Here is a 258,367-nt window from a genome sequence, read left to right on the forward strand (position 1 = left end):
GGGGTTCCCACAAACACTGCCACTTATTATTAAACAACACGAAAGGCTTCTCGGCACTCGAAAACAATATCATATATTTCAATACATCCTATAAAATACGTTAGTTTGGTTAACTAACTGAGTGGCTTTAAATAAAAAAATAAATGTTCTATAATTGTTATACTCCAGCCCCCCCCCCTCCGCACGTGTTGGTACAGGCGTGCGAAAGTTTGAAAGCGCAAGTTAAAAAAAAATCTCACCGAGTCTTTTGTTACCCCCCATCCCCAAAGCGAAAGAGCTCTCCTCGCTCGCTCACTACGGAATTACCCTGCCGTGTGAAGAGACGCCTTTGTAACATTAATCTTGTACAACACGGCACCATGCCCTCCTGGCCCTGACGGCAGCGACAGAGTTCCACGCGTTGTTGATGTTGTCTTCGATCAGCTGCTCGGCGTTGTGATTTTAAACGATGCCAAGGTGGAAGAGGAATATCCGCTCGTGCTTGCAGTCGGACGGAGACGGTGAGTTTCTGCGTAACAATTAAAATGCTTAACCCCCCCCCCCCCTACATGTTGTTGTTATTGTTCGCGTATCTTGTTGGAGCGTTTGCTGTTTCGTGTCGGTCAACACGTGCTGATTCCGGTTCATTATTAAAGGGTCGTTTTGACCAAAAGCACGCCGGGCGCTGTTGTACACGGCTGTCGTGGTGACATTGCAACCTTGTGTAGTCGCGACACGAGACTGGGTGTGTGTATTGATGAATGAGTATTGATGGATAATCTTATTCTCCTCTTTGTAACCTATTTTTTTTAATACTCCAGTGCTGTGTAATCGTTACCCACGTGGGGAGCGGTGGCGCAGTGGTTAGCGCGCTGCGGCGGTACCAAATCGGGCCAAACCTGAAGTTCGATTCCCCGGTCACTCACGGCGAACGTCCGTGGCAAGTGATACCCGAACCGGACCTGGGCTCCCCCATTGACAAAGACAAAGATCCCCCGTATAGCCTTAACATACTGTTGGGGGCAAGTGCTGTTAGTGAGCGGGTGGGTGGTCGGCACCACGCCCGGCCGCCTTTGTCTCCCCTAGTGGTGGTTTACTACACACTGCGCCAGATACTCATTTGAGGCCGAGTTGACCTAGGTGGTGCCCAGGATCCGTGGGCTCCCCCACAACTTCACCAACCCGCACGAACCAGCGTGGTGAAGTTACGACACAACCAGCAGTTATAACGATTTTGTTAATGCTGCCACATTTAAGTGGAAAGGCCGTAGCCATGGAGTCAACATTGGGGGGGGACCAAATCTTCCAAGGTGTCTGGGGGTCCCAACCCAGAAAAATATCTAAATTTGAAAACTAATTTCCTGGCTAAAATATTTTAAAAAATACTAACACATGGGATGGACTTTTAATTTATTTTTTACAATGTCTGATAGTGTATTGTATTACATTCCTCGGTTTTTACTTTTTTTTACCATTTCTTGTTTCATTGTATGTACTGTAATGGCAGAGATTAGGGATTAATAAAGTACACCCATAACCACAATCATATAAACAGAAATCTATGCTTTGATTTATGTGAAGACAAGTCCAGATATTGTGGCAAGGTTTAGCAAATAGTTGCTTTAATTTACATAGCATAGGAATTTTTTTATAGCAATATATTGGGGGGGACATTTTGAGCATATTTGAATATTGGGGGGGGGGATGTGTCCCCCGTAATATATATTATAATTACGGCCTTGGTAAGTGGTGTGCTCTTTTAAAGGCATTGCTACGTATTTACCGCATGTGTATCTTAGTACTCCAAATGACCATTTCAACAGAGTCTATAATTGTGTTATGGTCATTGTTACTGTGTGCACTGCGGTTTAAAAGTTTGGCATGGGACTGTGTTTGCACGCTGCGTCTAATAGGTGAAAATAGTGCAAAACCTACACATGTTCATGGCCCCTTTGTAAATCCATCGCTGGATGAGGGCCTCCAGGACACGCTTTCCCAGTTAAACGTGGAACGTTGGACCACAACGTTGCGTGAACGTTGGTGCGACGTTGAGAAGGTTTACCGGGGGGGGGGGGGGGGGGTTCTCGGTCATGAATGTTGTTTGACCCTACTGAAACCACACGCTTTGTCATCGTACGTTGGTGAAGGCCGGTCGCATAGATGCGGTAGATATAGTACATTACAACAATGAAATACACCTCGTCATACAGTGCAGTGTGTGCAATGCCTGCGATGTATGGTAGTTGTGTGTGCTGTGTAAACTGCCCGCTTAATATTAGCTGTGTGCATATAAAGAACTGTCCTGTGTTTAACTTTAAACGCGTGGGCTGTTTATAGTGGCATGTCCAACCACGGCGATTGTGTGTATACAATGCCCCATGATTGATGCACGGTGCACACGTGGTGCCTTATGTGGGCATCTGTGTGTTAAAAGAGCTTCATAGCTCATCGGATTTCTCCAAGATAATGATTTTGATTTTGATTGTGTGTGTGTTTGTGAAGTCATCATCTGGGATGGGGGAAAAGCACGTGTCTGATACACGCGTGGCTTCCCTGTGTGGATGTGTGCGTTCTCAGTGATTTGTGCACTCTACTGCCACTTGTACATGTAGAGTACGAATCGTATTTTTGCCGCACCAGTATTCGCTTTCGTAGAGAGGGGACGACTCAATGGGGACGCAAGGAACCACAGACAAAGCCAGAAGGCTGCAGCAGTCACGGAGTGAGCTGTCTTCAACCATTTCCACACCTATGTGGTCCTCTATATATAAATGCAGTTCAATTCAGTTATTACGTATAGCCCTGTGAGCCATTCGGCTCTTGAATCGGGTGCAACCGCAGCAAACAAAAACATGAACAAGAAACATCTTAAAGTGACTACACGCAACAGAAAAATCCAGGAACAAACAGCAAAATCTTCCAGAAAAAGCACCGTGTATCAATGCTGTGTGCAAAAATCCCAGTGGGATGCAAGTCAAACAATAACAACCATAAGACAATTTAGATTCAAGTTATCAGTCTAACTTTGTACAACAGCAAACAAATATTGCTAATCCAAAAGTTTTTTAAATCACCAAAATAAAGCTATAAAAACAACGTAACAGTGAAATTTTGATTTGAAGCTTTCGTGACTACAGGGATTAATATTCTTGGTTCTTTCGGTAAAGTCTTTACCGAAAGAACCAAGAAAACGTAACAGTGATCATAGGCGTTATTAGCCTATTATCAAATGAAGGCATTATTAGCCTATTAACGAGTGTATACATGTGGGAGGAAACTGGAACACCCTGTGAAAACACACGTGCGAGGGAGAAATACTCTATCCCATACAGGCGGTACAGGTGCTGAACACACCTTTTTTTGCTGTACCACCTGGCGAGCCAGGGCATGACACCTCCTCAACGCGTACAGGGAAAGGAGTTGTCCGTACAACAACTCCACACTGCTGGATTACAGATGTGCATAGCAACCACGTCAGCTTTGAAATGTTGCTATTCCTTGCATTTCCACCCAATAGGACCACTGACTTTATTTCCCACGTGGAAATCCTGTTGAGATTGTAAGACTTCAAAGGGGACCTGATACATGATGTCGTTTCATTTGCGAACTGACAGTTTCTGAGAATGAGAATTGGGCTTTGGTGCTGGACAGCGTTCCACCTTTGGAATATAGTTTTACGGCAAGAATGTAAATAAATATACAGTACTGTCCATAGGTTATCCGAGCAATCAGTGTCTCAGAACTGTCATTTATTATTTGGGAAATATGGCCACTTGGGAACACAGTTTAAATGAAGGGGTGAAGATTTGCATATATATTGCACTTAATTGCCTTGGAAACTTACATTTCATCTCCATTATTCCAATGCTCAAGTGTATAATATATTTATTTAAAGCTTTCGTGACTGCAGGGATTCATATTCTATATATTGTCTAAGCCGAGCGTATGTCCATGTATTTTTAAATGCAGCACGTACTGTGTAAGATATACACTTATGACAACTATGGTTAAATATAGAATAATTTACAACCCTTTGTCAATCCACAGTTGAATTACTGCTTCCCTACACCTTGATGACTGTGGGGGTTGTTTGACCATACTTCGCCACGATGGTCAGTACGGATTTGTGAAGGTGGAGAGCATAGATTGGGTTTTGGAGCATTGTCTTTATTGCCCACAACATAGGCCAGCCTACAACATCAACATTTTTTTTGTCATGCTTTGTTGGCTGCCCAGCCAAGCATTATCCGGGCTTAAAACTGCTTTGCTAAGTTTCGGAGGCCCGACAAGATCTGGCACATTCCAGGTGAAGGAGAGCGGACCTCAGGAGCTATCATTTGTGGCCAGGTCGCTTATGAAAAATAACTCTATAGCGTGCGTAATGGTGCCTTGCCTGTTAAAATAAAAAGTTTATATATTTTTTAGTTTTAATTCCGATGTAACTCAACACTGATATTAGCCACGGTTGGGATTCAAAATCAAGAGTACCGTCCTGCAGTTTAATATGTGCGGTGTGTACATGTCGCCACAAGGGAAACAAAGGCGGTCGGGCGTCGTGCTGGCCACCCCCACTCGTGTGTCATGCCGGCCTTCATCGGTGCTCGCTTAACAACACTTGCCCCATCGGTCTGTTCGGCTGTATGAATGATTGCTTTTGTTGTAAAAAAGTAGGCATGCATCTTTGAGCATCTTTGGAGCAAATGGGAACTGACTGTTTACTGCCAACTGGATACTTTCAACCTCTTAGGAAACCTTTTACCAGCTGGGAAAATTTGTATTTTATTGCCTGGCAGCAAGAACAGATTGCTGGTGATCGAGGCACCTGGTCTGTTTGGGTGGAGTTTCTGCCCAAGCTGCCCCTCGTGCACACACCCACTGAAGACAGTAACACGTGGAATGTCTGCCACTCCCTCGCGTCAAGCTAATTGCACCTTCGCCCAGCGGTTCTGAATTCGTGAGCCACAAAATGCCTCACCAACACCGTGTTGTCACCACAATGCATGGTGAACATGCGGATCACTCTGTGTATGGTGCCATTAGTAAGCTTGTTTCTAGCTTATTGAGGCTGGGGGAAGGAGGGAGGTGGGGGGGTGTTGCGTGGTAAGGATTGGAGGGCCACCACCATAGCAGAGAGGTTCAGAACCACTGCTTTAGCCCCCAAGCATTTTTGTGGTTTTCTCCGCGTGGATGGTGGTTGAAGTGAATTCCGCTTTATCTCTGCCGGAACCCAATTGGTTGGGTAGTGTGTACACCTTTCCACCAGCAACGCTGCAGCGTATGATAACACTATGTAACACAATTTTTTGTTCCTGGGTAGTAAGTGTTATTTCGTAATTGCTTATTCCTAAAAAGTTTAGAAACGGCCCCTGTATTTATACTACTATTTATATTACTGGAAAGTTCTAGAATGTTCTAGAAGTTACTCCAAGTTTACTCAGCACTGAATCTATCTGTAATGTTTTGAAAATAGGTAAATTTCAAAATATCACTGTCCTGGTCACAAAAGCAAAGTTTGTGGGGAATAATAGGCATTTTATGTACTTTTGAGGCATAAGCAATTAGGAAATAACACTTACTACCCAGGAACAAAAACAAAATTGTTACACAGTCTTATTCATGAGAGTTGGCGGCTGCTTGGGGAAGCATTCATCCATAAGTGGATTGATCATGGGGCTGTTAAAGATGTTTCTGATATAATTGTTACAGCACAGCACTCTTAACATACGGTAGGTGGGTAATGCCGTGGCACATTGCACTATGAAGTCAACGACCAGAGTTTAATTCATGGCTACATGTGAAAACATGTTGAAAATTGTCAAATGGAATACTTAATAAACATCTTCTTTGACTTAAGTTATATCCGGGTTATTATTTAGAACGATGTTTAACTGGGGTCAGATGCAAATCTCAATGGGTTCCCATCAGTTTTTAGGAACATTATTGGCAATCTATTAAGTTCCACTTCGAATACGACTGAGATACCATACACAGTTAACCATATGCCGATGACTTCGTCTTTATGTAAGAGTTTTGGCAAAAATAAATACATTTTCCTATTTATTTTATTTATCATGGATATAGAAAAAATAATACCAGCATGAGAGATAAGATTCCATAGAAGACCACTATGAACACCACCCGCAACTTTCCGCAGAAATGCATCCGTTCCAGATAAAAATTTCAGAAAATATGAGAAAAATCTTTGACCCGCTACGGATGATAGCGAAGGAATGGAAACAGCAATGGTCTAGGACACGTGACACCAAAGAGAGACTGGCCAGGATCATAATCTTGCAATGCACTGCAGTGGGAAAAATTAACCCGTAAAAACAAAGTTTTTCACTATAAATCCTTTATATGCGTGGCGGCTAGAGTCCTCTCGTCCTCTGGCTTGAGATGGCTGCCACCTATGGGTCAGATGATTGCCTGCCACCATTAAGCAATTGGTAATTAAATATAAAAAAAAAAATCCTAAAAGTGTAAAGTTATGGAAAAAAATGTTCACGAAAATAAATTGTCACGCACAACGAGTCTGTGTGCAAAATGTCAGCTCGATTGGATCACGGGAAGTGGGTTAAAAAACGACCGAAAGATTTGCACGGTCGTAAGCGCGCAAGCAAGCAAGCAAGTGAACTTAATATAAAGGATTTAAAAATAAGGGGAGGATGACCTAAGATAATTAAATGACAAATGTGATAACGCGGCCTGATACGCCGGCACAACAGGGAAGTTGATAGGCCGAAGACACTAGCACCACTCCCACGACCATTGCAGTTCAGCGATAGGTGACGACGGCGGTTCATGCAAACCTACGATGATGCGTATTTTGTGCGAGTGTCGAGTTTTACGTCGGATTTGTTTTTTTTTTAAACGTTCAACGGGACCGGTTGCTAAACAGATCTTTGCATTGTGGTGGCTATTTGGGGAGGCGTTCGGAATGCTCCCGTCTGTCAGTCTGTCGGTTGCTAAAAATACTCGGCAAGAATGCGCTAATAGGAATCTTGGACTCATCTGGGGAGATGTGCACTGCTGCTAAAGTGCTGCTCGTATGATTGCCTCATAATGCTTTCGCTTCTGGGCGCTGCAGTGATATTATTTTGCCGTGCTTCATTAATCAATGAAATCCAGGTAAGGGGTCTGTATAATTCTCTGTTATGCAAGACGAACCCAGGGGAGGGATATTATTACCCTACAGTATTTCGAATGCGAATATAAAAGCACATTGAAACGGTTAAACATTTTGGGTTCGGCCTTGACCCACAGTCGCTTAAGAATAGATAGAACACCTATTTACAATACAAAAGTGTGACGTATAACCTTTGACCAAATCGAACCAGGCTGCGGCTCTCAGATCCCCGCATTGTGCTTGGATGGGTGACCAACGTCCGCGTATACAGGAGCCGTTGTAGGCTGCTGCAGGGACTACGTTGTCAACGGAGGGCAATATCCTTTTGTTGTTTCGATATCCATGATAAATAAAATAAATTGGAAAATGTATTTATTTTTGCCAAAATTCTTACATTAAGACCAAGTCATCAGCATATGGTGAACTGTGTATGGTATCTCAGTCGTCTTCGAAGTGAAACTTAATAGATTGCCAATAATGTTCCTAAAAACTGCATCTGACCCCAGTTAGACATCGTTTTAAATGATAACCCTGATATAACTTAAGTCAAAGAAGATGTTTATTAAGTATTCCATTTTATAATTTTCAGCATGTTTGCACACGTGCCACTACTGTGCTCCAATGTGTATGCTCCCCACTGCCATTACCAACCTGCACTGACCAGCGTGAACGAGTAAGGGCCCTTCCACAGGATGAAAAGGCCCTCACTCAGCAGTGGATTGACAAAAAATGGCTCTACATGTACCGCATAGAATATTTCAGCTGGCTGTGTCTCCATGCTCAGTCCAGCCATTAATCGGAGATGGTCAGGTGGCTCAGAGGCCCGAGTACTGAGCCTGGCACAGCCATCTTCCTGGGTTCCAGATGAAACGCCTCTTTTCCACTGTTCAAATGAATCAACAAATCTTTATTTTACGTATTCTTAGGCTTTTTCGGTAAAGTCACGTTGGTAAAAAATTAAAATTAATAAAAGTAAATAAAAATATTTTTATTTAATTTTACTTTTATAAATTTTTATTTTTTTACCAAAGTAACTTTACCGAAAAAACCTAAGAATATGAATCCTTGCAGTGACGAAAGCTTCAAATCTAGACTTTATTTTGCGTGCCAATATCACCCTCAATAAAATAGACATCCTCTTTGGTTTAATATAATATTTTCTACCTACGTGACTTTACCGAAATAACCAAAGAGTGTGGATTCCCGCAGTCACGAAAGCTTCATATCAAGATTAAAATAGACATCATAGTGCACATGACAACGGAACGAGAACGATAGAGGGGTACAAATGAACTGTGCCTGAGCCATACCGAGCCAGCCTGTTGCTTCTCTGGTGGTTTTATTCATTGCGGAAGCTGAGTAGTGCCGCTTTCATCACGCGTACGTAGGTGACACGATAACGCAGCGTATTGGCTGATGTCACACAAAATGAGCGTGTTGCTGGTCCTGCTTGGCCCTGAACCAGATTCCTAGAGTTTTGTGAGGCCAGCGAATCGCGGTTTGGTCAGGCTCGGCGCAGCATATTGGAAAACCACAGCGAAGACTACGCCCCCTACACACACTGTCTCGGCTTGGATATTCCAGCGGAATAGGGGAGTAGGCAAGCCACCTGCGATTAAACTTTGTTTTTCAAGCGTAGCGAGTTGATCGTATCAGCCTGGTCACCAGTCTTCTTCTCCTTCTTTCGTACGGCTGATGTAGGTGCAGAACAACAACTACAACTTCACATTCAGGTGGTCAAGCAAGACAACCTCGTCTGGATTAGCGGTTATCCAGTGATTGCGTACGATCAAACGCATCACGTAAAATTTGCATTTACACTTCATTGGGCTCGGTCCAGTTCTGAGAATGCAGCGTTTTGGTTGACGAGACTTGCGTTGAGTTATTTTGTTGTTGTTGTTGTTGCTGCTGCGTGCCATTGCAGTAAAAGCTGGATTCCCTGTGTGAATGAAGATGTTCATTGACGTGACCTCCGGGGTAGTTCTATGACATCATCGTATGCGGCCATTCTCTGAAACAGGGTTGTTCTGTGCAGTTGGTAACGAAAGTGGTGGTCGTAGCAGGGAATGAATGCGCCTCGGAAAAGGAGCGGTGAAATCGGATCGTGTACAGGTGCTAGCTAGACGGATTGTTGTATCGCAAGACCGTGAGAGATGGAGATGGATTGGGGAGGCCTTCATCCAGCAGTGGATTGATTATGGCTGAAGTTGATTGTCTTGAGTTAACTTCTCTGGCCATCGAGCCAGTTTTTGTTTTAACTGGAACTGTGTTGCCATCTACTGCCAAAGAATTTGTTCTACAGGCATTGCTCCAGTACCCATTTTGCAATTCCAATTAATTCTCTTATATTTGATTCTCTTCTATTACATTTTCTCATGTTTCATTCTCTTGTACGGAGATTGTGCCGTGGTGTAACGCTTCGCACGACTGGACTTGCAGTCCAGAGGTCGCCGATTCGATTCCATCTTTCCGGCGTGGCGTTTGTTCCAATTTGGGATTTTTTGATGTTGCTGCTGTTATCGAATCCATGACCAACTGCCACATCTGTGCACTCGGCAGTGTAAATTGGTCCACCACATTTGGTAGATCGGGAGAGGTCGTGTGTGGTGGGGTGAAGTGTGAGTACTCCCCTACCTATTCTAATACGTCTGGTCAAAGTGGATAAGTAGACCAAATAACCTTAAGAATTGGCGGTTTGTGGGGTTGCACCATTCATATACAGAGACGATCATCATTATCATCATCATCATGTACAGACCATTTTCTATCCACTGCTGGATGAGGGCCACCCCACACTCTGTGACAGTGGTTGTTGTACAAAAGTTCACCACGCTGGTCAGTGCGGGTTGGTTGAAGTTGGGGAGCATCGACGGGGCTAAGGCGTTTGCCGCAGTAACCCTCCCTTACCCCACAACACAGCCGCATAGCAGCCGATGGCACCTGTTTTTATCCATACTGATTGCCCATCCAACCTTTACCCCAGCTCACCTTTGCTTCATGTCTGGGTTCTGGTAATATTGGGAGCATTCCAGGTGACTTGGTAATGAGTTGATGCGAGGTCTGCTGGTGAACATGGCTTTGCCAATGATTCTCTTAATCTTGAGTCTTCTTTCCCACCTGCCCTCGGTTTATTACCTTCCTCTTCCGTCCCCTATATATATAAGTATATAAATAAACACAAATCTCACTCTTCCAATTCCCCTTATCAGAACTTTACACCTCCAAAACCTCACGAAATTCTGAGATCTGAGGAGATCAGGTGGCACATTCTCTGCAATTTGGTGATGGGTCAAACCAGATTTAAATAGAAGGAAAACCATCCGAATTACAGAGATGTATATATTTTTTAAAAAACATCCTTTCTTTTCTATCTTGTAGAGACACACATGTTACCGACATTCTCCACAATGGCACTTGATTATTGCCGCTGACTTTCAGAGCATCCGAAACCCATACGGGATCGTAGGGCCCGGGTAAAAGTGGCTACCTATCCGCTCACCTCACCTGCCTTTGTTTGCCAGCCCACACGCATGTTTTGACTACCGATTCCACGGGCAGGATTGCTTCGCCGCGAGATCCCAATCTCGTGGATTCCACTCATTCCTCTGCTGCCTTCCAGCAACGGAGGTACTGCCTACGCGCCCCCCGCCCATTTTTCTCGGACATTTATCGCGTTGCCGTGCGCTCGCCCGGACCACACAAGCGCTCGCGTGAGAAGGGATCCGTCCCAACGACGCGGGCGCGCTGCCAGCTGTAAAAACTGCGTTCTCTCAATGCCGTGTGTGTTTTTTTTTCCTTTCCCGTCGACGGGAACGAGCGCGGTTGCAAAGTGAAACGCGTTTCTGAAGCCGCTGCGAGTGTTTTCACCAGCGAGGGTTTTGGCGGCGGCCACGGGTGCTTCTGTGCGCCAAAGCGAGTCGCTCGGGACTTCACCTGCAAGCCGAGTGAACGCGAGACGTGGCCCGCCTGCCCAGCGTCGAAAGTTAAAACACTCCCAGCGTTGATCTGCCTGCGGTAAGACGGGAGTAACGTTTGATCAGCAGTCGTTCTTACGGACGTGTAATTTTCCACATCTGTAAACCGAAGTAGCTTTGTTTCCGCGGATAATGTAATTCATTAATTCTCCTGCGCAGAAGAATTGTAAAAAAAAAAACACATTTTTTTAGATGAGCCATTTTTCAGTTTGGGTACATTCTCTGTGGAAGCGGGCCAGCGCGTCACGCTCGCAGAATGCACGGCGACCGCTGGGGCACGCGCAAGCCGCCCGTCACGCGGACAAGCGCCGCGATGAGGAAAGTGCAGACCCTTCTCGGGTGGCTCCGCAAAAACCACTCGACGAAAAGCAAAAAATGCGCCGCGGACGGCGCCTCCGACGAGGCTTACTCTCTGAAACGCCTCTCCGAAGAGTGTCCAGGTGAGTGCCCTGTGCCTTCTTCCCCGTTGCATACCTCAGCAATTGTTAAATTTAGATTTCAAGTCTTCTTGGTTCTTTCGGTAAAGTCACGTAGAATGGAAGTAATAAAATAATAAAAATAAAACATAATAAAATAATTCTCACGACGTTTCGGCCACAACGCAAGCAGCCGTCCTCAGGTGGAGAGCAGGTCTGTCGAGTAGACAGTCTGTTTTATTTTTATTATTTTATTATTTCCATTCTACGTGACTTTACAGAAAGAACCAAGAAGATCAGCAATTGTTCTTCGCTGTGGTTGTCCCCCACCTGATGACGGACGCTTGTGTTGCGCCCGAAACGTCGTGATTTAATTTAGTTGTTTTTATTTTATTTTCTACCTACGTGGCTTTATCGAAAGAACCAAAGAGTATATGGATCCTTGCAGTCGCAAAAACTTCAAATCTAGAATTCTTCCCCGTTGTTTGCCCCGCTGTGTTTAGGACCGCTCGATGTGTGGGCGCGCTGCCTTTTTGCGGGCCTGTGCTGTTGAAGTCTGCTTGTCTCTGCGGGGGAAGGAACCGAACGAAGGGAAAAACATTTTTCGTGACGAGGCGAGAGAGCCCATTTGGGACGATCCGTGTGGATTTCGCCTGTCGACAAATGTTCCTTTTCGTCCGATTTTTTTTAATTGGGACAAACGTGTGTCGATAAGTTAAGTCCAAAGTTGATTTTGGGTCTCTGTGTGTCTATGTTGTGTCTCTCTCTCTCTGTGTGTCTCTGTGTTGTCTCTCTCTGCTTGTGTGTCTGTCTGTGTGTCTGTGTTGTGTGTCTCTCTCTGTGTGTCACTCACTGTGTGTCTCTGTGTGTGTCTCTCTCTGCTTGTGTCTGTCTGTGTGTCTATGGTGTGTGTCTCTCTCTGTGTCTGTGTTGTGTGTCTCTCTCTGTGTGTCTTTCTCCGTGTGTCTGTCTCTGTGTGACTCTCTGTGTGCCTCTGCGTTGTCTCTCTCTGTGTTGTGTGTCTGTGTTGTGTTTATGTTGTGTCTCTCAGTGTGTCTCTCTGTGTGTCTCTGTGTGTCTCTCTCTGCTTGTGTGTTTGTCTGTGTGTCTCAGTGTCTGTGTTTTGTCTCTCTCTCAAATTGATTTCTACCTGATGACGGTTGCTTGTGTTGCAACCGAAACGTCGTACTCTATTATTTAATTTATTTTCTTTCTACGTGACTTTACCGAAAGAACCAAAGAGGATAAGTTAAGTTTTAAGTTAATTTTGTATGACCAGGTGAGACGTGAAGAGACCAGAATAGTCTCAATAAAGCAATAAAATATAATTTATTACAGCAATGCAGTAAATAGATAGCTCCATTACCAAACAAATAAATGAAGGCAACGTACTTTATCTGTTTTGTCGGCAGTATTTGCAGCAGTTTAAATGCGTAATATCGGAACAGTGTGTGTGTTTGAACTACAAACGTAACGAATGGCTTTCTGGGAAAAGTGCATTGTGACTCTCGCATTCTCAGAGAAGTCTTTCAAGGCGATGTTTGGTCAATTCCTTTTTGAAAGGAGTGTTGTTTGAAGGCAATGTGCAAAAAAAATAAATGTAATCAGTCGCACAGGCAGGCTGTCATGTGACCTTTCTCCCGTGACTTTTCTTTCACAAATAATTCGTTTGTCTTGAGCTTGGCTTTACGTGGATAATTCACTGAGTGGTTACTACGCTTCCAATTAACTTCCTTATTTGAAGAAGATACGTTCATTTGATTTTTAAAACACGCCTTGGAAAAGTGATGGGATGAATGAAAATCAATCTTGATTTGAAGCTATCGTGACTGCGGGAATCCCATAATCTTTGGTTCTTTCGGTAAAGTCACGTAGGTAGAAAATAAAATGAATCGCGACGTTTCGGGCGCAACACCAGCATCCGTCATCAGGTGACGCTTGTGTTGTGCCCGAAACGTCGTGATTTATTTTATTTTATACCCACGTGACTTTACCGAAAGAAACAAAGAGTAAGGATGCGTGAAAGTTTATAAGTTTCCCAACTCATGAAGAGAATAAATAAATACTTGCACCCTTTTCTATTCTGTGGAATAAATAAATGCATTTAAGACGCTACAAATTAGTTTTGCATTCTAATATGACACTGCGCATGATAGACTCCATGCAATCATGGACTGTTGAAAACTGGCGCTGCTCTGAAATCGGCGCCAAAAGCGCAGGACACGACGCTGACGGTCGCCATTGAATCTATTTTGTCAAAAGAGCAAGTTGCTCAACTCATTGGCATGATATTCTTAGTTTTTTTTCGGCAAAGTCACGTAGGTAAAAACATTTAAATTAATAAAAGTAAAATAAAAATCACGACGTTTGGCATGAGCCAATACACATCGTCAGCGAATGTTCGACTTCGTCTTACGTCTTTTGATTTAAAAAATCTGCGCCGATGTCTCCTCCATCAAACGACAATGGGGAGAAATCGCCAACGCGCCACTGTTCTGCCCGTTACATCAATGATGGGAATCGGGCCGTTTAGGATAAAAAAAAATACTTCACAGCACTTGGCTTTCAGAGCAGATTGTTTTTTCTTTCTCCCCCCCCCCCCGCCGCCTCTCATCTGGCTTTCGAACTCCCCACACAATGGTCTACTCATGTCAGCGATTTAGTACGAGCACAAAATGCCTTTTTGTGGCAGTCATATTGCAGGAATGTCCCGCGTGAAAATGGATCTTTGCGTAAAACAAAAAAACTGTGCGTTTGATCTTATCACACTTTGTTTTTGCGGTCGTGCCTTGTCGCGAGGGCTTTTTTTTTTCCGTGAGAGACATTGCTAATAAAGACATCCTTGCATGCTTCAAATGAAACGTAAAGGGCTGCCTGGATTGGCCCTGGTTTTTGCAGCACAGGCAAAGAGGAGGATCGTCACTGCCATTGCCACCAACACTGCGTGAACAAATCAAGCTGTGGTGTCCACGGATTCGCTCACCCAGTTGGGAAGTGAAACGTGGTCTTTAAGATACTTGCTTGCTCTGAAACTGTGTCACCATCATTGACATTAAATTGAAAGACAGAAAGAGGAAACACGCAGATTAATAAATTAACAAAAGTAATATTTAAAAATATTATTTTTTAAATACGTTTTTATAAAATGTGCTAGTAATGGCAGAACTCCACGACTCCAGGAAGTGGCCCCGAAGCTTGCCATAACGTCAGTTGACCGTGGACAATTAGACCCAAGCCGAAACATAACATATAAAAAATAATGTTTAAAATATTTTTTTTATTTTTTTATAATAGAATATGGCAGAGGTGTGGACTCGAGTCATGTGACTTGGACTCGAGTCAGACTCGAGTCATGAATTTGATGACTTGCGACTCGACTTGGACTTGCATAACAATGACTTTGTCCCACCTATGAGATGTGGACTCGAGTCATGTGACTTGGACTCGAGTCAGACTCGAGTCATGAATTTGATGACTTGCGACTCGACTTGGACTTGCATAACAATGACTTTGTCCCACCTCTGGAATATGGTATTGTCATCAGTATGACATAAGTATACCAAGTTTGCAGTCGAAATCACATTGGGAAGTGGGTTAAAATTGAGCTACAAGATTTGAGGATACAACAACGACAATGACAACAGACAGAGTGAGTTAAATGAAAGTGTGTAAAAAGGTAAAACTTTGCATTGACTGTTGAATAGAAGTACGTGGGCTTGGGCAGGGCACACGACGCTGGAAGAGGGGGTGGCAGGCCGGTGTTTGAGACAAACGACAGAGTGGCAGCGATAGGAGGGAACGCGCCCGGTCGGACATCCACCGTGGATATGGAGCGACGAAATATGCTCGTACGTAGGAGTGGCGCTTGATGAATTGTTGCATAGCAGGACCGTGTAACATGGTGACGGCTTGGTGATGATCTTGTATTATGGGTGTGATGTCACCGTGATGTCATGTGACATCATATAACCTCCTGTAAACGTAATACTACGATGTTTAGACATCACGTAACACTTACCTCACTCTACTTTGGGAGAATCAAGCAGTCAGGGCGATTGATGATCCAGAAATTTCTGATTCATTCTAGCCTCTTGATTGCCCATCGTCGGTTTTCTCCTGATGACTCTTCTGTTGCTACTACCTTGCCCTTACTGTTCCTGTGAAGTTCACTCGCTGATTCCTCGACCCGTGTTGAGGACTCGGTCTACCATACTGACTTCTTTTTCTCATCCACACTGTTCAGCCATCACACTGCAGGTCACAACACTTCTCCATCTGCTTCTCCCCTTGCACTGCTTGACTTTGGAATGCCCTCCCATCGTCTATTTTCCCAAGATTCTATGCCGCGTCTCAAATAAAGAAACATCTCTTATCTATTACAACTTGAACCGTGTTGTTTATTGCTGGGTTGCCTGGCATTTTGGGCCTGGACATCTGTGAAAAAGAACTTTATAGCTCATCGGATTCCTCCAGTATAAATACATATTCTTGATTCTGAAATAAATATTTTGAAATAAATATTCTGAACTGCGATATTTTATTTAAAGGTGACGTCACATTGGCTCACCATCACACGCGAGATTTATTATGTCGCCCATCGAGGAAGATACAGTTGACGATACCCTCGGCTTAGAACCTCGAGATAAATAAAACGCTTTAATAGACACACACAGACTGGCAGAGGTCGCAAACGGGTTTTGATTCCTTACCCATACCCGTACCCGGCCGCACCAGGGTCGCAAATGGGTACCCGTACCCGGCCGGGTACGAGTACCCGTTCCTTACCCGTACCCGTACCCTACCCGAAATGAGTGACAAACGGTTACTCACCAGTGACTCACGGCCTACCCGTACCCGTACCCGGCCGCACCAGGGTCGCAAACGGCTACCCGTACCCGTACCCGGTCGGGTATCGGGTAGGGTACGGGTATCGGGTACCCGGTTGCGACCTCTGCAGACTGGTAAGTGGCTCTGGGTGTTTTGGCACGCTGCTGTAGCCCACCCCTACTGCACGTGACTGGGGAGCCACCCGACCAACAGACGTTCCCTCCACGTTGTTTGCCGACTGGCGTTTACGACGGCCGGAAGGTGGAGCGAGAAGGTCGACTGAATTGTATGGAAGTGGCCACGAAAAACAGACCCTTGATAGTGAACGCAAGTGGAAGAATCATTCTTCTGGGTCGCTCCCCTGTCACGTACTTGCTGCTGATGGTGATGCTCCTGCTGCTGCTCCTGCGGCGACGACTGCACGTTGAAATTTGCCGGTACCGCTTTCTCCCCGTGTCGCAGATGACGCCGTGCTCGAGGAAGTTGGGGGTCGGGTAGCGGGCTCGTCGGCCCTCGCCAGGGATGGCCCAGCGGCCCCACAGAGGCACGGCATCTCCGGTACGTTAGCGCGACGACGCGCGCCGTGCATCCTCCGCAGAACCCCCGCACCGTCTACGTAGTGCTGCTCTGGAGCATTGCGGACAAGGCTATCGCGAGAGCGGGTGCTTTGTTTGCACAGACGGGAGATGGTCTGGAGTTGTTTCAAGTTCAAGTTCATTTATTAGGTATAGCCCCGTGAGCCATTCGGCTCTTGAACACAGCCGTGACCCAAGTTGCTTTGTGGTCTTACCCAGTTAGGTTGTTTGCGACTAATTTCTGAAATTTGGATCGTGACGCCAGGCACACGTGGCCCCCACCATGTTACGAATTATGTCACGGGGTGTTTTTTTTACGTCCGTTGTGACCGGCGCAAATTGATTCGTTATTACACTTGTGGGGTATTGACAGAGGCAGCTGCTGGAGGCTGAACTGCGAGCCTCTGCAACAAGCAGCACACGCTGCTGCTGCTCGGCTTTGTCAACGCCTAACAAGGCGATCATCATCTGACTTGTGCCCCTGTCTCAGACGAACATCTGGGTTCCACCCTGGTGGAGCTCATCAAGAAGGAAGGCTCCACCCTGGGCATCACGGTGTCCGGAGGGGTTGACAAAGAAGGGCGGCCTCGGATCTCCAGCCTGCGACCTGGAGGAATTGCCATCCGGTGAGTGCTCCATGTACGTCATCTATCGCCGCCATCATCATCATCACCAGTCTTGATGAATCCACTGCTGGATGATGGCCTCCCCAAGCCGTTGCCATCTCTCACGATCCTGCGACGTAACAATCCACCTAGCACCTGCACACAAGCCGATTAAATCGCTTCATCTCCTCGGTTGATTTGTTGTCGTTTAGAGTATTTGGCTGCTATAAATGTCCACATGATAAGCCACTTCGTTGAGCTATCATTTGCGGCCAGGTCAAAGGGGGCAAGGCCAGGTCGCTTCTGAATATTGGCTACACAGCTCAGTGGGCGTTACCTGGTAAAATAAACATAGTTTTAGTTTAGTTTGGGATGTACTCTCAAGGGAGGCCTTCATCCAGCAGTGGATTGATCATTCCTGGCGATGATGATGATGTTGACAGAGTAGACGGCGAAGCTGTGGCTCCAAGGCTTTGTCGAGGGGCGGTGGGGGTGCCAGCAGTTTCACGAACTTCTGCAGAGAAACGCTCGCAGCGGATTAACGACATCGTAAATATCGGACATGTAATAAAGGGTGGAGGCCCGGTGAGACACACTCCCTTCAGCTCCTGAAGATGCCCCCACCACCCCCGCAGTAGTGAGTGGTGGCTAAAGCTTGAGAGAGGAGATCGTCAACGTGTGGCCTGGCCCAACGCTGGACGACCACACTTGTGTCTGTAAGTGGTATGCGAGTGCGCGCTATTGAGAAATGCTTGCGACGGTTGGATCTGCACCGCTGCATGGGCGTATACACGTGCGAGTGCATGCCTGTGTGCGCGTGCGGGGCGCGTGGAATGTAATGAATCTGTGGAGGAGGCCCGTGAAGGACACTACTGGGCAGTTGGAGGCAGTCCAGCAATAAACGGAGGCTGGTGGAGCAACGCTAACTTCAACAAAGCAGGGCGCCGGGTGGCTTAAACACAACAACAAGTCGGCATGTTGGGGAGCGCAGTTGATCTCAGTCGGTCAACCCGTAGAACCTGAGTCTGTCCCGTGACCCTCCTGAGCAGCGAGACTCCTGACACTTCAGGTGATGGCTTCGAAGTGCAACCTAGCCTGGCACGAGCAGCGCTGCGTCACTGTCGAACCGTTGACGGCGAACGCCGTCGCCCCGCGCGGGTTTTCGTTTGCGCGTAGGAGCGACCAGCTGAACGTGGGGGATTACATCCGCTCCGTGAACGGCATCAACCTGCAGCGGCTGCGGCACGAGGAGATCGTGAGCCTCCTGAAGAACGTGGGCGACCGCGTCGCGCTTGACGTCGAGTACGAGCTGCCGCCAGTCGGTGAGTGGCGTCGCCGCGCACTCGGAGCAACCGCAAGATTCGGGCCGCAGCGGCCTGTGGCGATATGGTAACTTTCCAGATTTGAAGCTTTCGTGACTGCAAGGATTCGTGCTCTTAGGTTCATTCGGTAAAGTCGCGTAGGTAAAAAAAAATTATAATAATAAAATAATAACAAGCCTCCGTCATCAGGTGTAACTGCTCCAGTAAAATTGCGGTAGTAATTTTAGTAATTTTAATTTTACTGGAGCATCTACATCGGCCGTACGAAAGACGAAAAAGTTGTGGATCTGGTGGGGGGAGGGTGGTGAGTGGGATGGGGAGGGGGCAGTTGGGGAGGGTGATGATCAACCCTCCCCACTCTTGAGACCCTGAAATTGGAATTGTATTGATATTAATCATAGAAAATGCATTGAATGTTTAATTTTCAATGTAGGTTACTTTTTATAAAATTATAAATTTCAGGACGACTGCCCCCCCCCCCGCCCCCCCCTTCCCTGTGGAAAGCTTCCAGACCTGCCGCTGAGTAAATTCGGGGTGAAGGCTTAGAAAACGCCTAGTCTGCTTTTATCGTTTCTTAAAGCAATCGGTTTTACTTGCCCAGATTCCTTTGCGGTCACGTCCCCACTGCATCGCTGACTCTCACCCATTGGGGAGCGACTAAATAATAGAACGAGTGCTCACTCGTGTAAAAAAAAATGTAGGTGTTGTTGCACAAGCACGGTTAATCTGTCAACAGGGAATGAAGCACCATTGGAACCTCCTTTGCCAGTAGCAAAATATGATAATTGGTTTTTTACCCTTTTATCTGGCAACAAAACTGACACCTTTTAAAAAAAAACAATTATCAGGGAATGAAGCGTTAACTGTGTCCTGCACTGGTCAAGGAGTGATGTTCGATTGATTGGACTGTAATTTTTGTTGTTGTCTCCGTGTTTATCGCGTGCGTGCTATTTGATGTGCAGCTGTGGACAGCACTGCAGTGATCCCCAAGCTGATCGAAATAACCTTGAACAAAGAGGGGAACAGCTTCGGCTTCGTTTGCAGAGGTGAGAAATAAAACACAAGGGTAAAGGTGCAGCCCTGCAATTTCTTTGTTGATGCCACTGCTGGTGGAAGGCCCCCCTCTATAGCGGAGCTTTAGAAAGCCCCCCCCTCTCGAGGGTGTTTGGTCTTTTCTGCCGCGTTGACCAATCGTATCGGAGGAGGTCGGCATACCCACACTTTAGCCCACCACACGGGAACTGACGTTCGACTCGTTGTAGTGTACCCACACGTGCTGCATTTAACCAAAGAAAGCCTCGTTGGGCTACAAGGATATCTTTCGTGAGTGTTGGATTTGGGATGTTTGGCCAATTCCCTTTGAATAAATGTTTGCCTTCATGTCGGAGGAAACTGGAGCACTCGGATAAGAACCCAGACGTCTGAGGGTATTACCCTTAAATTCCACACAGATGGCTTCACACATCTGCTTGCTGGACTGCCATTTGCTGCCCACCTCATAAACGTGGCATGTTTGGGAGTTTTTCACAATTCTACGTGGCACAGCGCTTAGCATCGCATTGCACTACGAACTTGTCAACTTGAGTTAGCGGGTGATATCTGAACCGGTCTTGCACCCCCTTCTCCCCCTTCTACCAACCCACACGGTTGTGACAGATAGTCAAACAACCATCATAGCCGACAGACCACGCGGGGAGGCCTTCATCCACCAGTATTCGCACTTTTATTTTGCAATTGTTGCTGTCGCTTGGTTATGTGTCTTAAGAATATAAAAAAATTCTCAAATATATGCATGTTAAATTTTGCATGGATGTATGTTGAACTTCTTTCGCACCATACGTAGCCAACCGTGGTAATAGGAGGTGCGGGCGAAGGACAACAAAGCACAGCAAGGCTACAGAAACACGCAGTGCTTTTTAACAGTAATGATTAGAATCATGAAACCGTTTTTACCTGCGAAAGCTTCACTGAGTCTTAGGACTTTGTTTGGCAGGATCCTGATTTGGGATGTTTGGAAATTGTATTATTGAGTGTTTCAAAATAGAGCATTCCACAGCTATAGTCGTCTGCTTCATTACTTGGTGGAAACCACTCTTTTTTTTAACCCCAGTGGTCACTGGGAAAAATTTAATTTGACTTGGAACAAAAAAATACGTGGGCGCAAAATGTCTCATTCACACCATTGCTCGAGCTAGGTGCCGGGTGTCTGTTGGTGCTAATCTTGGTGATTTTGTTTTTCCTGGTGAGGGGGCGCACATGCTGACAGAAGCAAGTCCAGGCCTGTAGTGGTGACGCACGTACGACCCGGAGGGCCCGCTGACAGGTACGTGAAGGTCACGACCCTGAAGTTCATGGCAGATGGAAAACACATTTCTTCTCCATCATTAGACCTCCTTTGCCAGTACCAAAATATAATAATAGGGTTTTTTTTCTCGTTTCAAAACTAATTTCTTTAGCATGTCTTTTCGTGTTTAGTTTGTCGTCTTTCTCCCAGCACCTCCGATTGGGACAGTTTGCTGCCCTGCGGTGCGAAAGAAGTTCAACATACATACAATAGGCAACTGTTAAATTGTTGGCCGGCCTAGGGACACATGGGTGCGACAAATCCGCCGAGTCACCGGGGCTGGGAACTTAACACGACCTACATCGCCACCAGCGCCAGAGGGCATGCGTCGACTCTGCGGTTCTGATGATGATGATTAGCATTACATTTCACAGTGATAATAGTCTTATCTCACCAATGGAAAGTGTTTGATGAACGATGATTGGTCTACAGAGCGCACAACCTGGGGTAATCATGTGACCTCTGTCTGAGGTCGGAGTGGAAGTTACTCTCCCAGATGCCCACTATGGAGAGCAGTGATCAGATTTGTCCAGATTTCGGCGACTAAATTTTAAACAACTTCCGACTAAGGTTGAAAACGCTTATGGCGTCACTTTGCACTTTAACTCTGCTAAATATGATTCAATAACAACAACACTTTAGTATGTTGCTAGGAGGTAAATTGGCCTTTTGTAAAACTAGCCAAATTGATAGAAGTATTGTCTAAAAATTGGAGACGTAAAATAGACAAAAACAGGATTACATACTTGCAAGATATGCCAACCTCTTTGCCCCTGACACATTTCCACGGTGCTAATTAATTACTTGGGAAGACCGGGGGGCGCACGAATTAATGACTTTTCCTCCCTTGTTTAGAGTAGAAAACAGAGCGGCAGTTTGCCGTTGTTGGCGGTGATAATTGCCGGCGTCGATCGCGTTTCCGTTTGCACGATGTGTGTTCTTGCGGAAAAAAAAACTCCGGTTAACGGTCAAGAACGTTGACAACCATGGATTTTGGTAGAGTAGCAGGAGGAAGAATACCTGACCACTCTTTCTCTCTATCGATCTCGTAGGCTCCGAAGGTTGCGACAGGAGAGAGCTGTAAAATGTGCCGTTCTTTTTGCATGCAAATCAAAATCAGAATCTTTATTTATACTCGAAGCCGATGAGCCTACAAAGCTCTTATTTACAGATGTCCAGTAGGGGGCGGGTCAGAACGTTACAACAGCAAAGAATACAAAAACATGATAGGAGTGCAGAGTAGAGGAACTGAATATGAGAGGAGATGGTTCGCCTTGGGGGGGTGGGGAGGTTTTAAAGAACGGGTTTCAAATACCACAGCACGCCCGTTGCCTGTAGTCACATTCTATTCGGCTCTGGCAGGCAAAGGGTTTATTCACTACGGACCACGTGTGTCAGTGCTGTAGCAGAGAGTATACTGTTTGCAGTAACATTCTGCATGTTTCGTATATGTATATTAAAAAAATGGTACTTGTTAGTTGGCATATTCCCTCCCGGCAATGTGTGCTGTAACTTACGCTACTGCCGACAGTCTTGGGCTGATATTCTTGGTTCTTTCGGTAAAGTCACGTAGAAGGGAAATAATGAAATAATAAAAATAAAACATTATTAAATAATTCTCACGACGTTTCGGCCACAACGCAAGCAGCCATCCTCAGGTGAAGAACAGGTCTGTCGGAAAGACAGCGTCTGTCTATTTTTATTATTTATTTATTTTTTATTTCCCTTCTACGTGACTTTACCGAAAGAACCAAGAAGATGAATCCCTGCAGTCACGAAAGCTTTAAATCGAAAGTCTCGGGCTGGTCATTCTTGTCAAAGAGCTGCATATAAAAATGATCCTCACCAGCCGAATTAACAAAGTGCGAGTCTCAGCGTTGGATGTCTGCCGTGTTTGGGTTCGTGTCCAGGGAGGGCACTCTGAAGGCCGGAGACCGCCTGCTCACTGTGGACGGAATCCGGCTGCACGGGCTCACTCACGCCGAGGCCACGGCTGTGTTGAAGCAAAGCGGACAGGAGGCCCTCGTGCAGATAGAGTATGACGTCTCCATCATGGGTGAGTGTGGGCGCCACGGTGGCGAGATGTTAACTACCTCGCCTGGTATACAGGAGATCGTGGGTTCGACCCTGACCCTGTGACGGCTGTATGTTCGGAGTTTTCATGTTCTCCCTGTGGTTGCGTGGTTTTTTTTCTTCGGGTCCTCCAGTTTTTCCCTTCCATATTTAGAATCGATGTGCGTTTAGAGTATTTAGCTGCTATACATGTCCACATGATAAGCCACTGGCCATGTCGCTTCTGCAAAAGAGCTATATAACTCAATGGGCCTTACCTGGTAAAATAAACATTGTTTATCGTTTGTTCGTTTGTAGTTTATCGTGACCACAGCGACTGTCAATTTCATTGCCGCCACAGAATAATTGCCACTACAGCTATCGCCACCACTGCCACCACCACCACCACCACCACCGTAATTGTCCTCTACGACGCCACCACCCACCACCACCCACCCACACCTCCTATTAGCACGGTTGGCTACGTACAGTGCAAAAGAGGTTCAACATACATACCTACACCATCATCATCATCAACATCTCCCATGACAACCGGCACGACTGTCACCTTCTTCACCACAACAAACATGGCTAACACATTGAATGAGACCACTGCCACCAACGCCATCAACTACTTTGATACCACTGCTCATAGCAGCCCCTCTCATGCTAGTTCCTCCACCATGCTAGTTCCCCATGCCGATGCCCCGCGCTGATTGCGTGTGCTTCTCGCGCGTGCTATGACGTGCGCTGGGAAGAATCTGTGATGAACGCGTCGGGGCCTCTGCTGGTGGAGGTGGCCAAGATGCCGGGTGCCAGCCTGGGCCTGATGCTCACCTCGACCCTGAGCCACGGCAAGCAATCCATCGTCATCGATCGCATCCGTGCAGCCAGCATCGCGGAGAGGTGAGTGGCGCACAGCCAGCATTGTGGTTAGGTGAGTGACACACAGAATCTGAGGAAGGTGAGTGAAACAGAACCTCAGGTAGGTGAGTTACACAGAGTCTCAGGTAGGTGAGTGACAGAGGATCTCAGGTAGGTGAGTGACGCAGAGTCTCAGGTAGGTGAGTGACACACAGTCTCAGGTAGGTGAGTGACACAGAGTCTCAGGTAGGTGAGTGACACACAGAGTCTCAGGTAGCTGAGTGACACAGAGTCTGAGGTAGGTGAGCAACAGAGTCGGAGGTAGGTGAGTGACAGAGTCTGAGGTAGGTGAGTGACACAGAGTTTCAGGTAGCTGAGTTACACAGAATCTCAGGTAGGTGAGTGACACAGTCTCAGGTAGGTGAGTGACAGAGGATCTCAGGTAGGTGAGTGACGCAGAGTTTCAGGTAGGTGAGTGACAGAATCTCAGGTAGGTGAGTGACACACAGTCTCAGGTAGCCGAGTGACACAGAATATCAGGTAGGTGAGTGACACAGAATCTCAGGTAGGTGAGTGACAGAGTCTCAGGTAGGTGAGTGACACAGAGTCTCAGGTAGGTGAGTGACACAGAATATCAGGTAGGTGAATGACACAGAATCTCAGGTAGGTGAATGACACAGAATATCAGGTAGGTGAGTGACACAGAGTCTCAGGTAGGTGAGTGACACAGAATATCAGGTAGGTGAGTGACACAGAATCTCAGGTAGGTGAGTAACACACAGCCTGTCAAAAAGCCAGTACCAGTTATTCAGATGTAGGGTTATCGCGAAGCTTGCGGTATAATATTGACTGATACGATATAAAATGTAACATTATGACGATTATTGGGATATCTCTTTAACTTGTCTCTTGTGCTGCCATCTCCTGCGTACCGCTTCTAAAGGACTTCGATTGTGCGAGTGTAAAAAGGTGAAGACACTTTGACTCGCGTTTAATGAACTATTTTACTTTTCTTAACTACTGCCTTAGTTCAGCGTGAGTTTTTCAGTGCCTAGAGAATGCGTCTTGTGCTTTTCGCACTTGCGAAAAAAAAATTATATTATCAGACACCCACTTGGGTAGCTTTTCATGTTTGCGCCGCGTAGCTCTCCCCCGACGTCTTATCGAGATTGGACGGTGCGTTGTTCAGCAATTAGATTTATCTCCACGTGCTACATAACGTCAGACGGAGCCCATAGCCAGACAATTTGATGGGTCCCCGCGTTGCAGGTGCGGAGCGCTGCATGTGGGCGACCAGCTGCTGTCCATCGACGGCACGGGCATGGAGCACTGCACATTCCAGGTGAGAGCAACACGCGATGGCTTCCTCCCGGCGGCCGCGCCGATCCCCTGTCGGGTGGCGTCGTGGACGAGGGGCAGCGACGCCTGACGCTTTGTTGCGGAATTTCACGGTTCGAGCCTCCAGGCCTCCCTGGTGTAATGCTGCGCGTGTATTAAATGTACAAAAATGTGAACGTAAAAATACGCACCGTATGTCTGCTTCACGGTGGTTCTTAAAGATGAAAGTAGGTCGTGTGTGTGCTGGCGTCGTGGTCCAGAAATAGGCCATAATTGAAATTGACTTGCAATTTAAGATGTTTTCTTGTTCATGTTTTTGTTTTTTTGTTTGTTGCGGTTGCACCCGATTTAAGAGCCGAATGGCTCACAGGGCTATACCTAATACATGAAATGAAATGAAAATTACCAAATTGGATGAAGCCACATAACAACATCGTCCCCCGTCACCCCCCGCCCCCCAAATGTAAAACTACCGCAGACCGTACTCCACTGTGAAACACAGCGCCTTCATTGTAGCCATGTGCTATACTGAATGGCACAAATAACCAAATGTACAATTGATTTGATCTGGTAACGCCAGGTCTCTTTGTACCCAGAGCTCAATTCTGTACCAGCGCGATGGGCACGCGTACGTTGAAACGCAGACACCTGGGTGTTGGCTCACATGTGCCTTTTTGTGTTTCAGTGGCACATATCTCTTTTGCTGCGTGTTTAATCATTCAAAAAAGTGAAGGCTCTCCTGATGGACTCGTGTGCCGGCTTGCTTTGTCATTTTGCGTGGTTACAGGAGGCCCACCAGCTTCTGGCAAACACCTCGGAGAGCGTTAAGTTGGAAATTCTGCCGGTCCACCAGACTCGCGTTTCCATCAGGGGCTCTGATCACGGTACGGAGCAGAAGCCCAACAGGTGGCCGTGTCAGTAGAGGCATGTCGATGCCTCTAGTCGATGTGGTATTTAGTAAGGCATTTGTCCGTGTGTTTTAGTGCGCTGTGTCGCCGCAGTGAGGCGTTGACATTTCCCTACGCGCATTCAAAATTTTTCCTGCACGGTATCCACGTCACAGCCTGCGCTATTGCTGAAAGCCACCCACCCCTCCTCCCCTCCCCCCTTTAGAGGGGGGTACGACCCACGGGTTTAAATCCACTGTCATGACCATTACACAGCTCAACAGTGAGTCTTTAACATGAACATGCAATATGTGATTGCTTAAAAAGTACATTGAGGCCAGGTGTTGTAAGGATATTTTTTTCCGTCATTCTTTCGCCTGTTGCTGTCTCCTGTCTCTGGCAGTGGCCACGGTGAGTAGGGGTAAGACCCTGGCTTTGTGTGAAGCTCCTGTGGGCTCTTTCTCTCCTCCCTGGCCTGCGGTTCTCCATTCTTCCGCAAGACGCCCGCCGATTCCTCCCCGTCAGGACCACCGTAAAATTGCCCGCACTTTATTTGACTTGGTGTTGTCTGGCTTTTGTCACTTCGCTGATCCAGGTCAATCGTGCAAATGAGATCATCGCAGCTCTCTTGAGTTCTCACCTGGTTCGGCAAATAAACCTCACTTGACTAATAGTCCATGGACCAGAGCAAACTTCGGTGGCATTAGAGGTGTAAAATATTTAATGAAAACAAGTCTGTATTTGGCTACTGAACGTTTGTGATGACACGCTTATTAAATAAGGTCGTTTCATAATTCACTATTTTTGGCGATTTAAAGATGTTGGCGCAACGCGAGTTGGTCATGTCAGGTGATCCCAGCAAGGATAATATTTGATCTGGGCCCATGGGCTATTTGCTTAACGTGTGTGCGAGCATCCAGTGGCATAGTTGTTGGGTGTGCGCAGGCTGTGCAACTGCACCGTGCACCAGGGACGGTGCCAACCACGCTCTACGCCACTGGTGCCACGCCCCGCGGCTTGTTTGTGCACAGAGATCGACTGGTTGTCTTTACCTGTATTGAACCGTTGATTGCCATCAATAGTTCATTCCAGTTTCATTCAGTAATTTTTTTATGTATAATCGTCCCTTCTGCTAAAACGGATTCAATGAGTCCACGTTGTTCAATCTTTGCCTGTTGTGGTGTGTGCATGATCACAGCCGCTCGCTGTCCATTCTGAATATCCTGTGCACACTGGCTCAGTGATGAGCACGTTGCCTGCTTAGGCTGCTCTGTGTGGCGCCATTTAACTCTTGTCATGGAACAACAACCTCAGGCTCTTATGCTGCTATTGCTACCGTGTATTGTTTACATCTGCATGCATTCCCATTCCATTGTTGTTATTCTTGACCATCATCCCTTCACCACCATCCCTTCTCGTGGTGTGTTCTGTGCAAGCCAAATTAGGTTCTTTCGGTAAAGCCACGTAGGTATGTTATTGTGAATTTACCAAAGGAACCAAAGAGTATGGATTCCTGCAGTCACGAAAGCTTCAAATCGAGATTTTAAAATTCCGTGAAAATTTTGTTTCATAATAACAATACGTCACCACGACAGGTAGCAGCTCCCTGATTCAACATAGATTGGGTGGCAGGGTGGCGCTGTGGTAACACTTGTGCCTCGCAGCAGCTTTTCCAGTTTCCTCTCTTGGCTAAACCCTCCCCCCCACCACTTAGCTTTGTAACTTGCAAAAAAAAATCTGCAAATTTCTTAATTTGAATTACACGCAGCAACATCGCCCCCTGCTGCGCAAACTTGCCAGGATCCTCCTGCAAACGTCTTGAGACTCAGTGAGGCTTTTCTGGGTAAATACGCTGAATAATAATTAACTTATCATACCAACCAAGGGCCTATAGATGGGGTGATATTGAATAGTCCAGGAGATTTGTGCTTTTAGTTTTCTTCCAAGAGTTTTTTTCTGATCGTTGTTGACCTTAATTATTTTTCGATACCGAGTTAGCACTGGTGCACAACCACAGATAGCAAAAACTCAACACATGAATGTACAAAACCGCCCTAAAATGAATATATATATGTACAATTGGCAATGGGCACCTCCTTAATAGCAGGAGGGTAGAGAAGCCACAGAGATTGAGAGAATAATAGTCGGGAGACTGCTAGATCCGATAACTTCCCCCCCCGTAATTTATTTTGGAGGAGTTTGCTTGGAAAAAAAACGCAACCGACAAAAACCCCCGTTGTCCAGAAAGTTATAGTTTTGTTGAAAGCGGGCAAAATAAGTATACGAAGCGAGCGACTTATTCACCCCGTGGGGGGGACCCTGATAGAAATGCAACGTTACGAATGAGCGCAGACGTTTTTTTCCGTCCCGTGTCCGCTGCACAGCTGCGCTGGTGTCCGCCTCGTTCTCCCCGACCTCACTGCGCGCCCACACTTGCAGCCTGAGCTCGCTGCACGTCGCCACGCTCCCCCGGGGGGGGCTCTACCCGCCGCCCATGAGCCCCCGGGGAACCCTCGCTCGCAGTCGGATGAAGAAGAAAGACTTCAAGAGCTCCCGTGAGTGGCTCCTCGCGTCGGCGAACCTGCGTCGTGCACGCATCGCTCGGCCGGCGATAGAGCGAGCGGCTCGGTGTAGACTGTGGCCATCATCGCTTTGGGGTCGATAAAATAAGTATCACCCTTTGGGGAAGGCAACGTTTGTTGTCCTTCCCCTGCACCTCCAAATTGCATGGTTGGCTACGTACGGCGCGAGAGAGGCATACATCAATTGGACCTTTTTTATCTCATTGGAAACCCTTCACCGCTTGGCAGAATTTTTTTCTGCCAGCAACAACAAATTTATGGTGATCGAAACACCTGGACTGTTTGGGTGGAACTTCTGCTCAAACTGCCCCTGTGAACAGTTCCTGAAGAAGCTCCCCAGCGCATTGATGGGAACGTCGCACATCGTACCGAACGGCAACCCGGCACTGCCTGAAAACACCTGGGAGAATTTAACCCGTCGCTCACCCCTTGGCTGTTGCTCCCGTCGTCCGTCGAAGCCGCTGACTTTTCGCTCGCCCACCTCGGCACGCTCTCCCCACTGTCCCGCGCCGCAGTCTCCATCGCATCGAGCACGCTGGGTCTCAACGGGCAGGTGGTCCACACGGACACGACGGAGGTGGTTCTACTCGGTGACCCCATGTCGGGCTTTGGCCTGCAACTCCAGGGAGGTGTCTTCTCCACGGAACTGCTCTGCTCCCCACCCCTGGTCGGCTTCATCGAGCTCGACAGCCCGGCCGAGAGGTACAGTCGAGCAAATAAAACAGCCAAAGGTTCCCCTACGTAGCCTAAACGGACTGTTGGGGCTTGTGTTGTCAACGAGCACACTTTAAGGCTGACTCGGCACACAAGAGCATTGGGTGGCCAGCACCATGCATGCCCAGTGGTGAGGTTCACACACCGCACCGTGGCACTTAGAACCGGTTCAAATATTCGTCCCCTGTTATTGGTCATGAGCGGGAATCGAACTCGGGCCGCCGGGTTCATAGTGCAGTGTGCGAACCACTGCGCTACCGGTTGAGCACATGCACACACACACTTCGCTGTACAATGGGCATGGTGGGATTTTGTTTATACATTCAAACCAATCCAAGCCGGACTTGACTAAGCCAGAATTCAGAGTAAGCCGAAAAAGCTACCGAAATAAGTTGATAAGATATGTAAATATTGACTTAAAGCTTTCGTGACTGCAGGAGTTCATATTCTTTGGGTCTTTCGGTAAAGTCATGTACATTTTTTTTGTTCTACGTGACTTTACCGAAAGACCAAAAGAATAAGATATGTAAATGTCCTGCTTAATACAAGTTAACCTTGTGCCTTCAGTTGTGCCTTCCACTGTAACAACAATTGTAACATTTCCCCCCACTTTCAATTCACTATCCACGACTAATTTACTACGCTCTGTAATGCACCGTTGAAAGTGGACCGTTACATCGTAGGACCGTGAGAAATGACCATGGCATGTGTGGATTTTCGTCAGCATGTCTGTGTGTATGTATGTCTGTATGTTTAACTTCTTTCCCACATAGCCAACCGTGCTAATCGCAGGTGCGGGGGAAAGACAACGAACTTAACTTAAAAAGCAGTTCTAAAGAAATTTGATTTAGAAGTGCATAGCTTGCTCATATCGGAAGGAAGAACATTCCAGACGGCCGCAGAAGCGCAGCAGAAAGCGCGCGACGCGGCGACCGTCTTCATTCGACGGCCAGCGTGGACGACGTGCAGCAGCAGGATCCGACCATGCCTCACGATGACGGCTTTTTAGCGGCGAGCTTGGCCGCGCGACGTCACGTGTGCGTTTTGTGTGTGCGCGTGCGCGCATCGCGAACCGCGGCCTGCAGATGCGGCCTCCTCCAGGTGGGCGATCGCGTCCTGTCCATCAACGGCATCTCCACGGAGGACGGCTCGCTGGAGGAGGCGTCGCAACTTCTCCGAGACTCGGCCTTCGCCGGCAGAGTCACCGTCGAGATAGAGTTCGACGTCGCAGGTAGCTGGCCCGCCGCCGCCAACTCTCCCCCCCCCCCACCCCCCCGACGTGATCGAATTGTCTGCGCGCGTGGCACTAAGCGCCGCCGTTCTTTCTTTTAGCACGAGGCCATCGCGAAGGTTGGTGCTGTGTTTCGTGGGACGTGGTCTGCGATAGTTTCACGATAGAGGGCCATGTTGCAATGCGTCTTCCCCAGTCGACTAACTTGTGGGTAAATATATTTGTTAAATGGAAAGGTTTGGACCGTGACGCCCGCACATGGTCGCCTTACTCTGTTGAGTAATGTCGTGGGTTCTTTCTTGTCCGCTGTTGATAAACGCCGTGTTCTAAATGCACAAATTGCCCTTAATCTGAATGTATACTTCATTCTTTATTACGTGTAATGTGATTAATAATTGGTTTATTTTAGGTTACGTGTAGATATAATATCAGGTATTAAACTATAATCCTCTTCCATCAGACAGTCGGTTAAATCAAGTTGTCACGTGGGCAAATATACCAATTGATTCGTTTTTTCAGCAAACTATATTGTTGAAAAGCAAGGAAAATTTTCGAATTTTTTAACATTTGTTTCGCTGAAGATTACATCCGGCGTGATCAGGTGTTTACAAAATCCCAGCCTCCAATATGAATATGTGCAATGTTTTCTCTGATTTAACTTTAACAATTTTTTTGTTATATATATTTTTTTCATGAGATTTTTTTGCTGTATACAAGAACAAAGGCCCGTAGCAGAACGTTGGGTGACAAAAAAACAACCGTACGAGAATATCCCCCAGGCCTATGTTCCCCGACGCGTTCTGATTGATAGGGGGGGAACATGAACCAACCTTGATGTATACTTAGAAGCGTCTGTTTTTCCAGCCAAATGCAAGAGATGGTGCTTGTCTCGATTCACTGTTGAACTCCGAATGTGTTTTCCTTTGTTTGTTTATCTTTGTGTTTACAGAATCCGTGGTCCCCAGTAGCGGCATCTTCCACGTGAAGCTCCCGAAGAAGAGGGGTGTGGAGCTTGGAATAACGATCAGCTGTGAGTGGGTTTTGCTATCGGCATTTCTCTCCTGTTAATATCGAGTCCTGTGTCTCTGATTCTATGTCCCTAGCCTGTTTACCTTCCTTCCATGTAATGTTTTATCCAGCTGGATTGTAATGCCAATATTTTCAAAGTAATTTGACCGAGCCAGCTTATGTTACACGAAATTTGATTTTATTTAATATCGATGTATGTGTTAGCACGCTGCGCTACGAAACCGGCGGCCAGAGTTCGATTCCCGCTCACGGCCAACACCGGTGACGATTTCTGAACCAGTCCTGGGCCTCTCCCTAGGTCGACTCAGCCTCAAATCAGTACCTGGTGCGGTGTGTAAACATCGCCACCGGGGAGATAAAGGCAGCCGGGCATGATGCTGGCCACCCACCCCCTCGTGTGCCGTGCCGGCCTTCAAAGGTGCTCGCTAACAGCACTTGCCCCAACAGTCTGTTTAGGCTATGCGGGGATCTTTGTCTTTTATCTTTATAGATATATATATATATATAGCAGGCTTGGCAGCTCAGCGGTAAAGTGAGCGGCTAGCAATCAGAAGGTTGCGATTTCAAATCTTCGATGTGCGATGACTCGGCACCATCATCCCTCTGGGGTCGGTACAAATGACTACCAATTGGTGGCAACCTGTGAACAGCGGTTGTCCTACGGATAGACTCGCTCGTGCCATAGTAATGAGCGATTTCCACCACTGGCACAAGGTTGGGAACAGGAGCTGAGCACGGCCCTGTGCTCGTTTATGCGACGAAGTCAACCCGACGAGAAACCAACGTCGTGTTTCCGTCGTGGGAGGCAATCTTGAGCGCCGGATGGCTGCGCAGCTGTCGCATGTAAACCGACGACCTCGTCATTCCAGCTACGTCACGACGCAGTTTCGGGGAGCCGCTGGTCATCACGGACATCAGGAAGGGCAGCGTGGCGCACAGGTGAGTGCAGACTCCCACAGCGACGGGATAACGCCACGCCCACGGTGACGATGTTACCTCCCTCGTCTGGTATGCAGGAGGTCGTCGGGGGTTCTATTCCGTGCCCTGACGCCTGTATATTTGGAGTTTGTGTGTTCTCTCCCCGTGGTGGCGTGGATTTTTTTCTCTGTGTTCTCCGGCCTTTCCCTACATTTTTAAATGTGCTAACATTATTTAGATGACACTGGTCAACACACATTTTGTGGCATAAGGTATTCCAACGGTTGTAAGGTAATTTTGGGGCGCTGATTCCAAATCTGGCATCAGTTTTTGTCTATCACATCAGGTTTTTGAGATATCAAATATTGCATTTTCAATAAAAACTGCAGAAGAAAAATATTAAATAAATGTGGATATCTACATAAAATGATATTATAAACACACGATCCTAAAAATACAGCACCATATTTTAACACTAAAGCAGTCACTGACTCGCAACAACTTGCAATCATAAGTGACAGAGTTAATTTCGGGTAAAATCAATGAAAATGGGGTATGCCGATAGCATAAAAATTAGATGTGATAGAGCAAATCTGAGATCAGATTTGGAATCAGCACCCTGAAATTAGTCTAAAACAGCTGCAAAAGTCCAGGCCAGAATTTTTCTTATTGTTGACCAGTATTATTTGGCTGCTTGAAATTTCCACGTGATAAGCCACTTCCTTGAGCTATCATTTGTGGCAAGGTCGCTTCTGAGAAATAAGCTAACAGCTCCGTGGGCTTTACCCTGCACTCCGATTGTGTTGGTATATTTTTGTTGTAACTTTCTAACCCGCTCCTACTGCACATCTGTGAACAAGAGCTTTATGGCTCATCGGATTCCTCCAGTATAAATAAAGATTGTGCTCTCCGTAACTTAGCGTTCGTTATCATCGCTAAACACTTCTGAGGACAAACGCACCTTGGAATGCATTCAAGGGCCCATGCACACACACGTGACATTTAGTCTTCCTTGTTTATGCGGCGTATTACTTGATCAGGCCACCGAAAATAACGCAGAGCAGGGCGACGGGTTTCTCCAGCTGCAGGTATTTGAGTAACGCGACAGCCCTTTTCATTGTAAACCGCTGTGCGCGTGTGCTGCGGGTCCGCGTCGGGGAAAATAAGGATCGGAACGCTGGAACCCGGGGACCGACTGCTCGCCATCGACCAGGTCCACTTGGAGAACGCGTCGATGGCAGACGCGGCGCAGGTGCTGAGGCAGAGCGAGGACCTGGTGAAGCTGAAGATCCGCAAGGATGACGACGGAGCCAGTACGTTTGTTGTACGCGTGTTTGTTGTACGCATGTTTGTTGTACGCGTGTATGTTGAACTTCTGTCACACCGTACGTAGCCAACCGTGCCAGCCGGAGGTGTGCGGGAAGGACCTCAAACTAAACACATAAAGCAGTAAAATGAAAAAAGTGCGTTTCTCCAGTGGCTTCCTAATGTCGGAAGGAAGAGTGTTCTAGACGCTCGCACGAGCACATCTGAGAGCGCTTTTATTATGAATCTGAGAGTGCGCGATGCGGTGACAACAACGGATTTAGCCGCTTTGCCCTCTGCGGACCCCACCACGTAGTGCATCTCCGCAGCCGCCCTATAACAACCTGGCGTGCACAGCGACCTCCCATTCAAGCGCCTCTCGGGCTCAGCCCCTGCCATAGCTCCAGAGATGTGACGAGATCCGCTGTAATTCCGGGTGATTTGACCAGGGGCATCCCTTACACGGCGTCATATTACTTGCGAAACATTTTACCCATGGGAGTCGGAGCTGGGAGGGTGGGGGCATTCGCAGCTATTGAGTTGTGTGTGCTATTGCGAAAGTATTCCTTCGTGACACGCGTGAGTGTGCATTGCGCAGACGATGAGGGAGGAGCGATCAGCTACACCGTGGAGCTGAAGCGCTACGGGGGTCCCCTGGGCATCACCATCTCCGGCACCGAGGAACCGCTCGACCCTATCACCATATCTGGCCTCACCCCCAGTGGGCTTGCAGAAAGGCAAGTTCCCGTCCCCCAATGCATGTACGGTACACGCACGGCACCGAGTTTAATCTGTAATCGTGTCCCAGTGCTGAGAGTTGATTGATAACGTCAACCCACGTTATAGCTCTCTTAAATGGAACGTGTGAAAGCCGTTCACGTCATTGGTGGTGCGTGGCAGCTGGCCTAGACCCGACGTCCCGTCGCCCGGGCCGGGGAAGTTGTGACTCCCGGCGCTTGTGCCAAATTGCACAGCGGTGGCGTAACTTTCACACGTGCACGCACGGCCTCTTTGTGTCAATCCACTGCTGGATGAGGGCCTCCCCACGCTGTGCAGGCCGTGGTAGTGGGGGGTTACTTGAATGTACTTCTTCACACTGGCAGGTTGGTGAAGACAGAGAGCGGTGGGGGGCATAGCAGTTCGGTACAACAACGGATTTGGCTGCACTGGCCTTTGCTGACCCCCACCATGTAGTGCAGCCCCCGCAGCGACCATTATTATCCAGTAATGGTAAATGTTGTAGGTTTACTCTCCAACACACCAGTGTGCTGAACTCGTAAAAAATTGGTATGTTTTATTTACGAGACAAACCTTCATAATTGACTGCGTCGGGTGGTGGCAAGTTTAACGACACATTTATATATGTGTACGCGATCTAAGCCATAAACCTCTTACGGATATAACAACCTGGCATTGCACAGTGATCTCCCAGCCAAGCGCGCTTCTAAGGCTCAGACCTGCTTAGTTTCAGAGATCTGATGAGACCAGCCACCATTATGTGTGATTTGACCAGAGACATCGATAATTATACGGCGTTATATTACTTGTGAAACCATTCACCCATGGGAGTCGGATTCATTCGCAGCTGGTAAGTTGTGGCGAGATGTTAACTTCCTTGCCTGGTATACAGGAGGTCGTGGGTTCGATCCCAACTCTGACACCTGCTGTATATTTGGAGTTTGCGTGTCTCTCTCTCCCCGTGGTCGTGTGGATTTTTTTCCGGGTCCTCCGGTTTTTTCCTCCACATTTAGAAACAATGCGCTTAGAGTATTTGGCTCAATTTCAACATGACAAGCCACTTTGTTGGGTTACCATTTGTGGCCAGGTCCTTTCTGAAAAAGAGCTGTATAGCTCAGTGGGTCTTACCTGGTAAAATAAAAAATAGTTTCATTCAAAGAGTCCATGTGTGACACGGGACTTGACAAACGGCCTCGTCAAATCACAGAAGCTAGGCTGGTTTAAGCCTGGACTGTGCTTGCAACAGATCTGGTAGGCTGCTGCAGGGTTAGGTTTGTGGGTAGCAAGAGGCAATTGTGTAAATTTTTATTTTTGTGCGGTACTATGCTCCCACATCTATACCCCTCGCCTTCACCAACCTGCATTATCCAGCATGGTGAAGTATGGCGAAATAACCCCAACGACCGCCACGGCATGGGGAGCCCTTCATCCAGCAGTGGACTGTTAAAAGGGCTGTATACGATGCTACATATATGTAAATATATTCCATAACAGAAGTCCTCGTATTCGCAGCGTAATCGCTTGCTCTTTCCGATCGGCGTTTTGCAGGACTGGCGCCATCCACGTGGGAGACCAGATCCTGGCCATAAACAACGTGAGCCTCAAAGCGAAGGGGCTGGCTGAAGCCATCCAGCTGCTGCAACGGTCCAGCGAAACGGTCGCGCTAAAGATAAAAAAACCCACCCAACAACGTAAGTGGCAGACACGGTGGTTTCCTCTCGCTGAATATTATCGCATTTCCTAACGCTGTCCGACCTTGGGTTGAAAGTTTACACAACAAAGGCTTATGCCTAGCAGCGTGCTTCAGCCGCACCGAACCTCACAAAAATAATATTCAGGGCCTACCTTGGCTCCTCCCACCCTCAACCAGTATATATACAAGGACTGTTTTCTTGGAATTTCTCTCACTTGATACAGCTGTCGTGCTGTGACGGTTCCACCTGAAGACGGAAGCTTGTGTTGCCTCCGAAACGTCGTGATTTTTATTTTATTTTTATTTTACTTTTATTAATTTGAATTTTTTACTTACGTGACTTTACCAAAAAAACCTAAGAATATGAATCCTTGCAGTCACGAAAGCTTCAAATCTAGAATTGAAAGCATCTGTCTGAACGTCAGCTCTGTCCGTTGTAGTTTTGCTCTGCATCTACATCAGCCGTACGAAAGAAGAAGACCATGCCCTACCGCAGGCATCTCGAGGAGTTTTGTAGAAAGCTCGAGGCCAAGAAATGCTCAACACACAGCCCAAATCCCTCACAAAAAAAACACTCGGTTTAAAAGTAGCTGTGAAAACTTCCGTGTTTAACATTTGTCGTTTATCCATCGACCCGACCATCCAATCGCTTCGGCACGCCACTCCTCTCGACGTGTCCCGCAGGGACGCGCGACGCTCCGAAGCTTGCCGTCAAGTTGAGCGAGCCGGTGGACGAGCTGGCCGACATGAGGACACTGGGCAAGCTGTCCGACGCGTTCTCCGCCGCGGCCGTGCCCAGCGTGGACGGCACCGCTGACTCGTGGGACAGCTCGGGCGTGGAGACGGCCTACAGCAGCCACGGTGATTCATTCATCATTCATGCCCCCCCCTCCGCCTGCCACTGCACGCTTTCTGCCGGTTCACACGGTCGACGCTCTCGATCGTGCGCATTTAATTGGCGCCGCAGGGGTTGGCGCGCAGTGGTGTAACCACTCGTGCCTCACGGCAAGATGGGCCTGATGTTCAATTCCCGACTCGGGTGCCTTTGTGCGTGGAGTTTATATGTTATCTACCCTTCTTCTGCGTGGGTTACCTCCTGGGGTTCCCTGGGTTTCCTCCAGTAGCTAAACAAAATGTGCAACGTGACTGGTATTGGCCAGACATCGCAATAACAAAAATGTACTTCCAAATTACGCAATTTGGACAACTTTAAACTAAACTTGTTTTTTAATTTTACCAGGTAAGGCCCACTAAGCTATGTAGCCCTTTTTTAGAAGCGACCTGGCCACAAACGATTGCTCAACGAAGTGACTTATCACGTGTATATTTATAACAGCGAAATACTCTTAAACGCATGTTTCTAAATGTGGAGGAAAAAACCAGAGGACCCGGAGAAAAAATCCACGCAACCACAGGGAGAAAACACGCAAATTCCAAATATACAGAGGGCAGGGTCGAGATCGAACCCACGACCTCCTGCATACCAGGCGAGGTAGTTAACATCTCACCACCATGGTGCCCACTACACATAGGAATATCGGCCCCCATCTGTAAAACCTTGCTATGACCCTCCTGAAAAAATAATCTTAAGACTGAGGTTTTCGTGTGTAAACCAGCATATCAAAGGAACGATCAAAAGTGGCTGGTTTGCTGTGAACGTAAACATTTTAGCGTGATATGAAAAAACTACCCCTGTCAAAGCAATGCGTATATCAACCGTACGGCACCTTCCAGCCAGCCACGTTTCAAATTAGATTTAATAAAATTGGTAAGTTTGATTTTTATTTAAAAAATTACTTCAGAATGAATGGGACTTATGCAGTATATCTCTTTTCCAGATGTTACCACGAGATGGCAGTAGCAGCAGACAAAAAGTGTGTGTGGCATGCAAACAAATCCTGCAAACTCGAAGTGTTGGGACAGGAGAGGGCATTGCCAGGTCCCGAGAATGGATGGGCACCAGATGTGAAAGTCTTAATATTGATTGAGTGTGGGCCATAATTTTATTCACAGATGAAAAAACATGCTATTGTGATGCATGTAGCATCCATTAATAGGGTATATTAGTGTGATGACGGTGAACTCTCGATTATCCGTGGGTGGATTTTCTGGGTTGCGGATTAACTGTGCTTTCTTAAAACAAATTCTGTACTTTACCGATTCTATCGAGAGCCACTTTGCACTCGGCCACTGGGCTCGGAGCGCGCGAACCTTTGCAACGGGCGGAAAACTCCCTCCCTCCCGCTCGACCGTGTCGCCGCGTTGGAGCTGCCGTCCCCTTGCTGTGTTCGCCGTGTGCCGTGTGCGTGGCAGGCCCGCCGCAGTACCAAGTACAAGGGGGGCTGTCTCTTCTGCCGTGCGTGTGGCGTGCGCGGCAAGCAGGTACCGCGTACACGGGAGACCACGCCTACCCCCCCAGCGACATTGGCGCCGGCGACGATGACTGGGACAAGCCCTCGGCCACGTGAGTCGAAATACATTTTTTTTCCCATCTACGTGACTTTACCAATCCTTGCAGTCACGAAAACTTCAGATCTAGAACTCTCCCGCGTCGTCGTCATTATCCCTCTCGAGCCTACGCAGGCCGCTGAGTGCGTGGCCTGGTGGCAATGCCTCCCCAATGCTCTCTGTCACGAATGGTGGTGCTGGCTTTCTGCTTATGATGTTTCGCTTCACTTCTATGCAATGCCTCAGTCACTCGCACCCCTTGATCGGTCTTTTGCTAGGCTTTGCCCATCTTCCATATCCCACTATCAGTGGCCACATCGCCTATCTTGTGTGTTCTAGGCTGTCCAATATCTAGGCCAGTGTCGGCCTATGCACGAATTATAGGAACATTAATTTTCTCCGAGCATGCTGCTACACATGCTGCAGGACTGACATGCATTACAGTTGTCTGAAAAGCACCGCATTTTGTCATTCAGCTGCATAAGTTGCACTTATGCATACGACCAAACCATCCGGAATGAGCCTGATATCATCAGACCTTGGAAGCTAAGCAGGCTTGAGCTTGGATAGTGCTCGAATGCATGACGAACCGTGCATACAACGTGTTGCAGGCTGGTTTGTGGGGGCTACTAATTGTTGTGCTTTACTTCTATGCTCGCGCGTCTCTGCTCTTTGCCTTCATCAACTCGCACAGGCCAGCGTGGTGAAGTGCAGTCAAATAAACCCCGTGGCGTACACGACGTGGAGAGGCCCTCATCCAGCGGTGGATTGACACACAAGCGGCCGTGTGTGCACGTGCGAGTTACAAGCGCCGCTGTGCAATTCCACAGAAACGCTGGGAGTCAGAACTTCCTCAGCCTGGACGACGGCTGCTACTGGAGAAAGCCTCTGCGGGACATGGGATCTCGCCATCTGCCCCGAGCAATGAATGACCTGGAGGTAAGGTTTTCACATGTTCCTTTTAAAAGAGCTGCAATGCGGGTTAACGTGCTCTTGTCATCTCTGAGCATTGGGATACCTGAGCTATGGAATTAGGAACACGATTACAGGTTACTGGGAACTACGGTCCCCTTTTTTATATATATAAATATAATAATTATTTTACTTAACAAGAGCTCGGTACAAAGCATGAGCGATGGGGAGAGGGCGTACAGATATTCTGTGGACGACAAGCCCAAGGCCAAATGCCCACGGGGCAAGGGAAAGGGAGACCATGGTCGCTCTTTAAACTCTCCACGCGTCCGCCAACCCACCCACCACCCGACCTGAAATTTCACACGAATCCCCGTTTTTTGCAACGGGTGTGGACTTTTTCTGTACATTCTCAGACCACGAATGGCTGTCCTCTCTCCCCTCCGTCCCACATCTTCTCCCCACAAAACCAGCAAAGATCAAAGCATGAACACGTCAGTGATATTAGAGGAGATGTGAGTCTTGTGAATAATTTGAGATGCACGCACGAAGTTTGTACGGATTGTGTGATGAAGAAATAAATATGGTACGAAAGATATTGAAAGATAACCAGCCAGTCAGAGGGCATGAGCTCAAAGCCCCATCAGGAGGTTGACTCAACCCATCATCCCTCTAGGGTAGATAAAATTTGTACCATGTCCTATGGAGTAGCTGTCCCCCAGCATGGGATAGTGGAATTCCTACCACTGGTTCAGGCAGGCCAACCAAGTGAGTGCCTCCCAATGCTACCAGTTAATTTTAACTTAATTATACCCTTTGTGAACAAAACCTTTTTGACTGTAAACTTTCATGACTGCAGGAATTCATATTCTTTAGGTCTTTCGGTAAAGTCACGTAGATAGGTTCAAAGAAAACAACAAACTACGTAGTTTTTTTATATTTTTGGCTCTTTCGGTAAAGTCACATAGAAGGGAAACAATAAAATTATAAAACAATTAAATTCTCACGACGTATCAGCTGCAACACAAGCAATCATCATCAGGTGTGAAATCCACAGAACTAAAATTTTCTTGAAAATCTTGTGGATTTCACACCTGATGATGATTGCTTGTGTTGCAGTCGAATCGTCGTGAGAAATGTATTGTTTTATAATTTTATTATTTAATTGTTTCCCTTCTACGTACCGAAAGAACCAAGAATATGAATCTCTGCAGTCACAAAAGCTTTAAATCAAAATTTTACGTAGTTTTTGTTATTTTCTTTGAACCTATCTACATGACTCCGTAGTTTTTGTTATTTTTTTTGTTATTTTGTTATTTTCTTTGAACCTATCTACGCGACTTTACCGAAAGACCCAAAGAATATGAAGACCTTTTTCATGAGTTGGTCTAAAAAGGGTTGTTTCACTTCGTCCGGTGACCTATTTAGCCTCGCGACCCCCCCTGATCGATGGCAGCTGTGTCCCCCCGTTGTTTCAGACGAACCTGCTGCACTCCAACAGCACCTCGAGCCTTCACAGCAGCACGTTGCTGGAAGCGTCCATGCAGAGGCATGGCCACACCTGTCGGAGGAGCAGCAAGCCCCCAATTGGAACAGTTCCCAAGCGCAGCTACAGCCTGCCACGCAACACCCAGGACAGGCAGCCAACAAGAGAGAAGACGGATGACATGTCCTCCGCTTCGATGCAACTCCACAAGGTGCGATGCCCGTGCGCGAGACGGGTCGTGTTTGTTCACTGCCGTGAACTCGCGATTGGAGATCCCATGAGCTTTTGAAACTCTTTTGCACAAATGTTCAGCAGGGGTGGGTCAGAAAGTTACAACAGCAAACAATAAAAAAAATGATAGGAGTGAAAAGTATAGGAAAGGTAAAACGATCACCTAAAACATCTACAAAATAAAAATATACTCAAACTCAGTAGCCACCTGGCCACAAATGATAGGTCAACGAAGTGGCTTATCACGTGAACATTTATGACAGCCAAATAGTCTAAATGCATGTTTCTAAATGTGGAGGGAAAAACCGGAGGACCCGGAGAAAAGAGCCACACAGCAAAGGGGAGAACATGAATACAGAATTTTCCAAACATCATTCCAATGCCGAACGATTACCTGCAAATGAGTCGATTTGGATCACACGTAGCAACATCGCCCCCTGTTAGGACGACTTGGCGGGAAATCTCCTGAATAAGAGTCTTGAGACTCGGCGAGGCCCTCCTGGGTGACCAAGCGTGATGTTAACCGCGGTTCCTGTTTTATTGCAGTTGATGCTCTACAAGGACAGAGACGGTGAAGACTTTGGCTTCAGCCTCTCAGATGGGCTGCTGGAGAAGGGCGTCTTTGTCAGCGCGGTGAGGCAAGGGGGCCCAGCCTCCATCGGAGGGCTCCAGCAGTACGACCGAATCCTTCAGGTCTGTGGCCCGGTGTTTTGCCATTCCCACTCGCGGACAAAGTCGTAAACTATTAAACTAGAATATTTGTATTTTTTAGCAGGTAAGGCTCACTGAGCTAAATAGCTCTTTTTCAGAAGCAACCTGGCCACATATTATAGCTCAACAAAGTAGTTCATCACGTGGGAATTTTAAGCAGCCAAATACTCTAAGCGCACGTGGATTCTAAATGTGGAGGGAAAAAATCCGAGGATCGGGAGAAAAATCCACGCGACCGTGACAAAGGAGTTAACATCTCGCCACCGCAGCGCTCATTCCGTAGGACTGGCTTGGCTTAGTTGATTTTGTTTAAAACGGTGACAACCCAAGATACCAGGATGGTGTCTTCATTCGCAAGAGTGACCTGGGTCACAAATCTGATTTTACATAAGTAATTGGTCACTCTTCCAATTATTGATTCGATTACTCTCAACAATCAAATAACACATGTTGGAGAGAAAAAATTCTCACCCTCCACTCCCACGTGAGCCGCTGGACGGGAGGTGACCGGTGGGGGCATCATAAGCCAAGTCATGCTGGGCGTGGCTTATAGGGGGTTTCCAGCATTCGGGAGACAGAATGTCGGAGCGATCACAGAAAAAAAGTACTCCATTTAAATGTTTATTCGTTGGACCTACGTACTCGACTAATCGTCCCAGCTCTTTAATAATTATCAAAGCGCATGCAGGTGGTGGCTGCTACTGGACTACAGGCAGTGGCTTCATCACACACAGTCAGTCCTACAATCAGCAATAGGGGCTGCACACCGCTGATGCCGTACAGCACAATGTGGACGTACAGAGCATCGAATTGCGACTCCATCTCACAACGCTGCACGGAAACCATTGCCTTCCCTGCTCATTTATTTATTTTTGCTTCAGGTGAACCAGATGCACACACGCAACGCCGACTGCTGCCTGGTGGTTCCTCTTGTAGCTGCGTCGGACGATTGCCTGCAGCTCTTGGTTGGACGTACATTTTCAAACCCCGAAGAGGTGCGTTTGTGTCGTGGTCTTCTTACAAAGATAAAGATCTCCCCCGCCCCTCCGTATCGCCTACATAGGCTGCTGCAGCAAGTGCTGTTCGCGAGCATCTATGAACGCCTGCACGGCGCACAGAGGCGGTGTGGCCAGTGCTGTTGTATACACACCACGCCATGTACTCGTTATGGCTGAGACAACCCTGTAGAGACCCAGGATCGGTGCAGATATTTGTCACCGATGTGTGCAATGGGGTTTTTAGCTTAACGTGGCACTTTTCAGGAGCGTGTCTACCGCGTTAAATGAGGGATTACTGAAATGAACTAGGATAATGATTGCACACCCATGTGTAGATGTAAAATTGAAAGAAGAAAAACCCATCTAATATGATAACATAAAGTTTCACGTTTCCTTCTGTTTTTCTTTGAAGCACTGCGACATGAACCCTACTCGCCCTGATCCTGTCCATCAGAGTCCGTGGATGGGTAGGACTTCGAGAGATGGCGAGCGTCGAACATTGCAAGAAAGCAACGTGAAGACACTGTGACGTTCGTCACGACATCGGAGGTCCCGGAAGGACCGACTCCCGTCAAGTTTGTCAAAAACCGAGCTGTGAAGTTGTTGGTTTCGTGTATAATTTCAAAGTGTATTTATATAAATATCAACACTGAAGTTAAGTGGTGCTTAATGGCAGCATAACGTTTTACATATATTTAGATTTTTTTTCTCCCAACCGTGTTTCTCTTTGTTCTTGCGGCGTTTTCCCATGAGAAGACTCACATTTCATTTGGCTAAGTGATAGCTATCAAAGATTGTACGTGGTTCGGTTTTTTTATTCTTTCTCAGCATTCATCATATTCCTTTATCCGCAGCGGAATGGAGCGGAATGAGGACCGCTACAAAAAAGGGGTTCAGAACTTGATTTTTTGCTATTCTCATTGAAGAAGGTTTTCACGTTAGATAGGCTCTACGTTTCACACATTTGTGTAGTCTGCAGAAGCTTTAAAGGAGCGGGCGATGTGTAAGTTTTCGACTTTAGAAAATGTGAACCATTACGACGGCACACGATGGCCTATTTTTGGAATCATGTAACGGGATATTTTAACGTCCACTGTGAGGCGGACCCTGCCTGTCCCGTAATGGTTAATGCGCTCGCGGGATTATTAACCAGGGTGTCCGCCAGGTTCGAACCACAATTGGCCTGCAGTGAAAACCCTCTCCAAAACCTCTCGTATACGGTGCCTTCGTAATTTCGTCCCACGCCTTTACACGTCTTGAAAGTGGTCCAAAAGTGTTTGTTGATGTGTGTAGATGCTAGGATAATGCATTTCTCAAATCAAAAGCAAGCATACATTTTCTTCAAATCAATTCCAAGTTCATTTATTTCCCGCGTTTGTGATGTGGAAAAGTTCCTGTTTGAAGATGTCAGAATAGACATTGAAAAGTCCCTGGTCTGATAAACCTCCAATGAGCACATAACATACATACATAAATAAAAAGTAAGCATACATTTTCCTTTAAGCAGAAGATTAACTAAAGGCCCGATTTAGCCATTTGAAACATTGCCTCGTTTTCAAGAGCTACCTGGGTGCTACTACAGAGTAAATTTTACGTCGGGTCACAGACTCTGCAGAATATATAACGCCGATTTATTATGACCTGGAAACACATTTTATAGCACAATTATGAGAGAAAAAGCATGTCGATGATTGGATCTGGCAGGTGTTGCGGCATGCGGAGTGGTAAAACACGTGCAGAGTGGGATAATACGATTTCACTTGATGACTGTTTTCTCTGGATAATTATAAGGCGCTCGAGGAAAGTAAGTCACACTCCAAACTTGTGCCCGATGTCAATGAACTGAAGCAAATGTGGTTGCGTGCACATACACCTGCTGAATCATAAGAACCACCCTCAAACTGTAATATAAATTGGGGGAAAGAAGTGTCTTATAATCTGGAGGATATGGTAATATATGGCGAGGACAAGAAGTTTGTAGATCTATTTGAGCAGGAGTGACAGCGATTGTCATTGTTAATAATATTCCTGCTGCATTGCTTAAATTTTAATAGTTTTGGCGAACGCACTTTGGTATTGCAGTTTTGTACTCTTACCTGATTTTGACACTTTTTTTGAAGATCCCTCACTCTTTTTATATCTCACGGACACGCGGCAAAATATATTTTTCCTGACGGATTGCGCTTGTGCCAAAGCATCGTGTACAGCCAGCGCAACAGCGACTAAGCAGGACTCGTGGTGATCTGGTTAAGCTCCCTTCGATTGGAGGTCGTGTCACCAGCAGTTGTTTGAGCAAGACATTGGAAGGCTTGTACCTCTTACCTTTAATGAAAACAAAACAACTTTTCGCAATGCATAGTAATAATTGACAACGTGGTAGATTTTTATCGCTGTTGATAAGTTTTGAAATTCAGTTTTTTATTTTTGTCCGAAGTACTGTAATGCACTTATTGGTGTGTTGTTGGTGATCTCATGAAAGCTCTTTGATATCTTGATGAAAATGTATCGGCACTACAGTGGCCGCGCACGTCAATTTGTATAAAGTCTCACACTGATGGCTGTCTCCATCTTACGCTTTGCGGTTGCTTTTATATTTTTGTTGTTTGTCTCTTGAATTTGCGTAAAATGTTCGGTGATTTTCTTCGTTGTCCTTAAAATTGTTTTGAGTATAAAAGGGTCAGGTGTCATCGTATTCTCCGGCTAGTAAGATGCTCCAGAAAGTAAGACGCACCTACAAAGTTGTGCAACCCCGTATCCGTAACGTTAGACAGATCTAGTAACACAAACACCTGCTGCAGTTACTTTTTGCTTTAAAATACAAGGAAGGATGGAGGGGGTGGGGAGAGCGTGTCTTATATGCTGGAGAAATACAACACACGTGCAAATTCACTGAGTTCATCGGTGTTGTCGAGTGGCCACGCTATCCCTTTGTGCACTTGTGTGGGGAGCAGGCAATGTTTTGAGGAGTCACTGAACAACACAAAAAACCACCAACGTGAGAGGTATCATTCACCATCAGTGTTGCTTACACAAGCGTGTGAACGATATGATTATGCCATCGTAGGATGGTGAGCGGTGGTGAAAAACTTAATCCTGTCGTGAATTAACCATGGCTGACGATTCCTTTATAGTCCGGCCGTTTGAATGTCCTCGTATGTTACTGTAATGTCTTGCATATTCCTCCTTTGAGTAATGTACAAACATTGATGATATGGGGTTATATACTGCGTTACAAAGTCCGTGCGAGGCGTGTGAATCTCATTGCTTTGTGCGGTGATCTGAGTTAAAATTCCTGGCCAGTGGCGAGTGATATCCGAGTTTGGCCTTGGGCCCCTTTCGCACCAACCACCACTGATCAGTGATGGGTGAAGTTTCGATCAAACGACCCTCAGGACCGACATTGGAGTGGCCGAGACCTTCATTTGGATATAGCTGCCGAGTGTACAATGTCCACAGTGTGCAGTGCATACATGTTTATACATGCACGGAGAGAGTGTTTATAGTACACGTAGCATAGTTTATTCGTGAATGTAGTCATATAAATAAGTAGTCATATATGTCACACTTGGCAACGCAGTACTTATAATGTCACACTGAACACGAAATTCTGTTTCCAGACCATATTTGTATACTATGTTTCTCAGATTCTATTGCTGTATAACATGTGTGTACTTTTGTAAAGCTTTGGAATATGCCATTTGAATGTATGTTCTGTACAAAACATCACGAGTAGTAAAGTGTTGAAGTCTTCCAATTTCTGTACTATGATGCCATAACAATTCAGATGTTATTTGGCTTGTGCCTTATTCTCTGGCCAATGAGATGCACTTTTTTCCTCTGGTATTTTAAACAAAATCTTGGGATAGGGTGTCTTATAATCCAATAGGTATATATATGTGTGTGATACCATATTTGTATAATTATATTGATACTGAACACTTGTTTGGGGTACGTTTTAACTTTCGAGAGGGTCTTATAATGCGGAGAATATGGTACCATGCCGTTTTTGAAGTTAACTTTTGCATTGTGCCGGTCTATTTTGTAAAGGGGTATAGTTGGAAGTTGTGTAGAGTCGGCACACCTACTGTACTTGTAAATGCCTCCCTCGAGATATAAATAAAGCATATATTTCAATGAAAATCAAAAAAATGTTTTGATGGACTGCATCCCCGGAAGAACATAACTCTGTGTAAAATTATACGATTGATCGTGTTAACATTCTTACCATACCTGCAGTGTGCACAAAACTACTACAGCTCTTACCGTCTCAAGTGAATACGTCAATGTACGCGGCAATTAACTGAAAATCGGCTATTTTTACTCCGCCATTCGGCTTGATTCATAGCTGTCTTTACATTTTAATGTAAAACAATAAAAATGTACATGTTTATGGTATTAGCTGTGTTTTTCGTGTGGGGTGTATTAGCTCGTCACCATATTTACTCCCATAAAGACCCGATTGGCATGCCGCTACAAGTATTTGCCAGTCACCCTCACTGGTGCATCACAATACAGACCATACAAGATGATAAACTAAACTTTTTATTTTATTTCACCAGGTAAGGCCCACTGAGCGATATAGCTATTTTTCAGAAGCGACCTGCCCACAGGTGATAGTCCAACGAAGTGGCTTATCAAGTTGAAATTTATCGCAGCCAAGTACTGAAAACGCATGTTTCTACATGTGGAGAGAAAAACCGGAGGACCCGGAGAAAAATCCACCAAAGAGTATGGATCCCTGCAGTCACGAAAGCTTCAAATCAAGAGTGAAAAGAATGTTTTTTTTTTGCATGTATCGCCACAAGTAGGTGTGGCTAATGCAGACATGATTCCTTGCAACCGTCTTAAGACCTCCTATTGTATCGCCAGAAAGGGTACAAACCTGTCCTTATTTAAATTTTTGGAGCTTTCGTGACTGCAGGAATTATTCTTTGGTTCTTTCGGTTAAGTCACGTCTAAAGATAAAATAATGAATTAAAATAATAGCGACGTTTCGATTGCAACACAAGCAATCATCATCAGGCATAAGAGAAATAGCAACAAAAATCTAACTAGAAAACTATAGACAGACATACAAGCAGACAGACATCACAAGGACACACAGAGAGAGAACACATATCGGCACAGAGAGAGGGGTCGTTTCTGTGACGGTCCCTTAAATATAGGGAGGGGGGGCGGGGACTGAGAGAGGGAGGGGGCAGAGAAAATTAGCATATCAATGAGTGGACGGCAACGTGTTGCTGCTGCGCAAGTAAGATGACGACGTGGCACGGCACGCAAGCTTGAAAATTAGGAGAAAGACACACTAAAATTAAATAACCTCGCAAAATATCGAAATGTGATGTAATGCAACACAGAGAGTCGGTCAACACACAATTAACGCATAGCCTGGTTGATTACGTATTTCAAAGATTGCTAAGTTAGAATTTAAGTGTGAAAATTCCAAAGAGAGGACACAGGCAGAGAGAACAAATAGCCAGAGAAAATGAGATGTTATAGAGCAAATCTGAGATCAGATTTGGAATCGGCACCCTGAAATTAGTCTAAAACAGCTGCAAAAGTCCAGGCCAGAAAAAAATGCTTTTTAAAATCCTTTATATTAAGTTTGCTTGCTTGCTTAGGACCGTGCAAATCTTTCGGTCGTTTTTAACCCACTTCCCGTGATCCAATCGAGCTGACATTTTGCACACAGACTCGTTGTGCGTGACAATGCATTTTCGTGAAAAAAATGTTCCAATATTTTACACTATTTAGGGATTTTTTTTAAAAATATTTAATTACCAATTGTTTAATGCTGCTAGACAATCATCTGACCCATAGGTGGCAGCCATCTCAAGCCAGAGGACGAGAGGACTCGAGCCGCCCCGATGCCACGCATATAAAGGATTTATAGTGAAAAACTTTGTTTTTACGGGTTAATTTTTTTACCAGTGTTATTTATATCATGGGACCTCCTTTGCCAGTACCAAAATATACTAATAGGGGTTTTCCCCTTTCTTTGGCAATAAAACTTATACCTTTTGCAAGGAATCATGCTTACATTAACCACAATACTGTCAAATACAAACAAAAAACAATGCTCTGATAATGTATGCATTGTCTTTGAAACTGATTGGTCCACACCAGAGACAGCTTTCTTTGCGCCTTTTGGCGTCATCTGGTCGAACACCATATGAGACGAGGCTCCAAAGAAAGCTCTCTGGTGTGGACCAATCAGTTTCAAAGACAATGCATAAATTATCAGAGTATTGTTTTTTGTTTGCATTTGACTGCAAGTATTGTGGTTAATGTAAGCATGATTCCTTGCAAAAGGTATCAGTTTTGTTGCCAGAAAAAAGGGGAAAACCCCTATTAGTGTTATTTATTTTTTACCATCATTCTAACTCCATTTGCTCTGCTGCCCCCTGCTGCCTTGTGATGGGGTTGGATGCGTGTGGCTGGCTTGGTGGGTTGGCCCCAAAGCCCCCAATGCTTGGTGGGGGACGTGGACGAGGTGGCGTTGACACCAGGAAATCGTCGCTACTGCTTGGTTCGGACTGGTGTCTCAGCTCGCACGGTGAGTTTGCTGCTGGCTCTACAGCTTCCTTGCAGTGCCACAAACACAAAGACTCCCCCATTGGAGCCTCAACAGACTCAGTAGCACATGCGAAGGCTTGGAGACGGCACACGAAGGGGGGTAAGGGGGTGGGTCCGCAACCACGCCCGGCCGCCTTTGTCACCCCAGTGGCGATGTTTTAGGCACCGCACTTTGAGGCCGAGTCGACCTAGGGGAGGCCCGGTTCAAGATAATCGTCGCTGGTTGGCAGGGTTCTCGTAGCGTGCGGGGCCCGAACCTCGACTACACCACCGCAACCCCCGATTCGTTTGTGGTAGCAACACGGCACACAACACACTGCACACAACACACACACAAGATACACACAACACACCACACACACAACACACTGCACACAACACACACCACATATATAACACATACAACACACACACAACACACACTGCACACAACACACACACAAGATGCACACACCACACATACAACACACCACACACATACAACATGTACACAACACACACCACACACAACACACTGCACACAACACACACAGACAAGATGCACACAACACACCACACACACAACACACTGCACACAACACACACCACATATATAATACATACAACACACACACACAAGATGCACACAACACCACACACTGCACACACACAACACACATAACACACTGCACACAACACACACACACAACACACACACACAAGATGCACACAACACACCACACACACAACACACTGCACACACACAACACACACACCACACACTGCACACACACTAAACACCAGAGGTGGGACAAAGTCATTGTTATGCAAGTCCAAGTCGAGTCGCAAGTCATCAAATTCATGACTCGAGTCTGACTCGAGTCCAAGTCACATGACTCGAGTCCACACCTCTGCTAAACACACAGCACTGCACACACACCACACACACAAAACAAACACAACATGCACAACACTGCACACACCACACATACAACACACACACGCAACACACACAACACACACAAAACACACAACACACACAACATATACAACACACACGCACAACACACACCACACACAAAACACACGCAACACACAACACCTCACAACACATACACACAACACACACTGCACACACAACACACACACAAAACAAACACAACATGCACAACACTGCACACACAACACACACACTGCCGGATTATCCTCGTAGTACAAGTAGCTACTACACGTGTAGTAACACGTGTAGTAGCTACAGGCCCCGCACTTTCAAGGGCCCCACGCTAAATGCTTTCAAGCTATCAACTCCGGTTCAGTGATTCTGCACTTGCTCTATGACTATAGTACTATACCGCCTTCAACTTTTACGAACGACCGGTGTTTAAGGTTAGAGATTTGTCGTATTATCTGTCTGTGTAGCAAATTAAAAAATATAAAATTTTCAATGCAAGTAAAAAATTATGCGTTTTAATATTTACGTGTTTTTATTTTATTTAGGTCCGCTTCATAACGTATGCTGCAGGCACCGCGCTGGATTAATCCGGCACTGCACATACGTGTGCGAATCCTGTTTCGCAGTAAACACGTGTACAGTGCACACGTGTACACAGAGACAGAGTAAGAGCCGTGCCTCCAGGCGGTGCTGTTGTTACCGTGCCCTACTGCCGATTGGCGTGTGCGTTGTTGGTAAACACCGGCGCCTGTTTCAGTTTTCACTTTCATTTATTAGGTACTAGCTGCTTTACTACCCGGCTTCGCCCGGGACTTGGAATCACCACGCCCGGCCGCCTTTGTCTCCCCAGTGGCGATGTTCACACACCACAGCAGTTACTCGTTTGAGGCTGAGTCGACCTAGGGGAGGCCCAGGAGCGGTTGTGGTGGCCGTGAGTGGGAATTGAACTCGGGTGGCCGGGTTCGTAGCGCGGCGCGCTAAACACTACACTACAATGCGTTACGCTTCCACGTGCGCGGATCACGTGACAGATATGACGTCACATCACTTGCCGTGCAAAAAATATCAGCATTATTGAGCAGCCCCCCCCCCCAAAAAAAAATGCTAAAGTGTATTTTTATAATGTTTGCATGGTGTACAGTCTGGAAAGTACACACATGGCAAATTTTAAGTTTGTTGCATGTCGGGAAGTACGCTAAACATTTTGAACAGACATACATAATCACAACTTTGCATTTTATATATATGGAGATAACCCTGTGAGCCATGCGGCTTTTGAATTGGGTGCAACCGCAACAAACAAAAACATGAACAAGGAACATCTTAAAGTGACTACAGAAAAATTCAGGAAAAAACCAGCAAAGTCTTCTAGAACGTGGCCAACGAAAGTTGTGGTCCCCCCCCATAACCAACGTCGTTTTCACGTTTGCCGAACCATTGCCCGAACGTGCCACATGGGATGGTGTTTTGAAGCCGTGATCCAGAGTTCTAGACCGTCACTGATCAAGACTTGTGGATGTTCTCTAGACTGTGCCAGTGATGTGATCATTAGCAGAGGCAGGCTTCGCGTGATCCAACGCTAGAAAACTGACATGTTTCGAGTCAAGCGCTGGTTTTGACATTCAGTGCCTCATCAGCAGAGGCAGACTTCGCGTGATACAATGCTGGTGAACTGCCAAATGTTTAGAAGCAAGGACCTTTTTCTGTTAGATTTGGGTCAGAATGCAGTTCTACGCTAAACCTTATAATGCACAATCCCAAAACATTCACGTAGTTGTTGGAGAAGGCTGTGTGGCTGATGGAATGTGTGAAACAAAACATTGCTTACGCGTAGAGAGAGAGATACGTGGAGGAGGCCTATTGCCTCCTTATCCTTTGTAGTTACATTCCCCGCAACAAAGCTCGCGGCTCTTTTCCGTTGTGTAGTTTTTACATCTCGAGAGCTGTAATGTGGCCAAATGAAATTGAGGACCAAATGTATTGTGGGCGTTTTGTGAACGCCCTGAGACCCTCACTCTGCACTCGAGGGCCCCGTGACTGAAACCTGGATTAGAACCCAGTTTTTTTGTATTCAGTGCCATTTTCGTAATTTAAATCGATGTGATTTGGAGGCGAAAGTGCAATCGCAATTTAGTGTTCAAGAGCAAGTAACTTCATGCCCAGTGCCGAGCTTGTCCTGTATGTAATATTGTTCTGTAGTTACTCATTAATGCCAGAAGGGTTGAGTTGCGGTATGTTGCCATAAAGCAGAGTCGCTGAACTCTGCAACATCGCAGATAAGATGCGTTCCACTTATCCATTAACTCGCGAATACTGGCTCAACCAGCGGCTTACAATCCAGAGTTAAATTCCTGCTTGGGGGTTCACTCAGCCCATCAACCGTTTGTGGATGTTATCAGTGGTTGTCCTATGGAAGGACTCTCCCCTGCCATAAGAATGAGGAATTTCCACAACTGGCTTAGCACTGTAAACAGAAGCTGACAACTGCCCCAATGTTCATTTAAGCAGGAAATCGCTTTGACGAATGAATAATGAGACATCAGTGGAGTATTGTAATCGGCATTTCTCTGCATGTCATAAAAGTGTAAATATGTTGGTACAGTACTGCATAGCTTTTTCAGGCATTATCGCCGAAAACTTTTTAGTTTTCGGCGATGTCGTTGACCATCGAGTGTTCTCTAATCCAAGTTTTCCTCTTTCACTGTTTAAATACATGTGTAGTGACAGGGTGCCATCTGTTGACCATGAAGGGTAACTACGGGCATGGGTGCACTATATAACAGCCAACCATAAGGGGGGTGTAACTGGGCCAAGGGTCAGTAACCGGAGGTTCGGAGCTGTCGTGGGGGTTCTGGTCCTGGCTGCCGTCGCTGTCTTCGCCGTCATCTCTTCATCATCGTCTGGCCGTATGGCCGATCCCCATCGTCGTCGTCGCTGTATGAGCCAGCCAGCTATATAGTTAGACGCCGGTGACGTGGCTGTATGAGTGGGTGAGCTCTACGTAGCCCAGTGTATATGTCGCTCAGTGACTCTGCCTGTAAAGTGTGAGAAACAAACCAGGAGCCCTCTACAAGTCGTGTATCGGAAGTCGCTCACTACACATGCATGCATCTCTCCACGGTGGCGAGATGTTCATTACCTCACCCGGAATACAGAAGATCGTGGTTTTGATCCCAACCCTGATGCCTGTATATTTGGGGTCTGCATGTCTCTCTCCCCGTAGTTGTGTACATTTTTCTCCAGGTCCTTTGGTCTTGCCCTCCACATTTAGAATCAACATGTGTTTAGGGTATTTGGCTGCTATAATTTTCCACATGATAAGCCACTTTGTTGAGCCATCATTTGTGGCCAGGTCGCTTCTAAACAAGAGCTATATGGCTCACTGGGCCTCACAGCCACTTTTGAAATTGACACATCAAAAAATATTACACGTTTACGCTGAATGATGGGCTTATTTTGTCTGGTTTCTTAGTTTCCAAGTGGAGATGGCCGCGGTGAACATAACCGAGGGCCATGCAGACGTTGACGGACAACGGCTTTTCTATCGCGAAGCGGTGGCGCCTTCCGCGCCTCGGCGCTTCTCGGTTTTACTCTTGCACGGCATGAAGTTCTCCTCCGAGACCTGGCTCACACTCGGCACCCTCAAGGAACTGGCCGAGGCCGGATATCGGGTGGTAGCGCTCGATCTTCCAGGTAAAAGAGAATCGGAAACTTTCAAGCCATGAACACCGAGGTTAACCTCATGACACTGCAGTGAAAAAAAACGTGCAATACCTTGTAGCATTTGAGGTTCGAGCCCTGCGGCTGCCCTGGTTAATACTACTGTGGTGCCGCGGTAGCGAGATGTTAACTTCCTCGCCTGGTATACAGGAGGTCATGGGTTCGATCCCAACCCTGATGCCTGTTTGTATGTTCTCGTGGTCGCGTGAATTTTCTCTAGTTTTTCCCTCCACGTTTATAAACATATGTTTAGAGTATTTTGCAGCTATACATTACCACGTGATAAGTCACTTCGTTGTGCTATCATTCATGGCCATGTGACTTCTGAAAAAGAGCTATATAGCTTAGAGGGCCTTACCTGGTAAAATAAAACATTTTTAGTTTTAAATACTTTTCATTTACTGAAGCACCCAGATCACTCAACACCTGGTGACGCTGGCTGTAATCTCCAGCGTACAGAATAGCCAAATGTTGCGAGCCTTTCAACGTAACGGGTTTTGCCGTGAAATTAAGTAATTCGGCGCATTTGGCCACCATGTGACAACTCGATTGGTGTGGCTGTGTTGGGTGGTGGAGGGTGCACAACTCCAATTGGCCCAAGAGATAACCAGTTACGAATCGTACTGTGGGTTTGTTGACCGTAAAAAGTAAGCGCTGTCTGCTTCGCAGTGGACGTTTAAGCTCCCGTGACGTTAAACCGAAAAGATTAGGCCACGTCTAAAATTTTCAACAATTACCAGAAATGTATCGATTGTAAAAAAACATTGCAACATCGGCCCCATACTACGAAACATCGTAGAACTCCGCTGTAAAAGTCTTGAGACTCGGTGAGGATTTCCTGGGTAAATAATTGCAATAAATACATAGATAAAAATGAATAATGACTGACACTCCACATTCACCTGTATTTATGAAATACGGTCCCGTGTTGATTACGACCCATTGAATTACGACATGAAGTGCTCGTCATTATCCATTATAAACAAGGTCACAATGCACAGACGCAAAACAATTCATAATTAGTGTTTAGAGGTCGTTAGTCGCCAGTTACCAAACTGAATTACCTAACGCACTTTGGGTTTGCAACTGCAGCGTCATTCATGTAAATCCTAGTGTCCTGTTTAACTGCCTCACGCCGCCGTTTCAGACGTAACAATTCTACGAGGCCCCGTTCCCATGAATCCACGTCTGACGATGGCTATTCCCGATCTCAACTTTGTAGGCTACGGACGGTCTGCTTCCTATCAGCTGGCAGGCCTGCGCCTGGGAGAAATTGCGCAGGGCACGTTCCTGAAGCTCGTGTCAGAGAGCCTGCAACTGGGTCCCTGCGCACTCGTGTCTCCGTCCATGAGCGGCATGTTCTCTCTGCCGTTCCTGCTGGAGCACGAGGCTCTTGTCCGTGGCTTTGTTCCCGTGGCTCCCATCTGCACGGACAAATTCACGGCGGAGCAGTACAAGAAGGTGCAGGTAAATGTGACGCAGGTGACGATCAACAACGTAGGCTCGGCTTAAACCTGTGCGAGAGGAGTCAAATTCGTTGTGTGGCTTTGGGAAGCGAGTCGGCGTTGAGCCAGGATTGTGCTTGACGGGGCTACTGCAGTGCATTAAACGTGTTGTGATAGGTGCCTGCGAAGCTACGTTAGTGGGCAGCAGAGGGCAGTGCAGCAAGATGATTTGTCCTGTTGCGTTATGGTCCCCACGTTTATGCCACCCGCTCTTGCTGATTCGCACTGACTGACCAGCGTGGTGAAGTATGGCGAATTCATTCTGTGGGTGCTACCGATCATCCAGCAGTGCATTGACAAAAGTGTACACATTGCTACGCAAGGATGGCCTGTCATTCTGTGACCATGACATATGTGGAGTTCCCTTACAGCAAGGGGGAATGTTCGAGATATTTTACAGAAGTGACCTGGCCACAAATGATAGCTCAACGAAGTGACTTGTCACGTGGAAATTTATAGCAGCCAAATACTCTTAAACGCATGTTGAGTCTAAATGTGGAGGGAAAAAACCGGAGGACCCGGAGAAAACTCCACACAACCACGGGGAGAACATGAAAATTCCAAACGTGCAGGCGTCAGGGTTGGGATCGAACCCAAAAGCTCCTGTATATCAGGCGAGGTAGTTAACATCTCCCCGCCACAGTGCCCAGATAAAACAATGGTGCAGGTTTCTTAAATTCCCCCACCTCCACCTCTGTCCAACCAGCAGCATAAGCGGGAGTAGCCACAGTTGATCGGCAGATGTCTAGGCCAGCCTGGAAGAGGAGACCGAAATACCCTCTCGGGCGGCATAAGCGAGGCATTGCAGGGCTGCACCTTTACCTCACATCAGTTGACGGTCGTACGGTGGCGGTTGTTGATATGCTAGACGCGTGACGGGCGGTGGTTTTCCCTCACGTCCTTATCTCGATTTGCAGGTGCCTAGCTTGATTACCTATGGCTCCCGGGATTCCCAGCTCGGGGAATCGTCCCTGTCGAACCTCCGAAACCTCCCCAACTCGACCGTCCTGAAGATGGAGGGCGCGGGTCACGCCTGCTACCTGGATAGCCCAGCCGAGTGGCACTCGGCACTGCTTGCTTTCTTCGGCAGCCTCAAGTAATCCCTCGGCAGGGTGGTTCTGGCGCGTGGCGCTGCACGAGTCAAAATAATTGTTGCCATAAAACAGTAGCACAGTAAGAGTAGTAGTGATGATTGTGATGACGATAATGACGACGGTGGTTGCTGGAGTTCCCCTGCTTCAATTTTAGGCTTGCCATGTGGCGTATTTCTACGTACGAGGAGCAGAGGTCGCAATCGGGTACCCAATACCCGTACCCTACTCGATACCCGGCTACCCGTACCCAGCTGGGTACGGGTACCCGTTTGCGACCCTGGTGCGGCCGAGTACGGATACGGGTAGGCCGTGAGTCACTGGTGAGTCACTGTTTGTCACTCATTTCCCAACGTCTTGTCTCTTCTCACAATTCAAGTTCCTAGAATCAACCCACCCGCGCCTGCAACATGGCTTCATCCCAGAGGTCGCAATCACGTACCTGATACCCGTACCGTACCCGGCCGGGTACGGGTAGGGTACGGGTACGGCCGGGTACGGGTACCCGTTTGCGACCCTGGTGCGGCCGGGTACGGGTAAGGAATCAAAACCCGTTTGCGACCTCTGACGAGGAGTAGTTACAAAAAAATAATTGACCGATAATTGCAAAAGAAATGAAAGTGTATAAGTGTGCCTTGATGTTTATTGACGCTATACGTTGGCGACTGTCTTTCACTGTCGGGGCCAGGGTTAAATAGAATAGAATAATAGAGGAACTCTGCATGAGTGGAATTGAACTCGTCAACGTGGTGAGTGAATCTGTCATCAAACTGAAACTAGATCTGAAATAACAGCAAACGAGACATATATAATTACACTGCCTATCGTTCTCTATTCTGTAAGTAATTCGTATTTGTTGGGACCAGCAGATGTCTCAATCTCCCTGTCAACCGCAGACCCCTGGGCATTCACAGACACGACACAGACGGAGCACATACACACAACGCAATTAGAGGGTTTGTCACTTGTGCTATGGGTGTACTGGAGTTGGTATCTCATCGTTTGACATAACCATGCTGGTATAATGTGCATCTCTCATCCGTGTGTGTGTCATTTTGATATGGCGAGCAGTAGTGCAGTGGTTCGTTCACTGCACTACAAAACCTGGTGAGTGAATCTGTCATCAAATTGAAACTATATCTCAATTGATAAACGTGTATAGGTGTGCCCTGATGTTTATTGGCGCGATACGTTGCAACAACATAAGTGTGGGGCGGTGACGTGACTGAGATTCGTGGTTCGAACCCCAGTGGCCACCCTGGTTAATACTGCGGGTGTATTCAACCTTAACATACTCGCCATCCGCTTCACAGTGGATGCTAAAATCCCATGACATAATACGAAAAAGAGTAGGCCCATTTTGTACCGGCATCGTATTTACTAAATTTGTAGATTTACTTTGGTTAGTACCATCCCCACTTACTATGAAAAACTACTGCAGACTGTAATTATCTGTGAAACATAGCACCTTTGTGATGGCCTTGGGTGGTAATAATGGTGGCAGCGATTTGATGTGATCATTATTTCAATTTTCAATTCACTTAGGACCTGATTATAGTTTTTAGGGTTAAGGACTGTACCCAAAATTCTGTGCTGCAGGAAATTGTTGGAATTGAGGTGGATTTAATACCTAATATTCTTATGCATATATAATTCATATTTTCCTTTTGCTAGTGAGATATATATTTATGTATTCCCACAAATAGTTAATGATCTCAGACCAGATATTTTGCTTTTTACGTTTCAATAAAAATGTGTTATGTGATGGCCTTCATGAAATGATCAGATGATCAAATTGTTTCCTTTCATTGGCCGATTGCTGGCCCAAGTGGTACCAATATCTCCTCTGGACCATGGACGAATATACGCAGTAAAATTACCATGTATTACCATGTATTATTTACAATACCATATGCTAATTACAATACATTATGCTAATTAGCATGCATTATGCAAATGTGCGTGCGGTATGCCGAGATGAGTTCACACTTACTCGGTCGTCAGCACTTGTTCTTAAATGGCTGTCTACTATTCAGGCTTTTTGGAAAATAAAATCTGCTATGAATAAAATGACATTTGTGTTGAGGTGACTCTTTTCTCCTCATTTACAGCTGTTTGTCAATCCACTGCTGGATGAGCCCAAGATTGGTTCAGGTTTTCGCAGCTGAGCCGTGCGGCTCTCCGATGCGTTTGTGGGTGGTAGCGCGTGCTGTTCGGTTCGATGTCCGACGTTTTGCTGCGCGCGCTGGGAGCTTCTTAAGGACAAGCTCCCAGCACTTTGAGCGAAACATCGGACGTTGTGCCGAACAATACGCGGGACAACCAGAAAATGCATCGATCGGATGTCTTCAAATTAAGCCGCCTTTCGAATCGTTTTTAGCGTATAAGCACGTTGTTAGGCCATCAAAGACGGTCACTGCATCGCGCGCTTTCAGATGCGCGTCTGCGGACGTCTGGAACGCTCATCCTTCCGATATTTTGCACTCCTATAATTAGTTGAATTGTTTTCTGTTGTAACTTGCTGACCCGCCCTTACTGCACATCTGTGAAAAAGTGCTTCTTAGCTCATCGGATTCCCCCAGTCTAAATAATGATTCTGATCTGATTAGGAAGCCACTGGAGATATGCACTTATACATCTAGATTGAAAACTCATTTATTTTTTAAACTGCCTTTTATGTTTAGGTTGTTGTCCTTCCCCCGCACGTACGATTAGCACGGTTGGCTACGTACGGTCACGAAAGGAGTTCGACACGCATACATTCGTACGTTTGGTATGAAGATTTTTCACTGTTTCATCTGCGTTTGAACAGGTCTGAGCGATGATGCGGCAACCGCTGATGAATGGAAGACTCTATTGCCTCGCCGTCTTCCTCTCGCTCTCTCTTCTGGCCTACATACTGCTGCCTGGCCTCAGGAGGCGGTTAGGCCATCAGGGCATTGGATCAACGAAGCCAGTGACAAACAGCACACTTCTCACTCTGGATCTGGGACCAGGAACAGGCCGAGTGACCCTCTTCATTCGAGAAGCAGCTCCGAGGTACGATGTCCCGGCGTTTTCACACCGACCACACGTTTACATCGTCGTCATCATCGTGATCCACGGGCAGATTGCCCGTAGGTGCCCACTGCACGTTTCGTCATTCGTTTCCACATTCCTCTCTCTTATATGCTCAACTAGTGCACATCTTTCTGGCACAAGCCATTCTCTCTTGCATCATTAGGGATTGTATATTGTTGAGAAATCTGGTATTTTTACTGCGCACTTTGGAAATGTTTTGGAAGTGGGCGTTAATGATGTTCACATCCACGTATGCACGTCTTAAGCCGAGTACGGGTGGTGAAGACGTTTTGCTCCGAGATTGCACAAAATGTGTAATCTGGATTTCTGCTTTTATTTTTATTTGTAATTTATTTTTACATTTTTATTTCATTGTATTTTTATTTTCTTTCTACGTGACTTTACCGAAACAACCAAGAATATGAATTCCTGCAACCACGCAATATATTATAAAAAGGTAAAGGTGCAGTCCTGCAATTACATGCCGATACCACTGTTGGTGGGTGGGCCTCCAGTAGAGGGAGCTCTAGAGCGCCTTTCCAGAGGGTATTTGGCCTACTCTTCAACATTGGATAGGGGGTGTTCATCATTTGGGATGTTAAATGTTAGCAAAATGTAAAACTTTTTATGTTTGCTCAACGTTGAATGTGCAGCCTTCCGCGCCACCGAGGGCATGTGTCTTGCAGTGCACATACACACAGGTGCACAGTAGGTGGCCATGCATTTCCTAGATGCCTGGAGCTGCATGTAGCTCTGGCTCTCCATGACTCTGTCTTTCCATGACCCTGTCTCTCCATGACCCTGTCTCTCCATGGCCCTGTCTCTCTCGCATTATTTATGTTTTTGTGTTCATTGACTTTGTAATTCTCGGAGATTATCAACACAGCTCCATGGCGACTACAATGCAGCACACCGCTACACAAATACTGAGTCTTGACTTAATAACGTTGAGACTGGTTTTCTTTCATGTAAACAATAGATGAATTAAATGGAATCTAGTACACTTTACGATCAATAAAAAGTATTGCTTTTTTATATATAGTTAGTAGTTTTACATAGCAGAACTATGAAAGGTGGCGGCGGTGGCAGTGGCTCAGAGAGACGTTCATCCAGCAGTGGATTGACCATGGCTGATGATGACGACGACAATTAATCAACGACTCCGTGTCTATATTTGTTTCCAGCAATGTGAAAGGTGAAGTGCTGCTGTTGCATGGGGCAGCTTTCACCTCCCAAACGTGGCAAGAGCTCGGAACGATGAACGTTCTGGCCAACAACAGCTTCCGTGCCGTGGCGCTGGATCTGCCGGGTGAGCAGGGCGGCAGGGCGGCCTGGAATGTGAATGTGGCGGTGACATGGCTGAGCGTTCGCAAGTTTGCCGTTCGTATGTGTCGAGGAGTAGAATGGGGACGTGACGTCACCGGCGGCTCGATGACGTCATGTCTCGTGGAGTACTTAAGGGAGATTCTAGATTTGAGGCTTTCGTGACTGCAAGGATTCATACTCTTAGGTTTTTCGGCAAAGTCACATAGGTAAAAAATAAAATTAAAAGTGAATAAAAGTAATAATGGAAATAAAATAGAATAATAAATCACGACGTTTCGGAGGCAACACAAGTCTCCGTCATTTCCATTATTAGTTTTATTTTTTACCTACGTGACTTTACCGAAAAAACCTAAGAGTACTTAAGGGAGACCCCGTGACGAAAGCGGGATCACTGTGGGAACGAGTAGAGTGAGAAGGGTGAAGAGGGAACCAGGGGTAGAGAGGGATCGAGTAGTGAGTCTGGAAGGAAGCCGGTGGTAGCCGTAGAGGTGCATCTCTCTCTCCGGTCGGTGGAGTTGGCAGAGTCCCCGATCCGACACGAGAGAGAGAGACCGGAGCTAGCCGGGTAGGGACCAGGACTCAAGTGTAGGACCAGGACTCAAGTGTAGGACCCCTTACCCCTAGGAGTTGTGTACCCTTGTGTTAGATTGTAACAGCCCTTAATAAACCTTTGGCGAAAGCCTCCGTCTCCGAGTGCGTCCTGGGAACTCCTCAACATATGTATGCATTGTTGAACATCTCTCGCACCGTACGTAGCCAACCGTGCTAATTGGAGGTGCCGTTTGTTGTAAACGCACTACCGCTCGGCCACATCTCCCTTTGCCAACATTTGTCGTTTATGGCCGTAAGCCAGTGGTGGAAATACGTCGTTCCTATGGTGGGGGAGATTGTATTAAAACACAACCACTATTAGAGTATTTGGATTTATTATAGCTGATGATGACTAACTTTTTGAAATGCATATATAGGATGATTGCAGAAACGGGGTATTTTTTTTTTCTCTTTTATATCAGCGGAGTAACTTTTTACCTGCTTTTGATGGAAACGCCTGTGCATACTATACAATCGTCAGCCTTGCCCTGAAATCATTTGTGTGAGAAACGTTTTTGCAGGCTATGGGAATTCCCCGACGATGCCCGCAGTGAACACCGATGAACTGAAGGCCTCTCTTCTGCTGGAAGTCTTCAAAGCCCTGCACATGGAGCGTCCGATTCTCATATCGCCATCCATGAGTGGCAAATTCTCCCTGCCCTACCTGATGTCACGTGGCCAGCGGTTACGAGCATTCATCCCAATTGCTCCAAGTCACACCACAAAGTACAAAAGCAATGAATATGAGAAAATACAGGTAAGCCTTACAAACGTCGGCAGGTCACGGTGTGGTGGGTTTAAAGCGCGGGTACTTGCACCTCTGCAAAGACGTCTGGCCAGCGTGAAAGGGGCGGCCAAAATCATCTCGAGATAGGCTGTCTTGAACTTCCGATAGTGGAGGCCCTCCCAGCGGCAGTGGCATTGATCAATCAATTGCAGGGCTGCACCTTTACCTTTTGTTAGAAGCACTATGCAGGCATCAATTGATGTCCCTCGTGAATCGACGACATTTTCATGATTCTGGGTGACTCGTGATTCATAATAGCTCTCTTATCTCCTTTTATTTTCTCGCGTCAAACGAATAGATGTTTTTTTTCTTTTCTTTCTTCACGAGCGTCGCTGGGCTAATGGCATAACTACAAATTAGTTGAGGGTTTTTATTTAATTTTATTGAGACGTGTCTTGTGAATTGCACAATACAGTGAAACATTGGATTGCGAGCATAATTCGTTCCGGAAACATGCTCGTAATCCAAAGCACTCGTATATCAAAGCGAATTTCCCCATAAGAAATAATGGAAACTCAGATGATGCGTTCCACAACCCAAAAATATTCAAATAAAAATGATTAATACAAAATACTGTACCTCTTTATATTTTTATTTAAATTTAATATAAAGTAATCAAATGGATTAATTAAATGTAATCGTGGCTGGTGTGACGGAGACGAGAGAGAGTAGGAGGAGGGTTATTGTGTAGGACGACTTTCATTTGCAGTACAGCTACTAGAGAACAGTCACTACACTTGGACACAAAATAAAAAAATGCTTTACGCACACACACGTGGTCACAACACTATACTGTAGTAAACAGTGTATGCTCGCACGGATCTTGACTATACGAGTGAGGCACACCGACTGAGACCGAGCATGGGAGATGATTACCCACAATCCCGCAGCGAGAGAGAGAGAGAAGAACCATTGGCTCAGTTGTGATCACGTGGCACTCGGCAGACAAAGCGTATATTGTACGTACTGCTCGTATTGCAAGACCTCGCTCGTTTATCAAATGAATATTTCTATTAAAAAATTGCTCGTCTTGCAAAACACTCGCAGACCAAGTTACTAGCAATCCAAGGTTTCACTGTAATAATAAAAAAACATCATGATGACGGCAATGACGTTGATCATTTTATCTGTTACGTGTTTTACAGACGCCTACGTTAATCGTTTACGGAGGGCTGGATAAAAATCTCGGTGTTCAGTCTCTTCAGCGTCTTATTCTTCTTCCAAACCATCGTGTGCTGGAACTGCCTCAAGCAGGGCACCCTGCCTACAAGGACCAGCCTCATCTCTTCCACCAAGGGCTGCTGGACTTTTTACTTTCCCTGCCCAAATAAATGTCTCGCGTCGCTGGGGATACGGCGGCGCGCTTTGCCATTCTGTGAAACACGGACGCGGTGATTTGCGTTCCTGCACACATTTTGCCGGATCCGCAGCCCAACGACCAGTTTCGTGGACCACGTCGCACCGGATGTCTCGCAAACTCAAGCCATCGCCTGCAACCGCTTTGTCCACGTCTGAGTTGAGTAGTTGCGCAGCAAGGAAGTGTCTGGGCTTGGTTCAGGTGTCTGGCCACACTCCTGCAGCCTGGCCCTGCCCCATGTTTTGGTTAACTCCACCCCCAAAGACAAAGATGCCCCATATAGCCTTGACAGACATTTGGGGCAAGTGCTCTTAGCTCCCCACCCCTTCATTCCACCCACAGGGTTGAAACGGCCAATCATAGTTCACAAACGTGTCACGTGATGATGAAATACGTTGCTACAATCGCCGCCGAGCAGACCGACGCTTGAAAGTTGAGTCTCTCCTTGATTGTAAAGCAACCAGTTGCACAGCTGCTCACAATCGAGTTGCAGAGACGTTCGCGTGTCAGCGACTCGGTTGCATGCAACCGATCGCTCGAGTGTGGACTCGGCTTAAGGGTGGATCCCTCCTGTAAATCGGTTGAATGAGTGTCATTTCATAAGATAGATGAGAGAGACGTGTAACATCCTAACCTGCCATGTGATGCAATAAAATGTCACGATCCAGGCATACGATGTGATACAAAAAAATATTGTAAAGTCGTTTTGTGAAATGTCCTGTCACGCTTGTTCAACACCTCGTAAAAACGTAGAATTTGTTAAAAAACCCAAAAATGTGCATTAATGACAAACAAGGTTTAGCGCTTGTATCCAGAGTATAACCAAAAATGTTAATAAATACGTGGACTTTGATTACCGCCTTTGCAAGAGGCATCTCGATGTGGAGTTGTCATTGGGTTGGCGAGATGGGGGTGGGTGGGGGGGAGGTGTGGGCTGGTATGACCGCCCGACAACACATTCCTGCGGAGGGAACTGCTAGGAACGTTGGGTTGCTCGGTCAATGGCCAGGGTCAACGGCGGCGTGGTGTATTCCGCAAATAAGCCGGCGTGAGTAGGTTAAACGTTGAGTTTTATAAGGGCACCACGGGGTGACAAGCCCCTCCCCACCCAGCCCCACCCCTCCCCCCCACCCAGCCCCACCCTCCCCACCCAGCCCCTCCCCACTCTCCCCTCTCCACCCAGCCCCACCCCTCCCATTTTTTGATGCACGACGGACGGACACAATAATCCCCTGCGGGGCTGGTGTAACCAGGAGGTTCCTACCAGTAAAATCCCGGATCGTGGCTTCGTTCATTTCCCCTGGCATGGGCATCAACCACCTGAGCCCCCACCTGGCGTCCTTCTCGCGGTCTGCACTGACAGAGATGCAGAATTGCCGTGAGGCGGATTAAGCTAGTGCGGGTCCTGTAGCAGACGCTATAAAGGGGCCCTAAAATTTTTTTACAAATATTAGAACACAAATGTTTTGCTTGCATAGTAAAGTAATTGTATTTTTTCATTTGCTATACAGGCAGATAATACGACAAATTGCTAACCTTAAACACCCGGTCGTTCGTAAAAATTGAAGGCGGTATAGTACTATAGTAATAGAGCAAGTGCAGAATCACTGAACCGGAGTTGATAGCTTGAAAGCATTTAGCGCGGGGCCCTTGAAAGTGCGGAGCCCGTAGCTGCTACATGTGTAGTAGCTGTTACATGTGTAGTAGCTGCTACATGTGTAGTAGCTGCTACATGTGTAGTAGCTGCTACATGTGTAGGAGCTGCTACATGTGCTACTAGGATAATCCCACACTGGAACACTGGACAACCGGCCATGCGAATAAATCACTCCCAGCGAGGCCATTCCAGAATTTATCGCAAAGCAAACGTCAGCGTTTTTGTTTTGGTTCACCCTGTCAATCAACGTCGACAGAATTGCACTTCGATTGTCGCCAGATCTCGGAGGCTGCGGCGGGGTCAGAGGTCGCAAACGGGTTTTGATTCCTTACCCGTACCCGGCCGCACCAGGGTCGCAAATGGGTACGGGTACCCGTTCCCTACCCGTACCCTACCCGAAATGAGTGACAAACGGTTACTCACCAGTGACTCACGGCCTACCCGTACCCGGCCGCACCAGGGTCGCAAACGGGTACCCGTACCCCGCCGGGTACGGGTAGCAGGGTATCGGGTAGGGTACGGGTATCGGGTACCCGGTTGCGACCTCTGGGCGGGGTTGAGCCCTGATTGGGTCAGTTGCCCGTGGGCTTCGTTGTGGCCAGCAGATGGCATTGCAGGGCACAAACAAAAGCCGTGGTCGTACCTGTGGCCGTCTTCACCAACCCCACCGAGCAGCGTGATGATGTATGGTCAAAACACGTTCCTTCGGAGTGGGCAGGTAGGAACTTGGTTGGACAGCGCATTCGTGCACGACAGCCAGACAACTCATACCTGGTGGGCAGTGTGGAACATTGTTCCTACCTGTATAAATTCCAACGTCCTCACCCAGCACTGGACTGGCAAAAGGGACATTGATTCGATGCATAAATGATGTTTTGCCTGGTTTGTAATGCCAGTCTCATATGCTGTCTTGTTCGTTTATGTTTGCACAAAGATGCGCATGTTTGTATGTTGAACTTCTTTCGCACTGTACGTAGCCAACCGCGATAATCTGAGATTATGCATAATTAGTCAAAACATGTAGTCTTAAGACGTTATGCAATCAGGGCTTAATTTCTAACTGGATTTTCTCTCGAACGCTGATAGGCCAGCTTAGAGTAAAGATAATCGGCGTAGGGCACTACTGAGAGAGTGGAAGGCACACTGTTTATGATAATAACCAGATATTTTTACGCACTACATTTTTTGTAACTTATATGAATAGATTTAGGCAAAAGTAATTCGAGATGAACGTGGCTTTCAATGTCGTCTGCCGGACGAATTGCCCTTGAACAAGAACTTAGTCCAATGGGCTCTACTCGGTGAGGAATAAACTTCTGACTCTGAACATCTCTCTCTGTCTTAGGTCGGCAAAATTGCCGCTTACACAAAAAAAGTCACAAATCTGTCCTCCGCTAATTTTACGCAGCTTGTGTAATGAAAGCAGTATTATGTTCCTTGCACATTACATAATGCTCATTATCGGATCATGTTATGTTTTATTTAACATTTTCTTAAAGTGGAAAGTCTCAGCTTCAAACACGAATGTGACCTTCACGTGGCAAGCATTTGCTCCAATTTTTTGCAATTTAGCGTTTAGCTTTTCTTGTGTGTGTGTACCAGGCTTTAGGTGCAGCATTACAAAGCGACAGCATAACCCAGGCGAGACCTCTCGGCGATTGGGAGCACATTGCGGGGATTTAAATTCCAATGCGCCGGTCCGCCGTTGATAAAACGAAGTCGTAGAGTCTCGCGGGTAAGTGACTAAGGGGCCGTCCATAAATGACGTCACGCACCTAGGGGGGGGGTCAGACATTTGTGACGAGTGGGAATTGAGAAATGTGATGTCACATCAACATGCGTACGCACATTATACGTGACGTGAAAGATTACTTGAATGGCCGAATGTGATGCGGTTTTGGGTAAACCTGCAGTTTGAAAAACCAGGCCACAGTCTACATTATAGACTGCCAGTACGCTCACTCAGTTTAATAACCATTGCTAGTCTACATTATAGACTGCCAGTACAATCCGATTAAGAACCAGGCTAGTCTACATTTGTTTTTTTAAATAATTTTTATTCACTTTTTAAAATTATTTTTCTATCTACGTGACTTTACCGAAAGAACCAAATAATTTGAAAAACCAATGCAGTAAATTTTTCTTTAGAGCCAAAGGTTCTTATAAAATACATTCTAGCCACAACGTAAGTGCACAGCCGTCAAGGTTTTTAATTATTATTAAACTAGCGGTAAGTACCCTGCGTTGCTCGGGCGAAAAAGGCAGACACACACATGGACTTACACACAGACATTGACCCACACACATAGAAATACATCGACTTAGACGCGCACACACACACATATATGGTTAAACCCAGGATGGATTGTTAGCAGGCCAGCCTAAATGTTTCTAACCGGCGAAGATGTTCCATTAGGGGGGTGCACGTTTCACAAGCGTAGAGGAGGGAATTACCGTGGCCGAGAAGACCTGGAGCTTCATGCGGAGCGAGAGACCAGGTAGCTTCCACACAGCGTAACGCATGCTATGAAAAGATAATGGCGCTCGACTGATTTGGAGTGAGACCTTTGCTGTTAAACAGGAGCCGGTCATGAGCACACTGGTTAGGTATGGGAAACTCTCCACAACTGCTGCATCACCAATTGAGTTGTGGGGGTGGATTGTTCGATGGTATAAAATACCTGAAATTCTCGGAATATTAAATATTAACTTTCGAAACCACTCGTGTGGATCTGTATCACCGTCTGTTTCGTAAATGTGAATTCTAAAACATTTCCGGCACAGTAGTCAACCTCAGCATAATACTCCTCTGGAAAAAAAATGTAGATCCATTAGCTCCAACCCTAAAACAGGACCCGAAACATTCACAGGCTGTTCTAGACAATCAACCGATGCCTGACGCTAATGACGCCGGTTAGCAACAAAAAAAATGCACAAGTGGCACTGCAGCATGATTAAAAGCAAAACCAAACATTTGCTTGAATTGTTTAATGTGAACTTAGTCAAAGAACACCCGCCCCCCCCTTCCTAAAAGATGCACAACTTTCATATAATAATTTATTTACAAAAATCCCATTCATGTCAATCAGTGGACACCAAACTTCCACCAGAAGCCTCCAACTGTAAATGCCAACGCGCTGCTTTAGCCAACGATGTGTGCTGCCGTTGTAATTTTCTAACCACTCTGTTGCCACACTGAATACACGATGTCCCATGGAGAAGGCTGTATGCACCAAAACAAATTCCAGAAGTCAACCCGCGGGGCGACATTACGGCGAGACTTTCAGGCTAACAATGTGTTTGTTTAACACGTAGGCTTTCGCGACCAAATATCATCCATAATAGTATTATGGGAAACAAGGTTTGCTGCACCCTATACACAAGCATAGCCAGCACTCCTACAAGGTGTCAAATGCGATGAGCACAGAGAGCAAACGAAGAATTCGATGTTATTTACAACGGAAACATCTAGCGGCTTTAATTAACAAAAACATTTCTCTGAAAAGGTAAACTGTATAAAGTATACTTTAAATAAAGTTTACACGATTGGAATTACCGGTAAATATATCAAATACTAAATATAAAACGACTTTGAGGTGTATTAAATAATATCAATGAAAACCCCGAATTAAAAGGAGTTAAATAAAACTGCATGATGCTGCAATGTTAAAATACAATGTTTGTATGTAATAACGCTAACATTTGATATTTAATCTTAAATTTAAGAGCACGTGGCAAGGGATAATAACAGGTCATTGCTGGCCAACTACACACAACTGATCTGTACACTTATCTTATCAAAGCTACGCAATTACATAAAAAAAATACATTACTTTGCTGCATTTTTCACAATTATTTACCCAACTTTTTTTTTCTATCCACGTCATGCCATGACAGAAGATTTTTCTGTTCGAAGTCCTCGCAGAATCCAATGGCATGAGCCTCATGGTGAGAGGACTGCCCTCCGGAAGGGTGGCAGCACAGAGCCGAGGTCCTTTATTCTGCCAATTAGGTGGTGGCACCTTCCAAACACCTCTTGAGGGACGTGATAAAACATTTTCGAGTATCCCGAGACGCAATAGACTAGAAGTTCTCATAAATAAGCAACACATGCTTATATTACAGTGGTGGGAGATAAAGGTGGACAACTTCTGATATAACCACACTATGAATATAAGCGCGGCTTACTTCTACTGCACTACAAATTAACTGAACTCATTTTAATACCAGATGCGCGAGGAACTACAGAAAAGCGAGAGGGAAGATACGTTTGGAGAGCCGGCACCAACTATTGCCCAACCTCTGTGGTTCTCTATATATTAAGGTGTTTTCTTGAGAACAAGTGTTTATACGTGTGGGAGGAAACCGGAGCTACCGGAGAATACCCATACGTGCGAGGGGGGGGGGGGTAGCAACACTATCCCGTGTAGATGGTAACAGATGGACATTAATCCACTTGCTGCTCCTGGCAGGCCTAGGTGTTGTAGCCTCGACGCCCAGGGAGTCTCATATTTGTGCGATCCAAAATCGCCTCCACAGTGCTGGATTGGAGATGTACAACGACCATCAACTTATCACACTTTAGTACTCGGCTGAGTAGGTGGATAAAACTTGTGTCAAGTCCAGAATGTCACAAGTGCTGGCTCGGTGCAGACTTGACTTTAGCCTCCTGAACCATCTAGCGACTTGCGCAAGGAGCAACGTTGAGATTCCAAACAGATAAAATTAAACTGAATGTGTAGTAAATCTAATTATAACACCCATCATATTAATGTAGCTTTGCATTAACTACTTTTGCTTAATCCTGGGCAGATTTACTACATAAATGTTAAATATTCCTAAATCTACACTTCACATCAACGTGCAATTTAGATGAACGCTGTCGTTTCTACGTTTTGGTAATCATATTTAGTTAGCACCACAAGCCTAGTAATGCAGCTCAATGAAATGTGGTCGCTTAAAAAAATGACCATTGCAGGAACGTTCAAACTGCTTTGGCTAAGCCAACAAGTCACTCCGCAACGTCACAACTAGCTGTGGAAACATTTTAGTTAAGCGAAGGCTAAAGAAAACTCAGAATTTTTTTTAGCCTGTAGGGTTGAGAAGTTTAAAACAGATGAAAACAAGTGACGGGTAGCACACATTTGCTATATGCCATTGATCCACCCACACTGTATATCTGTGAAAAAAAGCTTCATAGCTCATCGAATTCCCCCAGTCAAAATAACGCTTCTGATTGAATGTTCTTGTCATTATAGTGCTTAAATGACTCGGTAAGTCAAAGCAACTTACATCTCTTCTCAACTCAACCATTCCATTATAGCAGTCAAGCCTAGGGGACAGCTAGTGGCCATTGTCGCTACATAGAACAAGCCATAAATCAGCGCCAGCCTGCAAATTGGTATCGTCTGCCAACAGGAAGTATATGTCAATGTGATTTTTCCCGAAGTTATTTGCAGGTATTTTCTCCTTTAAAATTTTGACAGTGATTGCAGCACGCATGGCTTAACTCTATTTTGAATAAGATCACGTGATTTTTAACGCCCACTGTGAAGCAGACAGCACACGCATCTTTGGTGAATACATCCAAGCGCTCAACCAATTGCCAACCGGGGCTTAAACAACCTCTGCAAGTTGCAGCAAAATGTGAAATTAAAATTAACTGTACATTCCTGTCTACAGCTTTTAAACAAAGTTAAATTACGATTCGCGGCATCTGTAGCAAAGCTGAGTCAGCCACTGGAATCAACGTTTAGCTCCTGCACTTGGTCGACAACATGTACTGCTTTTTGTTACCAACTTTAGCCTGAATTGGTAGCAGGGGACAAAGAATGTTTTACGGGGGTGATAAAAAAAGTCCACTATGTGACAGAGATTGCTGCTTCAACAAAGGACGAATATTCCGTTAGAAGTACGCGACTTATAAATGGTTAACAAATGTTAAACTGATGTATTAACTATTATAGATACATTTTTTATTCTAAACTGAAAAATGTAGCATAAAAAAACCCAAGAGAAATCTAGATAAAATACTAAAACTTTCAAATGGATTCCCACAATTGCCTCCAGGCTACCAGCACATGCTTCGACGGTTAAATAACCACTTGTGAAGCTGCGTTGCAAACAAGTAGGAACACGACGGTTCATTTGGGTGGGAATTAAAATCGTGCATTACAGATGACCGATGTCCAATGCAATTCAAGGGGGCTATTCACGTCACTACTAAAGCCATGGGAATTGTCTGTGACCCCACGTAATTCAATGACTGTTGCAAAAGTCCAGTAAGCATCCATTTACTAAAAATGTTTAACAAATATTCGTGTAATTGCTTGAATGGAAACGTTCGGTTCAAATACAATATGAAATGAACATATAAATTGTAAAATTTAAAGTCCAAAAATATTTTACAAAGAATACAATTATCCCCTCTAAAGATACCTTTTATTGGACTAATTATTCAATTGTGTACCCTAGGATGAATCATTTTTGATAGCATATTTATGTTTCAAATAATGATATGCTTAAAGGAGCACGAAAACCATGTAGTTTAGCACAACTAACAAATCTGCCTTGAATGCCTTTGCTGTGATTGCAAACAATGCACAATGAAGAAAAGCAGAGGGGAAAAGCATCTAATACAAATTACTATTTTATAACACTCATAATTTATACCACTGGCATTATGAACAAGAGGGGAAAAATATATGCTTGCTTATTTTCAATTATTTAATTCAACTACACCAACAATTTCTGAGTCTCTTTAAACGTTGTTGAGATAGCGATTTTCCACTATAGTTCTGTGCACAATAAGCCAAAGGACACACACCACTTGAGTAGGCATAACGTGCCAGTATCATAATTTGTCAATCCCCCCTCCCGCACCTCTGATTAGCACGGTTTACTACATGCGGTGCGAAAGACATTAAACATACATACATTTTGCTAACATTTTCAAACAGTGGTCTAAATAACAGTTGACCCATTATCTGTGATGTGTTGCACCAAACTACACATTGTTTCCGTGTCGGCTGGTGGTCAGTAAATCAATCAATTTCTAATTACACCACAAGGCAGAGGGCCCACTGCTGATGTAGACACTTGCACGTTCGCTTGACTTCTGGACTACAGCAGGAGCAAATGCTTCACGCTACTGTGGCACAGTATGGTGCAAAACAATACTATGCATACTCTTTGGTTCTTTCGGTAAAGTTACGTAGGTAAAACATTAAATTAATCACGTTTCGATCGCAAAACAAGAAGTCGTCCTCAGGCGGAAAAAATATAATCCAGTAGTTGGCTGCTTGTGTTGCGATCGAAACGTCGTGATTTACTTTATTTTATACCTACGTGACTTTACCGAAAGAACCAAAGAGTATGGATTCCTGTAGTCACGAAAGCTTCAAATCAATACTATGCATGGTACATTTACATTTCATAAAAATTACTTTGGAAGAATATTTGGTAAAATAAAAGTTGCAAATGGAGACAGATGGCAGACCTTGAGATAATTAACTAAATTACATCTCAACCAATTGGGTTTTAAGTGTCATTCCACTTAATTAAAATTTTATAGTTTTGAGATCTCTACATACCAATAAGCTGCCAAACTAGGCAAAAATCTGCCTAACTCAGATGCTAACCACCATATTCTCCATGATAAAATTCTACTTTTGATGGTGGAACACAATTCTAAACTTTCAAAATTTTTATAAAAAGACTGGCATCTGTAATGATACACAAACGTAAACATCAAGAGCTAATACAACAAAATACAAAGGTGATCCTTGCTTAAAAAGGGCCACACATTGGAAAGCTACTTTTATCGAAATACTCTTTATATACACACACACACTAGCTTGGCTATCACAAACCCTAGTGATAAAACGGTAAAAAAATGAAAAGAGCTTTTTCACTTTTATACGATTTTACAAAAATAAACTTTGAATGGTATTACTTGGAAAGTGATGTATAACAGCAAAATATGCATTTTAATCTACAATTTACTTTTTTACATTAACATTTTTTTGCGTCTGATGGTTTGACGTCAACCTTGATTTCACGTCAACAAAGAAGGTCGCCATATCACGCTGGTTCATAGGTAGAAGTGCAGTGGAGGAAACGAGTGAAGGATTCCATTGCTGAAAACACTTTAATTTTCGCACCGATGAAGACAGCTGTTGGGGTAAAAGGAGACAAAGTGTATGTCAGTGTTATGCAAGGTAAAGAGATATGCAACCCAAACAACATATCTGTTTCGATTTAAAGCTTTCGTGACGGTAAAGACAGACCTGTTCTTCACCTGAGGACGGCTGCTTGCATTGTGGCCGAAACGTCGTGAGAATTATTTTATTATGTTTTATTTTTATTATTTCCCTTCTACGTGACTTCACCGAAAGAACCAAGAAGATGTTAAAACATTTTTTTAAGCACCCTTTATTGTGACCACCCAGGTTTAACCTACAACCAGATGTGATGAGACTGGGTGCATTCTGGATAATTTGCAATGCAAATGGTAGCTTTCTGAAATGTTTTGGGAAAGGAAACATAGGTATATGAAAGCACAAGAAGAACCCCTAGGCTAAAATACCAACAAGCAGCTCTTGAGCAAAAGCCTTCAACTCAACTAATCACGACTGTGAACAAGTCTAATGCACGGTTAATAAAGTTATAGCTCTCTGCGTGATACGTACATGGGTGTGTCCAGCCGACGTCTATCCGTCCTCTTCCTCCTCCTCCTCTTCCCCTGGATTATCATTGTCTGCCGCGCCATCATCTTCATCAAAGTCATCGTCGTCGTCTTCGTCGTCATCATCGTCGTCATCGTCTCCCTCCAGCACTTCCACATGACCCTCGTCTCCTTTGTCATCATCGTCTAAAGAGACACAAGTGATCATTTTTAGAGGAGCACAATTATTGCGCTGCTTTTCAGGGTTGTGCTGTGCAGCTCTCCTGATGTTTTTGATCGTTCCGCATGATGTTATATGCCATCATAATCAACATGATAATTTACATACCATTATTGAATTTCTGGTGGAATAACGTTCTGGTTACTTCTTGTTCAACAGAATGTGTCCAGGCACAAGGCAAATAGTGAAAGACATAACATTCAGTGTAATTGTTTTGCTCATGATTATGCTTGTTTTACCCAGAAAAAAGCCTCACTGGGTTTCACACCTTTTTCAGGAGGGTCTTGCCAAGTTTTTGGAGTTGCCAGCAAAGTTGCTACGTGTAATTACAATTGAGTAATTTGCAGGTAATATTTTACTTGGGTGTTTGGCCAAAACCAGTTACAGTGCATGAATTGTTTTGCTATGGGAAGAAAATAAAACACCAAGAGGAAATCCATGCATAACACAGGGGGAGAATATACAAATTCCACACAAATGCACCCAAGCAAAGAATCGAACCCAAGACCTTCTTGTCAAAGCACAAGTGTTCCAACTCTGCCACCCTGCTGCCCTCTTCACACATATATGTAAATGCTGCAGATAAAAACATACTTTGAGAATATGACTCTCACCTTCAATGAGCACTTCCCCATCATCTTCAACATCTTCAAACTCCAGGGCATCATCTGCTCACACAAGACACAGAAGACCAGCTTCTATATTAAACTTCCTGAGTATAAGGCTACATTTATGACACATTTGATCAGGATAACTATTCAGCCCATCACCCCCCTGCGGTTCGTTAAAGGAGTACTACTTTACAGTCAACAGTGGTTGTGTACCTGTGGAGACAGAACTGGCCCTTATCATTGGAATGTGGAATTTCCACCAACGGCTCAGAGCTAGTAAAGGAGATGAGCACTACTCTTTGGTTCTTTCGGTAAAGTCACGTAGGTATAAAATAAAATACATTAAATCACGACGTTTCGGGCGCAACACAAGCGTCCGTCATCAGGTGGGACAACCACAGCAATTGTTGCCGTGATTTAATTTATTTTCTACCTACGTGACTTTACCGAAAGAACCAAAGAGTATGGATCCCTACAGTCACGAAAACTTCAAATCTTGATTGAGATGAGCACTGCCCAATGCTCACTTGGGAGGCAGGCACTTTTGTCTTTGATTTTTCATTTTAAAGATATCAGAAGCAGATGCATAAAACTCGCTGCTCAAGCGCTTACATAAAAAAATATGAATGTCCAATGTAAAATAACACACCCATCACTGTCTGGTACATTGATTTAATCTGTGAAGTTGCCTGTGCATGTCACTGCTTAGTTTAGTTGGTTCAACAAGAGCATTGCCTTGCCGATTGTACCTACAGGCACAAGAGAGTGACTTTTCGGGCTTCGGCTTACCGTCATCATCATCAATCTCCTGCACGTCACCATCGCTGTCATCATCGTCGTCGTCGTCATCCTCATCGTCAATTATCACCACCGAGTCATCCACCGTCCCCTCTTCACTGAAAGGGAAAATATTTGCACCATCGTGACCATGTGGAAGCGAGTGTAGTGGTGAATGTTGCTTTTTTGTCAAGTTCACGGAACAGTTTCCGACAAACATTAACTTGTATGCATGCACGGAGTGATGATAATGAGTTACTTATCCAAGGAAGCCCTGCCGACACTCAAGAACCCTCTATAAGAGTCATGCATTGGGGTAGTTAATAAATTTATTTTTTGTATTTTTTCCCAATTATATTTTAACTGTGCTCATTAGCATTGTGTTATGTTTCATTGTCTTATTGTTGTGGTCTAATGATTAGCCAAAATGTATGACTTTTGTGGCCATAGTCATTGAATGGGCACCTGCAGATGACATGCTTTACAACGTAATTCGCTATGTATTGAACAGTGCTCACCTTTCGCTGTCAAGGCCATTCTCTCCATCATTGTCGGGCAAAAGGTAATATTGAAGGGGATTGGGCCACATGTCGTCCTTAAGAACCTGCCAGCAGAACACACACCGCCAAGGCCTCAATGCACACTTTAAAATTAAATCTTACTCAGCTTACCAGGTGACAACCTGGGTATTGCTGCATTGTGATCAGGTGCACAAATAACATTGGATGAGATGGACATTGATAAATAAAACATGATTCACTATGCTATTATTGTTTTTTTAATGGAGGATTGGACACACACACAAACACAAGTACTGCAAAAAACTGCAATGGCAGACAAAGCACTCTATTAAATGGCAAATGTTTATAGAAATTCACAACAATTATTTTTCAAGTTTCTCCAAAATTGAAGGTGTCACTGTTAATGGTGCTTTAAGACAATCTACCTGCAATCTATCTCCAGAAGAAGCACCATTGCCCAAAATATAACAATATTGTAAAATGTTTATGACACATAGCAGTTCTAATGATATGTAATCTGGTCTCTTTAATTTGTACTTCACAAAGATGGATGTACAGGAAAACCTTGGATTGCAAGCATAATTCGTTCGGGAAACGTGTTTGTAATCCAAAGCACTCGTATATCAGTTGTAACGCTCGGCAGACAAAGCGTATACGTACTACTCGTATTGCAAGACTTCACTCGTTTATCAAATTAATATTTATTTAAAATATTTTCTCATCTTGCAAAACACTCGCAGACCAAGTTACTCGCAATCCAAGGTTTTACTGTCATTTCTGAATGTGACTGGGTCCACATAGTGACAAAGCTCTCTTGTTTTTGGGACAAACGGCACTTCATTATGGTCAAGGAGTTTCACTGGAAACGATTTGATCAGATCTACAGATATGCTGTCAAGAAACAGCATATCTCATATTTGTTTAAATAAACTATATTTACAAATGTAAATCATCATGTTTTACTCTAACATAAATATTAATTGTGTACAAGTATAAAAACATGAAACATAAACATTTTATCTATAAGCTGTACCCGTAAAAAAATATTACGCGTCGTTTTAAAACAATATTAAACACATGTTGATAGCGTTTTGTTATAGCTTTAATAAATAAATATTTACACGTGTGCCTACATGCAAATGTGTTTTTTTTTATAAACGCAAAACTATTCACAGGTTGTGGTTATCTTCCTGGTAAAGAAGACCCACCACTGTAAATGGAAAGCGGTTTTCCTGCAGTTTCGCAATTAGACTGCCCTCTATGGACGCTACATAGTATTGAGAATTACACACTACTACTAGATCTGGCGGACTTTTTCAGGAGTGTTTTCCATATGCGAGGAAGTCACAGGGGAAAACACCCCCACACATACCATACAAAGAGACGAGACTCATTATACTGCATAGATGGCTTCACGAACCCACTTGCTGTGCTGCCACATATTGGCCACCTCATACCGCCCGCGGAACTTAAGCGTTTCGCAGAACGTTCTGTCCACTCTTGCCTCTGAAGCGCTGCAACTGCACACACGTTCCAAGACGCACGTCACCCACGGTGTCCATAGGCCACAATTCCTACCTCTGCGACCTCGTCCGAGGTCGGGTCATTGTGGTCACCGAACCACATGAAGAAGCTGCTGTGTCCGCGCTTACGGCCCTTGGTGTCGGCCGGAGGGTGCTGGCGTGTCAGTTCCATGCCCGCCTTCCACCGGATCGGCGTGCTCTGTGACACCGGCTTGCCTGTAGTGCCACGCGACATTCACGGTGAGCCAAGGTAGGGATCGTGTCGCCCTCCACTAACTTCACGGTTACTCAATGTAATTTGGAAAATGAATGATGCGTTCATTCAGATCGATTTTTACACTCGCCGACACACGTAAATGTATACATGTCACTGCAAGCTCTTGGTCGACAGCTAAGGACACCAGTTTCGGTGCATCTACAAGAGCTGCATCTTTTCTGGATGGTGTATTATTTAAAAAATTTATCTTTTAAGCTTCAAATTCATGTCAAACAGCCGTTGATATAAAGCATCGTTATTTCTAAAATAGAAATTACTTATTTGAGGGTTACCCCTTTATCAAATATATTTAACTCACCTGCTCTTTGGTTCTTTCGGTAAAGTCATGTAGTTAGATTATAAAATAAAACAAATCACGACGTTTCGATCGCAACACAAGCGGTCGTCATCGTGATTTGTTTAATTTTATTTTATTTCTAACTACGTGACTTTACCGAAAGAACCAAAGAGTATGTATTCCTGCAGTCACGAAAGCTTCAAATCAAGATTGAACTCACCTGCTCGCAAATGTACTCTGCATCCTTATGCTGACTGACATATTGCCTAGAATGGTCTATGACTTAGCAAGGAACTTTCTTGAAGAAACTTTAAAATAGCACCATCTTGTTAATGACGAAAAAGTACATTGAAAAAACATGCTTATTTCAATTGTTGTGTTACAACTAGCTTAAAGGTACAGGCAGGAGTGTGTCGTGCTGATTGTGCACATTTTTAATTACTTTACACAGCCTTTGATTCATGTCCACAGCATATTGAATCAAGGTGACCAACCGCACCGCCAGATATTGGTGTGGTGAATGGGGTGGAGTGGTGGCGTAGTGGTTAACGCACTGCGCCATGAAACTGGCGAGGGATACGTGAATCAGTCCTTGGCCCTCCCATTCACCAACCCTGCACTGACCAATGTGGTGAAGTATGGTCAAACCAACCTCTGTTCGAGCTCTCATAGATATGCCTTATAGTCAGCAGTGACTTGACAAAGGGTTGTAAAATACATCAAATAATTTTGCCAGCTGCCTAACAGTAATACTTGGTAAATACATCTGATTTAATAAAAAATATATTTTAATGAAAATGTAGCTAAATATGGCAGTTAAATGAGGAAACTGTCAAAAAATTTGGTGTAAGTAAACCTGAACTTGCCTGCTGATCCAAGGTGGAACTCTTTTGTGACGATGTCATTTTCAAAGTAAGGGTTTTCAGCAAAGTGTAATTTTATTCTGTATCCAGACTTGATATCCTCAAACTCCTCCACCTGAAAAAGGTTGAGAACTGCATTACCCTCACCTTCTCAAAACAGCATTAAGACAAGGGTCTGTATAATCTCCAGAAATCACTTAACATTAAAGCTCATTAGCCAACAGCCATTCTAGACCATGTTTTTCCAACAGCATTTGGCCAGATAAGCAACATTTGCTGAGTTACCAAGGCGTTATAGGGACGCAATCATGTTGCTTTTAGTATTTGTGTATCAGGCCATACCCTGGGACTTTTTTGCCAGGATCAAAGTACAGTATAAAAAAATGATAAATTTAACCATTGTCTGGCAATAAAACAAGTTTTAAGATGTTCAAACACTAAATAGAAACCTTTTGCAAGGAATCATGTCTGCATTAACCACACGTACTTGTGGTGAACATGCCAACAAACAAACATGCTCTGATAATATGTGCATTGTCCTTAAAGGCCCTAAAGAAGAGACAGCCTTATTTAGGGCCTCGTCTCATCAGTGTCTGTATCCAGACTTGATATGTCTGGTGAAACTAGGACTTAAAGAAGGCTGTCTCTGGTGTACGCCAATCAGTTTCAAGGACAATGCACATATTATCGGAGCATGATTGTTTGCAAGTTTACCTTAAGTACGTGTTGTTAATGCAGACATGATTCCTTGCAAAAGGTTTCTGTTTGGTGTTTGAACATCTTAACACCTGTTTTATTGCCAGAAAGGATAAAACCTATTGTTATTTTTTCATAGGCCATACCCTGCTAATATGACACGAAGTAAAAACCGGGCCAATTGGTTGGGAAGGCCTAATGGTTGATGTCATTTAATGTAATTTTAATTAAGTGACTAAACGTTGGCACCCCGTGATGTATTATCTCATTACCCACAATACACCAAGATAGCTCATGAGGATTTAAAAATACAATCATCTTAATAAAAGTCACGTGCTTAAAATGGTGAAAACTTGGCAATTAGTGTTGCTAATTTTCATAATCTATAATATATTTTTCAGGGCTGCTAATCCATCCTTCTTAGCCCACACATGCACTGAACATTGACGTTGAAAGCAATACCCATCAGACAGGAAAAAGTACCTCAAGCTTCGTCATGTGATGGAAAGCCTCTTCATCAGTCTCATCGATCAATGGGGAGATCTGCGGGTGATTTAGAAACTTGGAAGAGTTAAGGAAGCTAAAAAGCAATGGAAATCCATGTTGAATTTAGTGCAACGTGTGATTACGACACCTATGGCATACATGCACAGCACTTATGTCAATCTGCTTCTCGCCGAGGGTCCCATCATTGTTGGGGTTGTGGGGGGTTATTTGGCCACACTTCACCCTGGTGGTCAGTGTGGGTTGAAGGTAGGAAGCACACACATATTGAAACAAAACATTTTGCTGCATTACCCTCTTGCTTCTTACAACATATCCTTTTGTCTTAGCTATGTTCAATATATGCATCCATACAAAAGAAGCAGTGCTTTTGTCTCAGAAAATTGACCAAACAAGTGTATTGATCTAAGCAGTCAATGATTGAGCTTAATTAGTGTTAGCATCTTTGCCAAATTTGTCTGCTGTTATCAAGTTTCAGTTTTATTAGTAAACTTTAAGGATAGCCAGTATAATATATAACTTCAGAATGAATCTCTAATATATTATAGCACAAATCCAGATTTACATTCAGCTCTACATGCAATGAAATAAACAAATACAATGTTTGTGAGCCATTCTTGATTTGAAGCAGGAAGACTACTGTCATAGGAGACTGCTGTCCTCCTACGACAGCAGTCCACCTGCTGTTTGTTTCACACCTGATGACGGTTGCTTGTGTTGCGATCGAAACATCGTGATCTATTATTTTTTCTACCTACGTGACTTTACCGAAAGAACCAAAGAGTTTGTGAGCCATGTTCTAGAATGTTACAAACTCATCAGTCTGGATCACTTCCCGAGCCTCCAAAGCCAACACTCTTCACAATTTCATGGGATGTTTCTCCTAAAAATATGACTGCCAGGTTTAAATAACTTGTGGCCTAATGTCCGATGCTAAGGCAATTTAACTTGACAAGTGTGGCACTGAAAAGCAGACCTGAGTTTAATTGCAACTGAAGAGTCGGCTTAACACATCACCAATCCAGGGCTGATAAATTCCTTCTTTGAGGAAACCCACCTAGAGTTGGTCTGTGAAATGACTTCGATAACCTCCCCCTCCACCAAGAATGGCAAATTTCCAACACTGGCTCAGGATTGTAAATGGAGATTTGTGCCACCCCTCACTCATTTGATTTGAGTGAGGGATACTTTGCAATGCTTGGCTGGCATGTATAAGCATACTTACAATACGCTTCCCCTGCAAACAAAACGAACGTTAAAGGTCACTGAAGGATACGGCAGTGAGCCAGAAGTTGGGGATCTTGCGAATGAGCTCGCTCCGCTGCTCCAGGTGTGGCTTACGCAGGCGATTGTACTTCTGCTCCACGCGCAGGATCTCCTCGCTCGCCTGCTCGTTGAGAGCATCGATTTCATTCTGGCAGGCGTCGATCTCCTCCAGAGCCTTTTGCGTTTGACCCTACCGGATGGGGCACAAGGGGCGACCACAGTGGTGAGCGTGGTAGTGCGGTGCTCTTCACATACAGCCTTAAATTGTGGCGAGTCTGTAATTTATCGTTTTACCGTCTAATGCTGTATTTTGTCTCATCTGTACGGTTTATTTTAGAACCGTCTTATTGAACTGTTTTGTCTATTGTGTCTTTTGAGCGTCCACGTTGTACATATTGTCCCATTTTATCCGTCTCTTTCTCTCTCCAAAACATTTCTCGTTTCACTGTGTCACATCAGTCCAAGCTTTAACACAACATTTGCGTATCAATAATAATGTATTATTCTTGGGAATGTAAATCCATGCATGGGTTAAGAATACATTTTCATCATTGTATTAATGCATTGTTTTGACCCTAACAAAATGGGGATAAGCACCGCCCCAGGAACCTAGTTTAAATTGACATTTTGAGAGGGGCAAATGCTTTGCCAAGTGACACTTCACCTTACCTGTGTGCTGGAAGACATAATGGGTTCTTGAACAGCAGGGACAGGAGCCTGGGTGCTAGGGAGTGTGGTTGGGATGCTGGGTGCAGTACTCTTGGCATCTGCGACTTCACCCTCATTGCTGGTGGCAGAGGTCAGGACCTTATCGGTTGGTCCCTGGAACAGTTAGGAATTGCAATCAGTTCATCAGTCAACAGGTGTTATCAATGTGTATAGCATTTCATCAGATTACATTAACAGCCTCAGCTATTGTTTGAAAATAAAAAAACAAAACTGCTTGACATGCATATCTTTCAAAGATGTTAATCTAAAGGAGAGACTTGTACTTTTGGGTTCTTTTCTCAAAACTCAGCAATGAAAAAAATTGTAATCAGAGTACACAATAAAAAAAGTGTTTTAACAAAGACATGCAAGTATTGCCCGTTTAAATAGAGGATATATTTTGGCAAGTGATTTAAGTGCACACAAAGTGAAAAAAATATCTCAAACATACTAGGCACATTTAAGTACTTTGTAGTGCACTAAACGTTCTGAAGAAATTATTTTTTTTGGAAATACGTACATTTAAAGCATGTTTAAGAATGCTATTTGTGCATTCATAGTCGGAGAGAATAGCATTTTGTTTAGCCTTAAAACAAAAATTTCACATGTTTCTTAATTTAATGTGCATATATGAAACAGCAATTTCAGATTTGATAATAAAATACAAGATGATTAATAATTGGGGTTATCAGTGACCCCACACATCACGCGGTAAGACCATTTACTCTGCGTTATCGTCACTTGTAGCACACCACAACATTTACAGTTTTCCTGGAAAATATGTCACGGCTAATCATCTTCTAAGGCAAATAACTTTAAAAATATAACCGTACAATTTAACGTACATTTTGTGAAAAAGTAAAATACATATCCTCCACGCTCACCGCTACCCACCTCACCCCGTCTCATGCCACTCTAATCCCCTCTACACATCCTCTTCTCCGGCTACCACGGCTTTCAGTCAGACACCTCAGCCAACTTTCATTTAGTGGGAGATAGCTCAATTCTCCTGTTGCTCCCATGGTCTGGGACTGTATTCCCACACGTGTCCATGCTTTGCCACCTTCTGTTCATGCCTCGGCTTAAGACCTTCCTTTTTACCTCTGTCCATGACTGACTGCCTCTATAAAATATATCATTGTTTTGTATAGTGTTGTGAGGTGTGTACACATTTTGAGGCTATATACATCCAAAGTGAAATTATTTGATTAGGAAAAACATAACTAGATTGTCTGCCAACAAATCTAGAATAGAATCCACAACATTTATATTCCTCCACATTAATGACTGAACGCCATTAACAGATGCGTCGATTACATTGGGTTTTTACTTTTTGACAGTTACAATCACTTTGAGTAAATAATGCAGGCTTCCCTAAAATAACTGCAAGACAAAGATAAAAGAACCTCTATTGTTTACACTGGACATACAGACATAATTTCAATAACATCCGATGCTGTGTGTGATTGACGAATATTTAATTATTCATTTAAGTCAAGATAGGTTACTGATTGAGCCCAGGAGATAACGTTCGGAAAGTAAACTTTGTTGTAATTTGCGACTAATAAATTGCAGATTTTAATCTAAAATGAACAGTAAAAAGGAAGGATATAGCCATTACAAAGGTGTACATATTTGCACAAAGCAAGTTCATATGACAATCATTACAAAGGTATTAAAATGTGCATCTCTAATTTTTTTGTATCATGTCATTGAAGATATTGTGCATTATTATGGTGATAAAGTGTATATCAATAACCCACACTACACAAATACAGTTAGTGCAGATATCAAATTTTCACTGACATTTATATACTGTACTCTATATCTGTGGGTACTAACACAGATACATAATACAAGGATATTACAAAGAAATGCATCTGCAATTTAAGTTCCATTAGTAATAAAATGTATTCCAAGTGGCACTGCAACACCATCACATACAATACACCTCCGATTAGCACGGTTGGCTATGTACGCATGTGAAAGAGGTTCAACATACATACAGACAACATACTCTTATATCGCAATAAATAAATCATTGGTGATGAAGGCTTGCCCATGCTGTATGGGGTTGTGGAGGTTACTTGATCATACTACACCACCATGGTCAGTACAGGTTGGTGAAAGTGGGGAGCATATATGCACAGTAATACAATGCCCTCTTTGGCCCACCACTGAGCCACATACATTTTACTATTTACGATTTGTATAAGCAGCGGGGGGGGGGATCTAGTAAAACTCGAGATTGATGTTAGCCGTGACTATAAATACTAGCTTAAGTTAATATTATGGCACACAAACCACAGTGCTACCGTTCCACCACATATTACAATATAATTCTTATCACCTTTGTGTGCTGCATACACCATGTTCATTTTGCAAAGATTTGGATAAATATTGAAACCGTCTTTTAATAACACACAAACCAGTTCAGATGAAATCACAACTATATTCAACAGCAAGCCCAAACCAAATTACAGTGATGAGGCATTTGTATCTGAGAGAAGATTATGAGGGCAACCAATGCACATTGCAGCTCACAACCAGTCTTGGCAAACAATGCCAAAAGATGCAGAATTGATTCGCGTGCCAAGTCATCAGTGTCTCGAGTTGACCAGGTGACGTAGAGGTCAGAGCGCTGTGCTGACATCACTGAGATCTTGGATTTGAATGTTGATAGCTGCCTGTAATTAAAATGGGTGTTCAATTGTGCAGGGTATGGTGAGGCCAGTTATCAATAAATGAACAAAAGAACCCATTACATTAAATAAAAATGTGTTCATGAAAAATGATCGGCCAAACCGTCATGTGACAAACATTACTCTCTGAAGCAGAGCAGGTGGCAAATTGCTGCACATTGATGGATCAGAAGTCACTTGAGATCTCCATGGCAGTCTTGTGATATCTCCTTCAAAGGGGTTAGATTACTTCGTGACATATCCGAAGAAAAACATGCCTGGAAAATCTGATTTTTAAAGCGTAATGGAGCCTAACCGATTCATTGAATAGGTGGTCACGTAGTTGTATAAATAACAAAGTAGAAAAAAGTCCAAATCTATAATTGCTCAAAAAAGTAATGTGGCATAGCAACCATACCCCAAAGCCAGTGGTGGACAATCGACATTCCCATAGCAGGGGCCAAAAACAATACACTACTTGGTTAAAATTAAGTTCATTGGTCGACGCCGGGGTCTGTAGGGTTGATATACCACTTCGTGGGAAGGCTGAAGCTGTCATGAGATAGCGGTTATGACTTTCAAATAACTTTAGTGGGTCAAACATGAACACACCTGAGCATTTTCCAAAAATAACCAGAAAAATACCAAAGGATTGCATCTACTGGGAATAAAAAAGGACCATATTTACTGCACGTGCTACGATTAGAAAAAAAACTGTCCTGTCACATCGAAAATATTCCTCTATAGGAGCCGATTAGTGCCGCTAAGAAACTTGCAGTTCTGGATAAATATCATTTGCTGGGAGTTTTAAAAGTGGTAGGCCTGGGGTATGGACGCGGATTGTATGAAATTATGTGGGGGCCTTAGGTCCATACCACTATCAACATATTACGTCCGGCTATAGGAATATGGAATTTCCGACCGCCATAGTAATGTGGAATTTCCAAATTAGCTCTGGGACGCTGACAGGAATGAGAGCAGTCCCGCTGCTTTTTTTTTTCTCCAATCGTAGATACGATTTTTATTTTACCAGGTAAGGCCCACTGAGCTATACAGCTATTTATCAGAAACGACCTGGCTATCACAAATGATAAGCTCACAAAGTAGCTTATGTGTGGAAATTTAAAGCAGCCAAATACTCTAAACGCATGTTTCTAAATGCGCAACCAGGCGGAGAACATGAAATTTGCAAATATACAGGCGTCATGGGGTCGAACCCATGCCCTTCTGTACACCAAGCGAGGTCATTAACATCTCGCCACTCGAATGTTGACAATTAAAACTTCTAGAAATGGAGATAAAATATCAACACAAGTTAACAAGGAAACATCTTACTAAAATGTGCGCTAAGGAAGCGCGGACAAATGCATGCTCAGAATGACATCCAAAGACATGAATTGGGGCCACGTGGATTAGAGAACACGCACGTGTTGATGACATCCTTCAAACTAATAAGAAACGAGAGTGTGGGCTTAGGCAACACGGCATGTGGCACGACACTAGACGGGGATTGCAAGCTCGTGGATCCGACGGTAAAAAAAAAAATTAGAACATCAACCGCGGGAGATGGAGCGATTAAGTAATCTCGCGTGCAGGTACTTGAGGGGGATTGTCAGTCAACATCGCAGAACTTGCAACGCTTAGCGACGGCTTTTGGGATGACGGGGGGGGGGGGGGGTGGATGGAGGCCCTCATCCAGCAGTGGAATGATCGTGTCTGATGCTGCTGACGATGAGCGAACAAGGCAAACCAACACGTGGGGGGGGGGGGGTAACCCACCGTACTTTTTTTTACTTCCCCCTACCCCAACGCAACACACACAGACGCACGGTTTGTAACCAACAAAGGAGGCGATCGTGGGCCTACACGTGAGTGGCGATCCGATGTGGCACGCCCGCCCGCCCGCCTCTACGTCCACTCGTGGTGGTGGTGGTAATTATCATTCATAGATTTGAAGATAACGGGGCAGAGAGAAATAAACTCATCCACTCACGTTGTCTCCCTCGCCGCCTTCTGTTCCCGCCTCCGTCCTGCGCACCTTGGCAGGCGGGCCCTGTTGCATCGCCGCCTCGCTCATCCTCCTCCTCAAGCCTCCTCTTATAACGATCACTTTTACTTGTTTTTTGTAATTTTTATTTTAAAAACCTCCTCCTTCCCACACAAACACACCGCGCCCACGCACCCAATGTTTTTTCTCTCACTTATTTATATATATGGGGGTAGGGGAATTGTCACGAACGGCTTTAATAATAATTAAAACGATGTTTAAACGAGCTCCAGTCGAGTTGCGACAGCGAGGCCTCGCAACCGAGGGCGGCCAAACTTTCTTCCTGCTGGCGCGCGCGCGCGCCTCCCGTTTCGTAACGCCGCTTCCGATTGGTCGAGGCGACGCCGAACCATTGACTCCTCCCCCACCCGCCCGACGGACCAATGGGAAGCACGCGCGCGCTCTCTCTCTCCATCTCATGCCTTGGCGCGCTTTTGGTTATTGTTGTTGTACACATAATTGTTCTATTTTAGCCCCGCCCATCCCCCAATACGTTCCATTCATTGGCTACCACATTCAGATAAGTCCCTCCCCTCCCTTAACTTGTATTTAAGAGCTTGTCTCTTGGAATTTTGCCTCACTTGATAGAATACGAATTTTAGCTGTGACAGTCCCACCTGATGACGGAGACTTGTGTTGCCTCCGAAACGTCGATATTTATTATTTTCTATTAGTATTTCTATTATTTTATTATTTATTTTTACCTACGTGGCTTTACCGAAAAAACTTAAGAGTATGAATTCTTGCAATCACGAAAGCTTCAAATCTATAATTAAATTGTTGTTGTCGCTTCAAATAACGCGGGAAAAATGAGGATAATTACACATGTTCTTGCTTCGCGTTTGTGTGGAACGTTTCGTATGAGTATTGCAACGAGATACGCGAGATCGTATAGGGAAGGCAGCGTTGCCTGTTCATTTTGACTTGCATCCCACTGGGATTTTTGTACACAGCGTTGGTGTACGGTGCTTTTTCTGCAATATTTTGCTGTCTTTTCTTGATTTTCTGTTTGCACAGTCACTTTAAGATGTTTTCTTGTTCATGTTTTTTGTTTGTTGCGGTTGCACCCGATTCAAGAGCCGAATTGCTCACAGGGCTATACCTAATAAATGAACTTGAACTTCGTTTTTTTATTCAACCGTATGCTTTTGCATCGAGGTCCCTTTGGTTCCCACAGTAACAAATGGCCAATATTTATTTGAATTTTAAAAAAAAATTTTTATTTAATTGAACATTATTGAAGGTATATTTGTTATTAAGTCATCCATTCAATGTAATGGTGTCGCTTAATGTTTATTGTGTAAATAATATTTGAATGTTTTACGTATTCTTGGTTCTTTTCGTAAAGTCACGTAGATATAAAATAAAAATAATAAAATGAAAAATAATAAATGGATAATAAAGCCAAAAACACAATAAAAATGTAACTAGTCAAATAAAATAAAAAAATTCATTGAAAATAAAAGCAAAAGTTACCTAACAAGTGGAATATTTTAAAGTGCACAAAATGTCCTTTACTTGTTACAATAAAGGACATGTAATACTAATTTGAAATCATATTACTGTATATTCCCTCAAATAAACACCCCAAACTGCTGTGGCATCATCCCGGCATCGGTTTTCTTGAAGTGTCGCAACGTCTCATTGCAAAACGCACTCCAGCAATGTGTGAGATTCGTGGCGTTGCCACTACTTGTTGACAATGTTAAAATCAGCCTCACTAGACTCAACACTTAACTATATTTCCAGAGTGAGATGAACTCCTGGTGGGGGTGGGTGTCAGCATTTTCAAAGTTCAAAACCATTGTTGGCTTACCCACAAAGTAGTACTTATTTTATCCACCACCTTGCAGTGCTCTCTTCACTTGTCTTCACTGGAAGCTACCCAAAGATAGCTTCCATTCCGTCCCAAGTTCGATTCTTGACGGTCTTCCTCCTAGCACCTTTAAGTGTTCTCTCCATCATCACCATTTGCGCCTCCGATAAGCACAGTTTTTTTACATCGGGTGCGAAGGCTGGTCACACGTCCAAAATATTGCGATTTTATCCACTTCACCTGACTTTGTAGCCACGAGTCTTGGTCCATGTTTATTCTGCTTTCTTGCATGATCTTTATAACATTTATCTCCAATTTATATTAATCTATGCCCGTCTTATTATGTAGAAATCAGCAAAGTATATATCTGTGGATAGATCATGTGCAACGGCCAAACCCGTGGTGGGATGGGACCATTTTAAGGCAAAATATATTTGAGCAAATCAATATTTACTTGCAACCATTCCGAACACATTTTAACAAAAAAATTGAAATTCACTGGTTTTCCAATTCACAACATCACCACTCACGCTTCTTGTAACAAAAAAAAGTTTTCCATTTTCATTTACTGCACCCTATGCATTTACAAGGTTCCACGTGCAATTTGGGAATGTTGGTAGTGATGGAGTGGGATACGTAGGTACAACTTTTTTCGCACCGTACGTATCCAACCATGCTAATTGAAGGTGCGGGGGAAAGACAGCAAACTTAACACAATTTAAGCATTTTTAAACATTACTTTTCCAAGCAGGATTAAGTCTGGGTAGTCTTTGGATTGGTAATCACCATGCCCAATAGGTTCTCATGGAGCTGTGGGGTTACATGGACAGTTAAAACTCACACTGACCAGCGTGGTGAAGTATGTCCAAATAACCCCAATGATCCGCACAGCACGAGGAGGCTGTCATCCAGCAGAGGGTTGACAAAATGGATTTGCATTAATTTTCCAAGCCACATCTGTATAAAAGATGACGCCAAACGAATATTCGGTGTTTCTTGTCATCCTATGGTCTTAAATAGTTATTGCTCTTTTAAATGTGAAAGTATTTTCCCCCTTCCTACTCTGTAGGTTTTTGCGCCTGTGCTGTGTCACTGTCCGAAGCGTTTTCGGGGTTGTGCCACTGCACGTTGGTCGGTGCGATGTCCGACGTTTCGCCCCATGTGCTTGGGAGCTTCTTCTGGAACTTGTTTCATTTCAGGAGCGGTCTTCAGTTCCTAAAGAAGATGTAAACATGTCGAGCGAAACGTCGGACATGCCGAAACACGAAATATAAATCCGAAAATACAGCCAATTTCTTCTCTGTAGGTAATGTACATAGCGCATACACCTGCAAACATTCTGTACTACGTGTACATTGATCCCTTGTGAATTGTGCATTGTAATGTTGTACCAATAAACCGTAGGTCCCCATTCGATCTTGCAACAGCAAATTACACGCAAACACTGGGACGATTTGACATTTTGTACAATTCATTTTTGGTGTACACAGAAAGATATACACATACACTTTTAAATCGCCACATTTAACGTACACATGCAAAGCTTGACTACAATACAGTATATTATTGTCATGTATGTACACTATATTCATAAGCATTTGTCCAGGACACTGGTTAAAATACACTTTAAAAACGGAAACAATCTGTCTTATTTAAAAGTGTGCTGGGCAAGATTCAAACGTCAGCTTATTACAGCATATAAAACACTTACCAGTGCTACGTTTGTAACAGTACCCTTTGCTTACCAGCAGCAGAAATATAATACTCGGCATTGGTAGGAGACAGTCACCTCTGCTGTCCACCATCTTCAGGAAGATGGTCAGTTAGGGGGTTTGTCACATTAAGTCTCTTCCACGATTTAAAATTGGGAAATATCTTGCCGTTCTTTACAGTACAGTGTGCACGCTTCTCAATGGACGAATTATTTCAGTTGTCACTGGTGAGTCCACTGATAACATTGGTTTCATGAGACTCGGCCATGAGGGTTTCTCAGAATTAAAATCCTTAGAGTGGCCTGCATTGGTTGACTCCAAAATTGTGCAAAAAAAACCCCCAGTAAGTATTGCCAGTTGTAAACCTACAGCAGGAGCAATGCCCTGTCCCTCTGGCATAATTCAGTGTCTGGTTATCCAAATCTATCCCACGAGGGCCCTCTTCCAAGGTCAACTCAACCATGAATTATTTACCCAGAGATTAACCTCCTCATTGACCAATCCTGAAAGTGGGGCCTGATCAAGGTCTAACAAAGCACAATCAACCCTTAAAGGAACACCTGACCAGAGAAACATGACAAGGTGTTCAATTATTCAACCGACGAGGCAACGACCACACAGTCCGCTTCATTGACCGCACCAAGGAGTAGGTGTTGTAAAGACAAAACGTGAAAGGTGAACAGAGGGACAAGCCACGTGTAGGGTTAGGTTTGGGATCACAGTCAGGGGTAGAGGCTAGTGCTAAGAGCTGGTTGGCTAGTGGCCAGTCTGCTCTGCCCCACCAAATGTGGCCTTTTCACTTTTCACCGTGTTTGTTTTCGAGGTTGAGCCGTATTTTCTCCTGTGATGTGTTTGCGGGCTCGAAGCTTCTTCAGGAATCCGAGGAAGCTGCCGGTACGTGGAGCATAACATCAGGCCTCGTGCCAAAACAACACGCGGCACAAGTTTAAAACAGATCGGACAGAAACCCCAACTTTTTTGTCCCTTTTCATTTTTAATGTTTGCAGCGCCCCTAGTGGTCCTTCTCCATAACCATATCCACCGAAAGGCCATCACAGTGACACTGCCATCATAGCAGACGACAGACTGTTGAAATTATGCGCAGATGAATTATTCATGGGACACTTGCAACCTGCACTGGCCCACATTTATAGTGCGCACAACACGAGGATCATGAAATAAAACCCATGTAAATGGAACAGGGTAGCTTCTGATGCTCAATATTGAGTACATTCTCCAGACAATACAAACCGCACAGAGGCTTTCACCGTTGGACGTTTCACAGGACCCACTTAGAAAACTCAAGCGGAGCCTTTTAGAAGGTTAGGGGACAATGGCACTTTGCGTGCGGGCGTTAAAACACAGCGAGCACATATTCCAACTGCGGCCTTGGGTAAAAAGCGTGGCTACTCACACCTCTTCCAAGAACACGGGCCAGTGTGTAAGAGTAGGTCAAAGTTCCCGCTAGATGGGCTCTCTAGAGCTCCTTCTACTGGAGGCCATTGTGCCAACAGTGACGTGAACAAGACATTTTAACCTTCTTGGTTCTTTCGGTAAAGTCACGTGACTTTACCGAAAGAACCAAGAAGATGAATCCCTGCAGTCACGAAAGCTTTAAATCGAAAGACATTTTAAGGCTGCGCTTTTACTTTGAGCTCGTGTGCACGTGCACACTTTTGCTCAACGTCATGCGCGCGCGTGTAAAGCGCTAACAAATTTGGCGACATCCCTGACAATTTGTTTAAATGTTGAATGTGGTCATTTTCCTTGGCAGGTTCAAATAGAGGGTTGTTAAATACACGTCATGTAATTGTAATTGGTTATACTATAAGCCAAATCTGTAAATGACAAAAAAAAAACATCACAAAAGAAAAATCAATGCAGGCTAGAAGCTAGCATATTTAACAACATACAAAGTTGTGCAGCATTGCATGACCAAAACGCTCTCACAGGCTTATCCAGACCAGCAGCTCAACTGTTTTAGTTATTTTGAGGCGGTGGTCTGTGCAAAGTGTTGGAAAATGAAACCTAAAAACCTCAGGTATTGACATGCAGGGCCACCTAGGGGAGGAGAATGGGCACTTTGCCCTGGGGTACCACAGTGGCAAGATGTTAACTCCCTCGCCTGGTAAGCAGGAGGTTGTAGATTCGATTTTTCTCCGGGTCCTCCGGTTTATTTTATTCCTCCATATTTAGAAACATGCGGTTTTGAGCAGTTGGCTGCTATAAATTCGCACATAAGCCACTTCGTTAAGCTATCATTTGTGGCCAGGTCGCTTCTTAAAAAGAGCTATGGGCTTAGTGGGCCTTACCTTGTAAAATATATATATATATTTTTTGTTTATTCACAAGAGGCCTCTTTCTTTGTCACTAATGAATAGGAGCGTCATTCCCCTGGCCTCCAATCCTGGTACCCAGAAAGCTCTGGGCAGCATCGTTTGCATTCACACTTTTTTTTTTTTAACAAGACAGTCCCATCTGAAGTGTGCTTACCACCGTCATTATTTAGACCTAAAAAATGTATTGATTAATTATAGGTCCAACATCCCAGCTTCTTCCATAGATTAATGAGTAGCAGTTCTTGATTGCCCCGGTATTACAAGTCGGCACATGACGTCTATTCATGTAAACTTTGGCATGAGATTGTATGTATATCATGAACAGGTACAGCTTAATAGGCTGACATCCGTGTACAAGACTACATGCTAAAGAACAGACAAAAAAGGGATTGAGAATGGGATAACATTAAAATATCTATTGGGATTACTTAACATAAACCAATACAAGTCGGTGCATAAAATGAGTGTGCAAATTATACAACGTTTGAATGCCTTGTGAAAACTATTTGATATTCAAAGGTAACTTTTCACTTTTTTGGAATATTTTAATTTATTATTGTTAGTGGAAACACTCCACACTTCTGGACACTATCTTTCCTTTGTCTACGTAGCATCAACTGTGATTCTGAAAGATCTACAAAGCAATGTACAATGACACAGCAGTCATGGTGAGTATTTGGAACCAGGTCAGTGTTTTGCCACGTACTGCAGAGAAGTAAGATTATAAATTGGCCGATTTGGGGCAATGAGAGATAAAGATTTCATATTGAGCGAGTATGTGTGAATGTATTCACTAAACATCTTCTGTTCAAGCTCATAGCATCAGTAATACTTAAAGTGGTCACACTTTTCAATACATCCACACCTATGAACATGTAGAACAATAGGGACGCATTGAGGCAAAGATTAGCAGACAGGCAGGCACAAGTGACACACTGAACGATATTATTACCATATTGTCTGGAATATAAGACACTTCATTGCCCCCATATTTTCAAGCACATTTTGTGGGATGCATAATTTTGATAATCGGGTAGGCGTGTGTGTGCGAGACCAGATTTGTATCACTACTGGATTCACACGCCCAAGTTTGGGGTGAGTTTTACTTTTTAGAGCATCTTATAATTTGGAGAATATGGTAATAATGATTATTCCCAAAAAAATAATTATCCTACCCAAGATCAACAGATATAATGCACATACCCCTCATTTATTACAATGATAAATGCATAAAAATATAACTGACAGCCCTTCGTCAATCCACTGCTGGATGAAGGTCTCCCCACGCCATGTCCATCATGAGTGACCATTCATAAGACAAAAATCAAGCACTGGTTATTACCCACAAACTAGTTTTCCATTAACACGGTTCTAAACAGTAAACATTTGAGCTGTGTGAAACCGCTAATTAGGAGGCAAATGTATTTGTTCTGTCAATTGCAGTCAAATATCAATTCCTTAGAAAATCTGCAGCAACTCAAAAAATGATTTGCGATGAATATTATTAGTAAAAAAAAACATGCCCCAGAAGTTGCAGGAGCAAGAACGAACTGCCGTGTCACTTACAGCTCTCCCACACAGACACGTGGCAACAACTGTTGGGGCAGGTGAAAATGAACTCATCACTAAAAGTTTCTATTGGCGCAAGATTTAAAACTCGTCCGGTGCCGCACAAATGCAATATGGTGCTCTGGAAGCTAAGGTTTTTTTTTGTTGCAATGTGTTTATCCGTGAAACTCCACAAAAGCCACTAGACTGCGTGTTTGGTCGGGAGATGACAGTATTACAAGTGGGTTAATTAACCGTTCTCTGTGGACCTCGGGAGTGTGATTAATTCGTTTGTACTGTGGGTTTTATCTAAAGTACAGGCGAGTTATTTTGGGGCTATATTTCCACTTGGCCCAAATCTGGGCAGGAGCCCAAAGTATTTCCATGGTTCCTAGGAAGAAAGGTTGGGGCTTATATCTACACTGCCAGTCCTGAGCTAGCAACTGCATAGGGCAAACCAATGTTGACTCTCCACAAAGTGGTACACTAATGCCTTCAGAAGGATCATGCTTCGAGTAGGACCCCCAATGGCATTTGAGCTCACAACCGTCCTAATGTGAACAGAGTGGCGCTTGAGCGTAGCTCCACCCGTGTGTTAGTACAAGGCGATCCGTTTATAGAAACCCCACTAATTTATGATGAACCGTCATCTGCGTGTTGGATTGGCCGAGGTGGAAGAATTGCGTAGCCCCCCCACGTTTGACGACATTAACGCCTACTGGATTTTGTTCCTGTGAAGCGACGTCAAAGACAGTGTGCGCACGCGCGTGGGAGAACCGCGATGACACATCAGCTACCTCATTTAAATTGAAAACGAATTTTTTTCCAAGTTATTTTCTGTTTAGTTTGTTGTTTTCCCCCGCAGCTCTGATTAGCATGATTGGCTACGTACGGCACAAAAGAAGTTCAACATACATACGTACCTCAGCTCACGCATAATTCAATGTTTGAACCATTCAGACTGACCACCTTTGACAGAGCGTTCGGGAGAGAGTTTTAAACAATTTCATTATTGCATTTAGATTGGTCTAAAAGCTTTGATTACCTCACTATGACTTCAGGTGGGGCATCAATGCAGTTGAGAGTTGCATGACATACACATAAAAATGTTCTCAATTAGTCTGTCACTCAAGCACACTTGCGTGTTCACGATTGTGAAAAATGATATGCACTTGGCAAGATGAGCAAATATAAATATATATATATAAAAACAAGGGATGTTTCCCTAATTTCCAGATTGGTCCGAAATATCCGAAAATCAGGCCTAGATACACTTGTTGGATTGGTTCGAATTGTATTTTTCTCTATCGATCCAAAAGGATGTCATCACAGGAAAAGATGTCACTGTTCTTATGCCACATCAGTGTTTTTTTTTCCCACCACGTGGTATCGTGGCATTGGGTGACATCACTTTTGTTTGCAAAACATCTGGAATAATCATATATGTGACCCACAAACAATTTGACATCTCATCAGTCGGATTTCAATTAATAGGATGAAAACTTTTCGTTTTCAAGTTTAGCAGACACACACACACACTCACAGTGGTTGTCATTTTTTGAAGCACACAAAATACTTTCAGTGGTATTGGTCTCCGCAAGGCTGAAGATCTGAAATCCACGCGCTTGAAAAATGGATGATCAGGAATCGGCTTTGACTCGAAAAATACACTTGGGACTTAATTCACGTTTTGGTGGAAAAGGCAGTTTCTGCTGATGTTTTGTGGGCAAAGAATGGCTAATATTCTGCAATTTTAGAAAAAAAAACTGAAATCTGATGCCATTTTCTTCTTCGTTCACCCACGAACCAAACCAGTGGTTTTTACTTTCATGTGAAATTCAATAATGTTGATTGTAACAATATTCCGAGTACAAAAATACAATGTAAAAAAAAGTCCATTGTTTTACGATGGTCTACAGTAAAAAGGTGAACTCGTGGCTATAAACGGAAATAATATTTGTGAATGCGTGCAAGGAATGTTTCTGTATACTTAAAATAAATACAAAAACTAAAAGTTTAAGCAAATTACAGTAGTGAACGGTGCACACGAAATATTCCCAAAGATTACATAATCAGACTGAGGGAGTCTGTAAGCTGCATTAAACAAATCATACAAGCCATTAAGTGGCAGAATTAAATGCTATCGTATAATTATTTCAGAAGACAAACGAAAAAATGATAGTAAAATTTATATATGTTTAAAAGACCCATGGCTAAATGTAGATAAATGCCAGTGTTAAGTTGAATGTGGCTTGCCCATGTGATAGACCACTTGCCCTGACGTCTACAGAGCTATTTTTGGAGATGTCATAGTGACTTTGTGACTTTCTCCCCATTCCTAAAACTTTGCAAGCCTCCTCCCGCAGGGAGGGCTTTGCATGCATGTCTTAGCATTCTCAAGTCGTGCTGTGCACCGCTCGGATGCCCGATAACATTATTATTCCTCTGCCACAACTGCCGGTCGGACCCTGTGGCCCAATACGGCGAGAACTGGCTTCGACATTCGCATTAACGCTTCTTGGCACGTTGCTCGCACGAACCAACATCGTTCGGGATAGTTTTCCTGCGTCAAAGCAACGCGAGGGCGATTACAAACGCATCGATGACGGGGGCCCCCCGTTTGGTCTGCCGCTGTTTCATGCCGGCAAAACTGCACCAGACGCGAGGAGTGACCGTGCAGGTTACGAGAATTTGGTTCAAAATCGGAGCGTCGCTGTTTTCGCACGAACGCGAACAACAAAAATAATCATCCGAGCGCCCAGCGTGCACGGAGCCCTCATCGCATGGCTGCTAATGGGCGTCGCCCGGCACATCGTCGGCGTCCCCCACCCATGAGCAAGGCGACGGAGTGCTGCAGCTGCAGCACAACTGACTCTGTAAAAGTTTGTGTGAAGATTGTGCAACAGGAGCGGACCGGGGCTCGCCGACGAAAGCAAAATCGGCAAGCCGGCCGAGGGATTTCATTTGCCGCGAGCTTCATCAAGGGGCGGACAACGTGAAACGCGGAGGCGCGCGCCGACTCATCGCAGCGGCTATGCAGCGGCTACAGGGATGATGATGATAATAATAACAATGGGCATTACGGTACTTCACATGGAGGGAGAGCGGGTGGCCGTGGCGGTCACGTAAAGAGGTAGCAGCGCATGATGCATGGAGGTGATGCTTGCAGGTTACAAGAGAAAGCGAGCCCGTACCACTTCGTTTGTTGAGGGGCTCGCACAATCTGGTGGGGGGGGGCACTTCATTTGTCGGAGGGCAGGCAAAAAAAGCTCGTGCACACCAGCACAGGGGGTACCTTATTACGTCCAGCATCGGTTACAACTTGTAACTCTTTTCCACTGGCACAACAGAGCCGTGCCGGGGCCGTGCTGGGGCCATGCCGAGCCAGCCCGGCGGCGGCTCAGGAGGCGACGGGTTATTTTTCCACTGCAGAAGCAGAGCCGAGCCGAGCCACAGATGTCACAACCACAATGGACGAGTCGAGGTGTACACAGATGGACATGGCGATGCCGTGTTCTCGGCGTAGCGACCGACATGACACACAACGAAAGTATAATTATCCCCACCCCTGGTCCTGCTTGGCCCCAAGACCACAGTTTGGTTCTGGCTCGGCGCAGCAAATAGCCATTGGAAAACCACCTGTTACTGTGAGGGCCCCCGTGCTGGCTTCGCTCAGGTGTGCCAGTGGAAAAGGGGGTATCAGAGGCTGTGTTAGCTCAGGAGGCCAGAGTTGGCCGGGTCCGTATCCCGGCGTCACCGCCGCGGTGGCCGGCTACTTGACAACGGCAACTCTGCTCAGTGCCGGCACCCTCCAGGGTCCCGGGGGTCCCGTGCTGGCACGGGGCAGCGAGTCCGCCCGCCGTCGCCGCCGGGACGCGAGCTCTCCGGGGGGAGCGCATGGGGTCGAGGGCTGGGCTCGGACGGAGCCGGCTCGGCCGCCGCGCGACTCCGTCGTCATTCCCTGGCCCAGGCGATCGCGCCGGTCGAACGGGGAGGAGGGGAGGAGGCACAAGTCCCTGTCCCACGTTCTTGGCGCTCCCTCGGAGGCATCTGCGGCAGAATCGGCAAAGATGCGGGCGAATAAACTAAACAGAAACTCAAATGTTTGTTCATTTTACCAGGTAAGGCCCACTGAGCTATATAGCTCTTTTTCAGAAGTGACCTGGCCACAGATGATAGCTCAAAGTGGCTTATCGCGTGGAAATTTAGTGCAGCCAAATACTCTAAACGAGTGTTGATTCAAAATGTGGAGGGGAACCGGAGAAAAATCCACACAACCACAAGGAAAGAGACATGCAAACTCCAAAAAAAAGGCATTAGGGTCAGGATTGAACCCACGACCTCTTGCATACCAGACGAGCTAGTTAACAATTCGCAATACTCAAGCCGCCATGACATCAGATTATTTTAGAGATGTCATCGTCAGCACGATGGCCGATTACAATTTTTTTTTGTCCATCGCTCGACCTCTTGGATTATTCGTGCCAGCTATAGACAACACAGCGTATGATGACAGCAACACTTGGCAGATAACGATGGCTCGTCGATTGAAGCGGACTCTCTGAAGTTTGCAAAATCAAATCCATTAAATACTTGAAAAATGCGAGATATATATAAACTCGTGGCCGGTAGTGAGCGATGCTTGTTTTCTATCGGCTTTAGTGTCAGGCACCAACGATCAATTAAAATTGGTTTATCGAGAATGCAGGACTTGTATGTGTGTTTTTAGCATGAGACTTAAACCAATTAAAACATTTCGGTTGAGTAAAACCAATCGACCTCCGGGCTGTACATTTTTCAGGGCATCGAACTTTCACGTGTTGGTTTTTTTCAGATTTTTGTAATACTCAGGTTTAAAGAGCCGTGCTACATTTCAGCTTGCGAGCACTTCCTGCGACAGCGTTAGAATTGACATCGGTCACTCACGCACTCATCGAGAACAACGACCGCCTTGCGCTGTAAGCGATATCGATCACCGACAGCAGCAACTGTTGGAATAATGCATTGAGAATACGGCAGCGCGCGTAGCTTCTGCGCCGGCCGCGCTTGTTTAAAAGTTTGTAGCAAGCAATACATTAGCGGAGTGCCATTTAATTTAACCTTCAACTCCCGCCTCCCTTGCGAGCTTGGGTTTCTCTCAGGGAGCGAGGGAGAAAGCCAAGTGGAAGCGGTTAAACACACGCCAAGCCATAGGCTAACCCCCCCCCCACCCTCCAACTGCTGGCAGTGCCAGCTAATTGTAACCAAGCAATGTCATTTCTCGGAGTGGTCCTTAACGTCACGTTCGGTCGGAAAACGATTTGGATTTTTGGCCAGAACCAGCGTGACGGCAGAGGCGGGCGGCATCGCAAAGGGACGTCTCCTAAGCACAACGGGTCAGAGAATACGCCAGGCCCGGAAGCCACCGTGAACAAACAAGTTGTGCTGCCACAGCTGTATAATTGTGTGCGTCATCGTATGTGGATTTTCACAAGCATCCTTCAAGGGATGTCTCTCCCGTTGAAAATTGGTGTCAAAAGGCCGCCTCCACGCACGAGCGAAGGTGGTGGATGTAAATCCTCCTGAATGTCCCCAGAAGGTGGCACACACTGTCTCGAACTAAACGTGTGGGTGGCAAACCAATCATTGCACGCGTGATGCATCACACGCCTGCCAAAATCCATGGTCGAGATTCAATACAAATGTTATTCCTTTTTACATCTTGTTCCGAGCGTGTTTTTGGCAAAGTATCTCTCTTTTGTTCTGTCTCATTTGTTCCATAAGCCTAAAAGGTAATGTATGCCTAATAATCATCTTCAGCCATGATCAATCCACTGCTGGATGAAGGCCTCCACATGCCATTGCGATCCAGAATGGTGCTGTGATACCACAATCCATTTCCTCTCATGCACGTGATTGCCGTCTCTACGACAGGTCTGTATATATTCTGAACTTCTTTCGCACCGTACATAGCCAACTGTGCTAATAGGAGGTACTATTGGATGTCTGCTTTGGCTGCCATTCCTTTACCAGTCTCATCCAACGGTCATCTGTTCCAGCAGTGTACTGCACAAGGCCAGTTGCCACTATTTCTTTAACAGCCATCATGTGTATGATGTCTAAATCGTGTCCACCCCCCCCCCGCAAACCACGCGTTCCTCTGTCTGTCTCGGATTGCAAATTTCATTATTAGACAAGTGGGTATGTTGCTTATCATGATACAAAAAAAGACTAAATCAGCTCTCCGGAGTGCTCCTTCCTGCTCTTGTTCGCCTCCATTGTATCATTTTGATCTCAAGTCGCCTTCGAAAGTTTCCCTAGGAATATATATTTTAAAAAATGTTTCCAACTGTGTTCATCGAAAAAAAAAAAAATCTTATCCCACTTGCTTTACACGACTTTTGCTTTGCTCGTATTTGTCTTGAGCCCAACTGTGCAGCCATCTCTATGAACCCCTTAAATCGTTCCCTGTAGTTCATTCCTGTTGGTTGATATCAAACTACAAAGGGTGAACAGGTACAGGTGCAGCCCCTGCAAGTGCTCACCCACATCACTGCTGGCCGAAGGGGATCCCACTCGAGGGCGCTCCAGAGGAGCCTCCGTCACGGGGTTATTTTGGCCTACTCTTCCACGCAGGCCAGACACCTTGGTAGAGGTGGGAGTACCCCACATTTTCCACGACCACAGGCGCCGATCGACTGTGGTGAACCCATTTTACACTGTTGTTTGTGGCGGTGGTTGCGGAGGAGGGTGCGATTTAGAAAACTTGCATCGTTGTCGTTTCAACTGCGGCACACCGGGAGGTGAAACCCAACCGGCAACCTCTGGATTGCAGGTCCAATTGTGCCGACCGTTACACTGCTGTGGCAGCATCCGACTTTTTACACCATCGCTCGGGTCAATTGAAAAGTGAAGCCAGATTGCACGTTGGGAAAAGCCAGCATTGGTTCCGAGTAACACACAAAACAGAAGCAGGGAGGTTAAAACAAAACAAAATAGAATGGCTTAATGTTTTACCTTTCACTAGTGATGTCACATTCCTAAAAGGTTTCCTGAAAACAAGAAGAGAATTGTTAGTTTTAGGTGAAGAAATTAAAACCATGCAAGTGTCATTAATCCGCAGGGCCACCGAGACTTCAACGGTAAACCAAAACGTATTTATTCATGCATTAAAGACGCAGCCCAAGAAAACGATTGCTGCGGTTACGTTCGTTAATTTGGTAATACCACAAATAAATATTGCCTCCTACTGGTAGACTATATTCGTCTGTGCAATGTAGGGCCTTTGCCATAGTCTTGCGTGATTGTGGCCCAAGGCTTTGTGTCCTGGAAATTTACATCGAACAGTTTTTGGGGTTGTCCCCCTTCCTCATAAAACAGAAATAATAATTATTACACCTCTACATTTATTTTGGAGATAAAATGAAAACCCCGAGACTGATAAAGACTTCCTCTGATCAGGTCCTGATTTTAAAGCCCAATCATCCAGGACCACCCGACGTTTGCTCTGCATTAATATTCTTGACGTGCGAGTACTCCGCGGCTAAAACATCAGGGATCATTACAGTTTGTACTGCATCTCGAACTAAAGTAAATATTTTGTTAATGTCTGTTCTTGGCTGAAACATTATAACATTCATTATTAAATCCAGTGCTCAACTTCAGCCAGAAACAGTTTTAGTTGGCATGCCACATCCATCTTGCCATTAACATAGGATTATTATTATGGATAGGCATACCCTGTGCTCTGGTGCTAGTGCCTTACGGCAATAATCCATACCCCATGATAGCCTTCCAGTGCGTTCCGGAATAAATGGCATGAGAAATTTAGCTCGGATTAAAGCGAACTTGAGGCCACCGCAGTTAAAATGATGAACAGCATACGAACGTGCGCGGTGAGTTAGCGGTTAGCATCATGGAGAGGCATATGCGTGATAAAGCAGTCACGAATAGAGTGGTGAGAACGTGATATTTGCGCAAAAGTGCTGCGAAATAAAGTCACAGACAAGAAAACATGCTTATAATCCGACGAATATGGCAAAACTTATTATTCCAACAAATAATCCCCACTGAAGATCAGAAAATGCGCACTTCTTTAAATTATAAATTTAAATAAAAATAAATAGCTCACACCACTTCGTGAATCTACTGCTGGATGCAGGCTGCCCCATGCCATATCGGTCATGGATGTTGGTTGACCATACTTCACCACACCGTGTCAGTGGGAGTTGGTAACTGTGATGTTGGTTTTATATAGTATTCGCCATTGATGTTATCCGTGACTGGGAAACGAACTCGGGTCACTGGATTCGTATTGCAGTACATTAACCACGTATGCCATCACACGCAAGCGGAGCGATTACTCCTGCTTGCAACTGGAGACCCGGCGATTTTACATTGGGCAGCTCGAGGGACCATAGCCCGTCGCTCCAATTAGCCTTCGGGAAATAGCCAAGCAAGCAATGTCAGTGCCGACGGTTTAAAAATCGACAGGTTATTGGGAAGAGGGTAAACAAATGATCGTCAGCTGTAGAGTAGAACAGGACAGTTAAATTTCGATTGACAGCTTTCGTGACTGCAGGGATTCATCTTTTTGGTTCTTTCGGTAAAGTCACGTAACTTTACCGAAAGAACCAAGAAGATAGAACAGGACAGTGTAAGGAGAGAACAGGAGGAGGAGTCACAGCAGGGAGAGGATATGAAACATTAAAAGACGTACCAGGCGTCTGTTTCGCCACGCATAAATAAAAACTCCACTTTGGTCCATCAGCCTATAGCGGCCTTCTCGGGCAATGTTTTTCAAAAGCATTCGATCTGTACGTAGTCAACCGTTGCTAACTCCCGATTAGCACGGCTGGCTATGTACGGTGCGAAAAAAAGTTCAACCTACGTGTATAAACAGGCTGAAGGACAAAAAGGCTACGTTATTTATATATAGCACAACGGAACTTTGTGTTCTATTACATTTGTGATTGCAATCCAACGTGTTTACATAAACGGCCGCTTTGTCAATCCACTGCTGGACGAGGGCCTTGCCACGCTGTGCGGGTCGTGCGGCGTTATTAGACCATACTTCACCACGCTGGTTGAGTTGGTGGAAGTTGTTGAAGACTGGGGGCAGCATAGAGGCGGAGGCATGGAAGTAACGCGCAACTATGTGTTTTGCTGCACTGCCCACAACGGAGCCCCCATAACAATCCACCATCGTAACGCATCTTTGTATGAAAATGTCTTATTTGTTCTGAAAGCTTCTACGTTGAATGGAGTGGAGGCACAGACTAAGATCATAACACAATGCTACGCGTGTTCATATTACTCCGTCCATAAAGTAACGGAACGTTTCAGAGCAGAGTTTTTTTTTAGCCTAATGGCAGGCACCATTGTCCCTGTGCGGCATAAGACGATTTAAACACCAGCCTGCAAAAGTGCCTGCCAGCAGGGGGGTGGAGATTACTGCGCGTTGATTGCGATCGAGTCATTTTTTTACACGGCATCGGCGGCGAGGGTGGGAAAATTTTTTGGCAAAGGCAAGCGCCCCACGCGACCCTCACCGCAGTCTGGCACTTGGCCCGTGCCACGCTTCAGCAGGAGCCGTGCCCTTCGGCCCCCGCTCTTGATGAGCTCGATGGCGCGAGCGTGCATCATGTCGCGCGTGCTCTCCCCGTTGATCTCCATGATCTGGTCTCCCACCTATGGTCGCGCACGCACACACGCACGCAAGACAAATATCCCAATCTATAGCCTTAAACGCAATTTTACCAATGCTATATTCAGTTCAAGTTTCCGGCACTTGCGCCCGTCTCGATCTGAGCATGGAGCCAGCACCACTTTTTGCCTGCTGGCTGCACAAACGCGGGCTTTACCCTCATGCGGCTCTGCCTGATGGCAGGGCCCTCTTCGGCCACGCGCAGGATGAACAGGTCCATGCTGTACTCCTTCCCGCCGCGGATACTGAAGCCAAATCCTGTGTTGCCTCTCTCCAGCTCTGCCACAAAGTACTCGCCGTCCTGCGAGCAAAGACAAAGATTGAGGTGCCGCAGTGGCGAGATTGTTAACTACCTCGCCTGGTATACAGCAGGTCGTGGGTTCGATCCCGACCCCGACAACTGCTGCTGTATATTTCGAGTTTGCATGTTTTCTGGGCTGTCGCGTGGATTATTCTCTGGGTCTTCCGATTTTTCCCTCGACATTTAAAATCAACGTGCGTTTTGAGTACGTGGCTGCAATACATTTCCACGTGATAAGCCACTTGGTTGAGCTATGATTTGCGGCCAGGTCGCTTCTGAAAAAAAGATCTATACATCTCAGTGGGCCTTATCTGGTGAAATACAAATAGGTTATTTTAGTTTTCCCCCCGTGTAGCCTCTGTAGAATGTTCGGGGCAAGTGCTATTAGCAAGCACTGGTGATGACTTGGGTAGTGTCGCCAGGGTGACATCTGGCTTAAAACAAACAAAAAACACATGACAGTAATGTATCAATGTGGCCATAATCAAATTAAATAATGTTGAAGGATAAAGGGATGCGACCGAAGGAATGAATGTCAGTACCGAGGTAGATGTGATAGATGGGAGTCTTGTGTCCTGTCTTGGCCGGGTTTCCGATCTGTAATTTCCACACGGAGATGCATTTGTCAAAATGCATAAGCGCGCGCACACACACAGCTACATATACACGCGCACACACGTAACAATATATATGTACACACACACACACAGCTACATATACACGCGCACACACACAGCTACATATACACGCGCACACACGTAACAATATATATGTACACACACACACACAGCTACATATACACGCGCACACACGTAACAATATATATGTACACACACACACAGCTACATATACACGCGCACACACACAGCTACATATACACGCGCACACACGTAACAATATATATGTACACACACACACACAGCTACATATACACGCGCACACACACAGCTACATATACACGCGCACACACGTAACAATATATATGTACACACACACACACAGCTACATATACACGCGCACACACGTAACAATATATATGTACACACACACACACAGCTACATATACACGCGCACACACACAGCTACATATACACGCGCACACACGTAACAATATATATGTACACACACACACACAGCTACATATACACGCGCACACACGTAACAATATATATGTACACACACACACACAGCTACATATACACGCGCACACACACAGCTACATATACACGCGCACACACGTAACAATATATATGTACACACACACACACAGCTACATATACGCGCGCACACACACAGCTACATATACACGCGCACACACGTAACAATATATATGTACACACACACACACAGCTACATATACACGCGCACACACACAGCTACATATACACGCACACGTAACAATATATATGTACACACACACACAGCTACATATACGCGCGCACACACACAGCTACATATACACGCGCACACACGTAACAATATATATGTACACACACACACAGCTACATATACACGTGCACACACACAGCTACATATACACGCGCACACACGTAACAATATATATGTACACACACACCCACTAGCTGTGACCAAACTACCCGGTCAGCACCTACCCTCAGAAGTGAAGCAGGGTTAGGGGCCTAGATATTTGCTCGCATAGCCACCATGAGGTGTTATCGGCTGTCACAGGGCGACAATGTAGGCAGCATCAGAAGGCGGTAGATGAACCTCCATTGTTGGACTGTAATTCTATGCCCCACATTCATGTTATTCACCTGCACCAACACGCACGGACCAGTGTGGTGAAGTATGGTCAAATAATGCCCACTATCTGCACAGGGAAAGGAGACCCTCATCCAGCAGTGGATTGTGCATGTACGCCAAAGTTGTCGTAATTACACGTCGCACTAAATTCAAGATGGATTTCCGTTGCTATTTAGCTTCCTCAACTCTTCCAAGTTTCTAAATCACCGGCAGATCTCTGCCCACTGATCGATTAGACTGATGAAGAGGCTTTCCATCACATGACGAAGCTTGAGGTACTACTTTATCCTGTCTGATGGGTATTACTCTCAACGGTTTTCTCAGTGCATGTGTGGGCTCAGAAGGATGCCTTTGCAGCCCTGAAAATGTATTATAGATCATGACAATTAGTAACACTAAACGCCACGGTGGCGAGATGTTAACTCCCTTGCCTGGTATGCAGGAGGTCGTGGGTTCGATCCCACCCCTGACGCCTGCTGTATATTTAGAGTTTGCAGTGTCTCTCTCCCCGTGGTCGTGTGGAATTTTTTTCGGGTCCTCCGATTTTTCCCTCAACCATGAGAAACATGCGTTTAGAATATTTGGCTGCTAAAAATGCCCACATAATAAGCCACTTCCTTGAGCTATCAGTTGTGCCCAGGTCGCCTGGCAAAATAAAAAATAGTTTAGTTTAAGTACTTACCATTTTATATTCAATTCTATTTTTTATAAATCATCATGAGCTGTCTAGGTGGATTATGGGTAATGAGACAATTAACCATGAGGTGAAAGACAGCATTTCATCACTTAGGAACGATATTCTTGGCCCAAGTAAAACCATTCATCTGCTTTGTACAAGAATCTCACCTCATCTGTCACTGAATGACTATTACTATCTGGATTAACGAGGCACCACACAACACACACAAAGGTGGCCCTATGCGACCCTCACCGCAGCCTGGCAATTGTCCCCGAGCCGCGTTTTCGTGATAACGCGGTTGTTCTATCTGGGAACACTTTTCACGCGCGGAACGCATCTGTTTCAATGTAGAACAACTGCACCATTATAGAATGCGGTTTCTGAGCAGTCGACAACGAACTCATTTCTTGAGCCGTGCGGCTGAGCGGTACGATACAGTACGCGGAATGATACAGTACGTGGAATGATACAGAACGCGGAATGATACAGTACGTGGCGTATCATCATCTCTATCCCACCATGGGATGAATGCAGGCTAATTTTATAGCGCAAAACGTGGTTCAAATTTGCATTGTTTTTATTTATTAAGTCACGCCCTGTAACGGTACATGCAAGTAATTCCTCGCTTTACGCGGCACTTTTCAGGAAGGCATCTGCCGTGTTCAACGAGGAATTACCCGTAGACTGAACGTGTGAAGTTGGGAGGTCTCACCGGTTAGCGAGCAGGAGGGCAGGCGATGTAGACGCCAGATTTGGCTTGGAGGAACCACTCAAAGAGGGGGAGACATTGGCATCTGAAATAAATGGAATCGGCATTCATTATTACGACTCTCGGCGTACCAATTAAAATAAGTCGAAAATAAAGGTCTAAATTAGGTCAACAACCGGGGATTCAACAAAAAAACCATTCAAACAAAAACTGCCGATGAATAATAGACTTGAGTTACAATACTGTAAACAACAACAAAAAACAACTCCAGCTCTTTGGCTCTTTCCTATTTCAAAATGAACCAATCTCAACATTGTAACTTCTAAACTCTCAGCGCTGAAAATAATAGCACTTAAACTGCTGGGGGGACATACAGCTTAGGGCGGATTTAAGTGAGTGGGGGGGGGGCACCTTGCGCGGGGAGCACGGAGAGGGTGATGCGCAGCCCCGAGTCGCGGATGAAGGTGACGATGTCGGCGTGGGGCATCCCCACGATGGAGCGCCCGTTGAGAGCCACCACGCGGTCCCCAACTTTGAGCCTCCGCCCACGCTCAGCAGGGCTCCCCTCGATGATGTGACCTGGGCTCGGCAGGGGGTGGGGGGGCAGGGGGAGCGGTTGAGGAGGGAGGGGAGGAGGGAGGAGGAAGAGGAGGTGCAGGAACAAGAGGCAGATTCGATCACCATAATCCAAACTCAATAGTTATTCATAGGGGATGGATTGCCGTTTGGGAACTGGTGGGACCCGAGCTGGTTTCCAAGTCGTCGACACAGCGTGGGCGACTGCGTGAGGGCTTGAGGCGAACGAAGGTGGCCAATTTTTTGGCGCTCACGCTCCTACAACTTTTTTTTCCTTTTAAACGCTCGTGCTCTCACCGATGCTGGCGCCGCCGTCAGGCCGGCTCACGGACGAGATGATGATGAAACCGAAGCCTTCGTTCTCCTGCCGCTGGATCACCACGTCGTATGGCTGCGCGTGCCCGCCGGAAGCGTCGTCGGCCCCCGGCGGCGGCGTGAAGGCCCGTCGCGTGGCGGGACCCGGGTAGTGCTCGGGGGATGGACGGCCTGCCGAGGCCTCGGGGTACGAGGCCTGCTCCCTCCAGGGGGGCCCGCGCTGCACCCCGTCCCCTCCTCGCCCGTCGCCCTGGGCGCCGGCTGAGAGGTCACACAGTTGAGGTCACGATGTCGACGGCGACAGCGGTCAAAGCAATCGGTTGTTATTAAATAAATGGGTGGGAAAATATGCCTCATTCGCAAATTTCTCCCTGCACATCAAACATTTAAATATTTTTTGTAAACATCCCATCAAGCCACATGGCCTTCTGGGAGAGCGTACTGGGTCAATAAACCAAACTCAGGATGGGTATCTACATTCAATGTCTCATCAGCAAAATCATTCTTGCTTTTTTAATTGCAAAACTTTGGTGTGAAAGATGCACAATTCCTATCTCCCAATTAGCATTTTTAGTCTTCTTTAGTGCACGGGCAGCCTCTAATCACATTTGTAAAAACATCTTAGTCTCCGTGTTCACTGAGACCCATTAGTCTGGTGGGCAGTAGTCGTAGTCATCGTCACGCTTCGTGGATTTCCATGCACTCACGGTTATCGTCGACCAACATTAAAGCAACACACGGTTGACGAATATTGCCGTCACTAATTTCCTTAATGAAATTAACCCTTTCTCGTTCCGAGATGACTGCAAGTTGCAGGATGGGTCCCGTTCCCACTTAATCTCGGAGCCGCTGTTTTTAAAGACACTGTACTGTACTCATCCGCAGAGAACTGCAGCGACATAACCGCACTCACTGTACAATAGCTGGCGCCAAACTGTGCCACACACCCTCCCACATGGCCTTTTACGTCCGAAAAAAAGGGAAGACGTAAATGTACGTCTTTAGAACGGGAAAGGGTTAACATCGCGCTGGCGGTGACGGTGCTGGCGGCGGTAGTGGCGGCGTCGGCTCACCGGAAAGGGTTGGCCGGTGGATGGTGAGCGCCACGAGCCCGTTGCGTGCCGCCTGCTGCATGAGGCCGATGACGCTGCGGTGAGACTTCCCCGACACGGGGATCCCGTCAACAGACACCAGCTCGTCGCCCGAGCGCATGCGGCCGTCCAGGTCGGCCGAGCCGCCCGGCACGATGGCTCCGATGCGGATCTGAGGACGGACGGGTTGCCGAGCGGGTGCGGCCCATGGCCCATGGCGGGGGGGGGGGGGGGTCAGAGGGCATGGAGGTTCTCACCCGTGACGCAGATTTCCTCCACAGAACCCAGGGACATGTGGTGTGCCTGGGACTGACCGTGTGGCTAATGGGCCTCCTCCTCCCCATCTATGGAACCCATCTTTCCCAGAATGTTGGGGACTCTCTCGATTTGTTTGCATCCATCTGTGTAGCTTATCTGCCTTTTAAACTATTTTTATCTTTTCAGTTTTTTCCCCATTTTATTTACAAAGGATTTTATTTGTCAAGAGTTATATTTGTTAAGCATTTTGTTTAAAGATTTGATTCGTTAAGTATGTACGTATAACTTTTTTCGCACAATACGTACGCAAAAAGTAAATCTCATTTTCAAAACTGTTTTTTTTATGTTTAGTTCGTTGTCCTTCCCCCACACCTCCAATCAGCAGGCTTAGCTACGTAGAGTGCGAAATAAGTTCCACATACATTGATACGAAAGGGTTAAACTGAGTTCTCAAGAGTTCACGGTCTCAGTCAGGATAACAGTCACTGAATATAAAAACAAAAAATCGCTTGTTTTTATTACTCACATTGGCCAAATGGCAGCCCTGCGATTAAATCGGTTTGAAGATCATTTGACTAAGATTGTTGCAAGACAGCAGGGCACGGCGCACTTGTGCACCCGTTAGTGCGTGAATAATTAGGGGGGCCTGGGGGGAGGAAGGTATAGTCAGGTTACCGAGACAGGCATTAGAGTGGAGCTCATAGGTTCGTGACAAAGGGACGATGACCAGAAGGTGGTTATACCGTGAGCACAGTTCTCTTCAAGGTCAGGTATGAACCATGAAAGAGCAGAGATATCCAGGGGGGTGATAGTGAAAAGTGGTCGTGTCAAAGGCATTGGGCATGATGGCCTCTTAAAAACCGTTTGATTGAGAGAGACCTGTTGTCTTAATGGGTTCTCACACGACTGTAAATAAAAGCTCTCATTGATTTGTGGTTGCCGGGAAAATGCACAGGCTTGTAAATCCATACCCGTCTGCCTCCCACACTGCTCCCCAACTGTCCACACTTCCCTTGAATGGGTGCAAGGGTTGACGGTTCCATATTTTTTAAAAGGTAAACCATGGGCTTATGAAATGAGTTTAATAAAAAAATGTATATCCTATGACCAAATCGGCAGGGGGGGGGCGCGGGGGGTGGAAGGTCAGCACCAGGCGGTTCAGGTCGGCACAAAACAAACATTGCAAAAACGCTTAAAACCCCGCGACACGTACCGGCTGACCAAGCTCCTCTCCTCCGAGTATCCGGAAGCCAAACCCGGCCTCCTGCCTCCGCAGGTGGATCGTGATCTCCTGGTAACTGTTTCCTGCTCGCGCACACACATACATACACACAAACACACACACACACATACATACACATACATACATACACACACATAAATACAAACACGTGACGACGCATCCTTGCGGTCACATCCGTCCGTTCGTCCGTCGAGGAAAGGGGTGCGTCCAATGTCGGTGCTCACCAAGAGCCCCATGCAGCTCAAGGGGCCATGGTTTCATGAAAATAATAATCGGAGTATTTATGTACAGCATGTTGAACTTCGTTCGCAGAACTGTACGAAGCCAACCGTGCTAATCGGAGGTGAGTAGATCAAATAACAGCCGAAATCACATTATAATAAACATAACAAGCCAATTGATCATAACAAAAGATAAATCAATCTATCCGTCTCGATCTTGTCTGCAAATCGAATCTCACTTCATCTCTCTTTCCGTCTACATTTCTCACATCTCAATACTCATAGGTCTCGTCGAGAACAACAACAATAATAATAACGAGAATGCAATTTATAAAACGCACGCAATATTTCGCAGAGAGGTTAACGACCGCAATATCTCTAGAAAGGAGAGGGGGGGGGGGCTCCACTGCGAGAGGGCATCATCACCAGTGGGTCTGGTCCCAACATCACAGGCGGGAAGAGGCTGCGCTGCGAGCCGTTTTAGTTCCGTCGAGACGAAAACTAAAAAAACACGGGCAGTCCTCGACTTCCGAACACAATTCCGTCCGGAGACTCGTTCGTAAGTCGGAACACAGTAATGTACTTTGTATTTACATGCCCACACACACAGTCACTGACAGAGCGAGGCTGACTCATATGTGTATCGCGGGGGCAAGCTCAGCTGAACAAAATAGTCAATGCAACAAAAAAAACCAACGAATTTTCCACAGAAGCTAGTTCTCATAAGCGCGGGTGTCCATAAGTCGAGGACTGCCAGCATTAAACTAATTTATATTTGACCAGGTAAGGCGCACAGAGCATTTTTAGCTCTTTTTCAGAAGCAACCTGGCTATGACACATGACAACTCAACGAAGTGGCTCATCATCGTGTGGAAATTTATAGCAGCCAAATGACTCTAAAAGCATGTTTCTCAAGGACCCGGAGAAAAATCCACGCGACCACGGGCAGAACATGCAAACTCCAAATATCCAGGCGTCAGGGACAGGATCGAACCCACGACCTTCTGCATACCAGGCGAGGTAGTAAACGTCTCGTCACCGTGGCGCTCATTTGCATGGGCCACCACCACATGGACATAACCCCCCATGGGAGAATCGTGAACCCAAAAGTCCCAATCCATAAACCATGCCCCCCCACCTGCCCCCGTACCCTCTGAGCATACCCTTTTCAGTAAGTGCCAGGCATGTGAAAAGCCCAATGAAAAAAAATAAAGGAGAATGCATTTGTCTTCAATGCACTGCTGTTGCGAAAGTTCATAATGGACGCTTCATCTAATGCACGGTTCGACAACCAAGATAACAAGGAGAGCCTTTTTTTCTTTTCTCGAAATCGGTGAAAAAATAATCAATATTTGAAGAGTCGCAATGCGATGTGAATACGAGATGGTTGGTCTTTAATAAACAACGGTCACGAAACAGTCCTCTTAAAGAGCCGCATACGGCTCCGGAGCTGCGGGTTGCAGACCCCTGAACTAATGATCTAATGGAATGGGGGGGCCTGGTGCCGAGATGTTATCTGCCTCGCCTGGTATACAGGAGGTCGTGGGTTCGATCCCAAACACGACGCCTATATATTTAGAATTTGCACGTTTTCCCCATGGTCAACGTGGATTTTTCTCTGGGTCCTCCCGTTTTCCCATCCACATTTAGAATCATGCGTTTAAGAGTATTTGGCTGCTATAAATTTCCACGTGATAAGCCACTTTGCCGAGCTTTCATTTGTGGCCTTCTAGAGAGGCTATGTAGCTCAGTTTGACCTTGTCTGGGAAAATATAAATAGTAGTAGTAATGACATGGTACTGATGGCAAGATAGGAACAAACATTGGTGGGGTGGGGGAATCAGTACAGGCTGTGGACCACAGCAACAGGCAGTATCAGCGGAGCAAGCAGCAGCAGGATCATCACAAGACGGCGGAAATTTCCGGAGGGACAGAAACCCCAACTCACGTTGGGAGTCCTCGTAGAGGCTCTGCGGGTCCTCGTAGACGCGGGACGCCTCCTGCCGGCCGCGGAACTCCTCGGCAGGAGGTCGCCTATAGGGGGGCTGCGCGTGGGACGGAGCGATGCCCGCAGGTGGCAGGGCCGGAGGCTGCGAGAAGCGTCGGGGCGGCGAGTCCCGTGTCAAGCTGCCCTGGCTGTCGTGTCGTTCGTAAGCCTGCTGCCGGGACAAAACGTGTGCACGTGGGGTGGGGGGTTCAGTTAGCAGAGTTGTGCATGTTATCGATTTAAAGCTTTCGTGACTGCAGGGATTCATCTTCTTGGTTCTTTCGGTAAAGTCACGTAGAAGGGAAATAATAAAATAATAAAAATAAAGCATAATAAAATAATTCTCACGATGTTTCGGCCACAACGCAAGCAGCCGTCCTCAGGTGAAAAACAGGTCTGTCGAAAAGGCAGCGCTGTCTTTCCTTCTACGTGACTTTACCGAAAGAACCAAGAAGATGAATCCCCGCAGTCACGAAAGCTTTAAATCGAAATGGCTAATATTGTTCGCGAAAGCCTCCGTGTAACATTTCGCTTGTTGGTGTCATGTAAACATGGGAAACGATGCACTGCACAGCCATACCATTTGCGCCACTCTGTTGGGGGAGAACGGCGATTGCCCTGCAAGAGAAGATGTGCACAGAGCAGATGAGCACAGCGGCACGATTGACGCGGCGCACACGACTGCACAACCATCCAAGTACCACTGTGTGCATGTATCTACGTAGAACTTCTTTCGCACCCTACATAGCCAACCGTGCTAATCGGAAGGGTGGGGGAAGGACAACAAATTAAACACAAAAAGTAGTTCTAAAAGACACGAGTTGTCAATCTACATGATTTAAAAGTGCATAGCTCCAGTGGCTTCCTAATATAGTAGGAAGAGCGTTCCAGACGGCTTCAGAAGCACATCTGAAAGCGCGCGGTGCGGCGACAGTCTTTGTGTTCGATGGCCAGTCAAAAGCCGCTGCTCCGAGGATGACCGGAGTTCACAGATGGTTTATAGCTGCTTAACGAGATCAGCAACGTATTGTGGTTCATTTGTGGCAAGCAATTTGTGTGTAATGATTGCGAGCTCATAACAACGTCTGACCTCGCAGCCGGAATGCTACGAGTTAAAATCCTGGCTGGATGATGTTGGTCCAGTCCAATGCTTCATTTCAGCCAGAAGTCCACAACGCTATTCCAATAATTATTTTGGCCACGCCACATCCATCTTGCCTCGTTTATGGTCCTAACATGTTCATGGGATTATTGTACTAGAGAGTAAACTAATATAATATTATTATGGACAGGCGTAGCTTGTACTCAAGTGTTAGTTGGTGCCTTACATCAGTAAATCCTACTCTGAGCTGGCCTAGCAACGTTCTGGACTAGTGAGAAATTAAGCGTAGAATAAGTACCGCTCCAAATTACAAATACTGTACGTACTTCATCTAGATTTGAAGTTTTCGTGATTGCAAAAAAAAATACAAAATAATCGCTTAAGTAGCTTACTTCAGAGATTTTCTTGCTGTGGTTGTCACCACATGATGACGGGTGCTTGGGTTGTGCCCGAAACGTCGTGATTTAAATATATATTTTTTAAATCGGATTTATTTATTTTTTATTTTAATTTATTTTCTTTACCTACGTGACTTTCCTGAAAGAACCAAGAATATGTACTTTATCTACTTTCCTATCAAGAAAGCAAGGCACTTTAAATGTTATAAATGAAGAATTGTTCAAGACATTTCTCGTGTCTGTGCATTCCATGCTCAACAATAATACTTCTGTGTTCTGGGACTGACACATGAGTAGAAGCCCGTTCAGCACATTAACCGGGCACATTGCACAAGAAGGACAGTATGCACATTTACAACATTTAGTTTAGGAAGCTTTCCAGCCACATTATAAACTAACAAATAAACGATCTGTAATTGACCAGGTAAGACCCATTGAGCTACATGGCTCATTTTCAGAAGCGACCTGAAATTTATAGCAGCCAAATACCCTAAAACAAATGTTTGTAAACGTGTAGGGAAAAACCAGAGGACCCTGAGAAAAATCCACGTGACCACAGGGAGAGAGAGTGACATGTAATCTCCAAATATACAGGCGCAGGGTTGAGATCGAACCCACGACCTCCCGTATACCAGGCGAGGGAGTTAACATCTCTCCACCGTGGCGAGACACTTCACGTTGCTTTAAAATCAGAGATTGCTGTGAACATCCAAGTTTGCTCACCCTACCCCTTGGCAATCCAATACACACTTCACGCAATCTTTCTTGCGACATTCCAAAATTACAAAAAAAGTGCCTCGCGCACACGGAACGATATCGTCTCTGTCGACGCTAAAGCCCCGTTTTTACTGTGCGCGGACGGCTGCCGGGGGTTTCTCTTCCCGCGAGCATCGATCTCGCGCCTCTTCTCTCGTCACATCCATGCATCTCACTCCACCGCATCGTCCAGTCTCGGGAAACGCGGATTTTAAAAGCGGAAATTCTGCATCCGAGCTACATTTGTCATCATCATTATTATCACAAACGCAGTCGATCATCTTCTCCACAGATTGAATCACAGATGTGAATATTTGGAAACTACAGTGCATGCCACCTGTTCCAAATATAATGACCGTTGATGTTTTGCAGTCAGTGGCTCAGAAGCCGGGTGTGATATAAACAGAGCAATAACTTTTTTCAATATGTTTCAGTGAAATGTATTAGTGACACACACATTTTTAATTGACAAAACAAACTCTGAAACTAGTCAAGAGTGTTCCTGCTATGTGTGGGCAGTGAAAATTACTCCTACACATATATTACTTCTTTGTCGTTATCAGCTATGATCAATCCACTGCTGGATGAAGGCCTCCCCAATCCACCACCACCACATCGAACTTGCCGAGCCTCCCGTACTGCAACATCTGTGAACAAGATCTTCGTAACTTCTCGGATTCCTCCAGTGTAAATAAAGATTCCGAACGATCTTGCAAAGTAATAGCCTACCCGACAACTGCGCATTAGCAGTTTTAATTCTGCATATCCCTCAGTAGATGTTCCACCTCAGGCATGTTCTAAATCTTGGCTGCCACTCCATTATTGTTCTTAAGCATCGTCCCTTCTAGCCACGACTTGTCGTCTTGCACAAGTCCACCGGTTCTTCTGCTCGCCTTTCAGCCGCTTAAGTTAATGAGTCCATGTGTTCCTCCCGGTCTGGCTTCTTTGCACACTTTTTAGTTTTTGTTCAGTATTTTTCATGTAGGACTTATTAAGCACAATCAACCAAGACCGTACAACATTATCCATTTTGTACAAATGTATGACGACCACCCCTCTCAACCCTCATGAAGGTAATAAATGAAAGATTACACTGGTTTTAAGCTCACAAGTCTCATCGGCAGTGTGTGGCCTGTTCAACACTTGTAGCTAGGGTTTTCCTCATGTCATGGGGAAACAATAACAAGATAAATTATATACAAAAGCTCTCCACGAACACCTTGGGACATGTTCAGAGCAATACAGAAATATTGTACAAAATTCATAAACCGTTATGAAACACTGGCACAAATTCCCAGTGGGTGGCAGCCTAAAAAATGTTGTGCAATTTAAACTTTTATGTGACAAGCCAGACCTTCGTCTGTTTGCAATGTGACTAGGAAATGCCCATGACATTTCACGCAATAAGTTTTCATTTTACAAGGACATTTCTATTCAACTCTCACCTTAAAACATGACAGGAATAAATAGAGTCAAACATTTCTTTGCAAACCCCTAAGTTGGGGACGTGCATTGTGTAAATATTTCGTCGTGGTCTCTTTGACCTACGTTGGAGGTCATATGTCACATGCACAGGGCTCTCGTCCTCAGAATCAGAATATTTATTTATATTGGAGGAATCCGACCATGGGTCCCTGGCTCCGCCCGGTCAGAATGCGCCCCTAACTCACTTCTGTACGACGTGTGCTGTGGAAGTGACTTAGTGGGCCGCATCGCACACGGACAAGTGACATGACGCTCCTCGTCAGGCAGATGACGTCCGCTCGATGGGCGACCACACCGTCTCTCGTGCCGCCACCTGGGCCATGAAATTAACTTCCACCAGAGGCTCGGTGCTCCGCCGAGCCTTCCGGCTCCTTCAGATCCCACCTTAAAGACATCCATCCTTAAAAGGCTATATGACTTCCTTAATACTCTTTGGTTCTTTCGGGAAAAGTCACGTAGGTAGAAAAATAAAATAGATCACGACGTTTCGATCGCCACACAAGCAAGACGTTTGCTTGTGTGGCGATCGAAACGTCGTGATCTATTTTATTTTTCTACCTACGTGACTTTACCGAAAGAACCAGAGTATGGATTCCTGCAGTCACAAAAGCTTCAAATCAACATTTTACTTCCTTAATAATTTTCTGTTTACCCTTGGTGTGTATATTTTGATTTGGTAGGGTGTTCTTATCACGAGGCCCTGCATGCTTTGATGAGGTTTTCAAGAATATGTTTCCCCCGTATGCATTTAATTTCTGTTCTTAGCTCTGTGCCGCACTGTTTAAATAGCTGTTCGCCATTTCCTTCCCTCGCACCGTCTGATTAGCACAGTTGGCTACGTACGGTGTGAAAGAAGTTCAGCATATGTACGTTACCATTATTACAACTGTAGCGGCAGCGTTGAGCGCAGTAGGCGATTGCCACGACTTGTAGCCTGTAATGACGGCCTCGAGTCAACAGGGAGCAGAAGGGAGTCTAATGGTGATAGGCCAATGTGAACCCCAAGGCAGCTCGGGACCAGAGGTACAAACCCCCAGACGCCACAGGAAGGGAGCTGGGGGATAACGTCACTTCCCCAGGCCCCTCCAGACGGTTCCAGAAGGGAGGAGTGGCCAGGGGCGGAGTGAGCCAGAGACGAGTATAAAACACGGTCCCCTGAACGGGACCGGGAAGTCGTCGTCGTTACCTGAAGACTCAAAGATCCACCCTGAAGCTGTCACCTTGAAGACCCGAAGCGAAGAGCCCAAAAGGGCAGAACCCAAACCCCTGGCTAGGGTCGGGTCAAAGCTTAACCAGCGAAGAGGTTAGAGTGTAACCGATCATTCACGACAAGGGCATCGTCTTTATCATCGCGGTCGCCGCCTCCCCGACGGGCGCGTTACCTCCGCGCTGCAGCAGCATGGAGGCCTGTGCGCCCGTGGCACACTCCTTGAGCAGCGTCACCACGTCCATGTGCGAGCACTCGCGCACCGAGCGCCCGTTGATCTCCAGGATGAGGTCTCCCTCGCGCAGCTCCAGGCCTCGGCGGCTGTCCAGGATCTGCTTGATGCGCTGCCCGCTCGGACTGTCGGCGATCGTGAAGCCGAAGCCTGCGCGCCCTTCAGTCCGTTGCAAACAAAGATGTCGGCACCTCCGATTTGGCACGGTTGGCTACGCGTGGTGCCAATAAAGTTCAACATACGTACTTAAGTCAAGTCTTAAGTCAAGATCCCCCGTGTAGCCTGTAACAGAATGTTGGGGCAGGCGCTGTTAGCGGAGCACCGATGAAGACCGGCACTGTGGCACATGAGGGGGTGGGTGGCCAACACCACTGCCCGGCCGCCTTTGTCTCCAAAGCGGTGATGTGTTACACATTCGCACCAGGTACTCATTCGAGGACCGAGTTGACCTAGGGGAGGCCCCCAGGACGTGTTCAGATAATCGACACTGGTCTTGGCCGTGAGCGAGAATCGAACACGCGTTGCCGGGTTCGTAGCAGTGCGCTAACCGCGAAACACACACACCCACACACACACGCGTGCCTCCACCACAGATGTTTAGTGTTACACACCACAGGGGCACAGCGATCGATCAATCAATCAATCAATCGTTATTTATCTACAAAATCTCACGATACAATACCGTGGAGCATTATAGACTAAAAAATACATAACACTGCGCTACAGCAACGCATAACGAGTGTGTGTACGTCATTGTTTTTGGTGTTGAACGAGGCCTCGTGATTTAAAAATTTAGCGCTTTCGCTAATAACTTCCCGTAATCCCGCATTAGTTCAACAACCCTGACCCCGCTGATGACAGCCAGAAAGTTAAAAGCAGTTCCGAGTTTGTTTGCTCAAACAAATGCTGATTTATAATACTGGCCTAGGAAGCCAAAGGGGCAGATGAAATGAAAATATTTATAATTCATGGCATGGCGCAGGAACAGAGTTCCGCTTATATTTTATTTAAATAGCGTCCCTTCACATCAACGAAGGTGTCTCGGAACGTTTGCACAAAATAAAATGTACGTGAATTATCGATACACAAAAACAAGACATTTAGTTTAAAATATGAACAAAGCAACATAACTGTAGGAATATCCGCCGCTCATTTATGCGGGCGAAACGTAGTTCCCTTTAAACATTTATCATCGCATCTCTAGGCACACCAGTAACATGGCAGGCCTTTTTACCGTCAAACTTCAGCCGTTCAAAGTCACGCTCACCTGCTCACCTCTAAATTCACCGCCGCATATTTACCTGCCGCGATATATTTATTACGGTGGACACTGACGTAGAAAACTAAACTGGAGCTGCAAAATTCGCAAAGATTCGCGGAGGAGGTGGTTACCGAAAAATCGCACCGAGGGACAAAATGAAGAACACACGGATCAGACAAACGAACACACATTAGGGGTCATCGTATCGATAAAAAAATCGCAGGACAACGCTAACTTACGGAATACGGAATCAAGCTGTGGACCCACTGGCAATAACCACGAAAAAATGAAGACTCGGAAAGTTGACCAAAGGAAAGTCAATTGACTTGGGAGAGGGGTGGGTCACTTCGCAAAATGGGTCGACGGGCCGGTGGGCTTGAGCCCAACAATGTGGACTCGCGGACGTAACCACCGCACAACAAAATCGCTCTGCGCCCACTGAGAATTTACGCAATGATAAAGCTGTTGAACACGTAGGGCTTTTGCGAACAATATCATCCAAAAGGTTTTTTTGGTTAGATCGCGTAAATGTATGCGTCTTTAAACCCGCCACCACCCGACACAGCCAACTAGTAAGGGTTGTCACGTAAACAGAACGTGGCCAATTCGTCACTAGTACAGCACTAACCGGTGTTTTGGAGAGCCAGGCCACAACATTTACAATCCGAGTACGACGTTTCGCCAGTAATTACAACGGAGCTTCATCAGGCAATAGCCAGATTTGTGGAGAAGTCCATCTGTTTCGTTCCTTATATAGAGGCGTAGATGTGGTGACCACACTTCTGCGCTCTTGAGTCAACGTACATTATGCATGCGCATTATGCGAGCCCATTAATCTCGTCCTTCCTGTCCATTGCGTGTATTCAAATAGCCCAGACTAAATCTTGACTTAAAACTTTCGTGACTGCAGGAATTCATATTCTTTGGGTCTTGTGTCGCGATCGAAACGTCGTAGTTTTATTTTATTTTATTATTTTTGGAGCCTATCTACGGGACTTTACCGAAAGACCCAAAGAATATGAAGCCCAGACTAATCAGAGAATCTATTGAAATTTTAAGATTTTTTTTTTTTACCGTTCGGATAGTGACCGACTTAGTGCTGCGTGGAAGTGAATAATCAAGTAACATTGTTTAAATGCACGCCTATACAGCCCACCTGACTTCAATAGGGACATGGCCGAGTGGGGTGGGGGGGAAGCACTATTAGTAAACCCCCAACCCCCTCACCCCGTCGCTTGCCGCGGAGGTCCACCAGATTTGAACCCCGCCGGGCCGCCCCCCGCTCAACGCCGCCACTGCCACCTTCGTCACGCGAATCCTCCTTACCCTTGACGATCTTGACGGACACGAGCTCGGGCTGCGAGCCGACGGACGACGTCTGCGAGCCGCTGTCGTCGTAGTAGCCATTGGCCTTGGCGATGTACGTGGGCGGCGAAAACGGCCGGCGGTGCGGGTCGTAGGTCGGCGGCGACTGCGCGTGGGAGCTGTCGGCGATGTCCGGCATCGATTTGGACGAGCCGGGCCCCCCGCGGTCGGATGGCCGGCCGTCCTGGTAGGGCGGCACCTCCAGGTCCGGGTCGTCGGGGTCGTAGGGCAGAGGGTAGCCGCGGCACAGCTGAAGGTCGACGGAATCGCCCACTGGCACCGACTGGAACATCCTCACCACCTCCTTTTGGGTGAAGCCGAGCACACAGGTGTCGTTCACGTACACGATGACGTCACCTGCGGAGGTTTGGTGACGGGGGAGAGAGGAAAGCATCACCGCAGAGCCCGGGGGGGGGGGGGATTCATGCTTAGGAGAGGTGGCCAAGTGGCTCAGCCGTCGGAGCCCTGCGCTGGCACTGCTGAGGCCATGGGTTTGAATCTGGGTTTTCGGCCGCCTGTAAATCAAACTGGGTTGTGAAGCCGACTGTGCAACTTTTAAGTGTTATCTTCTTGTAGGTACGGGGTTTCCTCCGGTGACTCCGGGTTTGCTCCCACATGCAACAAAACCTCTCGTTAAATGGGGTCGGCCAATCATCCCAATGCAGGACACTCCTGATCAGTATTTCTTTTTCTTCTTCATCCTTTCCCTCAATGTTGATCCCAAACGTACACAAATATTGTTGGCATCACCTCGTGAGACAGCGTCCGTCTGGATCCATCGCCAAGCGTCGCATGCCCCTTGTCACTCGAAAGGTCCCACAGAAGCGAATATCACAGAACTCCCTCTGAGAGCTCTTCAAATGAGTATTTATTTTACGACTTGCCAACAACACCTTAAAACATGACGCAAAATATTAATTAAGACATGGGCTGAACATCCTAATACACAACGCGCGTGAAAAATGGTTTTGAGGCTGGGGCTTTGTCAGCTAGATAAATAAATCACATTGTTTGATAAAATTATTGACATCCAACTGTCGATTATTGTGGTATCATCATGCACAATGTTTAACGGTTGATTGCCCTACTAATGTATATACTATTTGCAAGAACAGATTTTAAAGTGAATATATAGCTGAATGCCATTGAACTCTGGGAATTGAGATTTCTTATTCAAGAGGAGACTGCCATTTTCTTGGATAAATAAAGATCATTATAGTTTATTAGTCCATTATTATTATTATTATCCGGAAAGACGGCACAGCGGCTAAGAGCTCGCGGCTTGCCATTGGAAGGTCACAAGTTCAAATGCTGGCAGGGGGTTGTTGACTCAGCCCTGCATCCCCCCGGGGTTGATAACATGAGCACCACTTTGTGGGCAGTCAACTCGTGTCATCCTATCAGTAAACTCACCCCCCACCACCACCGCCATCGTTATCAACAGCAGCCTCGATCAATCCACTGCTGGATTAAGACCTCACGGTCCTCCAATAGGGGAAACAATCCTATTCTTGGTTCTTTCGGTAAAGTCACGTAGATAGAAAACAAAAATAAAAGTAGTCAAATAAAAATAAAAGCAAACAAACCCTAGATAAAAAAAGTAAAATAAAACAATCCGCCCGGCTCTTGCACACGAGGCAATCTCATTTCTCCACCTCCACAGCAGACGTCCGCCACCTGGATGCCGCTCCGTTGTCATCCTTGCCCCACCGACCGTTGGCCTTAAGAATGTGGCGATTCTACACGAGCACCACGCCACGCTTGTTCGAGCAGGCAAACGCGCAACGCCGATTGCTATGATGTAAATGTGTGCTGGGAATGTGTTTTCGATGAAAGATCGCCAGACTTTTGGAATTTTTAGGATAAACTCCGGATCCTGCGAAATATCGGATCGCTAACATGATGTAATCACTTAACACGTCTTCGTGCCAACAAAAGTGATGTCACCAGATGTCAGGTGACACCACTGTTGGTGGTAAAGTGCGAAATCACTTCCGGTGATGTGACTTTTAAAAATATATATCCGGACCGTCGAAAAATGTTTCCTCTCAGGCCATATTTCCAGAATTCTCAAATTAATCCAATGACCGGAAACACATGCCCCTAATGTGCAGACTTTGCTCCAGGTCCTCAACGATCAGATTATATTTCCGATGCACGGATCGCGCATCGGTCAAAAGGTCAATGTTCGTAGGGCCCTTTAATTGAGCTGCGTAACCAATACGTCCAACGGCACAGGGCCCAATGACACGTGGACAAACGCGCAAGCGTGACAAACCAGAGACGTAAGTCAGCCCCCCCCCCACTCCCTTCGGTTAAAAATATCCAGACGACTGTCATCCCTCACGGCCGCATCAGTCGTAAAGCTATTAAAATAAGAATCTGGTGGATGAATAAGCTGCAGTCGATTTCAAGATTATTTCTCCAAGTCGAGTTTGGAACAGAAGAACAAGAGCTCCTTTGGTGAGTGACCTTCAGTGACCTTCAGGACGGCACCGGTAGGTGGCTTCAAACAAGCCGAAAGCTGCAAAATATTTGACTTCCTTTTTTGTGCCACGGTCAGAAAAATTATCCCCGAAGTTTGAAATAAACGCACGGGGATTTCACGCGGCAATCGCAGCGGTTAGCGTGCTGTGCTCTGAAACCGACGACCTCGGCTCGATGCTCGGCCACGGCTAATGCCAGTGTCAAGTTCGGTCTTCACCAGAACTGGGTTAAGCACACCCCTTCCACCTCCTCCAACTTTCACCATCACACACTAACCAGTGCGGTGAAGTACGGTCAAACAACCCCCCCAGGTAGAAGATGGTATGAGGAGGCCTTTCATCCAGCAGTGGACTGTACACACAATACTAACGAGTGAACAGTACTTATCAGATAACAGTTTTTTGGCTCCCGTCATAGAAACGTGGAATTTTGCAGCACTGTTTCATAGTGATGAGGGACACTAAGGATTCAGAGAGGCCTCCTATGCATTTGACTCGACTTTTCTTGGAAGATAACGACTTATTTTTAATACTTATGGTGTTGCATGATGACAAAACGACGTGGCTTGCTCGCAGCGACGGACTGGGACAAAAAAAAATCGGCCAAACCATTTGTAAACACATTCGCCCAAATTCGGACTATGGGTAATCATTTGTGTTTGTTAAATGGCTTGTACGACGAACTGGACACTCGCAGCAAGATTTTCAGGTGTGACGTACAAGCGTTATTTTGCTGTGCGATCTCATGGTCCGTTTGGGCTGGTCCAAAAAACAAATGGGCCGGTGAGGAAGGCTGCCGAATATGGGACTTAATGCCAACTGAGAGTGTAAATAAGCAATGAAGCATACACATTAGAGAAAATAACATATTTTTAAATCCTTTATATTAAGTTCACTTGCTTGCGCGCTTACGACCGTGCAAATCTTTCGGTCGTTTTTTAACCCACTTCCCGTGATCCAATCGAGCTGACATTTTGCACACAGACTCGTTGTGCGTGACAATTTATTTTCCAAAATGTAACACTTTTTAGGAATTTTTATTATTATTTAATTACCAATTGCTTAATGGTGGCAGGCAATCATCTGACCCATAGGTGGCAGCCATCTCAAGCCAGAGGACGAGAGGACTCTAGCCGCCACGCATATAAAGGATTTATAGTGAAAAACTTTGTTTTTACGGGTTAATTTTTTATGTCCCCACCGGCCCTCTGAATGGACTGGCCCAACCGGCATTTGCCCTACGGACTGCTGCCCTGTGGCCAGTCAGAGCCTGCTTGCTCGCTCGGAGATATTTTCGTGCATTCCTCGCCGTTTGTAAACGCGGAAAGGAGACCTGCGGCGGTAACTGCTGCTCTGACTAGAGGCTCGTACCCCCAGCACCGCGTTGCCGAGTAACGGAATCACGGCCGGCCTGACAGTTCACAAGATGTTTTAGTCCATCGGCCTTTCATCTTCCCAGACCAAATATTATCCAGCGGCGACTGTTGAAGGCGAGCAACACTCTGGGCCAGCTTTGACCTTTCTGGTGCTCGTAAGCAGCGGTCAGGCTCGCTAAACAAATGCTGCTGGGAATGCCAGGATGTTATTGGCAAGAGCAGTTCATATAAAATATGGGACACCCCCCCCCCGGCCTGGCGCAAAGAGCAAGAGCACATGGGGGTCACGAAATGGCTATAGGGGAGGGATGGGAAGGAGTGGATGGGATGGGCAACGGGGAAGAGGTTAGATTTCGACAGAGGAACGATGAAAGAAATTACCCTAAAATTATTAAACTGGGATAACACGCAGCGAATATGGTTCCCCTCCACTGCGAAATCTATGTGTGTATGGTGAACTTCATTCGCACCGTACATAGCCAACCTTGGTAATAGGAAAGGTCTGCATACGTATGTTCAACTCTTTCACACCGTACGTAGCCAACCACGCTCATGGGAGGCGAGCGAGTCGGAGGAGTGCGGGAGGGGGGGGGGGGGAGGCGCTCACCTCTTCGCATGCGCCCGTCTCGCGTAGCCGGTCCGTCGGGCACGAGTCCGCGCACCTGCAGGAACTCGCGTGGCGTGTCTCCGCCCACGATGGTGAAGCCGAAGCCCTGGCTCGTCTTGAGTAGCGACGCGCGCACAGAGGAGCCACGCAGCTCCCGCGGGTCGCGCGTAAACACCCACGCGCCTGAGCGACGTCGGGGCAGGACGAGGGGGGGGGGTAGGACGAGGAGGGGCAGGGCAAGGTCGGGCAGGGCAAGGTCGGGCAGGGCAAGGTCGGGCAGGGCAAGGTCAGGCAGGGCAAGGTCGGGCAGGGCAAGGTCAGGCAGGGCAGAAGCAGGAAAAGGGGCAGGAGGCAGGGCAGATACGTGGGTAGAGGTCAAGACAAAAAGCCCCAGTGTAGCGTGTTTGGGCACGTGATGTGACAGAGGGTGGGTGGCCAGCACCACGCCCGGCTGCCTTTGTCTCCCTAGCAGCAATGTTTACACACCGCACCAGGTACTCATTTTGCTGCTCAGTTGACCTAGGTTAGGCCCAGGACCAGTTCAGATAATTGCGACTGGTGTTGGCCATGAGCATTTCCCGCTCATGGCACACTCACTGCTACACCACCGCTCCCCACAATATAAAGACAAAACACACAGACACACGGGCACTCATAACCAGACGTTGGTACGCACATCGCCATGAACTCTTTGGGTCTCGAAGAACCCTATACATGATGTACGGATAGGGAAGCAGACGCTTAGTCCATTGCGCGGGAGACATTTATATTCTGCCGAACACCACTGACGCCTGGCTCTGTAGGGTTCGAGGGCAGCTCGCGAGAGTGACCGCTGCCCATCGTATATATTTGTAGCTCCATTACCTTGCTCGGGTGGATGTGGATCGTGGGAGGAGGTGGTGACGAGGAGGTCGTTGGCACTGTGAGACCTCTGGGGGTGTGGGCTTCCGCCTCCAGGCTTCGAACGAGGCAGTGTCGATGAAGAGACGTCCGCTGAGAGAGAACAAATACAACAGCATAAAAGTATAACCCGTAATTCTAGATTTGAAGCTTTCGTGACTGCAAGGATTCATATTCTTAGGTTTTTTCGATAAAGTCACGTAGGTAAAACATAAAAATTAAAAAATTATATGATTTTATTATATTGTTTTATTTTATTTTTATTAATTTTGATGTTTTACCTACGTGACTTTACCGAAAAAACCTAAGAATATATAACCCGTAATAACAAAGTTTTTCACTATAAATCCTTTATATGCGTGGCGGCTAGAGTCCTCTCGTCCTCTGGCTTGAGATGGCTGCCACCTATGGGTCAGATGATTGCATGGCAGCATTAAGCAATTGGTAATTAAACATAATATTTTTGTCCTAAAAAGTGTAAAATTTAGGAATTTTTTTTCACGAACATAAATTGTCACGCACAACGAGTCTATGTGGAAAATGTCAGCTCGATTGGATCACGGGAAGTGGGTTAAAAAACGACCGAAAGATTGGCACGGTCCTAAGCAAGCAAGCAAGTGAACTTAATATAAAGGATTTAAAAAAGACAAATATTTGCCGTGTTGCCCACACAGGCTGGTAGTGAACACCTCTGTAGGCCCACATGACGCAGCACCATGCCAGACTGTGCAGTGCCGAGATTTTTCCCTCTACGCCACCTACCCACGTTATCCCCACCACAGGCGACCAGCTGTAGTGGTACCCAATTATACTTGCTGGGCGGACAGAGGCAGGGTGATTTTAGAAAGTTTGCCCATTGTTTTAACTGTAGAGCCGGGAGATGGAATCAAACCGGCAGCCTCCGGAATGCAAGTCCGGTGTGATCACCACTACACGACGGCAGCCTCCCACTGTTTCTCAGTAAAAAAAGAAAATCTAAAACTTTACGTGTTTATCGCTCTAGACCAGTGGTTCTTCTTAACCTGTGGTGCACGCACACACCGGGGGTGTGAGATGCCCTTTCTGGGGGTGCGAGACATGCCAGGTTTTTTTTTTTAAGGTAAATCATTGAAACACAAATTAAGTACGGACGCGCGAGTACAACTACTTTGTTTGATCAAACCTATGTATTCATTAAAATTCTAAAAAATGTTTACGATTGTGAACCAAAGGGGTGCAAGGCTGCAGTAAAGGTTAAAAAGCACTGGTCCAGACGTTTCCATAAATGCGGCAAAATCTGCGGTCACCGTTTTTTTTGTTTAAACCATTTTTGTCCAACGCGGTTACTGGCAATGGCAAAAAAAAAATAAAACCCATTCTATGGACCCGACGACAAAACGGTCCTTCTTTCGATTCATAACGCACGTTTACCGTAAGGGATTTGACACGGCAATTCGGCTGTCGCACGGAGGAGACATGCCACTGCCACAGATTGCCGTCACTGACCACGTGCGGGCCCCCCCGAGTTCCATCAAAAGCTTTCGTTTGCTTCGGCGGGACCCCGCAAAATTGCTTCAGCCGACCCTGGGCATAATCTAGACACATCAATCACCTGCCTGCCTCTCACACGAAGATTACAAAAGAAAACCCCCCTCCACCTCCCTCCCTCCCTCTCCCACCCCTGCCCCCATCGCCTGGAGGAGGTTTCAGCTCAAGACACTGACGGAATAGTGGAAACTTGGCAACGATTACTGATGCGAGTGGTCCTAACACAATAAAAAAAAATACAATTTTAAATCAAAATTTTTTTATGCAAAAAGTGATTTGCACGCAGTGGCACAGGTCTGTGGCAGGCTGCGAGGCACGTGAATTTAAATTTGACGTGAACGCCAAAACATTGCAACGATTTCGAAAAAGCCGATGACGACGATGGCCCATTGTTGTTTTTTTTCTTTTGTGCGCTCCGCAGTTGCTTGTGAATAACGGCGACCGCTGCGTTTATCTGGCGCCGCGTGCGTGCGTGCGTGCGTGCGAGAGGCGGAAAACAAAATCAATACCAAAAACACACCCATTATCGCGAGTCATCATCAACGAACAGATCAGTCGGGCCAATTTTCCCTTCTAAAAGATCCTTTTGAATGACAAAAAAATATATATATAGAACAGCGGAGGGCGGTTTTGTCTTTTTTTTTTTGCTTTGCACAGCCAAATGCCCACCAACGCCGGTGGTGACACGTTGGCCAATTGGCTTGGCTCTCCTGAGACCCCACTCACCTCGCTGACTCTGCCTTCTCCTCTTCGCTTCCACGACCGGATTTTCGAACTGAGTCCTTTTGTTCAGATGGCTGCACGGCGGACAAACGGGGAGGGCATCACGCCGATTCAATTTCAGTCACAGCAGCCGCGGAAGAGACAATAATTGCGAAGCGCTCTCGTGCACCAGTGACGTCACATCGAGCGGGAGCAATTGCCCTGCGGAGGCAGTTGAAGTGTACGATGCGCGTGTGCCTCTGCGCGTGTGCTCGTGTGTGTGTGTGTGAGGAGCGGTGGTGCAGCGGTTTAGTGCGCTGCGCTGAGAACCCGGCAACCAGCAGGGTTCAGTTCCCGCTCACGGCCTACACCAGTGACGATTATCTGAACCGGTCCCGGGCCTCACCTGGGTAGACTCGGCCTCAAATTAGTACCTGGTGCGGTGTGTAAACATCACCGCGGGGGAGAAAAAAGGAGACTGGGCGTGGTGCCGGCCACCTCGGGTGCCGTGACGGTCTTTATTCGGTGGTTACTAACAGCACTTGCCCCAACAGTCAGTCAAGGCTTCATGGGGAATCTTTGTCTCTGTCCGTGTAAGAACTGTACGTGCGTAGCACGTGTGGTTTGCATGCGTACATGGATGTCATTTGCAATACGGGGGCAGCAGAGGGAGGCGTAGTTGTAAACGCAGTGTGCGATGAACCCATAGACTTGAGTTCGATTCCAGGCCACGGCTAACTTCAGCAGCAGCAATTATGCGAACCAGTCCTGAGATAAATGGGACCCACCCCGACCCGACCCGACCTCACGCGACCTTCGGCTGCCAGGGCCCAGCCGCCCAGCCGCCCAGCCGCCGTGCACGCGGCTCACGAGAGTACTCACTCGACGTAATAGACGCCGTGCTGCGGGTCATCGATCCTCTCCCATCCGTACGGAAGCTCTGCAACGAGACACAAGACCGTTTACATTGGATCCACACGTGGGTGGGCGCGCACCGCACGCACAGAAGCATCGTCTCTATAGGAGGTGCGATTTTTTTTCCTCTCTCCCCCCCTACCTTCATTTCGCACTTCGTTTTTAGCGGGGGGAAAAGTCTCACCGAGTCTCAAGAATCTTTTTTTCAGGAGAGTCCCTGCCAAGCTTTGCGCAGTTGGCGGGCGGCGGGGGGCAGGGGGAGGCGATGTTGCTTCGTGTAAATCCCAATTGAGTAATTTGTAGGTCTAATTTTACAGCATTCAGATGGTTTGGGCCAATGCCGGTTACAGTGTATGGGGGGGGGGATAGTTTCTTTAGCTATGGGAGGAAAGCGGAGAATCTGGGGTAAACACAATGCAGAACAAGGAGAGGGCATGCAACTCCACACAGAAAGCCAACTCTAGAATCAAACCCGGGCGCTTCTTCCCGTGAGGCACAAGTGTTACCACTGCGCCACCCTGCCAGGATATTTGAGACGTTTCATCATAACCAGCAACGATCTAGACACCAGACTTAAGTTAGATGCTTTTAAATATATTTTAACAGCCTAGGTTCATCATTAGCTATGGTTAATCTACTGCTGGATGAAGGCATCCTCAAGCAGTTCCCTACGGTGTTGTAATATACCATCGACCACTGGCACACATACTTACAAATAAAAGTTTGTAAGAGATGAATGAACAATAAAATACCATTATGCCTGGCCTCGCAGACTCTCAAAAACACAACAGTTGAATCAATAGAAATGTATTGGGAGTCTCCCAGCTCTCATGAATCAAGGCCTAAAAAAAAAAAAAGCATTTATGATTAATGAAGGCCATTTACAACAATGGGAAAGCTTCACCGAGACTGCATTAAGTAGCAAAACGCATATCAGGAGTCGGGCCAAGCGAGAAAGGATTTTGACAAAGCTATTCCCAACGAGGTTACGAAGATATTCTCCGACCATAAATAGAGACGCATGAGCATAACCAGAGCAAATGCTAGCAACTCAGTTTTCCCGATGACCAAGTCTCATTTTATTTTGCTATTATTATTAGGTCGTATAGGGCATTTGCTAATCTACTGCTGGATAAAAAACCTTCCCATGCTGTGTTAGTAATGTTTTTTTTTAATAATCACATTTCACTGCGCTGGTTAATGCAGGTTCAGGAGCAGGAGGGATGAGCGAGGAAGAGGGACATGGACCGGTGATTGAGATATAATTCGCCGCTGTTCTCACTAAATTAACTATTAAGTATTTTTATTTTACCAAGTAAGGCCCACTGAGCTATGTAACGCTTTTTCAGAAGCGACCTGACTAACACAAATGATAGCTCGGCGAAGTGGCTCATCACATGGAAATTTATAGCAGCCAAATCATCTAAATGCATATTAATTCTAAATATGGAAGACCCGGAGAAAAGGCCACACAACCACGGGGAGAACATGCAAACGTCAAATTGACAGGTGTCAGGGTCGGGATCGAACCCACAACTGCCTGTATACCAGGCGAGGTCGTTAACATCTCGCCACAGTGGCGCCCCTTGACCAGGAATCAAACTCGTGCCGCTGAATTCACGACGCAACAGAGTGCTTCACACGTCCAATGCCGATTCAATTGATTTGTGCGCCCAATGTTCCCAGGCAGGTGCCAGAGCATATCCCTAGGGGAGGCATCGGTGCAGGTTCATGAAGCATTTTCCCATAAATTTGAATAGCAGCACAGAATTGAACCGGGGTCACCGGGTTCGTTTGTAACGTTGTTACATAAACCACCGTGATACTACTCCACGGCGATACACACACACACGAGCCCAAGGGACCCCTCGTACAGCCGTAGGGACCGTTAGGGTATGATGTGCTGTTAGCGAACGCCTATTAAGGATGGGAAAAGGACGTGGAAGAGACTGTGTAGCCCAGCACCACATCCGGCCACTTTTGTCTCCCAGTTGCTGATGTGCAACCAAAGTGCATTTTAGGCGGAGTACAATGATACTCAAAACAAACGATTGCTTTCCCAGGAAAGCCTCACGGAGTCGTCTCAAGGAGCATTTTTCAAAAAGGCCCTGCCAAGTTGTTGCGGTGGCGGGGACGATGTTGCAATGTGCAAATCCCAAGTGGATTTTTTCATCCATTGGGATATTTGGCCAATAACAGTTTCGTCGTACGTTTTTTTTTTCACAGACCTCGGGGAGGACCAGGACAGGTTCAGGCAAATTACCACTGCCGTTATCCAGAGCGGGGAATTGAACTCGGGTTCGACGTGTTTGTATCAGTGAATGACAAAAGTCGGCAGCACATTCGGTATGCATAATTTACCTCTTTGTATACTGTACCGAGAATCGGGCACAATGCTAAAAGCAGTTTAAGGCAGCATTTAACAGGCGCAGGCTGTAAAAAATTACCGCTGTGCTCCCAATTTAACCTCTGTGCTTGTCATCATAAGGATCATATTTAAATCAAGGTGCCAATAAGAGATAACGGATCCTTGCTCCATACTCCGAGGTCATCAACGACCAATTCAAATAAAATGCATCATAACGGTATGCATATTTAAACTGCACATCGTTAATCACGGTCAAATGATCAAATATTAACTTTTTGCTCATCGAGCCTTTCTCTCTGCTGCGATGCGCTCAGAGATCTTTGCTGACGAATTCACACAGAACAGTATTCACATTCAGATGATGCGAAATAGAGCGCAAGTATTGAGAGCATCTTGCTCATTACTCTCAGCTGGCACTCACTCTCCCTTCGCTACACCGATGCAGTCAAACACATCACGGAGCCTCCCAATAGTTAAACAATTTGCTTTCCGTGCCATCTGCAACACTGTCCATTGCAGCGTTCCTTTGTTGTTCCCAGCTATCCATCAGTCTGCGCCACCACGCAAGCTGTCCGTCTTCGTGCGTCGCGTTAGTGCGGAGGCGGTAGCGCAATGGGTTAATCGCACCGCACTATGAACCCAGCCAACCTCTGTTCGATTCCCCCCACTCACGGCTGACATGAATGGAAAATATCTGAGCCGGGCTTCTTCTAGGTCGACTTGGCCTTAAATGAGTACATACTGCAGTGTGTTAACATCAGCAATGCTGTCCATACAAATCCTGGTGTGCCGTAATGGCCATTCATAGGTGCTCGCCAAAAGCACTTGCCTCGACAGCCTGCAAAAAAGCCTATATGGGGAGATTTGCATCATTATCTTCCTTGTAAAAAACACACAAAAGTAGACTTCTGGTTACAATGGTCCATAGGAAAAGGCTGCCCTTCATCAAACTACTGCTGAATGCAGTTCTCAGAATATCAAGTTGTTTTGGGGTTCGTATGATCATACTTCACCATGCTGGGCAATGCCGGTTGGTCAAAGGGCATCCCCCAGGGCCGGTTCATTCACGCCCCCGACCCGCTGATACGCAGCAAAAGTCCAGGAGTAAAAAAAATCAGATCACCGGGATCACAGTGCAGTCTGCTAACCACTGTCCCACCACTCCAACCCAATGGGCTCTTACCTGATCATGGAGGCAATCTGTCTGGCACGGCAGCATATGATGCTAAGCGCTGGTTAAATGAGCCAATGTCGGAATTTGCGAGTGGTGCAAATTCCGCATTCCTACGGCGAGAGTGGCGGAAAGTCAACCCCATAGGGCGACCGCTGCTGACATGCCCATGCTGGGGAGACAAATGCCTCCTCCGCCTTAAACAAGAGTTGAGGTTGAGCAATGCAAGGGTAAAAAAAATAAGATGCCAACAGAAAAATCAACGGGGGACAAAATAAAGATCTGTGTAATTTTTTTGTTTGCTGTTGCAAACCAACGGACTAGAGCGCCATTAAACTTGTACAAACAGCGTGGGTAGCAGCGCTACCATCGCCGCGTCTTACAACATCGTTGGGTTTCCCGGCAACAGACGATCACTCCGCCGGCACAAACGATGCGTTGGTTCGCTCTCATTAACGGCATCCCGCACGCATTTACCGAGAGCCAAAAAACAAAAGCACCGACGCGTATATAATACGTCCCGATGTTGAGTGGGAGATTTTATGCCTCGCCATTTTCACCCGCGTGGAGACCTCCGATTTAAAAAGACAAACATTTTTATTGGAAAGCCAACGAATGCGAAAGACACAACGCAGACGATCCCTGGGGTTTGATCTTCCACGAAACGCGTGGTCCACCCTAAACACAAACCAATGGCAGATGCAGATACCGGATGCACAAATGGAAAATTAAAAACTCTGCAGTGGTGTGCGACTGTTGTAATCCAGAACAGCCCGTGCAACATATAAACGAAGCAATGCCCCCTGATCCACAAATACGAAGGAGACGCCGCAACGATACGCCACTCCGCTGCTCCCGATGCGGTTATCTGGCTTGACCACCTGAACGTGAGAAATTGTAATTTGTTGCTCTGCATCTGTCGTACGAAAAGAAAGAAGAATTGGAAACCACAGTTCCTCTTCAGCAGTTATCCTTCGTCGACGTACCGGGAGCCGAGCGCGCCGCCGTTTTGCCGAGCGAGCGGTGGCGCTAACGGCACAGCTGCCAGCCCGCCCGCGTGCGTGCGTGCCAGCGGGGCGACATCAACGGAGACTTTGCGGAGCGAGCGTGCGGCACACGGGATGCGTGGCGGCGAGCCCCGTGGTCGCCCTGGTTAATACTGCGGGCGCGTTAAGCCGTTGGAGAGTACGCCCACGCGCCCCCCGGCCGCTTCGTTCGTGCGGTGGACGTTCGAGATCCACCGATCCCGGACGCGGACATTTGAAATGTGCATGCGTTTATTTTATTAACCCGCCCGATTTGATGAATTGGGAGAACGCACATTTGATAGCCATGCGCCATACGGATTCCGCGACCGCCGCACATACTACCGATCTGAGTTCATTCGATACGGTGGCAGCGACGAACAACAACGTGGTGGTGGCTACAAAACCGGGGCCGACCACTCGGCGAGGGGGAAACGAAACGTGTAAGGATTAACAAATGTCACAGCTACGGATTATCCGTGGAGCGCTTGTTCACAGGTCTTGTTCGTTTGTGGCGGCTGAAAAACGGCCGGAGAGAAAGCGCAGTCACCAGACGCGGCTCCCAGTGCCTTCCAAATGGTTCCACAGTTTTTCAAGAAGCGGTTGCCACGAGAGCAAATTTTTGTTTTTAGTTAACAACAATGCAAACGGGAATCTGCCGTGAATGCGAATGATATCAGCTGGCGGGCAACGAGTTTTTCTGGGCGGGGATTAAAGCCTTGGGGACATCGATAGATCACCGCGAGCGTCGCACTTCAAGGCAACCACATCGAGAAACAAGAAGAGTTTCATCAAGGTCACCCCCGCTCCCTTTCCTGTCATGCCGCAGACTTTTTGATCACCTACCGTTTGGCCAGCACTTCTCTCTCTCTCTCTCTCCAAGCTCCCACCAGTATTTAACATCTATTAGACCGCTTACTCAACCCTGAAATTGTAATTAATTTATTGCATGTGCGCACGTGTGTGTGTGTGTATGTGTGTTGTGTGCGTGTTCGCACATAAATGTGAACACACAGAGCACACACGCAATCCAGCCCTTGCATACACAAAGCACGTTAACAGTAACAGGCACGATAGCCAAGATCTTTGTTGCCAGACAATTGCTATTCTTACAAAAAAAAATCTCTTCTCTTACACAGAATTTAATAATTCAACACGACGCTATTCACAAAGTGCCTTTTCTGGGAAGTTCACTTTTTTTAGCCCACTCGGCATTTTAAGAAGTGGGGATGTAAGCAAAAAATAAATCAAAATTCCCGACAACAGCGCCTTTATTAGTGGTCATCTCTTCCACAAAGAGCCTCTTCGCTGCCTCTCGGCCATGCCACAGCCAAGGCTGTCCACCGAAATCAGCGGAGCGTTAGCGGCGGCGGCGGGGGGGAGGAAACTCAAATAAAGAAACAGATTCCATTCGTTCTGGATCGCGGGGACTCGCGAACACGTCCGCGAGGCAAGGGACGGGGTTAACGCTTTGACTGCGGCGCCGAAATGTGCGGCAAGAAAACCGCCGAGAGAGGAGGGAAGCGCGTAGGAGTCTCCGGCGAGCAGCCGCATCACCACTGCGAATCCACGCCGGCATTTAACTCGCGGGTGGAATTCGCCGGTTGAGCGCTATTATTTATAAAATCGGGTTTTGCGGTTCCTTGCGCCCACCACCCCCGCAACGCACGACGTACGGCGGAGACCGTGTCGCGGGGGGGGGGGGGGGGGAGTGAGCCTGACCGTTTTGAGACGGCCAAAAGCGACGACGCAAATTCCGCCTTCCACAAGTGTTTATCGTCCATTAAATGGTGCCCAACGCCGCTCGTGTGCACAAGGAGGCAGGCCTGCGTCTCGGCGAGAAGGCGGTTTTTGAACGAAAACGACAAGAAAGCGGGAGCTCGATTTGCGGAGGAGGAGGAGAGGCGGGGGAAAGAAAACAAAAACCGGCATCGGCTAAGAGTAAAGCGCTGCGAAAAAAATTATGACGGCAATGAACGAATCTCATTAACGAAACAAAAAAAATGATGTGCGCTCATGAGCAAGCAATCAATCGCAGCCTCTTGTTAGCGGGAAAGTGAAGGGATGATAAATGCACCCCGATGTGCAAACAAGCAGTGAAACGCACAGGCGCGCGCACACACACACACACACATGAATACACCCGCGCGGGTGGCATGCCCGTATTCCATAACGTACAAACATCAAGGGAAAAAAAAAATCACATCAATGTCAAAACCACTTTGAGTAAATTCACAATCCGCAATTTGTACATATGAGCATTCCACGGTTCGCAATCATACGCGTGCGCGCACCTGCCACACACACACACACGGAGGCAGCGGAGAAACATAAATTTTAAATCGCAGCCATATAAATATATATATACGCGACGATAAATAATAATAGGAAAAAACAACAACGTTGCACGGCTAGCCGCAATCTCAGCGATTGTGTCCGAATCACAGCCCCTATCGGCGGCGGCGGCGGCAGAGGAGGAGGAGGAATTTACGCATCTCACCATCGTCATTGCACAGCTCCAGCGGCTTCTGCTTCTGCACTCGTCTGGGGTCCAACCACGACGTCGTGCGGGTGCTGTGGCTACACAGACGGAAAAAAAAGGTGACATTTTATTAAAAGGGGGGGGGGGGGGGGGGGCGGCAGTCACATGACGGCAGGCACGTCGACAGCTGCGAGCTGTAGGGCAGCTGATTTAAAGAGAAGTGCCGCGCACTCCCTGCAACGGTTGGGCGGGGGGGGGCGGATAAAAAATAAATAATATTCTACGTAAATAATTTAAAAATAAAATAGAGAGATTTTTTTTTTGCAGTGTGATGACTGGCGACTGCGTTACGTGAGATTATGTTCAGCTGCACATCGGGGGGGGAGGGGAGATGGGGTGGGGGGGTTGCGGAGTGAATGAAAAATAAATCTTCGATCTCAGCATACAGCGGCGCGAGAGCGAGTGCAGGGGAAAAGCAGAAATTAAAAAGGCACCGGAGTGGATGGGTGGTGTATATATGTTTTCTCTCTCCCTCTCTCCCGTCTTATATTTTTAAAACGAGCTGCTGCCCGCGTTCACGTGCGAGCCGAGGCTGGCTGCATGCAGACGACGGGGCGTGCGCGCCACGTGAAGCGAAAGCTGCAGTGGCCGGCCGCTTACCCTTCGTAAATTCGGCACGCACAACTACACAAAAGGCGACACACCCCCCCCACACTCCCACCGTGCCTCGCTACGTGCGGGAACAAATGCAAATTAGGAAACATCATGTTGACGGTGAAGGAAATTAAGCGGGCTCGGGTAAAACATCTCGAGATGATGGAGACTCAAGGACGGAGTGACAGCCAAAGAGGAAAACATTCCCAAGGGGGCATCCACCATGGAGACGGAGCCACAGAGTCGGCTCACGCAGGCGTCAGATGGATCGTTACAAATCGCACAAGCGCCAGAGATGACGACGGCTGGCAGGAGGCCGTCACGACCGATACACGTGAGCGGGCGCCCGCCCGCAGCGGCGGAGCCGACAGGATCAACTCGCACACCACGCGAGAGTTTGCCCACGGTATACGTCGGAATCAGAATGTTTATTTGTACTAGAGGAATCCGATGAGCTTTCAAGCTCTTTTCCCACAGATGTCGAGAGTGGGGTGAGAATGTTACAACAATATAAAAACAACAGCAATGTATGCAGATCGCTAAACAAATAACATCAATTAAACTATTTTTGCTTCACCAGGTAGAGCCCACTGAGCTATTATCTTCTATTTCAGAAGCGACCTGGCCACAAATGTCAGCGCAACGAAGTGGCTCATTACGTGGAAATTCATAGTAGCCAAATAATGGAAATAATCTGTGTGTGTGTGTGTGTGTTGAACTTCATTCGCACCGTACGTAGCCAACGACAAACTAAACACAAAAAGCAGGTCTTAATAAAAATCGGTTATTTTCATAACGTGCACGTGAATGGCACGTGGTATAACTGCATGATTGGTAAGCGTTGGAATGGGAACGAGTTTTCTTTTTCGTTTTTTAACCACCGACTTATGCAAATGCTTACGCTAATAGTTGAGCAACACATCGTTGTTGGGACACCGTATGTATCCGTGCACTCAAATTAGTGACGTAGTATTCAATGGTGATTGCGTTCACTTAATACAGTATAGACTTTTACGAGCACACCCGCAGCGTGTTTTTTTAAACCATCGAATGCGCGGGCGAAGGAAAGCCTCGGCTCGTGTCAAACCTCCCTCCAAGGCTATTATAATATTAGTTCTACTTGGTGGGAAATCAATCGTTTTCTTTAACGACCAGACTGGCCTCCGCTACCATCATCAAAATCTATTTATACTGGAGGAATACGATGAGCTATGAATCTCTTGTTCACACATGTGCAGGAGACAGCACTAGCCATGGACAATCTCCTCCTGGATGAAGGCCTTCACCGTCTCTCACGACCCTGCCATGCACTTGCCACCTGTACACGAGCCGACGTCATCGCTCCACGTCCCCAGTGGACGTCCACTCGGATGCGTTCCATTCCTTGGGCTGCCACTCCATCATTGTCCTTGATCATTGGTCATCATCCCTTTGAGCGACACGTCCTGCCCAAGTCCACTCGACCCTTCATCACAGTCCGAAGTGTGCCCTTTAACCTTGCACGTTCTCTCCACAACGCAGCGGTTCTCAACCCGCGGGACGGTTGGAGGTGGCACGCGGGCTGCGGCGTGGACACCGTGCAGGATAAAATGTGAACGCGCGACGACACAACACGCCAACACACCGATTACGCAACGTGAAACAAACGCCTTGCGAACACCGCAAGGCGTTTGTTCCTCTGGGGGTGCACGGGCATTGAGGAGGGAGTCTGGGGACCAGTGGTCTTGATTGGGGGTGGGGGGGGGGGTATGGGTTAGTGTGGGGGCGCCATACCATAAAATGGTTTGGATTCACTACTTCGAATCACCGCCATAGGAATGTGGAATTTCACACATTGACCCAGAGGCTATCGACGGAGATGAATGCCACCCGGGGCTCACTTGAGCGTGGAAACAGGCGCACACAGGCACGCGAGTCGATAAACAGCTGTCACGGGCAAACGCTGCATCCTCCGCTGGTCAGTTCAATTAAAAGGCAATTTCCAAGGCCAGCGACTTCTGGTGGGACATGTCACGACTCAACTATGAATTACACGTCAGTCTAATGGACACAAGGACAAAAAGTGATTAAATCTATCAAGCGTGTTCTCACATCTGAGAACCCGGTTTGTCAAGAGCAGTCCGTTCTGTTCCCTCGTACGACGGCAATGTGTTCTGGAGCTGAATACCAATGTCGAGGTCTGCTGGCCATGGACGAGAGGGCGTCATGAGAGTGTCCGTGCAGTGTTGCCCTTCCTCCTCCGTTGCAAGAGAACATTGGTTCACTATACGGTTCGCAGTTTGGATTTCATGGCTACAAATCGCACGACTGTGGTTTGTGTCTTCAATTCTCCATCTACAAAAGGAGCTGTGTGCATCGGCCTGTTGATGTTCTAATGCAGTTGATGGTTCCACCAGTGTCTTCGAGCAATGCCTAAGCCAGGAGGTGCAAAAGTATGGGTCTCAAATAAGGCGTTTATTCTGGACGCCCGCAATTTTTACACTCCGTTTTCCAACGGGACTTTGGGGTCGCTCACGAGGAGACATCGCAGACGTCTTGGTTGAAGGGTCGGTGGTTATCGTTGACAAGAAAAACGCATGGATACTCGAGAAGAAAAACTCAACCCGGGGCGGACAGAAATCCTTAAAAGTAAAACATTCGACTTAATAAGTCATCGTCCTCATCATCAGCCACGATCAATCAATCGAATGCGAGATGAAGACCTCTCCCCAAGCAGTTGCCATCTCACGCGACCCTGAAACGCAACAGCCCAGCGGCCAACCGCAGACGAGCGGATTTCCGTCACAAACATCTCCTTGGTGGACATGCGTACGCTCATACGCGCTCCCCCCATTCCCTAGCCGATGCTCCATCGATTATTTGTGACCATTGGTCATCATCCCTTCTAGCCGTGTCTATCCATAGGGCAATTTCTGTTGCTGGAGTTGTCAAAAATGGATAGTTTTCCAACGCCTGGCAGACCGTTCTTGCGCTTTGCTCGAGTTCCGATGCCATTTGTTTAACCTCGGGTTTCTGTGGTCATTGTTGACCATCATCAGCCACGGTCAATCCACTGCTGGATGAAGGCCTCCCCAAGCCGCCATCTCCCACTATTCCCGCGATGTAATCGCTCCATCTCTCTAGGTGGACAGTCTCCCAGGCAAGGTCCACCTCCTTGGCTGACACTCCATTGCTAGTCTTGACTGTTGGTGATCATCCCTTCTAAGCGACGCATCCTGCCCTCAAGCCAATTGATTTCATTTTTCGATTTAAAGCTTTCATGACTGCAGGGATTCATCTTCTTGGTTATTTCAGTAAAGTCACGTAGAAGGGAAGTAATAAAATAATAAAAATAAAACATAATAAAATAATTCTCACGACGTTTCGGCCACAACGCAAGCAGCCGTCCTCAGGTGAAGAACAGGTCTGTCAGGGAGACAGCGTCTGAATGGCCGAAACGTCGTGAGAATTATTTTATTATGTTTTATTTTTATTATTTTATTACTTCCCTTCTACGTGACTTTACCGAAAGAACAAAGAAGACCAAATGATTTCCTTTAGTTTGAATGACGTCATTAACATGCTTATATTCTGTTATGCTTGCGCTGCCCTTTGTCGCCCATTGTCATTCCAAGCGTGCATCTCTCCATGCGCTTCCATGCACACTTTTCAGTTTTAGTCCTATTTTTTTTTATTGAACACGACAGCGCCTCTAAACCGTACGTCTTAGGAGGAACCGTGTGCCATGTATAATGCACGCGTTACTAATGTGCACGTGTTTAAAAGTTGATGACAGTACAGTACTGGAAAAACTTGTGGAAATAGCGACGGATGCATTGATGGGGCTCGCCACGACACGATGAAGAAAATCCTTTCACGTCCGCGAATTACATTTTTTCCACGCTCCGTCGCTTCGTGTGCTGGAATTCACTAAAACACATCGTTTCTCCGGTCACCACCCCGCCCCCCTCCCATCCCACGCCCCCACCACAGTCTCCTTATCAAGTAGCATTCTCCCGCGTAAGCCAAACACGGTGCAGAGGCAGTCACGCAAAGCGTATAAACCTTTGGGGGGCGGGGGGGGGCGGCAGCTGTAACTTAAAAGCAAAGCAAAAAAGAAAATTCACGTTACTCGAAGTTAGGGCAGCAATTTCGCTACACGGTCGAAGCGTCTCTCTTTATCGACGGAAAAATAATAACGCGTCGGATTCTCGACACGACGCAATTAAGTCCGCGGGTAGCCTCTGGTTACGTGAGCAGCAGGAGGAACGGAGCAAAATGGATGGCCGCTTCCTTCAGGATGCTGGCATTTTATTCATCATCGCCGCAGTGTGAAACGCTTATCGGAGGAGCAACAAGACGGACCGTGGAATCTGCCCAGCTGGCGGTGTGCGGCGGGTAAATCTGGCACGAGGACCCATCGGCAGGACAAGCGAGCGGGCCACGGAGTTATTACCTCCCCCCAACCCCCACCGCATTAGCCTCCGCGTGGATGCCGCTGTGGTGCAATGGTTCGCACACTGGACTTGCCAGATTTTATTCATTTTATATCATGATTCACCAAACGCAGGCCCAAATGGGCCCAAAAATCGGCAAGCAGCCCGCGGGATGGGCAACGCTATTGGAATAAATAGACGAGAGTTTGAAACAATGGTGCAGGTTTCTTAAACCTCTCCCCCCCAAATCCCGGCCACCACCCCTCACCTCTGTCCACCCCAGCAGTATAAATGAGTACACGCTTCAGTTATTCAATTGGCAGGTAACGGTGCGGTTGGGTAAAGAAGTGTGGTTCCTCCCGACACTCTTCCTAGACGCCTGGGCATTTGTGGGAGATGAGAGCAGGCCAAATGCCCCAGAGAGAAGCTCTTCTAGGACCCTCGCTCTAGTGGAGGCCCTTCTACCAGCTGCGGCACGAGCAAGACATTGCAGGGCTGCACCTTTGCTCGCTTACCTTTACCTATTTATAGTCTCACATTTGAACGACAAAACCAGAGGTGTGAAAAAAAAGTGAAAGGAAATCGTTCTCTGGGGGTTTTTCCCCTTCACAATTCAGAAAGAGAAGCCTCACATTGCCGTGAAAATTAAAATAAACAAATTAAAATAAACCAATGCCCATTTAGCCTGGGGAAAGCCCTCGCCAAGCTCTCACGAGTTTCTCACAAGGGCTTAAGGGCATTGGGATGTTTGACCGTATACAGAGAAGAAAATTGGAGGGATCCATAAAAAAACACCTCCAAGGAGATAACACTAAAAAACAAGGTCTATACAGTAAGTTCCACGAACCCACTTGCTTTACTGCCCATCTCCTAGCCACCTCAGGCAAGCCCAGGGGGCTTTGTGAGAGTGGCACATATCTACGAGAGACTTCCATCGTAGACCCGGGGTTGACGAGGATTGTAATTGTGTCGTTCGTAATGAATTGTGCCCACAATGCAATTACAATTTCAGCACACAATGTTGCTGCATTTGCAATTATAATTGACTGCCGTGTCCGATCCATCAATCCTTGCCTCCAACGCACCCAGACACTGCAATAATAATTGAAGGGAAAAAAAACAAACACTTTAAACGGCATATATTTTAAAGCACGAATTTAAAATCAGACTACTTTTCGCTCAAAGCCATTGGGTTGTGCCGTGTACAAACGCATTTTCAATCCACTGCTGGTTGAAGGCCATACGTAGTTTCAGGCACGAGTGTTGTTTAACCATACCTCACCACGCTGGTTTGTAAGAGGTTTGGCGAGGGGATGGCGGGAGGGGTGGAGAGGTTTGCAGGACCGGTAGAAACCACTCGTCACCGACATCAGCAGTTGCTGGGGGATTGAACTCGGGCTGCAAAGTTCCTGGCACAGCATGTCACCCCCCACTGCGTCCAACGCTCCCCTGTGCATACCGCTGCGCTAGCAATGAAAATGTATATACATTGTTTTCATTTTGTTGCATTGTGCATATTTTAGCTTACCACTACTATTTTTTGAGCAGGTAAGGTCCCCCTTGAGAGCTACATCACTCTTTTCGAGATGCAACTTGGACTCAAATGATAGCCCAACGAAGTGGCTTCTTCCGCCGCGGACATTTGTACAGCAGCCAAATACTCTGAACGCACGTCGATTCTAAATGTGGGAGGAAAAAAAATCGGAGGACCTGGAGAAAAATCCACATGACAGCCTGGAGAGCATGCAAACTCCAAATTTTTGGCAACAGGGTCGGGATTGAACCCACGACCTCCTGTATACCAGGCGAGGTAATTCACATCTCGCCACCGTTAATTTAAATTAACTGGCACCACAAACAAGACGAACGAGTCTGATAACACGCGCGGAAAGGGGGTTACAAGTGGTACGTGCTTCTTGCTTAAATGTTTTATATTAACGAAGAAAAATAATCCCAACCATCTTGACTCTATCGACCAGGCTGCCACCAACAAGGACATCGGTTCCCATATATATATTTTTTTACGATGGGTGCTTAAAAAAAAAGATAAAACATAAGCGCGGATCGATGGTGCCCCATACGAGCCCATTTCGTGCACGGACCGTGAACCGGCGATGGAGGATAATGGTCATCATCACCTTGTCATGGAATCCCACCGACACAGAGCACCGTGCAATTTTCACCACTCGTGATCTACCCACTGCTGGATGAACCCAACCCCCCCCTCCACCTGCCCCACACTGTCGTTTCTCGCAGTCTCAGGATGCAGAGCTCCGTTGCGCTCCTGCGCAGAAGCCAATCTCATCGCTCCATCTCCATGGTGGACCTTCCCCTCCCGTGTGTGTTCTCCGATCCGGCTGGCACTGCCACGAATTTCGACCAGCGATCATCATCAAATGATGGCGGGTGTGTTCTACCTCAAGCCCACTTACTTCTCCAAGCAGTCAAACTCTCTTATTTTCATTTTGGTCTCTCAGCATTGTTTTCCTCTTTCCGTCTCAGTGTCGCTTGCAGCATGCATCTCCTTTCGCAGCTTCTTTTGAATAATCTTTATGTTATAGTTTTTGTTCCATTTTGTTGATCAGCGTTCATCATCAACACCCTTCTTCAGGCAAAATAAATAAGCAGAAAACACGACTTCCTTTACATGCCCGTTCCTCCACATTAAAACAAATGTAAATGTTTATTCGGAGACTCCATCGGCCGCAAGGAATGCTGTGAAAGCGCGCGCAATTTCAGAAGCGTCAATTCAACACTGGCAATAGTTTTGATGTACAGCGTCTCATTAGCGGAGTCCGGCTTGTTTAAAATCACGTTGCTCTTCCTCATTACGTTCTGGTTTCCAAAAGCGCGCAAACCACTGCCCTTAATCAACTCCCTTTGTCCCGTCAGTTTGATTGCAATGCATTAATGTCATTGCACTAAGAATCTTGAAGAGCGGTCCGGAATGCGATCCCGAAAGCAAATACATTTTTTTTCTACCACGAATGAAAGTTTCAAGCGAGTGCCGGGCAGCCCACGACAAACACGGCACAGGGAGATGCGTCTACAATGCGCTCTTTGTGTCCTCCTGGGCCGAGTCTGGGTTCTTCACGTTCCCAGTGAAAGCCTCTCCCCTACTATGATGATGAGCGTGGAGGCAGCATCCCTCTCCAACCGATTGGCCTCGAGCCCGGCTTGGGTTTCACGACTCGCTGCACAATTTCTGTGCGCGCCATATATTGGATTTGACTTAATTGTTGTTGTTATTATTACGCTTGTTTATCCAGGAGGGTTCTGCCAAGTTTTCGCAGAAGGCGGTGATGAATGTGACGTCATTTGCTGGGGCAAATCTGTAAAATAGGCAATTTCTGGACCACACAATGGCCCACTCGTGCGAATTGCATTGTGACCTTTTTAACATCCACTGTAAAGCAGACTGCACATATGTATTTATTTAATGGGAATTAGAGCAAGTGGAGGAAATTCCAAATTTCCGTGGTAGGAGGAGCCAGTCTATCCATATGTCAATTGCTGTTGCTTAAGTAGTCAACCTTTATTTTACGAATCACCTGGAAGACTGTTGTTGTGCTTTGTTTATTCCCGTTTCCATTTATAGAACGCGGGTTACTGTAGTCATTATCACTGTCAGCAACCATTGTCAATCCACTGCTGGATGAAGGCCTCCCCAAGCCGCCGCCATCTCCCGCGATTCCCCTGATGTAATAATCCACCCGGCACCTGCCCACGAGCCCATGTCCTCGCTCCACCTCTGCTTTTCTGCAGACGCCCTCCCAGACACATTCCAATCCTTGACCGTTACTCCATCGCGAGTCCTGACCGTTGGCGATTGTCCCTTCTAAGCGACACCCCCTGCCCTAGGCCACTTTACTTTCCTTTACAATTTGAATTACGTCATTAAGCTGGGTGGTACATTCTCCGATCCTTGCGTTCCTCATTCGGTCCCTCGGTGTAATTCCAGGCATGCATCTCTCTCCGTGCTTCTTGTTCTCTTTTGTTTTTAATGACCACGTTCGTAGAGGAATCGTATGTCCTGTACAACTCACAGTTAAGTCGTGTGCTCGTTTAAGACGTTTGTAAACACACAGCACGGTGTTCACGCGCCACACCGCAGCTCACAACGCGTCCCTTTCTGCCTCTTCCGTCCATACTTTGGAATTTCTCTCCTCCCATCATCGTCTCCTTCCCCTCCCTCCTCCACCAACCTCGTACGATGAAAAAAAACCTCTCTCAATTCAAGAAACGGGTTCCACCCTTTGTACATTGAAACCTCGATAGCGCTGCATGTTGTTGGCCGCTTGACGTTTTGCACCATTGCGGCGGTGGCGGGGAGGGGGGGGCATTCGCTCAGCAACTGCGTTTAAAATAAAAACTAAAAACAAGGAGAGCATCGATTGGGCCATGCTGCGAGTTGGAGATCATTCAAATTTGTATGTTGTGCCATTGCCCCCCCCACCGCCCCCTCACCCCACGCCGCCCCCCACTCCACCTCTCCCCCCCCCAATTTTGTATCCCGATTGCGCCGCATCTGGAACGAGATGGAGAACCCGTCGGGAATCTCTCGCAGGGCAGCGCAACCCTCAGGTTGTTGGCGAGCGGCCCGACGGGGAAAAATAAAAAAGTGTCCGAAAACACATTTTCGCGAGCGGCAGTACACGCTGATGAGTTTTCACGACGCGATGATTAAGCAAGCGTTTAAATTGAGGTGGCTACGCTCCCCGTCGCCGCGCGTGCATCCTCGCGCCAGCTGGCTTCGAGCACGCTCTGAAAAGGAACACGCCTGCGCCTGGCCCAGCGCCAACATCGCAGCGTACGATCGCTCGCTCGCTCGCTCCTGCAGCAATGCGGAGGAGTTATTGTGCAAGGTGCAACAGAAAAAAGGTGCAGCCCTGCAACTGCTTTCTCATGCCGCTGATGGCAGAATGGCCTCCTCTAGAGCTCCCTCTACACGGTGCTTTGGCTTACTCTTTCATGCTGGTCAGACGTCTTAAATTATTAAACTCAACTATTTTTTTCCAAGTATGGCCCACTGGAGCTGTATAGCTCTTTTTCAGAAGCGACCTGGCCACAAAATGATAGCTCAACAAAGTGGCTTATCGTGTGGAAATTTATATAGCAGCCAAATACTCTAAACGTACAGGGAAAAACTGGAAGACCTGGAGAAAAAGCTACACGATCACAGGGAGAACATGCAAACTCCAAATATACAGGCGTCGGGGTCGGGATCGATCCCACGACCTCCTGTATACCAGGCAAGGTAGTTAACATCTCGCCACCATAGTGCTCCTGTCTTAGAAGAAGTGGGAGCCCACACGTCACACACATAACTCGCTGGTCCACTGTGGTGTACACATTTAACCTGCTGGGTGGACAGAGGTTCGGGAATTCAAGAAACTTGTACGTATGTAGAACTTCTTTCGCACCGCAGGTAGCCAACCGTGATACGTGTAACCTGCGGCACGGTCACGCAACGAGATCGAGAACCAGTGACCTCTCAAGTCCGGCGTGGTAACCATCACACACCACAGCAGCACGTCAACTCAAAGCCCTGACACCCAGTAGGAGTATGGCGGTTTGTATTGCCCAAGAATAATGACAAACGTTACCATCGGGATAAGCTCTCTAATACAGGCACAGAGACAAAGATCTTCCATATATCCTTATAGACCATTGAGACAAGTGCTATTCATCCATGCAATGGATGAACGTTCCGTGTTCGGGCTGCTAGCTAACACCTATTAAGGCCGGCATGTCGCCCAAGGAGGTGGTGTGGCCGCCACCACGTGGCGGCGATGATGTCCACAACCCGCACCAGATGCTTAGTGAGGGCCGGGTCGACATATAGGAGACCCAGGACCGATTTAGTATCACTCGCCACAGAGGTTATCCATGGTCAGATATTGACACCAGGTTACAACAAAGTCGGGAGCGCAGTACGCTAACCGCGGCACCACCGCTCTCCCAAAAAGACAAAGATCTAACACCTATGCAGGGCCAGCATGGCACGCGAGGAGGTGGGTGTCAAGCACCACGCCCGGCCGCCTTTGCCTCCCCCACGGCGATGTTTACACACAGTACCAGGTACTAATTGGAGGTCAAGTTGACCTAGCAGAGTCCCAGTTCTGCTTCAGATAATCTTCACCCTGGTATTGGCCGTGAGCGGGGAAACTGAACTCTGGGTCTCCAGGTTTCGTAGCGCACACTGCTGCACCGCCACTCCCCCCTGCCCCCCCCCCGCCCAAAGCACGCGCACACACGGACGACACACTCTCTCCACTTGGCACCAGGTGATTACACAAAAGAGTCACGTCTTTCCGAGGCGTAATTTAAATAGACATACCAATCAGCGGCTCCTCTCTGGCCAGACGGCTGACCTTCTGCAGTCTGGGTCCTTCTCCCAGGTTTCCCTAATAGACTCGGGGGGGTGCCTCCTCTCCCTCGCCCAAGACCAGGGCGGAGCGATTGCCCCCAAAAAAGAAAAACCGCCGCGCCGTGCCAAATCTACTCATCAATAACGACGCGTGTCGATCGGTGACCCAGTTTCCGCTCAAGCTCTTATTATTGACTTCAAGCCCCCCCCCCCAGCCTTCTGGGTTTCCCACAGTGGGGGGGGAGGGTGGGGAAAAAAAACCAACATCATAAAACACGTCGGCTTTCATGACCAATATCATCCATAATACAGGTTGGTTTTTTTGGGGCTAGATCGCGTAAATATATAAATGTATCGATAAAACCGCCACCATCCGACACTGCCAAGTATTAATGTTTGTCACGTAAACCGAACGTGGCCAATTCGTGACTAGTACAGTACACCGGTGTGTTGGAGAGCAAAGCCAGATTGTAAATGTTGTGGATTGGCTCTCCAACACACCGGTGTGCTGTACTAGTGACGAATTGGGATGTTCTGTTTACGTGACAAACCTTACTAATTGGCTGTGTCAGGTGGTGGTAGGTTTATCAACACATTCATATATTTACGCGACCAAACACAAAAAAAACTGTATTATGGAGATCATAAAAAGTGTAATTCTCGGCCTACATGAAGTGGTGGTGGGTTACCTGGCACGTGACCTCTGAAAAAGGCCCTCGCAGGTAATGTGCGGCCCTGGATTGTTTTTTGCCCAACCATTAAAATGTGACGGATGATAAATTATAAAATAAAAACTAATTTTACCCAAATTTGATTGTGCCATCGGCGGCGGCCATAACACGAGACAAAGCGTCCTTTCGAATTTCTCACAGAGCCTTGCAACGGGGCCCACCAAAGTGGATATCCCAGAGCTACCGCTGAGAATCCTTCACGGCAACTCCGCTGCACAACACAGTAGAGGACAGCTCCTCCCGCCCACTCGGCGTGCGAGAGTGACATTTGCCACACGACAATGAAGCCGACATTTGAATTCTGGAATGTAGGCGACTTCAGTGCAGAGCAACGTTGGACGCTTCTTGTGTATCTTCTTGGTTCTTTTGGTAAAGTCACGTAGAATGGAAATAATAAAATAATAAAAATTAAACATAATAAAATAATTCTCACGACGTTTCGGCCACAACACAGCGTCTCCCCGACAGACCTGGTCTTCACCTGAGGACGGCTGCTTGCGTTGTGGCCGAAACGTCGTGAGAATTATTTTATTATGTTTTATTTTTATTATTTTATTATTTCCATTCTACGTGACTTTGCCGAAAGAACCAAGAAGATGAATCACTCTTTGGTTCTTTCGGTAAAGTCACGTATAAAGATAAAATAATAAATTAAATACTAGTATACGTATGCTTGAATTTAATTTATTATTTTATCTTTATACGTGACTTTACCGAAAGAACCAAAGAGTAATTCCTGCAGTCACGAAAGCTCCAAATTAAGAAAGAAGATGAATCCCTGCAGTCACGAAAGCTTTAAATCGAAATTTAGCTTGTGTAGTCAATCGTGACCAGGCCGAGTCCAACGACTCGGCACGCTCGAGCACCCCGGGTTTAATCGGAGGCGGCCGCTTGGATTCCAACCCAGGCCCTCCCCCCCCCGTCAGGGATGCCAGCTCAACGTTCTGACCTCAGACCCTCTGTGTGGGTGGTATTAACGATCAGCTGTGGAGAACCCGACTCAAGACCCCTGGGGGGAGTGAGGGGTGGGTGGAGGAGGGCTGAAGCGGGAGGGGACCAGGGCTTGTCCATCGGACATAGATGAATCATTTAATTGAGATCGATAAACCGGCAATGTTTTCAACCTGCCGTATGCGATTTGCAGGCACGCCTGCGCTTCAGCTCGCTTCAAATCAAGCTGCGTAATCAAAGCGCTAAAGCAACATAGCTGCTGCTGCTGCTGCTGGCTTAAACCCTTCCTCCACATTTATAAGAATCATTGGTCACGTAGGAGAAGACAGGGAGGGGGGGGGAAACAAATTCGGGCAAAAGGAAAGTTCCAAACGCATACCATTTGTATGCGGCTCATTTCCAAGGTCAAGGTCAAGCGAGATGTGTTTTTTTTGCCGCTGCCTTGGAAGAATAACGAATGTCTGCGGCTGGCTGTTTAGTTCCTATTTAACAACAAGCCTACCATGCACCATTGTGGCCTGTGTGTGCGCGCGCGTGCATGCAAATTGATCCGTGTCTGCAATTTTTTTAGATGTTTGAAAAAAATAACGTCACAAATATAATGGGTGTACAAAAAAAAAGACGTGATGTATTATTTTAATCGGCCATGATCAATCCGCTGCCGGATGAAGGCTCTTCCCCGCCCCCCCCCCCCCCTCCGATCAAGTGGTAAAAAATTCTCACAGCGTTGCGATGTAATGATCGACACAGCGACGGCACGACGAGCCGATAGCATCGCTCCATCTCCGCCCGACGGACGTTCCCCTCAAGATAAATTCCATTTCTTGGCTGCCCACTTCAATGACATATCGTATATACCTATATATCAACGCGATGTGTGCGGATAGAGGAGCTATCTATATTGGCGAGAATGTAATACATTTAAGTGCACAAAAATACGCTTTAGAAATCATGGTGAGCTGAATTTACAGCAACAAATTATATATATATATAGATGTAAAAAAAACAATGGTAAAGCAAACAAAGGAATTTGAATAAATTATTGCTAAATAAACAGACGTGCAATTTCATGGTCATGCGACCCGAATGCCGATTCGTTAAACATCCATCGCGTCAGGCATTCGTCATCATCGGCCGGTCACACAAACCGTACATTATTCACAAATCCGCCCTCCCCTTCACCCCCCCCCCTCAGTCATCATGCTTCCAATCCACGCCACTGCCTGCGCCTTGGCTCCGCACTCTGCACTTCCCTTGTTCGACAGCCAGCCACGAAATAATTTAAATGAAAATGAGAAAACATTTCTGCAAGTCGACTTTTTTGAGTCACTTATACCACATTGACCCATAATAATAATAATGCACGCCATTATGGCTCATTTCTTCATCATTTCATTTCCCTGGTGTACGAGCAAGCCAGCACCAGCACCACCGTCACTATCACCACAAAAAAAAAAACACTCGGGGGGGTGCTGGATTTTCAGACAGATTTGCACTCTCGCTGCTTTACTTGAACGGCATTCCCTTTCCTCCGTCGTAACGTGCTTATGAATGCAATAATCACACCGGAGAATCACGTAGAAGGAAAATTAACCAGGATTAATTAAAAGCGGATTTTTAATAACTGGATGAGATGTTACCCAGGTGGCTCCCCCATGGGGTTCGCACCGAAGCCACACCGAAATGACCGGGTTCGAATCCGGATGTCAGTCACCTGGCGATTAAAATCGAGTTCTTAAGCGTTTAGTTAGGCGATCTCAGCCTTGTCACGAGCGAAATAACGACGAATAATAACGAATTACTTCTTTTCTGTCAATGAGGAAGAAGTAAAAAACCACGCTGTACACATCTTGATAGAAATGTGGGCCACACCTCTGCTGTGGATTAGAAGCCCGTGCAGAGATAACTCCCGGAGTAGTTCTACGGTGTCATCTTTTGGGGACATTCTCAAGAGGGGAGGAGGAGACGGGGGGGGGAGTCGAGGTCAGTGCTGCTTCACCGGCAAGGGCTCGCGCGTTCGTGCAACGACAACGCCACAGCAGCGGGCTCCCCATTATCGTGGTGCCGGACAAATTGCATTCTGCACGCATATAAGTTGGCAGCACTCAGGAGCCGTGATTCATCGCTTTACAAAATAAACACTATTTATAGCAATGTGCCTGCTTATGGATGCTCTCCAGCAAGCACAGTCCCCCACACACACACACCCCCTCTGCCCCTGTGTAGTGGATGCTCGGCAGGATAATTGGCCGCAGGGCTGTTAGTTGGGGGGGGGGGGTTCTTCTTCTTCTCTCTCTAAAATGAAGAGACTAATTAAGTGTTCTTGTAAGCCTCATCTCCATGAATAATGTTTAACAAGGGCATTGCCTTATCAATCAATTGTTGGTTAAATTACATTAACAACTCACTCACCAAATTCTTAACCCTTACCTTTAACTGTAACATTAACCTCTTATCCACCATGCTTAAAACTACATCCCCTTAACCCTTATTAGTACTAACATTAATCACACTTCCATAATGTAGGGGAGGTTTTTTTGGGGTTAAATCACGTAAATATATAAACGTGTCGTTGTGGCGAGATGTTAACTCCCTCGCCTAGTATGCAGGAAGTCGTGGATTAGAACCCCGAACCTGAGGCCTGTTGTATGGTTGGAGTTTGCATGTTCTCCCCGTGGTCGCATGGATTTTTCTCCCGCTTCTCCGGTTTAGAGTTTAGAGTATTTGGCTGCTATAAATGTCCACATGATAAGCCACTTCGTTGAGCTATCATTTGCGGCCAGGTCGCTTCTAAAAAAAGAGAGCTATATGGCTCAGTGGGCCTTACCTGGTAAAATTTTAAAAATATTGTTCGTAGTTTTTAGTTTAGTATCGTCAAATCGGTCCATCATCCAACCATGGTAGTACTGCTTGCTGCCCGATCGCGTAGCACTCTTCCGTAAGAGTCAACACGATGTCTGTAACCGAAGCCGATGCATTTCGCTTTCTCGCCATCAGCGTACATCCCAGTGTGCACAACTCCCAACTCCCCATGCCCTCTTTGATGCACTTTTTGACACTTTGTTCAAAGTCACTCTGCCAGTGTCACAGCGGGTGCTGTGCGATGAGGAGCGGTGGTGTAGCGGTTAGCACGCTGCACTACCAACCCGGCGACCCGAGTTTGTTTCCCCGAATCCCCTAGGTCGACTAAGCCTCAAATGAGTACCTGGTACGCTGTGCAAACATCGCAACTCGGGAGACAAAGGTGGCCGGGCCTGGTGCTGGCCACCCACCCCCTCGTGTGCCATGCCAGCACTTGCCCCAACAGTCTGTGGAGGCTATATGGGGGGATCTTTGTCTTTGTGTGCGATGACCGAAAGTGGTTTTCTTCAGGCACACTCGCACGCCACTCTTCACGACATAACGCAATTTTACAAATTGCCGCAGCCCGTTTATTTTGTTCTCGGTTTCCCCTTCCGTTTCGTTTGATCCACGACTCGCCAAGCGACGGAGCGCGTCCAAGAAGGGTGATCACCGCACTCCGACTCGGAGCGATGCGCTTGGCTTGAACGCAGGAGCTAGATGGCCTGTTGCAATCGTGAGACCGTGAGAGGTGGCGACGGCTTGGGGAGAGGCCTTAATCCAGCATTGGACAGACCGTGACTGATTATTATTGTTAATAATGTTGGAAAGCGTTTATTCTGCGTTGCATTAAATCTCCATTGATTGCACAAACAACAACAAAAACTATAACATTAAATTTGGTTCTGCACTTAATTTAGCCGATTTCCAGCTCTGAGAGTTAGCGGTTTGACGTTCATGCGAACACCCTCGCTCTCATGTGGCAGAGTGGGTGGGAAAGTGATGTCTCCTACTATTGTGCGTGGACCACAGTGTCACCTGAAGGGTGCTCAAAAGTCTCTCTGCGATGCCCGCTTCCATGGGCCGATCTCCAACACACGAAAGGACACTTAATGGAATGGCTCCATCCCAGATATGACAACAGTTTTCCAACTTTTGCGAAATTTGAGCTTTGTATAGTAGTCATAATAACAATAATAACATTGCAATATGAAGGCTTCGGCATGGAAGAGAAAACCAACCTTTTTCAGTGCCTCGTTTGACAGGCGAGTAACACAGCCATTCCTCGACAAGGTCAGACGAGATGGTTGTGTGCCAGGCAGATTAACGGCTTCACTTTGGATGAACATATCATCGTTGAATCTGATCAGAAGGAAATGTGGAATCGCCAACCTTGGTGCGATATTATCGTCGACAGCGTCCGTTCCGGTTGAACATGACCGCCAGCTGTTTGTCGTATGCACGTGTAACATCTTTCCCACCGTACGTAGCCAAACGGGCTGAATCGGAGCATCGAACACGCAGACACACGGGACTCACTCGATGAAGTAGATCTCCCCGCTCTCAGTGCACGCCATCTCCCAGTTCGCGGGCAGCGGGCCCAGCTCCTCCCCGTGCCCCCCCCCCACCTCCAGGCCGTTGGAGCCCTCAGAGCTGGGCCCACCCAGCGACGCAGAGCCCAGGGGGTGCTCGTGGAGTTTGGGGGGCCGCTCGCCGCTCGCCCCCCGCCGCTGGGAAGCCTGCGTGGTCTGCGTGCGCGTTGCGGGCGCCCCGTCGCCATCGCTCGAGTCGCCTGTGGCACGAGAGCAACGAGGCGAAGGGGAATCAGAATCTTTAGTTATACTGGAGGAATCCGATGAGCTATGAAGCTCTTTGTAAAGAGATGTCCAGTAGGGGCACGGCGTCAGAAAGTTACAACAATACAAACACGCGATAGGAGCGCAAACGATAGGAAAGGTAAGCAAATCACAATAACAATAAATATTTGTATTTTACCAGGCAAGGACCACTGCGCTATTAGCTTCTTTGTCAGAAGCAACCTGGCCACAAATGATAGCTCAACGAAGTGGCTTATGATGAGAAGCCACGACGCGACCACGGGGCGAGAGACACGCAAACTCCAAACATACAGCAGCAGGCGTCAGGGGTCGGGATCGAATCTGCAACCCTCCTGTAGACCAGGCGACGGAGTTAACATCTCGTCACCGCGGCACCTCGGCGCTGCTCACCCGAGTCGCGCCCGCCGTTGAGCGCTGCTGCCCGGCCCGCATGGCTCCCCTCCCTGTGCTCCATGTTGCTCACGGACTTGGTTCGTTTGCGACGCGAGCCCAGGCCGGGCCGAGGCTCGGGCAGAGGGAGCGAGCCGGCCGGAGGCTCCGACGGGGGCTTCGGGGTCCCGTAGAAATTTCCTGCGGCGGAGGACCGGGAGGGGCCATTTTTTTTAAAATCTTAAATGCCCGATCGGCAACTTTCCGACGAAGGTCACAATGATTTACGCGCAAGCTCTGTCCGACAGTCCCGCGTGCTTATCTATCCGTCGGAAATTGGGGTGGAGGGGGTGACGCGGTAACCGTCGTATAGTTCATCTGATCGACCGACGGCGGCGGGTTATCTAAATCTGCGCGGATGGAGGTGGGTGGATGCATGCATGCATGTAGAAATTCTTTATGCACCGTACGTAGCCAACTGTGCTAAATTGGAGGTGCGGGTGGGAGGCAGTGACTTAAGAAGCTGGCTTAGTGTTAAGTGCCGTGCCGGGAGATCGAACGGGCAGCTGTGGCCATTACAGCAACACCCCAGCCAGGATAACGAGCAAAAAAATAGATTTATAATGGACGAATGGTTACGTGCCTAATAAGTACGATAAATTGTGCTACTGTCATAAACTAAACAGTTGGCAGGTTGCAGTGTGGAACACAGAAAAGACTTGGTCAAGGCTCACCGCATAAATTGAATTGTAAAAGGTACAGACAACTCAGTGCCAACATCAAAAAGGCAAAAAACTGGAGCGATGGGATTAAGCAAAACTAAATATTAATTGCACCGATACGTGCGCTGCACAATACCGCCTCGGTGAGTTTGCCAAGCGTTTTGAGGTTTATATATTTTTTTATTTCGTTCAATGCCAAAAAATTTGTTGTTCAAACCGGTGCGTCATAATTCCCAAAACGTGGAGAATACTAATTTCATTATCATGAAAATGTCCTCGTGAAAATTTCTATAAACCCAATCTGTTGCAGCAGCTGCAAATATAAAGAATCGCACACGTGGGTCAACGTTATCACTCCAAGTTTTAAGAGGTATTCCCCCCCCACCCCCTCTTAAAATGTATTCAAAGTGCATTTTTTGGCACGACAATGAGAAACTATCCACATTTAATCCATAACACGAGTGGTCGCGCGATTAACGCACGAACAATTAAACCAATTTACGTCACTTGATCCAGTCCCCCTACCCGGGGGTCCTCGCTAGGTCAAGGGTTAGAGGCGTGTGGCAGAATTTGGGTGGCCGCGAAGCACCTTCGTAGGTGCCCGTCTCCAGGAGCGTGCCGCTCTTCTCCAGCGCCAGAAATTCGGCCAGCAAAATGAAGTTGTAGTCCACTCCGGGCACTTCGCCTTCTCGAGGTGCCCGTGTCGTGCCTGCATGCATGTACACCAGCACAGTTCTCATATAAGCAACACGTCCTTCATTTAGTGCATTGGGTGGCAGGATTTGTCCCAGAAAGGCACCACGTGTTCGAGCAAAAATAAAATCGGATTGACTTCACTTGGGCGACTGCCATAGGCAACCCTTGATACAAACACACTCCTGGTATGCAGGAGGTCGTAGGTTTGATCCCACTGGGTCCTGCAGTTTTTCCCTCCACATTTAGAAACGTGCGTTTAGAGCGTTTGGCTGCGATAAATTTCCACACGATAAGCCCACTTCTCCGAGCGATCATTTGTGTCCAGGTCGCGTCTGTAAAATAGCTATATAGCTCAGTAGGCCTTACGCGGTAAAATAAAAAATAGTTTAGTTTTCCTTCAGATTATGAGTGCACCTGGGATTTTCTCCCAGTGAGGTGCTTGTATTCAGCTTCTAAAGTTAGTATAGTTAAATTAGTTGCGATAGTTTAAATTATTGTCGAACCATTTACTCATTCAGGGCCGAGAGTAAATGTTGTATCTACTTTCACAGGTGGTGAACAATTGCCCAGAGTGAATTGCAATGCGATGGGCACCTTAGATATGTCAAGCAAGGCAGAAGCAATATCATGTAAGGGATGTCCTTACGACGGATGAGAAGATAGCGTATATGACATGCCTATTCTGGCAGATAGGCTTTCAGCATTAACGATAACAATAATTCAGTAAATTTGGTACTGGACATTTTTATAGCGTAAGGCTATGACAGCACGAAGGTGAATACGTTGCAATGTGTAACTCAGTGAGTAGTTTGCAGGTAATATTTAGCAAATTTGGACCACGACGTCGGCCCACGATGGCCCACTCGTTTGTAACGATGTCAGGGGGGATATTTAATGTCCACGATGAAGCGGACGTTGCGTATTTTACGAAAACCCATTTGGTAGAAATTAACCAGGGCAGCCTGCCGGAATCGAACCGCGAACCTTCGCAACAAGCGGCGAAAGCGATGCCCACTTGACCATGTCACTGCCCCAAAATAAAAATAATTATTAAATCAAAAATATCCTTAACTGTATCTGCAATAGGCACACAGTAGCATATTCTTGTGAATAATTTAGAGGCCTACAAAATATTTTTTTCCATTGCCACATTTGTGTGTGCACGGCACTGGCATGCAAGCTTTGACATTCCGAAAGGTCGTGAAATATGCGCGGTGACCTGACCTATGGAGCACGTTTGTGTTAATGTTTACAGTAAATAAATAAAACTCAAAAGGTGACGGATTAATGCACTCGCGCTGGGAGAGAATGAGATGCGCGTAATGAGGGGTCGTGTTCGTCTTCCCAGTGCTTGCCAAGGTGAAGCCAACATTTTGCTAAGCAACAATATAATTACAGCATTGTCAAAAAATAAAACATTCTTAAAAAAATTATTCCCCAACTGCCAATCGCGTCCGACACTTCGTCAAAGTTTTCTTTCGGCAACTTTCAGCAATACATAAAAAGTATAAATTTTATCACATTTCCAAAAAGTTATTTCCAAACCACACAATCAAATGATGCGATTCTATTTTTGAATAGAATTGCATCATTTGATTTGACCCAACGCTGCACGCTGCAGCTCACGAGTTGAATGCAGTTCCTGGGCAGTTCAAGAGTGGCTTGATAGAGACGAGACAACTTTTTTTTACTTTTCAAGAGGACTTTATTTGTAAAACGGGGAACAAAAAAATCTGCAGGAGTGGAAGCGACTCGGGGTGTTTGCCCGCTGGCGGGCATGAGCACTTCTGGGGTCCTCCCACAGATTTCTAAATTCAAATCTCCACCTTCAACCAGCACTATCGAACCGGCGTGTAACCACCCCACGTGACCCCCTCAGTGACCACCTCAGTGACCACCTCAGTGACCACCTCAGTGACCAACCCAGTGACCACCCACAATGACCATCCCACGTGATCACGCGCTGGGAGAGAACAAGATGTGCGTAATGAGGGGTGTGTGTCCCGAGTATTCGTCAAGGTGAAGCCAAACATTTTGACAACTGAAAATATTATTACGATCACCAGGATTTAATTAGTAGGTGTGTGAAACACTAAAGCACCGGCAACACGCAGGAACACGCACGTACACCCAGTGACCCGAGTTGAATTCCCGCTCACAACCAATAACAGTGACGAATATTTGAAATTTGTCTTGAGCCTCCCCTAGGTTAACGTAACCTAAAATGAGTGCCTGTTGTACGGGATATAAACATCAGCACTGGGGGAGACACAGGGCGCCGGGAGCGGTGCTGGTCAACACCCTCTCGTGTGCCGTGCTGGCCTTCACGAGGCATTCCCTAACAGCACTTGCCCCAACCGTCTATTCAAGGCTATATGGGGGGCCTTTGTCTTTTGTGTACACATGCACGCACGACAAAATCACTATGAGGACAGCAAACACCCGTCTTGGCCATCCTCAGACAGAAACACAAAAGGAGCCCAAATATAATTAAAAAACGCCCCCCCCCCTCCTTGCCCCAATTTAAAAACTTGCATATTTTCCCTCAAAACAATTGCAAAGACCAGAATTGTCATTACTATTGTTATTATTACGATAATTGCGGCCAGGGGGGGCGGGAGATTTTCGGTCGACAATTTACGCGCTCGCAATTGGGGGGCTCTGCGGCGTCGTTCGTGATCGTGATCGCAAACAACACGGGGGAGCGAGGGAGGGAGAAAAGAGAGGAGAGGGAGGCGAGGGAGGAAAAAACAAACGTGCCACGCAAGCAGAAGTTGGCAGCAACGCAAGTGCAAATCCGCACAGAAGCAATAATTTCCCTGTTCATTTACCATCACGTGGCAAGAGACGAGTGTGAGCTAATTGCAGCCAAAGAGTTACATTTCACATTCGTTGATGAAATCTAAATTGGTGGCAGAGAAGAGTTGGGATGGGGGGGGGGGCGCAGGGGGTGGAGGAGCCTGCTAGCAGTTGTTCGAGGATCAACGAGTTGCTGCTGGTGAAACTCCGAGCCCAACAACAACAACACCGCAGCCGGTGGCAATTTCACAGATAAATAAACTTCAAACGGTCGGCTTTATTGTAAATCCTGTAGAGTTATTACATCACCGTCTTCATTGTGAACTCCCACGATGGAGTTCCTGCGCAGCAGACACATTTTTGGGCGAGCAAAGATAAAACCAGGCTGTTGGGGCAAGTGCCTTTAGGGCGAGAATCGATGAAGGGTGGGATGGGGGGCAGAGGTCGCAACCGGGTAACCGATACCCGTACCCTACCCGATACCCGGCTACCCGTACCCAGCCCGGTACGGGTACCCGTTTGCGACCCTGGTGCGGCCGGGTACGGGTAGGCCGTGAGTCACCGGTGAGTAACCGTTTGTCACTAATTTCGGGTAGGGTACGGGTAGCGTACGGGTACCCATACCCGGCCGGGTACGGGTACCCATTTGCGACCCTGGTGCGGCCGGGTACGGTTACGGGTAAGGAATCAAAACACGTTTGCGACCTCTGATGGGGGGTACACAGGAGCAGTGCGGTGTGGCGCGAACCACGTTTGGCCACCTTTGTCTATCCCTTCGAGTATTGTGGTTCACACCACTACACCAGGTACTTTTTTTTTAAAAGCAGAGTCCGCTCATAAAAATCCACCGTTGATGTTGGCCATGGCCAGGGATTTAACTGAAGTGGGGCCAGGGTTTGTAGCGCAGTGGCCGTCTGGCAAGAACAATATGGTCACAATTTTAGACAAAGTGAAAGTGTCTCCCTGCTCAAACTGGCCATTGGGCAGCGCTCCTACACACTGGCGGCCCTGGGCCAAGGGTGGAAATTCCACATTTACAAGGCACGGGACAGTCCATCCATATGATGACCGCTGCCGACTTCCCACAATGCGGTATTCATTTTAGAACCTGGACCGACAACTGGGATTGAAATTCATGACTATCCGATTGCGTCTGGTGTTCCAAGTACAATCACAGTCAACTCTCAATTATATAATGGGGTAATGGGGGAGAGAGGGCCTGCATATAAGATAAGCATTCTGACAATGTAAAACGTACACTGTTTAGGCTACAAAAATGCATGTATCGTTCACCTGCCTAATGGGAGCGAAAAAACAGTGTGTGGTTGTTGGTGATAATCGTATCCGGTGTTCCTGCTGCAACAAGTTCGCAGTCACATGAGTAGCGGACCTTCGATGAGCGGTAAGGAACCGCTGATAACAACACAAACCAGCATTGCTCATGGAGATATTTTTGTATCCCCTCTTCTCGGAAGCATGCCAAATCCACCCACGGACAATCGCGCCTTCGTGATAACAAGGCCAATCCACCGCGCCGGTGCTACATTTCACAGACTGGTAAAATTCTGCAGTAGTTTCACAGCAGGGGGCAATGTCGCAACTCCACCGTTAGGTAATTCCGCAAGCAATTTTCTAATTTTGGCAAATTCTAAGCACGACGACGACGATGACACGCGTGGCCCCGCCACCTCCAACGATGCAGCAGCGGGCAGGCGCGTGCAATTTCGTGGGTCAACGCGCCCGCAACTATTAACCGGGACGGCCGCCTGGCTCACACCGCGAACTTCGGCAAGAAGCGGGTGGGAGCTTGCCGCTCCGTGCCGTGTGCAACGTGTCTCTTCATGCAAGGTTGGGTGGGGGGGGCGGTGGGCGGTGGTGGTGGGGAGAAAAGGCACCAAAGAAAAAAATTGGGTCTCCCACGACTTGCTAGCCATTATTCCCTGGCCGATGGAAGTGGAGGGAGACATGGGGGTTGGGGTGGGGAGGAATGGCGGGGGAGAATTCAATAACCCCAGTGAGATCGTCCAAACAGACTTCAGCTACCCACGGTGAGGGCCTGCTTCCAACCAAGGCACCGCACACAAAGGCCCCTTTTCATGGTGACAGGAGACAGAAAAGCACATTTAGAAAATGAATAGATATCGGTTTGGGTTTCCTTGCATTCATATTTGGTGTGGATATTTATATTCCTATAATATAAATAATGCAGACATACATAAATAGCCTTTGTTTATACAGGGAAGGACCTCGCTGGCTTTCAAAACATTTCCAGAGGGTTCTGCATCGCAATGTTTGGTCAATTCCTTTTTCTAAAGGAGGTCCTTTGAAATGCGGGAGAAAATTAGGAGCACCTGGAAAAAACCCACGCTCGCAAGGAGAGATTCATAGGTCTGCACAGATGGGTTCGTGAAGCTACTTACTGCAATGCAATCCGCCTGGCCTGTGCACAGCCCAGCAGGTTTGTGAGTTTCACATCCCACAGCAATCTTTGCGTGGTCCACAAACCCTGCAATTCTGGAAAATCGCCTGATTAAGCTGGTTGTAATCGCCAGTGAAACGTTGTACTCAAATTGTAAATGTTGTGGGTTTACTCTCCATCACACCGGTGTGGTGAAGTAGTAGCTAACTGGCACGTTTTGTTCACTGGACAAACCTTACTAATTGGCTGTGTCGGGTGGCGGGTTGGTTAACGACACATTTATATATAAGCGACTAAACCCAAAAAAAACAACCTTGATTATGAAATAGTGGCAACCTATCACCGTCGCCATCGCCAGACAGGCTTGTTCTCAAGGATCTCACTGTGCGCCGATGAACTTTCGCTTGATAAACGATACCGATTACTATGGCACTCATCCACTGGCACTTCCTGGCAGCCGGGCCAGCCAGCGCGTGACCCTCACGGTACGGGGAGGCTTTCCACTGGCTATTGGCCTTGTCAAACCGGATCACAACTGTGCTACGCCGGTCTCACAAGACGACAAGTGCATCTGTCTCGGGGGACCAGCAGAGCCAGGCTTGTCACAATTAATTCAAAAGAAACCTCATTCATTAACAGCACTTTGGTAATCCACTTCTGGATGAAGGCCTCGTCCAATACAGTGTAAAATAAAAACCAGCCGAACTATTTTTGTATCCCTCCACCCCACGCCCCCACCCTGCCTGCCCCCATCATAACATTGACAGAAATGGTCGGGTTAACTCTCCCACGTCTTGCCTAATGACCACGCCCCGTCGTGCCAATGTTGACCGGACACCAATCCAACAACGGCATCAACGTTGGCAAACTCTCTCTCTCTGTTTGCGGGCTCCTCCTCTCTCTCACACCCCCCCCCCCAACTGCCACCCCCAACGCTTTCCCAAATGGCTGATGGCCACAAAAAACGGAAGCTGTCTCTCAGGCCATGCATCAGCATTGCTACGGCCGCGATAGCAAAGGGGCTAATGGGCCAACGAGTGAACAAAGGCACGACATTAAATTATTCAGGCACGTGACAATGAGGGCGCTCAAGCGCGCACGGCAGGCCCGGGCAACACAATGGCCTCCTATGTTTCCTACAAGTACAGCGGCGTGTCCATTGTGCACTTTGCTGTGTTTGCTTGGAAGTAGTGGGCGCCGATGTTTAAATTAGAACACAAAACCTAACGTGGCTGCCTAGTGTGCAGGCGGTGCGACTGCACCAAGGTGCTAGGGGCTGGAGGGTCCCAAAGGCCTCAGGGACCAGGCTATAAATAAGTGGGGGGGGGGGGGTAATAGGAAATTGGACATGGAGTCCAAAATCCTTGCACAAGGGCCCCATGCCAACCACACTACGCCACTACGGATATACAAAATGCCTCTCTGCCGGTGTGACCCGATGGTGCTGCATAGAGCAATGCCTAAAGAAGCAGAATAGATTTTTTGGTTACGTCAAATTATGGTAATGTTGCAGCGACTTCACGCTCGTCTGATTTCCAAGCAGAATCTTTCTCCGTTAATCAAACATCAGGACGCGTGCAACCGCACACGTGAATGTGTTTCATGAAAATTGAGCTCTGAAGAACTGTAATAAAATGCGCAGATAAATGCCACTCCAACAAAGGGATGAAATGCAAAAAATTCCACCATGATTGCCAAGTCGATTTGACGTACTCTGTCATCCAGTGGGCAATATCGTAATCCAGGCGGGTGCCCTCATGCGTGATGGCTTCATCTCGGTGTGATCCGCCAACCCTTGCTACGGGTTGGTGGATAAACCAGGCATGTGCCACACTATGTGCCACGCTCAGATTAGCACGGCTGGCTACGGATAGTGTGTAAGAAGTCCAACATACATACCATGCCCGGCAACGTACCACATACGACATGGCCCCGTGCCACTTTACCTCAGCCGCATATGTGAATGTGTGGGATGGTGAGGAGCTAAAGTCCAGTCGTCAAATCAACTTCTGGACGAAGGCCTCCTTACCCTCCCCCACCATCTGTGTGGGTTGTGAGGGCTATTTGACCATACCTCACTGCCTCTGGTCAGTACAGGTTGGTAAAGGTGGGGGCGGACTTCAGAACAATAATGAGTTTTGCCGCACTGCCCTCTATTACCCACAATGCCTGCTGGACCGGAGGCTTTTTGAAGGGGGGGGCGGGCGCGGTGGGCACCCATCAAAGCCATATACATGGTAAAAAAAATCCTGCTTAGCTTGCAAGGTCTGAACGGAACGAGCACGGCTCAGGACGATGTCGAAATACGTGGGGATCAGAACTTGCAGACGCGTGGTCAAGCGGCCTGTGGCGTCTTCTGAATGAGAAGATTTAAAACTCGTCATATATATAAAGAAAAAAAATATCAGTTTGAGTTCATAAAAAAGCCAATATAAGTGTGCCTCCACTGAAATGGTCGTCACGGTTTTTTTTCTTCCGTCAACTGTGCCCAAATCACATTCGTATTTTGACACACGAGCACCACGCCATGCGACGGAGGAATTGCACAGCGAGCAGTGACACGTGTGACACGGTGTTCGAGAAATACGACTGCTGTTACTTCAATTTCTTCAAATCTGTAATAAGTGGCACACTTACTATAGACTGACGGCCCTCTCTGCGATGTGCCATGCAAAGCGTCAAGAGGTGGAATGAGCCAAATTAAGTACATTTTTTTGAGGCCTCTGTGAGGCCTTCACAGTTAATGTGCAATCCCTAAACAATGTTTTACTGCCAAACCACGAACATGTATGGGTGGCATATATCCTCTGGACTTAAATTTTTTATTTATTTCATTTATCCACACTTTGATCCTTTAAAATTTCTCAGAGCCATGCAACGGCTCGCTGACATGGACACCTAAGAGTTACCTCTGAGAACACTCCATGTGACCTCTGGTCCACACGCAGGAGAGGGCAGTAAATTCCCACTTGTTCTGCTGATGATGAAAGCGAGGTTCATCACAGGAGTCAAAGCTGATATTTTATTTCTCAGGAGATGGATTTCAGCCAACTTAAGTGCAAAACCAAATTTAGTGCGATGGGTTTTTCGTGTGTATTCATTGGTTGCCAGGCTCCAGACCATGAACTCATATCAGACGCGATAATCCAGTTGTAAATCGCAGGTGGCTGACACTTGGATTCAAACCCAGGATTTCTCAGCAGTGCAAACTCATTTCTCACTGACACAGCATCAACTCCCAGAGCCACCCAGCCCACCTCTCTATCGCATTTACATCTTGAGTCTTGAGCTCCCGTCTCGTAATCAAGTGTGGTCCCACTGTACCGTGTGAACGGGCGAGGTGATAATGATTGGGAAATGATATGGCTGCTGGGCTGGCTGAATTGGTTGGCTAGTGGGTCCGTTAGCATGTCTTGTGCAATTTTATGGACAAGTTGGTCAGGTTTTAAATCTCGTACAGCAACGCACAACAGAGTAGTGAAGTCAGCAACATGCCCAGTTACTTTCAGTTGTGTGTGGCACATATTCACTACTCGCACATTCACAAAAATCCCCAATACAGCCGACGTAAGACTGTTGGGGCAAGTGCTGTTACTGAGCGCCTATTAAGGCCAGCATGGCACACGAGGGGGTGCTTGGCCAACAACACTACCGACCACCTTTGTATCCCCGGTGATCATATTTACACACCACACAGATACCAATTTAAGTGTGGGTTGACCCACAGGAGGGCATAGGACCAGTTCATATATCACTCCCCGCTGATGATAGTTATGGCTGGGAATTGAACCCAGGTGGCTGTAATCGTAGGGCAGTGCACTTGCCATTGCATCACACATTCACCCACAAAAACACACAATACCCACATACATACGTATTAACTACTTCCGTTTTAAGTGCTGGTGCTCAGATAACCCCCCAAGTGCATTACTTATTTTAGGCCGAGTCAACCTAAAGGTGGCCCAATTCCAGGTTTGCATGCATGTACAAACAATAACGATAAAGACCCCCCATTAAGCCTAAATTGGCTGTAGGGATACAAATAATGAACACAAGAAATGCAAAGATCCCCTCTGTAGCCTAACAGACTGTAAATAAATGCTGTTAGTGAGCACCTATTAGAGCTTACACACACACACACAGACAGTTGACCTATACATACACACTGGAGAACCACTCACACACGCACACAGTAGAACCAGTCTGACACACGCGTATGCATACACACACACAGCTGACCATCACGCACAGCAGGACCACACTGTCAACAAAGACAAAGAGCCCCTGTATAGCCTCAAAAGACTATTGGGGCAAGTGCTGTTCGTGAGTAGCACCCATGAAGGCTGGCACGGCACACGAGGGGGTGGGGTGACCAGCACCACGCCCGACCGCCTTCGTCTTCCGAGTGGCGATGTTTACGCACCGCACCAGGTACTCATTTGAGGCCGAGTCGACCTAGGGGAGGCCCATGACCGGTTTAGATAACCGTCACCGGCGTTGGCCGCGAGTGGGAATCGGACCGGACCCAGATCGCCAAGTTCGTAGCCCGGCGGAGCCAACTGCTACACCGCCGCTTCCCGCACACACACACACGCACAGACACAGTGGCATCGCACTCACATGGCGTCGTCCTCAGATAGAGGTTGTCCCGTATCGTCTGCTGGAACTCATGGTCCAGCGAGCCCTTGGCGAACCGCTGGTTCAGGTAGTGCCGCAGGTCCTTGTTAATCAGGCTGCCTGGAAGTGGAGAGCACACGAACAGCGACACTCGGAGTCAGGGGCGAGCGGTCGAATCTACCACCACCACCACCACTCCCCTAGGCCAGGCGGCACCCAGTCCCGTAAACACTTGGCGGCCAGACACAGCCCCAAAGTCGGCACATGGTAGCGCCACCCCCCCCCCACTCCGCCACAGTGTGGAGTGAGTGATGAATGAAGGGGGCGGGTTCTGCATTCCGGGTCGCGCGACCGGGAATCTGTGCCGTGTTTTATCGCCGACGCAACCTTTCTCTCCGTTCTCTCGCTGGGTAAGGGACGGGCTGCCGAGAGAAAGGCGCGCTCGAAAGGTCAGCCCGGATTCTGCTAAAAAAAACAAGAGCGCGGAGCGAGGACGACAGCTGAGCCAAACAACAAGCGGTGTTCGAATAAATGTTTAAGCAGGGGCGCGGGCGAGAGAGGAAGTCTCTGATTTTGACACCGTAATTCAGTTAGTTGCTTTAAAATAGATTTAGTAATAGGTTTTTACCCTTTCAACTGGTACAAAACTGACACCTTTATACAAGGAATCATGTTTGCAATAACCACAACACAAGCAGTCAAAATACAAACAAAAAGAAACAACTCTGATAATGATAAGCACTGTCCCTGAAGTTGATTGGTCCACACCCGAGACAACTTTTCTTAGAGCCTAGTCTCCACTGGTGTTGGGACCAGATGACGCCAAAAGGCGTACAACACAAAAACAGCGCACTATCAGAGTATTGAGAGCTCGGGGTAAGCATTTACACTATGAGACCTCATTTACCAGTGGCAAAATATAGTAATAGGTTTTTAGTAATATAGTAATAGTTTTGTACCAGTTGAAAGGGTAAAAACCTATTACTATATTTTGCCACTGGTAAATGAGGTCTCATAGGTTAAAATAGATTCTAAAGAGTCTAAGTTCATCATCAGCCATGGTTAATCCACTGCTAGATGAAGGCCTCCCCAAGCCACGGATGCCAACTCTCATGATCCTGCAATGCAAGAATCCAATCCACGCAACCCCCTTAAGGACCCCGAATCGTGACAATTCAGATGTTATTGTTGACGCACCTGAATATTAACCAGGGCGGCCTGCTGGTTTTAAATCACGAAGCCCAGCAACAAGCAGCAGACACGCTGGGCCTGGGCTACGTCACCGCACCCAGGAAATTAAATTTCAGCAGAGGCGTTGCATGTAGCTTGCACAAGGATATTGCAACTTAAAAAAAAAACACAAATTTCATTTTCTAAGCAACAGTAGCACTCTCAGACTACAGAAACCACACACACGCGCACAGTACAGTATAACGATTTGGAAATCATGTGCGGTGAAGAATTTTTTTCCAGAGCTTAAATAGATTCAGTTGCAATAAATGCGATGTAAAAAAAGAAGTATTTTAAAAAGAATGTCAAGCTCCTGTAGTTAAACGCAAATTACTTACAAAGCCCCAACTGCCTGGCACTTACAAATTATTTTTGTGATGGGTTTAACATGTCAAGCCAAAAATATAACAAAAAAATTGCCAATGTTTAAGGACAAAGAGAAGGCATTAAATTGATGAAAAATATCTGGTGCAATGCCAGGCATTTTAACAGACACATATATCGTATGCAACATACACTCCCACAAGACATAAATGCACTGAAGGTGCACACAAGAGAGTACAGTACAATAAGCAGAATGTAGTCTCCACACATAAATAAATTATATGTTCAGCCCAATATCACTAAGTAGCAGTTTAAAGCAAACAAACTTTGGACTGGTTCCAATCTTCTGGGGCCTCATCAGCAGTCAGGCCTTGTTAAGCAAAATGCGCTCTAGATGACAAGATATAATTGGCAGGAGCAATAATATACCGTACCCAGTTCAATGCAAAAAATTTAGCTATTCCATACGCAAACTCATAATGCGTTGTCATCATGGAGCATAAACCATCACGTGAACTGCGGTCATCCTCGCAGCGGCTTTTGGCTAGCCAATGAACAAAAACGGCCACTGCATCACGCGCTTTCAGATGCGCTTCTGCGGCCGTCTGGAACGCCCTCCATTCGGATATTAGTTGGCCACTGGGAGCAATCCACTTTTCTATCCGAGACTGAAAACCAATTTCTTCAGAACAACTTTTTGTGTATAGTTTGTTGTCCTTCCCCCGCACCTCCGATAAGCGCCAAAGAAGTTCAACATACATGCGAAAAATAAGAATAGGTTTTCAACCTTTCTGAGCAGCTACATTCATGGGAGTTTTTTTGCTGCTCGCCTCGAGCTATAAATGCTCCCATATGTGCATCGCCTTTGTCCTGTTCGTCTATTGGCATCTCCTGGTGTGACACTGGTGAGACTCGGCCATAAAGAAGGCCGTCTCTTGGTGTCGGCCAATCAGTTTCAAAGACAATGCAGAAATTATACACTATGTAAAATGTAATACGATTTTTGTCCCTGGGTAGAAAGTGTTATTTTTTAATTGCTGATGCCTAAAAAGTACAGAAAATGGCTATTATTCACCACAAACCTTGCTTTTGTGACCAGGAGTTTACGTGAAGGAATGACACAGATTCACACATTTTATCATTGAAAATAGGTACTTTTCAAAATATCACTATCCTGGTCACAAAAGCAAAGTTTCTGGGGAATAATAGCCATTTTCTGGACTTTTGGAGGCATAAGCAATTAGGAAATAACACTTGCTACCCAGGGACAAATAAATATATTTTTTGTTACACAGTGAATTATCAGAGCATGTTTGTTTGCATGTTCACCACAAGTACGGGATTAATGCAGTCTTGATTCCTTACAAAAATGTATCTATTTGGCGTTTGAAAATCTTAACACCTGCCGTTTTATTGCCAGAAAAGGTAAAAACCTATTCTTATTTTTCTTACTTTGATAATGGCAAAAAAGGTGATATACATACATACATACATTGTGGAACATCACGGGATAAAATATGTATGCGAACAAATACGTAAACAAAACCACGGAAGCAAAACTCTGTTCCGTCCACCACGTATAACGCCCGTTTACCGTGTCCGGCAACCATCAGGTCACTGCACACCGCCTCTGCTTTGCCCTTCACCAGGAGGAGACCAACAGCACATCACGCTCACGACGGAGCATGTGGCACGTTACAGAAAGGAATGCGAGTAATCTTATCGGTCACCCTTCATTGTTTTTCCTTTCACCCCCCCCCCCCCTTTTCCTGCTAATGACAAAGCAACGTGTAGGATTAATCAGAGTTTTTAACGGTCTGTCGGTTGGACGAAAGAGCAGATATGCACAATGGGAAGAGCACAACCTTTGCAAAATGCTCGTTGAGATAAGGTTTTCTTTTTCTCTCCCCCTTGACGCCGCAGTGACCGGGAAAAGATGGCTTCGAATCACCTTTGGAAAAAGCAGTGATAAAAGTAGGGCCCCCTTTACACCCCTATCTTCTAGAAACACGCTACGTCTGTCGGGACACGCCAGACTATGCCAACACAACAAACCCGTGTTCGTCAACAACGCTGTGGGTGCCTTAAAATGGTGACGTATAAAAGTGACCATTACTGTTTGGGCAATGGCCCTTTTTCACAGCACCGTTTACTTTCGGCGCGATGACAAAAGGTGGACGCTTCTTCTTGGTTCTTTCGGTAAAGTCACGTAGAATGGAAATAATAAAATAATAAAAATAAAACATAATAAAATAATATATTATATTATGTTTTATTTTATAAAAGAATATATTATGTTTTTTTATTTTATTTTATTATTTACATTCTACGTGACTTTACCGAAAGAACCAAGAAGATGAATCCCTGCAGTCACGAAAGCTTTAAATCGAAATTTAAGGTGGACGCTGCTCAAATGTATGCAAGAGGCGACGTTTTGGGCAATGGCGATTGTCTCAAACATGGCCTATGATGTTATTTTCCTTTCTAAGACTATATTGTTGTCGCCAAATTGTTGAGATGTTTTTGCATGCGGTATTTGTGCTCATGAACCGCTGAAAAACACATGGATCCCCCCCCCTCCCCCCGTATAGCCTTAACAGCCAGACAGGGCAAGTGCTGTAAGTGAGCAGCACCTATGAAGTTTGGCACGGCACACGAGGGGGTGGGTGGCCTGCACCACGCTGGACTGCCTGCATCTCCACAGTAGCGATGTTGTTTACACACCGCAAACTAGGTTTCTCATGAGGCTGAGTCGACCTAGGGGAGGCCCACGACCGGTTCAGGTGATTTTCACTGGTGTGGGCCGCGAGTGGGAATCGAACCTTGGTCCCAGGGTTCGTAGCGCTAACCACCGCACACCACCGCGCCCCATGGCTAATGCACCACTACGAATGCAGCATCGCCAACTAACGCGTCAACTACGTTCGCGAGGAAGAGTAGGCCAAAGAACCGACAGACAGACTCTTTGAGCTCTCTCTAATGGACGTCCTTCAGCCAGCAGTGACACGAGCAAATAATTTCATAGCTGCACCTTTACTTTCCTGCCACCAAGTAACACGCATGTACTGTACATACATGTACAGCCCGTTTTGCCAATCCACTACTTGGTGAGTTCTAATCCCAGGGAGTGGGTAAACTCAACCTTTAAATACGACGAGCAACACCGAGTCATGTCCTGCAGACAGACCTGCTCCTGCTCCAGGAATGTGTAATTTACACAAGAAGATGGAGGGCCGTAATAGGGAGAATATGCTCCTCTCCATGCTCACACAACACTTAGTGTCCACAAATCTGTGGAATCAAATAATATCCCGTGCTCTGTCCCTGCTAACAGTTTGAAGTGCCATATAATGAGACTGAATGGAGGTTTCTGTTATATATATATGTACCTACGCCGGCGCCTTATTATACCGAATTCCAGAGAAGACAATTACGCAAATTAAGCATATCCATTGTATGGTGCTTAGGCCGCTGCGAGAAAAATAATCAAGCGGAATTTTTTCTCCAATTCGGCCTTTGCTCATTAAGTCTGGGTTAACGACGCGCGCCAACCTCGAGTGCCCTCGTGGGCAATTCAAGAGGTAGTTCATTTGCACCGCGGTGGCGAAATGTTAACTACCTCGCCTGGTATGCAGGAGGTCATGGGTTTGATTCCTACCCTTGACACCTGGATATTTGGAGTTTGCATGCTCTCACACTTCCCGTGGTTGCGAGGATTTTTCTCCGGGTCCTCCAGGTTGCTCCCCTCCACGTTTAGAATCGGCTTGCGTTTAGAGTATTTTGCTGCTATAAATGTCAACGTGATGAGCCACTTCGTTGAGCTACCATTTGTGGCCAAGTCACTTCTGAAAAAGAGCTACATAGCTCAGTGAGCCATACCTGGCAAAATTAAAAAGGATTAATTTGCAATTCGCCCCGGAACATGGCAAATGTTTTTATCGCAAGTCATGTTCGTGCCAAATAATCCCCAGTAGTTTTACGAACAAACCATGAACGCGATCCGCTTACTTAGGTCGGAGAGGCAATTAAAGTTAACCGATGTGTACGGCGTTACGTAACCGGGCCAATTCCTTAACGGTCCAATTCATCCGCCATTTGTCTCGCCTTCAAGGCCGCTGCTGAGAATGACCTGGCAACTCACCGAGACGGAACGTGAACATAAGAGCTGCATTCATCTATTGATGTATCCAAATCAGATGAAGCCTCTCGCGCGACTCCAGCGTAGCCACTCCCCCACTTTTCAATTCCACCCCTCTCCCCCGCCGCCCACTGTGAAAACAGACACTGCTCCGTGAACCAGCAGCAGCAGCAGCAGCAGAAGCGTCGAGGCCCTTATTGCAGCCTCTTCTTCCCTACCCTCATCTGTGTGCTTAGTTTATTGTCCTTCCCCACACCTGTGATCAGCACGGTTGGCTATGTACGGTGCAAAAGAAGTTCAACATAATACATTTCCTGACCCTCTGCTCCCATTAATTCCCATTCTCTCTCTTCTCTTTCCTGTTGATAAAAAAAAAACTTGCACCGTTGTTTAAAACTGCCGCGCCGGGATATCAAATCGTACCGAAGACCTCTGCATGGAAAGTCGAGCGCACCGCTGTGACAGCAGCAGACTTGTGACAACGGGGGAATATTTTGCACACATGCGTTTCACCCAAACCGGCCTTATATAGCGATAGCCAAAAACGGCGTGTTACCTCCCGCGCGTACACACACAGCTGTACAATCCGCGGGCAATTGAGCCAAAGTCGAAATTGGATGTAGCGGCAGATTGACGGGACTTGACACGAACGCTCCAGACGCGATAATTAATTTTCTCCACGAATTTTAATGACGGGAGGCCTTCTGATTTTGAAACCCCTGCCACTGGGTGTGCATGGCGGGGGGCGGGGGGGGGGGGCAGCAGGGGGGGGGATGGACCGTTAAGACAAGTGCATTGCAACGTCGCGTATCCGAGCTCGCTGGGAGATGATACGTGGTCTTGTCGGATATTTGGTAAAGGTCGGATGTGTGGCGAGGTCGGTATACGTGAACATTTAAAAGAAAGGCGGAAGCTGACACGGCCGTGCGGAATTGGGGTTTCTGGCCAAACGCGAAGCGACAACTGCATTAAACGTGGGGGAAATGCGTGACTGTGCTTTTGAATTAAGGTGAGCGCACGCGCGAGATTGCGAATAGAGCGCATTACCGCGTGAGCGTGGGCGCGTGCGAAAAGGTCAGGTTTGTAAAACGTGAACAGAAATTGACGGTTACACCGTCAACAATTACCGCGCTGGGTGCGAGTGGTTAATTGGTCAGGGCGGACGTGTGTGACGGTGGGATGCGTGACGTTTGCGCGACCCAGATGGCACGACGGCCAACACCGACGTTCGGAGCGGCAGCCAATGGGACGACCGCGCCGCCCCCCTCCCCCCGATAGGACGCACGCTGCGGAGATGGAGTGGTGAGAATTCGGCACACATACTTGGAGCCAGGCGGATTGTTGTATCGGTCGGGCCGTGAGAGATGGCTGCGGCTTGGGGATGCCTTTGTCTAGCAGTGGATTGACCATGGCTAATTATGACGATGATGTAAATGTTGACGAGTGTAGCAAGAAAGTGGAGGGCCCGGTCCTCTGACATGGTTATGAGCCCCATGAGCGGCAGGGCGGTGCAGTGGAAACGCTTGCCCTGGTTTGATTCCCACCTTTATCCATGGAATGCAAGTTCTTTTTCCCCTTATTCTGCATGGGTTTTCCTCCGGGTTAACTGGTTTTCTCCCAAAACGAACAAGTACCAAAATTCGTAGTTGTATGGTGAATATGGAGCAGTGTGGTGTGCAGTAGGGTGGGTAGAATAATACATAGTGTAATATTACATAAATATGCTAAAATTAATATTGATATGCAAATTCTTTTGTCAAGGCGCTCTTCCTCCTCCCTCCCAGCTTAAATAGTCGCTCCAAGCCCAGGACGTGTCATTCAGACTGTCTTATCGACAGACCTGTTCTTCACCTGAGGACGGCTGCTTGCGTTGTGGCCGAAACGTCGTGAGAATAATTTTATTATGTTTTATTTTTATTATTTTATTATTTCCCTTCTACATGACTTTACTGAAAGAACCAAGAAGTACCCGACATTTTTGTTAATACTTATGTTGCCACAACTATGGGTAAGGCCACTAAAATGTTCATCATGTAGTGGTCACACTTGTGCCTCACAGGAAGAAGGGCCTTGCTGGGCATGATTCCCATCCCAGGAACCTCTCCGCGTGGAGTTTATATGGCTTTTGTCTGGGTCCTTAGTTTTCCTCCCATAGCTAAAAAAAACACACAATGTAACTGGCCCAAACTTGCCGAATGCTGAAAAATTACCTGCAACCTATTCAACTGGGTCTATGCAAGGAGACATTATCCCCCGACTGCGAAAACTTGGCAGGACCCTCCTGGAATGACGGTCTTGGGACTCGGCGAGGCATTGCTGGCTAAAACAAACCGAAAGTAATTACAATAATACAAAACAAAAAGTCACGAGCCACCCGGGAAACTCCTCGCTCCTCGACTTTCTCAAGACATACGCGGAGGAACCAAACACGACGCTCGCGCAAGCTCTCAACGCCAGTTACTTAAGGGACGGGCCGGTGAGAAAACGTATCCCTCCCCCACAGCCCCCCCTCCCCTTCCCCTCCTCCCCTCCCCCCCCAACAGCCCCCCTCTCTTCCCCCCCCCCCAGCCCCCCCCCCACTTTATGGAAGACATTAGGGTTACCCACTTTACCCCACCACCATCTTTTCCGGCTGGCTCAACAAACATCAACCCTCCCTCCCCCCCCCGGATTGAATCGGTGTCTTTATTCAAGGTGCCGTATTTGTTCAAGGTGCCGCATCCTAACCGGGAGTTTCACCCGTTCGGTTTCGGATGAGGGGCCGGTGCGACTGATAGGCGCCCAAATGCCACAGAGTCATTTCCTGGCTAAAAACGAGCCTGCAGCAGTGCTCATCTCCATCGCCGGTGTGAGCCAATGCAATTTCAAAGCTGAACCTTTAACTTAAAAAAAAAATATCACAACCAACACGTGCTTCCAAAGACATGGATCGTGGGTGTATAAGAGGTCGTGGGTTCGATCCCGTCCCTGACGCCTCCTGTATATTTGGAGTGTATTTCTCCCCGTGGTCGTGTGGATTTATCTCTGGGTCCTCCGGTTTTTCCCTCCAAATTTAAAAACGCGTGTTCTGTCGAGTATTTGACTGCCGTTAATGTCCACGCGATGAACCACTTTGTTGAGCTATCATTTGTGGCCAGGTCGCTTTTGAAAAAGAAAGTGAATAGTTCGGTGGGTTTTACCTGGTATAATAAAAAAAATAGTTTACTTTAAAAACAAAAGTTTTATTTTTTATTTTTTTTTGTGACTTGTTGCCTTTCCTATACTTTGCACTCGTCTTTTTGTACTGGTCGTTGTTCTAACTTTCTGGACCCGCCCCTACTGGACATCTGTGAAAAAAAAAATTTTGGCTCATAAGAATTCCGCGAGTACAAATATAGATTCCGATTCAAGTGCCACGGCGCGTGGCGAATGAACCCAATCTCTGTCCGTAGAGCAGTCCCAATCACATTGGCGTGCGGTGTGTGTCCCCCCCTCCACCTTTTCATCGCATCACTGCGTGCCACGCGACGAAAGGTTTTCCCCGAAGCCGAACGGACACAAAAAAATGGCTTACGCGTACGACCGAGGGTGGCAAATGCTACAAGTGATCGTCTCGAATTGTTTTAACTCTGGATCACAAATCTGTACGACAAGCAGGGTCGCCGTGGTAGCCGTTTACGACAAAAAGGTTTCGTTCAACAAGGTTACCATCGCGTGCCTTTGCTCGAGAGAACACGTATATATTGTTTAAAGCGGCAGTAACCATCTATGTTGCAATAAAAACATAAACACCAAAAGAGTTTCCCGAATAAAACCTAGACCGTGTGTCCGGGCAAGCTTTTTGCCCACAGTTGACGCTAACAGCATTTGTCACCCACGGTGGCAGAGCAGACCCCCCCCCCACCTCTCCCACCCCCCACCGTTTGGCTCGTGGGCTAAGAGGCGTGCTCATGTTTTGTCTGACAGCAAGAGGCCACGATGTCTTCGCGGCGTACCGATGCCTATAGCACACGCGCTGTCGTCACTGTGGCTATGGCAACAGCGGTGCAGGCGAGCATAGGAATCACAATACAGAGGACGGTACAGGGCCACCATCTCGTGTTAACCCCTCGCCGGCCGGCGAGATTTCACTTGAGGTGCCAGGCCACACGTACGTATGTTCAATTTCTCGCTCACCGTACGTAGCCAACCGTGCTAAATCGGAGGTGCGGGGGGAAAGGACAAACTAAATAGAAAAAGCAGTTCTAAAGAAATGAATTTGAGCGGACAAAAATATAATGGTGTCAGTGGCAAGATACCTCTTACTCTTAGTTCTTTCGTCACGTAGGCACGATGTTAATTTCTTCGCCTGGTATACAGGAGGTTGTGGGTTCAATCCCGACCCTGACGATGTCTGTCTATTTGGAGTTTGCACATTCTCCCCGTGGTGGTGTGGATTTTGCACCGGATCCTCCACTTTTTCTACTGCATATTTAGAAACGAACATGTGTTTTACGTATGTGGCCGCTATCAATGACCACGTGATAAGCCACGTCGTTGAGCTGTCATTTGAAAAGAGAGCTGTATGGCTAAGTGGGCCTTAATTAGAAAAAAAAAGTGTTCGTGTCGCAATATATCAATCAACACTCCAGCACGTGACATAGCCACAAGTTAAATTGCAACGTGTACTAGTGTTGAAAGTGGCGATTAAAATTATTGTTCTCGGCTCACTGGGATGGTTAAGTACAATTATCCAAATGTGGACTACGTCAAACGTCATTAGGACAAGATCCGGGAAGTGAGAATTTGAAAAACGTGGAAGCCACAATTACCGTGTCACGTGACCCGGCTGACTTAAATTTGGCATGAACACTTGAACCACAGTTGCTCTTTATTTAGCAAGGGAAGTATTTTAAAGAGAGTCTGAACAATTTGTACCGTTACTAAAATAATACTGGTAGGAACCTCCTGGTTACACCTGGGTGGGGAGGGTGGGGAGGGGCTGGTCACCCCGTGGTGCCCTTATAAAACTCAACGTTTAACCTACTCATGCCGGCTTGTGCCCGCCCTCACAGGGCGGGCATATTTGCGGAATACACCACGCCGCCATTGACCCTGGCCATTGACCGAGCAACCCAACGTTCCTACCAGCTCCCTCCGCAGGAATGTGTTAATGAGGAAGAATTCAGCTTTCGATCACTCTTAGAGTGATGGAATGATTCGGAGGTGCAAGAAACCCCAGACAAGCTGGAAAGCAGCCACAACCGACGCCAATAGTTGCCCAAGATCTGTGGTCCTACATTAAAATGTGTTTGCCAACGCAATGAATGAGTAGTTACACAATTTAAGTCAAAGTGTCTTACCGCTCCAACGAGGAATGGGGTAGCAGTAAGCGTTGGCGATCTGGAGTCGGTAGTGGAAATTCCACATTCTCATAACGTTGAACATGGACAGAAAGCGGTGGGAGCCAGTGGTTGGGCGTGCTGCATTATGAACCCAGCGGCCCGATTTAGATTCACGGCCATGGCAAAACTTCAGTGGTAAGCAATATATCAATCAATGCCCCACAACCTTTTTTGCCGTGAGGCACAAGTCTTACCACTGCGCCACCTTGCCGCCTATAAAAACACAAACAAATTAAACAAAACCCAGAGGAAAGCCATACAAACCCACAACGGAGTCTCCAGATAATCATGGAAAAAGGTGCTACAAATTTGTGGCCGAAAGAACATTGCGATTGTCCAACGACGAGTTGTTACAGGCCCTCGAGGGCAATGTTTCAATCCAACGTTGGTAATTGTGACGGTGAACGTGATGGTGGCGGTGACGGTGACTTTAACCTTTTGGGATTTGTTTTTTTTATTGAAAACAGCTGGATGCCACCTTGCAGCATGTGTCGTAAAAATTAATCCGACTTGTTTTGAAGAAATATACGAGGAACAATGCCCTTGGGGGGGAAATAAACACGACAAGGATGGATCGTAACATGACGTCTTGGCTTCATGCAAGCCTATGAGTCACTCATAACCAACAGCCATGGTCAATTCACTGTTGGATGAAGGCCTTGACAATCTGCCCCCCCCACCCTCCTCACGATCCTGCGATGTAGTAATATACACAGAGCATCCTGCACACGAGCCGATCTCGTTGTTCGATCCTCTGCGGTGGACACGGTTTCCCTCCCTGGTCTGTCACTCCATCGCGATTCGTGACCATGGGCGATAATCCCTTCGAATGACGTGTCCTGCCCAAGCCCACCCGCGACCCTTAACAAACAGAACGATGCCTTTAACCCACGCATGTTCTCGCATCTCTGAGTCATCAATTTGTGTTATATAGGGGAAGTTTTTTTATCCAATCATAAAGGGAGATTGGTTGCACCCTGGGCGCGATGTTAAATAATTTTGCCTGGTATACAGGAGGTCGTGGGTTCAATCCCGACCCTGACGATGCCTGTATATTTGGAGTTTGCATGTTCTCTCTCCCCATGGTTATGTGCATTTGTCTCTGGGTCCTGCAGTTTTTCACTCCGCATTTATAATGGACAACCGTTCAGAGCATTTGGCTACAACGATAAATTTCCACGTGGCGTTAAGCCACTTTGCCGAGCTGTCATTTGTGGCCGGGTCGCTTCCGAAAAAGAACTGCATAGCCCCGTGGGCCTTTACCTTGGAAAATATAAATACAAAGTTTAGTTTAAATAGTTGCAGTTTAGTTATTGCACAGTGCTACGTTGGGCCCAGTGATCCTTTTACGCTCAGGGGTGCACATGCACACCAGCAGCCCGTTTGTCAAAATCCACTGCTGGACAAAAAGCCTGCGTGTCGCGGGGGGGTGGGGGGGGGTTACTTGACCACAGAGGTCGCAAACGGGTTTTGATACCCGGCCGCACCAGGGTCGCAAACAGGTACCCGTACACGTACCCTACCCGATACCCGGCTACCCATACCCGGCCGGGTATCGGGTAGGGTACGGGTATCGGGTACCCGATTGCGACCTCTGGGATGAAGCCATGTTGCAGGCGCGGGTGGGTTGATTCTAGGAACTTGAATCGTGAGAAGAGACAAGACGTTGGGAAATGAGTGACAAACGGTGACTCACCAGTGAATCACGGCCTACCCGTACCCGGCCGCACCAGGGTCGCAAACCGGTACCCGAACCCGGCCGGGTACGGGTACCCGGGTATCGGGTAGGGTACGGGTATCGGGTACTCGGTTGCGACCTCTGCTTGACCATACTTCACCTCACTGGTCAGTGCGGGTTTGGCGAAGGTGGCGAAGAAAACCGAACAATGGATTTTACTGCACTGCCCTCTACTGCCCAATGCGTCTACTACGCGTGCCCTGTGAGGGATGGTCACCATCCCCATCTAAGCATTATCCAGGCTCAAAGCCTGCTTAGCTCCTGAGATCCGATCGGATCGGGTATATTCTGCGTGGGGAAAATGTCAAAACTGGGTGGTTTTTAACTTTTGCCGACAAAACTGGATCCCAAATGTCAAAACTGGGTGCACCCTGGGTGGCCAAAAACTTGAGTTTTGGACACTCAGGGTGCACCCAGTTTTGACATTTGTCAAATACACTTGATAATTGTATACTAGCACAGTGTGCCAGCACCCCATTCATCCAAACACTTGGTATTTGTATACTGGCACACTGTGCCAGCACCCCATTCATCTAAACACGTGGTATTAGTATGCTGGCACAGTGTGCCAGCACCATATAACTACACACACTTGATATTTGTACGCTGGCACAGTGTGCCAGCACCCCAACGACCAACATTTCAAGCTACGGCTCGGACTCGGAAGTGAGCTCGGGGCGGGCTTGCGACCAGGCGGGCGCACTGCCACCTTGCTCACATTCGAATGGCAACCCTCCACCCCAAGAAGACTTTTACCACGCGCCGCGAGGCCATCCACGGCATCCAAGACTTTGCTTTGCAACAAGGCAAGCGCGCGGTCCTTGACCTCAAGCGAAGCGGCGGACGGCACGTTGCCATCGTCTGCTCTAGTTCAACACCTTGTTCCTTCAAGGTGAAGCTGACGAAGCTCACGGGGGAACGACGCGGCTTCCGCGTCTCGGCGCTGTGCACGGATCACCACGGCTGCACGGGCACTACAAAGATCACGCAGCGCCAAGTGGAGGCGAACACGACAGCCCGTTCGGCCTTTCGCGCCAACCCCCGTACCTCCGCACCGACTGTCATTGCCCAGGTCGCCGACGTTGCTCGCGTCATTGTCCCGACCCGGATGATGTACCGCGCCAAGGACACGTGCATCGCGGCGAACGAGAGTGCGGCCCATGCAGGCTTCGAGTTCATCAACTCGCTGGTGGAGACGTTCGGCAAGCTCAACGCGACGACCTGCAGTGTGCGAGAAGACGCGGGCATCTTCTGGGGTGCGTTCATCTGCAACCCGATCGCACGCTCGTTGCAGCCAAGTCTTCAACGTGTCGTCGGCATCGACGGGTCGCACATGAAGGCTCGCGCCTACAATGGAACCATGCTCGTCCTCGTTGGGCGCGACGGCAACAACCGCAACGTCCTTCTCGCCGTGGCGCTGGTGCCGTCCGAGACGGCAGCGGCCTACGACTGGTGTCTCAACTGCTGCACGACCAACGACATCGAGCTCGACGGCACGCCGGTCTTCTGCGATCGTGGCACGGGCATCCTAGCCTCCGACTGGAAGGACCTCATGCTCATCCACTGCACGCGGCATTTGATCTGCAACGGCGTGGACAACATCGGCTCCGCGTTCACGCCCGACCTCCAAGGCATCATCTACGATGCCCAAGGGTGCGCCTCCGAGGCCGCGTTCCGCAGCTCCTTGGGCTGCTTGGGCGTAGCTCTGCCTGCGGCAGCCACGTACTACAACAAGATCGACCCCCACACGTGGGCGCTCTACCCGCACCTGCACACGACGCCATTGTACGGCTGGCGCACGACGAACTTTGTGGAGTCCACGAACAGCGAGGCCCTGCCGGCTCGCGAGATGGACCCCTTCCACTTCCTCATGCACCACATGGAAGACATGATGACGACGGCCTTTGCCCACCGCAGCGACGCCGAGAAGTGGGCCGCTCAAGGGCGTGTCATTACGCCGTACGCTCAAGGACTCATCGACGCTCAGCAGGCGTTGGCCCCGAGGTACAAGGTCTACGAGAGTACCTCGACGCGTGCATACGTCAAGGATCCAGACGCCTACGCCTCTGCCAAGCGCCGAGTCGATCTCAGCTCTCGGTCGTGCACGTGCGGGTACATGAAGCAGATGGGCTTGCCATGTCGGCACTACATTCGTGCCCTCATGGCGTTTGGGCGGATGCCCGAGCTCTACGACGCATGTGCGGTGTGTTACCAAGTCTCTGCCATCAACACGACATGGACCTCGGTTGCCGGTATCGAGCTGCCCATTGCCGAGGAGCTGCAACGCGACAACACCATGATGCCACCTCCTCGCCAGAAGAAGGCTGGCCGCCCGAAGAAGCGTCGGATTCGCAACCGTGGCGAAGGTGGCCCATTGGGCCTCACGCGGTGCTCCTTCTGTCGCGCCAAGGGCCACAACAAGCGCTCTTGCCCGTCGAAGTAGTTATATATATGTAACAAACATGTTTTGTTCTAAGTGTGCAGCACCAAACTTCTCGACGCAAACACTATCTACCGTTGTTCTACTGTAGTAGGTGTAGCATGCAAGCTGGCACACTGTACCAGTATACAAATGGCAAGTTCGTGTATGTTCGCGAGCTGAAAGTGTTACTGTAGTTGCAAGCTGGCACACTGTGCCAGTATACATATGGCAAGTAAGTGTTACTGTAGTAGCGAGCTGGCACACTGTGCCAGTATGCAAACGGGAAGTTTGTGGTGCAAGGTATGGAACATGAGCCACGAGAAACATCATTTGGAACGCTCTAAATCTGTGGCGACATATGGATGAATAACGCAAGGACCTAAACGTGTACAAAATGATACATTAAATCGTACACCTTCACCCAGTTTTGACATTTGTCCACATTGAACATCACCCAGTTTTGTCATATCAAAAAGCACCACCCTGTTTTGCCTGTCGTTTTCCAAGACCACCCAGTTTTGACATTTGGGATCCAGTTTTGTCGGCAAAAGTTAAAAACCACCCAGTTTTGACATTTTCCCATTCTGCGTGGGTTGCTCAGGCTTTGCATCGGGTCTCGTGTTTAAGAATCGCCGATGTATGGCCTCTTCGTATGTATGCAGAACTTCTGATTAATGTGCTCCCTAGGTGAAAAGAACAAAACAAAACCAAGCAGGAGTGAACATACAAGATGAACAACAGCAACAAAAAGGACCATAAAGATGCAATCCTTGAATGGAATCAGTATATATATACCATGTGCAGCACATGCATATTCTACGTCACGAAACATACGGCTTATACAACATATTTTCCTCCCATGGTGGGTATTGCCCATTCCTCATGGTAGACACTGGTGGCATTTGCCATCCCAGGTGATACAGATCAACGCCCTTGGCTCCGAAATCAGTGATGCGGCGAGAAATCCATAAATTATCACGTGATCGTGATTTAAAGTCTTATTCTTGACTAATGAACCAATTAATTTGTTGTAGATAGCTCGCAACGTGAATTTATGAACACAGCTAAGCTTAAGATAACAGTTATCTATTCATGGGTTGCATATTATTTCAATCCACTCCGTGATACACAACTTTTTTTCTCTCCATTACAAAGCGTACAACCCTTGAACACGATCCGAGGGCTTAACCTAATGCGAAGTGCTAAAGATATGGCTGGAAAGACGGGCAATGTCTGATGAGCCAAGATCACAATTACGATAGACCGACTAATACAGCCAGTTTGTCTGCTCGTCTATGACGGTGTAACGGTTCCCACTATCGCATCCCGAGAACATTCCATTGATTAGGGCCCAATTATAATCTCTCTCTGAAACGACCACGAGGCCCTATTGCAAATTAACACAGCCAGGAGAGCCAGGAGTCATCCTTTGTCTACACGTGAGCCCTGAATAGGGACACATACATTACTATTCCCCACATCTCTCTCTCTCTCCGCTACAAAAGGGAACTCCTCTTCTCACAATATAAAGCCCTTTGCGAACGTGGCTCGCAATGCGACGCATGTTGACCACTCCGACCTTGTCCGTCCGGTGCTCGCAGAGGTGCATTGGCTTCCGGTTGCCGAACAAGTACATTTTTAGGTCGCGCTCATCACGCACACAAAAGTACTTGCCACAAATGAACCACAAAACCTTGCCGATCTTGCCAAGGGGCATAAACCATCACGCAAACTCCGGGGTATCCTGGCAGCAGCTTTTGGGCTGATGGCCATCGAACAAAGATGGTCACCGCATCGTGCACTTTCAGATGCGCTTACCTGTCAACCCCTTATCAGCGCCTACCTTATTACAGAACAATTCAGACCTTATTGGTCACCCCGTGCCCTTATAAATCTCAACGTTCATCCTACAAAGTCCCATTACAAAGGGAGAAACACAAAAGACACTTTTTTTTCTCGTATTGAAACGGCTGTACGCCACATGGGCCTGACAACTCAATTTCCCTGTACAAGAATACGGGTAAACCGTATGGGTTGACAGGTATAGATGCGCTTCTGTGGCCGTCTGGAATGCTCTTCCTTCCAATATTAGGAAGCTACTGGGATCTATGCACTTTTAAATATAGATTTCAAAGTCATTTATTTTTGTGTTTAGCTTGTTGTCCTTCATCCCACACCTCCGATTAGCATGGTTGGCTTTGTACAATGAGAAAGAAGTTCAACATACATACAGACTAAAATCATAAACAACTACCTTGTTGTGGTGTATTCCTCAGGCCCCTTTAATAATCATGGCCGCCCCCACATACTGCCTCCTGAAGGCAGCAAACCCTCTACAAGCCAGCATCGGAATGTTTGGCCCACACCAGTTGTACGCAAGGAAACTTAAGAAGTATGGAGAAAACCTACGCAGAACAGGAGTCGAACCCAGGCCCTTCTTGCTACGAGGCACAATTGTTAACACTGCGCCACGCTGCCGTCCAAAGTCTCTCGACTCTGTTCGTTGGCTGCTCAAGGCAATGAACAAACAGCCTTTTCAGAATCAAACTATTTTTTTTATCTACATTTATTTTACCAAGAAAGACCCACTGAGCTATGTAGCTCTTTTTCAGAAGAGACCTGGCCGTACATTATAGCTCAACGAAGTGGCTCACATCACGTGGATTTGTCTAGAGACCTGGCCATAAATTATAGCTCAACGAAGTGGCTCACATCACGTGGATTTGTCTATCAGGCAAATTCTCGAAACGCACGTTGATTCTAAAATGTCGAGGGAAAAACCGGGGGAATCCACGCGACCACGGAGAGAACACGCAAACTCCAAATATACAGGCGTCAGGTTTGCGATCGGTGATTCAGTGGCACGCTTGGTCATGTTCTCTCGCAGTGCCATCCCCGCTGTGGTCAGCGATATAACTGCTGGCATGGCCAAGCAGATCAAATCCGCAGGGTTTTCCCTCGGCTGTTAGATTGGTAGCGCATGACACCACAACCAGCTGACACACTGCAACCAGCAGTGTGAAGGAAGGCACAGGTGCAGCCCTGTACATCGCTTGCCCACGCCCGCTGCTGGTGGAAAAGAGAGGATCCCTAGAGAGCCCAAGCTGGCCAGACGTCTTGGAAGAGATGTGCAGGTACCCACACTTTACCCCCCCACCCCCCAACACGTGACCCTGCCAGTCGACTATGGGGGAACCCATTTCTCCTGCTGGATGGACTGGGGCGAGGGCCGCTTAAGAAACGTGCACCGTTGTTTCAACTTGCCGTGCCACGAGATGGAATCGAACTACCAAACTCTGGATTGCAAGTCCATTGACTTATCACAGCGGGGGACCCCTCAGACTTTGGATACGAGGTACCATCAGGCTTTTTACAACCTTGTGCGAGCGTTCTTTTACGCTCGTGTTTTACGATGGGGAGATAGCGGAGACCACCGACACACAACAAAAAGTGAAATGATTAGTTCGCTGCAAAAATCACGAACACGTGCCAGGGTATTCTCTCCCCCCTCGTTACGCTTCGCAGGAATCCCCGTTGAACAGCAGTGGCATTCTCAAGAAAACCAACTACCCGGGAAGGTTGCGAACCTGCTGCCCCCCCCCCCCCCCGCAACTTCGTTTCATATACAGGCCGCCCCCCCTCTCCCCGTGGCCACTCGAGGCTTTGCCGTAGGGAAGTGGCCCACAAACGCCCGTTATCCATATTCTTGGGGTTTTTTCGGTAAAGTCACGTAGGTAAAAAATTAAAATAAAATAAAAATCACGACGTTTCGGAGGCAACACAAGCCTCCGTCTTCAGGTGGAACCGTCACAGTACGCTCGCTGTATCAAGCTCGTTATCCACCCCCCTCCTGGACAGGCTTCTGCGGTCACCCTGCCGAGCGCAGCTCTCAGATCGCGTCGCCGGGTTGCCGCCGGGTTGCCGCCGTGCGTCGCTCGACGCGACGTCCAAAGCAAACCGAGTGGGGGTGGGGGGTTTGGGTGTGTGGGTGGGGGGTGGAGGTGTGGATGGGGGTGGGTGGGGGGTAGTGGGTGGGGGTGTGTGGGTGTGGGTGGGAGTAGGGTGGGAGATAGTGGGTGGTGGTGTGTGGGTGGGTGTGGGGGTGTGCGTGGGAGTAGGGTGTGGGTGGGTGTGGGGTGGGACTAGGATGCGGATGGGGGGTGGGGGGTAGTGGGTGGGGGTGTGTGGGTGGGTGTGGGTGTGTGGGTGTGTGCGTGTAGGGGTGTGGGGATGTGGATGTGTGGGTGGGGGTGTGGGTGTAGGGGTGGGGCACAGTAGGGGGCACAGGTGGTGCATCAGCCAGTCATCTCGGTCATCTCAGTCAGTCGACCCGTGGCACCTGCTGGGTCTGCCCCGTGACCTCCTGCCAGCGGGCGTTCGACACTTCACGTGGCCTCAAGGTGCACATGGCCTGGCACAAGCGTCGTGGTGACGTCACCGCCATTTAGTAGCGAATGGCGGTTGTTGTTGTTGTAGGGGTGGGGGTGTGGATGGGGGTGGGTGGGGGTGTCGGTGTGTGGGTGGGAGTAGAGTGTGGGTGGGTGTGGGGTGGGAGTAGGGTGTGGGTGGGGGGAGGGGTAGTGGGTGGGGGTGTGGGTTGTTGTGGGTCAATATGCTCGAGCGTCAGGTGCGAAAGTTTCGTGCAAAATCGGGGAGAAGATTTTGTCAGGTGGGAGGTGACGACCGGAGAGGAGAGCCGAGGGTAAGAGCGCCGTGGAGCAACGGAGCTCAGGGGGGTTTCTGGGAGAGGATGGAAGTCTTCGTACGGAGGAGACACACGAGCAGTGGTCCAAGAGTCCAAGGCCTGACATAACATCATCATCATCATCATTATTCAGCAGCCCTCCGCCGGCGCTGCGAGTGCGCCAACGACACCGTGGCTTGGCACGTCTTCCACCGTCGGTGGCACACGCCGTCCTTGTTAAATCATTCCACGCAGGGTTGCCACTCGTTATGCATGCGGCACGCTCGCCGCCTTTACTGGCGACGCAAATTGCCAGGAGAGAGAGAGAACGGGAGGTAGAGGAGGACCCCAAGCAACGACATCGGTCACGCCAGCCGCACGGGCGAACGACACTCGGGCACGACGATCGAGCGTTTGGAGCGAATAGCTGCCAAACATGTCGGATGTAACAGTATGCAAGTACAATCAATGTAAAGGGCGTACGGACCTAAAATCGCCTGGAATGCACCCAGTCTCCTCGGATCACAGAAGCCAAGCAGGATTGGAGCCTTGATAGTGCTCCGGTTTGGTTGACCCACCACGCATATAGCAGAGGTGCGCTATAGGCTTTCGTGAGTTCACGTTGGGAAGCACAATTACACGGTCGCACCGTACTTCTACGCTGCCACGTCTATGAAAACCATGCTGTCGTCAAACCCACGTGCGACCGGTCAATTGACATCCACGACCCGCATGGCATTCGGGGGGGGGGGGGCGTGGCGGCCCTCATCCAGCACAAAAGGTCGTAAACGTGCAGGCGAAATCAATGCTGCCAATGTGTCCGCTGAGGAATCTAACCCTTGGGCAAGGTGTTTGAATGCTTTTACTTTGCCGGGTGGGAAGTCAGTCTTGGGGGGGGGGATAGAGCGCCCGAGACCGTGCCAAGCGTATCGGAGAACTGGATCGTAAATGTCAGTGGGCGGCTGTGAAAATATCAGCGGATTACGTTCAGAAATATCCTAACGTGCTGTTCAGCACAGCAATAGCATCTGGAAATGGAGTCGCATCCGGACGCCCTACACTGCGGCATAGAAATAAATAATCCTCACATCGCAGGATCGTGAGAGGTGGCCGTGGCTCTGGGAAAGCTTCATTCAGCAGCGGATCAATGACGGCTCAAGGTCATTTCGGGCGATGGCAAAACCGAAATTAAAATAACCGGCGTGCTAAAAAAAACACGTGTAACACGCTGCGTCGGGTGCTGTGGCAGCGAGATGATCAACCTGTTGTATATGTGGAGTTTGCATATTTCTCTTCCCTGTGGTCACGTGGACATTTATTCGGGTCCTCAGGTTTTTCCCTCCACATTTAGAATCAACGTGCGTTCAGAGCATTTGGCTGCTTTAAATGTCCACGTGACAAGCCACGTCGTCGTTGAGCGATCGTTAGTGGCCAGATTGCTTCTGAAAAAGACCTATATAGCTCAGTGGGCCTTATCTGGAAAAGAAAAATTGTTAAAATAAAGTTCGTTAAGGGTGATGACACAAATTTAGTCATATTATTATTATTACTTTAGAACTGCTTTTAGTATTTATCTTGTTGTCCCTTCCCCCACACCTCCGATCAGCACGGTTAGCTCTGTACAGTGCGAAAGAAGTTCAACATACACACATTACGCAACCTAAATCAAACCAATCAATTATGCCGCAACCTAAATTGTATTGTGCCACACAAAACCCACGTGACCTCCAACCCGATACGATGAAAACTTGTCTCGGGATACAGACGGAGGGAGATGCATCTGTCAATACTCCAGGAGGCCGCACCGAGTCTCAATTATGCGTTTTTTTTAGGAAAGTCACACTTGTTATAATTTGGCAATTCCTTTTCGAGCAGCTGGGCACAACACCAGAGAGCCGAGTATTAATGTATTAATGTACGTACAGTAAAACCTTGGGTTGCGAGCATAATTCGTTCCGGAAACGTGTTTGTAATCCAAAGCACTTGTATATCAAAGCACTCGTATATCAGTTGTGATCACGTGACGCTCGGCAGACAAAGCGTATTCACGTACTACTCGTATTGCAAGAACTCGCTAGTTTATCAAATTAACATTTATTTAAATGTTTTGCTCGTCTTGCAAAACACTCGCAGACCAAGTTACTCGCAATCCAAGGTTTTACTGTGCATAGAACTTATTTCGCACCGTACGTAGCCAACCGTGCTAAAATCGGATGATGTGGCAGCACCACGCAAAAAAACACTTGCACGTGGGTGAACATCCATATCCTGCACCACCTCCTACCGGTGCCTCTCTTGCTCATTGGGTAGTAAAAGTCTCACGCTTAGGAGCGGCGCCATCTGTGCGCGATCCGCCAACCCACGCACCCAAGTAACCGTGCGCGTCGTGACAGCCGTCCATAAGCCCTGTGGTATTTAAGTTTGCGTGCGTCTCAAGTCACAGAGTCTGCCCGCCGAATTTCCAAATTCCCATGGTGGGGGTCAGTTTGCGCGCGCACTTTCGCACCGTTACGTAGCCGACCGTGCAGAATCGGAGGTGTTGCTCATTTCACAGGACCCACTGCTTACTGCACACAAAGTAGCACTTAATTTACAAACCACGGAAATGTTGATTGGCAGGCGTTGACCTGCAAACTGGAGATTGAACGCGTGCCCTTGTGGTTCTGGAGTCGGGCGGTGGCATGACCACAGCACCTCCGCAGTCAGATTATACATCGACGATTGTCCGCGAGCATTTAACCCTCTCGTTCGACATCGCCGACCGATTTGTCACCTCATCTAGGCTCCAATTACACAAAGATTAAAAGAAGCTCAGCATTTGCATACAATTAGCGCAGCTCATGAATAATTGACGATCGCGCGCGCATGCGCGGACTACTGCCTACGCATATACAGAAGTACTGTAAAAGCGTATACAGCAGTAGCCGGGCGCGCAGGTTTTACCGAGGCTATGTTAGCCGAGCAGTCACTGGGCGAGCATTATCTAGACCAGGGGTCGGCAACCAAAATAACAAGAAGAGCCATTTCTTTCCAATTCGGTACAAAATTCAGTATTGCAAAAGCCGCAATGCATCTGAGTACATACTGTACATACGTACATATCGTCAAGAAGCAGCCCGTAAAGAGCCGCATGCGGCTCCGGAGCCGTAGGTTGCCGACCCCTGATCTAGACACTAAGAACACTTCGGTAACGACATCACCGAACCGCGTGCATAAAAAGGCCCACGGCCTTGTTTGAGGCGACCGACTCCAAAGAGTCGCAATTCCGGCCATGTTCATTTGCGGTAGCAGGAGGGCAACGAATACAAGTTTCATGCCTGTTAGGAAGCATCAGCAAACGCACAGCCATCACAGTCGGTTATTGCTCCTTTGTGCCTCTGGGGCTCCCACGTGGATAGTCCTACAGACGCCTCACCCCCGCCCAAAAAAAATATTTGCAATTGATATTTGCCAGAGAAAAATACAAAACTCCTCTTATCCTCGGCCCTATTATCCGCGACCCTCATTACCGTGGGAAATAGGATTCACCTGATACCTGTCCCCCATATAAACACGGTTAATAGCAGTTATCTTGTACCACCGAGTTTTTTGTTTATTAATCTATGGCCCTATTGAAAGAGTTTGACATTTTGGGCCCTCCTTCATCCCTTGAGAAGGTTCGAGATCATCCCGTTTGGAAATGGCTCAAGGCAACAATGCAGTCACAGTTATAACACTGTATTTATCCTGCAAACACATGAAGACAAACTACAGGCCCACATCCGTATCCTGACAACAACAAAAATCAGCCGAAGCACAGAGCCTTGCTGCACGGTGCGTAACGGAAACATGGGCAGGTTTTCGTAAACATTTCGACTAAAATGAAACGTTCGTCAAGACAGCCTATGTCCCTTTAATGATAATAAATGGATTACAAGCCGCTGCTGCAGAGAGTAAGACTCACCCTAAACATTTGCCCGGAGTAAATAAACGTACACAAATATGGACTCACACACACACACACAAGGGTGCTGGGGTGGTGAGAGATAAACTACCTCGCCTGGTATACAGGAGATTGTGGGTTCGATCCCAACCTTGATGCCTGTATATTTGGAGTTTGCGTGTCTCTCTCGCCGTGGTCGTGTAGGTTTTTTCCTCCGGGTCCTCCGGTTTTTCCCTCCGCATTTAGAAACGTGCGCTTGGAGTATTTGGCTGCTGTAAATCTCCACATGGTGATCAACCACTTCATTGGGCAATCATTTGTGGCCAGGTCGCTTCTGAAAGAGAGCTATAATATAATTGCTCAGTGGGCCTTACCTGGTAAATAAAAAATAGTTTAGCTATAGCTTAGTCAACTTACCGGATTACAAGAAGGACTGCCCAATTTATCTTCTTGGTTCTTTCGGTAAAGTCACGTAGAAGGGAAGTAATAAAATAATAAAAATAAAACACAATAAAATAATTCTCACGACGTTTCGGCTACAACGCAAGCAACCGTCTTCTTCTTCACCTGAAGACGGCTGCTTGCGTTGTAGCCGAAACGTCGTGAGAATGATTTTATTATCTTTTATTTTTATTATTTTATTACTTCCCTTCTACATGACTTTACCGAAAGAACCAAGAAGATGAATCCCTGCAGTCACGAAAGCGTTAAATCGAAAAAGACTGCCCAATTTTTGCTTTGAAACACAGGCCTCCCTCACGGTCGAAGATGCGTTCCAAGAAATGAGAGCACAAAGTGACACCCCACGAGACAGCTACCTGCCGAGTAGCACCCACAGTACACACACCACACATTGTCGTCCCAAGTCCTAGCGTATAAGCCGCATTTGGAGTGAATTGCAAACCGCATATAACAACATTTTGGGTTGAGAGAGGTTAGCTGCATATCAGAGGTGGGACAAAGTCATTGTTATGCAAGTCCAAGTCGAGTCGCAAGTCATCAAATTCATGACTCGAGTCTGACTCGAGTCCAAGTCACATGACTCGAGTCCACATCTCATAGGTGGGACAAAGTCATTGTTATGCAAGTCCAAGTCGAGTCGCAAGTCATCAAATTCATGACTCGAGTCTGACTCGAGTCCAAGTCACATGACTCGAGTCCACATCTCATAGGTGGGACAAAGTCATTGTTATGCAAGTCCAAGTCGAGTCGCAAGTCATCAAATTCATGACTCGAGTCTGACTCGAGTCCAAGTCACATGACTCGAGTCCACATCTCATAGGTGGGACAAAGTCATTGTTATGCAAGTCCAAGTCGAGTCGCAAGTCATCAAATTCATGACTCGAGTCTGACTCGAGTCCAAGTCACATGACTCGAGTCCACACCTCTGCTGCATATACAGCGCAACATCGCACAAATGGAACACGTGCAAACGAGGGAAACCTGTACTGCCAGTAAATGTGTGTCTTGTAATCCAGTGAATGCGGTATATTTATACAGCAGTGGGCATGACTATGCCCACTGATTCTTTTATTTACCAAAGAAAGCCTCAGTGGAGACTTTAAAATTATTCTCTTTGGTTCTTTCGGTAAAGTCACGTAGAAAACGTAGAAAACGTCACTTTACCTAAAGAACCAAAAAGGTAAATCCTGCAGTCACGAAATCTTCAAATCAATTTTAAAATTATTTTTCAGAAGAAATCCTGCACATTGGGATATTTGGCCAATTCCATCGAGCAAGCTTTGTGGGAGGAAAGTGGAGTAGCAAAGAAAAACCCCAAACGCGTACGTGGGGATAGCGCCTGAAGGCTGCTCACAGGCGAGATCAACACACGAGCTCATTCGCGTGAGTGGACCAAACCTTGATACAGCAAATTTAGCTGTGACGGTCCCCCACCTGATGACGGAGACTTGTGTTGCCTCTGAAACGTCGTGGTTTATAATTTTTTTTTTATTAATTTTAATTTAATTTTTTACCTACATGACTTTACCGAAAAAACTAAGAGTATGGATCCTTGCAGTCACGAAAGCTTCAAATCTAGAATGGACCAAACCTAGGGCCGCATCCACTGCTGTGCTGCCATCTCCTGGCATCTCACGGAAGTACGCAAACTACACCTCCTGGCAAGCCCTGGGTGGTGACCTGACCACGCATTAATAAGGCTGAGCACCCCCCCCCCCCCTTCCCTTTAGCTTCCATGATCTAATCTGGGGGCATTCGGGGTGAACCAGTCGTATTTACATTTACTGGGGGCGGAGCGGACTTTCCTTCTAGAGAAAACACAACAACCCAAAAAGGCTATTTTAACTAAGCCACCACAAAGTAAACCTTTATACGGACCGGACCAGCATAAACACACACTTCACCATGCAATTGTGTGTTCGGGTCACGCATGCGAAGGGGCGGGGGGGTGTGAACGAGGCGTTCGACCACGTGGGTTCGCGTGTAACAAACAAAAATCGGGCGAGTTCAATCCCTCAGCCGCTGCTGCTCCGGCGGAACGCGTTTTTTTTGCCTTGTGGGAATCCCAAAAAAATGATACACGGTGCTCGAGGTGGTGGGGGAGGACGGGGGTGCGGGGTCACAACACGCATTGTGGCTTGCACTCCAACAGGGAATGAAAGAAAAGAAACCTGAACTCGTATTACTCGGCTTTGCAGAGAAACTATTGCAACTCTTTTTTTTTATTGTACCAGGTAAGGCCCACGGAGCTATGTTGCTATTTTTTCAGAAGCGACCTGACTATCACACATGAAAGCGCAAAGAAGCTGCCTCATCATCACGTGGACATTTATATCAGCCAAATACTCCATAAAATGTGTCATGTTGATTCTAAATGTGGAGGCGAAAAACAGGAAGACCCGGAGAAAAATTTGCACGAGGCATAACAGGGTCGGAATCGAACCCACGACCTCCTGCATACCAGGCGAGGTAGTTAACATCTCCTAGCCACCGTGACGATGATGATGAGAGAGACGCAGACTTAAAATATACAGCAGCAGGTGTCATCATGGTCGGGATCGAACCCACGACCTCCTGCATACCAGGCGAGGTAGTTAACATCTCCTAGCCACCGTGACGATGATGATGAGAGAGAGAGAGACGCAGACTTCAAATATACAGCAGCAGGTGTCGTCACGTGTCGGGATCGAACCCACGACCTCCTGCATACCAGGCGAGGTAGTTAACATCTCCTAGCCACCGTGACGATGATGATGAGAGAGAGAGAGACGCAGACTTCAAATACACAGCAACAGGTGTCGTCACGTGTCGGGATCGAACCCACGACCTCCTGCATACCAAGCGAGGTAGTTAACCACTTGCCCTCATGAAGCACCGTCATCGTGGCTATCCCACGCACCGCCCCACCTCCACCCCTACCCCTACCCGGTGTCAATGTCACTTTGACAACCGGTTCCGATTACCCCCACACCACCACCACTCCACCCACGCTGGCCACCGCCTGCAACAAAAACCGTGCCATTGTTTCCCCCCTCCCTTTCAAGAACTCCCAGGGGGCCACCCTCCAAACCCCCTCCGGCAAGAGGAGTAAAACGAGTCAAACGGGATCACCCCCCCCACCCGTCACTCGTTGTTACACCTCACGGGTCACCATTAGGGCTGAACAATTTTGGGAAAATATCCGACAGATATTGCGATTTGATTTGCGATTAATTTGTTTCAGTTCAACATTCACCGTGTAATAGATTTACAACATGCGATGGAGCATTACCACGTGATACCATTAAAATATGAACTGCTCTATATATTATAATGCAAGGATGAAAACTTAAAAGATATTCATTGCTTCCAACGTGTATTTATAAAAAAAAATTTATTGAAATAGAACATTCAAACAAAGTAATGGTTAAGTTAAATCAATAAAGTTATAATAATAAATTAAACAATTCCAATAAGTAATAGGACTTTTCAAATCGCAAGAAATCGCAGGCTTTGCGATTCGCATTGTTACAAATTGCAATTTGAAATCGATTAATCGTTCAGCCCGACTCACCATGCCCTCGTTAATTAATCAGGCAACGGGATGTACTCGGCTGGGGGGACAAGCAGCGAGCCGAGTGAGGAATCGATTTGAGGGGTTGTTTTTGTGTCGTTGTTGTTGTCGTCTGCAAATGTTCTGCCAATTTTAAGACTGAACGGCACCCGTTCGACGTTTGATGAACCTTTCCCTTGTGCGGTTCTCTCTCTCTCTCTCGTTATCGGTTATTCTCTCTCACTTTGTCCCCTCTCTGTTTGCTGGATGGGTGAGCTTCAAACTAGCTAACCATCTGCACGAATGAAAAACACAAGAATATGTGCTACCCTTTATGGCAATAAAACAGGTGGTTAAGATTATTCAAACAACAAATAGAAACATTTTGCGTGTAATTTGCATCAATTGTAAAAAATAACGGATGGTTTTTCCCCATGGGTGCGAGAATTAATTTTAATAAAAAGGAACCGCCGAATCATTACACACCCACAAAACTGAATTCCTTCCAAGGATATTTCCCATACCTACTTGCTGTACTGCCTCCTATACTGCAGTTTCCATGTTGCCATTCGGGTGGACAGAGAGCACAAGGTCTTCTGTCCTTGCGTGATCCACGAATCCCACCTCACAAGTTCGACACCACGCCAGACCACATTGTACAGATCTCAATCTTAATACTGGTAGGAACCACCTGGTTCCACCAGCCCACAGGGGATTATTGTGTCCGTCCGTCGTGCATCCAAAAATGGGAGGGCTGGGTGGGGAGGGGCTGGTCACCCCATGATGCCCTTATAAAACTCAACGTTTAACCTACTCACGCCGGCTTGTGCCCGCCCTCACAGTCGGCCATATTTGCGGAATACACCACGCCGCAGTTGACCCTGGCCATTGACCGAGCAACCCAACGTTCCTACCAGCTCCCTCCGCAGGAATGTGTTTGGAATCGGCTCTATCGAGGCAGACGACGTTCACTGCTCAGCGCTTCACGTGGGACGTGTTTAACAATCAGCGGGAGCGTGCAGCGTGTAACGAGTTAATTTACATTTGAACGAGAGGAGCAAATTTGGTAAAACACGCGCAAAGACAGAGCGTGGGCGAGTCGGGAGGGATTGTCTTTGGGAAAATCCTGCGCTGCTGCGTCTGCTCTCATGGTGCCTTGTAAATACTGTTCAGCGCTTCCATTTCATTAGCGAGTCATCGGGGGAGATAAATTCGGGAGACACGTCCGCAGAAAAGTGTTAAAGACGTGGCCGTTTGCGGTGTCGCGCAAAAAAAACAAATGCACGCTCGCTTAGAATCAGCCGGGCGCCCTCCATCTGCATTTAATCGCCCTCCTGGACGCTCATTACCCAAAGGGGCACTGTACTGCCCTGGCCAACATCGATTCCCATAGATTTCTCTTCCCTTACCGATATTTCATGAAATGCATAAAAAAAATGCGTTTTAAAATAATTACTCGCTTGCCATTATTTTAATTTGTGTTATTATTTCAGCAAAACAGAGCTCGGCTGAATTTCCAGCTCAGGTGATAGCGGAGACGTGAACGCTAAATCTATTCGAACGTGTATTCATGTTAAAGTGTGTGGCATTACACGTCTTCGAGTTATCAGCCATAATCCACTGCTCGATTAAAGTCTTTCCCCCCCCAAGCTGTTAACCCATCTCTCATGAAGCTGCGATGCAACAATTCACCCGGCAAACTGAACACAAGCTGATTTCGTTACTCCATCTCCTCTGTGTGTGGGTCCTCTCTGACCGCGTTTACTCCCTTGGCAATCGCTCGGTTATTATTTCGAGACCAGAGTCCATCACCTCCTTGAGTCGACGCGTACCGCAACAAAGCCCGCTTACTTTTCTCACGGTTTAGAATAATGTTGCCAACCTGGATACGTTCTCTCATCCGCGCATTCTTTTTTTCTCTCTCTAAATCAATTCCAAGCATGCATCTCTATCCCACGTGTGTTTTAACGGTTCTGACCCCGTGCCCCGACTGGACATCTGTGAAAAGCAGAGCTTCTTAGCTCATCGGATTCCTCCTGCAGTCATAATAAATCGATTCGACTTCTTTGTGCACTTTAAATTTTTTGACCAAGTCAACCATTGTTGAGGACTCTAACTACCAGACTGACCGGGCCACCTTAGCCACACCACGTTCAACCGCCACACTGGAGCCCACAACGCTGGTCTTTTCTGCTTCTTTACCTTGCACCGTCTTTCTCATCCCAAGTTCTCCTTGTAACGTGAGAATAGGTTTTCCCCTTTTTTCTGGCAACAAAACAGGTGTTAAGATATGAAAACACCAAACTGAAACATTTTAACAAGGAATCACGTCTGCATTAACCACAATACTTGTGGTCAGAATGCAAACAACAAAAAAACACTCGGATAATGATTCCTTGTAAAAGAAGGTTTCAGTTTGGTGTTTTAACATCTTAACACCTGTGTTATTGTCAGAAAAAAGGGGAAAACCTAATCTCATATTTTGGTACTGGCAAAGGAGAGGTCCCATGATGTAGAGATCTCCTTGTAACCTTGCTCAATTCAAGAAACGTTTAAACGCTCATCCGTTACACCTCCAATAATGTTTTTGTTGCCAGCCGCTCAGCATTGTGGCCAGCAACCACGGTTATAAAAAACTAACTCAACAAATCACGCAAACACTGCACACCAGACCCTCCTGGTGTGCAGGAAGGTCATGTTAGCCGTAATAAGTGCTCGCTATACACTTGAATACTAAACGAAACTATTTTTTTTATTTTACCAGGTAAGGCCCACTAAGCTATGTAGCTCTTTTTCAGAAGCCACCTGGCTAAATATGATAGCTCAACAAAGCTGTTTATCATCCTGTGGAAATTTTAGCAGCTAAATACTCTAAAACGCATGTCGATTCTAAAATGCAGAGGGAAACAAGTATAACCCGTAAAAACAAAGTTTTTCACTATAAATCCTTTATATGCGTAGCGGCTAGAGTTCTCTCGTCCTCTGGCTTGAGATGGCTGCCACCTATGGGTCAGATGATTGCATGGCAGCATTAAGCAATTGGTAATTAAATATAATATTTTTGTCCTAAAAAGTGTAAAGTTTAGGAACTTTTTTTCACGAACATTAATTGTCACGCACAACGAGTCTGTGTGGAAAATGTCAGCTCGATTGGATCACGGGAAGTGGGTTAAAAAACGACCGAAAGATTTGCACGGTCCTAAGCAAGCAAGCAAGTGAACTTAATATAAAGGATTTAAAAAACCAGAGGACCCAGGAAAAAATCCACGCCACCACAGCTCGAGAGAGAGACACGCAAATTGCAAATCTACAGCAGGCATCAAAGAGTCTGGATCAAACCCACGACCTCGTCCATACCAGACAAGGGAGTTAACATTTCGCCACCACGGTGGCCCCTTGGCAAGAGGACAACAGCGTTAAGCTCCGACAAAAAGACATTCACGTTCGACGAATAACTCCGGCAACAAGTCCTGACGGTGGTTGGAACCAGTCGAGGAGCCCCCCCCCCCCCGACTCGACACCTGCCGCTCCCGGCCGCGTTGCTCAACAAGGCGCACGGCGCCCGCATGCGGACTGCGATCGCACAAGGAGTTTTGCGCACGCACGGGAGAACCAACGTTTGCGGGATACTCGATTAGCCACAAGTGAAGGGATGCTTGCGCCGAGTAAGGAGACGAGGCTCGCCAGTGCGCGCCGGGCGCGTGACGGACACGCCCAACAGGACGAGCACGTATTCCTCATAGCCGTTAACCCATACGGCTTACCGGTATTCTTGTGCAGGGAAATTGAGTTTTCAGGTCCATACGGCGTAAAGCAGTTTCAATACGGGCAAAAAAAAATGTGTCTATTTGCGTTTCTCCCTTGTGATGAGAACGTTGAGATTCATACGGGCACAGGGCGACCAATAAGGTGTGAATTGGTCTGTAAAAACATTCCTGCAGAGGGAGCTGGTAGGAACGTTGGGTTGCTCGGTCAATGGCCAGGGTCAACGGCGGCATGGTGTATTCCGCAAATATGGCCGACTGAGGGCGGGCACAACCCGGCGTGAGTAGGTTAAACGTTGAGTTTTATAAGGGCACCACGGGGTGACCAGCCCCACCCCTCCCACCCAGCCCCACCCCTCCCACCCCCGATCCAGCCCCACCCTCCCCACCCAGCCACTCCCCACCCTCCCCACCCAGTCCCTCCCCACCCTCCCCACCCAGTCCCTCCCCACCCTCCCCACCCAGTCCCTCCCCACCCTCCCCACCCAGTCCCTCCCCACCCTCCCCACCCTCCCCACCCAGTCCCTCCCCACCCAGTCCCTCCCCACCCAGTCCCTCCCCACCCAGTCCCTCCCCACCCAGGCCCTCCCCACCCAGGCCCTCCCCACCCAGCGCCTCCCCACCCAGCGCCTCCCCACCCAGCCCCTCCCCACCCTCCCCCTCCCATTTTTTGATGCACGACGGACAGCCACAATAATCCCCTGTGGGCTGGTGGAACCAGGTGGTTCCTACCAGTTTAAAGGTAGGAACTGATAACGCTTGACAGTTATGAATCCAGGCACATGCCCGGAATTATTAACTCAAACACGGAGATTATCGAATGGCAAGTGGCCCCGTGTGGCATTCAATAATGCAGAGGCTGAAAATTAGATTGCAATCTGTAGAAAGTCATACACAGCATGGGCACAGCGGTGGGAGGGCAAATGCCTGGCATTCTCCTCAACCAACTTTAAATTGCGATGGCAAAGCAAATAGTGATCGGCAACCGTAATACCGTGGGTTTAATGGGCTCTCTTGGCTACTCGATAAGGGGACGGAACGGAGGTAGCCAAGTGGCTTGGTGGGGGGGTCAGAGCAGGGGGCCAACACCTGCTTAGAGCCTGGGTTCATATCTCTGCCAACATCCACGATAAAAAACAGGTCCTCGAGTCTAACGGAGTTCATTGCCCCGAGCCGGGCTCCCCAATGACTGAACGCGAAAAATGTAAAAGCACAACAAGTTTCACCGAACTTTGCGAAACTAATTCATCTCGAACGTTTCTCTCAGCGGCAGAGCGTGTATGCACGGACGCGCATCACTGCGTGCACGGAGTAAAAGGTTACAGCAAGATAACACGTGGGGCCGCGTGCTGGCCAGTCCTTGGTTCGTGGCCCTGACCGGAAATGGAACGGTCGGCTGTTGTTGTAGTTTAAAGGGTCACTTGACGTCATCTCAAAGTCGTTTTTTTCGATACTGCATCTCATTTCACGCGTTATCCTCTATTACACGGGGTTACTGCGCACGACTGTCTCAAGACACGACATCGTCAGCGCAAGCGCAACCGAAATTGGATCATTTGTGAAAGGACAGGGATTCCAGCGGCATAGCTATCAGCAAGCAGGTGGCGACAACTACACCGGGGCCTCCTGTGCACCTCCGAGTGAATAAATATAAGCAAGAGTCCCGCAACACATTCTCAGACGGCAACGTTTTCAACAGCGTTAGGGTTCCGTGACTGCTCCGGCGCTCATAAGTAAACCATGAAAGACTCAAGTCAAATCGCAGCTCCATAAGCACACACCCGGGAGCGCATGTCATGCAAAAGGAGCACAACAAATCCATCCGCTCATTTATTTTTCAGCAGCTACTGCCCTCGACCGCACGTCCCATTCCGTCATTACAGTACAAAGAGAAAGACCCCAACCACCGCCCCCGTGTAGGCCTTCACAGACTGTTGGGGCAAGTGCTGTTAGCGAGCACCTATGAAGGGTGGCACGGAGCAAGACTGGGCGGGTGGCAGAGGTCGCAACCGGGTACCCGAAACCCGTACCCTACCCGATACCCGGCTACCCGTACCCGGCCGGGTACGGGTACGGGTAGCCGGGTATCGGGTACGGGTAGCCGTTTGCGACCCTGGTGCGGCCGGGTACGGGTAGGCCGTGAGTCACTGGTGAGTAACCGTTTGTCACTCATTTCGGGTAGGGTACGGGTACGGGTAGGGAACGAGTACCGTACCCGGCCAGGTATGGGTACGGGTACCCATTTGCGACCCTGGTGCGGCCGGGTACGGGTACGGGTAAGGAATCAAAACCTGTTTGCGACCTCTGGCGGGTGGGCCAGCACCACGCCCAGGGCCGCCTTTGCCACACCGCACCAGCTACTCATTTGAGGCAGAGTCGATCGAGTGGCGTCCCAGGACCATGTCAGATGATCGTCACTGGTGCTTGCTGGCCGGCCACCTTCGTTTCCCTCGTCGTGATGTTTGCACGCCACACCGGGGTAACACTTGTTGAAGGTGGAGTCGAGCAATGGAGCAGTTGAGATGTTTGTCACCGATGACGGTGGCCGTCAGTGGGTACCGAACTCTCGGGTCACCGGGATTTGTAGCGCGGCGCGATGACCACTTCGACTACCGCTCAAGTACTCGACATTATACAAGCGCACACACACACACGTGAGTCAACGATCCCCTGTTTGGCTTTATAGTCCAGAGGCAAGTTCTGTATAGAGAGCACCTATTACGGCTAACAGTGCACACGAGAGGATTGAAGTGGAAGCAGATGAATAACTTAATTTGAAATGGACAAAGAAGACAGTACACGCACCGTAGTCTCATACCTGTCAACCCCTTATCAGTGCCCTACCTTACGAGACCAATTCACACCTTATTGATCACCCCGTGCCCCTTATAAACCTCAACGTTCATCCTACAAAGTCCCATCAGAAGGGAGAAACACAAACGAATAGACAAAAAATTATTCTTTGCCCGTATTGAAACGGCTGTACGCCGTATGGAACGGAAAACTCAATTTCTGTGTACAAGAATACGGGTAAACCGTTTGGGTTGACAAGTCAAGCACAGTTAAACTACACAGTAGTTAATTTTATATTTTATTGAACCCATATCATCAGTGACAACAGAGGACAAGTACACATACAAGTAAGGTCAACGTGTCTCGGGATTACACCCTCTGGCAAGCCCTTTTTTGCCTAAATAAGAGCTTAAATTTCGATTTAAAGCTTTCGTGACTGCAGGGATTCATATTATTAGTTCTTTCGGTAAAGTCACGTAGAAGGGAAATAATATTTTATTATTTTATTATTTCCCTTCTATGCGACTTTACCGAAAGAAGCAATAATATAAACAAGAGCTTGTTAAGGTGTACAGTCGTCCGGCGGTTAAAGTTTTTAATCCGTTCCACGAAAATTACCGTTAACCGAAATAACCGCGAATCGAGTTCACTTATAAGTTGCAAAAATAACAAAAATATCACTTAGTCTGCAAGACAGCAGTTTCTGCTGCCAAAACAGAAAACGCAATGCAAACAAAGCCGGTCAAAGTCTAAACGCTCACGACTGGGCGTCACTAGTTGGCGGAGAGCATGGCTCAGCCCCACACCTTACGAGCGCAAATTGGCGCACGTGTGCATAACGTGAACGTACCGTTAGTCAACATTTTAACGTTAGTCGAAACCATGGGTGGGGGGTGGGGGGGGGGTTCCCTACGGGAGGCGAAACATCAACCGAGAAACCGACGTCGCCGCTAACCGAGGTATTGCTGCGAGAGGTTAATTTTCTAACCAAGGCAAGGGATGGGGGACGGGGCGTGGGTATGACAGAGATAATGAACAAAATAAGAAGGGACCGACAACTTGAGGCCCACATCCACCCATCCTTCTCCTAGGATCAGCTCGTCTCACAGGATATACCGAGGGTAACGTGAGCCGCTGCTACAGTATTTCAATAAAATAAAACTTGACACGTTTACTATGCGCAAATTTCTTTTTGGGCTAGGCGATGTGTAACGATCTGGCCAGGTTGACGTTGTTAAGATCCTTTGCCACCCGACCTTGGACAAACAAATGAAATGGTCACGCGGTGCACAAGCGTTTCAAACAACACGCCCGGTGCTTTTATTCTGACTTCTTGGAGCCTGTCCCGATGATTATTGACGTAGTTTAAAAGTGAAAATGTCGTATCAAAATCGCTAAATTTGATTGTAAGAACTGCTCAACTTTCTGGTGAGGCCCAAATAATAATAATCAATGGTGGCGGGTCTTAGCGGACATAAATTTGCGAGATGTTTTCTGTGACTCGACCCAAAAAAAAAAAAATCTATCGCGAGTCAACGTTCAATTTGGTGAATTCTAAATTGTTGTGCATATTGTCTATACTCTTTGGTTCTTTCGGTAAAGTCACGTAGGTATAAAATTCAGTATAGACATATTGTCTATACTGAATTGTTTTTGAACGTCAATTTGGTCTGCGATCGCTTCATTACCGAGTAAAGTAAGTATCCCAAATATCCCTTGGATCTGCCACCTCAAGACTTACCGCATTGGACGCAAAGTGTACACCATTCCCTTGTTCTTCATGGACTTGCTATCTGCGATTTTGGCTCTGCAAATCTTATCTGGAACTCGAGAGAGAAAGTGATCAGAGATAAAGTGATGGGATAATGTTCATGTACTTAACAGCTTATTTACGTATTTATGCAAGGTAATTTTAATTCATTAAAAATATTTCGGAGGCCAATATCACCCGCGACATTTGATATCCACAAGGATCTCCGTAATATACTCCTCGCGAATAACGAGGGAATACGGTAAATAAACTATGACGATGATGACCATCACAATGCCCGAACGGCGTTATATCCTTGGCACTGATGTTTACACACTGTGTGAAACACTGCGCTCATTTAAGGCTAAGGTGACCTACAACAGAAGCTGCTTACAGGATCAGACACCACCTGCAAATGGTGTGCAAGGCCGGGCAACAAAACTGACACCAGTTTTGTTGCCAGATAAAAGGGTAAAAAAAAAACAATTATCATATTTTGCTACTGGCAAATGAGGTTCCAATGGTGTCAACTACAGAGCTGTACTAATCACCACGGCACCGCTCAAAGTAAATGATCCCCCAAGTAGCCTTAACTGACCCGCTGGTTCAAGTCCTGTTAGCGAGCACCTACGAAGGCTGGCACAGCACATAATATGGGATGGCCAGCACCATGCCCGGCCGCCTTTGTCTCCCCAACGCTGATGTTTTCACACACACACACACGTGTGCACAGCAGATAAGCGGGATCCATTCAAAACGGAAACCATCCCTACAAGCAAACGCTTCCTCCACACGCAGCATGCACACCTTCTGCTCTAAAGCTGATGATGTAATGTCTGCTCAGCCTGTTGCCTGGTAACTATTGCTATAGCTACGGGGTTTGTTGTTAAAGCCATGATGGGAGAGAGAGACACACACACACACAGAGGGGGGGGGGGGTGCATTAACGAGTATCCGAGCTGGCAAGCCACAATCATGCGAGAAAATAAGTAGTCCTTGCAATTTGGAGGAAACCACGCCAGCCAATCAAACAAAATCACAACCAGCGGCGGCGAGGAAACTCATTAAACTACTGTACAGACAACATCGCTTCTGGATGTCAAATGTACGGGGAAGGGGTAGCGCATCAATTTCACAAACTCCCATGCGGCAGAGCAAGCAATAAGTGAAGTGACTCGCAACTAACCCTCCTTCTAAACTTGTTCGTTTTTGTTGTTGTTACAGAAACGCGTTGCCGAGCGCTTTGGGGCCATCCATAAATGACGTCACGCGATTTTGGACGATTTTTGACCCCCCCCCTCGTCACACGGCGTCACAAAATGTCAGACCCCCCCCCCCCTAAAATATGACGTCACAAAGCTCTGCCCCCCCCCCCCCCAAAAAAATAAAACATGCTTCAAATCGCTTTAAACTATTGTCATTGTAGTGCGTATTTAATGTGGCGCTGCAAACTGATGTTGTAGGAGAAAACATAAAAACTCCACAGCAATAAAATGTTTTCTAATTTTCTTGCTGTGGATTTCACACCTAATGACGATTGCTTGTGTTGCAGTCGAAACGTCGTGATAATTTTTATTGTTTTATATTATTTTATTATTTCCCTTCTACGTGACTTTACCTAAAGAACCAAGAATATTAAAAAGCATATTTAATTAAGTAGAACGTGTTGTCTATATTTATTTAAAGTTGCGCATTTTGATGTGACGTCACATTTTTCACCCCCCCCCCCTCACACATCGTCACAAATGTCTGACCCACCCCCCCAGGTGCGTGACGTCATTTATGGACGGCCCTTCTATCGAACGCCGACTTTGCCAGTGCCGACTTGTTGCTGGCCACTTGGCGTTTTCGGTGGGGGGGGGGGGGGCTGTGCTCTGCTTGGCAACTCTGTCGAACAATAAATCCCCAGCCTCCCTCCCACACCCATCACACCGTGGTTGGGAAAACTTGCGGTACACGTTCGAGAAATTTTGAAAACGTCAGACTTTGGTGGAGGAGCAACTCCCTCGCCTTAAAAAAACAACAGAACGCACGGCGATGATTTTGACGGAATTAAACAAAAATGTCTTCCTGCGGCAGAATTGTGTTGGCTGGATATGTTGTTGTTGTTGTTGTATTCCAATGCCTACAATTAATACCATTGTACTGGACTGCAGCATCGTCAAAGAAAAAAGCGTGGCAGTGCGATTGTGAAAAACGCGTACGCAAACTGTCCTCTTGTGTGATAAGACACCCCCGTGGGTAGAAGACAAAGCGAGTTGATTCGTCTGGTACATGCAGTGCCGGCTCTTACAACAAAACAAGATGAAGATACTCCTCCCCGCCCCACCGGTTAATTCTTACAGCCCGAAAGGGGCAAGCGCTGTTAGCAAACACCCACTTGGGCTGGCACGAGGTGGCTTAAGCCAGCGGGCCGTGGCTGGCTGCCTTTGTCTCCCCCGGAGCTCATGTTTACAGAGGCACTCGATAAAGGCCGAGCTGACCTAGGGGACGGCTCAGGGACAGGTTCCAAGCTCTCCTCGCTACCGACGTGCATGGCTGGAAAGAACGCACATGGCATTGCCGGGACTCTGAACGCAGCGGGCGAACCACCGCGAGATCCAACACGTAAAATTTTGATTTAAAGCTTTCGTGACTGCAGGGATTCATATTCTTGGTTCTTTCGGTAAAGTCACCTTACCGAAAGAACCAAGAATATCCAACACGTAGTCGGCTTTCGCGACTAATATCATTCATAAGAAGGGTTTCTGGGTAAGAAACCGTAAATATAAGTGGTATTAACCCACCACCACCCGACACAGCCGATCAACAAGGTTTGTCGCTTGTGTGAACAAAACGTGCCAATTAGCTATTATTTCAGCACGTCAGTGTGATGGCGAGTAAACCAACAACATTTACAATAGAGTACGACGTTTCGCTGGTGATTTATAACCAGCTTCATCAGGCGATTTGCCAGAAGTGAGATTGCACGCCTGCACATCAACAACAGCTGCTGAATTGCCGCTAAGTGGCGGTGCACTTTGAGAGCCTGTGAAGTATTCTTTGGGTCTTTCGGTAAAATCACTTAGATAGGTTCAAAGAAAAGAACAAAAAATCTAAGACATCGTAGATTATTTTCTTTTAACCCAACTACGTGACTTTACCGAACGACCCAAAGAAGTCACGAAAGCTTTAAGTCAAGCTTGTGAAGTGCCACAGTTTTGCTGGTGGCAGGTAAGAGAACAAAGCTAAATATTAAAAAATGGGATTAACCAAGATAATGATTCCCCCAAAGAAGCTACATGGGTTGTTGGCGCAAGTGCTGCAATAGCGAGCACCCCGTTAAGGTGAGCGACGGCACACAAGTCGTTCAGTGTGGTTGGGCGCAAGCTTTCGGCCCATGGATGCCCTGGGGTGCATTGGTGCTGCCCCGGTTGTTTCTGTGGTTTTGTTGTTATCATCGTTGTTGTTGTTGTTGGTGCTGGTTGCTTCCCATGTTGCCCCAACTCCCTGTACCACCGCCCCATCGGAAAGCACCCAGGGATGCGAATGCACACAGACGCGACATACACTCCCACGTTGTGCTTCATTGGACCGAGCATTACGGCCCAAAGAGATGTGTCCAAGAGTGAGAAAAAAACACTGTAAAAAATTAACCCGTAAAAACTAAGTTTTTCACTATAAATCCTTTATATGTGTGGCAACTAGAGTCCTCTCGTCCTCTGGCTTGAGATGGCTGCCACCTATGGGTCAGATGATTGCCTGCCACCATTAAGCAATTGGTAATTAAATATAATTAATTTTTTCCTAAAAAGTGTAAAATTTTGGAAAAAAAATTTCACGAAAATAAATTGTCACGCACAACGAGTCTGTGTGCAAAATGTCAGCTCGATTGGATCACGGGAAGTGGGCTAAAAAACGACCGAAAGATTTGCACGGTCGTAAGCGCGCAAGCAAGCAAGCGAACTTAATATAAAGGATTTAAAAACAGAGTCTGCTCAGCGGCCGTTCTCTCCGACACACGGGGCAGACTCTGCTCTGTGAGCTTTCCGAATGGGTTCTTTGCCGTGTGACATGTCACCGATATGCACAATGGGTATAAATAGGGGTGAAGAACACTTCAATGAAGTGTACAAAAACAAATCAAACCAGGAGCGAATTTATAAGCTCGACGTGAAACATCTGAACGACCGAAATTTACTTTTGAACGATGTGACAAAGCCCAAATGAAACCAATGTACGGCAGAAACCCGATCGCCCGTGTTGATATGGCAGGGGACCGGATCACGGACCCTGTAATCCGCTGCGCCCCACCGTGGAGGGTCGACTTGTTTGTAATCCGTGGAAATGTCGCGCCCACGCGGTGCGCCGCAGATTATGGGAGCCACGCGATTCCCACCTAATCCGGAGAAAGCGTGCGCGTGGCAGGAGAAGTGGGCGCAACTCACTCGCGGCCAACTTAACTCGCAATAAATTAGCAGATTACGAGGGGCTACGACCTTTATCTCTCCCCCCCCTCTTCCCAGACCAAATTGGCACAAATCTGCCATGTGGTCGATGCTAAGCTAAAGAATATTTTTGCAATTACCGTTGGCTTGATATCCAAGTGGACGAGGAAAGAAAAATGCTCAAGTCCCTTTATGACTAAAACAAATCACGGCCGCACAGCTGGTCCCGTCTGCCGCAATTTGCGGGATGCTCTTCGTTCCACGATTACGTCCCAAGCTTTCTTTTTTGTAGCGCTGGCGGTTTCCTCGGCCGCCTTGCTTGAACGCGGCGCTGCAAAGGGGCACGAGAGTTACTGGAGAGGAAAACCCAGCCGCTGTAAATCCGTGCCCGTCAAAGCTGGAATGACACACGAGAGAGAGGCTTTGTGGCGTGGTCAGCACCAGGCATGTCCCGGCCTCGTTGACGTCCCTCCGTGTTGCCACCGCGCTGCACCGACCCACAATCCACAAGAAATACCTCGACCGCCGCACCTCACTTTAGGTCAAGTCGACCTCGAGATGGCCCAGAAGAGATTCAGATGGGAGTTGCCTCAGGAGGTGGTCCCCGCATCAGGGCCAGACATTCTAGATTGAAAACTCATATTTTTGGAACTGCTTTCTGTGTTTAAGTTCGTTGTCCTGCCCCACACCTCCAATAAGCACAGTTGGCTACGTACGGTGGTGCAAAAGAAGTTGAATGTACATAGAAACTGATCGTACCACGGTGCATTAATAACAACTGTGCAGCACTGTCCTCTATAAGCGCATATGCAAAGCATGTACCCAGAGTGTGTAAACAATACCACCACTAATAAGCCTGTAATGCACCCTTCTATATTTACCCAGGCAAGCTTCACCGAGTTTCAATACTCTTTATTCAACAAGATGTTAGGCACAATTTCATTACGGTACTTAGTGCCTTGGCTTCGTTTGGGTGCTAAAACAGAGTATAAATAAAAACCACTTTACGAAGAGTGACAAGAATAATAAACGCGACAGCCAAGGAACGGTTGCATCAGAGCTCACGTACGCAGAGGAGATGGAGGGATGAAATTGCTTTGCGTGCAGGTACTGGATTTGCTGGTTGCAACCCAAGATTTTGAGCAGATGCAGTGGCTTGCGAAGGCTTTCATCCAGCAGGAGATTGTTCACGGATGATGATGATGATGAACGCTGCCAAGCTCCATACAGACGAATTAAAAAATCGACCGCAGTACTCGCAATCTCCTGGCGTCCACCTTGCAGCCTAAGCCGACAATGCGTGCTATTCCGAGTCTGCTTTTCTCTTCAATTACAATACGGCCCAGGCTCAGATCCACTTAGCTTGCTCGAATCTGACAAGATTGGGCACATTCAGGACGATTTAAATTCCATTTTATATTAACCTAAACGAAACAATTGTATTTGTCAGGAAAAGCGAATGAGCTATTAGCTCTTTTTCAGAGGCAACGTGGCTTATATCACCACATGTAGTCATTTATAATACCAACCAAATAACCTAAAAACGCATGCTTCTAAAATGTGGAGGGAAAAACCGTGTGACCACCACGGAGAAAGAGAACACGCAGACTTCAAATGTTACAACAGAGGCATCGTCAGGGTCCCGGATCGAACCCATGCCCTCCTTCGTACCAGGCGATAAAATCTCACCACCACGGCGGCCCTGTAGACCGTCCCACAAACATCAAAACGCGTAAACGAGTTTCTAAAATACATCAATAAAATCGAACGGTGTGACTAAATCCCAGCAGCAGTCGGCAATGGGCAGCCCAAGCAAGCAACAGGGATTGATAAAAGCTCATTAAAGGCAGTACACTTTATGGCAATATTAGTATGGCGACTCCCAAGGGGGGTTTGCTGGACTTAATCAAGTCGCCACTTGCCCCCCACACGCTCGTTTGCTTTCTTTAATAACGAACACAACACACGGGAAAGCGAGCAATGGCGCAGAATTCAAGGGAAACGTCAAAAAATTCAAGGAGGAAGGCAATTAACAGGAGATTAACTACGAGCAAAAAAAAAATACGGTGAAGTAGAAATGATCATCATCAGCCTTGGTCTATCCACTGGTGGATGAAAGCCATCCTAAGGTTTTGCCATCCTTTATAGTCGGGCATCCATAACAGTCAGACTACTGCTATTATGAGGCGGGGGGGGGTCAACAGTGGCCGATAGAAATCATTGCCGCACCCCCATCCACCATCGGAACGTGGCTGTAAACAGATGAGCAAATGGCAGTTGATCATTTAAGCAGGAAATCTCTGAGGTTCTTTTTTTGCTGTTGTTTTTTTAACGACAAAGGCTATATGGGCCTAACGTATGATTGCATTCGATTGAACGCACGCCGAACCCTGCAAAACAAAGAGAAACACAACTGCGAAATAAATCCGATAGCAGCGAAAAAAAATCATTGAAGATCTCGCGCAAAGCAATGAGGAGCAGGGAAATAGAAATAGGAGGCTGGTTATTGCGACTGTAATTCACAAATTGTAGCCCTCAGGGAAAGAGGGAACCATAAACACATGATAGAGATATAATCTTCGAGTTAGTGGAGGAATTTTAAACGGATCCTGATAACACATTAAATGCGCACAGTCCAGGAATCGGGCCATCTCTCTCTCGAATGAACAGGAAGAAGTTCAAGAAGTGACACTTAAATATGTATATACGCTGCCCTTCGCAGGACGAAAAAGGAGAAAGGTTGTTAACCAAGTGGAATAAGTGTGGACATCAAAGAAGTGAGACCAGCTGCTGGAACAAATTTAGCAGAATCGTCCACCAAACGTTTACACAGAAATGAGATAACTCGAGGAAGAAATGCCTCAATAATTTTCATATTATTTTTAAAAGAGGTCATAACTGCGTTGATAAATTATAGACCCATTAGGCGTATATCTGTTTATTAACTGTTCACAAAGATCACTGGGAAGAGAGAAACTGAGAATTTGAGAAAGTCAGTTTAAGGGATGTATTTTTTGTTTTATACCATTTAGGAATGGTTTTTCTGCTATCGACCGTACACATACATAGTTCTACCCGTGATAATCTCACCTCTGATTAGCATGGTTAGCTACGTACAGTGCAAAAGAAGTTCAACGTACATGTATCTCGTGTTATTTTATTCATAAAATATACTAGCTTCAGTTTGTTGTGCACATTAGGCTAATTCCACCACAGTATTTGCACACTCGGCCATTCTCATAAAATAAATACATAGAATGGGGAGGGGGGGTTATTTTCATTCAACGCCCCCATTTTAAGATTATTAAAAGTTTGCCGCTTTGTCGTGGCCGTAGCAAAACGAAGGACAAATTAACAAAAATGTGGCCAGCAGTAAATTGCGTATAAACAAAGTGTGTTTTAAGAGCTGGCAGTGGTTTGTTTTGAGAGAAAACAAACAATCACGGACCCTCATTTGATCGATGGAAATGCTGATAAGCAAAAACATTTCCGCACCGATTGACCAAGGAATTCGGAACGCAAAAATCGAGTTCCTTGACCTTGATGAACCCCAAGAGGATTACTGTGGATTCGTCGCTTTGAAAAAAGGTACCGCAAATGGACAAATAACTTTGAGAAACTTACACTCAGTAAATACTGTACTTGTTTTGGGGAGGCAGCCGAGGGATGGAACACATTCACAAAGGAGGGACTCTTTCCGCCACGGAGATAGAGCGGCGATGAAATCAGCTCATGTGCAGAGGGGGGACTTGGATTCTTCGATCGCAGGATTACGGCTTATGGAGACCTACATCCAGCAGTGGATTGACCACGGCTGATAGTGGCGATGATTGTGCAAGTCACTCGTCCACATCAAATTGGAAATAAGGTTTAAATCACAGTTGGCCGAAACCCAGAATCAAATCCAGGCTTCTCAGCGGCTCTATTAGCCCCCTAGAATCAGAATCATTATCTTTTTAAATCCTTTATATTAAGTTCGCTTGCTTGCTTGCTTGCGTGCTTGCGTGCTTGCTTGCTTATGACCGTGCAAATCTTTCGGTCATTTTTTAACCCACTTCCCGTGATCCAATCGAGCTGACATTTTCCACACAGACTCGTTGTGCGTGACAATTAATTTTCGTGCACCTTCAAATCTAGATTGAAAATTTATGTTTTTAGAACTGCTTTTTGTGTGTAATTTGCCATCCTTCCCCCATACCTCCGATTAGGATGGTCGGCTACGTACGGTGCAAAAGAAGTTCAATATACGGAGGACGCATAAAAGTTGTTTTTAAAGGCCGGCCTGGAAGAAGTGGTACCCACATTTGACCCCACCACATGCTTCCTGCAGACTGACCAGCTGTAATGCAGCGAAAGATGATCAATTGAGATTTTTTGGTTTTCCAGTAATGTATTATATCCTCTCTACTATGTTATCATGGACTATTGAACGCAGTCGGCTCGGTGTGGGGGGGGGGGGAAGAGCATGTGGTACAGAGTGCATGAGTGACAGTTAAAAATTCGAGGGTTGAAATCCCTGTCCATCATCGCTTAGGGGGGGCAGATAAAAATTCTGTGCCACTTGCTTAATGGGAAATCAACATTGTTTGACCCGTGGAAAGACCGACCCTACGCCACATGAAATACTGTGGAATTTCCACCACTGCTTATTAGAGCAAAGAGGCACTGGGGACTTTATGCGAGTCAACCGAGAACACCAAAAACGTACCCCTTACGGGAATTATACGAACACCGAGATAAATCACTGAAACTCGTGTTAAGTAGTAAAACTGCATCCTATATAGGAGGTCCTTCATACCCACTTACAGCTATGATCCACGCCCTCTTTTAACGTGCAGAAAAATCTTATTATCTTCAAATGTATTGCTTATTAGCAGAGTTTTTGGTGTCATTTCACTCACGGTGACTGTAATAGAAGTCCATCCGAAGCGGTGGAACATCACCCGACATTATCCACAGAAAACACGGCCGACAGAAATCATTCATTTGCAGAAGAGTCGCCCAGGTATTCAAACGAGCGAGTCCGCCCACAGTCACTTCCGACAACAACCTTTCCCGTTAAGATCTGGCAACCCCCAAAAGAGAAAAAAAAACAGCAGCGTAAGGATTTATCTTCAAATACATCGCACGTGCCTGCAAGTGCTCGCGATAGTGACGGAACGACCTTGGACGTCCGACACGTGTAATGAAATTCAAGCGATAACCCACTGCGGGCAATTTGCTTTGTCGTTCCATTTGCATGTAACGCTTCGCGTGCGCGCACAGCGCCTCCTTTTCCCCACGCTAACTAAAGGAGGCCCCCATCGGCACCTCGAGCTTCCGAGCGAGATCGCGGTACGAACAGCCGACAGCGTCGTATCTTAGGTACGCATCTACGATTAGGTGGCGACAATAAGCAGACGATGCGCGTTTGCGTTTCGATGCCAGAAAACTCCCGGACCGGTTTTTTGACAAAAGTGTCATGTCAGCAGAGTCAGTGCCAGGTTGAACTAATGCTGGTGAATTGCCAGGTGGTTTTTTTTTTTATACAGGCAAGGGTTATTTCCTTTAGCTATGCGTCCAAGTTCGCCGCTAAATAACATAATACAAAACACGAAATAACAATTATAATGATTACTTGAATACCCATCTATACTGCCGTCCACCCAGCAGTATAAATGGATATCACCCCAGTTGGTCAATTGGGAGGGCGCATGGTAAGGCAATCCGAATCGTTTATCTTGATATTTATTTAGACTGGAAAAATCCGATGAGCTATTAAGCTCTTTTTCACAGGATGTCCAGTATTGATACTGGGCTATTCGTAAAGTTTTTGGGCAGGCTCCGTGCCACTCATTGACATGCTAATTTCTCTACCCCCCCCTTTCTCTCCGCCGCCCCCCCCCCCCTCTCTCTCTATTTAAGGCCTTGACACAGAGGCGTGGTTTCTCTGTGTGTCTCTGTGTTATCTCTCTCTGCTTATGTCTGTCGATGTGTCTCCGGTTCTGTGTTTTATCTCTCTCTCAAATTTAGCATTCTCTGGAAGAACGTAATCAACCGGGTAGGGTGTTGACTGTTATGTAAAGCCGACTCTGTGTTGTATTGCATTATATTTCTAAGTATACTAGGTTTGTTTTCTATTTCGTTTATACCTGATGATGATTGCTTGCGTTGCAATCGAAACGTCGTGTGCTATCATTTAATTCATTATTTTCTCTTTATACGTGACTTTACCGAAAGAACCAAAGAGTTATTCGTAAAGTATTGGTTACTCCGACTTCTAGAGCTTCCTTTAGCACAGGCCCTCCTGCCAGCAGCGGAATGAGCAATTAATTGCAGGTGCTGAACCTTTTTCCACACTTGTTCCATGGTCTCCCGTCTCATCCTGACGTCGTTTGCCCTTCTCTTCTTTGGCAGCCGGCACCACTTTTGTTTTCTTTGCATTCAACGCATCCAACCCCCCCCCCCCCACAACGTCAGAGCTCACGTCAGCCGCTCTCGTCGAGCTCGTGTTGCCACCGATGTTGTGTCTCCATCAACAAGTGCCGAATCGTCGGCGCGAGCAGAAGCGGCACTACGTTGCGTTGGTTATTGGCGAAAACGTTGTCGGTAAAAAACGCCCTCCAATTTACTTGCGCGCGTGCCACCGTGTTGACTCCATTAGAGTTAGCACTGGAGATACCCCTCGAGGGCATTTGGCCTACTCTTCCATGCTGGCCAGGTGACTCGGAAAAAGTCGGTCGGTCCCCGTATCCCTTAACCTGGAAATTTAATAACCCCCCTTTATAAGGTCCCACTCATTGCACACAAAGTGCTTGCCACAAATGAACCACAATCCCTAGCGGATCTCGTCAAGGAACATAAACCATCACACGAACTCCGGTCATCCTCGCAGCGGCTTTTGGCTGGCCATCGAACAAAGACGGTGGTCACCGCATCGCGCGCTTTCAGACGCGCTTCTGCGGCCGTCTGGAACGCTCTTCCTTCCGATATTAGGAAGCCACTGGAGCTATGTCACTTTTAAATCGAGATTGAAAATTAATTTCTTTAGAACTAATTTTTTTGTGTTTAGTTTGTTGTCCCTCCCCCACACTCTAATTAGCAAGCTTGGCTATGTACGGTGCGAAATAAGTTCAACATACATACAAACATAGGACGTATAATAGTAGCTTTTTTTTAAGGCCGACCTGGAAGAGGTAGTACCCACACTTTACCCCACCACATGCTACCTGCAGATCGACTAACTGTGATGCACCTATTTAACTTACACTGGATGGATAGAGGCAGATGGATTGAAACTAATTGCCCACCCTCTAAACCAGCCACTTCTGGAATGGCAGTCCAATAGGAAAACCCATTACAGGGCAGCATCCTTGGCTTTTTGGCGATGTAGGGAAATTGTGATTTTTCAAAGCGCAGCATACCCTATGGGCACAGCGGTTAGAGGACTGCACAAATTAACCTGGCGATCAGAGTTCGTTTCCCGGCCAGCATCGGTGGAGAGCGATATCCAAACCGATCCGGGGCCTTGTGCAAATCACCAACCAGCACAGACCACGGAGGTGAAGTACGGTTAAGCACAACCCTCATGACTGCTATGGCATGGGGGAGGCCTTCATCCAGCTGTGGATTGACCGAGAGTTGTATACTACGTATTGCTTTGCTGTGGAATTAACAAGACGGTGCACGACACGACCACAGCGTCGAGATGCTAGGAGATGAAAACTGTGAACGATGTCGAATTGAATTGCGATTACGATTCAGGGGGGCAGCCAAGGTGGATACCGTGGGTATCCGGGGCACCCCCAATGTTTAAATACAGTAAGAGACACACACGCAACACTGTCAAATACAACATATCGCGGTACTGTATTTTTGAGGCCGCATTTCTCTCTTCAGCAAGGCGACAGAAATAATGCTGATTTGTGCCGATGACGGAACCTTTAAATAACTACACAGGAGCACACTGGCCCAGTACCGAGTCAGTAGCAGCCACGAGTCGTGAAGATTTAATCTAATTATATAGCTCAGTAAAAACTCCCCCTTTCAGGCGTGAAGGAAGTTGGTAGGGGGGGAAACTTCAGGGATTCTATCTGTAATCTACCCAATAACCACCATCAACCATTCACTGTTCGGACTCCCCCCCCCGTTTTAAACCCGTAACAATTCATCTCGCATCTCCTTAAAAAAGTGAGCCGTATATGCAGGCGAGATGAAACGACCCCGACCGTGGGCAGGCTGCATATTTAGTAAAAAAAAAATGAACGTGGCACGCACCGTAGCAGAGGCGGCCCTCAAATGGAGACCCAAAGGTCAAAAGTGCCCTGCAGCTCATGAAACTAGCAATGGAACAGACACAGCCCCCATCCTGTCAGTCAGCAGCCCCCAGTGGAAATTCCACATTCCCACCGCGGAGGCCGGCGTCTCGCAAATTCCAAACGGCCGCTCGATTGAGCGACCTCCCCTCACCCCAAACCGACACTCGTTTTTATCGACCCCGGGGGAGGGACGATGGGTTGCGTCAAATGCCCGACCGGGAGGCGAACTTGCAGCTTTGGGAACCGCAGGCCTCGCGCGCTCTGGATGCGCACGCAGGCGGCCCGACGCGAAATTGCTGGCGAACGGGATGGAGGTGTGCACTCTTGAAACTGTATTGCGTGGTAGAAAAGGACGCTGAAGCCGGTCGTGTAGGGCCTGACGCCAAACTGTTTATTCAGGGCTTACGCCTAACTCGGGGAAGGGGTTAACACAGAGTTAGTAACTAATCTCCCCAGGGGAAGGGTACTGGGAGTTCCCTACACCCCACCAGGCTATCAGGCTCTTCCCACAGCACTGACCGAGGGTTGATCCAACTCGGCCAGCCGGGTAAAGCAGCCCCCTTTAGCCTGGCTCTCAACCCTCTATCCCAAAGCCCCCTACTCCCCTAACGCTCACTCCTCTGACCCATGGCGAAGACCCTGTCCACGTCACGGGTCTTCCCTCAAATACCCCGGGGGGGGGGGGGGGGGCATGACGTCACTTTACCCTGACGGATGTCAGCACTCCACTCCTCAACACCTGTATTGAAAACGAATTTCTTCAGAACGGATTTTTTGCGTTCAGTTCGTCATCGCCCACCCCCCTGCACTGCCGATTAGCACGGTTGGCTACGCATGCTGCGAAACGAAGTTCAACATGCAGAGGTTAAATCACGTAAATAAGGCCACCTTGAAAAAGCGCCATTCTCAGATCACTGTAGAGTCAAAATGGGCAAGGTGGCTTCTGCTAAATAAATAAATATTTACAGTGCTGTAGTAACCTTGTGTAAAGAGCGCGTGTAAATACAGTAGAAGATTGTGCGATGTAAGCAAACGCTCCTACCGATGTGCACACAAAAAGGCGGATCACCACAAGACAAGGTTTTGTGGCGCCTATAACGACACCGCATTTGGCGGGAGACAATTTGAACTTTCCCAAAATGCAGGCACTGTACTTTTCATCCAATAAACGGAGGTGTGCATTTGGATGACAGAGATAAAATTCGCGGAAAATTACTGGCACCGTCAGTTCGAAGGTGCATGCAATGGCCAGGGCTTCAAATCAAGATAGAAACAAAAAGGTTAATTGAAATGCAATATGCAATTAATAATGTAGGACGTTTGGTATTCGTGCCATTCTTATAGTGCAAGGCTGCCACAAAGGTGCTATATTTCACAGTCTGTAGAAGTTGTATAGTATGGGGGGGGGGGGGCGGTGACACGATGTTGCTACGTGTAATACCAACAGAGTTATATGCAGGGACATTTTTCACACTGGGCTAATTCGGACCACGACACCGGCAAACAAATGGCATACTCTCCTCGAAGGACGTCACGGGATCTTTAACGTCCACTGTGAAGCTGACTGCGCGCAATTTGTGATCGAATACACACCGCGCAGTATTATCCAGGGCGTCCAGCTGGATGCAAACTGCGAGCCTTCGCAACAAGCGGCGAACGCGCGAACCGCTGGGCCATGTTACCGCCCGTGCAATTTAAAAGTGTGCATGCCGTTTCGATACACCGTACCGTTGCATATTTCTGACAATTTGGAATACGTTGCATATTCCAGAGTTACGAGTTCAATTCCTGGTTTGGGGTAAACGCAGCCTGACATTTCCTTTGTGGTCAATAAAATAAGTCGCATACCCCTTTGTGGGAAGCCAACAGCAGTGACTAGGCTCCAGTCATAGGAATGTGGAATTTCCACAACTGGCAGAGAACTGCCCAAGCAGCTGGGTAGCTCCTTATCGCTTGTTTGAACAAGGAGATACATGATTAAAAGAAGACAAATATTTGGGTTTAGTGGCACGTGTTTGCAAAGTAGATTGTGCAAACAATAACGTCCTTGATATACTCCACCCACAAAGGTGAGAGGTGGGCAGGAGCGTATCATTACTAGTATTATGCTTATTACCCAGCAAAGCATCACCGAGTCTGAACTCTTTTTCAGGAGGGTCCTGCCAGGTTTTATAGGCATCCCGACTTTCTCCCACATATGAAAATAGTCAAGAAGACCAAACATCAAACCGCTGCAACTATCAGAAACGGAGCCATGAGATGCATCAGATGCCAATAACGAATGTGGCTCTCAGTTTGAATAAGTGGCATGGCAATTCATTTTCATTGCCAAAGTTACTCAATCGTATAACTTATTTACAATATAGCGAATATATTGAGCAAATGTTTTTTTAAGATTACAGATATTTGCATTTTAAAAGGACAAGTTTATAACTTTTTCAGATCATTTACATGACGTAGCAACTGTACTGGATGCCAAGTCACACCACTTTTGGCGGGAAAAGCACAGAAGTGATGCAATGCAAGAAATGCAATTCCCGATACGTTATATTTTCGGACCACTCCGAAAGAGATTTTTTTTCCTTTAAGAACGAATCCAACATTTGAGAACTCATCCCTACGGCATGACCATTTTAATGTGCAGAACATGAAACCACGGCAGGTGTAACTCGCTTCCCTCTTATCTCAGGAGTGCTCAATACTGACAAAAATTGGTTTTATTGCACCAAGTTGCACACACTCTGCGTGCCGGAGAGGCTGGCTGAACTGCAACTTTCAGCAACCCATGACACACTTGGCCAGATTATAAGGCATCGTTCTCCAAATCAAGGCCAAAGGAGAAACCAATGAAAAATACCGTAAATCACGCACGTGGCACGCCTCAAGAAATTAACGCAACCATTGCTTTTATACGTGCAACGATTTAACGATTCCCTCCCCCCTATCATTTTACAATGCAATGAATTGTCAACTGGAGAAGGAGTTTATGATGAGGTTATTTGGCCTTCTGCGTTCCGACTCGGTTTTAAGTGACTCGTTTGATCTGGTCTAGTTTGCACTGTCCGAATTACGTCGAAAATGTAGCGCCTCGGAGAATTGGCGACAGGTTTTGGCAGAACATCAATATCCCAGAACAAGCGCTGGATTGCCGAACCCACAAAAAGAACCTCCGGGGCTTAATCTCGCGCGTGAAGACTACCGTCAGCGTTAAATTGCACCGGCACACGCATCACGGCCTATCCGCCCTCATCCGTCACCAGCGGAAATTCAGAACAAGCCCAGCATGCAATTATGGAAACAGACCAGACCACAATCGACCACAAAGAAAACTACTGAACTTTCAGTGATAGGTTTTTACCCTTTCAACTGGTACCAAAACTGACACCTTTATACAAGGCATCATGTTTGCAATAACCACAACACAAGCAGTCAAATTGCAAACAAAAAGAAACAACTCTGATAATGATATGCACTGTCCTTGAAGTTGATTGGTCCACACCCGAAACAGCTTTTCTTAGAGCCTAGTCTCCATTGGTGTTGGACCAGATGACGCCAAAAGGCGTACAACTCAAAGACAGCGCACTATCAGAGTATTGAGAGCTCGGGGTAAGCATTTACACTATGAGACCTCGTTAACCAGGAGCAAAATATTTACCCTTTTAACTGGTACAAAAAACTGTTATGGTTATTGCAAACATGATGCCTTGTATAAAGGTGTCAGTTTTTGTACCAGTTGAAAGAGTAAAAACCTATCACTATATTTTGCCACTGGTAAAGGAGGTCTCCGTGTACTGAACTTTCGTTCGAGGATGTGGGTCTCTATACGAGTCTACGAGTGACTGAGAGAAACCGCACAGTAGTGCACCAATGTCAGCTTCAGGAGGCATGTAGCATTTCACCACACATCAAATGAAGCCATATCCAGGCTCATTATCCTAGACATAGACTTAGAGGTTGCGATTCATCCAGCCACACACGCATGATGGTGGCTGTCTTGTTTGCGCTATCTTTCTTGCTCATTCTCTCATCTTGTATGTGCAGAATCTCTCCCTTGTTCCGTCTAATCTCTACCATCCATTTAATATCCGTCCTGTTTGTACCGCTTTATACATTCTGATTTTTCTGCCGATAAGTACAGTGCAGAAGAAATATAATATCCTTATTGAAGACTCGACAAAGGAACACAGCCTGGTTTCTCTCTGGTTCCCAACACAAATGGAAGGTCAAGGACTCCCCAAAGTGTGAATGACTTGAGGCGCAAACCATCAGGCGTATATACATCACCGATGACTGCCCAAAACAACACGCGCGTACTCTGGAGGAACAAGCGCACTCCGCTCAACCATCCCGGGTGCTGTGGAAGGGTGAACAATCTTAAAAAGTTACGTTGGTTTTTTTTTTCGAACTCCATCAAAAAAAAATTCCTATGAACCGCGCCGTTCAACGCGCGCACTGCGAGCGTAAGAATCGATTTCCAGCGACGGCTCGTCACACACACCTCCGATTGACACTGCAGGCTACGTACGGTGCGAACGAAGTTCAACATAAGTACGTACGCACAACTGCCAGCCTGAACACACAATCAGAATCTTTATTCATACCGGAAGAATCCGACGAGCTACTAAGCTCATTTTCACAGGAGGTCCAGGAGCAGCGCGGGTCAGAAAGTTACAACCAAACGACACAACAACAAAAAAACACGACAACGAGTGCATGGCATAGGAAAGCCAAGCAAGTCAACGAAATCTAAACAAGACACAAATTGCACAAAACAACCGCTTGCGACCGCACCTGGCTTGACGGTCTTGAGCCGCAGCGGGTCCTTGCAGTTGGCGATGACGGCGAGCGCGTCGCGCCTCGTGAGGCCCGCCACGGGCGTGCCGTTCACCTCGAGCAGCAGGTGGCCCCCCTGGAGGCGCGCCGCGTGGTGGTAGACGACCCGCTCGTGGTCCACCGCCTCGCCCAGGTGGGGGAACTGGCCCGCGTCCGCGCCGCCGCACACCGCGAAGCCCAGCGAGCCGTCCCGGCAGCGCGACGCCACCACCTCGCGCACCTTGGCGCTCCAGTGCGCGCGCTTCTTGAGCACCTTGGACATTGCTAAGGCAGCTGCTCGTCGGCCCCTGCAACGCCGACGGAGAAAGGTGAGGGCCGGGGGGTGGGGGGCAGGGGGGGGGGCGGGCTCGCGGATCGGCTCGTACCACCTGGACAGATCGCCGAACAAACGGCCGGGTGTTTGTGAAAAAGGGAACCCGCACCCCCCTCCCCCCGCTACCCACACGAATGCGTACGATGGCGGGAATTATGCTTTTTGTTGACAACTCATTCGCAAACCTAGAGGTTGCTAGGAAAAGGTTATGACAAGAAGGATGTACACCTGTGTGTATGTAGAACTTATTTTGCCCCGTACGTAGCGAACCATGCTAATCGGAGGTGCGGGGAGGAAGGACAAACTAAAACACGAAAAAGGAGTTCTAAAGAAATTAGTTTTTTTCAATCTAGATTTTAAAGTGCACAGCTCCATTGGCTTCCTAATACACCTGGGCAGAGATCGCGAGGAAGCTCACGAGACCGACGAACAATGACATAAGTGAACGGACCGGAGTACGGAACAAAGATTGCAATGGGACTCATCTCGTCACTAAAGCAAATAAAATCAAACAAAACGTGCACCGAAGCAACGCTTGCTTGGATGGAAACGTCTAGGAGGCATCCATGAGAGGCAAGATGTTTTTGCTCCGTATCCTCCTCGTTTGGTGCGAGCGGATTTGACGGTGGGGGTGGGATGCGCCTCTCCAAAAACCTCTCCGTGGAAGTTGTGATTGCAGGCCATCTGCTGTGACACGTCTGGGGCAGCTAAGAAAACAAGGGGGAGCCTCAGAAGAGGGCCCCACCCACCGCACTGCCTCACCCACCTACCCTGCCATTCCAGTAACCAGCACAGACAGAGCATGACTCGGAGACAATGACGAAACCAATAATGGACGTGACAACTACGGCGATTACGATGATGATTAAGAGGATGTTGACGTTTTGTCTACGACAAAATCGCCCGGAATGTGCCCGATCATCAAATCTTGGAAGCCGAGGTGGGTTGAGCCCGAATCGTGCTGCTTTTGAGGGCCACCAATTTGCATAAACTAGGTGTCGCAGGCCGCTGCAGGCGCGATGCTGCGCGCATGCAGAGGGCAGTGCCGCAAAATATGGTTGTTGTACTTTACTACGCTCCCACTCTCACCACCTTCAAACTCTCACCGACCCAACCAGGTGAAGTATGGTCGAATGGACCGTGGACCCCGACCTGCGTGGTTGCCGAGAGGCCATCGACCAGCAGCGGGCCTAACAAGAGGGCCGTAACACGTACAAAGAATTCATCTAGTTCAGATATTTGTGGTGGCAAGTGTGGAGACCGCAGTGATAATTACCATGTCCGTGATGATTGATTGGTGAAGAGGAAGATTACGGGGGGGTGGGGGGGGGGGCATGCTCTGAAGGCTGCTCCATGTTCCCACCACTCGGTTACAATTCTAAACCATCAGCAGTTTTGACCGCCGGCAAGTCCTGCCAGGAAAGCATCAGGCTTCTCCAGCGCTACCGTCCTCCTCGCCGAAGACTTTGCAGAGGCATAAAATCGCGGAGTGTTTTTAAACGTACACACCTACAGTCTCTTAGGAAATCCCCTGCTGAATGCCGATATCGCCATGTAAAAATTTTTTTTGCATACTTCACCACGCTGGTCAGTGCAGGCTGGTGAAGGCATGGCGCATAGATGTGGGAGCATAGAAGTGCAGTGCAACTGTGGATGCTTCTGAAACATCATTTGCTGCCTACCACAGAGCACCGCGGCCACCTACAACGCTTGTTATGCATGCTTGGCATCCGTACAAACACTATCCACAGGCTCAAAATCTGCTTAGCTTCGGAGATGTGACGAGTTTAGGCGCATTGACTGCGATTTGCTGACAAGATAATTGTGTTAGTAACAACCTTTGCAAATATAGCATTTCTACAATGTACTACAATAATAAAAAGTCTATAGATAAAAATGCTTCCCCACTAACACAAGCTTTAGTGAGGGACACTCAGCTGAAACGCCGGCTCAGAGGCAGGTGACAATTCCACATTACTATGGCAAGAGCCAGTTTAACTTTTGGATGGCGACAGTTCTGTAAAGAGTGTGGTGCCGATACAGAAATCCATTGCAGAATGACACCACTCAAGGTAGAGATCTTTCCCATTAAAAGAAAATTAAAAATTATCTCCTGGGTCCAAGGTACGGAACGTATTGCTATTGCCGTTGTCCATGGTTACTCAATAACGACTTGCACAGGGAACTGTAAAACTGGGAGACAGAATTTTTTTCAGCAACACCGCAGAGAAGCAATAGCTCACCGTTACATGATTTCATTTCATCCTGGTGCTGAGCTGAGGGTGGCAGACGTTGGCGCAAAATCTTGTCCACATATCTCTTGCCACCAACCCAAAATTCATCGCCTGCATTAGAGAGGAACACAGCATTGGTAAACAGTCCAACAACGCTGGGCACATTTCACCATATCTTGCCATGGACAGACAAGAATCTGGAGTTCCCAACATGCTGACCATTTCATTTATAACTTCTTCATCATTATCGCCACCACCAACCACTCGTCCATGATCGATTCGCTGCTGGATGAAGGCTTGCCCCCAGCAGTTGTCAATCTCTCGCGCTCATGCGATGTTAACAATCCATCTAAGCCTAGCACCTCCGTGAACAGACTTCGTGGCTCCGTCTCCACGGTGAACGTCCTCCTCTTGGGCACGTTCTTTTCTTTGGCTGTCACTCCATCGTTAAGTCTCGACCATCCGGCCATCATCCCATCGAAGTGTGTCCTACCCAAGTCCAATTCCTTTTCCTAAATGAGGTTTCTAACTTGTGTAAGTTCACGAATCCACGCGTTCCCCTTCATGTCCCTCAGTGCAATTTCATTCCTACGTCTCTCTCAATGCTGGTTTGCATACTTTGCAGCTTTTGTTCAAGTTTCTGAGTCACTGTCCGCCGTTTCTTGTTCCCGTTATTGACGCTGTATAAAAACCACGTGGTTTGCTATGTACGCGTCACTTGACAACTCTGGACACCCTGGCAAACGAGAAGTTCCATCTCAAGGGATTATTAGCCTGGACAACATATAAAAAAAAATCATTAAAAACAATGTTTTGGATGTGCAAGTCGTTAAAAAAGGGTAATGTGCACCGAATACAGGAACAACAACGAAGACCGCATTGCTTTTGATGATTAAAGTTCAGTTTGTATTTACAACTTTCAGTATGGACACAATGCCGCCACTGTCAATACTGATCATTTCACCTACAAGTGGCAGATACAAAAAAAACACGTGGCTGTTACTTCCAATGCTTTTCATGGTCACGGTCAGATGCACTCTGCCAGAACTATACTACCGGCCACTTCAGCAATTGTTTCTTGCTGTGGTTGTTCCACCTGATGACGGACGCTTGTGTTGCGCCCGAAACGTCGTGATTTAATTTATTTTATTTTATACCCAAGTGATTTTACCGAAAGAACCTAAGAGGATGGATCCCTGCAGTCACGAAAACTTTAAATCTAGATTAACTATATTACCCACAACTTCACCGATAAAAAAAAACCCAACAACGTTTACACGAGTCCAGTTCAAATCATCTGTTAGCCCAAACAAAAAAATCAAAAGTGTCAAAAATCATCTCTGTTGGTGGTCGGTGTAAATTCCACAATCCCATGGACAGGGCCAGTTTATCCATACAACTGATCGCCACACATATACTTTCCACAGTGGTTACTATTTGTTTTTTTTATAAACCATGCCGAGATGATATAGTACAGAGTTATTAAAAACGCAGCCAACATTACTTCTTAAGTTCACGGGAAAGACACACGACGGTACTATACGGAACTCCCCGGTGCCTTACGTAAACACGTGTAATGACATACAAATTCAAAGTACATTACAGGACAGGCCGATCATTTAATTGTACAGTAATTTATGAGAACACGTATTGTTAGTCATAGGACCCTGACCATAGACACACAAAACTCACAAAGACAACATTTCATGACAAAGCACACAATACATTACAATGGCCACATTTTCACTCATTTCCCTACCAAGACTCACACTGCAATTGCTGTATTACTGAAATAATTGATTTACCTTGCATAACAATGTCCCATGTTAGTAACCATTCCTTTCTTAGAGAGCCAGATAAATGTGTCGTTTGTATAACACTTCAACAGTAGGATTGGTACTGAAGACACAAATGCGGTACAGTACAAGGTTGCACCGATAACTCGCAATAGGGGTGCTAATGTGCATGTAATGTAATGTGCTATGAAGCCCAATACAGGTGATGTACATCAAATACCATGATGTGCTATGAATCAGGGTCGTTGCCCGAAACGTCACCATTGTTATTGATGAATTGAGTTTTTTTGTTTATTATTTGGGCTGGTCCTTTTGAGGGATTTCTTTGAAAGAACCAATTAATTATTTGGCTTTTGCATTATTTAAATGACAGCCATTTGCGTGTTAATGGACTAGCCCGTTTGAAATCTAAGAGGTAGACGAAGTGTTACAAGAACTGACCGTTTTTGAAGCACACACACACACACGAGGCACTTCAACAATTAATTTTTTATAAGCATCGGCCACAGTCGCACAACTTGTAACACAACCCATCCACACACACACACAATCAAGTTGACATAACACAGCATATGACTGCATCCTTAACATTTCTAGGCCATCTTAAACACGTTGCTTCAATAACAAAAAAACCCCACCACACACTTGATTATGATGACAATCAAATCACCACACTTATTATCCAATAAACCCAATGTTGACCAAGATACAGTACTTGTGCGTGTCATTAAACAGCGAGTATAGTGGAAAAAATGAGCAGCGTGCCTTACCTGGGGCCAGCCAAAGTGGATAAGGGATCCTTCCTTCAAACTTTGCGCAGTTTGAGATCAAGGATGGAATGCCATTCCACCAATCGCCATGTGTTCTTCAGCAAGTGCCGCCGCAGTAGAGGTGAAAACTAGTTTATAGTGCCATTCTGTTAGACTCCAGCTGCCACGATTACCCTTCCCCCACCTCCACAACCTCTCCTCCCACCTCCCAAAGCACCTCCTTCCGCACACCACCGCACAAAAAACCTGCCACCCAACCCTCTCTTAAGACTCACCAAGCTAACGCAATGAATGACAGTGGACGGTGGCTTCTCACGACCACCACCACTACCGCCGTCATCATCGTCATTCAGTGAAGCGGTGATGGTGGCATCGACAAGCCACGGATAAAATAAGCACTATCCGGGGACTACTGTTGCCATATCAGCACGGCAAGCGTCTTCTTATGTATAAATCCAACACAACGCCATCAAATGCACCATACAATACAGCACAGCAGGCTGGTTGCTGCTGCTGCTGCTGATAGGTGTCAACAGTATTGTGCGAGCCGTGTTATACAATGGTAAAAGACACGCTCGCTGTTGTAACGTGTGTAACACACACGCGCGCGCGCACAAATATAACACACACACACTCGCACGTAAGTAAGCCGGTGTAAGGAATACCTCTGTGCTGTATCACAACACTGTTACTACTGCACGCACTGTGTAGCCCATACAATGGGGATGATGATGATGGTGCTGCTGCCGCTGCTGTTGTCTGGACGGCACTGCATTCGCCCGGACGCACACGTGGTACCGGGCCCTTTAAACGCGCACCACCCCCCCCCCCCCTTTACCGTAATTCTCCGCGAAACCGCGGCACCGTCAAATCAAATCGAGCCACCACGTTTTAAACTTTTTTGTGCCCACCAAATAACAGAAAAAATTTGACGTGCTTTACATATTTCGTGGCTCTAAGAAGGAACGTGCGTGTCTGTGTGTGTGTGTAAGAAGCGACGTTGTGGACAGTGGTTCTTCCGCATCATGGCACATCAACGACAACTGTGAAGTTTGCGAGTTTAAATTTAAAAAAATTTGGGACCTTGACTCAGGCCATCGTCCCTCCGAGGTAAGATAATTATTGATCAGTCGCCACTTTGTGTGGAAGTGAAACGGTGATTGGTTTCGCCCCTATGTAAAGTCACGCTCCCCCGCCATAGGAATGTGGAATTTACGCCACTGGCCCCAGGGGTCTGTGAACACGAAACCATCATCACCGCCGCAATGCACAATTGAGGAATAAATTATAAAAAACAATTATGTACAGTATTAGGTCCCACTGGTGTAAAATTTTAAATTATGTTCTGTAAGGGTTAGAAAGCCACAGTTTGACTCGACGATACAATATTATAGCGATAATAACATGCTTGCATTACATTACAAGCTTTTACACCGTGTAAATGTTAACTTATGCTCACGAAGGGTTATAACGATGACATTTTTATTGACTAGACATTCCTTCCGCTGCATATCTGTCGTATTGATGTTAAACTCTGAGCGACATTCAAGAGAGGGGGAGAAAAGCTGAAATTGTACAGATAGTGGAGTATATTTGAAAACTGAATATTTTGAATGTTGTCTTCTACTGATATATTTATCATCATCAGTCATGGTCAATCCACTGCTGGATGAAAGCTGCCACCACCTCTCACGATACTGCGATGAGGACGTGTATAACAATCTATGGAAGCGACATGCACACGATCTGGATGATAGCATCGCCACATCTCTGCTACAGGTGACGGATTGTTTCCTTTGGCCGCCACGCCATCATTCGTCTCAACCACAACCGGACAAACACCACGGGGCCAAGACAACGTGATGTATGGAACAGTGGCATAATATTTAAGAGTCCGATAGGGAGTGAGGTGGTTAACAAGTTAACGTCTTATCTTCTACAGATTTGTCTAGCGCCGTTTACAGCAATAATTGTACTTAGGATGATAGTGCTTGAGATAACGAGTGTGTGCGTGGGGAGGTTATTATTAGAAGTGATGGTGTAAGTTTGCCGTGGTGGCAGGAGAACAGGTGGGGGTGGTTGATGTCGTGGTCGGGCTGGCCGCAGCTCGGAGGAGCAGGAGGGATGGGCTCGCGAGAGGACGTGGGCCTCTTAAGGGGGGTTCGGAAGCTGGGGGGAACGAAATGGGAGGAACGGGAGCTGGGAGGAACGAAATGGGAGGAATGAAATGGGAGGAACGGGGAGCTGGGATGAATAAAATGAGGAACGAAATGAGAGGTACGGAAGCTGGGTGAATGGAAGCTGGGAAGAACGAAATGGGAGGAACGGGAGCTGGGAGGAACGAAATGGGAGGAATGAAATGGGAGGAATGAAATGGGAGGAACGGGGAGCTGGGAGGAATAAAATGAGGAACGGAAGCTGGGTGAACGGAAGCTGGGAGGAACGAAATGGGAGGGACGAAATGGAAATAACGAGAGTTGGGAGGAACGGAAGCTGGAAGGAATTAAATGGGAGGAACGAAATTAGAATAACGGGAGTTGAGATGAATGGAAGCTGAGAGGAACAAAATGGGAGGAACGGGAAATGGGAGGAAGGAAATTGGAATAACAGGAGTTGGGAGGAATGGAAGATGAGAGGAACGAAATGGAAGGAACGGGAAATGGGAGGAAGGAAATTGGAATAACGGGAGTTGGGAGGAACGAAATGGGAGGAATGGAAGTTGGGAGGAATGGAAGTTGGGAGGAGCGAAATTGGACGAACGAAAGTTGAAATGAATGGAAGCTGACCACGTGGCCCACACATGGTGGTTGTGCAGTAAATGTTTGCTTGGAGCAGATTAACCTATTTCATGCGTGTACATGGTTTCCGTGTTCAGAATAACGCAACTGCAGAGCTTCGATGATTGTCAAATCTCATTTGTAAGTACGGTTATGATCAAAAGCACAACGTTACTGTGATTGAAATAACGCGCCGTTAATGGTGTATAAACCGTTCCAGTGAATTACATTGGTTTCATAATTACAGTGACATACAATAAAGTAATGAGATTAGGCCCAGACCCACAGACATATTTTGAAATGTAAAATGTGTTACGTATAATTTTACTAATGCCATATTGTAAAATAAACTTTATTTTACCCAGGTAAGGCCCACTGAGCTGTATAGTTCGTTTTCAGAAGCGAACCTGGGCCACAACTAGCTTATGTGGACATTTATAGAAGCCAAATAATTCCATATATTTTAATGCGGTTGTATTCCTCAATAATGCCTTTTAAGGCGGGAAATTATTGTGGTTTCTCAAACATGTTCCTTCGGAGTGGGCAGGTAGGAACTTGGTTGGACAACGCATTCGTGCCCGACAGACAGACAAATAATCCCTGGTGGGCATTGTGGAAGCTGTTGTTCCTACCTGTGTAAGTGTAGTGTATCGTGTCGTGTATAGTGTAGTGTGTCGGTTAAACGTTGAGTTTTATAAGGGCACCACGGAGTGACCAGCCCCATTCCACCCAGCCCACCCCACCCAGCCCCATCCCCACCCCCACCACACCCAGCCCCTCCCCACCCTCCCCTCCCCACCCAGCCCCTCCCCATCCAGTCCCTCCCCATCCAGTCCCTCCCCACCCTCCCCTCCCCACCCAGCCCCGCCCCACCCAGCCCCGCCCCACCCTCCCCTCTCTACCCAGCCCCACCCCTCCCACCCCCACCTGAATCACCTTAAGGCTGAGAATGTTAAAAGAAACACGAGGCAAAAAGATCGCCTTTTTTCTTTTCAAGGGTTCCATTTTATGAATGGAGCCACCCTCCCCCAGTTCAATTTTGTGAATGAAAGATCGCCCGTCTCCTCATTGGCCCGAGTCGCGGCGGTGCCCCCCCCCCATCACTAACCCCCCCCCCCTCTACCAACCCCAACCCACCGCTCCCATTGGTCGGCGCCCCCGAGCCAATGGGAGGGCTCTGGTGGGGCGGGGCCATGAACGACAGACAGACAAATAATCACTGGTGTGGGAACTTGTTCTTGGTTCTTTCGGTAAAGTCACGTAGTGTGGGAACTGTTGTTCCTACCTGTATATTATACAGTGACAAACATAAGTGCTTTATATCGAAGACATGGAACCAGAACCAGACACGCAAGGATTTTGGAAACTTTTATTCGGTTCAAGGTGACTTGCATTCGTTTGAATGATTAACGAGTCAAGAACACCACAATACATGTTGTTTGAGAATGTACAGTTTAAAGATTCATGCTACTCTACTCGATTAAAATCGTGAGTTGATGGACAAATTAACAGTTATTGTTAAAAAGTTTATCGAATTCGCAAGGGCGGTATTTTTTTTACGAATTATTGCCACGAGAGCTAATGTCGAATGTGCTAAAATGTTGTTGACGTTAACAACATCGTATCGTTTTACTTATAAAGTGGGTAAATAGGGGACTGTGTAAAAACAAAGGGTTAAGTTGTATATTGGCGGTAAGAATTAATTTTGAATGAATGAACTACGACCACCGATGGCATCTAGAGGAACGTTTCACTCAGCGAATTCGTGAAGGAATCGTGTGGACGTGACATGGATTCCTCGTGTGACAACTCCCTTGTCCACAGATTTCAAGTTGGGAGGTAGAACGCAACTTACCTGTGCAAGAAGCCTCCACGTCCAACGATGTGTGCGAAAGGTAAGGGAGCCTGTGTGTTGTTACAACCCGCAACATGCACTCGTGGAAGCTTGTTCTCCAGTTTCCGCCCTCGTTTCTTCGGGAACCTTCTAGAAGGCTTCTTCTCAATCCGCTCATGTCGCTGTTAAACAAAGCCCAGCGTCCTAACATCTAAGTTACGTGGGCTATTCGCCTACATTGGTGTTTTGACATCGGTAGCATAGCCAGCGTTGGTAACACATGTGCAGCATGATTGCAGAGTTTTTAGCTGGCTTGGATGGCCTGTTTTTTTTCATCCAGTACATTGAATTTCCAGCTTTGTGAAATGCCATTGAAATTATCTTTGAAACTGTGTGTTGGCAGTGGCGCACACGGCAATAGACAATCTTTGTGCTGTGTTTCAGTTTCATTTATTAGGATTTACCTCGTGAGCCATTCGGCTCTTGATTTGGGTGCAACCGCAACAAACAATAAAATTACATGATACACATAAAATTCATTGTACACAAATCTAAACATCACATAAACAATAAAATCATACAGAAAAAGCACCACCCGTCCATGCTGCGTACAAAAAGTGCAAAAAATTCCATTTCGATGTTTGATCCCAATAACAATCATAATACAATACAGATCAACATTTTAAGTATAAATCTATACTAAATAAAACAAAATCGGGCCAAACCAAGCCCATCTAAAACTTACTACAACAATGCTATATAAACAACGTAACAGTTTTACCAACAAATGTGATTAAAAGTTTACAATAGCGACACACACAACACACATCACTGGCATCCTTGGCTACCTGCATAAGTCAATCCATAACAGCCGTATTAACAATAGCAGTAGCAGCGCACTATAAAGGACCATGGGGGTGAAACATCGTCTATTACAGTACTGTATAGATATCAATATTTATAGATTCCCATTGGGGGCACAGTGTTAATTGACTAATAGTTTTTATTTTATTTTCTAACTGCCCTCGCAGGCTATTACGTCTAATACGGTAAACTCAATTAGGCTGCAGGAGTGCAAGGAATGTTTGGTCTTTTTGGCAGTAAAAGTTGTATATTTTACTCCCCTAACTATACTCTCGGCTAAACATTTATTTAATTTAACCTCATGTAAACACAAATCCATGAATTGTTATTCGTACAAAATAACCAGTTTACACACAAATTGTATACACTGTATGACATTTCTAAAGTTCAACGTTGGGGTGGGTGGAGGGGGATTCGTGCAGTACGGTTACGTCATCGGGTGCAGTGCTTGCGTGATGACGTCGCACACCCTCGTGCGTGATGACGTAGCGGCACGTACCTGAGCGACCGAGCGCATCAAACGCGTGGTGACGTCGTTCGAGCGTTCGCCAATCAAAACGCGCGGGCTCCGTGCGTGATGACGTCAGGGGTGAACAGGCCAAGTTGATGATACGTGGCTCAAGTGGCTATACATGATGACACAGGTCAATGTAGTTAAATGACATTCGTTATAAAGTATGGAACTCTTTGTCAAACCACTGCTGGATAAAGGCATCTTTATAAAGCCGACAATGTTTAAGCCTAACTATTATATTTCTAATGCTATGGCTACTGTATATAGAGTTTTGTTAATTATAATTTTTTTCTTATTTTACCAGGTAAGAATTGTACAGAATATAGCAACAAAATATTGGAGAAAAGCAGACAATAAATCTCCTGTCTGTCCGCATGACAAAAACACGTATTTATGTGCCTATTTTCCCAATATTTGTCATCAGCATTACTTCAGTACAAGTGTACAGACCGGTTTACATACACTGTACCTGTGCAACACACTGTCTCATCAGCAGTGACAGGCTTCCTTGAATCAATCAATGCTGGTGAACTGCCTGAGGTTAATATGCAAACAAAAAAACATCTGTTCAGGATATGAGTCCTAGTCTGACGCAAAATTACATAATCCCAAAACATGGCATTACGGCATATAGCATTGCGCTTGACTGCTTGATGACACCCAAGAGGTGGAAACTCGTGCAAGGTTTGCTCACTTAAATGCAACTGAATAACAGTGTCGAAAGCCAACTGGCTGATCGACATTATTTAATTGTGGAGACAATGGCATTCTGATTATACTGTATATTTGTTTACACATGGTTAGGTGGCATTGACTCAACTAAGCCAAGCATCCCTCCAAGGTTATTAAAATTGGTACCACCTTGAGAAAAATCAACAGCGATTGTCCATTGAGACTGCTTTGCCTCTGTCATGGAAATATGGAGTTGACACCACTGGCTCTAGACTGCCAACTGGTGAAACATTCCCAATTGCCCCTCAGATACTAATTGGGTCATTTTTTACTTAAAGATGGTTGGTGGCAATCACACCAATGCACAAATTGGCAAACTATGCATTGTTGTGCATAATTATTGGTGTAAATCTAAGCAGATCAACCGTTCTGTTTCCTATTGTCTTCCAGAGCAGCATGGCCTGCACTTTCAAGGTCAAAGTAACGTCCATGTTTACAAGAAAATGTTCCACTTCGTTGGAAGTGAAGTGCTTGCCCTGTGGAATAACTGGCCAATGCCAAAGGCATATATGGGGTTCCCTAAAGGAGCTTTGAACTGCCGGTGAAGGGTAACAAACAGTGCCCAACACTCATTTGAGTATGAAGACAATGACCTTTTTTTTATAAAGATGGGCTGTGGCTGTCACCTACCTCATCTTGACAACAGTTTCGCCCCCTTTGCAGTGTTTAAATATCTTGTGTGGTCGTGACACACTTAGTCATTCACGGACCTCACAAACCGGTTTTACAGCGTTATTATGTGACTACCCTTATAATCTTTCCTTGTTCCACACAAAACCGGTTCCCTTCTTTACGCTTATTGTTGAATTTTTTTTTTCTAGCTAACATGGTCTTCACAATGCTGGGGTTTATTTTTAAACTGAACCACTCCTTCGGTTTTTTTTTACACCATAAATCTATGTACCTGCGACCAGTGGTGTACTTGTTGTGGTGTAATGGTAACCACACGGTTCAGTGGCAGTGTATAAATAATAATAGGCTTGCTTCTTAAATCCCTCCGATCTTTTTCCCCAACCATCATTTGCAGTTGATTTGGCAGGTCGCATGCGGTGTGGTAAATTGTGGATTCTCACACATCTTCCAAAAAGGGTAGGCCACACATGCACTGATACAGAGGTTGTCTAGAGCTTCCTCTGGTAGATGCTCTTCCGCCAGCAGTGGTGTTAAGCAAGTTAATCCACGGCTTTACCTTTTAACTGCTCGAGGCGAGTGCGACTCAACCAATAAGTCTGCTGGTACCAAGACAAATGACAGTATCACACCTCTTCAAATGGACTAATGCTTATGATTATCTCAAACCACCTGTCATTTTAGAGGCCTTTAAATGAGTACTTTTCCCACACTGAATAACACAATAAGTAGGTACAGTACTGTTATTTGTTATGTAATGCTGCTGTGCTACATTCTAAAAGCCAAACAATTCTGAAGGAATAACACGGAAAACGTCCGTAAAATACAACCCAACGGCCATAATTAAGGGTGCCTTATTGTTGCCAGCCGTGATTTATCATCTGCTGGATGAGATCCTCCCCGAGCTCTCCCCATCTCTCTTGGTTCTGACATGCAGCAACCCATATATACCTTTCGCTCCTGCATGCAGGCAGAGTTCATTGCATCATCTCATGTGCGTTCCCTCCCTTGGCTTTCCATTCCATCATTAGTCTCAACCATTGGCCATCGTCGCTTCTTGTTGTAACCATGCCTATACAGTATTTACCTTGACAGTAGAACACCTCTTAACGGCCACCCTTGTTGTCGACTAATTGCTTCACGACGGGCCTCCATAGAGCCCAATGTGTAGGGTATAGTGTATAGTAGTGTAGTGCATAGTGTAGTGTATAGTAGTGTATAGTAGTGTAGTGTATAGTAGTGTAGTGTATTATGTAGAGTATAGTAGTGTCGTGTATAGTAGTGTCGTGTATAGTAGTGTCGTGTATAGTAGTGTAGTGTATAATGTAGTGGAGTGCCTCCATAGAGCCCAATGTGTTCGCTTACCGATCATTCCCCTGTTAACGACGGGCTGTTTGGAGGTACAGTAAGTAGTAATTCATGCATTGATTAACCATGTTACTTTTACTACTATTATGTGTTCATGATGTTGTTCGTATCTTTACGTATTAATATCCTTTGTATACATATAAAGTAGATTTTTTGCATGAAAATTTCTAACTTTCGTTCTCTCTCTCGAGCGTATGGCAAGTATGCGCAAATCACACGTCCAAGTTTAAGCCTGTGAGCCATGCGATAGCTTCGGGAGTAGCGCGACTAATACTGCTCAGTCCGCCGGAGAGTGGGCGTAGGATGCGTTTGTTCTCAGTGTGATCCATCGTGTGGTTCGTGTGGCCGCAGTCCCACTGTGGGTCGTCTTGAATTCTCCACTTGTGGAGGAGGTGGTGTGCGCAGCGACCTGTTGCTGTTCTGAAACGGTTGATGGAGCACCGTAGTTTTCTTGGCAGGTCAACGCCGTGTATAGCAATTGACTAATACCATCACTTCGGCCTCTTTGGAAATCGTGTATTTTCGATTTCAAATGTGTAAATCGCGTCCGACAAACGACCCTTTTAAGGGCCAAATGATCAGCCAAAGAAGAGCGGGACCTGCATTACGAGTGTAGCAATTAAACGTGGAAGGCCTCTCACGAGCCAAGTGTGAGGTGTTCGCCAAGTGTTTGCACCAAGAACACATCGACGTTGTCGCACTCCAGGAAACCCACGCCGAAGATAACCGACTCGTGAAATATAAAATGAACGGATATGACAGAATTTCCGCCAATAACCATCCGAAATACGGCCTAATCACTTAGATCAAGCAAGGCCTTAGGGACTATGAGGTGACAGGAGAAGTCACGACCAATGAAACATCAGGCATTACCATCAGAATAGGTCAGATGTCCATGACCAACGTGTATAAACCGCCAGAGCCCCTGGCCAACTACAATGAAAATAAATGTTGAGGATACCTTGTCAAGTAAAAGCCTAATTAAACTATACATATCTGGGTGGTAGTGTCTCTGCATCTGTTAACTCTTGTGTGTTTCAGTTCATAGTTCCTCAATGTCATGAGGTACGTTATATTTAAACTGGTTTTTAGGCCGAGGCAATGTGTGGGTGGCCAGTGGAATTATTGACATTCCACACTTTCAGTCACGCATTTTCTTACCCGAATTTCAGGAAATATTTGCATTTTTTTGCAAGTGTCATTGGTGAGCAAAGGAGGGCATAAAGTAATATTGGGGAGTGACGCACGGAGAATTGCGTTCCAGAAAAAAACGTGGTGGAGGTTTTATTGCCGCACACATTCCAGTCTTATTAGACGGTGATACTTGCGTAAAGCAGGCAGCATATTTCCTTTTAATTAGAATATCAATATGAAACCACTGACAATTAAGGAACTTAAACATTCCCATGTGTTTTATTGATTTATTCATTCGAATATATGTGGTACTTTTTTACATGTACACACAGTATTTAAAAATTCCACGATTATGTTGCTTTAGGCAAGTTGGAATGTTTCTTTAGGTACGTTGGAATGTTGTTTTTATTAAGTTCAGTTTTCCAAAAACACTCCCAACTTGCTCTCACCCACATATTGTTGAACCACAATACCTCGCCGATCTCGTCAACGAACATAAGCCACCACGCAGACTCTGGTCATCCTCGCAAGAAGCTTTTGGCGAGACGTCGAACAAAGACGGCCGCCGCATCGCACGGCGCTTTTAAGACGTGCTTCTGCGGCCGTCTGGAACGATCTTCCATTATTAGGAAGCCACTGGCGCTATGTACTTTTATATCTAAATTGACAAACTCATTTCTTTGCTCTAGATTTGAAGCTTTCGTGACTGCAAGGATTCATATTCTTAGGTTTTTTCCGTAAAGTCACGTAGGTAAAAAAATTTAAACTAATAAAAGTAAAATTAAAACATTATTTTTATTTGAAATTAAAATTAATAAAAGTAAAATAAAAATATTATGTTTTTATTATTAAAATATAATTTTTATTTTACTTTTATTAATTTTCATTTTTTACCTACGTGACTTTACCGAAAAAATATAATAATATAATTTTTTTGTAACTGCTTTACGTGTTTAGTTCGTTGTCCTTCCGTCGCACCTATGATAAGCACGGTTGGCTACGTGCGGTGCGAAAGAAGTTCAACATAAATTTATTTATTTTGATCCAGGTCCTCCTACCATAACTGGTCTAGGTATACTGCACGTACGCTAAGTGATTATAGTTATCCCTCTAACGGGTTTCTTTAATTGTTTAGCAACCTGTTGTACGTTGCTTTTTACTATTTGCTCAGTGGCATATATAAAAGAGAGAATGAATGTATTTTGAACTTCTTTCGCATCGTACGTAGCCAATCGTGCTAACCGGAGGTGCAGGAACACGTCTGTCACAGAGATGGATTGATGAAACCAACCCCTGTGCTGGTGCTAGATCGATTGCTGCATCGCAGGACCATAAAAGATGGTGATGGCTTGGGATGGCATTCATCCAGCAGTAGATTTAGAATTGATGATTGTGATATGAATAGAGAATGTTATTGATCATGAAATGCACTCTTGCATTATCAAAACCTTTAATCATACCAACTATTTTACGCATTTTTGATAAATTCAAGAAATATTCTGCCTTTGGATATAAGGGGCTATATAAATTTTAGATTAGATGTTGATGACTGTTTATTTGTTTATGATTGTTTATGTCATTGCTTTGCAGAATTTAATTAAATACAAATCTATGCTGTATTGCGGTAGAAAATCTGTTGGGAAGATATCCCTATTCACCAGACAGCGATCGAGCTAAGTTTGAAGTCACACCATCGACAAGAATAAATCTGCTTCGGTCCAAGTAGTCTTCTTTAAGGTATTCCCTGATGCTTCACAGCTGCAGTTGGTTCATTTGCAAATGCCACAACTTAAGATGTGCTTCTAAATTCTTATTCCCTTGCAGACTTGCATGCCCCTAATACACATGCATTGTAAATCCACGGCTGGATGAGGACCTCCCTGATGCAGTGCAGATCATTGGGATAATTTGATCATACTTTACCACGCTGGTCAATACATCTTTGCGGGGAACATAGATTCTGAATAATAGAAGTACAGCACTGTACAACCATGGATTTTGCTATTTTGCTACTTTGCTCTCTACGGCCGACGAGATAGCCCCACATTAGCCTACCACGACGTGTCTGATGCATTTTGAGTCTCATCAGGCCCCACGGTGTAAAGTGCAGGCCCCAACTTTCATCATCCACTCTGTCTCTCTGGCCTCGCTATTTGCGCACTATAAATCAGGGCCATTGTCTGAAACGTCACCTATTATATATATTTTCCAATTTAAGGCCACACGGTGTTATTGACGAGTGGGTTGAGTTTTGTGCACTGTGGGTCACCCATGCAAGCGCTACATGATGGGGCACATTCCTGCCGATTTGGTTGGAGGCATGCCCCTGTTACACGAACCAAATTTATGCTGCTGTTAAATTTAGAAACTATTCTGTCTTAGACTCAAATAACCTTTTGCAATACATTCTTTACTAAATATTTGCAATGCTTTTCTTCAAATTCCTTAATTTTTGGACGACTTTTCATATTTTGCTCTGTTTTGTGCTGTTTCTGATGTACCTGTACTTGTATTTTGTTAAAACTCGGATCTCCCTTGAGGCATATCGTTGTACTCCATAGTGAAATGGGTGCTTACACGATGATGGTGATGACGGTGATTGAATGGAACAACACAAGTTCGGTTTGAGGACACTGATGCCCGTGTTGTATTTTATCTTCATGCGTTGCCAAGTGTGGCGGCCGAACACACCGAATGCAATCATTCAGCGCGATGAAACGCGTGGCAAAATATAATTGCCTCCACAAACGGATCTCCTGCGCTAGAAGTTTTAATCATAAAGATCTACGTCACCCCCGCAACGCTGGTCAAAGGACAATTATGTGCTCGTTCATCGTTAATGGTCCACTTATCGATAGTTCCATCTGAACTGCATGACCTCGGAGATGCCTCACACTGTCTACAGTGATGCAAACGCATGTTATATTTTGTAACCCTTTGTTTACACAAGAAAGCCAAGTCTGGCCACTTTGCATTATAAGCTGCAGTCCCGCAATCTATTTTGCTCACAACGCTGCTGGAGGGGAAGGGCCAGAGGTCGCAAACGGGTTTTGATTCCTTACCCGTACCCGTACCCGGCCGCACCAGGGTCGCAAATGGTACGGGTACCCGTTCCCTACCCGTACCCGTACCCTACCCGAAATGAGTGACAAACGGTTACTCACCAGTGACTCACGGCCTACCCGTACCCGGCCGCACCAGGGTCGCAAACGGCTACCCGTACCCGTACCCGATACCCGGCTACCCGTACCCGTACCCGGCCGGGTACGGGTAGCCGGGTATCGGGTAGGGTACGGGTATCGGGTACCCGGTTGCAACCTCTGGGAAGGGCCTCCACTCGAGGGAGCTACTGGAGAGGACATTTTGTCCTATTCTTCTTACACGCTGGTCAGACTAATTGGAAGAGATGAGATTACCCACACTTTACATCACTACAGCGTGCAACCCGATAGACTAACTACGGTGTATCCATTTACTGTACCTTACTGGATGGACAGAGGCAGGTTAGGGGTATTTAATAAACGTACCCATTGCATAAACTGCCGTACCGGGAGATCGATCCAGTGACCTCTAGCTTTAAAGTTTAGTGTTGTGTGCTCACCGTTACACCATTGCATCATTTCCATAGGCCTATACACTATTATTTAATGGCAGCTGCCATTAAAAGAGTTGTGAGATTTTTCAAGAGTTTAATGCTTATTATTAAACAGGCCTTACATCATCTTCTTACCTGTGATTGGGTAAATTATTGCATCTAGAGTTTATTGTTTCTCAGGATGTAACCGTTCATTCATCAATTAAAATCTACTTTTGTGCTCGAAATGGGATTTCATTTGTGGGTGTAAGAATGCATTATTGCCAATTCATGTACGGTTATAGTTTTACACTCGAGATACATTTTACAAATTAATTCTAGGGATGTGTTCATAGCTAATAGACTTAACCAAAACATCCAAACATTGGGCCTTGATATAAAATTTGTGCTCCAAACCTTTTTGCTTTGACATTATCTGAAAATGTGATGTCACTGGAAATGTCGTACCTTCAATGGAGCAATACAAATATATTTTTACCGATTAAAATGTATGTAGAATATTTAAAATCAATTAATGTTTCAATTATTACAATGATTACATGTCTAAGCAACGAAAGCTATTTTAATTAATACATTTCATTCTGAAAATACGAACATTAATTTGGTCCTAAACTTCTTAATATCCAATATCAGATAGAAATAAAATCTGAATTTCACCTCTAATTGAGATCTCCTTCAGAACCTGCCGGGTGGCTGAGGAGTTGAGCAATCGTAAGGCTGCAAGTTCAAATCAGCCCATCGTCCCTCTGGGTCCGATACAAACACGTTCCTTCAGGGAGTGGGCAGGTAATGAACTGTGCAGAGTGCACGACAGACAAATATGCACGACAGACAGACAAATAATCCCTGGTGGGCAGTGTGGAACCCGAGCTCTCAATACTCTGATAGTGCGCTGTCTTTGAGTTGTATGCCTTTTGGCATCATCTGGTCCAACACCAATGGAGACTAGGCTCTAAGAAAAGCTGTCTCGGGTGTGGACCAATCAACTTCAAGGACAGTGCATATCATTATCATCATCAGAGTTGTTTCTTTTTGTTTGCATTTTGACTGCTTGTGTTGTGGTTATTGCAAACATGATGCCTTGTATAAAGGTGTCAGTTTTTGTACCAGTTGAAAGGGTAAAAACCTATTACTAGTGTGGAACCTGTTGTTCCTACCTGTATACGAAGTCAATAGTGGTTGTCCCGAGTAGAGACTCGCTAGCTCGAGGCTATTTAACAGAAAATGAGCACTGCCTAAAATGCTAATTTAAGTACGTAATCGCTTTAACGTGACCTGACTTTATTATATTCTAATTGTACCATGAGGGTAACAAAAAAAAAATCAGTGTATGAATGGAATTGTATACTGGACGTGTGTCACTTGATTAAATTGTGGAGGGGTGAATTGATTGTTATGGGAGGTATGAGCAGCATCACTTTCTTGCTCTCCCTTGTCTTTGTAATTGCTTACGTGTTTTTTTGTGTGGTTGCCTCTCCCTAAGTCTGTCAGTCATTCTGTTTCCTTTGATAATATTTGCATTGTCCCTTTCACGACTATAACCACATCACTCAAGTGTATTTGTTCATAACTGCTTCTTGTGTTTAGTTTGGCATCCTTCCCCCACACCTTTGTAATCAAAGGGGTTGCTACGTAACAATGCGAAAGAAGTTTAACATACATAACGTGTTCACGATGCACAAGATACGTTCACAATGTACAAGTCTGTAAATATTTTGTTCGCACGCTGTGTATATTCCTGTTGAGCCACGAGCCAAGAGAAAACACAACGTGCCCGTGGCCACGACGCCCACGGTACTTAACACAACACAAGGGTTCATTGGCGTCGAGAATCGATGGTCCCTCCGCATGCCACTCTTAATGGCATAAGCCCCAGCTGTGTACATTCCACACGTGACTTGCCCCCCATTTGTCAGGACCTCTTATCAGGCCAATGGCAGGTTTTTCACGATCTCTGGCTTCTTGCACCCACTTTTGTCTCGCCTACCCACGCAACATTCTTTCTTGCGCGAGGTCTGCATCATCTACATCACTGTTACCATTGTGCCTATTGCACAAGTAAGATTAACCGTGATAAAATCGATGCCGAGGCGCACGTAGTGCAGCTCACGAATTCTGGTTTCATTTGGTGACTCATGAATGAAACATTATTTCATAATGATTTCTCACTTTGTTTTTTCGTGACTAACATAATGGTGGATGCTACCATGGTGTGTAATAGTGCACTGTCCATCACCCAGTAGTATTAATGGTATACAATGCCACAGTTAGTCGATCGATGTCTGACGAGTGTGAAAGAGTCGGCCAAAGGAGGTCTCTTAATAGCTCCCTCTAGTAGAGGCATATTTACTCGCAGTGGTGTGAGCAAGTGATTGCAGGGTTGCACCTTTATATAATTACTATTCTGTTTATATTACTGTAATGTTTCCATTTCACTGGTACAGGTTAAACCAGTGGTCGGCAACCCAAACAACAAGAAGAGCCCATTTTTTTAAAATTCGGTATAACACTCAACATTTCACTAGGCGCAATGCAGGTGAATACGAAACGGTGGGCCTTAATAAACAACGTCACAAAGCATTCCTTAAAGAGCTGCAGGAGATTTTCATGGTAAACTGGACTTCCATGGTAAATTCAATTTTCATGGTAAACTGGACTTCCATGGTAAAATCGATTTTCATGGTAAACTGGACTTCCATGGTAAATTCGATTTTCATGGTAAACTGGACTTCCATGGAAAACTGGACTCACATGGTAAATTGGACTCCCATTGTAAACTGGACTCCCGTGTAAAACTGGACTCCCATGGTAAACTGGACTCCCATGTAAAACTGGACTCCCATGGTAAACTGGACTCCCATGTAAAACTGGACTCCCATGGTAAACTGGATTCCCATGTAAAACTGGACTCCCATGGTAAACTGGACTCCCATGGTCAGGGGTTGGCAACCAAACATATCAAGCAGAGACATTTTTTTCGAATTCTCTTAAAAAACTCTATTTCCAGCCGCCATGTAGTCCTTAGAGAGCCGCATGCTGCTTCGGAGCTGCAGGTTGCCGACTCCTGGGTTAGAGTAACTAACTAACTAACAAAAATGCTCAGAAATTACGCATTTTTCTTGTGTCCCTTAGCACAGGCAAAGCTATAAGGTATATCAATTGTGTAATGATAGAGCACACTGAATTTCTTCCCAGAAGCTTATTGTTGCACACATTGCCGTGTCGTCACATTCAGGGACAGCATTTGCACGAGCAGGTTAGGTTATGCCAAGGTCAGTCTTTTTTTTATCATATCTGTTGCATCTGAATGTGCGTGTACGCCTGGTTAAACCTACACACATTAATCTATTCATGCATTGCCTTTTATAAATGGAGATATGAATGTGTTCATTGTACATGGTTATCGATTCGCTTGTCCACTTAGGGTTACGCTGTTATCTACGATACGCTGCAAGTCTTTTACATGTATTTTATAATTTGTGCTTTTTTATGAAAGTGTTATGATTGCAAAGCAATTGGAGCATGTAAGCGGCAACTATACGGCTCATTATTGAAACTGTAATCCACAAATAGGTAGCCTTTAGACAGAAATATGGTACCAAAACACGCGATAGAGACAGTGGAGGAATTCTAGGAATCAGAACGTCTCTCAGATGAACAGGAGGAAGTTCCAGATGTGACACTTGGAGAAGTAAAACCTGTCCTTCGCAGGATGTTTTGGAGAACGCTCCTTAACCAGATGACATAAACTGTGGACATCGTCAAAGAAGTGGCACCAGTTGAAAAGACAATTAGGAGACGTGTTTCTTTAATACTTTACACAGAATCGAAATATTTAAAATGTGGAATCGTGCATCAATCATTCTATTACAAAGGAGACAAAACTCGCGACGAGTTACAGACCAATTCTTCCTCATATTAAAGACCTTGATCTACACTAGGCAGATGAATACGGGCAGATGGTGATTGCACGTCTGTAACCCAGTACTGTCGAGGCGCACTGAGCTTTGGTGGCTCACACAAATGTCACAAAACTCCCTTCCCAGTGGGCCTCGAAATTGTCATACCCTGGCTTGCCAGGAGATGGCTGTACATCGGGTAGATTAATCTCCATCCATTTCTATATGTACAGGGACAGAGTTATTGGCCTTCTGGCATGTGTGGATTTTCTCAGGATACTCCGATTTCATCCTACATGCTTAATCACTGGTTAATTGAATTGGCCAAACACCCTAATTTAGGGCCACAGAGCTTGGGCATTTGTTGACACGGTTTCTGGCTGCCTTCCCATTTTCCTGTGTGTATCTTAAACTTTTAACTTTAAAGAGCACACCCACAAATGCTCTGCCTTTGTAATCAGCTGCATCTGAGGCATGTGGGTGTGTGGAATGTCTGCCAGCAGCGCTTGAGATTATTTATGATTTATTTTCTAAAGTATTCACCCAAGAACAGCATATTTGAGGCAGAAGTTGTGCCGTATTCGACTGTGGATCAAGCAGCTGGACTAACTAAAAGCGGCTGTAAAATAAGATGCTGGCATTTGAGCTCTGGTGTCCAATAACGGATGCTGGGAAATTGGTGGCAAGACAGGATATCCAATGCATAAGTACAAAGGAGAACATGGGCAGGTCGGAGTTGTAGATATGTTTACGCAAAAAACAGAGTTGTGCTGGGTGGAATGTTTGCAGTGTGAAAGAGGGCCACTTGCCAAGACGGGCATTGAAGTGGTCTCCACGAATCTGGTGTAACCAAGGGATAGCCCTACGGATACTCTTTGGGCAGATCTTGGACGTGATTGGGGGCCTCCAGTGCAACAGCTGCAGAGGATCTGGCAGATGACGGAAAGCATTGGCGAGGTGTGGTGGTGACATATATGGCTTTGGGTAATGATGACATCTTGATCTTCTCAACATACCTATTTTGGGACATTTGAAGCCTGTTTGCATGAACTGATTCTGAAAAAACACGTTTTTTTGGTAAACAACTGAATGCAAATCAGGTAAAACAACATAGCTATCAAAGTGCGGTAAACAATTCCAAGAAGGCGCCGTAGTTTTAGGTCCACTAAAACTTTTTCGACATATTTTTTTGGACAGCGCTGCTGGTTTGAACAATCGTTTTTTTTTTCATTTGACTTCCAGAATGTAGTGCCACAGGCCTAAATTTAATGCGCGTGCCTCCGGTGCCCCCTAGAGGGAAACTTTAGCGTGAGGCTTCACACGAGTTCAAGCGCAGAATAAAAATAATGACATACACCCTCCAAGAAAACTCATTGGTCATGAACACCGTGTGGCCTTAAAAGGATTTTTTTTAATATAATTGGTGACGTTTAAGTCAATTGCCCTTCTTTTGTAGCAAAAAATAAATGTTAATTGTGCTTGTGCACTACTGCATACGCAACAGTAGCATCACAAAATAATTAGTTTAATACTGATTTAAAGCTTTCTTCCAACAGACCTGTTCTTCACCTGAGGACGGCTGTTTGCGTTGTGGCCGAAACGTCGTGAGAATTATTTTATTATATTGTTTATTTAATTTTATTATTTCCCTTCTACGTGACTTTACCGAAAGAACTAAGAAGATAGTTTAATACTGTATACAGCGACATGCTTGCACTGCTAAGCAATGCCCTTCAGTCAGATGAAAAGGTTGTAATATCAATGGTCACTGTGTGAGATATGTTGGCCCTTGACAACATATAGCAGGGGTGACCAAACTTCCTGACCCTAAAAGCCACGAACCAAAATATTCTTATCGCCCAGAGCCACAAGATGCCTGGGTCGGTAATGTCGGCTGGTCATGTTGGATGGCTGTGGAGTTTTTAATAAATAAAAATCTGCCGGAGTACCACAGGGGTACTCATATCTGCTAAGAGCGAGTGCCCTAAACCACTCCCGCTTACGCAGATGTTTTTTTTCTGTTTCAAATAAATGGGCGCCACGGTGGTGAGATGTTAACTACCTCGCCTGGTATTCAGGAGGTCGTGGGTTTGATCCCGGCCCTTACGCCTGCGAATTTGGAGTTTGCATGTTCTCCCCGTGGTCTCGTGGATTTTTTTTTTTAGGGTCCTCCGTTTTTTCCCCTCCACATTTAGAAACAACACGCGTTTAGAGTATTTGGCTGCTATGAATGTCCACATGATAAGCCACTTCGTTGAGCTATCATCTGTGGTCAGGTCACTTCTGTAAAAGAGCTTTATAGCTCAGTGGGACTTACCTGGTAAAACAAGTACAAATAATGTATGTTGAGAAGAGATAACATATCTGCGTCCTGATAGAACCATGCTTGAACGGTGATGAACGCACCATCGCATAAAGGTGTTGTGCAGTATCATTTTCTCTGTACGTTGTTCCATAATAATCAGTGGATGTGAATGGAAATTGTATCGTTTGACTAGATACCTAGAAGTTCTACCCATTGTCCTGGGTTTTTTTTACAGATAAAAAGGAGTTTCGTGAAAAATGCCTATTTGTTAGCGATGATATATTCTATGGCTGATGATTTGTAAACATGTTCATGGACACCCTATTGGCAGTCCACTGCTGTAGGAGGGCTTGCCCACACAGTGCTGATTGTGGGGGAAATTTGACCATACTTTACCACGCTATCCAGTGTGGGTTGGTGACGGTGGGGAGCCATAGATGTGGGAGCATGTAAGTGAAGTACAGCAACAGATTTGTTTGCGATGCCCTCTCCTGTAAAATAGGAGTTCAGACAAGTGTAAATTTTGACAGAGTAGAATTATGATGTATGTGAGTTGAACTTCTTTCGCACCGTACGTAGCCAACAGTGCTAATCGTAGGTGCGGGGGAAGGACAACAAACGAAACACAAACATTTTGTTGACGTTGTTTATTGTGAAAATTCGGTCACAGTTCCTATGATCACTGTTTCATTGCTTTTATGGCTTTATTTTGGTGATTTTCGAAAAGTTTTTTGGTTTGGCCATGTTTGTTTGTTGTAGTACAGAGTTAGACTGATGGCCTTAATCTAAGTTGTCTTGTGGTTGTTGTTGTTTGACTTGCATCCCACTGGGATTTTTGCACACAGTGTTGGTGTACAGTGCTTTTTCTGCAATATTTTGCTGTCTTTTCTTGAATTTTCTGTTTGCACATAGTCACTTTAAGATGTTTTCTTGTTCATGTTTTTGTTTTCTGTTTGTTGCGGTTGCACCCGATTCAAGAGCCGAATGGCTCACAGGGCTATACCTAATAAATGAACTTGAACTTGAACAAACAGCAGTCCTAAAGCAAAGGAGCGGTGGGCGGGGGGGTGGCGACGGCTCACGTTGTGGCTGCTGCATCGCCGCTTCTTTGTGGTTCGTCCACGTGCCTCTTGAAGTCGTTCTCTTCGAGAGCGAGCGAGCGAGTGCCGTGCAGCACCACGTGACCAGTTGGCAGTATTATTATAACTGATCATTAGTCTGATACAAGAACACCTCAGACGTTCAAAGTCATTTGGTTAAACTACTGTTTGGGATTGTTAATACGTGCACTAACCACACACTTGCCTTACCACCATGTACGAGACGAAGTATTTGTCAGCAGATGGCAGAATTGCACCACAAAAAATTCTCGCCGACCTAATTTGAGTCCACTTTCAGTGTTAACGCAGAATCATTTGGAGAGTGGATTTGCTATGATCATGGAAATGTTCATCATCATAAGCCATGATCAATCCACTGCTGGATGATGGCCTCCCCCAGTTGTCGCCATCTTTCACGGTCTCAAAGCTGTACGTACGTTGAACTTAGTTCGCAACGTGCATAGCTAACCGTGCTAATCGGAGGTGCGGGAAATACAAATCTTGCAGAAAATACAAATGTTATTGCATTTGATTTTCACGCAGAAAGGCAATAATCTTGCCCGTCTATTCACGTAGATGCACCCATTAGATCACCGGTGTAATGTTCAGCCGGTTGGCATGCTGGATTTCAGAGCCAGAGGACACGAGATCAATCTCCCGGCATGCCATTTGGAACTGTGGCACAAACGTTTTTAATTCCCCCACCCAGCAATGTAAATGGTTTCGCCGCAGTCGAGCAGCAGGTCACCTCTGGTGGGGTATAAAGTGTGGGTCCTCCCACCTCTTCCAAGGCCATTGTGGAAGAGGAGGCCAAAGTCACCTCCAGAGTGCCCCTCTAAGAACTCCATCCGGCGGAGGCTTTTCCGCCAGCATTGGTTTGAGAAGAACATTGAGACTGCCCCCTTGAGTCTTAGCTAAATGCATTGGAATGCAAATTGGCCAGGCTTGGCTTTCTTGTCTAAACAAAGGGTTATTGATAGATGTAATTGCAGGGCTGTACCTTTACCTTTTACCCATTATAGCACTGCCAGTAAACAGGACGTAATTATTTTTGGCAGTGTATAAAGTTACGCTTCAATCAAATACATTGGCAAAAGTTCAAGGTTATTTACGTTAAATGCATTCTTAATTTCTCATGCATAAATTACGACTTATTTAAACATCTTCAGCATTAACTGCGGGAAATGACTATTCATTTTAATTAGCCAGCCACCGGTAATGGTAACAGATTGTTCCTCTGATCGCGCATTAGCCAAAGGCAAAAGGTGCAATGAAAAATGAACATGGCACTGGGGTTTGGCAAGAGAATACATTATTTATATTCCAAGCTGTTCTGCCACTGGCTGTTGCCTATATCTGCGGGCATCAGAAAAATTCATTCCTCTCATCAAAGTCGGTTTGAGTGGAGCTGTTCGGGAAGGATCTGATGGAAGAGGCAGTGAGGTTATAGCTCTTCCCATTGTGTCACGTGCTGTTCGGCATTATGATGTCCCCACGTTTCTCTCCACTGGCTGGGAGCTTCTGGAGGACCTGAAATGAGCAGCTCACATTCTCTCTCGGTCGGTGAATCGCACAATTGTGAACTTCCCGTGGGTATCGAGGTGTTAACTCCCTCGCCTGGTATGTAGGAGGTCGTGGGTTTAATTTCAACCCTTATGCCTGTATATTTGGAGTCTGCATGTTCTCCCCGTGTTCGCGTGGATTTTTTGTACGGGTCCTCTAGTTTTTCCTTCCACGTTTCTACTCGACATGCATTTAGAGTATTTGGCTGCTATACATTTCCACGTGATAAGCCACTTCATTGGGCTTTCATTTGTGGCCAGGTCGCTTCTGAAAAAGAGCTATATAGCTCAGTGGGCCTTAGCTGGTTAATTCAAAGGTTAGTACTGGTAGGAACCTTCTGGTTACACCAGCCCACAGGGGATTATTGTGTCCGTCCGTCCGTCGTGCATGCAAAAGTGGGAGGGGTGGGGCTGGGTTCAGAGGGGCTGGGTGGGGGGAGGGGCTGGGTGGCGAGGGTGGGGAGGGGCTGGGTGGGGAGGGTGGGGCAGGGTGGGGAGGGGCTGGGTGGGGAGGGGCTGGGTGGGGAGGGGCTGGGTGGGGAGGGGCTGGGTGGGGAGGGGCTGGGTGGGGAGGGGCTGGGTGGGGAGGGGCTGGGTGGGGAGGGGCTGGGTGGGGAGGGGCTGGGTGGGGAGGGGCTGGTCACCCCGTGGTGCCCTTATAAAACTCAACGTTTAACCTACTCAGGCCGGTTTGTGCCCGCCCTCACAGTCGGGCATATTTGCGGAATACACCACGCCGCCGTTGACCCTGGCCATTGACCGAGCAACCCAACGTTCCTACCAGCTCCCTCCGCAGGAATGTGTTTTACCCTGGCTCACCAGGAAAAAGCGCTACAGCAAAAAATCTGGACGCCACCTCTGCCATCTGCATGGGAATAGAGCGTTTCCCCTTCACACACGTTGGTTTTTCACTCTTGGTGCTCCATTTTCCTCCAACAAGTAAAACACATTCTTTGGCCTATCGCACGTTCATATGGAAGACTGCAGAGCTTGGGAAATTTTTGGTGCCGGCTCATTTGCGTGGCTGCAGCTCTCGTGGCTTACCTGGTAGTTTCCCTTCGTGCCTCTCAGTTGTCTCTCTGTCTCTCGAGTGAATACGGCGCGGTGCGTTTCAAGTTGAATTGATCATTATTATTTTTAGACGTAAAATTGCATGCGAACACACACACATACGTTGCTTATGTATGTTGAACTTCATTCACACCGCACGTAGCCAACCATACGAATCGGAAGGTGCAGGTGTTCGAAACGATTTTATTTCTGTTTTTTTAATAAAAACGTTCGAGAAAATCGAAAGCAATATGGCACGGACAGCATTGTGCACAACAACAGCCCCCCTTCATTTGTTAAAATTACCCATAATTAGTCCCCGTGTGAACTTACACCGGTTTACGAGCTTGCTTTCCTGATGGCTTCTACGCAACGACTATTTGTCATGTCGTTTACCGGACGCTGCGAACACAACCGATTTGGGACAACTCCTTTTTTCCCGGACAGGCCTAGTAACATAACACATTATCGGCTCACGAAGATGAATGGCGACGTGCATTCGTGAGTGGCTGTTCAGGCATCGCTGCTCTGTAGCACACACAAGCATCACTAGGCTGTAAATTAAAATGGATTTTACTCTTTCTTTTTTAAATTAAAAACAATTTCGCCGAGTGTGCGTGGAGCGGTGGCGCAGTAGTTGTCGCAGCTGAGTTCAAGGCCACGTCACGGCTAACGTCCCCTCTTAAAACAACCCCACGTGACCATTCCAAGATCTGGAGGCCTTCATCCAGCTGTGGATTAACGAAAAGGGGGGCCGTACTTGTGTTTTCATATCCACTGAGCTTCGGCCACCATAGGTTAAATGCATTGCAGGGGAATATCCTAAAATATCGTTGCATTTTAAATGTAAATCCACGTACATGACCATCTTTAATTTTGTTACAGTAATTGCTGTTCATCCGGTCGAGTGGGCACTGTGGTTAGAGAGCTCAAACCCCGCAAATCAAAATGTTTTTGAGTTCGACTCCGGGTTTCGGGGTCAACTCCGTCCATCATCCCCGCAGGGTTGGTAACACGGGCTTTTAAGTTGATTTGGTTTAACAGGGTGCAAACTCAAGAGACCAGAGCAGGATGAGTCACGTGTTCAACAGTAGCCTGGGCAATCAGTCTGCCGGTCGGGGGCGATGATTGCTGTGTGGAATCCCAAGTGAGTAATTTGCGGTGTGATTTTTTTTTTTGGCAAATCTTGACGCTGACACCGGCTCGTGACTTCAGGGGTTAACCTTAACGGCCACCGTGGAAGCAGATACGGCACGTTGTGTTATCGTGGTTAAAATATCTGCGTTAATATTCAGGGCGGCCGCAGGATTCGAACCATAAGCCTGTTCAGCAAGTGGCGAACCATGCTATGACGAGGCCTTGTCACTGCCCACCTTGCACTGCCCCATTCCCCATGGATGCCCTTGATGCTGCCCTGACTGCCCTCGCTGCCCCAGCTCTCAGACACACACACACACAGTTATTCCATTATAAAACGCTTGTCCAAGTTTTGCTTTAAAATACACTGGAGAAAGAGCAGCTCCTAGGCACGGTTCACTACGTACTGTGCGAAAGAAGTTCAACATACAGTACATACAATTTGTTTTGATTGACGACTTGTAAAAATGCTACTTTTTTCTCGGTTTCGCGTCCGATTGCTGTTCCTACACGGGATACATTTTTTTTTGTATTCCGAGCGATGAACACTCAGTGGTAGCAAACTCCCCTCCTCCCCCCCTCCCCCAGGGCTGTTCTGCTTTACCGTCGTGCTCATAACTCGTACCTGGCTGAGAGAGTGTTTGTCCTTCAAGGCCCAAAGCCCTCTTGATATCCACGTCCTTCGTTTTGAAGGGCTCTGTCGAGAAGCCAATTTTACTCTTTATTCATGGAACAAGGATTTGACCCCAAGATTTTCCTGACGATGGTTTTGATAAATGAGTTGGCTTCTTGAATAGCAGATTTTTTTTTATTATGAGCGAAGGGAGAAACGGTGGAAGTGGAGCATAAGATGGGGGGGGGGGTATTTGAAGGGAAAAAAATTTACCCGTAAAAACAAAGTTTTTCACTCAATCCTTTATATGCGTGGCGGCTAGAGTCCTCTCGTCCTCTGGCTTGAGATGGCTGCCACCTATGGGTCAGATGATTGTCTGCCAGCATTAAGCAATTGGTAAATAAAAAATAAAAAATTTCCCTAAAAACAGTGTAAAATTTTGGAATTTTTTTTTCACGAAAATGCATTGTCACGCACAACGAGTCTGTGTGAAAAATGTCAGCTCGATTGGATCACGGGAAGTGGGTTAAAAAACGACCGAAAGATTTGCATGGTCGTAAGCAAGCAAGCACGCAAGCAAGCAAGCGAACTTAATATAAAGGATTTAAAAAAGTAACGTCGTGGTTCGCTATCCCAGAAAATTGTGTGACCGAGAGTGAGAGGATGATGTCCCACATGTATAAACACTCATTAATTGACCGACAGCAACTTAAGATATAGAGCACTGCAGTGCTTTGGCAATTGTTGGTGCCGGCTTACCGCCTGACTGCCTTTCCCGCTTTGTACGTGGTTCCTTCTGTCGCCTCTTGAGTCGTTGTCTCTTCAAGAGCGAGCGAATGCAGTGCGGCACGTTACAAGATGACATTTTAGAATGCAGTGGAAAGAAAAAAATGGTTGTAAATTGTACTATCCTCTGTGTCCTTAACTGGAGCACTTCCACTTTGATAATTGTTTTTTTACCCTTTTATCTGGCAACAAAACTGACACCTTTTTTACGAGGAGTCATGTTTGCATAGACCACAATACCTGCAGTCATAATGCAAACAAAAAACATAACTCTGATAATGTATGCACTTCAACTTCAAGGACAGTGCATACATTATCAGAGTTATGTTTTTTGTTTGCATTATGACTGCAGGTATTGTGGTCTATGCAAACATGACTCCTCGTAAAAAAGGTGTCAGGTTTGTTGCCAGATAAAAGGGTAAAAAAACAATTATATTTTTTACTGGCAAATGAGGTACCCATGGTGTCACTGCCACCTTGTTGTAAGACCACTCCTCCTGTGTCTAGCTGCAAGACTGTTATCACCGCTTGTAATTGCTGATGCACGATGGCAAAGGTACGACAGCCCTGGGCTTGCACACGGTTCCCTTCATGATGATGACATGAAAACGTTGAAAACAAACTGTGACAGAATGAACGGAGAAAAAGTGCGTCTCGGCTGAGTAGCGAAACCTTGCTACAGGGCGATTCACAGCGATGCGTTTAACTCCGTAAGTTTCGTTTGCAAATTATTAAACTCGTCTATTGTGAGCGTATGAATATATATATCCATAAATATTTTTAATACAGTTTGCTGTGCATAGTTCCCAAAGGCCTGCAATGTCAAGTAGGCCAGCAACAAACAGCAATATCACAGAGCTGCCTCTGATACAGAGATCGCAAACGGGTTTTGATTCCTTACCCGTACCCGTACCCGGCCGCACCAGGGTCGCAAACGGGTACCCGTACCCTACCCGTACCCGGCCGGGTACGGGTACAGGTACCTGATTGCGACCTCTGGGATGAAGCTATGTTGCAGGCGCGGGTGGGTTGATTCTAGGAACTTGAATTGTGAGAAGAGACAAGACGTTGGGAAATGAGTGACAAACAGTTACTCACTAGTGACTCACGGTCTACCCGTACCCGTACCCAGCCGGGTATGGGTAGCCGGGTATCGGGTAGGGTACGGGTATCGGGTACCCGGTTGCGACCTCTGCTCGGATAGCACTTCCATGTGACCTCTGGTTGACGCAGTCGGGGGGCAGCAGTTCCACAACCGCTCTGCAGTTGGCCACCAACTGGGCAAATTGGCAGGGAAAAATATAACCCGTAAAAACTAAGTTTTTCACTATAAATCCTTTATATGCGTGGCGGCTAGAGTCCTCTCGTCCTCTGGCTTGAGATGGTTGCCACCTATGGGTCAGATGATTGCGTTGCACCATTAAGCAATTGGTAATTAAATATAATATTTTTGTCCTAAAAAGTGTAAAATTTTGGAAAAAAAAATTCACGAACATTAATTGTCACGCACAACGAGTCTGTGTGGAAAATGTCAGCTCGATTGGATCACGGGAAGTGGGTTAAAAAACGACCGAAAGATTTGCATGGTCGTAAGCAAGCAAGCGAACTTAATATAAAAATCACTCCTTGTTGAGCCCAATTTCATCGCAAATTGTCCTTTATCAGTGTCGAGGGTTCTGCCGTATTAAACGGCCACTAATTGAGCATTAGCTAAGCTTAGGCAACGCACAAACAGGCTTTCTAATGGGATTAGAGTCGGGGTTAAGGTTAGGACCGTTATTAGCTTCAAGGCTTGGCCAGACTTAATTACTGTCCAAATTAAAAGGTGACGGTGCTTCATGTGACGTCTTAAGATATTGGAAGTCACGAAGTCTGTGCTGGTTCAAGGAGTTTAAAATATGAGAGCACAATGAATGTTATTGGGAATGATGACGTTAAAAACCCTGTGGACAGAACCGCCGAAGAACGTAATAGGGCATACTGCGCTTAAATTTTAAACTGCGCTTAAAGATCCGTTTTTTTTTTTCTGAGCAATGGAGTCTCAGAGACGAATTACATCAACCCATGTGTTATTCTCATAATTCCTGCAAACATGAGTGAGGAATTGCATGGCCAAAATATTTAAACTATTTTTAGTTTACCAGGCAGGGGCCCACTGAGCTATATCGCTCTTTTTCAGAAGCGACCTGGCCACAGATGATAGCTCAAGGAAGCGGCTTATCATCATGTGACTATTTATAGCAACCAAATACTCTAAAACGCATGTTGTTTCTAAATGTGGAGGGAAAAAACCGGAAGACCCGGAGAAACATCCATGCGACCACGGGGAGAACATGCAAATTCCAATTATATAGGCGCCAGGTTTGGGATCAAACCCACGACCTCCTGTATACCAGGAGAGGTAGTTAACATATTGCCACCGTGGCGAGATGTTTGTTGCTTGTTGCAGAGGTTCATAGTTAGAATACAGCAGTCGCCCTGATTATCACTGTGTTATTAAGCGTAATAATACTGGAGCTAGGGTCCAAATTTGCTAAATACAGAAATATGTGAACCACAAACTACTCATTTGGGATTACGCATCGCAGAGATCGCCTCCTCATTGGCTGGCTAATGCCTGTTTGCAGGCTCGGAGTCACCTTGTGCCACACAGGGACAGCTGCCCCCTACCATTTTAAGTAGATGAGATGTGTGATGTAAAGCGCAGAGATCTGATGAGGTGCCCCGCTCTATAGGGTAATATGTCAAAAATAAATCGTTATCACGATCGTTATTGTGGAGTTTGGAAGATTCCACTGGTGAAACTAAACTCTTGACGCCTTAGCGTGAGATTTTTATCGCGGTTTTCCCAGTTGGGCTGCATGCTGGCAGGAAATCACTTTGAATGTTCTGTTCGTCCGGATGTTCGGCCAATACCAGTGGCATTGCATGAGTCTTTTTTAAGCTATGGGAGGAAACTGCAATACCCGGAGGAAACCCATGCAGACGAGGGGAGAGAACATCAACTCCACACAGAATGGCACCCGAGTCGAGAATTGAACCCAGGCCCTTCTCGCTGTGAGGAATGAATGATACCATTCCTCCCACCCTGCCGCCCATTAATGCCAGGGTTGTGAGAAGGAGGGCCAGAATAACATTGCATTATTAGCAAGGGAGGATTTTAATGGGCTGCCAAATCACTGGAGGAAAGTGGAGAGGCAAGAGGTAATGTCTCTCTTAATGTACAGTTCAGAGAGAGTTGGACTTGAATAAAGCATCTGAACCATACAGGTTCATGTATGCAGAGGACAATAGCAATTGTATCCTAACTATTTAAACAACATTTTTTTTATTTTACCAGGCAAGGCTCACTGAGCTATAGTTCTCTTTTCAGAAGCGACCTGGCCACGAATGATAGCTCAACGAAGCGGCTCATCGCGTGTAAATTTATAGCAGCCAAATGCTCTCAGCGCACGTTTTTAGACGCATGTTTCTAAACATGTTTCTAAACTCGCGTTTCGAGTAATAATACTTTATGGTAGGAGCACGCAAACGACTGAGAGAACGGCCATCAAATGAAGAGGCGGTTGCGATGGCTTTGGTTCGGGTGCAGGGTGGAAGAGGGCGGGTTACTCACACAGGCATGGATAGTGGCACCCTGAGGTCGGTCATCCAAAGGGAAGACCTCCAGCTAGACCGTGGGATGCCTTCTGGAAGAGCGAGCCGTGAAGGTCGGTATCGACTTTGCGACTCCTTAGGGGAGGGATCTACCAGGAGGTTCGTGGGTAGATTTTGTGACAAGTGGTGCCTTCGATGGCAACGGCTGTTTTCACCTCTGGACCTATTGACTGATAAAGTTCTTTAGACTTTTCTCTTGACTGAAATCAACATCACCATTGCACAAAATCCAGCGTTTTGCTGCACATTCTTGGAAATGTTTTATGAAACCTACACAGTAATAAAACACAACATCTGTTTTGACTGTTAATACAGTATTTTTCATCAAAAACATTTAGGCACTTGACTAATGTGGTGTAAACAGCTATTACCAACTTCTTGGTTCTTTTGGTAAAGTCACGTAGAAGGGAAATAATAAAATAATATAAATAAAACATAATAAAATAATATAAGTAATATAATACAATAAAAATAGATACTTTTATTATTTTATTATTTCCCTTCTACGTGACTTTACCGAAAGAACCAAGAAGATGAATCCCTGCAGTCACGAAAGCTTTAAATCGAAAGCTATTACCGATTCTAACACTTCATTTTGTCAATTTCGGCAGTGGCGATATTGAGACACCAGGCGGCAGTGTTGATCCATATTTAAACAACAAAAAAGTCAGCTTGCCTCCAGATCAGCGGTTCCCAACTTTTCGAGTGTGCGGACGCCTTTTCGACATACGTACACGTATGTCGAACTTGTTTGCGCACTGTACGTAGCCGACCGCACTAGTTATTTGAAATTGTACATTTCCTTGGTCGAGGATGTTTATTATTTGCCTTTTCTGCGGGACTCCCCTTAGTAGCCTCGCCCGGACCGCCAGGTGTCCATGGACCATAGTTTGGGAACCCCCCCGCTGCTCTCGAACGCCTGCCCGTAACGCGGTTGTACTTGGAAAATGCGATGACTGAACACCATCAAGGAAACCTCTGCTTCCTTCTGCAAAGTGGGATCCGATGCAATCGCGTGCATTCCGGGCGCGCTGGTCGTGGATAATTTCAGTTTAGCGACGCTGCTCTCTCTCTTGCGACGTGCTTCTACGCTCGCGTTCCAGGTTTTCAGGTCATTGAGCAGAATTCGAAAAATTCGAGCCCATGTACGAAATTTCAGACAATGGTGGTTCAGTTCGGATTAATCCGAAAACGTGACGTGACAGGAAGTGACGTCACTCCGGCGATGTGAGTTGCACGCTTTTCCCACCAAAAGTGATGTCGCATGGCATCGGGTTTGAGGTCACTGCTGTTAGCACAAAGACATTTAACGTTATTACATCAAGTAAGTGATTCCTAAAAAGATCTCAGGCTGTCCTTGAAAGTCTGTAAATATGACCCGTTTAAATCAAAAACTCACCCCGAATGCTCTCAGAACATTATTACACACGTACCTGCTTTTTGAGCTTACTAGCTGCTTAAGCTCAAAGCAGTTTGAGTAAAGCCACATCCTACGTTGATAAATTCAGCCATGAAAAGTCTCTAGCCACTGGTGGGGTGGGGTAGGAGCTTTATCGGTCAGAATTTGATCAACACATTGGCACCTTTAAATAACATCTGTGCCAATGTGACACATTCTTGGTCAGGTGGTGGAGGGTGATTGACAACGATGTTGATGTACAACTATCACGTGGCTTAACCAAAAAACAAACATGGATTTATGGATCAACAATAAGGACTAGAAACCCAGATTTACGAGCGCCACACCGACTGCGCTCCCTCTATAAAATGGCTTTTGTTCAAAGTGTCAACAGAGTTCTGCAGAATAAATATTTAAGCAAACAAATACTCGAAATTAATCGTAGACTTTTCCCGATGTGTTTCCGGGTTGTTACCTTTGTGTGTGTGTGTTTTGATCGGGCACAAAGTCCGACGTTTTGCCCTACACACTGGTAACTGCTGCAGGAACCGCAAATAACATCCACAGGTACCCACTGGTTGGGGAACCAATTAAATGTTGTAAGGATTTCTGTTGAAAATGCCATTCTTAAATCCTTTATATTAAGTTCGCGTGCTTGCTTGCTTGCTTAGGACCGTGCAAATCTTTCGGTCGTTTTTTAACCCACTTCCCCTGATCCAATCGAGCTGACATTTTCCACACAGACTCGTTGTGCCAGACAATTATTGTTCGTGAAAAAAAATTCCCAAAATTTTACACTTTTTAGGCAAAAAAAAATGATTTTACATATATTCTAATAGAACTCATTCATGGCTTTGGCTGAACGTCAGAGTGTAAGAGCCCAGAGCGTAACCCCTCCACAGGCCGTGGCGGAGTAGCGCAGTTGGTAGCGCCCTCGCTTCCCATGCCAAAGGTCGCGGGATCGATACCCGCGTCCTCCACAGGCGAATATATTTTTAAATCCTTTATATTAAGTTCGCTGCCACGCATATAAAGGATTTATAGTGAAAAACTTTGTTTTTACGGGTTATACTTATTATTAGCTAATTGCTGAATAATTTAGGCACAATGTCCTGTAGGAATCAAGTAGAAACATTTACTGGAGCTGGCATAATCATGTCACTGTGGTCTGATATCACATAAAATTGCCAGGTTATATAAGCCTGCCAATATTCATTTAAATAAAAACTATGAAAGTTGGAATTTTTTTGTAATTAGACCAAAATATATTTAAATTGTGTATTTTTGCGCAAATGCTTTTGGCAAAATTTGCCGGCTTATGTAATCTTGTCATGACCATGCACGTTTGCAATAATCGCTTAATTCAGGGTTCTTATAGCAATGCCTCTTTTATCATAATGGAATTTTTATGGTCCAATAAAATTAATTTAAAACTCATTAAATCTGCTCAAACACTCCAGCCAGTGCCCATTAATGTGGCTCAATTTGGCCCAGAAGTTGAATTTTAAATATGCAAAAAAAGAACCTGCATTAAAGTGACCATCGTTATTGAAAAGTAAAATGTGGGCGTTTGCTCTCGTAATATTTTTTTTCTAGCTAAGGATGGACGTGCGTAGTTATACATTATTGTCACCCATTGTGGCTGACATACAAAAAAAAGTGGGAGTAATGTGTTTCATTAAAGTCAGGGCAGCGGTGATGGTGGGATTCTGAGGGTGCAGGGTGGCTCAGGCCAAAGCGCTGTGCTGTCACTGCTGAGGTCCTGGGGCGCCACATTGGCGAGATGTTAACTACCTCGCCTGGTGTGCAGGAGATCGTGGCGTTCGATCCCGATCCTGACACCTGCTGATGTATATTTGGAGTTTGCGTGTCTCTCTCCCCGTGGTCGTGTGGATTTTCTTCCGGGTCCTCCTGTTTTTCCTTCTACGTTTAGAAACATGCGTTTAGAGGATTCGGCTGCTAGAAATTTACACATGATAAGCCACTTCGCTGAGCTATAATTTGTGGTTAAGAAAAAAGCAAAAA

At 46.5% G+C, this 258,367-nt stretch overlaps 4 protein-coding genes across 12 annotated transcripts; 2 read left to right on the forward strand and 2 right to left on the reverse strand.

Moving 5' to 3' along the window:
* Positions 1 to 245: 245 nt before the first annotated feature.
* LOC144731262 (glutamate receptor-interacting protein 1-like) lies at positions 246 to 47,693 on the forward strand. 3 transcript variants are annotated; one of them, XM_078612297.1, is made up of 25 exons: positions 246 to 500; positions 16,785 to 16,880; positions 17,388 to 17,523; positions 18,679 to 18,824; positions 19,787 to 19,870; positions 21,072 to 21,147; positions 23,079 to 23,224; positions 23,979 to 24,126; positions 25,354 to 25,426; positions 26,210 to 26,306; positions 28,694 to 28,864; positions 29,407 to 29,593; positions 30,691 to 30,836; positions 31,786 to 31,866; positions 32,735 to 32,804; positions 33,951 to 34,096; positions 34,687 to 34,825; positions 36,375 to 36,517; positions 37,204 to 37,380; positions 38,833 to 38,983; positions 39,798 to 39,906; positions 41,358 to 41,576; positions 42,143 to 42,289; positions 43,189 to 43,302; positions 43,718 to 47,693. In XM_078612297.1, the coding sequence occupies exons 1-25, from the start codon at positions 449 to 451 to the stop codon at positions 43,832 to 43,834; spliced, it is 3,171 nt and encodes a 1,056-aa protein (XP_078468423.1). In that variant the 5' UTR covers positions 246 to 448; the 3' UTR covers positions 43,835 to 47,693. The 3 variants fall into 3 exon arrangements, with proteins under 3 accessions (XP_078468423.1, XP_078468420.1, XP_078468422.1); XM_078612294.1 differs by lacking the exon at positions 246 to 500 and adding an exon at positions 10,769 to 11,519; XM_078612296.1 differs by lacking the exon at positions 246 to 500 and adding an exon at positions 10,769 to 11,519 and having other exon boundaries at positions 38,902 to 38,983.
* A 2,066-nt stretch (positions 47,694 to 49,759) lies between these two features.
* ABHD14B (abhydrolase domain containing 14B) lies at positions 49,760 to 65,102 on the forward strand. 4 transcript variants are annotated; one of them, XM_078612298.1, is made up of 5 exons: positions 49,761 to 49,861; positions 59,941 to 60,167; positions 61,373 to 61,497; positions 62,627 to 62,862; positions 64,038 to 65,102. In XM_078612298.1, exons 2-5 carry the CDS (start codon positions 59,950 to 59,952, stop codon positions 64,221 to 64,223), a joined length of 765 nt encoding a protein of 254 aa, XP_078468424.1. In that variant the 5' UTR covers positions 49,761 to 49,861; positions 59,941 to 59,949; the 3' UTR covers positions 64,224 to 65,102. The 4 variants fall into 4 exon arrangements, with proteins under 4 accessions (XP_078468426.1, XP_078468424.1, XP_078468425.1 ...); XM_078612300.1 differs by lacking the exons at positions 59,941 to 60,167; positions 61,373 to 61,497; positions 62,627 to 62,862; positions 64,038 to 65,102 and adding exons at positions 54,285 to 54,505; positions 55,755 to 55,999; positions 56,955 to 59,201 and having other exon boundaries at positions 49,760 to 49,861; XM_078612299.1 differs by lacking the exons at positions 49,761 to 49,861; positions 59,941 to 60,167; positions 61,373 to 61,497; positions 62,627 to 62,862; positions 64,038 to 65,102 and adding exons at positions 51,359 to 51,477; positions 54,285 to 54,505; positions 55,755 to 55,999; positions 56,955 to 59,201.
* A 3,753-nt stretch (positions 65,103 to 68,855) lies between these two features.
* LOC144731266 (protein SET-like) lies at positions 68,856 to 87,856 on the reverse strand. Its single transcript, XM_078612307.1, has 11 exons — positions 87,510 to 87,856; positions 82,797 to 82,949; positions 82,138 to 82,317; positions 80,841 to 80,918; positions 79,665 to 79,776; positions 78,300 to 78,460; positions 76,719 to 76,804; positions 76,213 to 76,319; positions 75,427 to 75,480; positions 74,597 to 74,778; positions 68,856 to 74,080 (listed from the first exon to the last, which is right to left on the reverse strand). The coding sequence occupies exons 1-10, from the start codon at positions 87,591 to 87,593 to the stop codon at positions 74,618 to 74,620; spliced, it is 1,176 nt and encodes a 391-aa protein (XP_078468433.1). The 5' UTR covers positions 87,594 to 87,856; the 3' UTR covers positions 68,856 to 74,080; positions 74,597 to 74,617.
* Positions 87,857 to 90,832: 2,976 nt separating this feature from the next.
* Positions 90,833 to 226,145, reverse strand: LOC144731264 (membrane-associated guanylate kinase, WW and PDZ domain-containing protein 2-like). 4 transcript variants are annotated; one of them, XM_078612306.1, is made up of 26 exons: positions 225,387 to 226,031; positions 222,830 to 222,931; positions 220,232 to 220,560; positions 166,598 to 166,714; positions 156,653 to 156,772; positions 155,363 to 155,542; positions 154,674 to 154,926; positions 137,191 to 137,270; positions 130,094 to 130,151; positions 129,236 to 129,306; positions 126,947 to 127,075; positions 126,083 to 126,265; positions 121,575 to 121,970; positions 118,931 to 119,146; positions 114,388 to 114,425; positions 113,769 to 113,979; positions 111,570 to 111,661; positions 110,081 to 110,270; positions 108,990 to 109,268; positions 108,528 to 108,695; positions 108,120 to 108,201; positions 105,507 to 105,561; positions 104,821 to 104,964; positions 104,509 to 104,647; positions 101,975 to 102,009; positions 98,926 to 99,028 (listed from the first exon to the last, which is right to left on the reverse strand). In XM_078612306.1, the coding sequence occupies exons 3-25, from the start codon at positions 220,533 to 220,535 to the stop codon at positions 101,990 to 101,992; spliced, it is 3,525 nt and encodes a 1,174-aa protein (XP_078468432.1). In that variant the 5' UTR covers positions 220,536 to 220,560; positions 222,830 to 222,931; positions 225,387 to 226,031; the 3' UTR covers positions 98,926 to 99,028; positions 101,975 to 101,989. The 4 variants fall into 4 exon arrangements, with proteins under 4 accessions (XP_078468429.1, XP_078468430.1, XP_078468428.1 ...); XM_078612303.1 differs by lacking the exons at positions 101,975 to 102,009; positions 225,387 to 226,031 and adding an exon at positions 226,052 to 226,145 and having other exon boundaries at positions 90,833 to 99,028; XM_078612304.1 differs by lacking the exon at positions 101,975 to 102,009 and having other exon boundaries at positions 90,833 to 99,028; positions 113,769 to 113,976; positions 225,387 to 226,032.
* Positions 226,146 to 258,367: the final 32,222 nt, after the last annotated feature.

Source organism: Lampetra planeri, chromosome 38, assembly GCF_965212315.1.
Source record: "Lampetra planeri chromosome 38, kcLamPlan1.2.h2, whole genome shotgun sequence".
In the NCBI taxonomy this organism is placed as follows: Eukaryota; Metazoa; Chordata; class Hyperoartia; order Petromyzontiformes; family Petromyzontidae; genus Lampetra; species Lampetra planeri.

Excerpts from the sequence above, each read along its gene's own strand:
- LOC144731264 (XM_078612303.1), bottom strand. The coding sequence starts at position 220,535 with ATGTCCAAGGTGCTCAAGAAGCGCGCGCACTGGAGCGCCAAGGTGCGC. Across the intron at positions 121,971-126,082 it reads AGACGGGCGCATGCGAAGAG|GTGACGTCATCGTGTACGTG; the intron begins GTGAGCGCCTCC and ends AAACCTCCGCAG. Across the intron at positions 114,426-118,930 it reads CATGCTGCTGCAGCGCGGAG|GGCAATCGCCGTTCTCCCCC; the intron begins GTAACGCGCCCG and ends CTTCTCTTGCAG.
- LOC144731262 (XM_078612294.1), top strand. The coding sequence starts at position 11,336 with ATGCACGGCGACCGCTGGGGCACGCGCAAGCCGCCCGTCACGCGGACA. Across the intron at positions 17,524-18,678 it reads CCTGGAGGAATTGCCATCCG|GAGCGACCAGCTGAACGTGG; the intron begins GTGAGTGCTCCA and ends GTTTGCGCGTAG. Across the intron at positions 43,303-43,717 it reads CATTTTCAAACCCCGAAGAG|CACTGCGACATGAACCCTAC; the intron begins GTGCGTTTGTGT and ends TTTTCTTTGAAG.
- LOC144731266 (XM_078612307.1), bottom strand. The coding sequence starts at position 87,593 with ATGAGCGAGGCGGCGATGCAACAGGGCCCGCCTGCCAAGGTGCGCAGG. Across the intron at positions 78,461-79,664 it reads GTTCCACCTTGGATCAGCAG|GCAAGCCGGTGTCACAGAGC; the intron begins GCAAGTTCAGGT and ends GTGGCACTACAG. Across the intron at positions 76,805-78,299 it reads CCTCGGACGAGGTCGCAGAG|GTTCTTAAGGACGACATGTG; the intron begins GTAGGAATTGTG and ends TTCTGCTGGCAG.
- ABHD14B (XM_078612298.1), top strand. The coding sequence starts at position 59,950 with ATGATGCGGCAACCGCTGATGAATGGAAGACTCTATTGCCTCGCCGTC. Across the intron at positions 60,168-61,372 it reads ATTCGAGAAGCAGCTCCGAG|CAATGTGAAAGGTGAAGTGC; the intron begins GTACGATGTCCC and ends ATTTGTTTCCAG. Across the intron at positions 62,863-64,037 it reads ATGAATATGAGAAAATACAG|ACGCCTACGTTAATCGTTTA; the intron begins GTAAGCCTTACA and ends CGTGTTTTACAG.